This window comes from Monomorium pharaonis, chromosome 10, assembly GCF_013373865.1.
Source record: "Monomorium pharaonis isolate MP-MQ-018 chromosome 10, ASM1337386v2, whole genome shotgun sequence".
Taxonomy (NCBI): domain Eukaryota; kingdom Metazoa; phylum Arthropoda; class Insecta; order Hymenoptera; family Formicidae; genus Monomorium; species Monomorium pharaonis.
Genome location: NC_050476.1, coordinates 3,955 through 292,312, shown reverse-complemented (window position 1 = coordinate 292,312; position 288,358 = coordinate 3,955). Strand labels below are relative to the sequence as shown.

At 35.0% G+C, this 288,358-nt stretch overlaps 26 protein-coding genes and 2 long non-coding RNA genes across 64 annotated transcripts in view; 20 read left to right on the top strand and 8 right to left on the bottom strand.

The window, feature by feature from the left end:
• Positions 1–74,635, bottom strand: part of LOC105833764 (CD151 antigen) — a 183,612-nt gene extending 108,977 nt beyond the window's left edge. The window contains exons 1-2 of one of the 2 annotated variants that reach the window (XM_036293024.1): positions 74,268–74,635; positions 32,741–32,837 (exon numbers count right to left, since the gene is read on the bottom strand). The gene's annotated coding sequence lies outside the window, so the exon portion shown is untranslated. Of the gene's footprint in view, positions 1–32,740; positions 32,838–40,867; positions 41,014–74,267 lie in introns of those variants that run through there. The other variant, XM_036293025.1, reaches the window with a different exon arrangement.
• Positions 74,636–77,335: 2,700 nt separating this feature from the next.
• LOC105833863 (skin secretory protein xP2) lies at positions 77,336–83,551 on the bottom strand. The gene is made up of 5 exons (XM_028189992.1): positions 83,533–83,551; positions 80,901–81,128; positions 79,486–79,746; positions 78,924–79,100; positions 77,336–78,605 (listed from the first exon to the last, which is right to left on the bottom strand). The coding sequence occupies exons 1-5, from the start codon at positions 83,549–83,551 to the stop codon at positions 78,499–78,501; spliced, it is 792 nt and encodes a 263-aa protein (XP_028045793.1). The 3' UTR covers positions 77,336–78,498.
• A 606-nt stretch (positions 83,552–84,157) lies between these two features.
• LOC105833875 (troponin I) lies at positions 84,158–115,137 on the bottom strand. Of its 17 annotated transcripts, none has more exons than XM_036293028.1 (10): positions 115,031–115,137; positions 111,267–111,310; positions 105,349–105,366; positions 104,100–104,228; positions 102,564–102,687; positions 99,370–99,470; positions 90,201–90,244; positions 89,955–90,096; positions 85,623–85,640; positions 84,158–84,759 (listed from the first exon to the last, which is right to left on the bottom strand). In XM_036293028.1, the coding sequence occupies exons 2-10, from the start codon at positions 111,279–111,281 to the stop codon at positions 84,688–84,690; spliced, it is 663 nt and encodes a 220-aa protein (XP_036148921.1). In that variant the 5' UTR covers positions 111,282–111,310; positions 115,031–115,137; the 3' UTR covers positions 84,158–84,687. The 17 variants fall into 17 exon arrangements, with proteins under 17 accessions (XP_036148921.1, XP_036148922.1, XP_036148920.1 ...); XM_036293029.1 differs by lacking the exon at positions 99,370–99,470 and adding an exon at positions 98,302–98,402; XM_036293027.1 differs by lacking the exon at positions 99,370–99,470 and adding an exon at positions 95,793–95,893 and having other exon boundaries at positions 115,031–115,135.
• Positions 115,138–125,128: 9,991 nt separating this feature from the next.
• On the bottom strand, positions 125,129–155,922 carry LOC118647678. Its single transcript, XR_004964839.1, has 3 exons — positions 155,071–155,922; positions 154,724–154,763; positions 125,129–128,286 (listed from the first exon to the last, which is right to left on the bottom strand). It is a non-coding gene; the product is annotated as an uncharacterized LOC118647678 (long non-coding RNA).
• Positions 129,105–133,106, top strand: LOC114255683. The gene is made up of 2 exons (XM_028194921.2): positions 129,105–129,986; positions 130,067–133,106. The coding sequence occupies exons 1-2, from the start codon at positions 129,639–129,641 to the stop codon at positions 130,118–130,120; spliced, it is 402 nt and encodes a 133-aa protein (XP_028050722.1). The 5' UTR covers positions 129,105–129,638; the 3' UTR covers positions 130,121–133,106.
• LOC118647679 lies at positions 133,232–153,178 on the top strand. The gene is made up of 2 exons (XR_004964840.1): positions 133,232–134,386; positions 152,270–153,178. It is a non-coding gene; the product is annotated as an uncharacterized LOC118647679 (long non-coding RNA).
• A 5,117-nt stretch (positions 155,923–161,039) lies between the features above and the next one.
• Positions 161,040–171,524, bottom strand: LOC105838035 (tetratricopeptide repeat protein 17). Of its 3 annotated transcripts, none has more exons than XM_036292950.1 (16): positions 171,171–171,524; positions 170,317–170,573; positions 170,124–170,235; positions 167,686–167,912; positions 167,292–167,579; positions 166,891–167,228; positions 166,587–166,800; positions 166,266–166,509; positions 165,273–165,494; positions 164,955–165,123; positions 164,362–164,526; positions 163,790–163,950; positions 163,446–163,600; positions 163,059–163,284; positions 162,718–162,981; positions 161,040–161,633 (listed from the first exon to the last, which is right to left on the bottom strand). In XM_036292950.1, exons 1-16 carry the CDS (start codon positions 171,291–171,293, stop codon positions 161,478–161,480), a joined length of 3,321 nt encoding a protein of 1,106 aa, XP_036148843.1. In that variant the 5' UTR covers positions 171,294–171,524; the 3' UTR covers positions 161,040–161,477. The 3 variants fall into 3 exon arrangements, with proteins under 3 accessions (XP_036148843.1, XP_036148842.1, XP_036148844.1); XM_036292949.1 differs by having other exon boundaries at positions 165,273–165,497; positions 171,171–171,523; XM_036292951.1 differs by lacking the exons at positions 170,317–170,573; positions 171,171–171,524 and having other exon boundaries at positions 165,273–165,497; positions 170,120–170,235.
• A 458-nt stretch (positions 171,525–171,982) lies between these two features.
• On the top strand, positions 171,983–176,931 carry LOC105838036 (dynein-1-beta heavy chain, flagellar inner arm I1 complex). Of its 5 annotated transcripts, none has more exons than XM_036293081.1 (11): positions 171,983–172,154; positions 172,422–172,518; positions 173,362–173,438; positions 173,720–174,065; positions 174,447–174,764; positions 174,834–175,116; positions 175,322–175,487; positions 175,793–175,932; positions 176,018–176,345; positions 176,395–176,594; positions 176,811–176,931. In XM_036293081.1, the coding sequence occupies exons 1-11, from the start codon at positions 172,128–172,130 to the stop codon at positions 176,848–176,850; spliced, it is 2,022 nt and encodes a 673-aa protein (XP_036148974.1). In that variant the 5' UTR covers positions 171,983–172,127; the 3' UTR covers positions 176,851–176,931. The 5 variants fall into 5 exon arrangements, with proteins under 5 accessions (XP_036148974.1, XP_036148975.1, XP_036148977.1 ...); XM_036293082.1 differs by having other exon boundaries at positions 171,990–172,154; positions 176,410–176,594; XM_036293084.1 differs by having other exon boundaries at positions 172,152–172,206; positions 172,422–173,051.
• Positions 176,932–179,965: 3,034 nt separating this feature from the next.
• LOC105838701 (retinoblastoma-binding protein 5 homolog) lies at positions 179,966–182,752 on the top strand. Its single transcript, XM_012684444.3, has 7 exons — positions 179,966–180,070; positions 180,196–180,221; positions 180,303–180,475; positions 180,698–180,926; positions 181,407–181,862; positions 181,964–182,372; positions 182,462–182,752. The coding sequence occupies exons 1-7, from the start codon at positions 180,052–180,054 to the stop codon at positions 182,545–182,547; spliced, it is 1,398 nt and encodes a 465-aa protein (XP_012539898.1). The 5' UTR covers positions 179,966–180,051; the 3' UTR covers positions 182,548–182,752.
• Positions 182,753–182,902: 150 nt separating this feature from the next.
• On the top strand, positions 182,903–185,904 carry LOC105838723 (endoplasmic reticulum resident protein 29). The gene is made up of 3 exons (XM_012684479.3): positions 182,903–183,770; positions 184,625–185,023; positions 185,216–185,904. The coding sequence occupies exons 1-3, from the start codon at positions 183,663–183,665 to the stop codon at positions 185,453–185,455; spliced, it is 747 nt and encodes a 248-aa protein (XP_012539933.1). The 5' UTR covers positions 182,903–183,662; the 3' UTR covers positions 185,456–185,904.
• Positions 185,905–186,351: 447 nt separating this feature from the next.
• On the bottom strand, positions 186,352–188,227 carry LOC105838716 (ran-specific GTPase-activating protein). The gene is made up of 4 exons (XM_012684467.3): positions 188,070–188,227; positions 187,479–187,639; positions 187,109–187,395; positions 186,352–186,984 (listed from the first exon to the last, which is right to left on the bottom strand). Exons 1-4 carry the CDS (start codon positions 188,082–188,084, stop codon positions 186,671–186,673), a joined length of 777 nt encoding a protein of 258 aa, XP_012539921.1. The 5' UTR covers positions 188,085–188,227; the 3' UTR covers positions 186,352–186,670.
• Positions 188,228–188,512: 285 nt separating this feature from the next.
• Positions 188,513–192,218, top strand: LOC105838707 (serine/threonine-protein phosphatase alpha-2 isoform). The gene is made up of 5 exons (XM_012684455.3): positions 188,513–188,806; positions 190,789–190,920; positions 191,046–191,276; positions 191,372–191,700; positions 191,779–192,218. The coding sequence occupies exons 1-5, from the start codon at positions 188,752–188,754 to the stop codon at positions 192,016–192,018; spliced, it is 987 nt and encodes a 328-aa protein (XP_012539909.1). The 5' UTR covers positions 188,513–188,751; the 3' UTR covers positions 192,019–192,218.
• A 3,651-nt stretch (positions 192,219–195,869) lies between these two features.
• LOC105832537 (T-box transcription factor TBX10) lies at positions 195,870–205,819 on the top strand. The gene is made up of 4 exons (XM_012673599.3): positions 195,870–197,317; positions 197,668–198,065; positions 198,145–198,396; positions 202,946–205,819. The coding sequence occupies exons 1-4, from the start codon at positions 197,068–197,070 to the stop codon at positions 203,483–203,485; spliced, it is 1,440 nt and encodes a 479-aa protein (XP_012529053.1). The 5' UTR covers positions 195,870–197,067; the 3' UTR covers positions 203,486–205,819.
• A 6,027-nt stretch (positions 205,820–211,846) lies between these two features.
• LOC105832538 (splicing factor ESS-2 homolog) lies at positions 211,847–214,058 on the top strand. Its single transcript, XM_012673600.3, has 3 exons — positions 211,847–212,102; positions 212,223–213,390; positions 213,531–214,058. Exons 1-3 carry the CDS (start codon positions 212,099–212,101, stop codon positions 213,820–213,822), a joined length of 1,464 nt encoding a protein of 487 aa, XP_012529054.1. The 5' UTR covers positions 211,847–212,098; the 3' UTR covers positions 213,823–214,058.
• Positions 214,059–214,926: 868 nt separating this feature from the next.
• On the top strand, positions 214,927–217,780 carry LOC105830644. Its single transcript, XM_012670101.3, has 5 exons — positions 214,927–215,083; positions 215,366–215,753; positions 215,843–216,306; positions 216,474–216,855; positions 217,228–217,780. Exons 1-5 carry the CDS (start codon positions 214,978–214,980, stop codon positions 217,583–217,585), a joined length of 1,698 nt encoding a protein of 565 aa, XP_012525555.1. The 5' UTR covers positions 214,927–214,977; the 3' UTR covers positions 217,586–217,780.
• A 2,029-nt stretch (positions 217,781–219,809) lies between these two features.
• LOC105830635 lies at positions 219,810–220,988 on the top strand. Its single transcript, XM_028190761.2, has 3 exons — positions 219,810–220,153; positions 220,234–220,526; positions 220,756–220,988. The coding sequence occupies exons 1-3, from the start codon at positions 220,004–220,006 to the stop codon at positions 220,883–220,885; spliced, it is 573 nt and encodes a 190-aa protein (XP_028046562.1). The 5' UTR covers positions 219,810–220,003; the 3' UTR covers positions 220,886–220,988.
• Positions 220,989–221,829: 841 nt separating this feature from the next.
• Positions 221,830–225,244, top strand: LOC105830637. The gene is given in 3 exon segments (XM_028190955.2): positions 221,830–222,657; positions 222,754–222,852; positions 223,141–225,244. Coding segments are annotated over 3 exon segments (2,520 nt in total). The 5' UTR covers positions 221,830–222,216; the 3' UTR covers positions 225,121–225,244.
• Positions 225,245–226,839: 1,595 nt separating this feature from the next.
• Positions 226,840–230,033, top strand: LOC105830661 (uncharacterized protein PFB0145c). Its single transcript, XM_012670143.3, has 2 exons — positions 226,840–227,035; positions 227,549–230,033. The coding sequence occupies exons 1-2, from the start codon at positions 226,979–226,981 to the stop codon at positions 229,583–229,585; spliced, it is 2,094 nt and encodes a 697-aa protein (XP_012525597.1). The 5' UTR covers positions 226,840–226,978; the 3' UTR covers positions 229,586–230,033.
• A 2,494-nt stretch (positions 230,034–232,527) lies between these two features.
• LOC105830660 lies at positions 232,528–234,398 on the top strand. The gene is made up of 2 exons (XM_012670142.3): positions 232,528–232,874; positions 233,915–234,398. Exons 1-2 carry the CDS (start codon positions 232,593–232,595, stop codon positions 234,227–234,229), a joined length of 597 nt encoding a protein of 198 aa, XP_012525596.1. The 5' UTR covers positions 232,528–232,592; the 3' UTR covers positions 234,230–234,398.
• A 1,076-nt stretch (positions 234,399–235,474) lies between these two features.
• LOC105830645 lies at positions 235,475–236,641 on the top strand. 2 transcript variants are annotated; one of them, XM_012670103.3, is made up of 2 exons: positions 235,475–236,034; positions 236,168–236,641. In XM_012670103.3, the coding sequence occupies exons 1-2, from the start codon at positions 235,990–235,992 to the stop codon at positions 236,456–236,458; spliced, it is 336 nt and encodes a 111-aa protein (XP_012525557.1). In that variant the 5' UTR covers positions 235,475–235,989; the 3' UTR covers positions 236,459–236,641. The 2 variants fall into 2 exon arrangements, with proteins under 2 accessions (XP_012525557.1, XP_036149161.1); XM_036293268.1 differs by having other exon boundaries at positions 235,475–236,072.
• A 494-nt stretch (positions 236,642–237,135) lies between these two features.
• On the top strand, positions 237,136–245,259 carry LOC105830656 (ataxin-2 homolog). 5 transcript variants are annotated; one of them, XM_028190714.2, is made up of 10 exons: positions 237,136–237,423; positions 238,583–238,690; positions 238,809–238,914; positions 239,057–239,380; positions 239,462–239,698; positions 239,779–240,097; positions 240,480–240,760; positions 240,852–241,427; positions 241,627–241,783; positions 242,070–245,259. In XM_028190714.2, the coding sequence occupies exons 2-10, from the start codon at positions 238,653–238,655 to the stop codon at positions 242,594–242,596; spliced, it is 2,565 nt and encodes an 854-aa protein (XP_028046515.1). In that variant the 5' UTR covers positions 237,136–237,423; positions 238,583–238,652; the 3' UTR covers positions 242,597–245,259. The 5 variants fall into 5 exon arrangements, with proteins under 5 accessions (XP_028046515.1, XP_012525589.1, XP_012525590.1 ...); XM_012670135.3 differs by having other exon boundaries at positions 238,583–238,735; positions 242,070–242,596; XM_012670136.3 differs by having other exon boundaries at positions 237,136–238,690.
• Positions 245,260–246,526: 1,267 nt separating this feature from the next.
• On the top strand, positions 246,527–249,713 carry LOC105830653 (probable ATP-dependent RNA helicase DDX55 homolog). The gene is made up of 7 exons (XM_012670128.2): positions 246,527–246,625; positions 246,784–246,891; positions 247,161–247,433; positions 247,537–247,895; positions 248,066–248,263; positions 248,612–249,314; positions 249,423–249,713. Exons 1-7 carry the CDS (start codon positions 246,527–246,529, stop codon positions 249,459–249,461), a joined length of 1,779 nt encoding a protein of 592 aa, XP_012525582.1. The 3' UTR covers positions 249,462–249,713.
• Positions 249,472–254,023, top strand: LOC105830652 (testin). Its single transcript, XM_036293266.1, has 6 exons — positions 249,472–249,596; positions 249,758–250,221; positions 250,338–250,539; positions 250,632–250,924; positions 251,078–252,361; positions 252,445–254,023. Exons 2-6 carry the CDS (start codon positions 250,159–250,161, stop codon positions 252,793–252,795), a joined length of 2,193 nt encoding a protein of 730 aa, XP_036149159.1. The 5' UTR covers positions 249,472–249,596; positions 249,758–250,158; the 3' UTR covers positions 252,796–254,023.
• LOC105830654 (HIRA-interacting protein 3) lies at positions 253,711–256,927 on the bottom strand. 3 transcript variants are annotated; one of them, XM_012670130.2, is made up of 6 exons: positions 256,733–256,864; positions 256,549–256,655; positions 255,954–256,389; positions 254,871–255,668; positions 254,540–254,789; positions 253,711–254,446 (listed from the first exon to the last, which is right to left on the bottom strand). In XM_012670130.2, exons 3-6 carry the CDS (start codon positions 256,371–256,373, stop codon positions 254,310–254,312), a joined length of 1,605 nt encoding a protein of 534 aa, XP_012525584.1. In that variant the 5' UTR covers positions 256,374–256,389; positions 256,549–256,655; positions 256,733–256,864; the 3' UTR covers positions 253,711–254,309. The 3 variants fall into 3 exon arrangements, with proteins under 3 accessions (XP_012525584.1, XP_012525585.1, XP_028046516.1); XM_012670131.2 differs by lacking the exon at positions 256,549–256,655 and having other exon boundaries at positions 256,857–256,927; XM_028190715.2 differs by lacking the exon at positions 256,549–256,655 and having other exon boundaries at positions 256,733–256,867.
• Positions 256,928–258,132: 1,205 nt separating this feature from the next.
• On the top strand, positions 258,133–262,184 carry LOC105833359 (CWF19-like protein 2). 3 transcript variants are annotated; one of them, XM_028192929.2, is made up of 11 exons: positions 258,133–258,469; positions 258,977–259,156; positions 259,233–259,658; positions 259,745–260,254; positions 260,343–260,454; positions 260,548–260,687; positions 260,765–260,830; positions 260,895–261,203; positions 261,294–261,449; positions 261,546–261,728; positions 261,877–262,184. In XM_028192929.2, exons 2-11 carry the CDS (start codon positions 259,046–259,048, stop codon positions 262,003–262,005), a joined length of 2,142 nt encoding a protein of 713 aa, XP_028048730.1. In that variant the 5' UTR covers positions 258,133–258,469; positions 258,977–259,045; the 3' UTR covers positions 262,006–262,184. The 3 variants fall into 3 exon arrangements, with proteins under 3 accessions (XP_028048730.1, XP_028048728.1, XP_012530509.1); XM_012675055.3 differs by having other exon boundaries at positions 258,134–258,295; XM_028192927.2 differs by having other exon boundaries at positions 258,133–259,156.
• Positions 262,185–264,789: 2,605 nt separating this feature from the next.
• LOC105830278 (F-box protein SKIP2) lies at positions 264,790–269,814 on the top strand. 2 transcript variants are annotated; one of them, XM_012669496.3, is made up of 7 exons: positions 264,790–265,281; positions 265,398–265,474; positions 265,563–265,690; positions 265,771–266,054; positions 266,136–266,641; positions 266,863–267,139; positions 267,258–269,814. In XM_012669496.3, exons 1-7 carry the CDS (start codon positions 265,215–265,217, stop codon positions 267,827–267,829), a joined length of 1,911 nt encoding a protein of 636 aa, XP_012524950.1. In that variant the 5' UTR covers positions 264,790–265,214; the 3' UTR covers positions 267,830–269,814. The 2 variants fall into 2 exon arrangements, with proteins under 2 accessions (XP_012524950.1, XP_036149156.1); XM_036293263.1 differs by lacking the exons at positions 264,790–265,281; positions 265,398–265,474 and having other exon boundaries at positions 265,575–265,690; positions 265,748–266,054.
• Positions 269,815–271,418: 1,604 nt separating this feature from the next.
• On the bottom strand, positions 271,419–277,775 carry LOC105834200 (dual specificity mitogen-activated protein kinase kinase dSOR1). 3 transcript variants are annotated; one of them, XM_012676513.3, is made up of 8 exons: positions 277,080–277,775; positions 276,514–276,736; positions 276,321–276,433; positions 276,105–276,216; positions 272,222–272,398; positions 271,903–272,122; positions 271,632–271,798; positions 271,419–271,542 (listed from the first exon to the last, which is right to left on the bottom strand). In XM_012676513.3, exons 1-8 carry the CDS (start codon positions 277,199–277,201, stop codon positions 271,426–271,428), a joined length of 1,251 nt encoding a protein of 416 aa, XP_012531967.1. In that variant the 5' UTR covers positions 277,202–277,775; the 3' UTR covers positions 271,419–271,425. The 3 variants fall into 3 exon arrangements, with proteins under 3 accessions (XP_012531967.1, XP_012531958.1, XP_012531976.1); XM_012676504.3 differs by having other exon boundaries at positions 276,514–276,739; positions 277,080–277,771; XM_012676522.3 differs by lacking the exon at positions 271,419–271,542 and having other exon boundaries at positions 271,637–271,798; positions 271,899–272,122; positions 276,514–276,739; positions 277,080–277,769.
• LOC105834192 (sodium/potassium-transporting ATPase subunit alpha-like) lies at positions 272,405–276,110 on the top strand. Of its 2 annotated transcripts, none has more exons than XM_036293261.1 (2): positions 272,405–272,587; positions 272,674–276,110. In XM_036293261.1, exon 2 carries the CDS (start codon positions 272,724–272,726, stop codon positions 275,841–275,843), a length of 3,120 nt encoding a protein of 1,039 aa, XP_036149154.1. In that variant the 5' UTR covers positions 272,405–272,587; positions 272,674–272,723; the 3' UTR covers positions 275,844–276,110. The 2 variants fall into 2 exon arrangements, with proteins under 2 accessions (XP_036149154.1, XP_036149155.1); XM_036293262.1 differs by having other exon boundaries at positions 272,405–274,135; positions 274,418–276,110.
• Positions 277,776–288,358: the final 10,583 nt, after the last annotated feature.

Here is a 288,358-nt window from a genome sequence, read left to right as displayed (position 1 = left end):
GGTGCATATTTGCATTATGCATTTAGCTCGCACGTAGATACCCGATTCTCATTAATCAATAATTATAAATAATATTTCTGCGTTGTATTTTTCGTTCCCTTGACGATCCCCTGACGAAATTAATATTGCTTTTATAAACGCATTATCGACGAGTTTTCGTATTTCGAGGGACAAAAGGGTGAGAAAGAAAGGAGAGAGCAAGCTCCCATATCCCGCACTGAGAAATATCTAATTTTCTGGTGAGTTAGAAATTTTGATACAGGTCGCTCGTAAAAATTCCACGATCCGCCCCGCATTCTCCGTCGGATGCCCCCGACGTTGATTGACCGTAATGTCCTCCTCCTCTTCCGCTTCCGCTTCCACCTCCGTCGGCGTTCCGCACCGTTCTGTCGCAATACGACGGAGAGAGGTTGGAGGAAAGTGTCGTCGTCGTCGTCGTCGTCGTCGTCGTCGGAAAGAAAGTCGTACGTAAATAAAGAACATTTCGCCTTGTTTTTCCCCTCTGAATTACGGCGCGCGTAATTACGGTCGTCGCGCAGCGAGAAAAGATTAATGAGGCCGGGATGAAATGAGAGCCGGGGAGCGTTAGTCAGGAGCCACTCCATCCGGGGGGTTGCTGGGACGACGACGCCGATATCACCGCGATGCGCTTTAACTCGGCGTCGAAGCACGGAGGATGTCTGAGGAGCAGTATCCTCGTGCGCTCTCCCGCCTTCGACGGAATATCCGGACCTTTTAATTAAGCCACCCGAATTCCCGTTTCTGAAACCGCGGCAAACTTCTCGCGCCCGACCGATCGCTTTGACGATCGCGCACTACAAAAGAGGGGAAAAAAAAGAGCGTACATACGGGCGTCGCACCGTGTGCGATCGTATTTGCTTCGAATACGGTTACAACGCGCGTTTTGGGCGGCGAGCTCGTTCGCGCGCCGTCGCTTTTATTGTCCGCGAAGATTGCGCTATTAATTCCCGCGCGCTGTAAAAACATAGAGGATCATAATGGCAAGTGTCGTGAAATATGTAAAGTATCATAACTGTTAGGTAAGCAGCGAAATTGAAAAAGTTAATTAAAAGAGCTATTTTTTTCTCTCGAAGCAGCTCGCGGAATGCGAAATTTTTTATAAGCATTTGTTTCACAGCAGTTACTTCCAGCCGACAGCTTACTGCAAGACGAGTTTTTATTGTCGCAACACCGAAATATTTTCTTTACGTTTAGAAAAAAGGATATCGCACATGTATACATTTATTATTATTTTCAGCAGCTAACGTTATCATTAAAACTTTGCCGTAAATACGCGCTCACGCCGACTGGTGTAAAAAGTTGAACAATAAACCAAGCGCGTACCCAGGGAGAGAAGCGAGCGGACAGCACAGTTTGACCCAACATTCGCGCGCGCGGTAAACGTGTAGGAAAATTAACCAACAGCGCGTCGCGTCAATGTCGCTGCCGGTTATCGAAAGGTAGATTAAAATAAAAGAGAGAAAAAAAGTAAACCGACGAATCGTCGCGACGATTACTCGCGATTTCGTGGTCCTCGCACCCCCGCGCGGACAATTTCCACGACGAGTTAATACATTTTCGGGTCCGGGACCGCGCCGTAAATTTAACGCGTGCACGAGCCCGTACCACGCAGCGGCGATAAATTGGCGGACGTTAACACCCCCGTCGACGAAACAGCTGGTACGCGATTTTTTTTCTCCCCCTACGTCGCGCAATCAGCGCGAGGATCGTACGCGTTCTCTTTTTTTTTTCGCTTCCCTTTTTTCTCGCCGTTCTCGTCGGAACTGTCACTGCGGAGAGCGCGAACCCGTCGCGGGAAAACCGTGCGAAAATCTATGTCTGCGCGGAATGGAACGAACGGGAGATACGATTAGGGAAATTTGCGTTTCGCTTCTTAAACGCCAGGTACACTCGTATAGTAATTTTCCCCGATAAATGTTTATATTATCTTATTTTAAAAAATGAAAGAAAAACGATGTGTCTTTTTACAATATAAAAACTTGATCAATCTTGGAGATATTTCTTATGATTAACATATAGGCATTCCTGAATTTTCTTCAAATTTTTTAACCGTACAATTTTCTGTAAACAACTTTTTAAAATAACATTCAATCTTATAAAAAAAAGAGCTTTGAGTAATATAAATTCCAACAAAATATAATACCTGAGGTGATACTTTTCGCAATAATTTTTTTACAGTCTTTTAAAATGTTTCATTATTAAATTTAACGATCGAATTATTTTGAGATATTATTTTTAGCTTTATTTTACGATTGTGTATTTTATAAGTCCGACAATTATATCATTACGCAGTTTATAGAAACGAAAAATTGTGTTTAATAATCGATATAAAAATATTAAGCACTAAAACAACCTTCAAAAAATGATACTTTTTATTTCTTATATTATTCACATACATATAGATCTAATGTTCAATTTGTTTAAAAGAATTTTGTATAAGAATTTCGAAAAACCATATTTATAAAAAAAAGTTTAAAGAACATTTCAAAATTAAAAAAAATAAATTTTGGTTGCATTGTTTTCATATAAGAGCATGAAATGTTCGTGTATTATATACAATTCTCTTCAAAATATAACGTCATACATACTAGAAAAAAATGTGACAATGCCATTTTTTTTACTCATTAATTGTTATACGCAACTATTTCTCAATTCCTTACCTTAGTATTGATAAATATTTATCAATATTATAAAAAATTATTTTTAAATAACAAATCGCTTTTATTACTTACTTTCTATTCATTATTTATTATTTACATTTTATTATTTTGAAAATAATACTAAAAGCTCCTATGTTAAAACATGTATGAATATATTATGAATAATTTGTTTCATAATATATGTATGCATATGAATAAAAAATCACGTACTTTATTTTCCGCTCTACTTTTTTCAGCTAAAAAAAATCCTCCTTGAAATGATCCAACCTGTTAAAATATTCAGGTGATAAAAATTGCAAGTTTCGAAAGGTAAGACTTGAACTTTTGGATGACGCTCGAGATGTCGACACTCGCGGGAGTCATTCGCCGCAGACGAACGACAACAACGATTTCTTCAACGGACATGTAAAGCCGGGGTCGTCGACCGAATGATCGTCGACGTGATACAACAAGAGCGATCTCTGGGCGACAATCAGCTCCAGGATGGAGACACTCGTGACATCGCGGTGTCGCACCCGTGAGGGAAGTTAAAGCGCGACGGATGTTGAAGAGACCGATTACGACGAAGGCGCACTGACCGTTAAAACGACCCGCATACTAGTATTGTTGAATAATTTTCACTGTCCACGTGAGCGCGATCGGCGGAAATCTAAACGCCGGTGTGAGCGACGATCTCGAGTGTCTAGATACACTCGACCGAGTACACGATCTTCGACTCGATCTTAGAAGCATTTCGTTGCCGGATATCTATTTGCATTTGAGGATCAAGACGGTATTCGCCGCTTGCGTGAAACTGCTCGTAAAGTCGAGATGATTAATTTATTATTGTGTACCAACTGTATCGCCGGGGTAAATTGTGAGGAGATAACTCGCGAATCCGAAAATTGTTATGATTGCAAAATTCCAAATGATATAGAACGCTTCAGTTACGTACTTCTAATTACGTCATAATGGAGAAAAAGTACGCAGAAAGAAAAATAGTACAGAGAAGTCGCTAAACACTTTTTTTATTGGACTGTACGTATTAAACAAAAACTGAAAATAAAACATTAAAAATATAATTGTAAACTGTAAACTAGTCTTCTATCAAATGGTATATAACAACTTTTATAGTACCGTTTCATAATTATAATAATTAATGTTTTTACAACGTTAAAACCAAAAATAAACGTCTGAAAAATTGAAACTTATATGGTAAGCTTTCCATTTCCTTTGAAATAAGTCATTGATATAAACTATTTAAAAGTTAATGTATCTATATAAGAAAGTCTGTCATATTTCGATAAAAAATATTTTTTATACAAATACCTTATGCTGTTGCCGCAAGATGCAACACGTTGCACAATTACATATAAGAGTTAGATTCTTTTTTATTAGATTTTATAGAAAAAAGTCATGAATGTATAAACTATAAATAAAAATTTTTATTTCTTTAATTACTTAGTAAATCGAGTTTTTACCAGTATTAATACAATAAAATATTTAGTTTCTGAGAAATAAGAAAATGCCGCTTTAAACGTATGTCAATATTTATACAATTTTCCTCTATCAGATTAAAACTATATTTATTTAATAATAATTGTTTTACATATACGCAAAAATATAAAATCTTCTTTAAAGAAATTTGATAATCTTAAATTTGAACAAAAAATTATACTTTTCTTTCAATATTGTAATAATCATTTAAAGAGCACTACATGATTGTTTTAATAAAAAATAATATTAAAGAATTCCCTTTTTTTTTTGTTTAAAGATATTATTTCCTATCCAATACTTTTCCTCTCAACTCATGAAAATTATTACTGTACGAAAATGAATATTTATCTTGATAAAAGTACAAAGTTATGAAACCAGATTATGTCTTAATGTTATTTCAATATTTTTACATTTCGAAAATACAAATATTCTTATAAGAACGTTCTTTTTGTGTAGCCGAATAATTTTACAATTATAATAAAAAACAGAACTTCCTTCTGTGAGATGTCGATATTGGAATATATTACCTTAAAAAAGATTAGTACATGGAATTTGATTGTCACCGTAATGTCAATAGACAGCGGACACGTTGCTCAAATATTAGGGCAGAGCAATGAATACATCTTGTCGATGAGATGAACTATCCATACTGATCTCTATATCTCATTGGCGATACGCTATGACTTGAATATAAATATTATGCAGATTAATACTCGCATAATATTCGCTCCACAGCGTAAGTGGGTTCGCATAATGAACGGCTGCAGAATATTTTGAACTTTCAAACTTAACGTACGATCTCTATAAAGCTTAAAATTGCTTCATCTCGATTTTAATAAACCTTTCCACTGTCGTATTAAATTTACAAAAAAATCACAATTTTTATGAATATCCGTAATATTTACTTTTCCAACTTCGTGGAAAACTGTGAATTTGCAACTTTGTTAAAATCGCCGCATTCACGTAAGCGTAAATAAATGAGAATAATTTGGTATTCTAAGTATGAATATTTTGCAGCAGCTCAACTCGCTATTTAACGCCACAAAACTGTATAATATCATAACTACTAATCACCTCGCCGCGCAATGACACGCTTCCACAGTGGCTTTCTCTCGTGAAAATAGAATTTTAGATCTGCGCAACGGAATGTCTGAACCAGAGACCAAGCCATTCGATGTGCGCAATTTTGTAAAACTCGCGCCGCGCCGGCAGAAAGTTCTAAAACATTTTAAATCGTCATGAAGTTGCTCTTAACGTCATATATAGTAAAGCTGCTTTAGCACACCTCCAAGTATTACCCACGCACCGTATCATTTACATAATTTCGTCGTCATCTGGCTTCTCAGAATTCTGCGTCGTAAGTATTATAGACGACGTAGCCCAACGCACGCGTAAGACGATAACTTGATAAGCATATATCTCCCGAAATACAGTTGAGAGACAGATTCTTAAAAGAAGACGATAAAAATATATTTAACGATGTTTCAACATAAAACGATCGAAATAATGTATAGTAGCAATACTGAGAACTTCTATGTAATATATATCACTACATGGAGGAAACAGTTTTGCTAAAGTGTCTAAAAATTTAACTGGGTACAAATCTGAAAATAATTTTGACAGGCCATCAAAAAATAATTATGTTATGAAGAATGTTCAAGCATTGTAAGCAATTCTGCAAAAAGTTTTAAAAGTCTTTAACAACGAATTTGTGCGTCCAGTATAATTATTTTAATGGTCTAACAAAATTATTTTTAGATTTCTGCCCAGCTAAATTTTTAAATATTTACTGGAGTTTTTAATTATTCACAACCTTCAAATTAAAAAAAAAAACTGTAGTTTTTTATTATATTGTTGCAGCAAATAAATTAATTTTGAAGAGATAAGATCACTCCATGAAATTTAGCCCATTTTTTTCTTTTTGCTTTATTATTAAATCATTACATTTTGATAGGTTTTTTAATCGATAAATCTCATTAAAAGAAATAAATTTTCTATATAAAATTTTGTTCTATTTTCTCTTGTTGATGAATAATAAAACAAAAACAGAAAATAGACCAATTTTCAGGGATTGATTTCACTCTTCCAGAATGAATTCGGGCAGTAAAAGGTTTACATATCAGTATCCTCTATTGGTAATCATAATTCTTAAAATTTCGGAATTAGGTTACTTTTTCTCAGATAAGAATAAGAATTCTGCTATTAAGTTACCTCAAGCGAGAGAAGAGAGGAAACTTCGTCTCTCTAAAAGCAAGAATAGCCTTAGCAGTGAAAAATTAATGTCTACGTGTCGAGGTTGTCTTTGCGACGGTAATGGAGACACGCTTAGCCTTTTATAATCCGACTTCTCGTATTGAATAAAAGAAGACACGAACGGAGAAGGAACGATATCGCACAGCAGCGGGTTCGTCTAAGGCAACTTCTAGAGTTCAGCGAATCCATTTAGTTTCTACCTTGAATACTCCGAACAGCAAAGTTGGATTGGTTTGGCGTTACGAGCGGAGAAGTAGACGCGTTCGGGGGGAAACTGGAATTAAACGCGTCGATGCAATCCACGCTATTTAACACATTCACCCGTCTATTGTGGCATACATACGGTTAAAATAATTTTGGTAATTAAGGAGAAACTCACGGAGTTGCACTTTGCAGAAAATATTGATAAAAGAAGTAAAACAACATATTTCGCGCTACCGCTCCTGAAAACCTTGAATCTTGAATATTTTGTTTGTAAAATTACGAGTATTAAACAAACTCGCAAAAATGATTAAAGTTATGAAAGTATAAGATTACTTCGTCAGTATTTATTGAAATTGCAGAAACATGGAATTACTTTATTCATCGTTAAATAACTATTGCTTTCTTGATATTTCATAAATCAGCGAAAAAGCTTTTCTACGAAGTTCTAAATTTTAATTAAAAACGAAATTAATAAAAAAAATTTTTTATAGAAAAAGATTACAAAGTTTCTAAAAAAATTATGAGCGTTTTGTCGATGGCAATCAACCGGCGTATTAAACCGTGTTAAAAATTGGAAAATTATAACGTGTAAGGAGCGTGTACGAGCGCGGCAGTGTAACGGCGGAGCAACGATAACAGCACTCTGATTTCGTTGCACGCGATGTGGCTAGGAACAGTACAGTTGTTGAAGGCACGGCTTTCGGGTCACAGGGTAAAGCAAGATACTTGCGTGCCGCCAGACGTTTGGGATTAATAAAATATCGACCGAACCGTAAATCGGCGCTCGATTAAAGCCGCTGCTAACGGAGCTTCGTTTGCGTCCATCGATAAAGCGAGCGAAGCTTTTTGTTTGACGCGGCCGACCGAAGGGAAGCTTGATGAGCGTGGAATAGATGAAAAGTCCGTGGGCAAAAAAGCGGAAAGAGGCTGCCAGATTGTCACGTGTAGAAATAAGAGGAAAAAAACGATATTTTAAGCTGCGATATTTCAAGTTGTCTTCTCGAAATAAAATTATGGGTATACTAAAATCACTTTTTTATAGATTACAAGTATCTGTAAACTCTTAAAAAAAATCAGTACAAACGTATTAATTTCCAACAATTATTTAGCAAATTCTCCAGTTTAAAAAAAGTTACGAGACTTTATATATATATATATATATATATATATATATATATATATATGCATGTGTGTGTGTGTGTGTGTGTGTTTACAAGAATTTTTAACATAGCTGTCTTCAAAATAATAAATAATGAACAAAGCTTAAACAACAAAATAACAATTTATTAAAAATTAAAAATATTTTCTTTATAATTATAAATATTTATAAAAAATTGAAAAAATATGAAAAATTATTTATAATAATTTAAATATACTAACAAACATAATTGTTAGTAACATTAATGTGACATCACATTTAAAAATAATTGTTTAATACATGAATATATTTATATTCTTATACATAAATGACATGGCAAAACTTTTAATTTTTTAATTTTAAAATATTCTTTAAATTCTGTTCTTTCTTAAATATTCTTTCAAAAATTTTTATATTTTTGTATAAGTATAGTGATGTATACGATTAAATTACTCTTTAAAATTACACTTTAATTAAATTCTGCTTTCTATAAGTCTCTCTCTTTCTCTTTCTCTCTCTCTCTTTCAATGTTATTGTTAAAAGTTATTTAAATAAACTATACAATAAAAAGATTTCGAAATATTCAAGAATGCTTATATATTAATTATAATCTTTAAAATTTGATCAAATTCTTATCATGTACATTTGCTTAACTTCGAAAACTATATCGAATTAATAGTCTCGATTTCCCATTATTATTATAAACGCTAAACTGGTTAAACCATCAATCCTGATAGATTTACACAGAATTCGGCATGAGAAAAATCTCACATTCGTTGGACTCCTCAGGACAAAACAATCTCCGTGATTTCGAGGGACTCTCGAGGGAGTCTCCTTCATCCCTCCCTCAGCGAATCACAAACAATGTCAGCCATCCACCGGAAAATCTCATCCGATCATGGCGCGATCGCGATTCTTCTCATCGCCGCCGAATTCCGAGCACGCGTTTCTATCGTTCTCCGGCGGGAGAAGGATTGAAAATGGGGAAGAAAGGAGTAAGTGAAGTAACAGTCGAAGAAGGAGTGGCGCGATAGCGAAGTGCGCTAGCAGAAACCATCCAATCTGACTAAAACGAGGTCCTCCGTGCGCGGAACGTGGTGTGAAATCTCATGACTCTCCCTGGAAGATCGTTTTTTTACCTTGGGTCTTGACGCCAGAAGAGGTAGAGGAGGTGGTTAACGCGGTTTTTTGGCTTACTTCTTTTTTTGAGTCTCCCTTTCTCTCTCTCTCTCTCTCTCTCTCTCTCTCTCTCTCTCTCTCTCTCTCTCTCTCTCTTTCTTCTTGAGGAGAGAATCGGTGGCTGGGTGAGCGTGCTCATTTCATCACTGCCAGCGTGTGGTTCCTCTCGGAAATGGAAATTTCGTCGGGATATTATGGATCTCGTCCGGAAAATAGGGCGGGCCGTGAGGGCTAGACGTTAACTGAATATTCGACCTAGAGAACATGACAGATAGATCGCAAGGATCTTTGTAATAAGTTACGCTACGAATTGAATGTACGTTATTAAATTTCGCCTGAATGTTATTAATCTCCGGAAGCAGAAATAGAACGGACTGTGTGACGGCTAGAGATATTAATTGAATACTTGGCGATCGATATGATAGATCGCGAAGATTTCCGTGATAAATTGTCCGTTGAAATGAACGGACGTTATTAAATCCCGGCAGAATATTGTGGACCTTCTTATTGTAGTGGAAAAATGGACCGAATTGCAGATATTCGAACAATGGATATTCCGGACTTCGAGGTCCCCGCGGTAAACTGTGTAATACTGTGCGAAACGGCAGACATTATTCGTCGATTAATGCCGAGCGGTGAGCGAGTCGCGTACGTCTCGTTTCGATCGATACACGACATTTAGCCCTTGGAACGATTATCGCATCGCAGATTCCAGACGTCGGAAATGGCCCGAGGATTTATCGCTCGAGCGTCCCACTGCGCGTCCCCACAGTCACGAAAATAATTGTAATTAATTACGAGTCTCCCCGTGGCGTGCTATTATGCTCGAATATGACGTACGACGTGTCCCTCCAAAAGTCACCTGCTCCTCCCGGACCGTGAATGTTAGATGATTGAGGAAAAATATATCGGCTGTCAAATTGATTCCGTAATATCTCGAGTGGAAAAATGAAACGGGGAACGTTCCGTGTTATCTAGAATACCTAGTGTGTATCGACAGCGACACGCGCTTTAAAAGCCAATTTCTCCGCAGAAGTATCTCTTTTTGCGAACGGACGGAGCGAGTTTGTATCGTCTTCTTTGAACGCGAATTTCCGTGTGCCACCGTCCGTTCGTATCGCGCGCGGTCTTTGTGTCAGCGCAAAGGCGAAAACTGGATAGAATGAATTATCATGAAACTTGGCAGATTATAAGAGCGTGAAAGCCGTCATTAAACGAAGAGAAACCCCGTGGCGGCGCAGACGTTACAACGGTATCGGATAATAATGTCTCTCTGAAGGCGAAAGACGAGGGCGGAGAGGAGGGGGGAGAACGGGTGTCGACCATTTCCGGCTATCTTCCTTTTCCCCATCCCTCTCCGCTCCGTTCTTCGCTACCCTTATTTAGAAGAGAGGGATATTCTCTTTGAGTGTCGAAGTTAAGTGAAAACAAGGACAAATTTAACGAAGTAAACTTCAATTGCGTATTAATGCCTACACAATTGAAAACCTTTCAATTTTGTAGGCATTACCCAAAACTCCTTACTGAATTTTCTAACAAAAGCTTCCGCTTTCGGTAAATGCCTTGGTGAAAAGATTGGCGTAAAGACGTCGAGAACTTTAGCGTGCATTTTTTTCTCGCTCGTGCGCGATCTGGTTATCTCTTCTTAATCCTATCGATGAAACTTTTAAGTGAGTACGAAAGCTGTTTATTTTCAGTCGCGGCACTTTAATTGATTTTTAAAGAATCCATTACTTCTTGATAATATGAATTACCGATTCAAAGATAAAATAGTGTTAATAAACTTACAATTGAAGTTTCCTACAAAAAAATTAAAATACACCCATTTTTATACAAATCTTTATGGATTATGGCACTAAATCATTATGTATTACTAGCGTCACATCGTGAACAATTTTGTTCCGATAAGAATCAAGCAAAAAACGAAAAATTTCCGCAAGAATCAAATAAGTTTACAGGTTTTATTTTTCTCTTTTAAATGAGTTCCCAAATACTAATCAAAATCTATTCATGTACACTGAGAAAAAAATTTCTTTCAATCAAGAAAATGCATTTTCTTGAAATAGAATTCTTTGATGCAAACAAATATTTTTTTACAGCAACAAAACAATGTATACTAGCAAATAAATATTTTATTCTTTTAAATAAATCATTTCGTACATTTTTGATTTTGTTCCTCTAAGTAATGATTTAATGACGTCAATAGTATCATTATTAAACTGAAATAAATCATTTCTTTGTAATAAGAAAACCGAGTTTCTTAAATGTATTTAAAGAAATTTTTTTCTCAGTGTATATGTATTTCTTATATTTATTAGATGTACGGAGGAAAATTGCCATATCTACACAATAAACGATTCCAAGATGAGAAATTATTTTTGTTTCCCGAAAATTTAAATTGTTTGATTATTGAAGAAAACTCTTTAACTAGATGTTAATATAATAATTATCGTTAGTCGCAATGAAAAAAATTTCGTTGTATTTTCTGCCATGAACTGTTTGTTTTTTTTTTTTTCAATGTTCTATTGTTAATTATGTAAATGTTTAGACGCTCAAATAGTTTCCGTGGAGATAAGAAAGAAAGAGAAAAGGGAGCGAGAGATGGAGTTGCTTGAACATAAAAGCCTAGAGAATCCGTCAGTCAGCAAACTCGAGAACGTACCTTTCCATCAATCTCTGTCCATGCTACTGCAAAGAAGCCTTTAAAGCGCCACAAAAATCGCAGAGATAGAAAGACATCACACCGAGTGAAAAGAATTTCTAGCACTCCGTCTACGCGCGATTGCGAGACTTCCTGAAAGGAACTTTTTAGCGCCCTTCTTCTAATTATGCGGTCGGCCGCGAGCTCAACTTCATAAACATTCATGCGTATTCTTTAACTTCCTTTTTTATTTATCTCTCTTGAAAATACATTAACATTTATTTTTATCTCAATAATTTCATGCATATATTTTAATTAATTTCTTTTTTACCAATTATTTTTAAGCGTTCTGTTGTGTCATATTTTCTTGACGAGAAATTAAAACGATCGTATTCAGTAAAGAAAAAGAGAAGAGAGAGAGAGAGAGAGAGAAAGTCGGAAAAAAAGATTTTATCGAAACGAATGTAACTTCTTTTTAAGTGAATGTAACTCTTTTCTCTAACGAATTTTGGAAATACCGTATAATATTAATATGTCACACCCGATTGATTCCATATCCCGGGGGAGCGCGGGACCCTTCTATGCAACTTTCGGTTTGCATGGTTTTATTTTGAAGCCGCGTGCACAATGCCGATCATAATGAGCAGAGACGTGGAGGCGCGTATTCAAGGGGCGTGTCGGCGCAGTCAGCGGTGAAAACAGAAGAGTGATCCGGCAGTGACTCTCGACGTACAAACAGGGCTAACCACCCCTCCAAAAAGCCATTACTCACCGACCGTGTCCTGCTGTCAGGTACAATTTGTTCTACCCGCGAAAGCGAGAAGAACGACGTGCGCCTCATGCTGGCTGTGACAGATGAGCTCGGGCCACGTATATGGACCAAAAAAAAGAAGGAATCACCCCCACGATGACGCACGGTACTGGACAAGATTTTTGCGGATATAAATCAAGCTATATATATATATATATATATATATATATATATATATATATATATATATAATATATATATGTATATATGAAAGTTAACGCGATTCATGCGCATTTAACGACATGGAATAATTGTTTGTGCTGTCTGTCATATGTTTCAAATATTTCTCCTTGAGTGAGATGATAAATATCCCAACAACGAATTTCCGTGACGGACAAATAATAAAAGAGATTCGCCCTAATATCAAATTAAATCTAATTTGTTACGATATTAAATGTTTCCCGCTCACTACGTTGCACAGATATATATTTTTGCTAAACAGATTAAAATCTTTGAGATGTAGTTGAAGCTAGCAGCCAAAGGCAGCAGCCAAACGTCGAGCGGCCAAAGCCGAACGTCATATAGGCGTTTCCAGAGGGGGCACCATTCAATCAAACGTTAAAAATTCCCTGGTTATGAAATTTTTAACGAACTTGAAAAATTTACATAGAGTTTAGTCATTATAATACATAATCGATCATGCTTTACGAAAAGATATTTCCAGCCAAATTTGAAGGACATCGTATTTTGCGTTTAAGCGTGAGGCGTAAAAAACGATAAAAATTAATTTAAAAAATATTTATAACAATTAGGAAAATGCACGTCCTCCAACGAATGATCGATCAGTCGATTGTGCGTTACGGAAAGATATTTCCAGCCAATTTTGGAGGAAATCGTACTTTGCGTTTAGGCGTGAGGCGCAAAAAACGATAAAATTTAATTAAAAAAATATTTATAACAATTAAGTAAATGCATGTCCTCCCGCGAATGATCGATCAGTCGATTGTGTGTTACGACAAGATATTTCCAGCCAAATTTGGTGAAAATTGTATTTTGCGATTAGGCGTGAGGCGCAAAAAAACGATAAAAATTAATTTTAAAAATATTTATAACAATTAGGAAAATGCACGTCCTCCCGCGAATGATTGATCAGTCGATTGTGCGTCACGGAAAGATATTTCCAGCCAAATTTGGAGGAAAAATCGTATTTTGCGTTTAAGCGTGAGGCGCGGAAAACGATAAAAATTAGTTTAAAAAATTTATAACAATTGGTAAATTGCAAGTCTTGTCGCAAATGATCAATTATGTATTATAATGACTAAAACCTACGTAAATTTTTCAAAGTTCGTTAAAAATCTCATAACCAGGGAATTTTTAACGTTTGATTGAATGGTGCCTCCTGGAAACGCCTATATGACATTTGGCCCTGGCCGCTCGGCGTTTGGCTGCTAGCTTGAGCTACATATCTTTGAGTACACAATTTTCTTTGCAAACGTCTAGAGACGTTATATCGCAGATAATTTTAGTTTTATCTGTGCAGCGCGGTATATATATTTATAATAATATAAAAAATGAATTGGATTGTGAGCATTAAAACTATTACAACGACTTAAATAATACAAAATATTGTTACAGCGGTTTTTAAACTATCTGAAATTGAGTTCGCATTATCAATACAATATAATTTTTTGTAATTTTTTTAGAAAAAAATATAAAATAAGTAATGCACATAATTTTCAATTATACTCGAAGAGAATTTTCTCATAAAATTTATCCTGGAAATTATAATAATCGTAAAACAACATCATTTCGAAGAATTTCATCGAAATTTTATCGTTTTTTTCTGTAATTTACAACTACCGCACGTATTTTATATTTTAACACAATAAAATATATAATACGTTTGGTTCTTTTTACTATAATATATTGTAATATTTTTCTTTCTCTCTTTCAATAATTTCAAACTATGTTAAATAATTAATGATTCTTTATTGTTTTAAACAGAATAAATGCCAAGTGGCAATAAACAATGTGATATATACAATGTGGCATGTTATTTTCAATATGACCTAGTCAGTTATGTTAATTTTATTAGCAGCATAGTAAATTAATAGACACGCTGTTTATATCATAAATCATAAACGATGTCACACATTGATCAATAACATAAATGATGTAACACATAAAGTAAAACTCACAAATCCTGAGTTCAAATCCTACTAGGAATAAGCGTGTTTATATGTATACATATATAACATTAGATACATAGTCATATAAAAACAAAGTGTGTATATGAGATTCTACATTATATGTATATGAAAGTTTAGTCCTTTATTTCAAATTGTAAAAATTTTGCTTTACATCTTTACAATATGTCACAATGCTGCATAATAATTTTTATATTAAAGTTTATACAATATATGTTTTGTATATTTCAAAAATTCCTATTGTTACTCATTTGACAGATGACCAAGTTTATCGCCACCAAAAATGTGGTAAAATTTTTCGCAAATTTTTCGCTATAAATATAACGAAAAATTATCTCCGTATATCATTTTGCTTTAAAATAATAAATGCCTAAAATTAAAATAAATTAATGCATCGCTAGTTTTCAGTTGCTTTTAATATCGCTAAACTGTTTTAACGTAAAATCAAAATTAGATTGCAGTTACTCCAGTAATAATTAGAAGCGTTCTGCGAGGAATCATTTCGCATTCGCCTTAAATCGTTAAATTCAAGTTTTCCGAGAGACGTGCGGTGGGTGTATCACATGCAAAGTCCCGGAGACGATGCTTTTCCGTCTCCTTCGGGCCTACCTCACAAAGAAGAAAGAAAATCAAGAGAGATGTTTCAAGTTTGATCCAGTCTTGCGGAAACGAGGAGATAAAGAGGCAGGCAACCCACCTTCGCGACGGGCCGGAATAAACGCTAAGAAAATAATCCTGCGGGTTCCAAACGAGATGCCGTCTCTCCCTTCCGTCACCCCCTTCGCAAGGCTGCTGTGAATCTCTTAAACCATCGTATTCATGAGAATACCGTGAATAAGTACTGTCGCGGGTGGATATACGCCGCATTCAATGCGCATAGGAGGCTCTTTTCCCAACTTACTCTCCGTCCCTTTTTCCGGCCATTTTCTCTTTTATTTCCTTCGGTGACATCGCTCATCGCGCGCTTGCGTCCCCGAGCGCATTCGTGCTCGCGCGTATGAAGCGCGAGAGGAAAAATAATATAATTTCAGGCGAATCCACCGAGAAGCTGTCTTCGCTCATGATTCATGCACCGAGTAGCTAAAGCATCGATAAAATGTCGGCTTGCATGTACAGATAGAATGCATCTAACTTTCAGCTGCAACTCTCATTTGATTTGGAGCGCGATTACAATATGAAGAAAAAAATTGTACTTGAATCTGAACGATAACAGTAATTTACAGTTATAAATTTTAAACTAAACAAGGCGTTTCTTACATTTTTGCAACGCGATGCCGCAAACCAAATTTCATCAACGCGTCAGATTTCTGCAATCGTTGACATTTTATGTATAAAAATTTGACTTTTTGTGATATTCGGAATTTTCTGTAAAAAATTTAACACTATCTTGAAATTCTAATTAAAAATTTTGTTGTACTATTCATCTCTTATAAAATGTATTTTTTCGATATTTTACTTTTTAGTTATATCGTGAAGAATTTAAATTTTGCTAAGATAGCAAATATATTTATTAAACGCGCGCACACGCGTGTGTGTGTGTGTGTAGCAGAATCTATATCACGATAAATTCTGTGTGTATATATATATATATATATATATATATATATATATATATATCGATAACCACAGTTTATCAATTATAAATACTCGTAGAGTAAAATATTATTCGAAATAAAAGAAATACAAGTATAACAAGGAAAAGGAATAAAAGGTGAGAACAGAATCTGTGCACTTTGATTCACCACTTAAGTAAGAGTTGAACTGCGTTCTAAAAGTTGGAGTAAAATCACACTCCATTTAAGTGGAAAGCACTCTTTTCAAGTGCAGTAGATCAGTGTCTATAGTAAGGTATTATGTCACTCTACACCTTTAAGCAGAAATTTCACTCTAGTAGAATCATTTATCAGATCGAGTAAATCGTAACTCATTTTCACTTAGAGACCGTTTCACTCTCTGCAGAATAAAATTCCTATACAATACTCTCAAAATATTTTTTATTTATTTTTATCTTGGAGCCCTTCAGATTTCTCCCAAAAACTATTTTGTTATTAGGATACAGGTAAAAAATCTTGTAATGCTGCATCTCTTTTATTCAATTTTTGTGTCTCTTTTACAGGAAATATTACTTTGCTGCGTCCATCTGGTGACGGCACCGCAAAATTGTTACCTGGATTGTTTCACTGCAGAATGAATTTTTCCCTTTAAACCAGAATGAAATGAAACTTGTAGGTAGAACTGCACGAAGCCGCGTTACATTAATCTCTTAAAAAATTTCAGTGAGAAATTCACTCCTAACTTATGAGTGGCTGCATTCACTCAAATTGAAGTAATAAATCTTTCTTTTGGAAGCGACTATTGCAATTACTTTAAAATATTAATAGCCAAATCACTCTATGGTATTCAGGAAGTGTATATGACTTTATCGTCAAAGAAAAATTTGCTGTCTGATAATTAGCAAAATTTTAAATCTTTCATGATATAGCTAAAAAGTAAGATAGCAAAATAAAAAAATGCTGCATTTTATAGGACAACTATTGTTAATACAGTCATGACTTGTGATCAGATTTTCAAAAGATAATGTTATTAAAAAATTTCAAATAAAAAATCATTTAAATATAGTCTTATTTATTTTGGAAACTTGACGTGTTGATTAAAATTTATCTGCGGCATTATTTTCAGCACTCTAAAAATCTACACAAAACACTTGGTTTAAATTAATTAAAAAATATTTTTTTTTTAAACGAGCGTTATTCTTATATTGAAAGCATATACACTGATCGGTTCAATCGTTAACAAATATCCCGGTATTGATTATGGTTAGTTTACTGATGGCAACAAATTAACAGTCTGCGGCTAACAACGTGGAAAACGCGTATCGTGCTTTACTTGAGGAATACTTCGATTTTGTTTTGTTACTCGCGCGGTATTTAGCGAAGCGCTTTCCGTTAATGAGATGCGCCAACACTCGCCGACTGCAAAAATGTTTACCGAGCAAACAACACTGGCCGCAACAACGTCCCGATAGAATAGACCCCTCGAGAGATCAGAGCTGGTACTTTGTACGATACAATCAACTTCGTCGCTGCAACCTGACATCGAACGGTGTGTCAACAGCGCTTTGATTCAGCTGCGCCCGCCCGACTCTCTCATCTTACAATTAGTTGCCTCTGCTGACAGTGAATTTCAAATTGAGGGCCGTACACCCAATAGTGGCGGAAACCGATTTCCTCGATTAAATAAACCTTGGCTGACGAGTTCAAGAATATTGATAAATGTGTAAACGAAAAATAGAAAATAGAAAGGTTCAAGATATATAAGATAAACTGTACTAAAAGACAATGAGAATATTTTTCAAAAATGTTATAAACTGGTTTAAGACAAAGGAGTTTGTAAAAAATTTTATATTTGCCTATTTTGTGTTGCATCTATCATTACTTTAAAAATAATATAAGCCAAACCTATTAAATATTATATATATAGAAAGTTCTCTGAGGTATAGAAAGTTGGTTTCAATTTATATACGCTTTACATCTCTCAACCTATTTACGACAAATACCCAAATGTCATCTGCATGTACAGCTTAATTAACTTCAACTGAAATTTTGGATTAATACATGCGATTATTTTATTTACAGATCCGCCGGCATATCGTTCGAACGTATAAAATAAATATTTGGTAAACATTTGGTGGTGATGGATCAACATCGCTAGGGCTTTTAAATTTATCCTCCAACAACGATCGAGCGGTCTATACAGTTCTTTTTTTTTTTGGACAGATAAAAGAAAAAATTTTTTAAAGGACGACACAAAGCGACGATTTTGTGATGGCGTTGCGAGAGTTTTACATTCGTCGAGAGCACACAAGAAAGAACAAAAAAAACGCACACACAAACGCTTTCCTAAAAGCATATTCTGCCCTGAGGCTTTTCATCTTTAATTAAATCGCATGAGATTATCCTACCAGGGAGGGGAATTCCTGTTGATTTAACTAGACGCGATTAAGATATCTCAAGATTTACGGGATGAATAAAAGAAACTCCCAGCGAGAATATCGATATTCTTCGGGAGACACTCTAGAGATTTGAATTCGCGGGACGGCGACGCGGCGGTTGAAAGAAACTCTCCCCTAGCAGCCTCTCGTTGAACACTCACACCAGCCGTAAACTACAATGGTGTTCGTGCGCCAAGATTTAATCGCGTCCGGAGGGAGAAGGCGGGAAAAAGGCAGGAAGCCTGTAAGCAGCAATTTGCCCTGCCGCAAGGAAAGAGCGATGAAAGGGCATTTAAAGTTTGCGCGGACAAGTGCGAGTCGACTTCACGGTGCGCTAAACAAAAGGGGGTTGGTTTACGACGATAAAGGTGCCGAACTTCCTTCCTTCCTTCCTTGGGATGTAGTTCCCTTTTGTAGAGACACGTGAAAAGAGGTAATACCGGCAAGGAGAGAGAGAGAGAGAGAGAGAGAGAGAGAGAGAGAGAGAGAGAGAGAGAGAGAGAGAGAGAGAGAGAGAGAGAGAGAGAGAGAGAGAGAGAGAAGAAAAACGAGAGAAAGAAGTCACGAAAGTATAGAAAGAAATCGAGAAACTTATCGAAGGGTCCAATATACTTAAGCCGTCGCCGTTCGTTCCTTTCGCGGGCCTCTCCTCTTCGCCTGTACTCGAACGCCTTCCTACGAAACGCCTCCCACGTGGCTGACATCTAATAAGAAAACTCGACAACCTCCGTGAGAAAAAACACGTCTCGCCTCGCTCGGATTGACAGAAGGGAAACGGAAACCGCCTCTCGTTACTGATCACGAAAGCAGACAGTGGCGGCCGAAGATACGCAGCCAAGAAATAGATCGACACTTAATTACTCCTCGGAAATTCCTTCTCCCGGTGTCCCGGAGAAAACGAGGAGAACGCGCTCGAGAGACGAAATCTGTGCGGTTTGCTCGCCCTCCGCCCTCCACCCTCCACCCTCCGCCCTTCGCTCTCCGCCCTCCGAGCGACCGCACCTGCAACGATTCCGACGACGAAGGCGAAACAATTTATTTGCGAGCGATCGCTGGATGTTGGGACTACACCTGATACCATGAGAAACAGTTTACTTTAGGGGCGAGTCAATTCCGATCTCGGTATGCGATGTGTAAGCGAAATTCCGCAGCACAGAGAAGAACGTCGTCGTATCTCGTACTAGATTTCTCGATGATTAAACGGCGAGTCTGTCATTTAACAATTATAGATTCCTTCGACCTTCCTACTTATCGATTTATGCACTTAGGATCTCGCTTCGTGATATTCATCGCCAAGTTTAGGGCTAGGCAAGATCTACTCTCGCCGCGCCGCGCGATGGTAATTCCCGTCGAGAACTTTATGTTTTGACACGATCAACACGCTCGCACAAAGCCATGCCTCCGGTGCTTCCGAGTGTAGGAATCTCAGAAAGATCTAAGCAAAAATTAAATTTCCAATGTACGCGTTGACTAATTACCTAAATCAAAAAATTATTAAATATTGTTGTATCTCATTAATAATAATAATAATAATAATAATAATAATAATAATAATAATAATAATAATAATAATAATAATAATAATCAGTGCAATTTAGTTGCTAAGCAAACGATATAAACACAAAACATTAATCTCTCGTAGTATATTTTGTCGAGAAATAATATACCAAAATACATGTAATGTATTTTGGTATATTACACTCTGTTTAAGTATTGTTACAAACAATACTGTTTTTGTAACATGGAATATTAAAAACAAAGAGAAAATGAACAAAACTTTCTCATAATACTCGTTATATATTGAACTTACTTTTAATCGATTGTTTTTTATTACATCATAATATCTCAATATTAATATTAATATAATTCAGAATATTTTCCAGAAATCTTTTTTAAACTTATAAAATCCTTTTAGTATAGTTAAATTTGCAATTTAGTAAAGTTGCGCAAAATTTGATGATATACAGAAATTGGCAATAATTAATTACAATCTTTTTTGTTACATAGTGCTGCACGCTCATATGTTTTTTTATAATTTATGATGAGTTTTTGATGATAATTCAACGTTTGATTATTCTGCATTTTTTATGATTATTTATATGCCCATTTTGTTATATTACAAATTGTTTAATCAATTATATAATTGAGCAATTATAGATAAATTTTAACATAAAAATGTAAAAAGTATATGTCATTATATCTTAAACTATCATAAGTTTTAAACACGAATCGGAATATTGGCTAAAAATTATTCATTCTGATGAAGTATAGCCCCTTAAAAAATTCATATCTTCGACAAAAATAAAAATAGCAAAGTTTCTGGATTTGTTTTAAAAATAAAGGTTAGTATTCTTTAAAAAATGCTTGTAAGTTTCACCCTTGACCCACGAGTCTCTCCTGGTCTGATTTTAAAAGGCTATATAAAAAAAATCGTTGCTTTAAAAATAGTAGATTAATATAACGGATCAAAAAAAAAAATTTTACTGCATTTATATGTACAATATATATATATATATATATATATATATATATATATATATATAAATCAGGTACGAAAGGGTTAAAACATCCCACATTGCGCGATGTGGGAAAAGAGACGCGGCGGTGTGTGTGAAAGTGCATGCTTTAGATCGCACGAAACATCGTCACTTTGACATGGCTCGATGCGATTTCAGAGTAGCGTCATGTACATACGTACATATACACGCGCAACCCGTGCATTGTGCGAGTGCAACGACGCGGTGGCGGCAGCGGTAGCAGAGCACCCCACGCGCCCCCAGTAACGTAACGTAGCTCATGTATATGCTGCCGCGGGTGAGTTAACCATCGAATCCATTGGCGTTTCAGCGTCGGCTTATTACCAGTCGCGACACGATAATGCGGTCGACCTGCGGCCCGCGCCCGCGCGAGGTGACGGTCGCGAATGGAACAACGCGACGGCCGGCAAACCTCTCGAAAGCGAAGTAATTTCCAACTCTTATACCAAATCGCGAAAGCACGTCCGATCGATTCCAATCTGCATCGCAAAAGACGACTTACGTTACCGCGGTGAAAAGCGGTCACGCGCGGCAAAAGAGATTATGCGCGCGGTGACGCGAAGGAAAGCGAGAAGTCGCTACCATTACCGCGCGCACGGACAAAAAAAATTGTAAAAAATTTCTAAAAAAAGGAAAGAGACTTCTCTCTTTCCTTTTTGAGAAATTTTTTTACAATTTTTTCGTCCGCGCGCGCAGTAGTGAATCTTCAACCCTTCTGTGTCGCTCGCGTGACACGAGTCCATGCTCGTGGTTTTTTCCCCTTCTTCTCCTCCCCCCTCCCCTCCTTTCCGTCCTTTATGACAAGAACCGCGAAAAAATTCGCCGCTCTGACAGGTGAGGAGAAAAGGGGAAAGAGATCTTGGCGTTGCTATATCTCATTAAAAAAAAAACAGATATTTTCCCTCGGACTATTCTGGCTACGTAAATTCCGGAAAATAATGTTAACACATTAGCTAATGTTATCTCTGGGTATATACGCGCTTCATTTTGTAGCGTACCAACAACAAAAGTTGAATTATTTTAGCTAAATTCCCACACGCAGTTCATCGCACGGGGAGCGGTCCATCTCGAAGCGGCGCGCGATAGACAGGATAGTTAATTAACGCGCGGAGAATCCCGCTAATTTTATTCTCTGATAATTTCTTCGTCTTCCTCGTCCGGTTTTCGACCGTTTAATATGTATACAGCGGTCCGACGAGCCAGAAATTTTCACCGTATTGCAAATCAATTGAAAGTAATGAGTTCACGAAGTCAATTCGCGATGTAAAATTACGGTAACCACAATTGTGTTAGCCGCTCGGGAATAATTTCTCTTCAACGGTTTATGGTACACGAAATCGCTCGAAGCAATCCTGGCGCTCTCTCTCTCTCTCTCTCTCTCTCTCTCTCTCTCTCTCTCTCTCTCTCTCTCTCTCTCTTTTACATGGGTTTTTTTCTACTTATTTATAACTAAGTCTCGGCTTGATTATGCAATCTGCTTTGTGCAATCGGGGAACACTTCTGCCACGCACGGAAATGCATTACCCTTTCCACGGTTTCCGCGGCTGCGTATAAAGCTGCCGCTGGTGAGATTTCGAGGGAGGAATTCAACGGTGAATTCGCTTGCTTCGTGAAAAATGCAAACGCGCGAAAGTGAAAGAAAGGAAAAAAGAGAGGCGAAGGGGCGAGGAGTGGGCGGTGGCGGAGGGGGGGGGGACCGAGCGATACCGTACCCTTGGGGGTAAGAAAAAAACCGGAGAAATAGTTTGAACTTCGAATTACCTGCCGGATGTACGCGGGGGTTTGCTAGATTACGAGCATTCGTAAGCCACCGCTATACTTTAACGCAAAAGGTGGAATTCCGAGAAGGGGGAGGGAGATGCGGTAACTCTCCGTCGAATGGAATTCTCATTATTTACGAACTCGCCAGTTCATCTTCCCTCAGCCGGAAGTATATCAAAGTCGTATTTCTCCGTCGAGTCAATACCGCGGACGCAGCATTCATAAACTTCATAACTTGCTTTAATAAAGCGTGTACGCACTGAGAAAAATGGTTTTATTATAATAATAAAACGGTTCTGGTTGAGCGTATTCTTATTAAACGAAACAGAATTTCTGGTTATCATAACAAGATTTTACAGCTTATAACTACACCGTTTGGTTAACTGTACTATAAGGATTTGATTAAGTTTTTCTTGTTGGATCTACAAAACTTCTTGTTGAATCTACAAAATAATACAAAACTTCTTGTTATATTTACAAAAATAGCGATAATGCTGGCGCCTTCGTTCTCGCAGCGCAAGTCGGTGCATGCCAATCTCGCGCAAACCAACGCGGTATCGATGCGATACTAATATCACGCGGTACCCATAAGGTAGCTTTTATATTTGTTTCGTGTATCTTACAATCGTGTATTTACATTATTCTGTTCAACGGCATCGCGGATGAAAAAACGTCTTCTCTTCTGCGCGAATGGAATTTCGACAGCTATATAGAGATTTTTAGAGGTTAGTAAAATATATGTAAAATATATGCAGTGTACTTTAAACCAAGATATATTGTTATTATTTTAAAAACTCTATCCGAACTCGTTTTTTAACCAAAAAATTGTGTTAACCTAATAAAACAATATAATAAGATTAACAAGAAATTTTTGTAGAGTTTTATAAACCTAACAAAACGATGTAGTAAGATTAACAAGAAATTCTGGTAGATTCAAACAGGATGGAATTAACCAGAATCCTCTGGTAATTCCAACTACAAAATTTGTATCGTCCATTTTCGAACAAACGGACAGGTTGAATCAACCAGAATTTCTCATAAAACAACAAAACTTTTTTTCCAGTGCGATAACCGAGGCAGCTGTTGCGCGCGCAAATCAAACGAGAATTGAGAGACAAGAATAAAGAGTATCTTTTCCGCGACTCTCTCCAGACGTTTCGACGCATACCGTTGTTGTGAAAAACTTTAATTCCCCTCCTCTCGCCCGCGAGGTCCACGATCTACGCTTCGTTTTGCCACGGCTCTGCGCTACTTCCACGGAAATAAACTATGCTAAAACCGGCAAACACTGTCGTTAAATTCATTAATTAACTCGCTGTCGTTCTCTTGTTTACTCACTATCGAATTAGCTCGCCGCAATCAAATTAGCAATCGAAAACTTCCGTCAGGCATGCAATTACCGAGCTAGAAATAAGGGGGATTTGCAATTCGCCTTTGTTCTAAGACTTCGTCGTTTGCTAACTATGTAGGTTACAAACAGCATTGCCTTCGAGTATACTTGGGAAGATGACTGGGACGGACAGCAAAGAACGAAGTGGCAAGAAGGGTACTGGAGCAAAAACTATAGAGCTGCAGTAACAAGCCAGAGTAGAGAATGAAAGAAACGAGGGAGTCCCTTCGGAAGAACAACTGACTTGGACCACACTTTCTCCCTCTCATATGATTAATTTCATCTCGCAACACCAGTTAGTTTATCATCAAGCACGAAATTGTGATAGATTGTGTTTAGCGTAAATTTACTTCGCGATGTTCTCTGTAAAAATTTAGCTGATGGATCCGTTCGTTCAAAACGAGTAACCTTAATATCTATTACCTACTACTTAAAACTAGCTTTATCTTTTTTATCAAGAGATACGCTAACATTCTGAGTCATGAAAGTCTTAAATAAAGATATCAAGAAACGACAAATCGTAATGCGGTTGATCAATAAAAAGTTGAATTAATCATTTGAGAAATAACATCAAAAGTCTCACTTTTAAACAATTAAAAAACTGTCTAGTTTTTACAACTGCAATAAATAATTAAAAATATAAAAAAATACCATCATCTCATACATTAACAATAGACATATCACTTTTTAAACTTATCTTCAAAAAGAAAATCACACACACACACACTATTTAAAAAAATAAATCAATAAAATGTAATATTATTTAATTATCGAGTTATTTAGATTAAAATTAATATAAATTGTAACTTTTTATACCAAATGCATATAAAAACAACCAGAGCTTTTTTTAATATTTCAGTGCAAAAATGTCTCTCAAAAGAATCAATGTTGGCTTGTCGCACATAATGCGATTCGTCTTAATTTCACACTCAGCCTCCAAATCCATTGTTTAAAATAAATAATTTCTTTTAAGAAAAATAATTTTTAAATACAAACAGATATTAATTTAAAATAAAAATAGAATACTTACAGTGATTTTTATAAAATTTTCACTGCTTACAAAAAGAACACGTTGAGTACGAACTGGTTACTGATGTTTGATTAAAAAATAAACTCAATGCTGTTTACAGAAAAATTAAAAACTTTAATTTTTAACAGCCTTAATCCTACTGCATAGAAGTCTTCTCCATTATAAACTTTTCTTATGGTATGAAGAGTAGGAGATGGAGAGAATGTGAGATTTTGAAAAATTTCTCATAATGTATCAGTACCTCAAGGGTTAAGTAGAAAAATCTAGATCTATTTTTTATTTCTTACAATTAGTAAAATGATTATTTTTGTATGTAGAGGTAAAATAAGGTTATAATCTTAATTAAGCCTTAATTAGGCAATTCTGCATGTAAATGTAACTCTTGTGACTCTTCTAACAATGTTATAAAATAACAGATATTTAACGTTATTGCTGTAAAATACAAAACTCATAAAAAAATAAACCCGTAACACTAAACCTCAGTGATTGTATTATATTTTTACACAGAATAATGTAAAGAAAACACAATCACTGATTAATGCTATTCGTGTGAATGATAGTTTTATAAACTTGATATTAAAAAAAAAAGCTTTATTAATACAATATTTAAAGAAATTTGTATATTTTTTCCTCCTAATTTTAAATCTCTTAATATCTCAATTTCGACAAATCGACTTATGTTGTTTCTCAAACGATTCAACTTCATCATTAATTCGTTCCTCATTATTCTGAGCAAGTTTTTCCATAAAAAAATTAAAAAAACTTTCGTTTCTTTGTAACAAATAGTCCGAGAAGCCAAATAAGACTATGTTGCATTCTAATCTTCGTCGAATAACAAAGAATCCTCGTATTCATTCAGACCTGACTTCGTTACTGTTTCAAGGTACTCTACATGCAACTTGCGCTTACAAATTGGTCTCGCGACTCGCGATTCCGCAAGAGAGACCGAAGCTGCTTAGCAAAAACGACCCACCGCACGCGACGCTGGATGAAAAGAACGAAGGCAGAGAATTTTCTTGAGATGACGATTCGCCCCGAAGAAAAGCCAGCGAGAAGTCGATGGAGCTTGAGGAAAAATCTCAGAGTCACTCTTGGCGCGGTTCTTCCTTTCTCTCTCTTTCTCTCTTGTGAGATTTTTCGAATACTCGGAACAGTCCAATGTCGAAAGACAGAGAAAGAGAAAGAGGAGGAGAGAAAGAGAGAGTGGCGTAGTCCCGTGCATGTGCGAATCGTGACATATTGCACGTCGTGGTAGCTGCTTCCGTGAAACGATGCTCGACGAGGGCGACGGCGACAGCGACGGCAGCGATGGCGGTGATGTCCCTCGTTATCCACCATATGCAATATGCATGGAAGAAAATATGCGCGCGCCAGTCTATAATTTAGCGCCGGCGGACGATAGATCTGTGTGGGGTCCTCATGTAGGTGTGCGTGTGCGAGTCCTATGTGACGAAAACGGAGAGTGCAGATACCGGCAACGCCGTCGGTTGGTTTGTTGTACTTGTCCTGCTCTTGGTTAACATCCCATGTCCGTCTATCGCGGTCACTGAGATCCAGACAATGCACGTATCTCGTAAAGGTAAGTAGAGTCGAAAACATTTCGAATAATATTAACGTCTTTATGTATTAATGTCAAATTTGTAATTGACAACAATACATTGATCATATCAAGAAAAATACATTCTAATTAATAATCTCAATAATAATTTTCACTTTTTAAAATACTATTATCATTAAAACAATCATATATTGGGCTTTTTAAATAACTATTATAATACCGAAAAAAATTTTTGCTAAAACTTTTAAGAATATTTTAAATTTAGATATTGTGATAAAACTTATACGTACACGGATTAACTAGTTCTAAAATTTGCGACTCTGTCAAGAGTTATTTATCACTATATGCTGGTTGAATAAAAGATGTATCCTTCTTGTTTCCAAACAATCGTTCGCGAGATTGTATTTTTCTTTTTATATACTTAACTAATTGCATCAAACTCAAACTCATTTTTAAAAGCACGCATTTATGTACTTGGTGTATCTTTTTTATCTCTTTAAGGTTTAATTATGTGTCGTTCTCGCACATCTCTCTGGAATATTTTGACACACGCAGAAGCAGTCGTTAAAAGTTTTTCATCTTACATATTTATATACGTGCAAATTTCACCCGGAAAAAAAATCTTTATATCAAGAATCAAATTATATCAGAGATTTAATATTATCAATCAATTAATTTAAAACTAACGCGACTGTTGAATGATATTTTTGTGTTATTTGATTAATTTGATTGTACAAATACGTTGTGGCCGCGTATAGTATTATTATCTACGATTTTAAACCGAAAGAAGGGATATACAAAAGAAGGGATACGCAATGGAAGGGATAGACTGCGAAGCGCGCGAGACAATGGGCAGAAGATCGCGAGTAGTAACAGCGAAAAGACGTGCAGTCGAGCATTTACGACAAGCGATAAAATTCTAATTTCCGCGATTCGTCCTATTTTATAATTAAATTATTAAATACATACAATTATTAACCCTAACATTTCGAGTGTTTAATTAAAAATCCTAGACTATTTTATATTTGATCTGCTTCGATATAAAGATTTTTTCCTGTCAGATAAATGGATCGCTCCCGGATCTTGATTACTAAATATAATTTTTTTTAACGTTATTTATCTCAAAGATTGTTTTTATACATTTTTCACATAATTATTCCTTAAAAAATTGGTTATACAATATTTTATGAAGAACTAAGTATTTTCAAAGCATTCTCGAATACTGCTGCTGTGTGAATAAACAGCGATAATTTGAAATACAAAAAGAATATTTGCCGAGACTTTAGTGAATTGTTAAAATAATTCGAAATTTAACAGCTCATTCGCACGCAGTTCAATCTTCTAATCATTAATATTTTGTTAATATAATTTTTTACAAGAATCTCGAAATATCTGCTTTGATAATATATAATCAATTGTTGTTACAAATATTTAATTGTATTAATTAATTTCACTTATTGTGATAATTAAGATAACTAAAATATAAAGTTGCAACGAAGCTCTATGAAATAAAGAAAACAATAAAGTTCACTTATCAGACAATATATATAAAATGTAAAATGGTTTACTTGGCGTTTACTTATTTCTACATTATCTATGGCCATGACTATAATACCTATGCCTATTACACGTCAAATATTTTGGTAAAAAACTTGCTCAAGTATCCGTATCCCTTTGCTTCACAGTGATAGCCTGATGTATGCTCGGCATACGTTTTTTTTTCTTTTTTAAGCGAATTAAAATTTGCATAGAGGTTCAGACAAAATCTTCCCTCCCACGGGTACGACCTTGTCGTGGTGGGAGGGCTCAGTACCTCAAGGGCTTGAAAGCTTTTGGGGGAAGCTAACTGTACCCATTGCACTTATTACGTCGTCGATCGTACAATTGTGGTTCGTCGCGCCGCGTTTTCGGGAATGCCGACCAATTTAATTGAAAACGAACCGTAGCCGGTTCGTCGCGTCGCGCGTCTGCTTCGGGAGTGCCGTTCAAGTAAATGGACTAAAAGAGCTTTTCTCATAACTCCCATAATACAATTCGATCGAGAACTAAAAGTCGTATCATGGATTTTATGGATTAATCTAATTAGTTCTACGCGCGATTGTAGTATATGTTATTCGCGAGTGTCCTGTGCAACGAGAAGAAGAGGAGATGCAGGTCTGGAAAAGGCATCGAGCTTCGGCAGAGAAACCTTGGCGTGAGTATGACTTATTACTTTCATAAAATTAATAGTATATTTTTCAATTCGGGTTTACCTTGATAAATCACAAGATTAGAGAAATAGAATCACGTATACAATTTTATACAAATTTAATTTTATAAAGCTTCTTTTCTTCTAAACAATATTAATTGTATAATGATTCAATTAATAATTGAAAGAATAAAAAGTTCAATACGTAACAATGATCTTTCATCAAATATTAATAACTTTCTTAATTTTTTTACTTTTCTGTTTTTTATTTTTTACGTTTTTAAATATATATTATACAAAAACATGAATCTTGGAATGTACGGATGGCAAAATTTCCGCACGGTTGCGTGTTAGAAATAAATACTGTTTGCAATTAATTGAGGGACTCAATTCAGAATCGTATGTAGCTCTTTGTAGTGATTTTGCATTTGCTTTTAGTTGAATCATTCGCGAGATATAATTATTTAAACGTTTATTAATAATGGATCTTTTAAATTTACATATTGTAACAAAACTTATATGTACAAGAGTTAAATAGTTAAAATTTGCGACTATATCAAAAGTTATTTATCACTTTATGCTGATTGCATAAAAGATGTACGCTTCTCGTTTCCAAGCAATCGTTCGCGAGATATAGTCATTTAAACAATTTATTAAGAACGAATGTTTAATTTTAAAGATACCTCAAGTCCGCTCGCGGGACTCGATTCAGTATCGTTTGTAGTCGTTTGCAGTGGTTTTGCATTTGTTTTTAATTGAATCGTTTGCAAGAGATATAATTGTTAAAACATTTTATTAATAAAGAATGTTGAATTTTAAAGAAATTATCAAATTTTTAAAGAAGATTAAATTATACATATATAAGCAAAAATATAATTTCTTACTCATACATGAAATAATGTTAATTAAAATACAATGGTAAGTAATAATTGTTAAATATTAGTTTCAATTTGAGACGCAAATATTTTCTGTGCATTCATATAATAAAATACATTTGCATAATTTTTAAAATTATTTAATGCTTAAGGAGGATTCAATTATACATATATAAGCAAGAATATAATTTCTTGCTCACACATAATGATACAATGATTGTTAAATATTAGTTTTAATTTGAGACACAAATATTTTCTGTGTATTCATACAATGAAATACATTTGCACAATTTTGGTAAACTGCGACTTCGTTATAGAAGTTTGTCATGGAAACGTGATGTTGGATTATACGGGAAAGTAGCTTCTATTTTTGTCTCAATGTATAAAATTATGTATGTATAAAATTTACCAGGAGGGAACGAACATTGGAAGTGAACCGTGTTTCCGATAAAATCAGATTCACCATATACAAAGAACGAATCAATTGCAAAGTTTTACGTCCAATTTGGCCGTTGACGTCCGCAAATTGAAAACGAATTCCAGAACTGCCACTCTTTGTGTTTCGCTATGACGTTGCGGGGAAATAGAGAAAAATATCGCTTTTGTTCGAACGATATCGGAAATGGAATAAAAAAAGAGGATCACAAGTCTGCCCGCGCGGAAGGCATACGAAAAATGCGACAGAAAAAATCGCGACAACGCAAACCTTTGTCGAGCCTGCAAAGCTGCCGATACAGAATTCCCGGAAAGCTATATCTCATACGAATAGTTATCGCGCGCGATTCCGCTCCACCATCTGTGGAAAATTTCGGATTTACGCGACCATTTTATTCGTCGCTTTAACAAGCGAAATATTTAGCGCCGCGGCGCTCTTTGGCGACAAAATCGTCCGGCGCGTTTGACGTCGAAAGCTGCCGCGCGTAGCAACGCAAAAGCCATTTTTTACCCAAAAATTTCGCGGACGAATTGGCGTGCCGTGTCGGGGGAGTGAAATAAAATAAAACGGCCCATGGTCCACGCGCGCGCCACACGATAATATTCGCGACGCGCCTTTCGCGTTCGTTACGCCGCAGCGCAGATAAAAGTTACGCAGGGACCCCGGGAAATTAGAATTCAATCGATAAATCACTTTGTCGATTTCCGTGGTGTGGAAGCGCGCCAAGGCGAGTCCCGAATGGCCCCTCCGTGCGATGTAACGCAAGCTCGTAACTGTTATTTCGGCCAATTAGTTATTCGCGCGGCACCCGCGGCGCGCAGAAAATAGCGCGCGAGACCGATAAACATATAATATCGATTCACATAATATCGGCACATTATAAACGGGACGCACTATAGAAAAAGGGATACATCGAGCGCGGAGAATTTAAAGGAAGCGGACAATTGTGTTATAATTCTGGCATTCGCTGAAAAGAGAGTGTTAAAGGTATCGCGTTTCTATCGCCACAGGGGACCATTATTTCCTTGAGATGTAATTTATAGCTCTTGCGCACATTGTGTTTGCGTGCTCAAAGTCTCGCGAGATCTCCTCGGAATTCGCGCGCTTTTGTGAGAATCTTTGGAAATTCCAAAGGCGCGGTCTCTTTTTCAACGAGGGCTTTCAAAGTCGCCGGGAATCGCCGCTTAACGAGACGGTTCAACCCGTTGTACCGTTTAACGATTATGGCACAAAGAATTTGGAACCCCCCGTGATGTTTCGCGAAAGAAGTCTGGACCTTAATGGGATTATTTTGTTATTTTATTTGCGCACACATATTTCGTCACACGACGAGGAGGACGTGACGGCAAAAAAAAAAAAAAACCGAACTGCAAGTGCAGTATATCGCATGAGTTGTCGAGGGAAGTATCGGTTTCAATCAAGGCGCCGATGAAAAGCCAGAGGAGTTCCTTCTGGGGAAGAGGACCTTTCACTTAATGGTTTGAAAAACTATTGAGAAACGATATCCGCCGGGGCACACCGCCGCGCGCCATTTATGGCCGCGCAAACAGATCGCGCGCCGGTAATGCACGTTGATCCGAACCACGTTGAGAATGTATTCCCCTTTACCTTTGCGCGTAGCACATTTTTCCATAACTATCTCTCCTCGATTTTCCCTTCCTCCCCGGAAACTTACGCGATCAACCGTATCGAAAAAGGCAGAAAATCGCATGAAAGAAATATATGTCGCCACGTATTCTCCGGGAAATATACAGAGTATGCATGCATACTGTGCGAGTTACGATAGCGTGCATCGCAAAATTTTAGTCAACTCCTTTTACGTTTTTCTATCGCCAAATTATTAATAAAGTGCAAAAGAGAAATTATTGTTACTGATAAATTATAATCACTCATGGTCGCTGTCAAAGAGATTTGCCCGCATGCGAGCGAAGCGTTCTAACAAAGAGCAAGTATGTTGCATTACATTGTTAAATATTAAAGAATTAAATTTAAACCGATAATTCTTTGAGTTATATAATATTTGATTATTTTTCATGTATGTCAAAATTTATTTTAACGCAAAACCTGTAGTTATTAACGTAATAAGAGAACAACCTCATGTAATCAATCCATTTCTGTAATTAAATTACTTAGTTTCAAAGTAAGCGTCTATATATTAACTGCATTCAATTAATAATAAACTAAATTGAAATCAAGTTTAACATTTCTTGAGTTAAATTGTTTAGCTCCATTGTTTTAGTTAAATTAACGACATGTTTGATAGGAGCAATGGCGACTTGTGATGGAATAATAAATAATGAAAAATAAGATGCAAATTAAATGACTAGTTCGACGCTATGAATTTAACAGTGTATAATCAATGTGTAACACTTAACATACGCGAGAAACAAATTGTATTTTGTGTAGAAGATACTTGAGTAAAAATCCAGTACTGATTCACTCACCCTGCGTCATTGGCGAACAACGTCCGGTTGATCCTCGACGCACATGTTTATTTCAAAGTCCTCGAAGCTATCCACTCCACGCGGCTATTAGTTCGATCTGAAACAAAAATTTTAATCACGTTTAGCCGATGATCATCGTGCAGGATAACGCGTACTTTTGGGTTAAACGTTTCGCCAATGATAACCGCGCCATGTGAAATTCTATCTGCAAAGTCAGTAACGCCGATACAAGTGGGGAGGGCAACCCAATATTTGATGACATTCGAACGTGCTTCTTGTATCAAACGCTTTTAAAGCCGGCGCGCTGCGCGAGTAAATTAATCACATCGCGTATTTTTATTCGCGCCAGCGGACGAATTAAGCGCACGGGAGAAAAAGTTAAAAAGCGAACGAGTCATAGCCTCACGAACTTGCTAACACAAAATGAATATCGAAGCGCAATTTATAATGGCGATTAATCTTTTTACTTAAATATATCATAAGTTATTCAAGAACTTCGGAAAGTACGGTTAAAATTAAATGGAAAGGTGGAAGTATAATGCTCAAAAATAAGGTGATTTACCACGTTTACTTATATACTGCGCTCACATACAAATGCCAGGAATTAGCGAGATAACGCAAAGATTACGACGGTAAAAGTAGCTGCTTTCCGGCACTGGTGGTTAACACAGGCAGTGAACCATCCTTACCTATATCGTTCCGCGCAGAGAAAGGGGAGCGAGTTATAAACGATGCCCGGAACGTTAACTCGTTGCTAGATGCGCCATGCAAACGCGATCAGATTTACGGCCATTTACGGCAATAAGCTACGACCTACTAACATGAGCTGACTGCACGGACGTAATATTAAAACAACTTTCGGAAACGAAAATATGAACATCCGAACAAATTACACGCGAAATGTTTCTCCGACTTTCGTAAAAAGCGAAAACTTGACGCTTTGACTATAATGTATAAGTATATAAAATAAATTAAAAGATCCAAATAAACAGATAACGCATTATCAAGGCTGTTGTTATAAAGATCAGAAAAAGTAAGAATAATTGAGACCTTAAAGTATTATAAACAATTTTAAAGTTTTATAGATTCTATTATTACGTTTGCGTGAGTATCTAATTATAAGTTTTAAGCATAGCTTTCTTATTAATTTAAAAATTATTTGATTCTTATATAAAATAATGTTTTGTAATATTTATGTAAATTTAATTAGTAAGTAGCTTCACAAATTAAATCCAATATTTTATATAGACTAAGACAACTCTGATAAATATTAGTTTAAAAGTTCATTTGGATTCACTTATTCATTTAAAAATTATTTACGTAAAACTGGAGTAAAGTAAAGCAGAATCATTTTTCGCTGCATAAACTATTATAAGCTAAATGTTGTTTTCTTTTTTAGAGCTAATTTCAAGACTAAAGTTTGTATCAAAATTTTTTGTCATTGCAGATTATAAAAAAAAGAAGAATATAACATAAGAAGCTTCAGTTTTTTTAATTAAAATTAATTAAAATTTGAACTAGTAATAATTTGTAACTAGTAAAAAATATCTTTAGATATAAAAAGGGTTATAATGCATTTGGACACATATTAAAAAATGTGTAAAACTTAATAGAACTTGACATTTCGATTGAACCAAAAGAAAGTGGGTAAAATATTCTGTGATATATCGACATAAAAATAATGTAATAAAAACATTTATACACAGTTCGTCTTTCTCCACAATTTTACTTATTGATAGATCGATCGCTAAACTTCTCCTGCAAAAAGTTAAGCACATTTCACCCTCGTCTCAACGGATCTACAGACATTTGCAGACATTTTATGAAATGGCTCTCGAAAAGTATAAAGACTTCCTCCGGTGCAACGGTTTAATATCTATATTTTCACGAAACCATGCTGCTGCATAATTTCGCATCGTAACGGATTGTTTTCTTTCGGACGGATATCGCGTCGGAGGACACCGTGTTGCACTTTGCATTTTTCAGCGAGTCATACGGAGTCTCGTATACCGCCGCGCGTGGCAGCGACAGAGGCAGCGGTAGCATCAGCTGCGACTGCAAATCCCCGGAAGCGGTGCATCATCCGCGCGGGATGCAGAAGGAATAGAGACGATGGTGCATCGGGGACAGTTCTCTTGGGCCGGTCGACTTCCGATGCACCGTCTGCAATTCCGTTTTGTAATATTAAATTCGTCCGGGGATGAATACGCTCCGAGAGACGCACACTGAAGAACGGTAACGTTCGGATCCATTGGGGAGGAAAAAAAATAAATACAGTAAGCGAGGCAAACTATCCTGTAAACTTCGTTGAAAGCGTACAAATCGACTCTTCCGCTCTTCAAAGATCCGTGAAAGCGTAATATACTTCGAGAGAGAGCAAAGATATTTTCCTCGAAATATGAGTTGATAAAATATAAAAGAGATTTACGCAGTAAAAAGAAATATTTCAAGTATGCACGGGAAAAACCGTTTTACTGAAGAATCTAAAAATTTACTTGGATCTAAAAATAATTTTGTTAAAACATCAAAATAATTATATACGTGAAAAATTTTTATTAAAAATTATTGTAGTACGAGATAAGTAGTATAGTCACGCACCACGGATAAGAATAATTATACCGTAAGTAAATACAAACTGACACAATTACTGAAAAACATAATAAAAATTTTTATAATTTCTTTATGGCTCATGGCTATCATCGTACTACAATAATTTTTTTTATAAAATTTCTCTATGTAGGACACAAATTGGTTAAAAATGTCAAAATATTTTGCAATAATAGTTATTATACTTATATAAAGGTCCTTTATAATTATTTTAGTAGTCTGACAAAATTATTTTCAAATCTATATCTACATAAACTAAATTTTACTTCAGCAAAATCATTCTTTCCATGTGAAAATGATATTATTTCTGCTTGTCTAATAACTTATGATAGTTCTAACAGAAGTTGATATAAAAAGTATGTTTTCTAAGCATTTATCTCGTTTTATATTCTTTCAAGAAAAAAAGTGAAGGGAATTTTTGTGACACCCACGTAGACATAGAATATGAAACTGTTTTCATAACTCTCACCAGGAATTCTTAATATCCGGGTTACATATTTGTTCTCGCCTCTGGAGAGAAATATCTTCCTCTCATTTGAAGCAAATTAATGTGAGAGCACATCAGCCTCATATGACGCAGGAGGTCGGAGTGCGTCATAGTCGGTAAAAACACATTAGCTGGATTCATTCTCTGCTTCGTGCATAAAACACATTCGCGAAATGTTCTTTTGTAGAATATGAAAAATCATAACAACGAAATATGTCCACTGGGATCGCGTACCCGGTTAAAGACGACGTTACCTCTCGGAAAACTCATAAATGACATATTGTTTATACACCGTATGGCGTATACTATTCACAAAAAAACGCAAAGATTTTTTCCTGCCTATATTTTTCAAAAGTTTTTTCTGCGAAGAAACTGCAACGTTATACATATTACATGATATTCGCGTAACACATGTTATTTCTTTTATCGGACCTTTATCTTTTATCATTTTGTCCGTGATAAGCATTTCCCCATGGGCCCACCATTTTCATCTCGTCCTCTCGGCCGTGGCAAAATACAAAACGGAAAATCACTTAACGTTTTCAAATCCTCGAAAGTTTGAAAGTTCGAATTGAATGTCAAAGGACCGCGAAGTGGCGCGGATGTAGAGAAAAGGAAGTCGCAGGCGTAGAAAAGGAAACTGATGTAGCGAGACGAGGAGAGCTTCGTAAGGAAACTTTTTCTCCTGTTGAGGATACCGGAAAGCTCCCTTTGACTCGCTTCTCATCGCGAGTCGTCAACAATATCCGATGTATCAAAAACCGTCGGATAGAAAAGAAAAATAAGACTCCACCCTCAAGATATATTACGTGGTCGAAAGATAGAGATAAATATATTTTAAGACATTTTCATAAAATAAATACATAGGTATAAGCAATACAGTGAAAAAATCTGACAAGAATAATTAAACCTGTAATAATTTCAAATAGTCGATTAATATAATCAAAACTAATAATTATTGCCAAAAACAACATATTACTTTGTAATAATTACTAATTTTGGTTATATTAACCAAATATGTAATAAAAATTACTTCGTTCAAGTTAACTATCATTCAGACTTAATTGTTATTACTAAACTATTTTTCAGTATTCAATGGCTCAATTTAATAACTTCACACATTAACTATATCGTATCTTGAACAAATCCTTAAGTAAAGACTTGATTATGAAAGCGTTCGGAACTTTTAAAGTACAATTGCGGATATTTGGGGCAATGTTTCACGATCCACTCTCGCCATTATATCAATCGAAAAAAATCTAATCGATGGGAGCTCGTTTGGTTTATTGCGGGCTGAAATAGAGAACGAAAATCCCCGGCCGCCGTGAATAGTAATCCGCGCACAGATTACACGTACAGAATGGTTTCGTTCGAGGGTCTCGATTATCCCAGCAATATGCAAGTCATTGGTACGATATTCGAATATTATATGCCTGGCATGACACGGCCTGTTTCATGTTTCATGTTTCATCGGTCTGCAATTCCGAATTGCACTCGATCTTCCGTGTCGCGTCGCGTCTCATAAATGAACAGTGCTCCCTATGGTTTACAAAATTTACATGACGCGCAATACCACGTGAGCATTTGAGAAAATATTCCGCGAAAATATCTCGAGTTATTGATCACTGTAGTATCACAATCGAATAAAATTGAAAAAATAAATGAGACTGGACGTTAACTTTACGAATATTTATTTTGTGTATTATTTTAAAATAATAAATACATTTAATTAATATATGTGCACGTGTATTTTAATTTTTGTGTGTATACATCTTGTTTATAATACACATTATATGTTTTTGCCCCTGGATGCGGCATATTAAATGCGCCTTCGAAAATATGCCGCACGCAGCCTGGTTATTAAAAAATGTAGAAAATAATACTTTCCAAGAGATATGATTATTATATTTATGTCATGTACATGTTGCGATTCGTATGAATCAATCTACCAGAAATGGAAAAAAGAAACGAAAGAAAAATGTTCGAGATATAGCAAAAAGAGAATTCAATTCGTATTTCGTAAAATGAAAAAAATGGAAAAGAGAAATCGAGAAAATGCCGACGCAGAACTCCATTCTGGATGTACATCCGCATTTTTTTTTTTTGTAATAAATATATTCCGATTCGCGAGCAATATCGAAAATTTTTCCTTTGAGGGAATTACGCAACGTGTTTCCTCCACATCACTTTTTCACATATCAGATTTCATACTAAAATAATTCTTATTGGAATATTTTATATTTTATGCGCTCGATTATAATATTCTCATGCGTACATACTTCAAGATAACTTAATTAAATAGCCGAATAAATTTAAAGATCAGAATCAGATCAAAGAAAACATATTTTCTTCACTTGCCACTGCGAGAGCCAAAATCGGCCCATTTTATAGCCATCATTCTTTCAATAATTTTTTAAATATTTTTCGCTATTAAGAAAAAACTCGAAAAACTTCAAAAAAATAGAAAATAGTTATACATCTTTAATCAATTTTTTTCCAAGGAAACTTAACTCAAAACAATTTTTAATAATAAACATTTTTCCTTATTAAGAGGGTATCATATTTTTTCCAAAAATTATTGCAATCTTAAATCTCAAATTAATGTTTCTTTAGAACTAAAAAGAATTTATGATATACATATCTTATGTTACTTATTATTTTTTAAAAATCTCTATAAAGTTTATATTTCAATTAAACAACTGTATTATTCAAAATACGGTAATTTATGATCGGTGGAACGAGCTAGGAAGTCTTTCGCGCGGGAAACGAACAGAGGGGGATCGGCAGATCCCTCGATAATCCACGCTTACTTTTCCAACCGCTTCATTCAGTTACCTCGACAAAAGTCTATATGATATCCAAATATTAGATATCCCGCGCGCGGTGTCGGGCATTCACTTTCCATCGATTCGCCGCGATCCGGAAATCTATCGGATCTTTCGCAGAAGCGGTGTGCTGCAGGCCGCAGCCAGATCCGTTTTATCGTCGTCCGTAGCGAGTAATAAAGTTTTCATCGTTTCGACCACCGGCTGCGCGGAAATGCAGTTTCCCTGTTAGCGGCTGAGCATACACATAGTTTCTGAACGAAGAGAACGGTCGAAAGCACCAAGTGGATTCGGCAGCAGATCGACGGTCATTTTAATCAATCAGCTATCTACTTACAAGCAAGCAAGCAAGCAAGCAAGCAAGCAAGCAAGCTTCAAAAGATGTAAAGAAGATAGAAGAGGTATTTTAAAGGTAAAATAATCAGACGCGTAAATCACATTTATAGATTCTGACAAGATTTTTTTTCGGCAGCATCATCTAATTCATCCTGATTAATTTATGTACAGTGCACTTCCTAATTATACATATTATGTGTCTTTCGATCTTTGGTACATCTATCTTCAGTTTTTTAGCTAATCTGCGCTATTATCAAAAAGACATCCATATAGTCAACAAAAAGTTTCATAATAGAAATGCTTATGGCCAGTTAGTCGAAACTGAAACAATATTTAATATATCTAAATATTAAATATAAAACAAATTAGTAAACATTGAGAATTCTTACTTTTGTTATATATTTAATATTTTTCTTTCACCAAAAATTAAAGAAATACATTCTCGAGAAAAGCACTGATGTATTTATATAAGAAATCTCCCAAAATTTATTATTATTTATATGGAGCAAAATTTGCTTTTAAAATTTGCTCTCAAAACTATGATAAAGTTGTGGGAAGTCAAAGAATTTCACTATAATTTTAGTAAAATTTAATAAATTTTAAGTGCAAATCATCAATACACTGACATAGTATTAAACAAAAATTAAAAATAAAACTTTGAAAATAAATGTAAAGTAAAAAGTGTCTTCAAGATTATATGTGTATGTATATATGCGCGCGCGCATGCGTGTGTAGTTTACTAAAATTATATATAGTTTAATATAATATAAAGTTTACTAATATGATTACTTTAAAGTTAGTTAAGTATAGTTAAATTTAATTAAATTTTACTAAAAATATAAATTTATAATTAAAATTCTTCAAAGTCTATGTTGTTCTACGCGACTACCATGATTTTGAAAGTAAATTCTAAAAGAACATTCTCTCCGTATACTTAGATGAATAACATAGCATAAATAAAGCTAAAAGAGTTAATTTAGAAAAACGCATTACTAACTAGCTTAAAATCAAACACAAAAAAAACTTCTTTAAATAAATTTTTGCCGCAACTACACTTAATCACAATCTCAAATGATCTCAAACATAACATCTCTTCCACGGATAGTAAATAATAAGCGAAAAAAAGTATAAAAATGTCAATTCACTAATACATAATAAAAAATGTTTATAAACAATTTGTAAATACAACGCTGCTAAATGAGGCGAGTATCCGGAAACTTTCTGACGGCAGCGTACCTATCCGTTTTATAATGAAAATTTTCACGATAATGTGATTTATCAGTAAGAATTGTTTCTGGTGAATGGCAGAGCGGGTTTTAAGATCTTAGCCAAAGCGCCCGGACTCTCCGGAGCGCGGTTTCTATTGTGTTTCCTCCAGCGAAATTCCCGGAGCAATTTCGGGGACCAGCACAAACGAGTCGCCAATCGTTCCAGGGGAAGAAACTTTCGTGGACCGGCTCCAATTTTTCCGTGACGCTCGACGATGGGCGATACGTATCGCCGCCGCGCTATAGACGCTGCGTTTCTACGGCTTTTAACAAATGGATTTCTCTCATTTTGCGTCGGCAAAGCGAGCGCCACTATATCCAGACCAGTGGGCATCTCTGATGGATTCTGAGAGTTAGCGCGCTCTTCGCTCTCCACGAAAAATCGACTTAAAATCCGATTACATTTTATTATTTATTTGATTATCTCCGAATGCAAACTCGTTTAGCGCACGACGCATGCTGGGATTATAAGATTATGAAGAATAACAAAATAGGATAAGGAAAGATAGAGAAACCACAAAATACAAATGTAAGCGATTAATCAAAAGATAATGTTGGTTATAACAAAGAATTTAGTGAAGAAAGAAATTCATTGAGGACTTACTTTAATTTCGATTATTATTGCCATTGTATTCGCTCGAGATAAAGTTAAATCCACCAGAAGGACATCATTATTGGCCTCTTTCGTTAGGAGAATTGAGGTTTCCGTGTTTCTAAGCCGCATGATTGCCCTTCCATTCGACAGGAAATTCGAAGACGATTTCACTTAACGAAGTAAACGTGGATATCCGTCCGTCGAGGACGGCCTCGCTCGACTGCCCGTGGCTCTCTTTATCAGTCGACATTTTCCCCATTCAGTTCTTTGCCGCGCAGTTATCGTTACCACTTAGAGATACGTTTCTCTCTAACAGCATCTATTAAACCGGTAACCAGTCCTGCTACCGGCGTGTTCTAATCACACGAGCTGAACTTTCGATATTAAATTTTTTCTAACGATTATCGTCCACGTTGTCTTATCGTTTCTGAATTTCTCTCTTTACCGAAGACACAACGTTTAATTAATAACCAAACTCGCTCCGAAATGGCGCTTATCACGAACATATTCAGCGCTGCTCTGCGCGAAGTCATAACCAAGGTCAATTCCGAAAAGGAGACTATACTGACGGCGCTACGTTGTCTAACAATGCAGCGGACACTTCGCCGTAATTTGACCGGCCAATAGCAGGGAGATAACTGCGTTATGTGGGATTTCGACCCGGCCTCGGGCAGGAGAAATTTCAGTGGGGTAGCGCAAGCAGACCCCGGGGTGCAATCCACTTACATAGCTAATACCCACCGCCGGCCGTACACCGGTGAGTAGCAAATATTCTATTAACATCGGGATCATTTTGGTGACGTCAGTCCCAAGGATATTCACACCTGAATGAAATGCAACTCCGGTGACAGTTTAAAAATAAATAAATGTCGCGATAAAAACGATCTGGAGTTTTTCTGTAAAAAATAATTTTTCTTCTTACTTTTATGACTGTTTTAATCTTTATAATACAATGTGAAAAACAACATCTTACAAATCTCGATAATTTTTTTGAAAATTCATGAACTTGAAAGTTTCTAGAACAAATGTCAGTATCTCATTTTTTCGAAAAAATAGTCGAAAAACGATTCAATTATCGAAGATTAATCACAAGAAGAATAAAAAAGTTATTTAATTAAAAAAATTTTTTTAATATGCGTAGGAAATATCTCTAAAGTTTTTTAGATGTAAAGCTTTAAAAAGATAATACAGAAGAAGTTCAAATTTTCAAAAAGTATAATTATTTGAGCATATAAAAATAAGTAATTTTCAATAAGAGACAAGTATGAAAAATTGAGTATCGTAAAAAAGCATTTTTTAATATTTTACAAAAACGTGTCTTTCCTAAAAGGTTCAACGTTTTGTTTGTATATAATGCGATTTTATGCCTCAATTCCATTCTCCAAATCTTTTTTTTAAGTAATTTTCTTTTGAGAAAAATAGCTTTCAAATAAAAACAGACATTTAGACAATTTAGAATAAAAATACAATTTTTACTTTTTTTTTTTTTTTGGATAAAAACCAATACTGCCTATAATCCTAGTAGTGCTTGACACAGAAATCAACTTGATGCTGTTCGCAGGGAAATCGAGGGCCTTAGTTACACCACCGCACAGAGGTTCCTACCACTCCAAACTTTTTTACGAGGGAATAAAGAATCTTTGTGGGAAAAAGAATCTTTGTGATTTCGAAAAACTTCCATGAATAGAAATCGATTGGACATTAGTTACCCCGGTTTGTAAAGAAATGATTAATCTCATATAATAATGCATTTTTATCGTAATTGCGATGTGCTCGTTTAAAACATATTAATGAAGAGCTTCCAATATACTATAGTTTATTAATACATATCGTAAATCATTATAATTTATGTTATTTTCTTTCTATATTCGTATATTTATAAATTGATGTTCTATACGTTACAATTGTAACATATAGAGCACTAATATTATTATTATTGTTATTATTATTTGTATCGTATTAATACGATCATTGTGCAAATATTTAATTGAATCGGAATACCAACAAATTTATTTGAATTGCAGACACACAGAAGAAAATTTGTATTGAATCAACAATTATTATTTCATATACATACGTATAAACAAGAATATAAAATCTTCTCTAAAAAAATTAGTGTGTGTGTGTGTGTGTGTGTGTGTGATCTTAGATATAACTTGCTTATGTGAAGAAATTTTATATATGTAATTTGATCAAGAAAAATATGTTTATCTTTATTCCATAATAATTTTTATAAATTAAGAAAAAAAATATTGAATAAAAAATGATAATAGATTTTCAAAAAAAATTAAAATTTTTTAGTACTATATTATTATTAAAACTACTTATGTGTTTTTTAAATAACTATTATAATACTGAAACATAATGTTAAATATAATATTACTGAAATTGAAAATCATAATTATCATAATTTGAGATTAACTCGTTAAAAATTTTACATTTTTGTTTATACAAAATAGGACAAAAGTAATTTAAATTGCCCACAATCTAAGTACACAAAAAATAATCAGATAATTCGTGTGTTTTATTTTTAATCTTTTCTAAATCTTTTATCTTAATCTTTTACCAAACTTCCAAAGCTTGTATACATTATTCAGTTAAAAATAATACTGGACAAATAATCTTCTCCAACGTTTATACAAAATTGTTTTTTTTATGAAAGTAGAGTGGCAATTTGGCAACATCACCTGCAATGTTTAAAAAAAAAAGATTAATCACCTTTGCAGCACAGATGCCACACTAAATGGTCACTTTTTGGAGATGCAATAATCTCTAACACATGAATAATTCTCGGGTTTTCAGTTGTCTGGACACCGTCATGAAAAATTCCATAAAAAGAAGACAGTTTTCTATAAATGCTGAAGGGAATTATTTGTCCAATATCATTTTCAACAAAAAAAATATAATAAAAATTAAAAATAAAACATGAAGAGACCAAATTAGTTTTTGTTTATTTAAAACTTGTAGTTTAAGTCGAGTACTTATTTTTGTCTCACTCTGTAACAATGATTGTTGATTTAATATTAATTTTTTTCGGTGTAAAGTTTGCAAAAAAAAAAAAAATTAATTAATCAATGTTATTCGCATTTTATTACAAACTTCATTAAATTCCTGCCCGCATTAAATTACATTGAACTCGCACGAATTTATCGCGCCATTCATAACGATGTCTGTCATAGTAGCATAATAAAGCGATCAATCCGAATCAGACTGAACGTACCGAGAACTCAATGCATCCAGTTGTGTTCCGTGGAGCCCGTATAATCTTCGCGGCTGCCTAATCGGCTGAATCAACGATCAGAGAGACAGGGCTCACGATAACATTCACGAATTCACGGATCTGCCGCGGAGTGCGAGTGCGAGCAGAGAACGGAGTCCGGTATGAGATAGCCCGAGAAGCGTGATTGAGGCAATCGGAGCCACTTTGTCGAGGCGCGACCCTTTCATTGAATAAGAGCAAAGGGACACGATTCATTTGCGAAGTGGGACGAACGGATTAGATCTCGCGTCCGCTACGTGTGCAGCACCGACAGCCGTGATTAGCAAAATGGAAATGGCATTGGTAAAGCTCGGTCCCGAATCGTGGCCCATTGAGAGAACGGAGATCTCCCGTCTATGCACACGCGGGTAAGTGATGTCTATTGTACTACGTACGTTAAGGAGCCTGTCATTAGCACGCACGCGCCATTAGGCGTGAGGCATGGCTGTTTATCGGCGGCTAAAATACATACATATCATTTACCATGGCTAGGAGCTTAATTGATTCGTCCGGGAATTCTTAATTACGAGTGCGGCATCGAGTGCGAGTACGTGCTTGTGCATCGGCCACGCAGTCGGTCGGGCATTACGCCGCGGTAATTTTTCTCGATCGTCACGAATGGTTTAATTAATTTAACGTCGCCCGCCGTCTGTGAGTAATACAGAAATACCAGCAAACCGGTTTATATATCTCTATGCTCGGACTGTGCTATATATGCGCAGTCCGGTAATTTATGTGTTTTTACGCAATTTAATATTTCCTTAAAATCACGTTTCCCCGTTATTACGTTACCACTTGAAAAGCACCTTAAATTTATAAGCGAAATTATCTTAGGAGAACCGAATAGTTCTCATGAATGACGTTTTCATATATAAATAATGTAAATAGTATGTAGTTTTATTAAAATAATTTATTACATATTCATTAATATAATCGTTATTATTTTTTACGATAGTGCACTTATTAATTTTTTAATTTTTTTCTCGAAAAAAAACTAACCAACTTTGATTTAAGTAACATGGAAATGCTCAACTATATAATGCGCGAAACAAACATAATATAAAATAAAAAATTAAAGGATTGTGAAAAGATATTCTTTCTTTCATACCGTATTCATCCCATCGGATTATTATTTTATCCGATCATTGGATATTTTAGAAGAAAAAGATTTTATAAGAATAAATAATATTAAAATTATTTTGTCCAGATTTTTCGAATTAAAACCAGTTAATGTTTTCGAGAAAAGAATTAAAACTTTAATCAAATAAGTGGATAACTATAAAAAATAATAATATTATATTATTAAATACATAATAAATTATGTTAATAAAACTGCATATTACTCTTTACATTTATTAAAAATGTATATATCACATTTTAAAGTATTATCAAAAATTTTTTCAAATTATACGGATTATTCTATTATTACATTTAAATATGTTTGTGACATTTAAACATAATTCTTTTATTAGTTTCAAAGTTATTTAATTTTTTATTTGATCTCATGTAAAATCACGCTTCGTAATAATTATTTATAAATTTGATGAGAAAGTAGTATTACAAATATTAAATCAAATTTTGGTTATTAACCCTAGGTAGAAGAAACCTATGGATCTGTGTGACTCGAGAGATTTTTCAACTCGAGAGAGTTAATAAAACTGTCATTTTTGTTATTAAATTTTTCTTAATCAATATTATTAAACATAGTTATTAAACATTTTATAAAACATTGTTATTAAACAATGAAGTTCTCGGGTCTCACAAACCTACAGGTGTCTACGTATACCAAAAATATAGGTCTATCTAGGGTTAATAAAACTATAATAAATATGTGTGCAAAAGTTCTATTTAGAAATTTAGATCCATTTACTTAATTATTTATTTATCTAAAATTATAATAAAATAGAAACATTTTCCCTGCATAAGTTGTTAAAGTCACATTTTTCGTTGTTTCTTTCTTTGCAGCTAATTTTTCAGAGTCAAAATTCGGATATTTGCAATCAAAACATTTTTTGTCATTAATTCGGAAAAGAAGAAAAAATAAATCTAAGAAGCCTGTAGTTGTTAAATGTCGCTAACTTTTAGCTGGTATTGTAGAGTCAAAACAACTTTAAAACAATATTACATTTTGGTTCTCCTAATAATAATGTCTAATAATTACGCTAAAATAATGTTCAATTTTTAACGTTTCGCGTTTCAGTTCTACGAAATGCGAGACGTTTAAAAGGAAAGTAGGTAAAGAATCGCAGGCAGGATCAACAAAAGGCTCGCCGTGTATTGCAATATTGAGGCTTGTGTCATGATTCGCATCGTGACTCACGATGTATTATTAATTGTTGCTCGTTTTCTCGTGATCTCTTTGTAAGGAATGGCTAGCGATCGTTCGCTGATGTTTCTCTTCATGCTCGAACTGTTCTGAATTTGCGAGACAAGAAGTAAAAGAGCCGTAGGGGATATGCCGAACACAGCTCGATAAATTTATCTACAATTCAGTATTTATCTACGGAAGCTACGTATTTATGTATATATGTATATGCGCATGTTACATCCGTGCAATGCTGATAATATTTTCTCTCATTTATTTTGTTTTGATATAAGATGAAGAAGGGAAATTATAGCAACTAAAATAGTCGTAATAGAAAATTAATTTTCCAACGCATTAATACGACTAGTAATGGTAGTAAATCAAGCACAATTTCCGGGCGTGGTTAATGCGACAAGAACGACAGATTCTTGTCTCTACTCTTACTCTAAGTCTAGACCGGCTTTTAATAATTGGATACCGGAAAGGCTATTAAGAAATCATTAGCGTGTTAATAGCGATAAACAGCAAGAAAATTCAAGGCGAATTATAATCTTATAAATAAAAGGAAGCATTAAATTTGACTAATAATTAAAGTTATTTATTCATAATCATTAAAAAACTGAATATATTTGACGGTGTGCAGACGATTAACCACTTTGGCGCGACGCGGCGTGCACTACGATCCATTGTGACGAAGTTTCGCGCAGCCTTTGCTGCGAGGCCGAGACGTGCGATCTTAATCGACGAGGCCGGAGTAAATGAGGCTAATTAGGATTTAACGTATGCGGTCGGGCTAATGAAGCTCAACGACCGGTGGCAAGTTTGTACCGGAACCAGTAGTTGGCGTAACCGAGGTAACTTCACGCTCAAAAGACGAGATATAGCTTCCTGCCATGTGTCTTAACGCGCTTTAGCGACTATAAACGGCTTAACAGGGGGTTGACGCCATAGCCGGTGCACCAAAGCGGCGCTCGTGTAACACCTTGATTAATAACAGCACTTAAATTTGCGTCCTGTAAACGTCGATGTCACATATGTCATATGTTATAACAACAGGAACAAAAGTAGCGATAAATTAGTGAAACTTTTTAAATTTGTTACCATTATACACACGTCATACGTTAAATAAAAAAATTTTTAATTAAAAAAATTACAACAATATAAATAAACCGTAGGGAGTCAACGCAGTAAATGCCCGTAGAAGCTAAACTTATTGTCTCATAATTTCTTTTAATTTTCGAAAGTCGGTATTTTATTATGTTTAAAATTTAAATTTTCTTACGAAATTAAATGACATTTCCTCTGTATAGATGAAGGATTGCTAGAAATCTCAAAAAATATTCGGTCGTAATAACGTACGTCACTTTCAAGAGACATTTCACTGATATATATCTCAATACTTTCTACATGCGATAAGAGGATAGAATGTGTCGCACGCGGATGAAAAGTCGCCTGATAGAGCATGTGTCGACTTCAAAATAAAAATCAATAGCTTGTGCGTGATCACGCTTTTTAGTGAACATGCATGACACTTTCGCGATATTTCTTATATCAAAGTATCAAAGTGCTTTCGCATATTAGGTAAAATTTCTTTATAAAAAGTACACTCAGTAGTAGATCTGAGAGAAACGATCCAACAATACGGAATATTATAACAGCAATTGTTATCAAGATCCAAATTTTAAAAAAATTATATACAGGACTACCTAATTAGCATACGCGATTTATAGCTATTGGTATTAATGTTTGTAAAATTTTTATATTCCAAGTTTTACAGCTTCTGACAAAGTAATAAACAATGTAGAATTAATTATTCACAGTTATTGATCTTATATTTAATTAGTTTCATGAAAACAGGCAATTTATTATACGTTGAATAAAACTTATTTGATTTTTTAAATGTTTTTCATATATAATAAAGTTTTCAAAATATAAAATTAATTAAGTGGAAACATCAATTTCAGCTCAGATATTTTATTTTACGTCTTGGAATTTAAAGTTATTACAGTTTAATTTAAGGTAACAAAACAAGAGTTTATATATATATATATATATAAACTCTTGTTTTGTTACCTTAAATTAAACTGTAATAACTTTATATATATATATATATGTTTTCAAAAAGATATGTAGAAACAGAAACTTTATGTAATTCATCAAAAAATAAATAAATAAATAAATAAATAAATATAAAAAAAAATTTGACCAAAAAATTAAGGAGTGATTGAGGAAAAAACTATGCTGTTTAACATAATTGTGTGACATGCAGTCGTTCCCACGATTGGGATGCCAAACAGAAGATGTCTAGTACTCCTCCGAGGTTAGAACCATTTCCATGAAAGAACCGAGTGCCGTGCCAACACGGCGCGGCTCCTAACGAATGTCTCATGTGTGCGAGACCACGTATATATGCGGGGAAATAACGTTCCGAGTGAAAAATTCGAGCTTCAAGGTAGGAACACCCCGGAGGCGGAGACGCGAGTAACGTCTACGGAAGCATCCGAATGGTTGGAAAGAAATTCCCCGCGGATTTAGGAGGCGTAACAGGTGAATCTTCCTCATCGCAGGACATCGTCTTCGTGGCACTTTGAAATATGATTTAGCTGCGACCTTTTCATAACTCTGTGTCGCAATTAACATTGGTGAATAAAAGCAATAACCATCCATTACTCATCTCGGTAAAAAGCCGTGATTTATGCTGCTCCCTACATCGTTGCTATACATGAAATATCAAACTCGAGCGAAAAAGATGTACAAATTGTTATAATCTTTTAAAAATCTTTTCTCAAAAACTTGTTATATTTTTAATTCATAAATTTTTATTAAATATCTTTATTGAGTATAATAATTGTGTATATAATTGTGTAAAGTACAATTTATAAATCAAATTTCGAAGATTTCTCACCCTAAAAATGCGTGAAAGTTTGGTAGACTCAGTCCTACATTTAAGTTAATGCCTTGCATTTGTGCCAATTCAATTGTTCCTACCTGGTGCTATCGTGTAAGAGTTGCTTTACAAATTCGATATGAATTAATTACTGCGGTCCCCCGTACCAACCTCGTGTTGCTCAGATGTCGCGTTTAATGTCGGATGGTGAAAATATGCATTGCTTCAACACGATGATTTCTCGCGCTCGCGTTTGCAACAGGCCAAGGGATTATATACTTAACTCTGACGCAGGACAGGAACGTTCTCTCCTCTCTCCGCCTTTCTCTACCTGAGGATTATGAGACTTACCGGCACGCCGAGTTCGTCCGACTACGTAATTCTGTCCTTTCAAAAGAAAGAATCTCGACAGGTTTTATTTCCCAGCAGGTATAAATACGTGGGAGCCTAGCGTACGTTTCCTAACAGAGGCGGGTCACCATTCGCTGCTCCGTAGACGAGCAGACTCCCGCCACGATGCTTCGACGTGAATGAACAACGTTGATAATCGTGGTAATTAAAGAACGACCTGATCGTAGTTGTTTAGTCAAGACAATGGCAGCATGATATGTTTAGAGGATTTCCTACAAATTTAGAATAAATCTCCGAAAAAACCAAACAATTAAATATTGCTCATAATTAAAAGATGCAGAGAAATGCAAAGTACAATTTAAAAATAGTTCAAAAAAAGTTTCAAAAACTCTATAAACAAAATCTTGGAAAATTAAAAAAACTTACAATTTTTTATTAGAAATAATTATAAATTGATCAAAAATGTCTTGTTACTTTATACATTAAGCGAGTAGAAAATTTATTACTTTTAAAACTTATTTTTAAAAAAACTAATTTTGAAAATTTTGACTTGTAATGTTTCTCAATAAAATAAGCATTTTCGTACATATAAAATAGAATTTTTTAATTAGAAATGTCTCTAAATGTAATGACCATCTTTTCTAAAGATGTATAAGAATAACATTTAGTATTCCCCCAAAAAGACATTTAACTTTGTTGTCAAATACATAATTCATAAAAAAAAGCAAACTCATAACAATTCCAGTATGCTAAAATGATTCGATACTGAATATTTTTACAGAGTATAATGTAAGAAAAGCACTGATATATAGTATTTCTCATATGAATGACAGTTATGTAAATTTGATATCTCTTGGACAGGAAAAAATACTTAAGTATTGAAGAAAATTGTTATCTCTTTCTCCCTTTCTCTCTCACTCTCCTGTTCTCTCTCTCTTCCCTCTGATTTCAAAATCCTTCTAAATCAATCTATATATTAATTTCAACAAAAGTTGGCCAATGGGATTTCTAAAATGATCGATTAAGTTTTTAATATTTCTGTAAGATCATTATAAATTTAAAAAGTTATATATATTTTTCACATAAATATATTTTTATTGTATATGTAGAATAAGATTATTCACTTTAATAAGCAGCTTTAATAAGCAGCAGTATACAATTATACGTTCGAAGGGGAATTAAAAATACATTGCGTTCTCCTATTTCGTTCTAGTAAGATAGTATAAACATGGATCACATCCTTTGTGAAAAAAATACAAAGAAAAATCAACCTCTTTTTTTTTCTTTCGCGTATTAACCTATAATACTAATCTGATTATATTATGAAAAAAATTAATTACTTACGTATTACAAATGAATATCATAATCGGATATAAAAAAGTGAATTCACAACGATGTTCTTTTAATAATCATATTTGCAAACGAGATTAGATACCGGACATCAATTTTAATCTCTTCTTCCTCTTTTTCTCTTTTTTACAAATACGATTGTTCATACTAGTATCTTTTCGTAATTAAAATCTAGTACACCGTAGAGGAAAAGATAATTTTAGTTCCGAGAAACTCTTAAAATTGCTGAATCGAAAGTGTAACGCTGATTGCATTGAATATATTTGCCCGGCTCACCCTGTGCCTTTCATTCCGTCGTCATTAGCAACATCCAATTAACGAATATTTTCGATTTCTCGAAAAGGGTTTTCATCATGAACGGAAAATCGGGCGTCACGTTCAAACGGGCGTGCGAACACGGCGAGCATATTTTCCTCTCTGTTTAATGGCTCTCTATTCTCTTGCCCGTACACTCAATCCGCTGATTCACGACGCGATTTGACGCGTTGTCAATTAAACCGGGTGCAAGAACCAATGACCGGAAGTAATAGTCTATCGAGAATCATGGAAAAGGTCTCTAACCTGGATGCATGTCAGTCTCGTCGTGCCCGCGGAAACGATTTTAATATTCATCACTCGCACGCCGCTATACGTGTGAATTTTCCGTAGACATGTTTCCATAATATTATTCAGTCACATATTAAAAGGATCGTTACTCTAACACGTGTAGGAGATCATGCGATAAAAGTTTTAACACGGGACCATAAAGATAACAAAGGACACTTTTGTCCTTATATTAAATAGCATACAATTTACTCGCAAATCTTTTTATTTTAAAGGGGAAGGTGATCATCTTCTACTTAAAAAAATAAAAATAAAAAATAATCCTGATAACACGGCGAGTAATAATAATATATAAAAATACCGGTAACAATATCATCATATTATTGTGGATGTGTGTCTACTTATTATAATTCACGCGTCGGCAGCTCCATCGCGCCGAACAAATACGATTGTCAATCATTTAACTCTCGAACTGGAAACTTTACGGTGGGACAACTTTCGGTCAACAATCGGTCATTATATGTGACAACAGCTGACACATCTCGCCGAGGACGCAGCTCCGAATTAATGCAACGTGGACAGGTCGGGATATACGAGGCGGTGTGTGAAGCGGCTAGCCGGTGCATACGCGCCGCTATACACGCGGTCGGATTTATGTCACCTATCTATTAGCCGCGCGTAGCAGCATTCGACGAGTCGCGCATGTCGGCGCGAGAGCGAATGCGCGAAACGCAGCCACACGCGAAATCTCAATCCGCGCGGCCGGAACCTCATTGTGTAAACGAGTCCTTATAATCAGAACGCAGGGGCATCAGCCAGGCGCCCACGCGTACGTACCTACGTGGGCATTTAGCTACATAACGATCGAAGGTGGACACTTTTCGAACACGTGCACGGTACCTATATTAAGACGTTTTTCCACAGAAACATTCTCGGGATCTGCAGATGCGATTGAAGCGAAAGAACATTAATCTACTACGCGATTTATAAGCGCCAGCGAGCTGTGCGTGTTTGATTTAACGCTCGGCTGCTGTGCGTTATTATAACGTTTGCGGAGCAAACTGTATCGAGGTGCGTTTGGCGCACCTGTACGGGCTTTTTCTACGGATTATAATTTAATTTCCTACGTCGTTGCGCGAGTTTATTGATTCCAGGCCTTCTTTGCCTTGATGCGTCGCCGATGTTTTACAGTGTTTCTGATAGATCGATTAGACACAACTGCGGAACAACTGCGGATGTAATATCAAAATTTAATGCCAAGCAAAAATCAAAATACATACATCGTATACACTGAGAGAAAATGTTTTAATTATAGTTATACCATTATATCAACAATATGCATATGATCAAATACATTTTGGCGAGACAAAACAGAACTTTTAATTATCACGATTGGACTTAATATTTTATAATTAAAACGTTTATAATCAACTTAACAATAAAAATTTGTTTAGTACTTATAAAATTTTTGTAAATTATATTTACTAGACGTTTCTTCCATTAGAGTTACGCTGACCTAATTGAATATAAATTCAATATCATTGTCAAAAATTCTGAATAATTAACAAAGAGGACAATTATATTTTTCTGATGATTTTTAGGAAAATTTTGATTCGTTCATTTTCCAATAAATGTACTGGATGAATCTACTACCTGATTTCCAATTTATGAAAATTTCTTTTAGTGTAAAATATAAGAATAAATATGTTTTATAATAAATCATATTTATATGTAAATTTTGTATACATAATTTATACTATTATTACTACGTTTTGCACACAAAATCTAGGCACTTGTGATGATATTACTAATATTTTTCTAGAATTTTTTCAGAAGAAAGATTATACCCGTTACAGTTTTAATACACTTTTGCTTCAATTAAATATTAATTTTGCAATAAATGATGTATAACGTTCTGCACGTGATTTGAATAAATTGAATTAAAAAGAAGCTTGATCTTCTTTGAAACTTAAATCAGACTTTGGGGAGTGCTTCCGATCTTCAATTAATTTTGTTTGACCGTTCTTCCCTCCACCGTATTGATTTCGCCTCACTTTATTTAATTTAAACGAAAAGCTGATACTTGGGTAAAACTTCGTTTAACTCAATTTTCATTGTCATCGATGCACGAAATGTATTTTTAAAGCAATCTTCATTCTTTCTCTTTGAATCTTACTCTGTCATTTTTAAAACGGGGAAAACTACCATTTGCATAAAAATGAGAAATTCACGCACGAAAAACTCCGAGTATTTGGTCGTAGGTAGAGATTAATTTCGTCTAATGACATTACTCACGATCAAAGTGTACGAAATTGCAATGAGATCGCGCGTCGTAATTAAAGTTTCGAACTCTTTCCAAAGTACTCTTTTTATCGTTAAAACTTTAGAGTTGATTCAATCTCGCCATAAATGAGATACATCTGGATAATTTCCAACAATTAAAATGATTTAATTGATGTTTCTTCAAATTACCAATGTCATTGTTAATTGTTCAAAAATGTTTACTTTTGCGCCGAAGAAACTTTGTTTTCGTGAAGTAATCTTGGGGAACTAAAGGAAGGCACGCGATCGCAATACATTGTTGTTCTATCGCACGCGTCTCCGCGTGAACGGCACGTGGGCCTGAACTTTCCTTTAACACGCCCACGCACGCAGTTCTCGCGGTGTACAACACTTTCGGTTCGCTAACTTCGGCCACGACGTTTGAATTATTCAGCGGAATTATTTATGAAGTTTCGGGACGACGAACTCGAAAATATATTAAATTCACACAAGGTTTTGTTCCGCAATGTGCGTAACATATTGGTTCATATAAATTCATTGCACTCGCGTTTATATAATGTGTGTGTGTGTGTGTGTGTGTGTGTGTGTGTGTGTGTGTGTGTGTGTGTGTGTGTGTGTGTGTGTGTGTGTGTGTACCGTGATAAAACGTTAATTCGTATACGTTTATTAAGTGATGTTTTCCACACACGTGCATAACACTTAATAGGTTTACTCTTTACAGAATGCGAGCGTCTTTATGAGATGTAAACTCACTGTCCCATTAATTGCGATCATATCTCTCGTTGCATTCCAATGGGACTGCAGCGTGCATTCGTAAGTGTAACTGATATTGCGTTAGGATTAACGATGATTTAAGTGTTTTAATTGGATTCCCTGTTGTATTCACAGCGTAATTATAGCTTTATAAATCGCGTTGCATGATAATTGCTAATGCAATATGACATTTCTTAAGATTTTGTGAAAAAATTTAATATATTCATTAAGAAGACACTTTACTTTATTGGATCTTGAAAAGGCCTATTTAAAAAAATTTATTTTAAAAAATAATTAAGATGCAACTTTTGTAGAAATATTATATATATATTAATTTTTGTAGATTATATGATATTTTTTTATTGTCGTAGACTGTTCAATGGATGATTATATCGGTGCATTGATTTGAACTAATAGAATAAATATAAAAAACTGAAAATTGACTTTCTAAAAATGTTTATCTTATTTTAAGCTTTATCAACTCTTTTTCTCTTTTTCAAATTTTAATATTAAATTCAATTGACACATAAACTCATTTTTAAAAAACTTATTTATTTTATGTTTTAGATTTATCAGTAGCTCTCAATCGCTTTTGCAAAAGAGATCAGTGTCTCCCTAATGCCACCTATACACCACGATAACATTTTTTTATTACATATATCACAGATAATTCATTCACTGAATAGTCCATTATTTGCGTTATTAAAGAAATGCTATCGTAATCTATAATAAATATTTTTACAAGTTTTATCTCAGTTGCTACAATCCTTTTCTTAAAAATAAGTTCTAAAAAAGCAACTTTTTTAAGACTTAATAACGTAGAATATTTTGATAAATTCACGGCTTTGACTTTTATCAAATACAAATAGAATTTTATTTAATATTATGCAAATGAATGAATAGCAAGTTTTTCCGATTTCTTTTTCATACATGCATAAATGCAAGTTGTTTTTATATTCATATAATAAACTTTTTTTATTTACGTTCGCGGAAATTCGTGAAACGCTGCCATGATGAAATTGAGAAATAAACATCAAAGAAATATGGTTCGTCCAATGGAGAGATGAGAAGCTTGATTTCGCTTAGAAGATATTTTGAAGTAGAAGCCGTGGAAAAAGTCTTTTCATTGCTCGCCGCGGAAATGGCGGGCGGATTCGAATGAATATATATAAACTATGCAAGTCGTATTAGTATCATGCATCTCCGCAACGCACTATCTCCGCGCGCGCATATATGTATATCGAAAAATACTGAACAGTTTCGCGCACAAAGGATGACGAGACACGTCGTAAAACGTGCTCGCCATGCACGACGATGCCTACCGCGTTAACTTTGTTCATAAAATTTTACAATGCTACGAGCATTTAAAAGGTCTTGTAACTCTTACTCAGACCCTGTAACTTCCGTAATCTCACTTTTAATTGATTTATCTATATAACGCAAGCTGTTCTAATATATATATATATATATATATATATATATATAGATACGCGGGTTCTGATAAAAGTCGGTCTTAATGTTCGTTCGTCCGACAATCACATTTTAAGAAAAATAAACCTTTCTTTCACGTCAGTATGTGTAATTATTATCTGAAAAGGAAGAAAGCGAAAAATACTCGAACTTTAAAAGCCAAATATTTATTTGAGTCTCAAACCCTTTTGCAGAGTATTGCACTCGCAGGCGCGAGTTTGTCTTTAAGCGATCCTATCGTACACACTTGCAAACCCAAGTTAAAGTGTGTAAAACTACACACTTGGGTTTGCAGTGCACGTACACACCAAGGATGCATACATATCGGATCTGGTATATACCTGTGTCGCTACTGTTCGAAAAGGAATGTTTTAATTGGCGGCATCGTTAGAGAGGGCAGGCAACGTACCGCGAATTTGCATGGAGAGACAGAGGAGAAGATAAAAAAGGAAAAGGAAAAAAAACGGAGATTGCCTTTTAAGGCGGCGAATCAGAGATTTAAAGGGTAAGTTGTGGTGACGTCGAACGACACACAAAGAACTATTAGCGTAATTAACCGGGTACCTGTAGTGATCGACCATTGAACAAACCGCAATCTCACGCAGATAACGTGATATATATAATAAAAACGACAAACTTAATGAGGTGTAAATATCACGGAGATATGTTTTAATTAATGTGCCGTCGACGCACGACGGAAATTCGAGTGTTGTTGAAAGTTTCGAGGGAAACGATCGCGAAACGAGCGGCGTTAATGAAGCACGGATATTGCAAGGAGTACGTAATGATGCGGCACAAGAAATGTTACTAATGTCAACGAGCCAATATTCTTAATTATGAAATAAATCAACGTTACAAAACAATGTATAAATCTTGGAAATGCAGTGAGAGTGACGTAATTGTTGTTTGTAACTATAATTAAATGTTACAATAATTGTGAGAGGTCATAATTATTTTATAATTATTACTGCTATAATATTACACGGAGAGAAATTTCTCTTAGAATTTAACCTCAAAATCATGGTCGTTGTAAAATATAGTCGTGGGACATAAACTTTGGAGAATTTTAATATAATTTTAGTAAAACAAATTTAAACTACTTTTTAATTTAAAAAATCTATGTTGTTTAAAATAGTTTTGCCAAATTTTATTAAAATTTTACTAAAATAGGCAAATTCTTCGAAATTCTATGCAACCATAATTTTGAGGGTAAATTCTAAGAGAAACTTCTCTCCGTATAGTAATAATAATACATAATGTATCACATTAATGGAAAAAAATAGTTGTAATTATCATAATATATAATTCAAGTTTAAAAAATATAAAAAAATATAATAAATAATTTTATAGTCACTTTCGGTGCCAACTGTATTTAAATTAAGGTAATTGAATATCATTCTTTTGTACAACACATTTATTATTACTAATACAATATAGCAGTAGTAACTGTAAAAATAAAGTTCTACAATTATTTTAATATTTAATATGAGAAAAAAAAAAGTTGCAGTAGCCGTAATATTGCAATAATTTATAAGCATTTTTTAACTCAATCATATTTTTATAGATATTCAATAACATAAGTTATAGTTTTGTTTAACTATAACTTACAGTTTTCATAATCATAATATTCGATCTATTCAATTTATGATATAGTTTCCATAACCAAAATGAAGATTTTAATGTAGTAAATTGTACTATAAAACAATCATTAAAAGAATCACTATTATTACCAATATTACAGTAATAATTACTATAAAAATGATATTCCTGACTATAATTATTTTACTATGCGACTATCAGTTGATACTATCACTTTTTCTCTCAGTCACAAATATTTTTCTCTCGGTGTAGCGAAAGTAATGAAAGTGAGAGAGGTAATATTACATAATTCTAAAACGGTAAATCAGTTTAACGCGAAATTTGTTAAACTTGTTAAATACTAGGCTAAAGCAATGAGTCGATAATCACCCGGTAAATATACACCGCTCGCAACAATTTTGCAACGTAAACAAAAATGCGAAATCACAAATACAATGCGATAAATCTTACGCGTCGTCCAATGAAAATTTATCATGCACAATGAGGGGTGGAACATTTATTTTATTTCGCAGGAAACCACAAATTTTCTGTATGTAATCGTTGAATAAATAAATGCGCTTTGATCGGGACACGCTGTTTCGCTCAGAGCGGATACCGCTGGCGCGTGTGCCGCGATACGTATGTTGCATTGCATTGCATTGCATTTTAGTATAGATTTACACGCATATGTGGAGATTTAACTGCATACCAAATCAGTCACGCAGCCGTGAGCCTCGCACCCTAGATAAATCTATTATGAAACGAACAAAAAAAAGAAAGAGCCCTTTTAATATAGGCCTTCGCTGTTCCGTCCAAGCTGATATGTGTATAATTTTTTCGCGGCAGTTCGCGGGCACTTTGCGGCCGCACACATTCACCTCCGTTACACGTCACCGCAAGACCGCGATCATTCCGTACGACCCACACGGAAAAATGACGCAATATTATAAACGCCTCTCTTTATCGCGCGAGATAATGCATCGTTAAATCCGGGTGCTACCGCACGCACAGCACGTGAGAGTCGATGCGCGCTTCCGATTGTAAACCATGACAATTTTAAACGCCGCGTCCCTATAACATCGCTTTTTACGCCCTCGTCTAAATTTTAATCGTACAATTGAGGCTGCATTCGCTCAAACAGCTCGTTTCACCTGCTTGAGAAGAGAAAAAGTGCCAAAAACTCCATCCTACTTTAATTTTTACGAGAGAGATATAGAGTGTGTTAAGTTAGTGTTATTTTGAGATAATTGTATTGTCCCAATATCAAAGTCCAAGCTAATCGTTACTGACAGTGAGTCATGTCTTGACACTAGACCATGGCCAATCAATGATTACGTAGTTATTTTACATTCTTCACGAGCACACACTTCGTGCACACACGTGAAGTAATCACACTTGTTAATGAATCACGACATGTCCGTTCCATTATCGCTGTAACCAACAATAGATTTTCTTCTCTACGAAACTCACTCTCCTATTTCTTTTTTTTTTGCAAAAAAATAATCCATATTAAAAATATATTTATATTTTTATAATTTCACGTTTAATCCTTAAAATATGATAAAACCAATATCTTTATTCATTCGGTCTGCTTCTCTCCACTTCTGGCATAAAAATTTTATTATGAATAAAATTAAATTTCTGTTTTCGAGAATAAATATATTTCCGACAATGGCTGTTCACCTGACTTATTTCAGGATAAGAATTAATCTCGAAAGGACGAGGGAAATGTAGGAATAAACAATTCCAATATTTTCGAAATGAAAAATTCTCATCTCATGAAACTTTCGGGCGTTCGACTTCGAGACGACCTTCGCGAGACGAGAAGAGATCATGGACAAACTTCATTAAGGGCTAGTGCCCGGAAACACGGATCGACCGGTATATACGGAGCGTCACACAGAGAGGGAGGGAGGGAGGGAGGGTGGAGAGAGGAGAGCGTCGCGTAATTTTCCGACAAATTAGAAGATTAAGTGCGAACGGTAAGAATGCCGCGCCTTTCGAGGCCAAGAGTGCATCTTCGCAATTTCGGTGTACAAACACGGAGGTTCGAAATTGGAATGCAGTTGACCTACGGGGACAATGCCAGACGTTTTTATTTTTAATACTTTCATTAAAAGCTCCCTCGCGAATAGTGGCCGTGGGGATATAGGTCAGTTTGCTGCAATGCTTATACCGCATTTTGCCTCGGGTTCGTTACCTATAGGGTTGCCATATTAAAATTTTTTAAACTAAAACTTACAAGCCAAAAACCCCGAACATATACGAGAATACGTTAATTATACATAATAGACATTATAAAAACCGCTCAATAAGTGGTCGTGCCAATGAAAAAAGCACGGCAAAAGAAATAAATAATTAAAATATTAAAAACTCCGACGCACATAATTTTTCCAAACAAATTTTCAAGACTTTCAAAAATTTCCCCGGACAACCTCAAATGTCTTAAAAAAAAAAAGAGGACAGTGTCCGGGAAAAAGAGGACGGATGGCAACTCTAGTTACCTACATGTTCCTCTTTCTTCTCATGTGAAACAAAATAAAAACTATGTCTCTTTGTTTTCTTCCCCTGCCCTTTCAAAATAGAAATCTATCATAAATACTTATCGAATTATATGATTGCAAACGCTAATGGAAAAAAAAAAGATTGCGCCGGGATATTTAGATTTCTGATCTAATCCTGCTATCATAATGCGCACTTTTACCACTTGGCGTTCTCGCGTATTTACGGGCTCGTTTCAAAGTATACTTTGCCTTCATCAATATACATAGGTACGCACACGTGTTGATACGTTATATCGGAATGAAAGTTGCGCGTTGCCACGAGGCGTATATTGACTTTTCTCCCGTTCGCACGTGCACGCACGCACATACGTACACACGCAGCACGCGCGCGCGCAAACGCACACACTGTCGGGCAATTATTTCGCCCAAAAATAAAAAAAGAACGACGCTACGAATAAATGCAACATAGGCAAGTTAGCTGGCTTGCTTCTCCGTCCTCTACCCCGTCGCGTTGGTCCGTCCTGCATTCGCAACAGGTAAAAAACGAATGGCGCCTCGAGTCACGATATGACTGCCGGAGTATAACGAGATTGTTCCGCAATGTTACTCAAAAACAAGGCGGCTGAAGACAATTGAATTAATTTCTTGTACGCGGGATCGCGTCCCGTGAAATACGAACGCAAGAATGGGAAACCGCGAATCGATTCGTACGAGACAAGTTTCAAAGCCCAGTCAGTAGTTTTTGATTCTAATAAAATCTTGCAAACTCGCGAGCTTCATAAAAACCCATTTATAAACAACAGATTTCATATAAATTTGAATTAGTTTCTTTTTAATATAACGCGATAGAGAATTGAATCAATCATTTGACAAAATACACAAATTTTTTGTCGAAATTGAGATATTAGAGACTTTATTGTGGAATCAGAAAGTAAATTTTACCATTTTCTTCAAATACCATATTAATCACAAGCATTCTTTTCTTAAATACTAGGTTTGTCAATTACGTGAGCAATACCATAAATCGGTGACTTTTCTTTATCTATATAAATAAAAATATAAATGTTTGTTCCTCATCTAAGATCTCCGTAAGTTTTTCACCGATTGCTTTGAAATTTTGACACAACGTTGCATTCGTAACCAGGAGTGTTCTTATAGGGTCTGATTTTGGAAATACGTGTGTTTCAAAAATGATGGCCATAATTTAATTTTAACCAATATTTTTTAAATAATATATTTTTTTGTAATTTTGACACAACGTTGTATTGAATTTAGTTAGAAGTACGAATATTAGATTTATTATTGGTTGTTTCATAAATGCAGGCCTTTAATTTGAGAATGTTTCTTTTAGCGTGTATATGACAATTTAGAATCAATGGCAGGATTTGAAATTTTGACACAATGTTGCATTCGAAAATAGGAGTATTCTTATGGAGTTTGATTTTGGATATACCGGGAAACAAATTAATTGAATACAGTGCCAAAGGCAATAAATAAATGAAGTAAGTTAGAAGTATGTGAATAAATGAATATTAGATTTATTAAAGATAGATAAATGATTGAATGGTAAATTTAAATAATAAAGAATTTGAGAAAAATGTTTATATTAAAGGACAAATACAGGATATTAAAAAAAGTAAAATCGAACATTAATTTCGAAATAATTATAGATATAATATTAATTATTTTTAATTAAATCATTTTAAATTAAATAATTTCAAAATAATTATATTGACCGGAAGAGCCCGGGAGAGACGGGGCGAGACGGGGCGAGACGGGGAGAGATCGGGAGAGACGGGGAGAGACGGGGCGAGATGAGGAGAGACGAGGAGAGACCGGGAGAAACGGGGAGAGACCGGGAGAGACGGGAAAAGACGGGGAGAGACCGGGAGAGACGGAGAGAGACCGGGAGAGACGGGGAGAACCGGGAAAGACCGGGAGAGACGGGGAGAAACGGAGAGAGACCGGGAGAGACAAAGGAGAGACCGGAAGAGGCGAAGAATGTTTCTATTGTGTTTAAATTAAGGTAATAAGAAAAATGAAAATGGCTGTTATTTTATTGAAAAAAAGGAACTTATTTAAAACAGTCTTTTGAATGGATTTCTAAATCCATGGCAGCTTTTAGAAAAAAATAACAAAATATTGATTCATAAAATTAATCAATAATAAATTAAATACATACACTCTAATTCAAAACGCTTAATTAAAAAAAATGGGTATTTTTAAAAAATCGGTTTTTTTAATTGAAAATTATTTCAAAGTTTTAATAAAATAAGATTTATATTACATTATAATAAAAATACAAAACAATAAATAGAAACAAATTAATTGAATACAGTGCCAAAGACAATAAATAAATAAAGTTAGAAGTACGTGACTAAATGAATATTAGATTTATTAAAGATAGATAAATGCTTATTCAAAAATAAAATAAAAAGAGCAACAGTACAGTAAAGCAAGGCTTTTGAAAGTTAAACAAGGAAAGCAAAGAAAATTTGAAAAAAACGTAGCCTAAGAATAGAGAGCCACAGCAACGCGTGGCAGGGCATAGCTAGTTCTTTATAAAAATGCAATAATGAATCACTTTAGCATTAAAATACAATGTTATTGAAATTCAATGAACGAGTTTGTTTCTTCTCATGAATCTTTCAATAAAGTCTTAAAGTACAACCTATTATTTTGTAACAGCCTTATAAAAATGTATTACATTAAAAAAATTTTCTGACTAAAATATTATTTTATGTAAAAAATTGCTTGTTTCATTAAAAAACAATATTAACATAAATTAAAAGACGATACAATTTTTACTCTGAAATAGTAAGTAAAAATACCGTGTTTTTTTATACGTAAAAGAAAAGTAATATAGCCAATAACATATAATTGCGGGCTGTCAACTACATAAAATATTCAATACAATAATATTTACTGTTAATGCAAGTACAATGTTGATACTAAAATAACATATATTATTGTATTGTGTATATATATCTATAATTGGCAGCCCGCCACTACATATCTTATTAGATATATTTTTTTTTCAGTGTAACTTTTACTATTAAGAGACTAGAAAGTTATTAAATTAGTATCTTATCTCATCTAGTATAGTAAATTATTATTATTATTAAACTGTATAAACATTAATTCGTTTTTTTACCAGAAAAACATGATCTCATCTCTAATAATTTATGTTTCGTTTTATAAAAAATAAAAAATAAAAAATTGTCTAAAAGCACAAAAACATTATCGCGTATGCGATTAGAAATTATTTTAAATCTTGACTATGGCATTTGAGAGCATTGTTATTCATTGTGTCTTCCAAGGATTTATTCCCAAAGTATTTTATACCCTATTATAGTATTTTGTTATTAAAAATTCGCACAAAAAATTTTAAATACCAAGATTTACTTTGATCAAATAAAATTTTCTTTATTTATTAAATTTATTAACTCGTGTTGTTCACATATCGGTCGATTTTCAATTTACATTGTTTATTTTAATATACTTTTACGTTTTGATTAACTCAACAACATTCTCATAACAGCTTCTTATACGTGTAATAATTTTATAATGCTTCCCTAACAAATTAAAACTTTTAAAAAGCTCAAAATTAGATTTAATAATTAAAAAATTACCAAAAAATCCCATTATCCTGTAAAAAAATTTTTTTTTATATATTTTATACAAAAATGATATGTGTCATTCATTTAATATATGTAAGCGTATGTAAATAATGTATGTAGAACGAAAAAATATAGAATACACATAAACTTTTTATATTTCCTAAATTACTTTTAGGAATGCAGTTGTAAAAGTGGACGATTTTTTCAATTTTTCAAAAACTTCTCTTACCAGTGTTATTTGTCAAACGATCGAGATATTTGTGAAAATGTATGACATTTATTTTTTTTTTAATCTCATATATATAATCCAAGAGTCCAATTTGTCGGATCAACCGGCCGGTCGGATAATTAATCGGCGAATGAATACACGAACTCGCGCGTTAACTGGCAAAAATAACAAGCTCAGTAGATAAATATAAACTAAAAATATACAAAAAGAGAGAGAGAGAGAGAATATAGCATACACAGAGCATTGAAACACCAATACCAAACGGAGTCTGTATCTCTTATATAGCATATATAGATAAATACAGTCAACACCGAAAATGATCAAACAAACGATCAAACAGATTTTTTCCAAAGGAAGAAGCCGTGAGAATGACGTTCTAATTGTACAATGGCTAACTCGGTGCAACAACTCAGCGCGTGTCGGATTGCATCTGTCATTTCTAATGAATGCGAGACAAATTCGCACCTGCGATGTGATCTCCGACGATGGTGACGACTCGTCAAATAACGGCGTCTACGAAACGTTCAACATCGGAACGAGCGTAATCGCGGCACCCGAAGCGAGATTGTTAACCACCAGCAGCCGTCACAATATCAACGCCGTGGCAATCTCGCCCCGACGACAATAACGAATATTCGCGATATTTAGCGAAATTAAGGAGAATAAGACGACGCGGCGTCAAAAATTGCGAGAGTGCGTGTAGGTGTATCTCTAATTGCAAGCTGCGACATGTAGCGCTTAACACTGCGTAATCACGTTAGAATACATCTCGGAGATCACATATATTATATCACGACGGGATTGTATTCTAAAACAGTCGCACGGCTTAACCGCTCGCACTTATTATTTTTATAAATTTCATTCCGGTTAAAAATTTTTCATATAAAGACATGTAAGTATGATTATATACGATATATGTTATCTATATACATATGTTTATATTAATTTCTTTCTTTTTGTGAAATTTCTGTTTGGTATAAAAAAAACATCATATTGAGAAAAGACAGAAACCAATTAACAGATAATTTTCGCATTTTCCATACAATATTTAACTTTTTATAAAAGAGAAAACAATGCAAAAATTATCACTTTAATAATTGATTTTCATCTTTTTCATCATTTTCATCTTTGTGACTATTATTTTTTATACCAAATAAAAATTTTGTAAAAAAGAAGCTAATAGGAACATATATGGTCATATTTCCTACATAATTAGTGTATAATGGTAGATATATATTGTATGAAAAATTTTTTACTGGGATTTTACAATTTTATTTTAAGTTAAAGAATAAAGTCTCTATTATCTCACCAACAAAATTGCCAATGTGATAAGAAAATTACATTTAACATTCGAGAATCTCGAGAAAAATAATAATATAATAATATCAATATAATAATAACTTTTATGTTTAGTGCATCGTACTTCGTGGAAAAAAAGTTGAAGCTGTATCAGCACGGAAAAAACGGAGGCGAGCTCTTTTTCAAGATCTTTCCCGAAGCGGAAATTGGTTGTGTTCGGTGACGGAAATAAAAGAGAGATGCGCACCGTGATCTCGCGTCGTGCTCTGCTTTACGCCGTGAAATATTCATTTTCTTTCACCGGAGTTAAATTTTAAACAGGATCTCCTCCCTCGGACGCGCGCGGGTCTTGAGGTAAGGCAGGGTCGTCCAGGATTTAATTTAAGTTTCGCTGCAAGTTTCGCGCCAGGTTGAGCGAGCGTATTCCAGCGGCATATAATTTCGCGCGTTGTTCCGCGCGCGCGTTGGAAACGAACGAACAAACCGAACGGTTGCGAGGCTGCTGCTGCGACCTAAGCACGTAGGGCAACCGTGCCGCGTTGTATACCGATGACGCGGGCTATACAGCTAATGCGCGCGCCAGATAACGACGATAACGAGACACTTGACACCTAAAACGAGCACGCTCGGTGTGTCGCACCTGTGCTGTGAGGCAACTATTAAGCAACGACAGCGAAGGACGGAGCGCAATGTGTCGCTCTCGCGCAATCTGGCACTACTAGCGAATTCGTCTACACATCCGCTTCTTCTCACTTCAAGATATTATCTTAACTCTTTCTCCAATACTGAATCGTAATAACGAAACGTACACTCCGCGCGTACAATTGCTACGCTTGAAAACACAGATAGACGGGGATATACTTTATCGTTCTCCTATGGGATTACAAGAACTTTCGTTTACATTTTACATTTATCTCGCATGAAAAACAAGTAAATGCAAATCCAATACATCAAATGTAGGACACAAAACACTTGAAAACAAAATTATTAATATTTTTTTCTTATTACTAATAAAAAAGAAAACAAATACTATAATTTCATAAAACGATTGCAAATCTCTCTCTCTCTCTCTCTCTCTCTCTCTCTCTCTCTCTCAAGTATCTTAAAAATTTAAGAGATTAATAGAGATACAGATCTCTGACAATAATTTTATTAAACTATTAGAACAAATATATAGAACGCTCAAGCAATGTTGCAAAAAGTTTTGACATTTAAGCAATCAGTCTGAGTGTACTATATAAATATTTTGACGATTTAAAATTATCTTCAAGATCTGTATCCAGTTACATTTTTAGACAGATTTTTAGCAAAACCGTTCTTTCCGTATAAACCTTTCACAAAGTTACCAGACATTTATTTTATTGGGAAACTGGAAAAGTTTTTCTTTCGCATAGAAATCAAAATTCATAAAAAATACCGCTTGTTGGAAAATGTTAATTAAAAAATACATACCAAGTCGAAACTCTGAACGCGTAGTAATGGGCTAAATCCGATGTAGTAGCATCGTTGCCGCGTGAATTGTTACCTTCCGTCGTTGCGCGATTTGCACTGCCGCGCCAGGCCTAGATCTTTTAGCGTCGGCGTAAATTTATCGCGTCGTGCCACGCCGGCAAACAAGGTAAATCAAATTAGAAACGTATTCGCGATACGGCGTATTCAACGCGGTAGCCCAGATCCGTGGCGGAGATTATTTTAAGGGGCAGCCTGAAGAGGTGGCGGAACGTCAGAGCGATGAATATGAAATGTACGAAAGAACTATACTGAATCCTTATTCTAAATCCTTTCGCCGAGAGTGCTCTGCATAACGAGAAAATGACTCTGTCTAACTCTCTCTCTCTCTCTCTCTCTCTCTCTCTCTCTCTCTCTCTCTCTCTCTCTCTCTCTCTCTCTCTCTCTCTCTCTCTCTCACTCCTCACCCCCCTTCTTCCTTCCTCCCTGTCTCTCTCTTTCTCCAGATTCACTTAACTTCGCGCCACGAAAACCGCAAGATGCGCTCAAACTGGAATCATCAGCCACATGTTTCTGCGCTTTCAATCTCATATACGCGATGCTAGATGCACTTTAAATGTATTTCTAAAGCATCGTCGACGCTATATTTCTCTCGTCTGATAATCTCTAATATTACCAAAAATATTTGAAGTCTCTTACCATATGCATGGTTGATATAGTTGAAGAAAAATCTTTTGCCCATTCTAATGTACATTACAAGAGATTAATGTCGTGATTAATAGAGATTTTTCTATGCTACTGCTTACAAGTATTTGTCTATTCTTTTTTTCTTAACCTTACTCATATAAATTCAGAGCACGTCAGTCTTATAAATTCATTACTTTATACTAATATAAGCAAAATTGTTTTATCAATCAAATGCCTCTACTTTTTAATGGATCATTGAACCATATAATCTGGATGAAAAAACGCAAAAGTAATAGTACATACATCTATACGTATATACGAGTATATATAAACATATGTGTTATGCATGTACAGTTACGATATTGAATAATATTGACATATTGTGCCTTAATTGATGTTTTCTATTATTAATATGATTGACATCTAATATAACACAACTTAACTCCTAGTTTATGATAAAATATATGATTAACTCAGATTTTAAAATTCTAATTGTAAGACTACATTTTTTGTAGTAATTATTAAAATATAAAAAATAATCAAGTATAAAGCTTAAATATAATTAAATAATACTTTTAATATACCCCAGGTTTAGTTTATTATTTAAAACTTAAGCAAAAAATAAATAAAATAGTACACGTAAAAAATAAGATGTGATATATATAAAACATATAAAGTTAACATTAAAGTTTAAGTATTATTTAAGCAAAATATATTTAAATTAAATAAGAATTAATAAGAATATAACGCCTGACTCTAATTTTGTCTCACTCAAAATTCTTCAAATCATTTCCTTTGTTATAGAAAATTAATATAATTTATAAAATTTGTTTTTTACATATCAAAATATTCTGTAAGACTGTCTCTTGTATCTTCTGGACATTTATATATATATATATATATATATATATATATATATATATCTGTATAAACAAAATTTGATTAACACATTTACATAATCGTTTAGTCATATTTAAATTTATCACATTATATTATTATCTATACACATTTTTATATTTAAAAAATTGCGTAAGTAATAAATGTAGAGTTAATTAAATAATGCAAGTTTTGAAAAGAAAGAGAGCGAGAGAGAAAGAGAAAGAGAGAGAGAGAGAGAGAGAGAGAGAGAGAGAGAGAGAACCTTAATGAGTTACAATTTTAAATGGGTTACATTTTATAAAAAATACATAATTACAATGTTACATTTCATAAAAAAATACAGTTGAATTAGGGAAAGAATTTTAATTATGCGAAAGAGATACGTATAAAAATTGGGATGGGCAAATGCTTGAGTGATAAGATAATATATACATTTTTTATACCACTATAAATTAATCTTACATTTATCTATGGCTAGAGAAGAGTGTGATCGACCTACAACTACTTGTTTACAATTCCGTGAAACGATTTTGCTTTAATCCCGAAACAACGCGCGATGGCAAATTTCTGTAGAGCACCGACGAATCTCGGAGCGGGAATGCCTAAGCTCTTTCATAAGACCCTGTATTTGAACCCTGTCACATCGCCCCGGCGAGCAGCGCGTCGACCGGAAGGCTCGCCTTATTTCTCCGGCAACTTCGGCCAAGGGAGAGATAAATCCCGTCAACGTTCGCGGCAACTTCCGAGCTCGCGGAACCGAATAACGGATATTGCGGGAAGTGGAGGGTGGGGGAGGCTGCCGGAGCTTCGGGAGGGAACAACGACTCCGGGACTCGAATAAACCTCGAATTGTGCCGCGTGCCCGACCGACACGCAATATCCCAGGGGAACGAGACACACGTGGGGCCGGTGTTACACAAACGTCGCTTTAACGGGAGAGCCTGTTCGATGTGTATTCCAGAGCACTCGCGCGCGCAGAATATTTCGCTGGCTCTCTCGGTGGGATAGAGAACACCCGCGGGATATTTTAGTTTACAAGCTCGACACGTTACTTAAGGGCATGTAACTAAATTTCCACACAAACACATAATTTACGCAACAAGTTCGCTAATCCCACAATCGCCACTCAACTTGTCGAAATTTTCTTCCTTTTTAAGAAAGTAAAAAAGAACTCTTAACTCTCATTCAATTCAATTGATTCACTCCTTATTTTGTTCTACAAATCTGTTGTAATTTTATTATTACAATTAGCTACGATTACTTGTAATCTATGGAGAAGAAAATTGAAAATTTGAACACAAAACACACACACACACACACACACACACACACACACACACACACAAGTTCTCACAATTTTTAAAATGCACCGCGAAGAAAATGTTTAAGACGTGAAAGCCTAAACGCCTCAATATGCAGTTTACGTCTAAAGTTAACGCAGTTGTGTAGGATTAATATTGCTAATGAGATCGAAACTACGGGACGCCGCCGATACTACCGATCAGTTTGGAAACTGTGGCAAGAGGAAGTCGCGCGGCATCCTCGGTCGTATGTAACGGATTTTCTTGTTGACTAACTGCTTCTTTTTCCCGGTGCACTCGCTTGTCTATCCACGCGTCTCCTTCGCGGGCTACGGACAATTCGAACGACCGGAAAGAACCTGCTTTCTTTTTGTTTTCTAGAGACTTTTGTAGCGCGATAAAAAATGGGCTGTGTCCGAAATGTTGCGACAATGCATCATGATCAGCGGCACTTTTCTGATGAAATCTCTGTTTCAACAATTAAGAAAGTATGAACTAAGGTGTCGTTTGTTATTGTTTTCACGGGAGCAGTTTGTTAATTTGTCATAATATAAATAAATATCTTTAGAATCAGTGTATTCAAGACCAATCAGATTATGTTGAAACTTAATAATGCAACTTTCTAACAGAAGTAGAAGAATAAGCGAATAATACTGTAGTTTCATTTCTTTTCTTTTAAGTAAAACAATTCATAAACAGTGTTTGTCGTCAATTTTATCATCGGTAAAAGCATTGTTTATTTTAATTCAAACATTATCATAAAGATATGTCTTTATAAAACTTGAGTTTGAAATTTTACAATACAGAATGTTTTTTAACACACCTACCCCGTAACAAATTTTTCATACAAAAGTATATATGTTTATATTAGCTACTTTTTTGTAAAACTTTTTGATATAAAAAATAATAGTTATACTAAAAAACGAAAACCAATTAAGAAGATAATTTTTGCATTGTTTCCTTTACAAAAAGTTAAATATAAAAAATGAGAACAAATGCTCTCATGTATAATCATATATATTTCTTAAATCATAAATATATATGATTATGCATAAGCAATTTTTTTTCTCATATTTCATCAATTTAATTTAAAAAAAAAAAAAAAAAAAACAATGTGAAAATTATCTTTTTAATTAATTTCTGTCCTTTCAGTATCACTATTATTTGTCTATACCAAACAGAAATTTTGCAAAAAAGAACCTAATATAAATATATATAGATATATTTCGTATATAATTATCCATATTTATATATATTTTTATATGAAAAATTTAATGAAATTTTTTATAAAAAAGACATGACAACAAAAAATTAAACAGTTTTGTATTATGTGTAATACTATTATTCGCGAAATACAACAGCGTTCGCATAACACGACAAAAATTGGTTAGCTTATGCTTATAGCTTTTTTCTCGCGCGACAATTTTTTGAAAGGCATGCTTAAACGTTATTGGTTGATTCCACAATTCTGCTTTCGTCATGCTGCAAATGTAGCTAAATGTCTTTATATTGTAAACCAAGTATAAATCTCTCCCGAAAAACATTGATTCGCATTCACGTATGTATGTATGTACAAGTCTGGCGACGTACGTATTACCTTTTTTTTTACGTTTACGTAAAGGTCAAGTGTATGCTGCCGGCGGCGTTATGAGGAGAATGAGACAGTCACCTGTGTACGTGTGTATAGCGCTGAATACACGCCGCCACTTTTCCCGGATTATCTCCGGAACTTGTTCCGTAAGCGCGAGCACGTTTATTACGGTGAACGACTTTTAGCATCCCGAGAACCAGACACGTCCTTTCCATTTCATTCCTCCGCCGAGGAAGCAAAACGACGGATGATTTGATATTATGAATGAACGAACGTCAAGAGGATGAGAAAGCAAGCGCGCCGAAGTGCTTTACAAATATTCCGATCGTATCTCGTTTATAAAAAATAAAGCTGTAATTGGCGTTTTTTTCGTTCTCCTTTCAAACGGAAACATCGTGAGAGTGCGTCGCTGTTGATACGCGCGCGAAGAAGCGCGGTATGTCAATAATTCCACGTCAATACGGTGAAAATGATGTATAGTGTTTCCGACTGGTTTTATTAACAAAAAAAAAGCTCGTCAGCCTTCGAGTAATACTAGTTTCAATGGTCATCACCCGTGTACCCGGGAACGCCGGGAGACGCAAATGGAATACGCACTTTCTATTTGTCACGATTCCACCCCAGCATTCCACGTCTGCGTGTTTTGCAGTCCGGAACGCAAAGGGCGAGAGCGCGCGCGCGCCCCGATTTTTCGGAGGGTGTCCGGAGTGAGATTCGCTCGTTACGAGATATGAAAAATTTGCACGCTCAAATGAGCAATCTAAATTTGCCGCGCGCGAGAAAGCGCTGACCCCGGAGGGGTGGGGTCTAAGAATAGTCCAATTTCCCAGTTCGCCGTTATGATACACCTGCGTCTGGCACTCGGAAGCTGTGCCGGGCCGGGCGTAAAAACTCACGTTGTGCAAAACGTCGGGCAATGTTTATCTGGGAAGAACGCAACAAACACGCGCGCTTTCCGCGAGTAGTTTTTACCAGGCTTCCCGTTGTTTTCCTATGATGCGTCTTTGTTTACCCTATGCGGACGGTTTGCACGCCGAGCTGCGTTACACGAATAGAATTTCGGCATATCGCGTTCATTTAATCAATTTAAAAGTATGCGTGCGTGCGTGCGTGGCGTTGTAATCGGACGCAACGCACTCGGCATTTCGGACCTTATTTCGTGAAATGAAAGACGAATGAAATCGATCTACCGTTCTACCGATGCTCTTTCAGCTGATGTATTTCATCAGATATTCGTACGCAGCTTTAGAGCCGTGATACACGAGTGATTCATTAATGTTAACGTCCACTTCTGATAAAGATTAACTTTAATCTCGCTTTAATTTACTCTTAATCTTTTTCTAATTTTTCGAATTATATCTTAGAATTAAAAAAAAGATAAAGAGTACTTCTAATTTTTTTTCTAATCCTCAGAATTAAACAAAGATAAAAACAGAATAACACTGTAAAAAGTGCAGCGGAGAGAAAATGTTTACTTTTAAAATAACTTTTCCTGAAACAAATGTTTCAAGTTTACAATATAAATTAACTTTAATCTCAGTTTAACTTACTTTCTATCTCTTTCTAATCCTAAGAATTAGAAAAAGATAAAGAGTTAAATCGAGGTAAATTTATAATATAGAAATATTACATTTTAATATATTAAAAACTTCTTCATCTTGCCACCGGTATTTAAATACTTACAAATCTATCAATTTTAAACTGTGTTTAGATTGAAAACACTAAAGCTGTAATCAAACTAGAGATTGTGATTGAGATTGAATTGAAATTTGACCAATCAGCAATCAAAAGCAAAGTTCAATAAACTTGAGATTGGTTTTCTTTCTTAGGATTAGTTAAATTCCAATGCAATCTCAATCTCTAGTCTGACATGAGCTTAAAGCTCGTTTGCACCAAGCTTTAAACTTGATTTAATTTACTTTTTACTTTTTCTAATTCTTAGAACTAAAAAAAAACATAGAAAGTAAGTTACTAAAAATTACTCACAGTTAAGCTACATTGATCGGATCTAAGAGATCCCCGATTTTCTAAAGTTTACCTTACTTTCTATCTTTTTTACTTTAAAAATTCTAGTTTTATCCAAGTTCTATCTTTCCTAGCCGTTATTAAAGTTAATCTGTACTGATGCAAAAGGTCTTAGGGCCACTTCGACCACACTCCAATTAACTGAATCGTCGATTAATGCTATTGTAACCAGTAAATAGCTATTGGCCAATTCTGTCAGTTACAATGGAATTAATCGATTAAGCTAATCGGAGTTTGGTCGAGTAGCCCTTAGACCCGATTGCACCAACATTGCTTTGGTTTTAAGCAAGACTTAAGCATATGTTTATCTTTACCTTTCTCTCTAAATAAATAAAGACAGACACCTATTTAAGTTTACCGTAAAGTTAAAATAATCAGGCCTTAGTGTTTTAAATCTAACCGTTTAAAACTAAAATATTTGTAAAATTTAAAAAATGTTGACAAGGAATAAAACATTTGAACGTCTTAAATTGACCACTTTTTCTATGATTAACGTTGAATCGAGATTGAAGTTAACCTTTGACCTACAAATGAACGGAATGAAGACGGGACAAAGTCGCCGACGTGCACAATTCAGTGGTTCTACTGAATAGCGCTATCGAGTACGGCGGAGGTACGCGATTTTAGAACATCGCCAATTTGTTTGCAATACGAATTCCACGACGAAGAAACGCTTTTATTTGCATTGCTATTCAGTGGAGCTACCGAAAGGTGCACGTCGACCTTGTCCCGTCACTTAGTGGCGCGATTGCGAACGGTCTCATGCCTCCTTAAAAAAAGGAAGAAAAAAAGAAAGAGAAAAAGAAAGAAACGTGAGAGTGACGAGCAACCGCGGGATGCGTGCTCCGAAGAGTCCGAAGTGGAAGACCGCGATCGCGCAGTCACGTGACCACGTCATGTAAACAATTTCGAAAACGACGCAGCGTTCGCGCCGTTTCTCACCTGAGGAATACCTCGAATCCCACCGGCGCGGCGTGAATGGCATTCGCCACGCCGCACCGTACCGCCCGTGTGTCTGTTTGTCCATGTACATACAGTGTACTTACCCGGCGGTCCTTGAGACTCGAGATCTCGCGGCAGCTACGACGCGGCAGGGACGATGTGAGAGCAGCATCCACCGACGAAGATCTCTAGCGACGCGCGTCACCGCCGCCGGCGTGGAACTCGCGTAATGGCGTACCTCGGCACTGACCCGATAAAAAGAGAGACAGAGACAGAGAGAGAGAGAGAGAGAGAAAGAGAAGCACCAGAGCACACGGTCGTACCGACACTGAAACTCCACACGGCGTTCGTCACCTTCGCGACGAGGACTAGACCGAGAACGAGGATAATACCCGACGAGAGAGGAGCGAGTAACGCGCGAGAGATCCCTCCGTGACGAAGGTCGAGGCGCAACTGATTTGAAGTGAGCCGCTGTCGCGCGCGGCAACGGTCCAACCGTCCCCAACGCCGTGAAGTGCGCGCGCGTCTCTCGTCCCCTCTCACTCGCTCTCGCGCACACTATCGTCTTTCTCGCTCTCGGCTGGCGGCCGCGGAGAACGAGTACCACGATATATGCATATACCTGTCAATCTCTCTCACGGGGCAGCCTCACACGATTATTTCCTACGCGCGCCCGTCTATCTCCATCTCTGTCATTTGCAATTTTATAATTTTGCCCAATTATCGTCTCGTAGTCACGCTGCGATCGTGTTAAATAGCGCTTAGGCTTTTCCCGCGACGACATACTATTGGAACTATGAGAACGGAAAGCAATTTTTTTAATTTTCTATGCGAAGTGGAAAAGAACCTGGTTATACAAATTTGAGATAGATACAACCAGTAGTCTGTTGTACACCTATGTTATAATATATGTATATACATATACATATATGTATACGTATGCCTATAATCCATAGAAAATATATGAATCAAAATTCTAGTAGAAATTGCTCTACATGAGCATAATTAATTCCTTTCCATTAAATATACTAGAATTTCTTGTTAATAATAAAACTGAATTTATTTAATTAAGTCCGTATAACTTTTTAGTGGAAAAACATCCAGTAAATATAATCAAAATACTTTTTCTCATTTTTTTTTTGTTTTTTTTCTTTTTCCCGAATCAATCTCCAGCGATCTTGTGACCCTGTACAACGTACATGTATTATACTCTAATTTCTGATCGAGTTTCAGATATCGCGTAATTTGCAACTTTGTAACTCTATATAATTAAAAGTCCCTAAAGAAGTTATCATAATTAAATACCGTCTTGCTTTTATTACTTCTTTTAGCCATATTGCGATCACGTGGAAAATGGAATAATTTCGATTTCATGCAGTATATTTCCACCGATCGGCATCCCGTATCTGTCAATTTGCTGACATTACAGCGATTATTTTCGATCCTGACAGCCTTCATGAGAATAAACACATTCGCGATATATAATTCGCAATTTTATGATACGATGCAATTATCATCTCGTGAAAGCCATTGTAATTGTATCAAATTCTCTTTATCTTACGTTTTCAGCATATCAAACATTGGACCCTGAATATTTCAATTGCAACTCATTGATAATGGTTTTCTATTCGCGACTTTATGTGATTTAATAATGATGCGCGTTGTTTGGAATTATTGTTGTTATTATCATTAAAACACTTTCGTCATGTTGACCCTTGTTATTACATTTCCAATTTTGATTTATGCAGAAACAAGCTAGTGTTTTATGCTAGAATTATTACGGAAATCATTTACGCCAATTATCAATGTATGATCATGAAATTAACTGAAGTGCAGCCGCAAGCGCGAATTATCATTTACAATTAAGATCAAATAATGGACGATGGGCAATAATGCTATATATATATATATATATATATATATATATATATATATATATATATATATATAGTATGTATATATATTTGTAATTACAATATTTTGCACCGGTTAAAATTTTATTTTATGAAAGCTCAGCTGTAATGATCAATCACATGTGACTTGTTTTACCTTCCATGCGTTATATTTATTAATTAATCATTAAGATATATTGATTGCTTCTCTCTATTATGTACATATCTTATATTATACCTACGTGTATACGCACATGTCGGAAATGTCACACGAACGGCAAAGAGATTCCGCAGTGATGGAACGTACAATAGGACAGCGTTATGTAGACTCTATTATGAAAAGGGACTCCTATTGTGCCTTTCCGTTGCATATACGTGTCGCGAAACACGGCACGACAAAGAACAAAACACGTAGCCAGGCGATAAACAAATGGTTGTCAACCGCCCAAAAGAACCTGCTGCCGGCAATAAGCATTGAATTATGGCCCAAGAAGTAATAAGGTCTATATACTATATAAATGGACCGTTTAAAGACAATGTTATTGTCAAATAAAATATGATGACAAGATTTATACAGATATTAAGAAAATGTTAAATTAATACATTAGCGTTTTATTCCAATCGCTTAAAGATATTTATATATACATACATATAATATCAGTTTAAATTAAAAATTTAGCCTTTTTAGATTTATTTCTTTTTTTCTAGTCAACAACGATAAAATTTGGATAGTAATTGTTCAAACTTTTGATCTATTGAAACTAATTACAAAAGATAACACAACAAATAATTCATAAACTTATAATGCAAATAACAATACTTTGTTGCAATTTTAAATAAATAACTTTTAAAGAAACAAGTGGTTCTAAATAAACTGTGATTCATACAAATATTTATTAAAGTTATATTAGCATATGTAAAAATATTTGATTCAATTCGTAATGCCACTTTTTCATCAAACTTGCACAAAACGCGATTTCACATAAAAAGAGCAAATAAACAATTAAATAACTTTTAAATTAATAAGAGAATTAGGCTCAAATTTTACACTGCTGCTCAAACATAATAATAATAATAATAATAATAATAATAATAATAATAATAATAATAATAATAAAATAAATATTTTTGGTAATACTTTGATATGTAAATATGCATTCTTTACGAGTTAATTTCAAATAAAAGATGAAATAAATTCTTTATGGTGAGGCAGAGAGACAAAGTACCCATTAAACGAGCGAGCGAGAGAGAGAGAGAGAGAAAGAGAGAGAGAAACAACAGTCGAAGAAAAGTTTTTATTACGAAATCCAATTTCTCGTGTACAGAAGCTGTTTCCGGTATCAATGCGCGTGTAAAGGGAACTGTGACGTGAGAGACGTGCCGTGGATTATTTACAGAATTCCAGGAGTTAGTTATTCTCCGTCGAGTAAAGCGACGACGAGTAGAGCGACCGTTTGATTGTGCGCGGTGGAAAAGTTGTCTGTTGTTGGATGCTCTCGAGCGAACGTGACGAAATGTGTGCAAGTGTATCACCGCCCGACATAATCTCTATTAGCGATCGCGACATTGTCGAGTGAGGACAGTATTCCTTTCCTTCCCTCCCAACCGCCCTTCTTATGCTCAGCATTTTAATGACGCGCAGGTTCGTGTTTCTCATAACGGATATGAGGCGAAAATATGGGCTTCACGTCGAGCCGGCGTTTCTCGGCCACAAGACATATCGTGTCCGTGACACGCGACCCTTTCCCGTGCATACATTTCACTCCTTTTCTTTTTGTTCTTTCCCCCTCCCCTTTAAACCTCGTGCGGCACGTGCGAGTTTTCGTGATGTATGAGTGATGAATATGCAAGACGTGAGCGATGGAGGCGACTGCGGCGACAACGGCGACGGCGGCCGCGGCGGTGGAGACGGTAACGATGCTGGCGATAATGGTAATGATAATGATGATGACGACAAGAAAAGCGCGAGCCGCGCGAGACGTTGGTGGGTCCCATGACACTGGTTCCACCGCATCCATCCGTGTCTTTATCGTGCTGGTTGTGTAGATGTTCCACAAAGTTTGGCGTCAACGAGAGGAGACTATGCGATGACAAGATGACCTCTCGTCCCCTCTTTCAGTTACGACGCGGGTGCTGCACGTGGAATAAAAAGAGAAAATATTAACGCATATGTATATATAAGAGGCGAGCGCTGCGTGCGCAATTGTAGAATTATTAACTAGAGCTAAGATGATAAGCCGATGATAAAGTCGAGGAGAGGTCCTCGTCGAAGTTGTTTCCTCCAAAATTGTATGGTGGCCAGTAGATGATGATCGATAATCGGCACGCGCAATTAGTTCGCGATAATTAGTTCGTCTGCGACATGCTTATGATTACTAGAGTTTTGTTTTGTTTTTTTTTTTAGTTTGTTGCGTGCGATGATTTTTTTTTAGTCCGTTGCGTTTTATACTTTTGGTGGCATTGACATACCGTTCATGATGTATTTCGCGCTCTTTAGCACGGGATTGCCTCTGATGCGGATCGTAACTCGCAATATCATAACTAGATTAGCTAAAAATTAAGTTAAAAACGCAAAATTAATACGATGTCGGATAATTTTGCCCGATGACGTAGGACTGGCGATCGAAAGATTGCCATCTATCCTGCCATTCGATTCTATCATTCCTGCGTCTTGTCGTTCTTTCTTGTAAAAAATGTAAAATCGTAAAATGTTTAGTTAAAAAAAAAAAAAAAAACGAAATATTCCTACAAAAAAGAAAATTATTTACGAAAGCGTTTAAAGCGTCAGATTTATGATAAGAATAGATTTCGCTATGTGTAACCTGAAAAAGTAATGTAAGTCAAATCACATAAATGTTTTTCGCATACTTTCGGGTGGCGCGGGTGCAACTTCCACTGGAACTGCGGGTTTCGTGTCCGCGGGTGCTGAAACGTCTCCTTCAGTCGGAGCGGCTGATGCATTTTCCGCTGGAGGAGCGGCTCCTTCGACCGGAGGAGCTTCTTCCGCCGCCGGCGCCGCGGGAGCTCCTTCCGCTGGTGCCGCACCTGCACAAATTTTTTTTTTTGTCTTATTAAGAATGTTAAAAATGTTCATCTCACATATCATTATCATAATTTTCCTCGTGCAAGATACAAAGCAACGATATTTTGAATGTATTGATAAACAGAACTTTGGTATAATATTTTTATATTAATTAGCATAAAATAATATATTGGTGTTAACTGGCAACAAAAAGCTATTAATTATTGATTTAATCTTTTAATCACCTTTACTGCAAACATATTAATTTTTACATATACGGTAATCATGATTAAAAAGAATAAAAGATTAATATACAATTTAGTTATTTTATTAAGCATGATTTTTTTGTTAAAATGACTTTAAACAATATAAAAAAATAAGGCAAAAAATAAATAGAATAAAATTAACCTTCCGCTGGGGGCGCAGCTGACGTCCCTTCTACAGCAGGTGCACCTTCTATAGAAGCAACAGAAGGTGCAGAACTTTCGGCTGGGGGTACTCCTTCAGCAGGTGCACCTTCCGCTAACGAAGCTGTTTCTTCCGCAGGTGCAGATCCTTCTACCGGTGGCGCAGCTCCTTCAACTGGTGGTGCTGCGCCTTCTGCTGTTTGCGCAGCATCTTCCGTAGGTGGTGCAGTGCCTTCCGCGGGGGCTGCTGCAGGTGCACCTTCTACACACAAACGTCCTCTTAAAAAGGTATAAAATATATAGAAAAAATGAAGATAGAATGTGTTGCTTATTTTCAAATTTTCGATAAAAAAAGATTTCTGAAAAATCATTGTTTGAATATAATTTTAAGAAGTACGGGAGAGAGCCCAATTTTCACACAATTTCGGTATTTGATATTATTTAACCAATTAATTATTATGATTAAACTAATGTGTTAAACAGCACCTTACTCTACACTTTTGTGTAATAATTTCGTATATATAACACAGTTTCTTTGTAATAAAGAAAATATATAAAAAGTAAAAATGCTGCATTGTAGAAAACTCGCAATCCCGATAGCAAAATTAATTGGTATCCTCTCGTGGTATAAGTTATCTTTATAATAAACTCCATATTAAATTAATAAAAACGTAATAGAAAAACAAAAACAGATTGCAGATGTGTATTTCTCGTAAAGATTTTATCTTTTAAAGTTATTTTATGATAATCAAATAACAAAATGTTGTTAAAGAAAAACAAATGTAAACTATTTTAAATGTTTGCTTCAATATAGATTAAATATAAAATATTTCGAATTAAGTTATAATTAAATGTAATTGAATATTCACACATCTCACTCACATGTGAACTGAGCTTGTCTTAAATATGAGTCAAATTTTTACGAGAAGTCTTGTGTAAATAAGTTAAAGAAATGCAAACTTAAAGATTCGCGAGAATCTGCGTTTTATAAGCGTTGTTTAACAATCTATATTTAATTTCATTTTTCTCAAATTTTAAAAATAATCGACAATTGACTTTCAATTTTTTAAAATTAATACTAAGAGAATATTATATATAAAGAATTGGAAATCATTTCAATTGAATTTTATCTCAGAACTTTTGTTTGACAATAGAATACTTTAAGAAAAAAGAGCACCCTGACACAGACTTTTGTATAAGGCATAATGTGTAATGTACAAAAAACTTAATCAGAGTTCTGCACTTACATCCTGAGGAAAAAATAAAAAAACACTAGTTTATTAATTCTCTTATGCCTCATGCGTGCAAAATTTGTGTTACAGTTCTAAATTTAGAAAGCCTAAAGTTTTTTTTAAATTTTGATAACTTTTGTCTAAAATTTTATAGTCAAAACATCTTTAAAGTCTAGATATTTACCACCTGGTGCAGCTGGTGCTCCGTCTACTGGCGGAGCACCTTCGACTGCTGGAACTCCACCTTCGGCTGGAGGTGCTGATGATACAACTGGTGACGGTGCAGGGGCTGCTGCGGGTGCCGTTGGCGGAGGAGTTGGCGTTGGCGCCGGTTCTGGAGTCGGTGTTGGTTCCGGTGGTGGTGGTTCCGCTGCAGGTGCTTCAGCTTGCTCTCCTTCCTGGAAAACACGCACTTACTCAAAATTAATTGTCTAGCAATATCTTCATCATTTAGATAGCATATTAGTTACAACATAGTAATAATCCAATTAAATTGCAACAAATCAATACGTATGGTATATTAAAGTTACCAAAAAAGGTAAGATTAGTTGTAATAGCACTCTTTTCAAGAGTTTCGCATTTTCTCAGAACCGTAACTAAGTACTCAAAGCAGTTTTATTTTTGGGAGCCTCTTAAATTTCAAAGAAAGAAAGAAACTAATTTAATTAACAATTTAATTTATAAAGAAAAAAAAAGTAATAAAACAAATACGATATAATAATCGTTTAAATTGTTTATAAATAGTTTTTGTATACTCAAAACATGTAAAATATTATTCACATTTTTAATGTACATAAATAAGTAAAAATAAGTATTTTAATTGCACGTTTCTGGTTTTTATTTCGGCAAACTTATCGATTATCTTATTATAATTAATATTTTTAACGATATTATATTTAACTAAAATTATAAAAAGATTGAATAATCGTTCTTGTCCGATAATCAATCTTCAATTTCTAATTAATTATTCTCATTATTTTTTATTAATTCTCGTTAATATTCTAATTAATTTTAATTTGCTAAAATTTCTCTTATACTAGGTAATAGAAATGAGAACAGTGAAAAATATTTGCAGAACAATATTGGTGTTTGGATATGATTCAATTAATTCAAAGTCATAATAAACCGATAAAACATTAAGCGGAGTTGTAGTTGAGTTTTAATGTTTAGAATTAATGTCGAGGCTTCAAAATTTAAGAGTATAAAAATGAAAAACTTAAATTTTTTAAATATTATATATCTATCAATAACAAATTTTAATCACACAATTTTATTTCAAAGCTTTTTGGACCTTTTTGTTGCCTCTGTCTACTTAAGACTCTGGTTTTATGCTTTTTTTCCTAAATAAAGGCGACTTAAGACATAAAATATGTCATTCGAGAATACGCAATAGAAACAGTGCGTCTCATCACGGAGATTGTCACGAATAAAACAATTGCGTGTGCAGCTGCGCGAATCTTCACCGTTATGCGTATTAAATTTGATTAACGGTCAGCGCGTGCGTTTCACAAATGTACTTGCATTAAACCGCCGTTTATAGATACGTCATTTGTTCCGCTCTCGATAATAATGGTTTATGCAATGTTCGACCGCGAGCTTACGACGCGCCGCGCGCTTCCCGCGGCTTCGTCGACGGCGTTTTGCGACCATAAATCATCGCGGCCATTGTGATCGGCGAATATTGTCAAGATAATTAAACAATGTGCACGACACCCGATATGATTATAAATACGATCAAATACATGAAACCTGCGAGGTTACGCCGAACGATCGATGAATCCCGAAAACAAATTGCGAGATTGTGGAAAAACGACACGTATATCCCGCGATCGGATGAAAAAGAAGTAAAAAAACGCTCGACATTTGCGTGAAGTTGATATAATGAAGCTTTGTTGGAAGTGTTATTTAATTGGATGTATCAACGCCCATTATCGAGAGACAGAAATTAACACAATAATTAATAATAAACGTACATAAAAGAAACTGCAATACAATTGCGAGCGTTAAGCTAATGCTTGATTTTTAAAAATTTATATAAACGCAGATTGAATTCCAGATTTCAAATACAATAATTGTTTAAATTAATGAATGTAAAAAAAGCAAAAATGAAAAAGTAAAGGGATTTGAAATTTTCTATAAATTAAATAAATCTTATTTAATTACAAGAAATATCAATGATAGATTTAAAATCAATTATCATACGTTGTCAATCTATACGTTTTATTTTGGAAAATAATGATCTGTGAAATATTTCTTGTAAATAGAAGGAAATGAACAGATCCATAAATCAATAAAGCAGATCAAAATTGTCAAAGTACATAAGAGTATGTGTATCATAGCGAACGTGATGAAGCTGTGTCGAAAGCGTCACTCAATAGCGAATAGTTATGAAGCGAAATCCAGTTAGTGACATACCTACCGTACCGGATATCTGCAAATTAAAAAGCTTTTGGCATTATTTTTATAAATTCTTATAAATACTATAATAACAGAAATCGAAATACAAATTTTCCACGTGGTACATGTTGTATCAGCTACATTTTCTCGAGTAAAAATTATCAAAAGTGAAAATATTAAGAAGAATGCCAAGAGCTATACGTTCAAAAGTTTCAACACGTTTGATATTAATTTTCTCGCGAAGTTGAGCATCAGATTTAAAAAAATGTCCAAAAATGCACGACACCGGACATGTCATCAAATAAAAATAAATAAAAATTTACTTAAGTTGGCTTTCTCAATTTTAAAAAGTTTCTTTTCACAATAAAAATGTTTCTTCTTAGTACGATGACTTCTTGTAATTATATCGAACTTCTTACGTGAAAATTCATTTTTCATCTTTTCTAACTTGAACTTTTTAAGAGTTTATGGAAAAAACAAAAAAGAAAATAATTGTTATAATATGCTTCGTTTACATAAACATTTTTTTTTTAATTTAAAAACTTTTCTATTAACTTAACTTTTTGTGAAATACACGCGTGGTGAAACTTTTGAGCGGAAGTGCATCTTTTATCGAATGTTGCACTTTTTATAAAAATAAAAAAGCATTTAATTTTAGTTTGTAATATAACTAAATCTAAGTAATAAAAATAAGTAAAAATAAATATTTTTTAAATAAAGATATTAATCAAAATGTTTTTCTAAATAATTAAGACAATTTGAAAAAGTGCTATTATATATCTTATATTTATATCATAAAGAGTAGTTAATTAGTCTCTTTCTACCTTATTAACTTATCCAAAAATGCATAAACAAAACATAATTATTTAATGTACATAAAACATAAAACGTACATACATAAAATATCGAATATTATCTTATTATACATATATCAAAGGTTAAAACAAAAACTGTCACAGGCGATGTAAATTATATATGTATATGTAACTCTCACAGGAATATAAAAGGAAAATGAAGAAAACGTAGGAAAATGATCACACAAGATTAAGGTTTTGAGTACCGTTAAATATTTTGCTTTACAATAAATCTTAAGTAACATTTTCCCCCCCATTATTTTATCTACAGTAATATCTCTCTCCTCGCACTTTAATTTGTAGAAAGACAGAAATTTTACTTTACATTTTCTCTTGTGAATTCTGCACGCAACTCTAATACTCTACAAGGTGATTTACAAGATTCATTAAAAAAATATGCTACGTTTGTAAAAAAAAAAGACGGGACAGGTACGAATAGACTATGGGGAGTGTAGAGTTACATTCAATGTGATCGGATATTGAATGCCAAAAAATTTCGATACACTTTGGGACGTACGAGCAATCATAACGGACAGACGGACGGGCAAGAGTTTTGCGTGCAATTCACGACAAGGGGGCATATTAAATTAATGAGTCGATCGTTAAAAAATGTAGAGGAGGTTCGTTGGTGTTCCTGCATCGAGCGGTTATTGACGATGACGGACAGGCGATCCTGTATTTCTCTCTCGGGAACGACGAGACTGAGAATTTTCAATTCTCTCATGCTTCCACCGGTGCCTCCTCCTCCTTTACCTTCTTTTCATCGCCCTTCTTCGACCAGTCGGGTTTCTTCTGCAAAATCGAGAAAACATCGCGTCAAAATGTGTGGAAGTCTCGTTACATGTTGAAAATTAGACTGGCACACTGGTTAGCAGTGTCGAGGGTGAACGCTCTCACAAAGCCAGGAAATAATACTAGAGAGCGGGGGAGCGGCGGCCTCGGTCAAAAACTTCTGAAAGGGGCTATTCCGTTGGAAAGATTCTATGCCAAAAATCTAGAAAACGAAATCTAGACAAAAATTGCTTCGTGGTCGTCGTCGTCGTCGTCGTCGTCGTGGATCGCGTCGCTATATACCGTTTAATTGCGAATTTTTGCGCCAGCTTTCGGGAGGATCGCCAATTCTTGTACTACCAAAAAATTCTCTCGACGTTTCCGGGAAACGTCGCCTGGCACTGCGCTCAGTCACGGAACATTTACAAAGCCGTGCAGAGACTGTTAGTGGAAATTTAAAATAAAAAAAAAAAAAAAAAAAAAAAAACAGCGGAAGAGAATCAACGAGTAAAAAAAATAAAAAGAAAACAGAAGGAGATTGAAATGAAGAAACTAAGGCAACAGCTTCCAATGTTGTCGAGAATGCTGGGAGCAATGCGTCTAAACATCATAAAAAACACCACGAATAAGCGGAACATAATATTGAAGAAAAGATTGCGCTGAGGGCTGCATTACTACGAACATTAAAAACGAAGGAAGCTTCTCTTCTATCCTATCTCTTTACTTTCTCATTTCCACAAACATACGCGTACACAGGCGCGCGCATACACGCAACATCCAAGCGTTCACGAACTATCTATTCCATACTTCTATCTACACTCATCTATCACACGCGTCATTTTCTCCTACGCATACAAACTGCAAGTTGGCTGTTAAAGTTTTACCTTATCTTTTGACGCATTCTGCGAACATAATGCAAGAGCAACATTATTAGTCAACAGATAAGACGACACTGATTAAGCATACATTTAAATATTAACTTAACGACTATCGTTCATGACTTACATCATAAGGCATGATCGACACCGTGATCGACACGCATATTGATCGTCGAAAATATTTTTCTCTTAATTAAAGGAGATGATAGAATTATGGCGATCCTATTTATATATTTTGGGTAATAATTTGTTAATAATCAATATTTTATAAATGGGAAATTTAACGATTACATTCGTTAATGTGTCATTCAATCTTGTGCACTTTAAATGTGTAAAAATATTTTCCATTCTATAAGGTCAATTAAAAAAAAATTTGAATCTATTGTCGGTAATTCTGTCAGCAAGAGCTGCATTACTAAAATTCCAAGGTATTGTTTATTTAACTTTGCATAATTTGAAACATGTGCATAACAGTTGAATTATAATAATTAAATACTCAATTCACATAAATATTTACATAAAGTACCTATAATTAAATGTTAAAAGGTGCTTTAAAAAAGTTTCGAAAAGTTCAAAAGTAATTTATAATAAATGTCAGCGCTATTATATATTGACATATTAGCGCTACTGCATAACGGCAGGCTACTAAACAAATAATTCTGTAAGTAATCATTGCAATTCATCATTCTGTAATAACAGAGATAATTACGTGACAATAATATCTATAAGGGCCATAATACTACCTTCTTCTTTATTATTTAAGGTGTAAATTAGAAGAAGATAAGTTTTTTTTGTAAAACATCAAAATACGTGTACGATTTTGCACAAACAGAGACAGAAAGACAGAGCAACAAATTCTACAGTCTGAAAGCGTGGCAGCCGAGTGATGACGATAAGGCAAGCTACGAAAGGGCTTTAACTGCGTGATCAAACGACTTTAGTTTCAGAGAGTGCGTGTTTCAGTTTCAGTTTTTTTTTTTTGCGAGCTTGTATTTCTCTCTCTATTGATCTTTTTTTTCTAACATTTTGCATTCGATAGCGATTCGCCGGAACGAACGATCTTGTGTGAAAAAGTGTGCGGCAATTAACACGTGTAAAAAGAAGATAAACAAGGCGAGTGTGCGAAAAAAAACGGAAGGCAACAATATATATAATTAGATAGTGAAGAGTAAAAGAAACGCGAGTGGGCAGGCATGTGTGAGTAAAGCGCTTCTGCCATTATGTACGAAATAAAAGTGGAACTGTCAGCTTCAAATATATTTCGCAAGCCAATCTCACCTTTTTGCGTCCCTCTTAATTTTATACTTTATTTACTTCGCGCTCTGGATTACGCGAAGATTTTTGCGAAATTACGTGAATGGAGTCAGGGAGAATGCGAAATAAAAATGGAAACACCGGATATGGGTACGAATTGGACAGTACTTTAATGACCAATATGTCAGAGAAAAAGAACCACGATAAAGAAAAAGAAACGACAACTCAGAAAAAAAACGAATTAGTGAAGTTTTACGAGAAACAGAGAAAGAGAGAAAGGGAGGAGGGAGGGAGGAAAGAAGAGAGAGAGAGAGAGAGAGAGAGAGAGAGAGAGAGAGGGGGGGGGGGAGGGAGAGAGAAAGGCACGATTCTCGATAACAGCTAATTTTTCTCTTTATCAAATTATTTGAAATACGCACTCGTGTAACATCGTCTAGAAGAATTTCTTCTCTTATTACGTGACAAGAAAATACGAGCATGTCGCGCCGAAGCGAAAATCATATCTGATTTTGCATAAAATACAAAGTGCTATGATCGCATTAACACTCTCATACACAGCGTCACGCTTCCATTATGTACAATGGAAACAATCGGGAATTGAGATCAATTCGAGTTATCGAGTTTCGTATCCAATAGACTTCAAGAAAGAGAAAGACGAAAAAAAGAAGGAGAAAATAATAAAAATCAAAAGCGATCTATCGCAGTGAGAAACCGCAGAGAGGAATAAACCGTAAAAATAAGAAAAAGAAAACAGGAAAAGAAAAACAAAGAGGAGAAATCTGCCGATGAAAAGGATATAAGAGATACACGAGAGAAATATCTGTGACTTATTCACGTGCGCTTTCTTCGATCGTTTATTGCCACAACTTTTATCGCTTTTACGTATAACAGTTGTACGTGAATATTTACGTAGAGTCAGCTTCTCCCTACGTCGCTCGTTTTGACCGTTTCTAGTCCGCGCGGAGGAAGGATATAATCAAATATCGACTAACTCCTAGAATTGTTCGTGCAACTTTCAATTCTCACTCGTTAATTTGTTTCGCAGCGCTAACGAACTAGTTTGACAACAATTCGAACGAATGTGGAACGGCGAAAACGCGCTGACGAACACGCGAGATGTGTTGGTCGATGGGGGAAACGGTATCAAAAATGTTCTACGCGTTTACGCATCTGTATTTCTTCTTTTTTTTCTCTCCTTCCTTTTTTTTATTTCTAAAAGGCATGTGCGCGCGCGCGTAACAGGTCGATTGTACGCATCGTGTTAATGTTTCTTCATTGTAAATGTATGTATATGTATACACGTGTGTATAGAAGTTGGTTTTTTCGTTTGTTCTCGATTTCTTTTTGCTTGCGTCGTAATAATAACATTTGTATTTTATTGAGATTTCGCACTCAAACTGTTTTTATTCTTTCATATTAAATCTACTTCTTGGTCTGCCACTCTGCCTTCTCGGACTTCTTGGGCTGTGAAGAACAACACAAATTGCCTAGTCAACTACCACTACTACTACTTCCAATATGTACATGTCTATAGACGGTCCTTTTGAGGAGATTCCACTTGCACAACGAGAAAAATGATTTCAATTTTAATCTTTTAATTCTTTCTTTAATAATTAATTTTATCACTATTTATCAAAAACAGTTAATTTTGATAATACACGTAATATTTGCATATACGAAGTATACATATATTGTATAACAAGATACAAAATCGAGCAGTGAAAATCGATACCACTTGTTATTATAATCAGTAGCAAATGATGAAGATAATACGCATTTAAGTATAATTACAAACATGATCGCGTCAACTTGATACTATTAGTTGATTAGTAATTAATAATTAATAATTATAATAATTATTAATAATTAACTATCTGTCAATACAATGTTTTCTGCACCTTCTCTATACACGTTGGATCACTACATTTCTGTTAATTTTCTTTACTTTTACAGGTATAAAATGATTTTTTCAATGATTTTTAGATGTATTTTAACATCTCTAGAAAGTATTGTGCATTTGTTTTATTTGTCAAAAATTGTATATAAATGTTACAACTAATTATAACTAATCATAATACTCTTAATTTAAAAAAAAGTGTGCTGAGTGATGTGTCGTGTCAAATTGTGTGTATAGAAAGTTAATAAAAATAATTAAGCAATTTAATTTATAAATCGAAAATTACGATAATCTCGATACCTTTTATGAAGTTCTTTCTACCTAATAAATCTTCAAAATATGCTATTAAAATATTATGCAATGTTTGTGAAGCAAAACACTCTGTATGTCGACATTTATTATTCAAACGACTGCACTCATTGATTATCGCAATGATATATTTTGCGGTTAATCGATTTGCATAAATTCATCCTCGAAATGACAATATCGTCATATATTTAATACTGAAAGTATCCGCGTTACCGGTGAATTGATGATTAATTATTATGCGATTATCCACTGCTCGAGATTTCAGAGAATTTTAGCTTCCAAATTAGCTGATAAAATAATGCCCTCCCAGGGGAACGATATCATCATAAATGTTTTAATAGTAGCAATAATCGAAATGCAAACAAATGGCTATGCGGATCTCCTAAATTGGACACGATACACTGAACAAAAAACCGAAGAAAACCTGCTAATTGGGTTTTGTACACAAAAAGAAAACCAGGGCTACAAAAACTGTTTTTGATTCACTGATAAAACATTTACTACTACATTACTATACGTCTACCCATCGTGCGGTCGTAAAAAATGAGCGTCTCTTGCAAGACTCAATAACTATCGATAAATTTACCAGTCGAAATTAAGCAGAAATATAAGATGCACACGATAGCAATGTAAAAATATAAGATGTCTGAATGAACAAAAGGGAAAATAAAATTGAATTAAATGCTACGGAAATAGAAATATTTATAACATGAAATTCTCCAAATTATTTCTCCCTCATATTTCCGTGAAAATTCTTTCGTCCTGATAAATTCAAAGAACGCTTGAGTAGACCTTTGACGGGTAGGAAAAAAACATTTTTGCAAAAAAGATTCACATCGCTAGACGCAAAGATGTCTATCGAAAACGATCATCCTTACCTCCTTGTCCTCTTCCTCCAAGGTGAATTCCTTCTTCTTGACTTGTTTCAGTTGATTACGGAAATTGAACTCGGCGGCTTTCTTTTGGAGCTTGGCGAACTTATTCTCGTATTTAGACACCTTCTTCAAGGTTGGTTTCATGCTGAAGAACGCAAAAGTACGTTGTATAATAAAATATGCTTTTAACATTCCGGCTAGAAATTGTATTGTCCGATTCTTGCGATGTAAAAAAAGAAGACTACTTACAATTTACCTCGGAGATCGTTAACCTGGCTGTTCAAGTCCGCGATCTGCACGCATCGAATATTTCTATTACCATCCATTGTATTCGATATTGCGATAATAATTTATTCATGCGCCTTTATAATTTTCTCATTATATACAAGGTATAAGAGAAGAATTTATATTCGTTTCGAATATGTCCAATGAAAAAAGCGACATTCGAGCAAACTTTACTTTATACAAAAAATATTTGACATATTCGAACCTTAAGATTTACAAGACAGATATGTGCGATAATAAACCTTGTACAGTAAAGAAATATCGCGTATTAGGATTAAACGTGGATTAGTGGACTCACGTGAACGGCATGACAATTCAGCCACAAACGGTTAATCAAGAAGAAAAAACCAGAAGAAACGGACAGGCGAATCAAATCGTATCAACGTGCGCCCACAGAGGCAAAAGCACCGGCAAGAGAGAAAGAGAAAAGGGAGTTGTTATACGTGTTAAGCAAGCTCGGATATTCAGTCGGCGAGCCATTCGACGGATCGAGATTGACAGTAAATTGGCTTGCGGATTAACTGCAATAGCAGATGACGGTGATGGGTTTGGAATAGAAGAGAGCGGACTCGAGGTTGTGGGCGAATAATAACGGAAAAATAAATGGCAAGGGGTGGAGGAGTATAGGGGAAACATTATCGTCAAATAAACAATAGCTGAAAAACTGGGACGTCTTGCTATCCAAAATTTACAACCCATGTGCAAAAACATCTGAATAAAAAATAAAAATTTCAGTGAGAAAAAAAATTGCATCATCGATGAGATAGAATTTATATTACTCGCAAACACGATATTATATTCGCGGTGAAACAAAACACTTACCGCATTTTTTCGCGGTAGAAATATCGCGATTGAAACACATCACGGCTAAAGTTATTTCATTTAGCGTCGTAACAAAAAAAGGAAATAACAAACACACAGTATAAAAGTCGACAATGGCAAGTCTATTTTGTATCCATAATAGCAGGAAATTTCGTAGACTAGTATTGCAACAGAGGTTTCACGACTCGTGCATTTTTTACAGATAGATCGACTTGAAAGAACTGTTTCCGCGGGATTGAACGTCCGTCGTGAAAACTCATGCAAGAAGTAGAGAATTCGTCGAAATTTGTTGCACATTACGTTGCGCGCGTGTATGCAGAATCTCGGAATAGATTGAATCAAAATGCAAAGTCGACTCGGTATCACCACAGTCGCCATTGTGAGACTGAATCCATTTCTGTTTCTGAAAACAACTCTTATCTCGCTCTCAATACGGACGACACTGATTATTCTACTTTTCTGATATACAGTTTCTTCAGGAACGAGACTTTGTTCTAAAGCCACTTGTCGGATTCTCTCTCTTTCTTCTTGGGAATCATTCGACCGTTATGTTCTTTTTTTTCTTATTCTCTTCCTCGCGCGCAAGTTACAAAATAGGGAGAAAATAGGAACAAAAGAAGAACAGAAAAACAAGAGAGAGAGAGAGAGAGAGAGACAGAGAGAAAGAAAGAGAAAAGAGGGATTGGATACGATGGGGTGTGAATTTCATTTTGGCCAATCAGGGGACCGGCTGGTCACGATCAGCTCTTTCGTCCGCCGCGGGAGGTGATGAGAAAAAAATTACAAAATCCACTACAATCCGTTTTCTATACTGCCAGAGCTCTGTTCGTCTCACTCGAAAGCGTAAAACTGATCCCTTGAAATCGATACCAATTCGGTCGATTTCATTTGCTATTTTGCATTCGAAAGTTTACTGTTATGTTGCGTATAATACACATCAATTATCTCAGAATAACATTTGTTTTCAAAACAGCAACGCGTGAACATGTGGATACTGTTTTGAATGCTGCAAGATAATCATTAGCGGTGTCATAATGCGCTCTATGTGAATGTATTTGCATCACAAATAATTCAAATTCTTGGCAAAATTGGAAATTGGCAGCGAAAAGCTGAGTGGGAGACAAGTTTCTTTCGCAAGAAAAAAAAAAGAGAAGAGAACAGAGTTCTGTCAAGAAGAGTCCGCTATTTACAGCCTAATTGAACACCATAACAAGAGGAGACTGACAGTCGATGTGGTGCGTGCGAATCGGTGCAAAATCACTTTCGCTTCACTTCACTTTAAAATCACCGTAGACGTCTGTACGTGTTTACTCCAATGTCTCTCTCGTGTGAGTCGGGTGTGTTTCATAATACACATTTATATTGTCCATCTCACAAAAGTCAGTGGAACGGGCGAGGAATGGATTCGATTGAACGAAAAGAAAAAAAGAAGATGAAGAAACACGGCGAGGGGAGAAATTTGTGGCCTGAAGATTTTCACAGCATGGCACTTCGTGATCTTTTAATTCGCTCTTAAGCCAGTCCACCTTTGTGAGAGTTAAAAATGGAAAAGCGAGTAACAAGAGAAAATAGATATACCGATTCTATGAATTTATGTAAAGGTGTTTACGGGAAGGTATATATACGATAATCGTTTTCCGAAGTCGTACGAAACTGATTTGTACCCATCGTCGCCCGAGCATCTACATGTGTATCCATTGTCGAGTTTTTACCGTTTTCCTCGGCGCGATCTCCCGTAAACGTCGCAAAAACTACAAATGACAAGTTTGGTTGGACCGTAAGACGCAGATAAAACGACGTGCTTCTTTTGAAAACTTTAACGACGAAAGACACGTTTCTTATCAAAATCATAAAAATTCGTACGACTATTCATGTGTTATCTTACAAAGTAAGAATATTGAGACGAAAAGTTGCTTTTTCTTTCTTCGCGATGAATATGAAGTGCCATACTTCTTATCGCGTAGCTACGAAACTGTACGCAAATTAAGCTCCATTAACTTGATCGACTTGCGATGTCCGTTAACTAGTCATGGAGATTAATGATAATGAAAAAGGTGGCGACAGGCTCGTGCTGTTAATTTGGCTGCGAGTCTTAAACTATTATCGTATATCAGATAAACTCTGATAATTAAACTGCTACGGTTGACGTTACGAATATATTTTAGCTCTCTACACTTTTCTATACTATATACAGTAAAATAATTAAATGTTTGATTAACATAATTAATAATAATTTTACTTTTGTAAACATTTAATAAATATTACTAAAATTGATTACTTACTAAATATTTATTAAAGTATAATTAGCTTTAATTATATTAATTAAATATTTAATTGGTAGTTTTTATTTCATGTAACATTTGGTAGAAATTATCAAACGCTTTCTTCAATATAAAGGCAACGTAACATAAAATAATTTTAAATAACCATCTGAAAATAAATTTAATCTTCAAAAAATTTTACGATGAAAAGAAAATAACAAGAAATGTAGTTCATGTTAATTTTTATTGCACATAAATATTATGTACAAACATATATCAATTTGGTAATAAGAGTATTTGTTTGGCGATAATTAATTTGCGTAATGAGATAACCCTGTTAAGAGGTATTTTGGCAAAATACGCATCTAACTTCAATCACGTGACGCTCTTGAAATATCAGAAAGCGATCAGTCAAGTCTTCAATAACACGAAATTAATCAACACTATAATGGAGCCATTCGCCCGTTTCCTCATAATCTTGTTACCATGTCCAACAGCGTTAATTAACCCGTGTTTCCTATATGCCTTTATTATCCCTATATATATATATATATATATATATATATATATATATATATATATATAGAGAGAGAGAGAGAGAGAGAGAGAGAGAGAGAGAGAGAGAGAGAGAGAGAGAGAGAGAGAAAGCATCTCTTAAACAGTTTATTAGTTAGAAAAGCCATGCATGCGCGGTAAAGCAAATTTGTTTGTGCTTGGTGAGGGAATATATATCCTTGTTGTGTACTATGGTGCGAGATATTAGGGACAGAATGAGCAAGAAAGAGAGAAAAAAAGCGAAAGAGAGAGAGCTAGAGAAAGAGAGAGACAGAGAAAAACGTACGGGTTAAGAAGATAAGAAAAACGGAGTAATGCTCTTCTAAAGCAGAGATGAAAAAATAGATAAGAGGAAGACACCGTGAGAAAGTCGTGACAATCGCTGTATTTTCCCGATACTTGTGTACCGTCGTTTCTTTTCTTTCGTTTCCATTTCTGATTTTGCACCGCACATTTATGCACGCACGCACGTACGCACATATACGCGCGCACGTGGTCTCAGGCATACAATGTCAGCTTAGTTCTCGCGTGAGACCAGGGGAGGAGTAATCCCTTTCGGTGATCCTCGTGGGTGATAGATTTTCTTCGATTGCGTACTCTTTTTTTGGCAACAAATCTAGGCAACTTCTATCACTGCGAAATCGTGCGCCCACCTCATTTCACGATCATTTTTCTTCGGCGCGCAAGACGCAACGTTAATCGTTTCACTTTGCGGCAAATACGCGTGCGAATCAAATATATATATTGCAGAAAGTGTACAAGAAGATAGTATATATATAGTATATAGTTACAAGTGTAGAGTAACAAAATGATGGCGTCTTCTCTATAAGCTTGCTCAGCCCTGATTCGAGAGAGTAAAGCTTTTTTCGTTGGCGAGTTAGTAAAAAAGCTCAGAGAGATACATATTTGCGTTATGGTTAGATGAGAGAGAGAGAGAGAGAGAGAGAGAGAGAGAGAAAGAGAGAGAGAGAGAGAGAGAAACAGAGAGAGAGAGAGAGAGAGAGAGAAACAGAGAGAGAGAGAGAGAGAGAGAGAGAGAGAGAGAGAGAGAGAGAGGGAGAGAGAGAGAGAGAGAGAGAGAGAGAGAGAGAGAGAGAGAGGGAGAGAGAAAGAGTTGATTTGTGACGATACATTGTAAGAGAGCAAGTGGATACAATGTGCGTTTAGCCAGCCAGTGAAGATATAGACGTAGAGAAAAGTGAACAGACGGGTTGAAAAGAACGGCACGCGTTACGCGATAAAAAAGAAGTGAAAAAAGAGAGAAAGAAAGAAAAACGGGATAGAGCACAAATAATGTGACCATGATCAAAAATGTTATCCATTGCGGCACTTCATATCCATGTAAAAAAGAAAAATCTCTTTTCTTATTATTCGCCGACGTTCGGTCATTCGTTCATTTGTTCGTTCCGCCATGCTTCGCGCAAAGGGATCGCGTTATAAAAAAATATCATCAATAGATCGTCGTAGACCGTTAGCTGGATCATCAAGACAGGACTGATCAAGATTATAGAGATTCGTAGGGTAGCAAAACGCCGTCGTCGAAAAATTCCTCTACGCGTCTCCACCATGAGAATTACCCCATTAGTTCGCGCCCCGAAGCAGACTTGCGTTCGCGCGCCGCAAGTGTGTTTTCTATCAAGAAAAACATCGTGAACGAGAGAACAATCGAAAGAGAAACGTATGTACAAAAGGGGGAGATCGAGAGACAACGCGAAGAGAGAGACCGAGTGAAAGAGGCGGGGGAGGGGGGGGAGGGAGAGAGAAAAAGAAAGAGAAGGGTTGATGCCCTTATCATCTGATGTACGCGGGGGGTCGGCAATCGTAGGAGGAAATGATCAAAAGAGACGTGCGATCTGGCGATTGCTCTCTTTCTCCTCGCATTGTTCGCCGTTGTCGCTGCTTTTCACTTTTCCTGTACCTCGTAGTCCCTTTTCCGAACTTCACGCTCCAAATCCCACTTCTGACCCTCACAAAGGTAGACGCGGTCGTGATACATTTGGCAAATCTTCTTCAACTCCACTACAAAGAACACGGAGAGATCTCTCAGATATCTTTAGTTCCTCGATATGTTATGTTTACTTTTCTGACAGCTTAGGCGGCGAAGGGGTACAAGCGGAGTGAGAGACAGACGGCTCTAACACGTGTATGATCGATTTTACGCGACGTACGAAAGCTAGAATCTCCTGCGGATCTCGGCTCACGAAATAGTATTTAGCCAGTTTTCTATTGAATTAAATTAAGTATAGAATACGATAACGTTAATTGATATAATTTAATTTTTTTAAATATAATATACAAAGAAAAAAAAATCACGTTTTACACTGATAGAAAAGTGTCGTATTCGCGACTATAATTTAATTGAAAAAAATTAAAAAATTACAATCAGGAATATTATTTTTATAATAATTATTACTATTATATTGGTAGTATTAACCATATAATTACAGTGATGCCAACTAAAAAATTGTACTAGTAATTATACAACTTTCAAAAATAGCATATAATTATTATTACTAATATTACAATAATAACTAGTGTAAAAATAATATTTCTGACTATAATTATCTTACTGTGCAATTATATACAGTCGCAAATACAATACATTTTCTTCTATCAATGTAGGATATAATAAATAATTGCAAAAAATACATTAAATTTAGAACTTTTTGAGAACATATAACTTTGATATGCAAGACTTTTGAAAAATAAAATAAATAAAGTAGATCTTATTCAGCCCAAGTGTCTCACTTTAATTGTTGATAACGTTGTTGCTTGCTAAATAAATAAGCATCACCCGGACGATATATCGAGGGATAATTCTTTTTGCTTCATATAAAATCCAAGTGAGAGCCTAGCTTTACATATTTTAGCAAAGAATATAAAGTCGCGCAGCTCGAATACTAATAGCGGACCGCGAGCAGCGTTAAAATCCCGATGAGAGGGAGCCCTTGATCTCGCAACAAGCAAAACTTTCGAAATCTCCGATTCAAGTAAATTGGCGGTCCCTCTCTCGCTCCACGTGCGCGGTAATAAAAGTTGCGCGATGCTCGAATGCTTAATCGCGCGGGACGTCGTCGTCGGGGAAATCTCCGAGGAGGTGGGTGTGTGTGTGTGTGGGTGTGTGTGTGTGTGTGTGTGTGTGTGTGTGTGTGTGTGTGTGCGTGTGTGTGTGTGTGTGTGTGTTTTCCTCGGCGCGCGGTCGAGTGGGTAGTAATTCCGCCCTGGAGTCCCTTTTCCCGTGAAAATGGAGATCCGCCCTGTTGTTGGCTCTCCGCCGAATGTATTGCGGGCAAGATACGCACGGCACCGCCGCGGCCTCGGCTGAACCACCTTCGAAACTTCGATCTTCAACCATTCGCACGTCCCAGGGTATCCTGAACGTGACCGGAACGCGACGCGAACAAAATAAACGGACGAAATTGCGCGGATAATGCACGGATAATGAATGAGCCGCGCCGATGATACCGCACGGTATTTTATCGAGGACGAAAAATCTGTCGTTGCTCGTCAAATTTACTTGTCAAATAAGTAAAACTCCTCGATTTAGAGATTCAAAAATTATGACACTATCCTGTTATATAATAAACTTTTTTCCGTTTAAATTCATCCCGAAGAGAGGTGAAAAGTAAAAATTATTCCTTAAAAATTGTGTGTCCTATTTTCCGTTTTTTTGTCTTATTTTTCAACTACAAAGGAAACTAAAACAAATACTTTTATTAAGAAATGAAATTTGTCGACTTATTATAGATAATTTATCAAGACTGTAATTTTTTCAAAATAAAATAACAATCGGCCAATTTTTAAGAGTTATTTTTACCTCTTCAGAGTAAAGTCGAGTAGCAAAAAAAAGTCTTTTTTATTACAAATCAGGCTATTCACTATTGCCAAAGTTTCATAATGTTTTGTAAGTCTAAACGAATCAGAAAATGAAAACAATTAAACAAGGGAATAATTTAAGTGAAAACGAAATCTCGCTTTCCGTTTCTCATGATTGCGCGATGCGATCTGGTCTCGTCGAAGTAACACCGCAGCTGGAACGGCCGATGGCGCAAATAAAAATAAAAACAAAAGGACGTTAACGTTAAGGTTTGCGCGATGCAGATACAAAGTTAATGCTGAAAAGTTACGTTCCTTCAAACTATCCTCAAAGTCTCATCGAGAGTTTGGAACATTAGTGTCTCGCGGCATTTCCCTATCTAAGAGACGTGCAAACGTGCTCGTACTGAAGGTTCAAAGACCCGTCAACCAGATACGCCTTCGAGAACCGTTCGACCAAGAATGTCGCTCGGTCAAGCACGTGGCGGAGTTAAAAAATCATGTGGACAAGGGCAGAAAGGGGGAAGAAAGGGTGAAAGTGTCGGACAAAAATAATCTATGCATGTGACTCGACAGGCTCTCTCTTCTTTAGGCAAGCCGATCGTAATTACCTCCATCTCTTTCAACTTAATTTGCCTCTCGAGGTCATACTTATCGCCCTCGAGTAAGTATAGTCTGTTCCAATATGCCGAACAGATCGTCTGCAGCTCGGCTAAAAGAACAAAAAGTTATTGGAAAAAAGGCCACGTGGAGTCCGCTGAATGTATGTTTTATCATCCGTCTGCTGTCGGCTATCTTAAAAATTAACTAACGCTAATCGCATTATGATCGTTTAGGAACTTAAAAAAACGACTACAAACATTAATTACGATACTACGTAAAATTTCAAAATGCCGACGGTTATTATCCAATTCATTGACATCGATAGACATAGGAATGACAACTTGTAGATTTAATTCAACTTGTCATCATCCTTAGCGTATTAATATCAACAAACTGTTCCGTTGTATTCTCTAACTTAAAAAAAATAAACTCTGCAATGCTCAAAAATGCGATGAAAAATAACGCATGTGACGACCTGCGATTTTCCGTGATGATACATAATACTGCTACGAGAGGGATTATTCATAAGGAGGTGAAATTATCGTGGGGAGAATAGAAAAGAGATGAGTCTTTCGCGTTGGAAGCGAGAAGCACGAAGCTGACAGTTGCATAATCGTTAACCTGTCACGGCAGGCGAGTAGGACGGAGGAAATTCAACGGAGGAAATCTCAGCGCGGGAGACTGCGGGAAGGATCTAAGGGAGTCCGGGGTAGTGCGTATATATATTCGCAAGTATAAAACGGACGGAGTTCTTTCTACTTGTGGCGTCTGCGGAGAAATGGCGTGAGACGCTACTGAGACAGATCTACGTTGAGCGATTCTACAAGTCGCGAGGGATGCTACGTCGTTAGAGTACTGCTGCTAAGAAAAATACTCAGCCCCGAATGACTATGTCTAATATTATTAACGGACAGCTTTGATGAGTATGCAAAACTCGGAACAAAGTCGCTAGATATAGTGAGACGTGTGCCTCGCGCGCGTGAAAGAGAAAATAGAGAAGACGAAATAGAGGAAAGAGTATTTGGCGTTAATCGCAGCTCATCTCTCGTTTGCCACGGAAAAACAACTTTTTCGACCTCCAAATCCTTCTTGGCGACTTCGTACTCAAGGTCGTACTTCTCCCCCTCGAGAACGTTGATCCTCTTATGATACTGGGTCAGAGTGGACTTCACGCTAGCTGTTAAAATTCAAGTCAACTCCTTGAAAAGTGCTCGCGACTTGATCGCTGGTTTTTTTTTGTTTTTTTTTGTTTTTGTTTTACGTCGATACCGCACGATATGTCGCTGTATGTAACGGATGTATATGATGGATCTACTGTACACCTCTCGTATGACTTGAACGATAGATAAGATGTGAGAGCGGAAAGTTTGGAGGGAGGGAGTGTGAGAGCTAAGTCCGAAATGTTATAAATTGTTCGCCGTTCCGCCGCCGGTGCGCCGTACGAAGACTGTCTCAAGTTTCCAATGAATAAAAGCCAGCTCTTAAAACTGTCTTTCGCGAACGACTTTCGCGAGCGAGTAGACATCACACTGCGAAATTTGAAACAATCTTGCATCTAATTGGAAACGATGGTACAGACAGAGAGAGAGAGAGAGAGAGAGAGAGAGAGAGAGAGAGAGAGAGAGAGAGAGAGAGAGAGATGCACATTGACATTCGTGCGTAAATCTAAAATAATTAAGAATAAACATATAGCTTCTTGTCGCCAGTAATAATGAACCAATTAGCTTATACCCGACCAACCGGCAATGTATTTATTGATAAGTAATAAATACACACAACGTTTCGGCTCTAAGTTTGAACATCCTTATCAAGTGTAATAAATCATTGGAAGTAAATAAAGGTGGAAACATTGAGAATTTCAGAGTTGTGCCAGCAACTCGAAATCACACACTGAAAGAAAAAGTGAATTAATATAAAAACATGAAGGCAATTACTCACTCATCAACTCACACGTTTTCATTGTCAAATTAAATAAAAATTGAAAGATAAGATTTGTTAATGATAAAATTATAAGCCCGCACAGTTAAAATCGTTCAATGTAAAGATTTCAAAAGATCCTGGTTGTTAAATACGACAGTTTATTTATGTCCAACAATTTATTACACTTGATAAGGGCTCAAGTCTAGAGCCGAAACGTTGTGTTAATTATTTATCAATAAATACAGTGCCAGTTGGTCGACTATAAGCTAATTATTAATTAGATCAAAAATAAATAGCACATTGAGGAAAACGGAGGCTGTACAATATTTTGCAAGAAGAATAAAAAGCGTCAGAGATTTTTCGTAATAAAATAATAAAGATCAGTGGAAAATATATTATGGTGCGTGTTGTGTGAAACAGTGTATAATCATTCGTTGTACTCGTACAACGTAACGTTCGAAAATTGATGTTATTCTGTTATTCTGATTCATTCGTGTTTTGCGAAAATATAGAGTGAGTAATAATAAGCTCTATTAACACAAAATAATCAAGGATGCGAATAGTCCATAGTGTTCTTAAATCGCCATTCTTAATTCGCCAGAGATTCACGAACAGAGAGGATTAAACGAAGAGAGACAGAAAACAGAGTGAAAAATCGCGCGCACATAAAATGCGAAGAAAAAAAAAAGAACAAGATGCGGACAGAGAGTCAAAGAAAATCGACGGCAGTTTTGTGTTACGTAGTGATACAAAAAAAGAAAAGAAATTGTGTGAATGGAAAAACGGTGCGACGAAAGAATGCGAAGCTCGTGTCTCTCGTCCGGCCGCAGAACGGAAGTCACGACAAGCGAATCAAGTTTCAGTAAAGAGTCGTTAATCATTCACGAAGTTGCCCGATAGCAGCGATTATTCATCGGCTCATTGCTCGACGAAAGTTAACCGCGACATGCCGAAATTGCAAGCAAATTCTCTCAAAATGAAAGCTTAATTTTACAATAAATTCATAGTAAGTGTAATTAAATAATAAATTTACTGTATGGTACTATAAATAACTAGAAAATCACTATATAATTATAAGAATAATTATAAGAATAATAGATAGTAATTGTTATAACTGTGATAATAATTGTTACGGCAGATAAAATTGTTATTACAATACAAATGCAGCAAACTACGAAGAAACTTTTATCACTGTCTTTTTTTTCTTTTTTTTTTAAGTTTAACAAATTGCTCCATCTTTTTTGTTGCCGTTTTATCATTTAAATGCTATTTTCATCGAGCGTACACTACTGATGACGGTTAAACATAGCACATTGTGCAATAGGGAGCAATCTCGTGCGAAAACCCCGATCTCCTTGCCAAAACTTTAATTGCATTCGCCGTTGCCCGACCGTGGATGCGCAACCGGGCGGAGATTGGGTGCGTTACACAAGTGCAACAACATTGAGAGCGCGTTGTTGTTACTGTATCGTGAGCGTCGCGTTATCATACTGCACGTCGCGTAAACGTTCTCGCTAAACTGCTGCTCTCTCAAAAGTACCTCAAAGTCCTTCTTCTTAACAACATATTCGATGTCAAATTTTTTATCCTCCAATGCCGCGATCCTATTGTGGTACTCGCGCAGCACGCGCTTTAGGGTCTCTGTGTGGGGTCCATCAGAAACAAAATAATGTAAAACAAAATAAAGACGCGCGCGAGAAAGAAGCGGCGTCGCGTAATTTTCGTGCGTAGATTCAGATCGTCCGTGTCTCGGTTATTGCGCTTTCTCACGCTAAATCTTTTTCTACGTCGGGATTGAAAAATTATTTCAAGATGGAGGAAGAATTCTTTAGCGACACGAGAGTTTAATCTTGAAAATCATGTGCCAATTACCGTACCTTCGACTGCATTTTCTGTATTTTTGAAAGAAAAATTTATTAACAAACAAGCTGTAAAAAAAAGACTGATAAAACACGATGGAAAACGCAGTAAAGTTTCAGCCTGTGAAAAACTGAAGACGAACGTTGCGCATTAATATTAATTAATTATTATATGTCTTAATAAAAAAGAAATGTACATTTCTTCCAATTGCAACTTTGTTCGATTAAAGATCGTTGCACAGATATATCAAATTTTCTGTTAAGTAGTGAATTTCAAAAAACACAAAATTTGTGCAATACACGCAATAGTTCAGATAATATCAAATCGACCATTCAAATTCAAAGTATCTGTGCAACGACCCTTGCTTTAATTGAAAATTATCGATTAAGTGGTAATAAACGTAAGTTTACAGTTTTACTCGGAACAACGCGAATATAGGGAATATAAAAGTACCATAAACGCGGTGAAATTGCGTAATGAAGCAAAGTACCTTCGTTGGCATCGTCGACGATCTTTGGCTTTCCGCAGCGCTCCTCGATTATGCGCCTTCTCTCGGCAGCTTTTCTTTCCTGCTCCTTCTTCAATTCCTCGGCGGCTTTCTTACGCAACAGCAACTGTAAACACATGAAAAATTCGTGAGGCTCGGCTTGACGGAGAAGAAAAGACATTTCGTAGGCGGGCGAGAGAGAAATTTTACCAAGGCAAATTTACTCTAAAATATTTATTCGATTCGCCAACGAATCGATTCCCAATATCACAAACAGATTTCTGAAACTGACAATCGATAATTTAAGTGGAAATGCGAATTTATTATATATTCAGCAATTTGCCATAAACCGTATGAGCAATTTAAATCGCGTACGCAATGAAGCGAATTATTATTATATGCTTACTTAATAAATGTAAAGCTGCCCATTACGTTATGCCCAATCGGTTAATCATATATTAAAATTGGCCGCTATTGAAACAAAGAAATTGAACCCAAGATCCGGTGATTAATTAATCTTTGTTTCTGAAATAAATTAATGCGAGTATATGACACGGCAATGCTCCACACGAGAGGAGCACGTTATCCATTCGGGATTTACTCACAACGAAATAATTTAAGCTCGCGGCCAGCGCCTTTCTCTTTCGGTCAACGGTGAGATTTGAGATAATGTCGGTCGGAATTCGGCGGGTAGCAAATATTGACGCAGCGAAAGGAAGGAAGGAAGGAAGGAAGGAAGGAAGGAAGGAAGGAAGGAAGGTGGATTTACGGGAAAATAACATGCCGGCGGGGCCGGCGAACGCGGCAAAAAGATTCTCCAAGAGATAATTTGCATGCGCGTGGGAAACTTTATGTACTGCGACTGCGAATGCTCGCGACGCGACGAACGGAGGACGGACGCAGGTTCGGTGCAATGAGAGAGAGGATGCTCGGATGTTCCGCGACGATGGGAACAGAATGGCAAACGTAAGACGGGACCATAAAGTAAAGGTAAAAAAGCGAGATGAACTCTCGGAAAAGTTTCGGACGCTTCGCGTTGGCGGCGATGGCCGGAAAACAGAACATTGAAAGCCGAAGCTGAGAGAGAAGAATAAGAGAAAGTAATGGACAGATGAATATAGCCGTTATAAGAAATATTTCGGGAAAATCGGTGCGCAAAGTCTGCAGAGAGAATTATCGCGATATTGTCGACGGGTCGAACTGTCGAACAACGCGAGAGAAGATTATGGCGTGCGACGAGGCAATGAGATGAAATCGGAAACGAAGAGACGTTCCACTTGGCTATCGCCGATAATGAACATTCGATGCGGCAAAGGGTATTGATGTAATATAAAACATACTCTTTTGAAAACCGGGCGCGGCTTTAACGGCGCGAGAATACCGTTTCTATTGATGGAAATACGACGCAAACTTCGCGGCGACTTTCCTTCACGATCCTCGAGTTCTTAAAGGGGACGTTCCGCGATCCTCGGAGAGGCAATTCGCTTCGATGGTTGTGCGCCATAAAATTCAAAAGGGAAAAAACAAAAGCTGACTTACCCTAAGCTTCTTCTTCCTGTCGGGGGTCATGAAACCCTTCTTCGCCTTCTTGGCTTTGGAAGCCTCTTCGAGGCGGGCGCGGACTTCCGCCCTCTTCCTTTCAGTCTCCGCCTGTTTCCTCTTCTTTTCCTGCATTTTTCGTGCGAAACTCCCTTAAAACATCTCATCTGAGAAAGCCCCGAAGCGTCCCGTGGAACGCGAATTCGGAAAGTGTTGCGCAATTCAAACTCATCTAACATTTTTCGCACTCCTGTCTCTCTCCCTCTCTCTCTCTCTCTCTCTCTCTCTCTCTCTCTACTCTTTAAGCTAAACTTTCGCGTGTCTTAAATTGAAGAGCAAATGCGGTTACAGAATTTACAGTAATTGTTGTAAAACAAATTTTTTTAAATAATGATTAGAAAATTATCAATACCCGTATTAATATGTTTTAATAAAATGTGTACTAAAAATGATAATATTAATTTTCCTAAACACTCGAATATTTTTATCATAATCTTACACAGAAAAAATGGTATTAAATTAAAATTAACATATTTCATTTAACTATCATTGTTTTACCTCTCTTCAAAAAAATTTAATAAATTTAAATTTTAATATATTTATTTAGTATATTATAATAATTATTTAAAGATACATAATTACACAATATATAATTATTTTTATAGTAGTAGTATTTAAAAAATTATGATTTTTGATTTGAAGATATTTTCTATTTTCTATCTAATATTTTTCTTCTCATTTCGTAAGAATGATTAATAATTAAATAATAAGACTGTATTTTTTTATTAGATAATATACAAAATTGCTTCATATGTAAACAAGTTACATCTGTTTAACGCTATTTAATATCACAGTTCAATGTTCATATTTTGAAAATAAAAATATTCTCAAAGCAAGAAAAATCTTTTTTTTCTGTGTATTATTATTACATCTATGAAGGCTATTGATTATATTCTATCTACCCATATTAAAATTTTTCGTTAAATATTTCTTCGTATAAAAGTGAAAAGAAGCTTTTTTATATATCGCATATTTCGATTCTACTTCAAGGAATGTTATACCGTGGTTTCCCATTGTTTTCACAAAATTAATGTCGTTAATTTAGAATTATTTTTGCAATGAATTTTATTTCGTAATAAAACGAGCGTGAGCCCTGTTCCGATGAAAGGATTCCTTTCATCCGCCTGGTAAGTGACCGTCCTTTAAGAGGCGACTCTACGTTTCATAGCTAGTTTCCTCTCTTACGTACATCCTCGATGCGCTTTCTCTGCAAAAAGAAAGAGAGAAAAACCATTTCTCGTTAGTATATTCTCTGTGTCGTGAGTCGCATATACGGCGATATCTGAAACACTTTTTGCAGCGCGATCCTTTCGACTGTGAAAAAGGATATTCCTCACCGACGATGGAGGAGGAGCGAGAGAGTTAAAGAGGAAGAAAAGATTACGCGTTCAGTGTTCCAGATTTCACCATCAAGGGATACCTTACAAAGCATTAGCGTAGCGACCGTATTTTCGCGTGTTTCATGACGATGCAGGGCTAATGGAGTCTGTCGTAAGTGATATAACTTGGTCGCTGTTAAGCGCTACAACAACGTACCCCGGCGCAAGCATCTTGTAATATCGTTTTGCGCAAACTGGGCATGCCGCGTTTCATTTATGACATTACACGCGCTCTCTCGGCCGACCATTAGCTCCTACCTCTTACAAGCTGTGCAAATCTCAACGATCGGAGCGTTTGTGAATCAAAAATAAACCGTAGCCAGCATATAGCACAAAAGCGATAGCGTGCAAATTTTCATTGTGCGACTTTAAACCTTGACACACCGAATTAACATTATTTTAGTACCGCGACCTGTCGCGTACGCTTACAAAATCATCGTTGATAGTTCGATGTTATAAAATGTACAGGAAGAAAATTCTCTCTTAGAATTTATCCTCAAAATGATAACAGAGACTTCTATTATATTTTAGACAAATTAAATAAAATTTTAATAGAATTTATATAACCAAACTATCTGATAATATAGAATAATTTTGTGAGTAAAAGGAAAAAATTCTCTTCGCGTATTAATAATTGATGATTAATAATTGAGATTTGTAAGTCGTGAATTCGAAATTTTCCCTTCTTTCTACTCGTACTTTTATTAATCTTTTAAATTTCATATATTGCTATGGTGCGTGCTCCGTGATGAGGTATATTAGGTATATTGTATACTTGTAACGAAAAATAAAGCATCAGACACATAAATAGCGTTTGCAACAAAAAAGAGCTGAGAGACGAAATCACTCTACATGCAAGTTTGGTGTCTACTTTACCCCAGATCTGTTTGAATATTTTATGTTTGTCTGTGATGGTGTTTGTCTATGATCCGAGTCTATGTTCTCTGAGAATTTTACGTTTTATTGTAATAGTTTCCCAGTTAACTTTAAAGACAAAAGCAAAGACGCTGTTTCCGAAGAGATTGTTGAATATTTGCTCACAATGACACGGCAAGAAACAAAAATTATTTCCAAACAAGATGTCTTACATAAAATCATTTCCAAACAAATTATGAGAACATTATGATTATTTTATATTATATATTTTATATTCCATTTAAATGTAATACAAAAAATTTGGCGACAATGTTTTACCTGGATAAAAGATTGTTTCGATACCAAGTAAAAATGTGCTCTAATGGAAACGTACTCAAAAACAAATTTCTGAATTTTTTAATATAAGTGTTCAATTTATATAAAGTTTCATTGAGATGCAGCGATTAGATGCTATATGAATGAAATTTATTTATTTACAGAATAACTAAGCTCGAAGTAACACTTTGCAAAGTAAATAAACTACAAAAAATAAGTTAAATACACTGGCGCAAAAAAACGAGACAAAAATTTTGACCGAATTTTTAGAAAATCTTCAAAGTGATGCAACTTTGCGAAAAAAATACAGACGATTTTAGGATTCCCTTAAAGTAAGAATTTCCAATTTTAATTTACAGGATATCAATCATGTAATTTTTCCCCTAGGGCGGAAACGTGAAAAGTAAAAAGTTTCAAGTTACTGTCTCTTTCTATTCAACACCAAATAGAAAGAGATAGTTACTTGAAACTTTTCACTTTTCACGTTTCCGCCCTAAGGAAAAAGTTACATGATCGCTGCCCAGGAACTGTATATATGAGAGATGTATCCTTAATACATATTTTTAATTATCCATTATGATAAAAATTGCATAATATTGTAATAAGTTTCAGAAGTAAATGTATAATTGCAGAGTGAGACACACACACACACACACGAGATATTTTAATCAATTAAACTTTAATGGATCTTTGTAAAGGATCTAAATGTGAAGAACTTGTCACATCTTGTACATAGTTTAAATAATGGTAAAACTGAAATGGCTTTAACTGTAATACTGAACCCGATATATAATACAAGCTTCGTAATTATCAGTCAAAAGTTTGTACGAGGACAATGTTCTCTGCGTCAACGTTGCTAAGTTATCGCTCGGGACTCCAAATAAACGAAACGTCTACAAAACTGTGTTCATATAATGGTTTTAATCAGTAAATGGAAGTTCTACCAATTCTTCGCTAGACGTCTCCATTGAGTGCACTCGCGCTGAGCTTCGCCTCGCGATATATACCGACAAATATCAAATATTTTCTCCTTTTAAAGAGAAAATTTCTTTTTCTTCTTCCCCGTGTCATCGTGAGCGAAAAAGAGTTAAACCGCGACGGGCGGACGTAGCGGATCGTTTTATAAATTTAGGAGGGAAACGGCAAAATCGACTTGGAAAGAGCAACGCGATAAAGGTACAGGGTGAAATATAAATTATTACGATACACTAAGATCAACAAATCAGGGAGATCACAGGTCTTCGTGGACTTGAATCTGGAATTGAAAATCTGGAAAGACTTCGCTCCCGTAAGGATAACGGGTGACAAATAGCTTGCTCGAGCAGCAAGAGAGAGGAGATATAAAGTAAGACGAAGAGATTCGCGAAACGAGTGGAGTGAGGTCCGCGTTAAATAATGCCGAAATAAGGGCGAGAGTGTGACGATAAATCAGGCAAAAAGTCGGGCCGTAAAACATATAACGGAGACAACGAACATGTCGGTCGTAATACGACCAGTCCCATTTCCCGTTTCCTGCGGAGCGGAAATTTTACGGTGAAATTTGCAGAATATATGTTCCCTACCGCACGGGTCCAAAAACCTTCATTAACTTTTACATTTGCGGTTCACGCCGCGCAAATTGGCTTCATTATACGGAAAGAAAACTCTATCCCATCGCACAAACGAAGAATTGTCGTCCGCGAGGTGAACATTACGCAGAAATTATGTCACAATCATCAAGGTAAAGAGCGTCGGGAATGAATTGCTTATTTAAGAACGCGCCGAGACGAAAGGTCATCAAAGCCGATGGAAAATTTCCGCTTGAGCGTCCTCCGTGGACAATTTTTGCGCGATATGAAAACCAAATATTAAAAATGAAAAGAATATCAGACGACAAACAGATGAAAAATGAAAGTACGCGATGGAGAGCGAGACGACTGAGGGATATTGGAAGATCCGTGGAAAGTTTCTTGCAAAAGAAGAAAAAAGGAGGAGCGGAGAGATAATCACGACGAGAAGCGAGCTTTCATGATCGCCTCGTCATTCTACGTAGCATATAAATCTTTTTCAGGGTGCACAAACTATGTAGTTTATCCTTGACCGCCGTCTATATCCTCTACTAAGCTGCCTCAAAAATATCATTGTAGTAGAAAAAAACGAGGCTCTCGGTCTGAATGAAGTCCTCGGAACTTTACACATAAAAGCTTGCTATTGTAGAAGTATCATATTGAAGGAGATTTATTCATTAGTGTATTTGACAATTTTCTTTTATTTTCTTAGAATGATACGTTTCTCTTGATATTGTAATAAAATATATGTAATTTTGCAATACGCATAAATTTTTGCAAAAATTTTTTAAGCCTTTTTTTAACATAACATTTTTGTGATATACGAAAAAATCAAAAATGTATTTAAATTTATAAACAATGTATGTAGCAAATTAAAAAATTTTTTTAAAAAAATATTGAAATTATAAAATTAACTTTGTTTAATAATAATAATAATAATAATAATAATAATAATAATAATAGAGAATTGCTGAAAAGTAGTGTGCTTAATTTAAATTTTTCCATCAGCTACTAGAAATTAAAGTTCATCAAATACACTGTTTGATAAAGTGTAAATCGAAAGATTCGCTGTAGAAACAGTCAGTAGAATCACTGTTCTATTTTTTTTTCTTTTTCAAAGTCTATGCTATTTCTACTAAAACTAGTTTATGCTAGCAATTTCTCACAAAATCACAGAAACCACAAACAATGCATACCTTTCAACAGTAATGCTAATTTTACTGCACGAGTTCAACACGTAGGATGATGTGTGGGAAGCATTTCAGCGTTTTCGTTGTTCAATAATCAGCAATGGCGAAAATCCATCGGAGATGCAATATGAAAAAAAATATACACATTAAGAAATATCCAATATGCATTTGTCATGAAACTGCATGCCATGGTCCTTCCTAGTGTATTCTTAATTTTCCAGAAAAATAAAATCGAGAAAGAAAACCAGGATTGTTCCTTTTTTTTTTAAAAGTACACTGAAAAAAAAAGTATATCCATTAAGATATGTAGTTGCAGGTTGCCAACTACAGATATACTCAATACAATAATATATGCTATTGCAGTATCAACATTGTATTTGCATTAAGGGAATCCTAAAGTCGTCTATTTTACCAACAGAATTGTACAATTTGTTCCAATGTCCAACTTTTTATTGCATTTACAGAATTAAAAATCCTTCTCCACAATTAAAGTACAGACGATAACAGTGCGTAACGATTTTATACAAAAAATTTAAAAAAAATTTTAATTGTCGGCGTCTAGCATGGACTCGTAACAAAATGTGCTTGATATAAAAGTTGTGCACTTTGTACATATAAATCAAGTCAGATCCGCACATGAACATTAAGGAACAATACTATGCTTTCAAATTGAGCGTAGACGTCGTTATAAAAAAAATACACATTGGTAAATATTTCGTGTCTCAAAAGTGCAATCTGAAAAATTTTTTTTAATTCTTGGTATGAAATTCAATTCATAAGCTGATATTAATAAACTTTAATTCTGGAAAAGAATCTATAAAAAAAATACATACAAAATTTTGTTAATAACGTGCACAAATGACTACATTATCGACCTCGATCAAGTTTGATGAGCAGTTTAGCATTCCCTTAACAGTAAATATTACTGTATTGAGTATTTTATGTAGTTGGCAGGCCGCAGTTACATATGTTATTGGCTATATTACTTTTCTTCTGCGTACAAAAGAAATGGAACTTTGATAATAACGTACTAGTGTTCTTAATTTTTCGGAAAAATAAAATTGAGAAGAAACTCGGTTTTTTCCGAAAAATATGAAAAAATGTGATTGTAATAATAATGGTCTTTTAATGTTAAATTATTTATTTACTAGAGCTCTGAGCAATAAAAGAAATTTTAAAAATAGACATAGAGGATAAAAGTAACATCACCTTTCCAGATAACAAAGTATATCTAGGCAAAATCGCGCAAATCTGTTCTTGCTCATGATGCTGAAAACTTGTCTTATATTTATCTTCAACAAATATAGAGACATTCAAGTAACATGCAAGTAACAATGAACGCAATGTATTGCCAGCTCAACAGCAAGATACCAGGCACCAAAGAAATTACCTTGCGTCGTCAGTAATATAACAGTATTGTGTGGTCCTAATAAATTATCGCAGTAACATAACGACAATAATACAAGTTTTGATAATAATGACAATTTCCAAGTTATGACGCCATGTTGCTGGCAAGTTGCTACACAAAGTTGTCATATCATAAAAGCACCGATTTTTCAACAAATACAGACTCAGCTGCTGCAATTCCGATTTGGTATACATGGTGTGAGAACAATATGCTAACAATACACTGTTGCTATCTGGGTTAAAAGAAAGTAACTAAAAAAGAGATAAGAACTCTTTTTTTAATTTTTGAAAACTTTTCTGGGTTAAGAACACTAATCCTTTTTTGATTATTTAAATAACAAATTAGAATAAGAATGCAATAAAAAAAAATGCAGATTCGAGTACACACCTAACCTCGTCGTCCGCCATGGTGCTGTCTCGTCGTTACACGCGTCTACCTGAAAGGTAACAGAAAACGGTGCAAACATTACCATTATGTATGTATACAGTTAAAGATCTTGATATGTGCTATTAATAACGAGTACGATTAGAATTCTCTGATCGTTAAAATAAATAAGCTTACGATCGGGGTTCCATGACATGGAACCCCGCCAATGCAACAAGATCGAACGGGAACCCCTGTGTGAGCATGAAGTATTTGAGTATGCATACCGGTTCATCGGTTGTCAAACGCGAAGACGCCGCGTCGTCGCGTTTTACGCGATGCGTAAGCGGTCGCGCAAATGGAGCGAACGAAAATAATGACGGAATGACCTCGGGCAAAGGATTATTTTGGAGTCATTTTGATATTTTATATTTCGATGACTTTTTGTTTTGCTTGGGACGTCAACGGTAAATTTTACATCAAATTATCTTAAGTTTCTATGTGACTTTTTGGTGGGCTTTGTATCAGCAGTAATGCTGTTGATCCACTTCTTGCGTATCTTTATGCATGATCTTTTATTCTTCATGATTTTATACTTTCTTTGTAACTCACGGATGCACAATAAATTTAAAAAATTAAATAAAAATTACACAGTGTAGGATTTTAAATATTTTTGGTCAATATACTGATTCGTCGATTTAAAGTAAAAATTCATGATATTTTAGATATATAATTATTGTAAATATCTGTTTATATAATATTTTCATATATACATATAATAATTCACACACACACACACACACACACACACACACACACACACACACACACACACACACAATCGGTTATTAATCAATTTAAAAAAAAACAAAATAGAAGTAAAACAATATAGATGTACAAATAATTATCAAAAACGTCGAATAATCGAACGTATAATTATCATTAAAAATATTGCTGCCATAAATTATGAAGAAAATAAAAGCGTAATGCAAAACAAAAAAATTTTTAAGCAATCTTTATATAAAATTTGCAATTTTTTTGCAATTTTAAAAATTGCAAATTAAACTACACTAGAAAATCTTTAGATATAAATTTAAAAGACTTTAAGCCTATCCAACTAATCCTCTACTTAATCGAAATTTAATGAGTAAATTATAATAATGCGCTGTTTATGTGCGCTTTGTAAATCATCAAAAATAGTTTGCGCATATTTCATTTAGCTCCAAAGAATTGTATTTATTGGGGGACTCAATATGCTGGTCCTCCTCATGGATAAATAATAATTTATTCTAAAAACAAAATACATAAGAATTGCTTTTGTTCTAAATCGTTAACATATTATATATTTATTAATACTGTTTAATATGTGTTGTTTCGTGTTAAGAAACCACTACTGTGCATCGGTGCGTTTGCATTCGCCGCATACGAATGAAGGAAATAATAGAAGGGATCGACAGAAAAAATCGAATTCCGACGCGTCTTTGATGGTCGACAAGCATTGACGATCGATTTGGCTGTTTTGTCAATGCCGATAAATCATACGGCTCACTGAAATTTAGATTTCGCCGCTTAAAGCGCCGCTGGATGAAAAGGCGGGCGCAGGTTCTCTGTTTCGACGACGCGTGCGGTATAGAATATCCGGCGCGCGAAAATAGACGTCGGCCGTCCCCACTTTCCGCGACATGCCGCCGTCGGGACGTCGGGCAACGTCGACGACCCATATTTGGATGCAACGACCACGGTAGATATCCCGTCGTCGTCGGCAGCTTCAACTGGATTCGATGTCGAAACGGCGAGGCGAGCAAATAAACAAAGTCGCGTACGTTTCTCTACAGCGAGCGAGCAAGCGAGAGAGCGAGAGAGAGAGAGAGAGAGAGAGAGAGAGAGAGAGAGAGAGAGAGAGAGAGAGAGAGAGAGAGAGAGAGAGAGAGAGAGAGAGAGCTCGTCCGACGAATATGCGCACGTCAGCACGTCACGTTATTTGCGAATGACATTTCGTTCGGCGGAGATGACAGGCGATACCCTACCCGAGGGGAAAATACCGCGCATATCTCTCAGCGCGAAACACGACTATGATCCTTCTTATTAGCGAGCGTCTTTCCCGGAATCGCGCCCTTCTCGATGCGACAGTATCATCCACCACGCCGGGGCATCTCCTGCCGCAAGGCGCGGGACCAACGAAGTTTCAAAACAGATAACTTATATAGGTAAACTTCTGTGTGCGCGCAGAATCTGAAATTGTGCAATTCGGTTAGGGAGATAACAATTGCGCATTTAGTAGCGTGCTTGTGCCGCCGCCGCTCGTCGTCGCAGCTCCAAAACATTCACAGGAAGATAGATTGTACTACCTGCTTGTATACGGCAACAGCTCGCGTTTCAAAAATACTTGGGGAACCTCATGAGCGAAACGTAACGAGCAACAACGGCAAAACAAGATATCATTAGTAATATTAGCAGAATGATATATATGTGTATGTACCAGTCCTTTATGTATATTTTTGTTATTTCGCATTTTTCCCCGCATTTTTCGCACGTTTCATATAATTACTATTTACCTGTACTCATCAATTATAAAAGTGACGCACAGCATCAATTACCGTTAAGTAAAGAGAGATGTTTTTCTGCAAATTATTAGGCTAATTGCACAGAAATAGTCTTTCAAAAATATCTCTTGGAATGTTATAAGGTTTAGTTTCTATATATAGTCTGCCTTTTGATCTCCGCATGGAACGTTTCATGACTGACGTGGAATTCGAGCAAGCGTTGCATAACCGGAATATAATTTTGTTGCCGTGCGTCACGAGTGACGTTAGTGTGTGAATTTGTCAAGACGAGAATATTTCGTATGAGGGGGAGAGGATATCCAAGTTTTATGAAAATCTCGCACAGAGCGAGATCATGTTCTTCTCGTCCATTAACCGTTTGTATTTGCCGCGGCGCCTTCTTTTATGTTTGTAATGGACGATCGCCTTTGCTAAGTATAGATTTCCTCGCGCTCGAACCATTCCGAGACACGTCCTATCCTATCGAGACGTACGTACCATCTCCGATATCAAAGAGGCAAGCACTGTAAAAATAGACACCTCGCTAAATCTCATTAAATTATGTGAGATGGTTAAAAAAAGGGGGTGAAACCTGCTCGGCAAAAGCTACGTTTTACGTTGCTAAATCTCGTTAAGTTAAAGAAGAAGAACGCAATATTTTCTCTTCACAAAAATTATAAATCCTAAGAAAATTGATTAAGTATTGAAAAAAAGATCGAGATAATAATAATGATTTAACGTCGTCCTTCGACAGAAAGAAAATTCTACTGATTTCTCTTAATGAAGATTAAAATGTAAAATAAAAAGGTTTAAAGGAAATATATAGTACGAGTCGGGGTTGTATATTTTGTCAAAGTGTCCTAATGAACCGATCAATGCTTGAGTTGGATCGACAAACAGAAAAAGTTCTCGTCCATCACTTTCAACTCCGCGTCACTTTCAAGACGAGCAATCGCTCCTCGATGATCGCCGATCAGTCACTGTCTCAAAAGACTTGGGCGAATTAATCGTCACAACCTTGAAAAGTATCTTTTGTACATACAATCACTACGTTTCACTGACACTCGAACGACATTCGAAACAGTATTTCAAGAACAACTCATTTCTGAAAGAAGAAATCGCGAATCTTCCTTTTTTTCCCTCCTATTCGAAGCTTCTTCTTCAGACTTCCTCCTGAGATGCCTTCCGGGACACTCTCGCGTTGCGACTATAGCAAGGACAATCGCAAGGGCTACAAGAAGTGGGCTTACCTTGTGGAGAAAGCTCGCTTGGCTGCGACTAGCTGGACCTTAGGCAGCTGACTGTGCCATCGTGGATACCTAATCGACTTCGTGAACCTCTACTGTAGACCGATTCACGTGGTACAAGCGCAACCAATGGTGGCACGCTATTGGTCGTAATCATTTTTAGACGAGAGCTCTGCCTGCTCCGCTTGCTGCCAAAAATAATCGGAAACTGAAAACGGAGCCGAGCCCACATCGCTAGACGTACCCGTTCGTTCGCCGGATCGTCTTCTGATCTAGCTCACGAAATTACTATGGTTAACACAAGATTATTATGAGACAAGCACGAAGTGGTCTTGAACTTGTTTGCCTTCGAATGTCATTAAGATACAGTTATTAAGAAAGCTTATTAATAGAATTTTTAATCAAATAAGGGAGAGAGAGAGAGAGAGAGAGAGAGAGAGAGAGAGAGAGAGAGAGAGAGAGAGAGAGCAATATTTAATAAAAATATTCTATGTATTTATAGAAATATTAAAATAATACACCGAGAAAATTTTCCCTTAGAATTTACTTTCAAAATCATGGTAGAAATGAGATTTTTACAGCAAATATCAATAAATTAAAGAAACTTTTATATAATAATGTATTGATATCTGCAATAAAAATTCATACATAAAATATAAAATGGTTTGATTAAATTTTACTATAGGAAAAAAAAAATTATTTGTTTCAAGTACAATTTCTTTGTTTAAAGTAAGCAATAATTAATTGTTGAAACAAATAATTTCCTTCAATCCAATTAAAATTAATTATTAATTTAACTTAAAATAATTTAATCTTAATACAACTAAGTTTTTTATTCATGTAAACGTATTTGTTATTTGTTAGCGTTATTAAATTAATTTTATAAATCATTAACTTTAACTTAACTTAGTTATTTAGGTAATTTAAATAACTTAATTAAGAAAATGTTAACTTACCCTGATTAGAAATAAGTATTCTTTTTAATTTGAAAATTATATAAAAAAATGTATTTACTTAAAACAAATAAATTTTATTTCTGAGTAAAATATTACTAAATTTACATTAAAATTCTTCGAGATGTCATATAATTATCATAATTTTAAGGATAAATTCTAGGAAAAAATTCTCTCTGCACAAGTAAAACTTTTTATTTAAACGTTTTTAAGAATGTTTCTAATATGTATTAATTAATATAATTTCAGGGGGATACATTTATTTGTGCTGATCTAAAACAAAATATTACGTAAACATTTTGATATTTATACTCTTAAAATATTTGTTTTTTTTTTTAACCGATAGTAATTTTATATTTTATTACATATTGTATTCTGCACAAAAAATGCAGTTTCAATTAAAAAATTTATTATTCTTGGAGACAAGTCGAATGCATTAAATATCGTGCAAAAATACACAATAAAAAAGAAAAGATTATGTCGCAAATCATGTAAAAATTATTAATGTTCCATTTTCACGTACTTTGCTGAAATGAAAACTGAGATTATCAGTATCTTCTGAATTTCTGCTGCTTATAGCTGTTGTTTGGCACTAAACGCGGTAACGATAACAGAAACGTCGACACGCTCCAACGTAACACAATCGTATCGACGTAATATCATCGTCGAATTTCAATGAAACTCTTGGCTCAAAAGTAGAAGTTGCGACTTGCATCTACCATGAGAAATTCGCAAGACATCCCTCTGAAAACTGTCACAAACATAATTCCTTTCTATAGATTTTCAATAATACGAATGTTAATACACAATGAAAAAAAAAAAAAAGATAATGTATTAATAAGATTAACTAATACATAGCAGTCTATTTTAAAATAATCTTATTAATTCAATAATAGTATTTTCTAACGACACAAGTAACACTTTATTGGAACACTTTTATTTCACTAAAATATTATTATTAAATTAATAAAATTATTTTCAATTAAATACTGTTAGTACAACATTATTTTTTCTTACACACACACACGCACACACACACTTCTTACTCGCATGTGAATTAGGCTTGTTTTAAATATAATAAGCATTGTGTACATTAAGTCAGGAAACTGTAAATTTTAAAATTATATTATTTAAGCAATTACAATATAAAGTGTCAAATAGATTTAATATTTCATTTATAAATTAAGTTTAAATAAAATAAAAAAGAAATAACACTTTTTATATGGGAATGTATTTTTCTTTTATAATTATTCTTTTACATAGATAAATTTTAAACTTGAAAAAAAATTAATAAATTAAAGCTTATGTAATAATAAATAAAACATGAATGCCCTATCTATAAAAAGTTGTTAAATTTATCAAACGTGCTCGCTCGCTCTCTCCCCCCCCCCCCCTCTCTCTCTCTCTCTCTCTCTCTCTCTCTCTCTCTCTCTCTCTCTCTCTCTCTCTCTCTCTCTCTCTCTCTCTCTCTCTCTCTCTCTCTCTCTCCTCTCTCTCTCTCTCTCTCTCTCCTATATAAACTAAAAAATATATATATACATTTATATACATGAATATAAATTAATAAAATCACTAATATTTTTTATAATTCTCAAAATAACTAACCATAAGTTATTATTGAATTAATAAGATTATTTTAAAATAGACTGCTATGTATTAATTAATCCTATTAATACAATATCTTTTTTTTTTTCGTTGTGTACTAACATTCGTTTATTGAAAACCTATAGAAAGGAATGTTTGTGACAGTTTTCAGAGATAAGAGATGTCTTGCAAATTTCTCATGGTAGATCTATTTTGAAATAAGAAAATTATAAAGATAAAAAAACATTTTTTAAAAAGAGCAAAGTAACGCGTTTTTATGTTATCTTGAAAGTAAAAACAAAAATACAAGTGGAACAATCCCGCCGAGTCAGCCATGTGGCACAAGTCGATGTTACGTCGCACATTTAACACAGGTAACGTATCTACGGTAAACTTCATTATCGGTAACGTTTCTTCGGTGTATGCATTGGTACTTCTTATATCACTGTTGCCACAAAAATTATATTTACATGCTTTTCACTTGCGATTCAATCGACGACCCCGAAATCGACGAAGAATCGAAATCTTGCTAAAAGGATAGAAGTGCATAAAGTGTTTCATGTGGAAAAAGCGTGCGCAGACAAACACGTACATATCGAAACTTGGTCGGACAGTTTAGTAGGGACGGATAATACAGATCCCTGTGAAATTGTAGTGGAATAAAGCTCGCAACGTAGATGTCGCGTAATCGAGAAGATGGCGAGAAATTACGAAGAAATTTGAAGCTCCTATGTTGCAAGGACGACAATAAAGATTGCGTGTTGCAAAACTACATATATTGCTGGTTCGTTAACGTACATAACAGTTCGCTGTTATTGCAAATATTTTTCTGTTAATTAAAATGAGAGCGCAAAGGAACGTTAATTTTGCGTTAATCTTTGCGAGATGCCTCTCCTAATATGTCAAAGTCGATGTTTTAGCATTTCTTTGGACAATTAAGATGCTTCCAAAATAATATGTGACCAGGAAAAATAGATTTTGCGTCACCTCTCATCCCGTAGCCTTATCGAAGTTTATGGCATTCGCATTGACCGCAATCTATTCGTTTTAATATCAAGATCATAATTATAAACATGGTGCTATCTGTGCATTGCTAATCAGCCCTATACAATCACCTACCTTGACGTTCACCTCTGATATTAGAGCCTAAATCCTGTGCAAGGGTGGTGTGTGCGCGAACAAAAAGGACAGACCAAAGTACGAACAAGATGATAGAGAGAAAGAGAAGAGCTGGAGAATAAAAGATAGCACAGGTTCTCCTGATGCGTGCACCATCGGTGTCATAACCTTTAACCTATTCCCTGTTCGTCAGAAGAGGTCACAGGTAGAGCTCCTGGAGGAGGGAAAGGGGAACGATGAGGTTGAATGTTGTGCGCTCGAACAGAGCATGAGGTGGTCCGGGGGGAGGACCTACCTCTGAACCAGAGGTGATTGACCCGGCGTCCCTGTTGCCACGACAACGATCCCGTGACGTCACGGGACAAACCGGGGTTTATAGGTGACCCACATTCCAAAAATAACCGTCACCAACTTGCCTTGCCGTTTCATTGGTCATTCTCACTCATTACCTTCCCCACCGCTACAAACACACACACACCCACACACACACACACACACACAGGGGGGGGGGGGAGCTATACGCACGCACGCATGCATACACGCACACGCTCGTCGACCAAATCAGCCATTTCTCGCATATCTCAGCCCAAGATTTTTCTCCTTATGACATATTTTTCTGCCTTTTTGTTTTCTTCTATTGTCGTTCTTGCGGCTGAAATAAAGGGCTATAGTCGCGTGACAAATCATTCTCAAAACTGGACTCCATGGAAGAGGTCGAGGTGTACGCAACGGCACTCGAATACTCCTGTTATCGATTGACAAGTGATAAGAAATGCATGTATAAATATACCACTTTAAGCGTATGCTGTTCTCGCGTTCCTGCAAAACCATCATATAGGTCTGTGCAAATTTATCAAAACTGTGAGAATCAAAAGAAAAACCCAAAAATGATGATACTTGATTTTTGACTAACAATAAGATCAGAGTGATTTGATTCGGTGTAATTTTTATTCGAAAATGAAAACGTGTAAAGGACATCATTTTGTCGATAACAATTTTTTTTTCAATATTTAATCTTAACTTACTAGTATTCTACTAAATTAGTTACTACTTATTAATTTCTACTAAACTATTACTACTAAATCAATAATCAATCTCTTATACATATAATAACAAATTTGCGCATAGATAAATTAAAGAAATAAATGAGACAGTATTTCAAATTCAAATATTTTTAGCAATATTTTAGAGATAATATATATAAAACTGCAATTTATACTCTTGTCTATTTGTGCAAAATTAATTTGAAAATTACTTTTTTTTATAATCGTCTGATACATTGTACTGCAATTGTCTACTAGATTAAAAAAAAATTTTCACAATGCTAATTACCAATTTTCGCGAATTAAAAAAAGTGGTTAAAAAAAATAAACCAAATAACTTATATCTGTGAATAAATTTTTGCGAATCTTTGCGTTAAATATAAATAAATAAATCATCTATCTATTAAATCTTTTGTCTAATCTATCTATTAATCTATAATCCATCTATTAAATCTTTGATAAAATAGTAACTGGTTAAAGCACGATTTAACAGAGAAGATAAATAACAGTTTTTATCTGTTATTAGAATTGTGACATGTCGTTTTATACAAGATATATATTAAATTAAAACCAATTTTGGGCTTTTATAATGTGCATCAAATTTAATAATAGAATTCTTTTTACAATTTTTTATATAGCACATATTTGTGTGAATTTTTTAACGTATATTTCATATATATGTCTTTCAATTTCAAATATTATTTTCATTATAAGAGACATAAAATTATATGTAAATAGAATTGAAAATTCTATGAGTTCTCTAATATAAATTATACATAATATTATATATATAAACCGTTTTTAGCTTACGTATCTTTTATCTACAAATTTTTCAATTTATTTGGATAATTTTCCTGAATTTACATATTAAAAAATTTTTATTTTTTAAAATTTCTTATGTCATGCGTACATTACGCAAATATACAAAATGTGAAATTTGCCTCTTCTGCTGCGAGAATTGTGAATAAAATGAATAAAACAAATCCATTTTTTGATTTGCTAAAGATTACTTTCAAATTGCGAGATCATAAAGCGCGTAAATGTTAAAAAGTTAATGTTTCCGTTTCTCTTTTTAAAAAGATTAAATCTCAATTAGATACACGATAAACGGAGACATACGAAAAACGTGCAACTTTGATTGTAGTAACCATTTTAATTCCGCTCCTTTTTTTCAATGAATCGGGCGACTGAGCAAGCGGACAAGTATCTACGGAAAGTCGATGGGGTACTTCGACCCCGCGACCTAGTTTGTGTCCCCGTGACGTCATGCCGACGTCATTGCCCGGGGAAAACTAGGTCGGGCAGACCCAGGCGGACCATCGGAAGAGAGGTCGGAGGGTTTATTGAGAAATTCCCTCGACTGAATTCAACCCTATCGAGGACAAATTTTAAATCGCCAGGAAGAACTTTGCTTTCTTCATATATTGCATTCGACATTAATAACAGTCGCGTGCCCGAGATATTTGTATAATCGAAGCACCTTCATTTTGTTTAGAGCTTTTTATAATGGGGGGAGAGAGAGAGAGAGAGAGAGAGAGAGAGAGAGAGAGAGAGAGAGAGAGAGAGAGAAGGGGGGCAAAAAAAAACAATTATTATTTATAATAATTTTGATATTAAAACATAATCATTGCTTCGACCTCTTACCGATATTTGTTAATCGATAGTATGAGAAATATAATTGTTTTATAATATATATTTTTTTTAATTTGATGACAATACAACATTCAGTTTTTAATTTATAATTTTAATTTATAATAAAAAAAATTAAAATTTTACAGTGAAACGAGTTAAAGTGGAACGTAAATTTGGAACGTGAATTTAGAAAACTGAATATTATTATTTTATTTATTAATACATAAAATAAAAATCTATTAATCTTTCTCTAACGAGCTATAAAACGCGTAATAAATTTTGCAGCTTCTGAAAAGATGTTTCAAAATCGATACCAAGTTGTTTGATTTCTATCGCAAATCAAGAACATATCGAAATAGCTCCAAGAATGATTTGCTATTATTTATGCCCAACAGAAGGGAGAAAGGAAAGATAAATGATAGAGAAACTTGTTCAGTCTTAAAGCTGTATTCACTTGGAGTATTTTCTTAGCCGGAAGAAAAGGGAAGAAGAAGGCCCGAAGTTGTGCGAAGGTTACAAAGACGATAGACAAATTAACAGTCGACGAAAGACTAGTAGGGGGGAATTTTGGAAAAAGTTATGGGATATTCCGAAAATTCGAAAACCGAACGGTTGGCAAATCTCATGAATGGCCGCGTAATGTGAATGAAGCTCCAGTGACCCAGTTTTGTTTGGCGCCCCTGCATCCGCCATCCTTTCCGCTCCTCGCTCTTAGTCGAGGGGGAGGGAGAGAGAGAGAGAGAGAGAGAGAGAGAGAGAGAGAGAGGGGGGGGGGAGAGAGAGAGAGAGAGAGAGAGAGAGAGGGGGAGAGAGAGAGAGAGAGAGAGAGAGAGAGAGAGAGAGAGAGAGAGAGAGAGAGAGAGAGAGAGAGAGAGAGAGAGAGAGAGAGAGAGAGAGACAGCTCTCTCCCTTCCGTCCGCCAACTGCATCGCGTGGGTGTTACGTCAGGGACAGGTTATCGACTGCACCAACGGCCGCATCGAGAATATTAATTCGTGGCATCGATTGGAAATTCGCACGATAATACGCCAATCGCCACGCCGGATGTAACGAACGAGCGGCGAAATTCTCTGATATGAGATTACAACTATTTTCTACAGAAGGCTCGTTGCGCATTGCTTTCGGCAATTGGTTGCATCGAATGCTATTGCGCGTTGGATAAACATCTAAGACACCGACTACCATCACATTTTCTTCGAGCGATTTTACTGGAAGCATTTAAAATTAATATTAGAACCATTAAAGATGTCATTTTGGGTCGGCTAAGTATTTTAATTTTTTTTGTATTATTTAATACAGAAGATTGAAAATATGTGAATATAATACAAATATTTCTAATGATTCAAATAATATCAAAATAATTCATCATTAATCAAAAACAAGAATAGAAAATTATCAAATTTGGTAGTGTTGAAACAGGATTAGTATATGAATAAACGAGTGCATCTATAATGAGAAACATACTTCGTCAACACATTTTCAATTATTGCAAATGTCTTCCATAAATCTGTGCTATACATTGAATGCCCCACGTTCGAACTTTTGTTAATTTATACATAAATATTTTATTTTTCTATATAGATTTTTATATTACACATTATCAAAAAATGCTTAAATTATTTTGATATAAATTACATTGAATCACATTAAAAGTGTTACAATTTATTACCATATTTATTTTCATAAAAAAGAAAAGATTATTACTTATTATTATGACATATAGCTTTATAATATTCATTGTGTTTATAACAACTTTCCTACTTCTGATCAATTTTAACTTTTTCTCGGCAAATAAAGGATACAAGAGTTATAATAATTCTTTTATTTTATAATTATTATAGTTTTAAAGCTCGATGCAAATAAAAATTAATGACCTTACATAAAATATTCCGTAAAGACCGAACGTTTAAGGATAGAGTCTTAAGATCATTTTGTGATAAAGATCATAATAAGTAAGAATACTGATGTAATCATCTACTACATCCATAAGAAATAATTCTATCGCGTGAGCGAGAAGGGATTCCAATCCAGTTTTCGAAGGACGAAAATTTGATCTGGCCGGCTCCCGTTGTTGCATCGATGTCGAAGGCGCGGCGTGCGGGGGATAATACCCCGGGATCGCGAGGTAGGATAGAATGACGTCAGGCGATGACGCGGGGCGTCGAACTCTCGCTGGCAAGCGAGCATAGGGGTGCATCGACCTGAAACCTCCGGTTGCCTGGCTAGGACACACACACTCTCTCTCTCTCTCTCTCTCTCTCTCTCTCTCTCTCTCTCTCTCTCTCTCTCTCTCTCTCTCTCTCTCTCTCTATATATATATATATATATATATATATATATATATATATATATATATATATATATATATATATATCTGTCTACTTATCTATCTACCTCTATCTTTTTCTCTCTCTTTCACTCGTAACCATCAGTTTGCTACATCTCGACTTTGTCAAATTGACAAGGAAAGGTGAAAATTATAAAAGATGATAGATCATACGATGACAAAAAATGGCGTTTGTCAAAAAAAATAGAATGAGCATCGTATTTTTCAAAATACAACCAACGCTAAATGCACCAATTCATGAAACAAAAACTCTAAAAGATAAATTACAATAATTCTATCATGTTCCTTATTGTTTTAAGTTTCTTATAGATAAAAGTTAAAACAGTTTTCACGATGCTTTCTTTACTTGCAATTAGCGTGTTAGTGTTTTAGCGAATTAGAAAATTATTTCTATTTACATAAAAATATAAAATTATAAATTACTTATTTTCTATACCATTGTATAGAAATATATTTTTAGCTACTAATTTTCTTCTACTAAAAAATCATTTTAAAAATCGTTAAAAGGCTAATACGCTAGCAAAAACTGTAATCTTAAGATCTCGTAGATTTAATCATTTGATTATTATATAAAAGCATCATATTTCGAAATATAACAAATAAAATTAAATGTTAAATTTTATTTTTTCAGGCAAGGTCGGAAAGGCGATTACACGTGCCATCCTGTAATCGATACAAAAGAGGGGTGACTTCTGTTATAACGAATGAGTTGATTTCCCGGGGAAAACTGGCGTCTGTCTCCCTCTCTCGTCCACTCTCTAGAATAATTGGCAAGATATGAAGATGCACATTAGACCACCTCTTCCTCGGATCGGGATATGACGATCGCGAAGCACGAGCGCTTGTCGCACACAAGAGTGCGGAACCTGAAGGGAGGTGGAGTGAGAGAGGGGGAGAGAAGGGTGGATGTGGTAGAAACTGGGTGAATGAGGCTGCTGGAGAAGAGCAACCGGCTGTGGTAGCTAGTGGTGGTGGTTGTGTCGTTGCTGCTTCTCCAACCGAGTATTTTTGAAATCGTTGAATTAGGCATCCGGGACAGACGTCACTCTGCTAGGACGGCCTGGGCGCAATTCCGGAATACGTAGCCGCCGATGCGCTGACGAAGGACAAGGGTAGAACTAGACACGACAACGTTGTTGCAGGTCGAACGTCGGTTGCAATTGGATCGATCATCGATTTAAAAAATATATAATGGCCGATATTATTTATGAACTTGTTCCCAACGCTTCTTTAATTGCTGTAAATGGGATTCTATGGAGATGCGAACAAATAAAATAAGGTATAGATACAAGGTTTTCGGAGATTATGATAAAGCTTTCAAAACTTATCTGTTTTACTTCTTTTTCTGTTTTATGGCAATCTTTCATCAGAGAGGTTAAAGTATTTTGAAATTTACCTTGTTTAAATTCTTTTCTTATTTATCTGCTTTATTATTTTAATTAATTAAATATTGCCTGAGTTTGTATGGTTTGTATGCCACTCTCTTTTTGTAATTTTATTGCAATATTTACATTTAATATATTTTATTTAATAATACCTATATTTTTATATATACTCTTTGATAGAAAAAGTTACGCACGAGTTCTTTATTAAAAATACAATCAAGGTTATACATATTATTAAATAAAATTAGAAATAAATATTGCAATAAATCTACGGGAAAGAGAGCGATGTAAGTGCAAAGCATACAAAATTAAACAATATTTAATTATGCAATATTTTAATTATAATTGCAGATGTCATTTATTGAAATCCTCAATTTAAAAAAATATCTCATTTATCAGCAAAATAGCAAAAGATGACAGCTTAGTAGAAAAATCTTTCTCTCTTCTACATATTCTGCAAGTACTTTTTACCCAGGCCAGTGGAGCGACAGGCTGGAGGGTAAAAAGAGAACCAACGGGAGGAAAAGGAAGAGGACGAGATCTTCGGGGAGCCACGTGGTGCGGCATGCGCGGGACAATCAATGTAATGACGTCATCGTCACCGTCAGCCAATCCCGACCAATCGCGACTCTGCTCCATTCAAACCTGCCAGCCTCGGGGTCCAAGTGGAAACTCGGCGAGTTCCATCGGACTTTGGCCCGACTGCAGTTCGGCCTCGATCACTGACAGGCGTGAATTCGAGCGGTTCGACGCGCTCCGCTCGACGGCTTGTTCACTTTGCTTTCGCCGAGCGATTCCTAACAGAAAGTCGAGTTCATTTACGATGATTCTTTGAATCATAAGTGCTATTACGGTACGGCCCGCGAACAAATCCAGAAGGCAACTCGATCAGAGTTATTACGATAATCAGATTAAAAAAACTCCAACTTTAGAAAATACTAGGAAATAAAGTATGTCCTGTGCGAGGGATTTGGACCAGTAGAGACGGTGAAGAAGAGATGTTCTGCAAAAAGGAAGAAATGAAACACGTTAACAAATCTGATTTATCGTGAACTGCGGTGCTCTAAAAAAGGGTAAGTGGTGTGCAATAGCCAAGAAACTTTTATTCGTTTCTATTCTCATAGTAAATTTTGTCTAAGAATTAACTTTTCTTCTATTACACATAAATTTAATCTCCATAATTTTTACTAATTAAAAATTCAACCTTTTTGAATAAAACAATTGCTGTGTAAAAGAATCTTCCTAATTTCTTGTCTCTATCAAAATATTACATCCTTGCTCCTTGGAAAGTAAATTATCATAGGTAATATTTGAACCTATAATATCGGCACTTCTAAATCAGATTTTAAATCGTCGAATAATTTAGATTAATAAGTTATAATTTTAGTTAGTTTTATCAAACGTAGTCAGCACGTGCGCATTGAAAATGCGTTGCAGTTTTAATATTCGACGATAATATGTAATAACGAAAGTCCTTTTAACTCACAGAATTAAAAATTTATGCACATTCCAAATATAATAATTCTCGAAAGATTAAAGATCGAGAGTGAATTTTATCATTGAAATGTTGCATTGCACGGTTATTGGAAATATAAAAAAAAAACGCATTACTGCGAGAAAGCGGCACGTGGTTCAAGATAGACCCAAACAAACGCCTACGCAGAATTCTCAACAGACGAGACGCCCACGTTTCGGAAAACCACCGTTGCTATAGTCGCTGCTTCCTTGCGAGAGTGAGAGTGCAGCGACCTTACTCTTGTTCGCTTGAGAGGTCAGAATGTTACGAAACAAAAAAATTCAATTCTCCTATCCTCCGTTGAGAAAAACAATTTTGCTACATTTCGTGATTTTCTCATTATTTTATGTTATTCTTCGAGAAAAAGTACAAAGTAACTATTGAAATTAAAAGAGGTCCGTGAAATTTTATGTATTCCTTTATTTTATTACGTAAATTTTAATTTTTAAGTGTACTCGAACTTGTTTTTTTTTTCCTTTTAGAAGTTTGTGTAATTGCAATAGATTCATTTTTCCACCATATTTATCGCCAAACAAAAAGCTACAGATATATTTTGCCCAAGCATTTTTTTATATTGATCGATATTTCGATAGTCTGCACTAAAATCTCATTGCGATATGACGCATCTCTAGCCGTCACCATCATTGCCCTACTTTTCACTCGGTGGACTCGATCGAGTGAGTTAGGTCTACGTTCTCCTGTCGCATAGTGTAAATTCAATGAGAGGTGAGAACTTTGAAGAAAGGAATCGTAAAATTAAATTTACGACACTTATAGTTATTTAGAACGTTTCTTTGTGTTTAATCCTATTACATGAAAAAGACAAAATATCTGTCATGGAGAAATAAAAAAAGTATTGCAGACATAGATTGTAGTCACGTTAATTTAAAACGTTTAATGGTACAGAAAATTATTTAACTAAAAAAATAACTTTGTTCAAGATTTACCTAGAATAGATTTCGATAATGTCACGCGTGCTGTACAAACGTTTATATCTAAAATATAATTTAGTAAAGCGTGGAGGCGCGCCCGAAGGAACGAAATTTTCGCAGCAGTCGTTTAATCCAGTTAATTGGGTCAAAATATGGCGTACCCCTCATTCTTGTCATCCTGCACCTTCCGTTACCGCCACTTCCGTCGCCATCTCATCCCCCACCCCTCGTGCACCACGATAACCCTGTTACCGAACCCTTGTATCTCCCCCCTCTTCTCCTTCGGAATGCACGTCACAACGGGGGAGGTGATGACGTTGGTGGAATGCAGACATACGATTGGTCGAAAGCTCGCTGACGTCACGGGGGTGAGTTTCTATATGCGCCTGTATGCAACCCCCCCTTGAACCCCCTGTTATCTCGATCGCGAATCCTTCTGCCCATCCCACGCCGCGCGCGGAAGGGCGCAATAGGCATCGAGAAATGGTGCATGCCAATTCAAAGCCACAGTTTTCCAAAGCTGTCCGATCCGAGAAGTTGCCGTGTGCCTCTCTCTCTCTCTCTCTCTCTCTCTCACCTTTTCTTTACCGTTTTTCATTTCTTCGGACTCTTCGAGATATACCTCCCCCTCTCCCTCTCCCGTCTTGATAAAGACCATTCATCGTACCCTCTTGCTGTTTGCGTTGTCGTACACATTCGGTGGTTCGTTCGTTTTATCATTCGTTTCATCGTTCGTTTCATGGGATTTCTAGAAAAGAATAGGTCATCTCTTTTACTGTCCTTTGTAACGTATTTGCACAGTTTGCCGAAAAAGTGATATAAATTATTATTCTCTCGAATAGTATACAAAGAATTGTTATATTACAAAAGTTTAACTTATAATCAAGTCTTTTTAGATCGATTATTGATTTTCCGTTACATAAAAGTAACATCTAAAGTTGTACGCCATTTCAAAATAGTTAACCGATTATTATTGTGAAAGTAAATTGGTTTCCGAAAATTCGTTCCCAATTTCAATATTTGCCCTCTATTTATCCATTTACCTCTATGTTTGATCTTCGAATTTATTAATCTCGTTATATTGTCTTATTATCATCTGTCTGATTTAACCGGTTCGTGACTCACGTACACGCGAATTTGATTAATGAATAAAAGCAAAGTTTGATTTTCTAAAAGCCCCCGCGTTACTCTTGATAACATAGATATAGATAGTCAAGTTGCTTTAGCCTGACCGAGTTTCCGTGACCTTCGCGTTGAAGCGGACAGATCGATAAATCGTTGACATTGTCAAATGCGGTAATTTATTTTGTACCTCGATATAGCCGCGCACCGACCATTATTGATCAACGAATATTTCTGTTCTGCTGATTTAAATTTGATCGTGATGTCAAAAGTTCCGTATATTAATAACATTCCGATGTACTTTTTATATCACTTTCAAATTGACTTGTATTTATAGATTTCTAAAAATTCACTTTTACATTTGAACACACACACACACACACACACACACACACACACACCTTTTTATCTTTTTTTTACAAAAACTCGTTTTCAAAAATAAAAATTAAGTAAAATTTTACATAATTTTTCGAACAGAATTAATTTGTCAAACTTTTCAATTGGAAAAAATTTCGTAAAAGATTATAATTTGTCGACTGTTAATGTTTGTGCATTTGCCGATTTACATGTTTTCTTTATGTTTCAAAGTAATTATTCTATTATTAAAAAGATTTGTACAAGAAAATGACTTAGGATATTACAATAGTGGACGAAAAATAATTATTCATTGGCTGACACGACATCAAGTTGAAACTTCATTGAGACCGTTGTTCCTTGGAACAACAACCGGGCGAGATCATTCATGATCGGCGAATTAATCGCGCACCACGATTCCATCCGCACATCGGTAGGTAGATCCTTGGCCGGGCGACATCGAGTTTCATAAATAAAGCCCCATTGAAGAGAAGTTCATCGGGGGATGGGGTAGCATGACCTGCTGACCTAGATTTCTCATGACTTGCGTCATTCACAATCTCGCCCCACCAGCCGAGCCTTGGTGACTGCACGCATCTAAAATAGTGGAGGATACAAAGGGAAATGGCGAGGGGGATGAACGGGATGGTGGTCGCGAGTCTGTACAAAGACAAACAATTGCGAATCGAACGGCGTCCCGACGAACAGCGCGCGGCAGCGACTTTCAGTCTTCTTTCAAGGACGTGCGAGGACCACAGCGGTATCAAAACGCGTTCGCGATTGTACGACCTTACATCAAGAAATCGTTACCATCCAATTTTAAAACAGTGTCGATATAATAAATGGATAAGGGTCTTTGTTGCGATAACCAGGTTTAATAGTGAATTAGTCAGTGTAGTTTTCAGGATAGTTAGAACTATCGTGCCGGACGTTGAAGTGACCGTGTTGCGCGGTCGACATTGTGCAAGCAAGGTAAGTCATAAGCCTGAAAAAGAACAAAAGATTAATATTGTTCCCTGGCAATATTCACCCCGGGTTAATGGAATACGTAGGACAATCTGGGTCAACCTGCAGGATTCTTGAAAAGGAAAGAGAACATCTTCTGAGAAATCCTTCCGAAGACGCGTGTGATCGGTTCTGACGTTTCCGAACATTTCCGGCGATCGGGAGTGTAGTAAAAATGTTCGAATTTACTCGAAGCTTTATCATCGCGGGTCGTAAAATAAATTCGCGATAAAAAAAAATATCTACCGTCTGTATAAATATAACGAGACTTTTTGTGTTATTAAATTTGAAAAGTCATCTTCTCAGGTAAGAAAAGATATTTTTTAAATTATGCACATCTCCATTTTTGTTTAAAATACATAAGATTCTAAAATAAATTCAGACAAAATTTTGAACAATAAATTTTCAATGTGTTTAGAGAATTTGTAGTTACTTTCTTTTTACTGTAAAATAATAAATTTTTGTTGCACAAAGTTTTGTTTGCATTGAAATGTTTTGCTGAAAAAATATTTTCTATTAGATAATTTTTGACGGGTTGATATAGGGTATAATGAGAAACCCTGTTTTAGGCAAAGATCACACTTTAATAGAAAATCTTAAGCTCGCCCTTGGCTCGTCTTCATAGTCTCTCCTACTGACCCGAATATCTATATATGGCGATGCACTATTTATAGAACCACCCCCGATGAACGACCCCAACGAACGCAACGTAGGTCTGTATCAAACGCGGGCAAAGAGGCATAGCAAATGCGAATGCATTTCTCTCTATAATTTTATTAATGTCTATAATTGGACAATGTATGTATATCAACAAACTCAAAGTTTCATATAATAAAATTTTTTTATGACAAGAAGCGTAATATAAAAATTTATAAAAAATAACATTATTGCAATTACAAATATATTTTACCAATGTTTATTATCGGTTTGTTATATTCCTATTTATTTTTTTCTTAATTTGTTACGTATGGTACCTTCACTGAATAAAACCCACTTAAAATATTTCATCTTTTAAGGATTCTAATAGAATAAAACTTTGAAAACTGTATTTAATAGAATATTTTAAATTATAAAAGAGACACAATGCAAATAAATTACCCGGGTTCAATAAAGACCTACTTAATTTATGTTTTATTCTTTAAAAACTTTTTTTATATTAAAGAAAATTCCATTTATATAAAATTTTGTAAAAATAAATCAAATGTACCTTATTCCTGCAGTCCAGACACCTGCATTGTGTCTCTTATAACATAAATTTCAGTTTAAAAGTTTTAGAAAAGGCCAACACATTGACCTTTATACCTATAGGATATTTACGGACATGTTCTATTTATACACGAGGTCGATAATTTGGTATCGGGAGCGCTATTTCTCAATAGCGCTCCCGATATTCTCACATACGCGATGATATTTTTAATCTGGCAAAAAAGACTTTGGTTCGCGATTTTTCAAATTACGATAATTTCCTCCAATGTTTTCCATTAATCTTTATGCGCTCGTTAAATACAGTTCGGACCGTGAGACTTTTCAAGAATCTTTTAAACGTTGAAAATGCAATTCCGATCGTTAAAATTTTACTTCTCAACTCTACGCTACGACGCTTGATAATACCTACGTTGTCGGTTATTCTTATATTATCTGCTACTTCTTTTGCCCTGGTTTCGTACCTCTCTCTCTCTCTCTCTCTCTCTCATCAACGGTGACCTCGCACCCTCTCTAGCGCAACGAGTTCATTGCTCTGCCGGTGTTTCCCTCTGACGTCATCGACTACCCGCGCGTCATCGAACGCCATTGCCTGACATTGTCGTTACACACATACGAATATCGAATGTAAAAAAATATATTTTTTAAATAATGACGTCAAATGTTGCGCCTTGGTACACCACTTTTTCTTTAAAGAAAAAGCGCAGTTGGCTTATCGAAGAAGAATCTATTAACACGTCTTCACTTGTTATAAGTATCGGGAGAAGGGTGGTAGTTTCTTCTATCTCTTTGTCGTTGGCAGTGAATAACGTTATCGACGTTGCATTTTCCGTAGGAAATACGGTAGGAACATATTCGGTGAAATAATGCGCGGATAAGACTGCAGTACCGATGCACACAGCCGATAGAGTACTGAGCATTGATAATCTAGACGGAAGGGTGGTAAAGCCCGTTCCTTTACCGTACGAAGTACGGTGTCGGTCGAAACTTGATCGACGTATTTCCCTTTTACCTTGTAAAACGTTGCGTTACTCGACGAGCATTAAAGAGCTTTGCGATCGCGACGATTGTCTGATCAAACACATGGTTTTTCTACTGCATTATTTGAGAGATAAAAGCAGACTTGTATCGTGTGAGAGAATCGATGGTAGAATTTTTCTTCGTACGGTACTGTTAATGTTTTCACTAACCTATTTTAGTTAATCTAACACATATTTCCCATGAAATTTTCTAAAAATTTGTAGCTACGACAGATCCAATTTTCTATTTGTTTCTAATTGAAACCTTTCCGGAAAAAATATCAAGGATCAAATTATACATCAAATTAAGTTATATCAGAGCAGATCTAATTTTATCAATTGATTTGTAAAATTAGGTCTGCTCTGATATAACTTAAACTGTAATTTGATCCTTTTCATATAATTTGATATATTTTGAAAAGATTTTTTTCCCAAGCTTTTATATCTCATTTATATCATTTCAATTTACTTTATAGAACATTGTAATTATTTAAATAAACAAAAATAATATTTTATAAATAGGATCATAAGAGAGAAACATATAAAAAATTTTCTTATAAAATTTAAATTAATGAGTCATCTAATCTCTTAATAATCTACTTAATCTACTATTATATAATATAAAATATAAAATGTATTTGATTAAATTTTATAATCTGCTTGTTACTTGGTTATTTTTATTATATAGTTTGAAATGTTTCTTTTGTATATTAAAAAAATTCTTTATCTCAATTGATAGATGGCTAAAGTTGTCCCAAGTTTATCATCAAAAACATCGCAACTTTGTAACAAATTTTGCGGTAAATATAAACGAAAAATTCTCTCCGTATTAATGAACATTATATGTTATTTTAAATATAATAGCTAATTTGTAAATAATATTCGAGAGAAAACAATGAAAAGAAAAAAATAATTCAAGATTAGGAAGAGAAAATTAAAAATTAAGGATTAGAAAAAAACATTAGAGAGAAAAGAGGAAGAATCTAGACTGTATTGCTTATTTATTATTTTAAAAAGTTATGAATTGTTATCCAAAGCGTTATAAATTGTAATCGAAAAAACAACTATTTTATGTATTGACATACATCTGTCTATGAAATGACTAGTAAAATATTAATATAGAAGATCGATATTTTTCTACCGTCTACCAGCACGAATATTAATCGCCCTAGTTGGATTATATGGTTATTTTATACAAGATATATTCCTTAGTAAATAAGTTCGTTTTAATAATATACTTTTATATTAATTGTCTATTAATATAAATTTTATGCGCACACATGACCATAATAATAACAAATGTAATTTATGCTACATAAGCTCATATTTCACTATAAAATCATTATGTTGCAATAAAAATCTCTGCTATAATATTAATCTATGCTATTATTGGATCACCTCCGAGAGATTCAAATCAAATCAAGTGATCTGTGCTAAAGACGCTCAGCTATACTCTAGTTTAAAGTTCTTTTTACATATTCCTCTCGATAAATGACAATAGACGTGTTCACAAATGAAAATCTATCGCTGTCATGATGCTCGTTGAAAACGGAAAAGTAAATTTTCCAACTCCCTCCAACTTATGTTTCTGAGAACGCGAAAGCCAAGCAGCTTTCGTGAGAGGCTTCGTAATAGAATGTCGCAAAAAACATAAAATATCTTTGAATAGACACTTGGACGTACGTCGCATAATCCCGTCGAATCCAATTTTATGCGCGAGATCACGAGACCTGCGAGGATTTGGATAACGGGAGAATCTTGATACGATCTATGGGATTGCAAATATTTTTTTATTTCGAACAATATAAAAGCCGCTAGTGCTGCATCCGCGTACCAGATGGCAGGACAAACTCCGAGAAACTGGCAAATTGATCTGCCACGAGCTCCTATACAGACAGTCGCTTCGCGAGCATCCGCTATGTCAATTATTCTGGAAAAAGTGCGGATCCGCGAGATCGTCCGCGTATCGTTCTTTCTGCCATCCGATTCCATTGCAATCGAGGCGCGCGATCGTCGACGTCTGCTAATTGCGCCGAAAATCGTCACCGCTACCGCGTCGGACGATGTCGCCTGCCGTCGCTTCGGGATCGACTTCGAATAGTCTCGGTGTTAACAAAAAAAAATCAGTGATTTTCCCGTCGTTAGGTACGTATCGGATTTTCCTTCAATGCGCAATTTGATCTGCGTATGTCCTTCCGATTATCTTGTCACAATCGAAGATCGTGAATCGCGTGGAATCTCAAAAATCTTCGACTCTGATCCGCATCTGATCCTTCGCGATCTTTTGCTTATTCGATCAAATAAATCGCTTTTCTTTCGCGGATTAATGTAACAAGAAATTTTAAGAATTACGCATGACTGATGGACGTATTGACAGATCTCTATTTTCCGAGAATTATTTAATAACGTCCTATCCTCAAACATTTTAATTGTTGTCTTTGTTTTAAGTTTGGTAAAAGCAGAAGATCTGATATTTTCGGCGTCACAAATTTCTGCGTTTGTACATTACTGTTTTTTCTACAATACACATGTTATTTATAAATTAATGTTTATTTAAAATGTGGCATGTTATGTTGCTGTTAAGAAAGATTGACTTTTATTCTAGCAGCATGCAATTAGCGAACAAAATTTTATTATAGCTATCGACTTCAATATATATTACTTTTGCCGTTATAATTTTGTTTATAACAATTTCATTTCTTGAAACATATGAGAATTATCTTAATATATTAAATATTTGATATTAAGAACATATCAATAATTTCAAATATAATTTTTATATACGTAATTCCTGTACAAATTTATATTTTTACAAAGGCAAAAACAAAAATAAAACAGTAGTCATAAGTATAATAAATTTGATAAGTACAATTAATTGCAAATAACAAATAAAAGAGTTCATTGTTATGTGATTTTTATTACAAAAACTTTAAGTGTGATATTTTAAGCATTAAATGCAATTAAAAACTTACAATACTTACTGCCTTTCATTATGTGCGACGGTAACTGAGAAAGATGGATTTATTTGACGAAAATTCTTATTATGTTGCAAATATATTTGATTATTACCAAAACTATTATATAATTAGTTTAAATTCCAAAACCTGCCAAGTTTTTCGAACACTTACTCTTTCCATAACTTTTCTATAATTAGCAGTTATATTTTAGGCTTATATAAAACAAAAATTATAAAATTAGATTCTATGGTATCTTACAAAAAAACTCATATAATATTTTTTTTAATTAACAAAATTTACCAAAATATAGGATATTTTGTTACAATATACTATCGCGCACGTAGGCCTAAAATTTACAAAGTACTTTGCAATACAAAATGCATAACTTTTACAATATTGCTCGAGCATTTTGTGAAAAACATAAAATAAGAATTTATTATAATTTTTCAGTATAATAAAAATTATAGACATTATTTTAAAAAGTAAACTTTTAATATCCAAAACCGCGCAATATTTTCATATAATCCTTTCAATAATGATCATTATTAAATTATTAAGCTTAATAAAAATGTTTAAAGCATAAATCGTCAAGCTTGACTTTAACTATAATATTTTTTCTGTATAATGTCTGTAAGTTTTATGTTAAAACGATACAGCGACTCTACTGAACTATATTACATTTGAGCCCTATCATTAAACAACTTTGCAGCAAGACAACTTTTTCTTTTTAAGATAATTAATAAAGAAATGCCAAAAAATATACCAGAACTTATGCATGTAAATAGAAAATTATAACACATTTTTATAACAAAAATAACTATAAATATTTTTTGAGATTTGATTTCAGTTAAAAATAAATTCAATATAATTTTATATTACTAGATATTATATTATTCAAAACGTATGACAAAAATATTTTTTAGAAAAATATAATTGTATATAATTATTGTCTCTTTGTTATCCTAAATCCAGAAAATATTGTTTCAACTGAATCGTATATAAATATTTTGTTGAAACATACTTTTTTATCTTATAAAAAATTGATAAAACATATATAAAACAATATAATTTTTTTAAATAAATTAAAATATGTGATCATTATAATAGAATTATTATAATATTGTAACGTTTGTATTATTGTGATAAGTATAATTAAATTTGACTAATCAACAAATTGTTTTAATTTCTGATCAAAGTAATTATTGACAACCAAAATTTACGACTTAAAAATTAACAAATAAAATTGTGCATGTTTAAATATAACATTTGTGGTTTACATTACTGTTATTTAAAAAAAAATTTAATATCTTATATCATAATATAGTATTCCAAAAGGCAGTTTTGAGATGATAAAGTTCCATTATATTATTTTTTATTTAAAAAGCATACATATACAAGTGTTGTTTTAAAATCTTTAGATCTTTTTAATATTCTTTAACTAGTTTACTGGTAGAGTTTTTCTTAACAAAGATGTCGAAAATTATAACGTAATTACTGGAAATTTTCAATTTCTTGTATAATATTATATGTGCAGAACGATGTATGTCTTACATCTCAAAGCATTATATAAAAACTTTATAGATTAATCTATTGTTACGTTTGAGTATCTGTATAAAATTTGAGTATAATTCTGTTTATCTGTTTAGAAATTATTTATTTCTTTGTTTGTTTTTGATTCTTATGCAAAATAATGTTTCGTAGCACTTAATTGCAAATTTGATGAGAAAGTAGCATTACAAATGTAAACAAATTTTTTACATATACTACTTAATAAAGTTCCAATAAATATTCGTGCAAAAGTTTATTTGGATTTACCTGTTTAAAAGTTAAGTTAATTTCTGAAACCTGCTGAATTTTGTAAACAATTATTTTTTTCATAGCTTTTCTATTATATATATATATATATATATATATATATATATATATATACATACATATAATATATCATACAAAGATCACATTTTAGTAACTAGTTAGTAAATTAATAATTTTGTATGACAATTAACAGTTATATTTTATATTTATATAAAATAAAAATTAGAAAATTTTTGTAGAAAATTAATTTCTACAAAAACCTTACAAAAAACTGTTATTATATTAAAATTTATAATATTTGTCAAAATATATAATATTTATTTAAAATTGCAATAAAATATAATTATTTACATGGAAAAAAATCATTGTAAATTAAATTATTCATTATTTACAACTAGTTTTAGTGGCAAAATTCGGGTATTTACAATATATAACCAAAATTTTTTATCGTTAATTAAGAAGAAAGAAATAAACCTAAAAAGCCTGTAATATTTAAATTTTCTATCTTCTGGTTAATTTTATAGTCAAAACATCTAAAAACTCATAGAACATCAAAAACAACAGACGTTTTTATTGAAAGTTGGCATTTTTATCATTTTGAAAGTTAGAATCTACCTGTATATGACAAATTTGAATTGTTTTTTATGTAAACGATTTGCGTTAATTAATGAATAATCTTTAATAGACATGAGTTACATCTCAAAACACATTATCAAAAATATAAAATTTTTACAGGTTGTCCTATTATTACGCTTGAATGTAAAATTTAAATACAATTTTGTTTTCAGTTTAAAAGTTTAAGTTTTTGTTTGCTTTTGATTCTTATGTAATGCATTCTGTGACATATATTTGCAAATTTTATGAGTAAGTTTTACAAAATTTAATTAGGAAATTTACATATAATTTATAAAATTTCAATAAGTATTCGTGTAAAAGTTTATTTGGATTTACTTACTTATTTAAAAATTATTTATCCAAAACTAAGCAAAATACGGTCATTTTCGTTATATAAGTCAGATTATTTATTGTTTTATTCTTTGCAAAAGTTCCAAAGTAGTTTCAGAGTATTAATTTGAGTATTCACGATCAAAATTTATTTATTGATTAGAAAAAAACTTAATAGACTCTGAGAAGCTTATAGTTTTTAAATTTTGATAATTTTAGCTAATATTATATGGTCCAAACATTTAACACTTATAAATGTTTTTTTGAGGATTCTGTAATTTTGAAGACTAATTAATTTACATGATACATTGAAACACGTTACTACGATAACTTTTTCCTTTATAAAGGATATAAATCAGTGAATAATTTTCAAATAATGATCAGTAGTTTATATTATATATGCTATACTGAATGTTTGATTTATATTTTATAATAAAATATATTTTATAAAAAATACAATTACATATATAACAATTTTTTTTTCTTTAAATTCAAAATTTCTAGTTTTCGGAACACTATTTAAGAAGATTTTTGTCTTCATTTTTTTTTTACAAATTAAAAAAAATAATTTCTGAAAATTTCAGTTTTTCTATTATAATATTTTTATTAATAATAATATACACACCCATATTTGCTTATTATTGTTGTACTCCTTAATGTTTGTCGTTTCAATTAAAAAACTATTATAATGTGCCCATTTTTATAAAAGTTGTAAGCAATCAAAATTAAATGCTATATGTGTCATTTCCGTGACAAAACAAATAGTATGTTGTTTTAAAATTAAATAAAACTGGTATTAAAACACATTTTATTTTAGATTTAATTTAAAAAATGTAATTTTGATATTTATTTGATTACTTGATGTTTCATAAAAAACTTTTTTCTTTTTTAGTCATTTACGACTAGAACGTTTTCAATAATTTGACCTCTTAAAATAAGAATATTGTTTCCAGATTTATCAAAAAAATTTTTGTTATAAAAATGTGTTATAATTTTCTATTTACATGCATAAGTTCTGGTATATTTTTTGGCATTTCTTTATTAATTATCTTAAAAAGAAAAAGTTGTCTTGCTGCAAAGTTGTTTAATGATAGGCCTCAAATGTAATATAGTTCAGTGGAGTCGCTGTATCGTTTTAACATAAAACTTACAGACATTATACAGAAAAAATAGTCGTTCCATGATTAAACGATCAATGTCTTGAAGTGAGTCGCGATTTCTCGACGTTAGCATGTTTAACATCAAGGTCGAACGCGAAAAACAACGCTATTGGTGTAAAAAAAATGTTAGCTTCTTAACGGAAGACAATTTCTACGCCAATGTGATTGGCAAGGCTTCTCACATGGAGAAGACGGGATTAATCCCGTTTACCTCGTGCAGATTTAAGGTTTCTTATGCAACTCTTCATACGCATGCATATAGCCATCTATATGCGCCTATACGTACACGTGATCACCAAAATAAGTATGTTCTTTCCAGACCGTATCTCATAACATCTAGTAATCAGTCTCTTTCGTCCAGTTTCTATTTAGAGCTCTTTAATACTGATTTAACACTTTATAATTGCGCAGCAAATCTACTAAAAGTATCTTGTGTGTGGGTTATTCTGACATTTAAATAACAGGAAAGTTGCTTTTTCATATATTTATGTTTGTATCTAGAATAGCTTGAATTAGAAAAATTGATGGTAATGAGTAACAAGTCTATTGTAACCAATACATAATTTGTATTGTAGTATTCATATTTCTCGCTATATTATTATTTACCTGTTGTATTACTTATATATTTCCATATATTGCATTATTTATACGAAAATGTTGATCTATTAGCTAAGAAATTTGTCGCTTTCAGCGTCATCAATATTTTCGATTATAAGTCGTTCTGATTACAAGCTGTTATACAGAAAAGTTAATGGCAGAACTCTTGCAACTATAAACGAATAATATTGAATATGACGAAAGCAAGTTCATTACAGACTATATGCGAAATGTCATAAATTCGTTAACACAAGACCACATATACCGTACAAGAGCTTTACTTACATCCTACTCTTCTATAAGTTATATTAGATAACACGTTGCATGTAGATAATGTAAATGTCTCCAGCCCGATATTGTTCACTCTCGTGCGTTAATTCATAATAGGTCATCTAACGCTACATAACTGATGACTTTTATAGTCGATGAACTTATAACATATTTTCAGGCCGTTTATAGCATGCGCTTTAAATTTTTTTCTGCAATTTTTTTCAATATCTCATGTTTTGCCTTTAACACAGCAGTTCTATTAATAAGTTTGTTGACACAAAGATAAAATATCAAAAAATTTATTCAAACATTACAAAAGTATATATTCAAATAAATTTTTACTTTAATACAAATATTACCGATAACTGAAAGACAAAGGTAATGTATTTTCGATAATACTCTTGAATAAAAACGCTCTGTAGAATTATATTGAGCTTGGGACATACGTGATTAAAAAATGAATAAGCTGTTTAAATTTAAATTCTTAATAATTTTAATTTTTTAGCTGCGAAGAAACTGATTTAAAATGTTACGGACAAACAAAAAAAATGGGTCTAGAATTACAACGTACAGTTCTGATTTATTATTTCGATATTAATTTGCACATAATAATAAATCTTATATAGATCAATGCTTTAAACAATTATTCATTTAAAACTTACTTTTATTATAAATGTTCGATCCTCGCTAAAAATATGTATACAATGCTTGCATCCAAAAGATTCATGATTTTCTACTGCAAATATGGTGAGGCTTTATTACTGTTATAAGATAAGAAAAATCAAGATATAAGGATTCGAAGAGGAACCGATGACGAGGCAACAGCTGACGAAACTAAGAGAAAAATATATCATAAGCAAACCGTCTTATGTTTCTGTCTTATTTCATTGTAAATTTGCAAGATGAAATATGACATAAACTTAAGGTGGGTGCTTATATAATCGACGAATTCAACTGCGATGGATATTCGCAAACGCCAATCGTGGTAAGAAAATAATATGACTCTAAAAGGAATGACTTTGATGGAAGCATTGAGAATCTTGAAATAATAAAGCAATGAATAGAGCAAGCTGATGTTATCAATATATGCATCCTATACTTTTTTAAAAATATTATAATGCAACTGCTTATATAATGGTTTATCATTATGATCAATCGTCATCATATACTGCTCATTTGCTGCAACAACGGCATAACTAAAAAATTATTATTTTTTAGTTGTCCTAAAAAAAGAATATTGATAAAAATTGAATACATTAAGAGTGAAGAATTAATAATACTTTAAATCTTCTATAAACAATAAATCAAGTTATTATATTAATCACATTTAAAGATATATACAGAATTTAGAGTTTCAAAGAGTTTACTTTCTTTCACTCCGTAAAATAAAAATTAATCATTCTGGAACACCCTTTATATTATAAAATTTTAAGGATTTACAATATTAAAACTAAAAAATTTTGTTTTTTATTGTTGTAGCAAATAAACGTAGTACAAAATATATGTTGAATCGTTTTTTATATTAAATAAAGTTTTCGACAGTTATGATAATTTTATGTTCTTCTGTAAAATAATTCTGTAAATGTCTGTTATATAAAATTTTAATAAACAGATATTTACAATGACCCATAAATCGTGTTTTTAATTTTAATAATAATTTTTTTCAAAATTTCTCTTTTTTAAAGTTTGACTTTAACTTTAATCGTGAATTTTTATAAAACGTATGAAAAGATTTCATTTTTTGTAAATTACGACATTAAACGCAATGTTTAGTAAATCACTGTATAATCAATCAGTGAGATGATACCTTGTGAAAAAGACAACTATTTTACAATTTTATGTTTCTTATTGGATAAAATTTTATTGTTTAAAGAATTTATAATGTCCTATAAATCGTGATTTTAGTTTTAATGATAGTTTCCAAAATGTTATCTTGAATCTCATCGCTTTGATATTCTCTTTAATTTTAGTAACGGATTTCTATGGAAAATATGAGAACATTTTATTTTTTGCAAGTTACGACATTAAATGCAACGTTCAGAAAATTATTCAGTACAATCAAAGTGAGATGATTCTCGTGCAAAATACAAGAATATGTTTCGTAAAAAAGTATATGAAATGAATATGAAAGCAATGCATAGCTATTTGGCTACGCATTAATGATCCTATCCAAATTTTCAGTTTCCGATATTTGGTAGAGATATAAAGCAAGTTATACAGATCACAACTTCAACATTAATAACCAACATGTATAAACGTGTATAAACAATAAATTATGTTATTAATTAAGTAATAATTAATAAATTATACCAATTTCGAAATTAATATCTAAAAAATTAATTAGAACATCTCGAGCCTCCCTTTTCCTGATTGCAATTTATAAAATTCTTTTTAAATTAAAATTCTTCCTATGTCTTTGACGTAATGATTCTCAATCCTTGTCTTAATTATTAAGCTGTGTGCAAGACTTCAAAATTCTATTCGAGCAGATGCTCTATCCTAATAAGCAATCTGTTGGTAGCATAGCGTATTATCGCCGACTCGCGAAGCGACGGCAGCAGCTAGGAACGCGTGGGCCGAAATCACTCCGACCCAGGTTAATGCGAGCGGCAAGTAAGATGTATAAGCTAAGAAGTTTCTGGCATAGAATAACGGGGCGAGTCTGCGAGTTGTGTCCACAGCGGACAGCGCCAGGGCCAGGCAGACGTGAAGCCTGAGGAGCCAGGGATGCTAAGCCGTGAATCCTAAAAAGTGTCCGGAGCTTACTCGGCTAGTGTTACCCGCGTGATGTTCCTTTCTCACCTCAACATTGTGCCCCCTTCGCACGGAGAACGCACACGTCCCCCTTCGCGTACAAGGGCGTAAAGTCTGCGTCCAAGCCTTCCGTTTTCTATTGTGCGCGCTTTATCCTCGTTGAGTCTTGTCTGCCAGTCCTGACAAAATCTTGCCCGCAAGCGAGCATATTTCTCTCTCTCTCTCTCTCTCTTTCTCTCTCTCTCTCTCTTTCTCTCTCTCTCTATGGTTTTTCGTAGAAAAACCAATCAAGTTAAAAAGTAGAGGTATTTTCGGTTTCTATTTTATTTTCGGTATTATTTGTTACAAAAATTTCCAAAGTTTTTATCAGCTGCGCTTTTTAAACGAAAACTACGCAGTATATTGCACGCCGAATATAGCCAAAGCGGCCGAACTCCCTTGCTGTCTCTACCTTGCATCGATGTTCCTTGCGCACGTTTCTAACCATGAGAGATTCTGCCTCTTTATGTAGATTCACGAAAATTTTCGTCTACTACGTAGTGATCTCTATTAATTGTAATATACATGCAATACTGACGATAATGTGTAGTTTCAAACTTATTAAGCATTCCGCGAGGAACAACAATGATTTCTGGCAATCTTTATTCATTATCGTATTATATTATATTATTTATATAATTGAATTGTTTCCTACAAAAATCGAATAGGTTTTTTTTTTTAATCTGAGTTACGGCGCTAAATTATTCTCTATTGTAGCGTCACGTCGTAAATAATTTTTTTCGGCAAGGAAAAACATAAAACAGATAAATATAAGTAACTAGTAAATATAAAATTTCCATAAAAATCAAACAAATCCAGAGTTTCTGTAATTTTTTTAATGGGTCTTCAAAATATTAATCAAAATCAAAAAGTTTGTTCTTATACCTGTGTTTAGAGAAAAATTATCATATATAAACAATAAACAATTTAAAGATAAGAAGTTTTCTTTGTTTCCTGAAAATTTTTTTATTTTTTTAGAAAATCATAATTGTATCGATTGATAATAATATGTTTGAGTTTTATTCGAAACAAATATAATCGTGTAGCACGATAAAAATTTAAAATGTATAAAATAGTATGTTATATAAGCAGATAGAGAAAAAGGTTTGCATACACAGAAAGAATTATTTTGTTGAGCTAAAAATTGAACTAGAGATACAACTCTGAAAATAATTTTGTTAGACTACCAGAATAATTATGTAGGTCGTTCGAACTGATTGTTAGAATATAAAAATTTTTCGCAACATTAAACCTTTTACATAATTATTTTGAAGATTCGAAAAACAAAATTATTTTTGGATTTGTGTATAAATAGGTTTTTAGGTATTTGAGCAAAACTATTCTTTCCGTGCATGGTTTTTCACTATAAATGCAATGCTTTCAATTTCTTTCTTCATTATACTCGTATTGATAATCGAACGCACGTTTATATGGAAATTTATAGGAAATTTATTAAAGTTAATATTGTATAAATTGCTGATAGATAAAGCAATATCGAGAAAATTTGTAATCAATGACAATTAAACGATTATTTATTGTCTGCACACTGTTCCTACAATGCATGTGGCAAGAATGTTACGTTGTGCTAATTTTTTAAATGTGTGGAGCATGTAAAAAATGTGTAAAAATGCAACGAAAATGCGGAACGAAAGCGAAAGACAAAGCTTGACCCCGAAGAAACATGTGCACGAAATCATCGGCGCTGTCTATCAGAATACTGTCGCGTGACGATGTCGTCACGCGTGGAAACGCGTTAAAAGTTGCACAAATTAGGTCGACCTAATGCCGGATCCCACTATTTACCGAACGGAGTACTTGCTTCACGTCGGTATGTATGTGGGGTACGTTTTAGGGATTCACTTCTTCACAATATCATTAAACATCACTACCACCACCACCACCACCACCACCACCACCACCACCACCACCACCATCATCATCATCACCACCACTACCAGCACCACCAACTACCACTTGGTGACAAACGGCAACGCGACCAGGTTAGAATCTAAATTCTTACGTAAGTTCTACGTAGGACGTAGAAAGATTTTACGCAATCAGCAAAAATACGACACGATTGTCCTTGGAACGGAAGCAAGTCGCTCTCGCAGAAATACTCTACCCTGAAGACGAATCTGTTGGCACATCCAGAATTTGAATATGTTCATTGAGTAGCAAGCAATTAGAATATTCCTACGTGAAATGTATAAGAAATTCGAGAAGAAAAAAGCCGTGATTGTAGTATATAAGGATGTAGTATATAAAGGACATAACATATATTCGAGGAAAAGTATCTGGTACTTGTGGCTTCGTTGAATGTTAAAGTAATAATAAATGAGTCACATTGATAAAAAAAAAAAAAAAAAAAGGTTTCAATTATCATTATAATTTAAATATAGTTGACACCAAAAATAATTATAAATTATAGTCTTGTCATTTTCGATGTCAATTAGATGTAATTTTTTTTGTTAGTGCAATACATGTTATTATTAGTAATAACTTTAAAGTATCATAAATACCAAATAGTTTTCCCCCGGTGTATGACCACTGCGAACATATCTGGTAGTTTTTGAGAAAGCAATATCTTCAGATTTAGTAACAGACAAAGTGTGTGATTTCTTCACTTTAAATTTCTCGGGGGATAATGCGATAGATACAATTCGTCACATAAGATTGAGGACAAAAAAACGATGATCGGACGTTATGGACAGACCGCTGGCATTCGATCGGCCAACTTCAGTAAGGCAAATACGATTTCGCCCATAATTTCTGTGTCCTTATTTCCGAAGACACACGTGTCTTGCAGCCTTAAAGCGGAATGTCCATTGGTCCCTCGCGTCTAAAGCCACCCTACCATTGGTCGATGAATTAGATGACCACGTGGTGTCGCGCTATATAACCAAGGGTGAACTAGGAAGGTATCGGCAGTTGTGCTCGACCGATGGCGGACGGAAGAAATGTGAACGTTTTCCGATCGACTTTCGTGCAAACCTTCCCCTCGCGAAGTAGTTATCATCACGACTACTCCGAGGGGGAATCCTCCGACAGTGCAATTCACAAAGTTCCACGATTTCTGCCCTTTCGCCAACTTCACAACCTGAAGAATGTATTTTAACTGCAACGTCGGCAATTACTTTGGGAAATATTATTTACGACACCTTCCGACGAGGGGGATGTGTTATCGAGTGAATAAAAGTATTACGCTGATGAGAGAGAGAATAGAACAACGCGTCATACATCAGCTGGTGCCATAGATCTATAAATGTGTTCCAATTTTTGAAATATTTATTCCAGCACTGAAAATCTAGAGTATACGTAACATGAGCTACAGATTTTCATATACTGACAGTGAATATCGGGACGCAACCTAGGTTATTCTACGAATTTCGGTTATCGATTCAAGAATCTATTTCAGATTCTACAAAGTCTCCATTTCGGTCATCGATCGCAACAAAGAGTCCTTATTGAAACGCTTAAAAAATTGCTCAAAATTATTTCAATTTAGGGAGCTCCTATACGTGTCATCTTTAGAATATGTGAGTAATCTTCACTTACGCGCGCAGTGAGTGTGTAGCCTAGCAAAATTAGCCTACGCTTAGCAAATCAAGCGAACCACATCTTCATTCTTTAAGGCCGACCTCGTGTGATTCGATATTAACAGCTGAAAATTATTTTTAACACCTTGGTGTCGATAATTTGTGTCGACATCGCCGAAGTAGACAGGGCGAATAGATCGACCTTCCTAACGGGGTGGCATTAAATGATGGAGAATGGTCTTAAGCGTAACGCTCCGCAAACGGCAGTAGGTCTGCCGTACAAGCCGTACGCGGTTAAGATCGAATGTGATGAATTTTGTATTTGAAGTGAACTGTCCTATCGGCCTATAGAATCGCCAGATGTCCGGTCCCCACAGCTTATTTTATCGTGGAAACGCGTTTTCATTGATATTCTTTGTGCCGTGCTGCTTGCTTTTAAATCTGATCAAAACCGCTTTTTCTTCATTCTTGAAATTCAAAGATACCGGCATATCGTCGGGAAAAATCCAACAAACAAACCAGAAAATATTTAAATTTCTTCATATTTCTGTACATAATAATTTTATATGTATATTAATACTTAAACAATAATTAACTTTTTGTTTTAGTAATATAAGTAATTAGAAGAAATTTTTAGAAAACTTTTATTAATCATCGAAATCGTGAATTAATATCGAAAAAGACAAAAAGAAAGGCATTCTGACCGTTACTGTTACACTTTTCTTACATTTTATTTATTCATCCTTAACTCTTATGCATTCTTGATTACTCATTCTTTCTAACGATTGCACATGATGGAAAACGATGACAAGGTGCATCAAACTGGTCTTAAATCAGGCCGAAAGGTCTCAAATATGTTAAATGCCAAATTGGAAATGCCTAACTATAATGATGGCGTTATCTTATGTATTACAATCACATATCCAAATACTTAATGGGCTATACCTATTAAAATGTACAAAGAAATTGACTGCATTTATTCAACTAGAAGAGTATTTTGATAATTTTCTGAAAGATACACATGTTTCTTTATACATATACAAAAATACGAATTTTATACACATACATATTTTGTTAACGATATACATGCGTAGAAATCAAAATCCAATATCGTTTACAAAATTAGCAAATAGCCTAAGTAACAAGATGATGTCAAATGTCATCTTAATGGCGTTTTTTGTTGGCATTAGAAATGTCATTAAGACAACATTTAACGTCATCCTATTAATTAGGCCTAAAATATCTGAATTATTTTCATAAAGAACATATTTCACTATTTCTCGACGATCATACGAAAAGACATTTGCGTGGAAACTAAATCTTAAGTTATAACAATTAATAGATCTTGAAAATCTTGTGCGCTTCATCGTTTGTTTAGCAAATGTAAATAATAATTTTATTTAAAATGTGAAAATTCTCTCTATTTTTTTGTTATTCCCGATAGAGCGATGACAGTTATCTATAAACTGTTTTGTAATTTTGTATTTCATTATAAAGGATATCAAGGATAATGTGCAAATTGCGTAAAACATCTCATGTAAGTCTAGGCGTGGATCGTATCAAGTCCAATTAAGCAGAACTGACTAGAATACCATAAGATGCAATATGGGGCAATATATTGGACCCCAATGCAGCTGCTGGCCACTGCACAAGATTAGAGATAACACTCTTGTGCGTGTGACAGCGACTATCATGGGGCTTCCATGATACATCACATTTCGACGCTGGAAATCATCACGAAGAGTGGAAGCCCCGTATAAAAAGACATGTAAAAATTAAATATTACAACTGTTCATACTTAATTATTATATTATTACAATATATTATGACAGACATTACAATTATTTGTTAAAGATATATTGTTTGTTACTTTTCGAAACTGTCAGAATCTAAGGATTCTAATAGATAAAGCAACGCGTGAAACTACAAATTGCGTAAACATGTATTCTATAAAAATAAGGTACTTTCCAAAAAAATTTCTTTATTATTTAGATGAACTCATTAAAGGAAGGAAGGTCGCTAATATTGACGTAAGCTTCCTAAAGCGCATCTTCTTATTTCTCCACTGAAAAAAAAAAAAAGTTACTTTAATTTGCCAACTAAATTAAATTTTATCTATTCAAGTATTTATATATTTCAATTTATATATTTCAAACTATATAAATACTTGAATTGAAATTTGTGCATTTAAGTTAAATGCATAAATTATTGAATTGACAAAATTTTAATTTAGTTGGAAAAGTTTGTCAAATCAACAATATTTTTTTCTCAGTGTCGGAAACTAAACATTGTACAGTATTAATACATATAAAAACATCATCTCTTTCAATAATGAATAAAAAGCCACAGTTTATACATTTATAACTTTTTCTGTATAAAATCTGCTAGAAACGATTTCTTGAAAAACGACAATGAAATCAGCATTTTCTTTTGTAAATTGCATAACCTAAACAATAGTGAATATATATTTGATAATATTCGATTATTTTACATGTTTGTAGTTTTTTAAAAACTGTTTTGTTTTTATTTTTCTATTTCGTATTGTTTTCATAATATGGTATAAAACAAATCGTCATGGAGCGTAAATCAGTGTATTTCTTCGTTATTGAGAACAGATCATGAATGTGTGATCTTCTTCCAATATAATTTTATTTCAATTAAATTACCTATTTCATAACTAAATTGTTAATTTTATTTCTTAATCCTTTTAAATCTTATTTTTAAAATGTTTAATTATAGTTTCCTCATTTTATAATTTTGTTGTTTAATACACAAAAATATATTTAATTACAAAATAGTTTTATCAATTCATTTTACAGTTAATTCCTCTATTATTGGACCATTTCTGAATTCTACCATTACTGCATATTAATTGGCAGTTTTGAGACTCTCAGTTTCTCAGACATTTATTTCTGGTTATGATGTGAAAATATTAATTATTGCAAAATGTTAAACAGTAAAGGAAAGGCACCGAATTTGGAACAGTTTCCTAAATTAGACCTCTCTTATTTCTTGGAAACTAAACATTGCACCATATAAACATATAATCTGCTTAATTAATTAAAGAAATAAAAGCCCATATTTTATACATTTATATTCCGTTTTCTAGATAAAATCTGCTAAAAACAAATTCGACAAAAGCGAGAGTTATATTTGCACGATTATGTCTCTTAGGCAAGCCTAACGGAATAACATTGAATCTGAAATAACTACATAATTCAGGTAAGATGTATAAATCAATAAAATGTAACATTAATATTTCGATTGTATTCCAATTTAAGCGCCCATGTCGACAAATATCCTTTTTAACATGTGTATCACAAAAACATTAATTATTAAAATAATACAAAACAGTATTATAAAAATTACTATATTATTTGATAGAAGATACTTTCTAATTTGTATTTCTACATTGTTTTTCTAACTATTATTTAAAAAATATTGTCCAAAAACAAAGTGGTATTCCAAATTCGATGCCTTTCCCCTATTATAAAAAGTGTTACGTTATCTTAGATAGACACTTTCTAATTCATATTTATGTTTTCAAAGTTATATTTTTAACAAAATAATAACTTTGGCGTGTAGTTGACTCAGTATTTTTATTGTTGAATTAATACACGTTTCGACTTTAAGTTTGTGCAAGATTTACTCATAAACTCACATGTCTTTCCACTGTCTGTAGTTCAATAAAATAAAGAGAAAAGATAGGTCAATAAATAATCACAGTAGAAATCATTTAGCAATAAAGCAGAAATTAAGTCCAGTTATTAGATAAAATACTAAACTTAAACTACACACATGGGATGTTTGTGATGCAACAAATACATTTAAGACAACATATACTAAGTAGTCAAATTAATAACTCTATTGTATATTACATTTAGATTCTCTAATGGTGTCTCTTTGTAAATCAATAGATTTTTTGTTCGTTTTAATAAAGACATTTTGGCCATCTCCAAAATACTGTATATTTCAACAATAAAATTACCAGTTAGATCGCTTACAAGCTAATGTTATTTTGTTCATTATTACTGGCGACAATAAGTTACATATTTATCTTCTATTTTTAGCATATGTTTAAAAAATATTATACATTTATTATATAAGAAAAACAAGCGGTATGTTAGTATTGATAATCTTTCTTTGTGTGTGACTAAATACAATATTTTCAATGTTAACTTTTCAAAATATAAACTAACAAGAAGAATAATCTGATAATTTCTAAAAATTTGGAACTTTGCAGAAATAAAATAACTGTTAATAACATAGTAGTTTATTTGTTTTGACTGATAAATGGTTTAGTTTAAAGAATAGGCCTGTTCATGCGTGCATTTTTTGCACTTATTGTTAGATTCTCTATATACGGTATCTTTTTCTAAGATTTATTTATCTCTCAATTTGAGTACAAATTTTGGAGATTTTGAATCATTTTACGCAACACGGGCAGATCTAATAGGAACACTTCTTTAAAGAAAATCTAATTCTTTCCATATTTCCATAAATATCACAGAAATTACAAGAAATATTAAATAAAATATTAAAACAAATACAGAAATTCATTTCTTCAACAAGAAATTGAAAATCTTTTAAAGTGTTTTCTCTATGACCTCGTTAATGTAAGAAATTTTTATTGTTTGATAGTAAATAAATAAAGTTAAATAATAAATAAATAAATAAAGTTTTATAAATTCTTTACAACGACGTGTATGAATTAAAGATTATAATTTTAGACTTAATATTATTATAATTTTTATTAATTTATAATAAGATTATAATTTTTAAAAATTTTTTGAAATTAATTGTTAACTCTTCTGTTACACTTCCAAAAGTTCCGTGCTGATCACACGGAGATATACGGATCCCAAATCACGTTCTTACTTGCCTATTGACAGTTTACATTATTTAAAAAAAAAAAAAAAAAAAAAAAAAAAAAAAAAACTGAATAAACTTGAAATATGGTTCTAAAACGTTGTCTAGTAGCAAATGTGAAGAATTGATTTTAACATAAAAAAAGAATCGTGTAATTTTCAAATAATGACTCAGATACAAAGCCAAATCTTTTTGGGGATCTACTAAACTCCAGATGACGAAGGGTTAATGTTAAAATATCTAATATAAAAGTATTTTTAAGAAAATATAATGTTTAATTATTTTTTGTCCGCTTTAATATGTTTTTTATAGACAATATGTTTTATGAATTAATTTAGTATTTAAAACAATTACCTACTACAATTTAAAACAATTACTTGTAAGATATTTTATATTTCATTATTCATTCTCTCTCTCTCTCTCTCTCTCTCTCTCTCTCTCTCTCTCTGTCTCTCTGTCTCTCTGTCTCTCTGTCTCTCTGTCTCTCTGTCTCTCTGTCTGTGTGTGTGTGTGTGTGTGTGTGTGTGTGTGTGTGTGTGTGTGTTTCTTTTTTTCTCCGTTGTCGTTTCCTTACAGTTTTCACAATTTACTCACAACTCTCTAATACATTTTTTCTGCCTTTCAAACAAAAAATATCATGAAAAATTCACAAAAAATTTTTCTAAATTAAGCAGAAGAAGGTTAAACATTAAAAAAAACTTATATTGCTGTAGACTATAAAATATTATAAACTTTTGTATTCTATATTTTTGCAATATCTCATTTTTGACATATTGACAGAAATATGAAAAATTAAATTCTTATAAAGACATGTTTTTATTCTTAGAATCTTTTCTTAGTCAAAGCAAATAATTGTACCCATTTTATTTCTACAAAGTTTCAGATTTTTTAATATTTCTGAGTTGCCTAACTTTCATTATAATAAGTCAAGAAAAGAATTCGCAAAATAGATTCTTGAGAATTAATCATAAAACAATAAAGTACCGATAAGAGCCAATGCAGTTAATGAGCATGAGAAAAATAGTAATTTATCAAGATTACATATATTTTTATCGCATAAAATAATCCGCAAATGTTTCGATTCAGGGTTCGGATCTCCTTCAATGAAAAACCTGAGTCGGAAAAACTACCTCAGAAACAGACCAATGTCTCTTCCTAAACGCCGCATGTCGCAAAAAACAGCCGTCACGAAAGTCAAGAAATTTTTAGAGTCAAGTGGAAAATTGTCAAGAGTTTGAAAGAAAAACCGATAGGCGATCGGAAGGTAATGATGATAGTTAAAGTAGTCTCCTTCCGTCGGAATATTTCTAAAAGAATTTTTCCGATTACGGTTTTTTTACAAATTATTTTATGCAGTTACAACATATGTAACAAATTTGTATTTTTTTCACACTCTGTTAACTGCGTTGACTCTTATCGGGATTTCATCATCGATTTATGATTTAAACAATTAGAATTTAATATTTTACGTTTATAAGTCTATTATAAAATAATATATTATATGCATCTATGAAAGAGATCATATTTATCCGTAGTCTTATTTTAAAATTTGAATTTTTTAGATGTTATGATAATACTGGTAGTTAACAAGAATAAGTAATGTACACGGAGAGAATTTTCTCTTAAAATTTATTATAATTAATATTTTGCAAAATAATTATACGCGTGTTATTTTTTGTCTCTCAAATAAATGTTTCAGCTAAAAAATGTAAAAGATTATTCTCTAAATATAGAAAATAATCACAATCTGTTAAATGTCGTATATTTTAATTAATAATTCGATATATTCAGTGAAATATTCGTTGAATACGAGTGCGACCTCCCCTCCCCCAATAATTGTGAATGGGGATTCGGTTTTCTAATCGACTGTTTTGTATGCGAAAAAGAACACCATCGCGTTGCTCTCGAAGAGAAAAAAAGAGGGCTGGTATCGTAAGACCTATGGAAGTAACTGTAAACGCATGGCATTATAGCAATAAACTTGTATTTGTTGAAGATGCTTATGTTTTATAATGTTGCAATTAACCCTCATTTGATTGACTTTCTTTGCAATCAAAGGAAAATTTTATTAACGTTAGAACTATCTAGCAATTAAATATTTAGAACACAAATTAGCAATTAGTTGAAATAGAAGATTTTTAGATATAATTAGATATAATTTATAATTGAGGTAAGTGAATAAAATAGTACCTACAATTTTGTGTCAGTTGTCTAAAATAGAATTTGTAACTTGATTGCTAAAAAAGAATAATCCTAGAACATTTCTGTATAGACTACAAATTTCAATCTAACTGTTATGTGTGTATATAATATATATACATATATATATATATATATATATATATATATATATGTATAAATATATATATTGTATATACGCATACGTTGTAAATATGTTGATGTTTTATTTGAATATTAGTTTTAATTAATTTTAAATATTCTATAAAATCTGTTTTCAAAGATATTTTACAATTAAGATTATCAATCAAGTACGCATTAAATATTATTCCTCATGTACTCAAAAAGCCACTAAAAATATTGAGTTAAAATTTATAATCATTAATAATATTGAAAAAGAAAAATGATTAAAACCACGCTGTTAAACATACATGTGTGATTAATGAGAAATCGAACGTCCGGTACATTTTAACAGTGCCATCTTTTCGTAACATGCAAAAGTACGATAGAACTTGATAAAATTTACCTCTCGGTAAAATCGAAAATACAACACGTTCGGTTAATCATTCTATAACACTCAACAATAAAATAAACTTTATAACATCAAATATAAAATTATCAAGTTCGACGTTGCTTCAATATGTATTGCGTATATACAGGGTGAGTTTTAATGGCTGTCCCAACTTTTTACCATGAGAGATGGAATTATCGACTGCAATCTTAATACAGACATGTACGGCATTTGCACATGCAGATGTCGTACATGTGTGTACTAAAATTGCAGTCGGTAATTCCATCTCTCATGGTAAAAGTTGAGACAGCCATTAAAACTCACCCTGTATTTAAAAAATATATTTTATCTACACACTGTAAATCATATGAGATGATATTTAATAATTAAATGTAAATTTGTATAAACTTTCCAACAATCTAGTTTATTACTATGTAAAATAATCTTATAATTTTATATATTAGACGTTATTTTTCTATTTACTAGATATATTTTAATTTAAAAAATCAGTTGGTAAAAACTGCTTTTTACATTATCAACTATCAAAGAATAACTTTTAATCATCAGTGTCTCACAAATTTCAATATGCTATAATAAGAAATGTTAAAATGATAAGAAATTGTGTCTATTATTTTGCTTTTCTTAATGTAACAAAATCGGATCTTTCTCTGTAATAGGTCTTTTTTCAAAATTACATCCACGTAGATTATTGATATATTGTTTATGTTAAGTTTATACAAATCTTTTTTATGTAGACAATATGGATTACTCTCAGACTTTTCTCTTATATATGTGATATAGTTTTCATGTATAAATTTGTCTTAATTTAAGATAAAAATGGTTTGACTTACCAACACTGATGCGCAACAACGGAGTTGAAACTGCATGAATCTGTAACATAAAAATGTACAAGTTAAAAAAATTCTCAATCAATATTTCAAACGATATCTATTTAATGAATAAATAAAAATTGAATTGTGTACGTATTCAATTTTCATTTATGCATTAAATATACTTATTGCACTTATTGTATTACTTATTATAATACGTGTACGTGTTCAATTTTTATTCATTAAATATACTTAAAAATAAAACTACATCTACAAAAATGTTTAGATATAAATTCAAAAAGAAAATTTAATAACTACTTAATAAAATAATTTTTTTTAATTTTCTAAATCAATAATAAATTACTTACTCATGGGTTGCTCCGCCGATGCCTGATGCTCTTTCCTAAGTCTTCTATTCCTCCTCGTCCCTTTGAATTTTGCCTTATCGTTGCTCCTTTGTGACATTCGTGCAAGATTTCTTGTAATAACTGGAATGCAAAATCGCGATACTTTGTACGACACTCCCGACGATCACTCCATTATCATTTTCAAACGGAAGGACAACGGGAAGAAATGTGATTCCCACGCGAAACGATGATGCGCCTGTTTTCTTTTTCATAACGTTTACATCAGATTCACTCGCGAAAATACGTCGATAAAAATTACTCGGCATTCCAAAGATAAATCGCACACGAACGCGAGTAAAACGCGCGCGGCACTTCAGCTTAATTGTCCTTTTGGACAGAGTACGTGTACACGAAAAGTTTATGACACGAAAACAATGCGACGAGCACATGATGCTGCACTTCCTAAACGAATACAATCAATTCCACGACAAGTTCACGTATCGTACGTTATTGCATCGGCACTCTCAATACCATAACAGCACAATTCGCGAAATATACGAAAGTTTCTGAGAAAAACGAAACGTTTGACCAATAGGAGCGAAGATGACGGCGGGAAAGTGGTGTGACGAGTGATATCACATAATGTCGTGAAACGCAACTCGCGACCGTTTCAAAGAATGCACATGCCGAGACACAACGAATATCGAGACGAAGCAATTCGCTCTGAGAATCTTCTCGTATGATCACAACACTAGCAGCGTTTCACTTGGCACTTGGGATATTCTACGGAATCCCCTTCGAACAAACGCTTTGCTTGAACGCGCACGCGAACACTTTACTCGAAGGCAAACGCACGAGATGCCGCGCTTTAAGCTGGTCACACACACTTTCCGTAGAACGTAACAGTAAGATTTCGACATGTTGGATTGGGCGACCGTAACAGTAAGCGACTAAATCAAGTACGTGATTGGTCAAAACCTTACTGTTACGTTCTACGGAAAGTGTGTGTGACCCGCTTTAGGCCTGGTCTTCAATGGATGTCGTAAGTCGTATCGTAAGAAATTTAACTAATCATATTCGCTTTTCTTCTCTCTTTCTTCTCTAAGATCAACTATGATTGGCTAGATTTCTTACGACACGACTTACAACATCCGTTGTAGACCAGGGGCCCGATTCTTGAAGTCATTCACAAGAGAAACGTATACGCAAATACTCGCTCTAACAGAAAATTGTAAGTTTATTGGTTAATAGCCATACGATAGCCAATAAATTTCTAACTTTTCTGTAAGAACAGAATTTGCGAATACGTTTCTCTTGCGAATAAATTCAAGAATCGAGCCCCAGGCCTTATGCCCAGTCTACAATGAGTCGTTGGTCGTTGGTCGTAAGAAATTTAACCAATTATGTTCGGTTATTCTTCTCTAAGATCAACTGTGATTGGTTAAATTTCTTACGACCAACGACCAACGACTCATTGTAGACTGGGCATTAGGGCCGAAGCACAAAACATGGCATAATGATTAAGACAGTCGTAGTCGTAGACGTAGACAACGCACAAGCTTGTTGACAACTACGACTGTCTTAGGCCGGTATTCATAGTCAAATCTTATTTCAAGATCGTCTCAAGCAATGTCTTAAGATGCTAATACGGCTCTGTGATTGGTTGATGGCATCTTAAGACAGTACTTAAGATGATCTTAAATATAAGATTCGACTATGAATACCGGCCTTAATCATTACGCCATGTTTTGTGCTCGGCCCTTTCACATATGAATACGACCTCTGTTACGTAGAATCTCACATGGCTCACATGTCGTCTGTTAAGGCCCTCACACATGAATTGACATAACTATAATTACGGCTAAAACACTCCATTGTAGATGGCCCTTAAAGCCTCGTCTACAGAAGTCGTAAGCAGCCAGCTACTTGCAACAGCCAATGAGCGTCTAGTTTCTAGTTAAAGCTCGACAATCATTGGCTGTCGCAAGTCGCAACTGGCTGCTTGCGACTTCTGTAGACGAGGCTTAAAGGGCCATCTACAATGGAGAGTCGTAGGCCGTAGTAGTAGTCGTAGAAAATATTTTCATTTCGTACTGCTTTACTGCTTACGGCCTACAGCAGACATTGAGCCAATTCGGTGCGTGCTTACGATGAGCATTCGGGCGTTCTGGGTTAGTTTTTAATCGCCTCTCTACGATGACTGGTTTGTATGTTACTGCTACGTCGTCTGTATTGTAAACAGCTTGGCCGTAGATTTAGCGCTGTTACGACTAAAACACTCCATTGTAGATGGCCCTTAGCAGTAAGGTTTCGACCAATCATGTACTTGATTCAGCCGATTACGATTACGTTCGCCCAATCTAACGCGTCGAAACCTTACTGTTAGCCCGGATCTACAATAGTGTAGTAAGCCTTATGCCATAAGGAATTAACCAATTATATTCGATTATTCTTCTCATATTCGATTATAATTGATCAATTTCTTATGGAATAAGGTTTACTACACTATTGTAGATCCGGGCTAACAGTAAGGTTTCGACGCGTTGGATTGGGCGAACGTAATTGTAACCGGCTGAATCAAGTACATGATTGGTCGAAACCTTACTGCTAAGGGCCATCTACAATGGAGTGTTTTAGTCGTAACAGCGCTACACCTATTGTAGATCCGGCCTTATGGTTATGTTAATTCATGTGTGAGGGCCTTTAGTACGACGGCACTCTCAGGGCTGCGTTCGAAAACGTCACCCGAGTGCTCTTGAGTATCATTCTATTTTTGTTTCACATAGAACGAACAATAAGAATAGAATGATACCCGAGAGCACTCTCGGGTGACGTTTCCGAACGCAGCCCAGGGTATGTTCAAGGAGACGTCGCGTCGTTCTTTGCATCTAATCAAAACATCTATTATATTTTATCATAATAATATGGGACGTTTTGATTGGACGTGAAGGACGACGCGACGCGTGACGCGCTCGGTGAGAACGCTCCCTTAGTTTATCCTTGTTCTACTTTTAATGAGTAATAAAGATGGACTGATGCTGGTAGCGCTAATAGCGTCTCCCCGAACGCACCCTCAGCACAACACCGTAACTGTACACAATTCGAATCTGAACACACGAAACACGCACGGAATCAACAGAGAGTTTGACCGGCGCTGGAACGCGAAGTAACATGGCGTACGTGACTGCGGGCAGGCCACGGTCTAGAGTACCGTCGCGTTAACAGACGACACGCGAGCCATGTGAGATCGTATGTGGTCGTATTCATATGTAAAGCGCGGCATCATGCGTTTGTCTTCGGTTTCGAGTAAAGTGTTCGCGTGCGCGTTTGAGCAAAGTGTTTGCTCGAAGGGGATACGTTCGGTAGAATATCGCGAATCGCGAGTGCCAGTTTAAGTGAAGCGCTACTAGTCGTCGTGCGAGCATGCGAAATAGAAAATTCTCGAAATGAATTTGTCTCCGTTCGTTGTATCTTGGCGCGTAATTTTCATTCAACCGCTTTCTAACTGCGTTTCCACGAAGTTACGTGACGTCACGCCACTTTTGTGCCATGTTGATTTTCGCCGTCAATCAGACGAGCCGTCCTTTTCACGTATTTTTTCAAATGTAACGGTCGCGCCAAGTGAAATTTTCGCGGTTTACGTTTTACTCGTGTGTGATATATTATCCATAATATCGGGATTGCCAAATAAAGTATCGGACGATCGTTATTAGTGTGCGAGAATAGCAGGATAATGTCAGCAGAAAGCGGCATTCATGGATCGATTCGGTAAATATACTATTTTTTCAAGTGATACATTTCTTTACCTGCTTTTGTGTTTGTATATTAATTTACTTTAAAATTATTTTATAGCAAGTAAAATAATTTAATTTTAACTAATTCCTATGTACTTTTAATTTTTCAATAAAAATATTTTTAAAAAAATTAAATAATCTATTTTAATTTAATTTGAATGATTTTATTTTTAATTAAAATTATTTTATATATTTTATATTTTTTATTTTGAGTTTAGGAATAATATTTATCACATTTTCAGAATCTAAACTGGAAAAGGAATGTAGCAGTAGCAGCAGCAGCATCAGCAGCAGAAGCAGCAACAGCAATCGGTGAATGAATTTTTATCAAATCAATTATTTGAATTTATATCATGTATATGTGGAACAAAATAATATGTGATAAACGTGATGCGAGATAAAATATTGCTCTATTTTAAAAGAAAAATATCACCAAGTTGATTAATTAAATACTTGGTTTTTCATTAATATTTGTAACGCCTTAAATAAAAATAATTGCAATAGCATATTCAGTATTAGAATCTTTTAATACTGAAACAAGAAATAAGAAATTAATTCCAATGGTAAGAATAGATCTCGTAGATAGAGCAATAATTTCATAATGTAAAGAAAAGTAAAAGCTTATATTTTGAAATTTTAAATTTCTAATACCAAATGTCCAATACCCAGTTTACTCTTATAATATTACAATGCAAAACTTAGAAAACTTTATTAGAAAACATTGTGACAGTAAAAAATGTGTAATTTAAATTGAAAGTAAGGATAGAGTTTTATCTAAATATGATAGATTTTAAACAATATAATTTAGAAAAATTGCTATTCAAAAATAAAATCATATTGATTAAAAGACATATATTTACGCTGTCATTTACGCAATAAATTAATGAGAAAGCGATTCAATAAAATTTATCGTATTTCATACCATAGGTATCTGCATCAGCTTACAAATATGTATGATTTATTTATTGTTAAAATGGGTGGGTTAAATATGAATAATAAAAGTATCGATTAACATATGATAATTCGTAAAGTATGCTGCTATAAATTATATGTATATGGGAGTAACACATATATGTATCATCACGTAAACTGTATTTTAGTGTCTGACTAAAAATTCTTCATCCTGAGTTCGGCATCTCGATTAAGGGTTTTACTCGAAATTATGTGAATTTAACAAATTTACAGTCTACAGTCATATAATGTGATGTATAAATAATAAAACAAAATTGTCTTTTATAAACTGATTAGATTTGAATACATACGTCTAACATATCTCACTCAATTTGCATTATATTATATTATAACTGAGGTACAGATAAACTTTATTTATTACAATGTTTTAAAGACCAAATTGCAAAATCCGTTTTTTAGTAAGGGTTATGGCTTCATAAAACGCAAGCCAAAAAAGTCATGGCAAAATATTGCTTCTATAAAATACAATGTTTGAATTAAAAACACAATTTACATTTATAACTAGTAAGGAGGAGATATAATTTATTAAAATACTTTAAAAATTGAAATTGCAAAATTTGACTCTTTAGAAGCTTTTTTTAGTTTCATAAGAAATAAGTTTAAGAATGTTTAATGGTAAAATTTCTAACAAGACAAAATATATTGGATAGAGATATATGTATCTATATTTTTACATCAAGTATGAAATGTATAAATAAATTAACCCATTCTTATGAACCCTTTAAATAATCGCGCGGTTCTTAATGACATTCTCGATGTTTTATGGCAGTTAAGAAATAAGTTCGCGCAAAGTCACCGATTGTGAATGAAAATAGTAACGGAAGAATAATCTCTGTTTGCAGAGAAAATTCGTAATTAAAGAGATCCTCTTTGTAATGTCACGCAACTTTAACCAGTAGGACAACTACAGTCGTAGAGACGCTACTTTTGGACTTGTTGCCATCAGATAAATATTGCGATTCGACTTGAATATAATAATGGCACCTTCATTTCGTTGCCTCGCGAGATTTAAACTGATACTTACACTAGTTAGTAAATTGATATATGTACTTACATAACTTAATACATTTTAAGTAAAAAATATTTAATCAAATCTATATAAAAAATAAATCTAAAAAGTATCAATTTGCAATTTATTATTTTGAAGTCTTATTATGCTAAAATTTTTATTAAACAGTCATTGCTAATGATCAGCAACTATTGCAATAATTTTACAAACATAAGTTCATTGCAAAATTTATTTTTTATTTAATGCTTTTTACATTTTAATAATATATTGCTTCATGATCACAAGTACAATAAGAAGTTATTATCACATTCATATGAGATAAATAATACATCTAAAAGTGTGCTCATTTTTCATCTGTTCTGTATTCCGAAATGTTAAACTTAAAATTTTGATGTAGAAATATAAGTATCTTATCCGAGCATAAAATTCTGTAATAATTTAACAATTAAGTATCTGTCATCACTATTTTTTCCCTTCATTTTAAATTTATTGTAATACACATAATAACGTAGTATCATGTATATAATTGCTACATAATTGTTTCTTCCTTGTTTTTAATACTGTTACGTACATTTTTTTAATATTATGTATTAACAATATAAAAAGGCACTTTCATCGAATTATTTCGCATTAACAGTTTGTAAAAAGTCGTATTATAAAATATTTCGCAATATCTCACTCATTGCGAATTTTTTATCATCAAATAATAAAAAACATAGTATTACTCGCAACCTTGTAATAGCAGGCTCAAAATTTGGGTCAAGTTCAAGCGAAGATCTATAGAAACTTGCAGCGGACTCGAAGTCACCCTGTAAAAAAAATACTAGTTAATACGAATAGTTAAATCTGTTTCATTATACAGTTAAGGCCAAAAGTATTACGTAAAAGTATTTTTTTATTCATCTGGAATTCTTTTATTTGGGTTGTTTTCAAGATTAGAAATGTTACTTTAAAAAAATAATACGTTATTACATCGTTATTTTTTGTAAAAAATAATTTAATACCATTATTTAGAAAGTAATGATTCTTTACCTTATCTTTTTGTAATGTTAAAGTAAAATATTAATTTTAAAATATATTATTTAAAAATTAATATCGAAACTTAAAACTCCAAACTATATAATATATATAAGCTTTCTTTTATGTTAAATTTATCTAATAATTCTTGTCTAATTCTTTATAATTCACATTAATATTTTTATTTTTTATATACTTATTTTTATAAAAATTTAAACTGCAATTCGCAAACGCGGAAATTATATCGAAACAATGTTTTTTTAAGTTTAATGTCATTATTCGAAACGCGATTGATAGAGAAATTCAATTTCTCTATCAATAAGAACTAAAAAATTTGTAATTTACGTTATATGTGTGTGTGTGTGTGTGTGTGTGTGTGTGCGCGCGCGCGCGCGCGCGCGCACGCACGCACGCACACACACACACATTGTAAACTTTCATTATTGACAATAATAAAAGTATCAAAATATACAGTTTAAAATAAAATGTACTAAATATTTTTCAATATTTAAAAACTACCAACTAGAATTAAAACAATAAAAGTAACAGCTGAATTTGTTACTATAAAAATGTAACAATATTATCATATTATCAACAAAAAAGTAACAATAACGGTGTTACGATAATGTATTGCATTCCAACTCTGATTATTTTTTATTGATTACTAGCATTACAACATAAGTTTAAAGGGTTCTTGAAACAAGAATAATTCACATTTTAATTTATGTATTTGTGCTTCAACCTAACCTAACCTAATCTAACCTATACCTTTGTAGTTAAAAATATTTAAAAAAATTTTAGATTTTTTAAGATTACCTAATATTTTGACCACAGCTGTATAATGACTTGTATCTAATAAAGTAATATTTAATTTACCAAAGCAGCATAAAGATTAGCGACAACGTAATGATTGATTATGAAGTCTGGACCAATTGAGAGTGCTATCTGAGCGATCTCAAGGGCCTCGTGGAAATAATTTTGTGAACTAAGTAAAGACGCCAAGTTTACGAGAAGTATATCTTGCATATCCTTCGGAGTGTTATCTAAACTCTGCCACATACAATCTAGTGCCTTACGACTATCGCCCGCCACGCGCCAATAAAACGATGCAGCTATTGCCAAGGTCCAAGAGGCATAATGCTAATTCAAGGCAGTATATATTGATTATATTATGCGTATAAAACCGAGTATGTAATTATTAAAATACGATGAATTACCTTTTGCAAAGCAAACGCGATTTTAGTGCCGAGTCCTTGCAGAGTATCGTTCTGCGCTCCAGTTATCATCATCAGCCATTCAGCCATATCGAGTTCAGCTTTGTATTGCAATAACTGCGAGAATTGAACCATCTCAGTCACACGACTCATCTCGAAATTACCCTTATTACACATTGGCTGTAAATTCGGTATATCATCGCCTAATGATTCGATCTCATCTTCGATTCTAAAATCGAAGAATCAATTTACATATAATTTGGTTTGTGTTTATGTGTGCACGTATGCATCGTGTGCGTGTGTGTGTGTGTGTACTATTAACACACACACACACACACACACACAGCATATGTATATACATTTTTTAATTTATATATACCGACTACATACGTCATGTTTCGTCGTATAAATTTGTGAAATACAAATAGAGAAGCAGCCCAGTCTTCGTATTTAAGCTCGTCGCATTCATCTTTGTTCGGATAGTAGGACTCTTTTTGATTGTCAGACATCTTATTGGATGAGTCAGTGTATGTACGTAACATGTCCTTAAATATAAAAAATTTATAAATAATACAAAATAATACAAATTATAAATAAAATTATACAAGTATAAAAAAGTATAAAAGTATATTTATGTATAGATCATCTCGGGGATTTATAATTTAAATACATAAAATAATATACAATATTATTTTTATGATCTTTAATTTTGTTATGACAAATCATTTGCTTACGTTATCTGAAATTCTAGTCATATGCACGTGTGGCTCGTGTAGTTCAGTTGCGCTATTAGGAAGTAACAATGAATGTGTAAGACCTTGGCGCGATTGTTCTTTTTTATTGTAATATGATATGTCCAATAATCCAATTTTATGACTACTCCAACAATTTATCCCTATAATAACAGTTTTTCAATATCAACAAGCTATAGTAGAGAAAATTCATATTTCCATTTTGGAAGAAAATATTAAAAGATACATCTAAATCTGAGACACCGTGTATGTGAAATAAAATCAAATAAAATAAAATCACATCCAAAGCAGGTAAAATAATAAAAGAGGTATAAATAAATAACAATAATTTTTATTATTTTTATTACAATATATACTACTATACAAGAAAAACCAGCACATAACAAGACAAGATTATGACAATACAAAATGCATAAGTTAAAATTATTGTTTTTTACTAACTTCAAACAAAAATAAACACCAACGTAAATTCAAAATAATATCAAATAAAACATACACAGCACAGTCTAAAAAAACAGAATCTACTTTTAAAATATACGTGCGAAAATACGCACCTGGTTCTTCTGTCCTTGTCGAAACATATTTAATATGTTTACAATTCTTGATTTGTCGTTTACGCAAAAATGTATCACTCGCTTGCAAATTATACTTAGTAAGTAATACAGAAGGCAGGTTCGTAGAATATTTTGTATGTACATTAATTCTTTGTTCTTCACAGCCTGTGATTATGACAATGTTCGTCATTACTCATCACAATAACCTGCGTTTTTTAAAACACAGTACCATCAACAATGAACAAAATTAACCAACTGAAAAATAAACATAAGAAATTCTGTGCAAATTTAATTATAAATAATAAAACATAATAATCTCATTTAAAAAATTCAAATTTAAAAAAATGTTAAAAATAAAAGCAAAAATTAGTGAAATAAAAAACGCCCTAAATATTTTTTTCTTCCTCCGAAAACAAATTATGCATCATTAATAGAAACTGCAAATATAAACAAATTAAATAAAAAAATAACGTAAAAATATATATAACATTTTTAAAAAGTTTATATCAAATTAAAATTAAAAAATCAATTTTTAAAAAGTGTGAAATATTATTCTATGAAATAGTAATTACATACATAATCTGGATAATTACCTGTGACAACATTAAATTTTTCGCGGCAGGCTAACGTTTTTAATAACATTAATGCTCTATTGTCATATAAATGTGAATCGACTCTTAATGCTTGTTTCAAATAATGTATCGCTCCTGTGTAATTTCCTTTTACATTTAATAATATACCAAACAAAAAATTAGTCATTGGCTGAAATATAAATTATTGTATACGATTTTTCTTTATTCAATTAAAATGTAGGTAAAAAATAGTCTTTAAGTATTTTTAAGTATTTTAAAAATATTATATGTAGGATTAATTCTTTCTATGACACAAAATTTAATATTCTTCATGCATACCTCCACAGCATTAATTCGTAAGGCTTTGTCCGTAATTCTTAAAGCATCGTCAATTAAACCTACTTTATGGTGTATTGAAGCTATACTAACTAAAGGTACATCTTTAAATTCTTCAGGAACACTTTCCAATGCTAACTGCAAACAATCTAAGGCTAAACGAGGTTTTCCCGTTATTCTCCAATGTAAAGATGCAAGCATAGACAACACCCATGGAGCTGCGACCTTCTGTTTTAACAGAATTTTCTCATCAGAATATTATAGTTATTATAATAACAAAATTATTAGAAGCGTTCAAAATTAAGCATTTGTGAGATCAAATCGAATCAAATCTTTGATAACATGTTTGAAATTGAATTGAATCAAATCTGAAATTTTTACGTTAAATCTTTGATATGAATCAAGTTTGAATCAAATTTTCAAAGGATTTACATACTAATTTAAAAATAAAATATTTTCAGTAACGTTGCAGATCCTTTTCAATAGATAAAAAGTTAAAAAACAATTTCAGAAAATAATTATAAAAATAATGCACTAAGTAAAAAATATATAATAAATATGAAAAATAAATATTGAACACATCGTATAAATTATATTTGTTACTATCTCTATGTATTAATAATGTTACTGTCGAATAATATTTTAATGTACTTTATTATAAAAATATAATGGAATAACATTTATTCAAATTTTATTTTACATTTTAAAAAATTATGATATAATCTCTCTCTCTCTCTCTCTCTCTCTCTCTCTCTCTCTCTCTCTCTCTCTCTCTCACGCGCGTAAGAGAGAGAGAGAGAGAGAGAGAGAGAGAGAGAGAGAGAGAGAGAGAGAGAGAGAGAGAGAGAGAGAGGGAGAGAGAGAGAGATAAATAAGAGTCCAAATAAGATAATTAAAATAAGTAATCGAATTGAAATCGAATCATAAATGGTTTGAAATTCTCAAACTATTCAAAATTCGAACCAATCGTATACATATAAAAATAATAAATTATACCGTTTCAATTGCCGTTAAAATTCTTTGACCAATTTCTGCCAAGTCTGCGGTGTGAACCAAATTATGTAGAAATGGTTTTAGTGAAGTGTCTGACGAATGCTGCTGCATAGTTGCGTCTAATAATGTACGTGTAATATATCGCTCATTAAACGACTTTGGTGATTGACATATTGGTGGATGCCATGGTAACGGATACTTCTTCCATGGTTCTATGTCAATCAATTCATTCACGAACAAGTGTGTCCTAATAACATACAGAAAGATATATGTTATAATTAAAGTATTACATATCATAAAGTTTAAATACAGAAAAATACGTACGCATAACCTTTGTTTTCAGGTGCTAAATAAATAGGTAAATATTGCTTTCCATCTCCAAACATTAGCATAGAACTATCACAATCTGATATCTTTGGCCAATGATCAGCTTCAAAATCTTCATTTCCTTTCTTAATTTCCATATTGTAATATTTTGGACTCTTTGTTGGCGAGGCAAATAAATTATTGTACTCTACATCTAGTTCCGTCATCATGTCTGTAATAATAGACATTAAATAGATTTTACTACTTGCAACGTGAATTGTAAAATTTAGACAATCTATGTCGACGGTGCTAATAAAAGTACCTTTTGAGATACGATTATTACGCTCCTTCACTTGTTTCTGTAGATTTTTTAACAAGCTGAGACTAACATGAACATTCTGTAGCATGTTCTCAGCTATTTTTTTTCTGTCGCCTAAATCCATGTAAGATAATACAATGTCATTATCGATATAATGAATTGGTCTTTTAACCGGATTTATCGCAAGTAAATGTAGATTTTGTTCTCGCGCAAAAGCAAGCTTAATTTCCCTGGTAGTAGATTTAATATTTTGTTCCCAGAGCATGTGCTCATAGAGCTTGAGCCATTCTTCCTTCCAATCGTGATACGCATGTATTTCCGTTAACACATTTCGTAAACGCCTGTAACAACCGCAATCATAAACCTTTTAAGTTTTTAAACTAGGAATAACAATGTGAACTTACTGATCAAACAATAGCAAAGACGTTTCCAACAAATGATGACATAGTATGGCATATTTCATCTGTTTGGCCTCTATCGTGTCAGGTGCCAATTTTAAACAGTTATCGTAGCATGCTGCAGATCGATCAAAGTCTCCGAGAGACATGTAAACGTGGCCCAGCGCCAGATGATGATAACTCTCTGTTGGATTATGATCTATCGCCGCGTGTAAGATAATCGCAGCCTCGCCAGAATATCTCGCAGCGTGTAAAATGCCAGCGGTAGTCAGAAGAGGAATATCGCGATATTGCCTTAATCAATATGTTTTTGTTACGAGATCAGTAAAATTACACGGCGCTTTTCCGACTGGACACTTTCCTCTAGTATCCTTTATACGTGAGTTTCTTATCATATTACCTTGGAGCGCGTACAATCGCTCTACGACTGCATTCTAAAGCATTATAAGCGTTTCCTCTGATCCGCCAATAAATCGACGCTAGATTTAAATATATCCAGGAAGTACTATTGCGAAATAAACTGTAGGCGAGTTGATGGCCGAATTGATTGAGATCGGTGTTCAATGGTAAATATTTCATTAAGCCAAGTTCTTCGCGTTGTATTAGATTCTTTCGATTCTGCATTGCCTAAAATGCAATAAAAATAAAATTACAGATATATTGACTTTTTGTATAAAGTAGAGTTGACATTTACGTGTAAAATATAAATAACTATAATATCTATATTATATGTAAATCATGCAAACTGTGTTTACTGGTTAATGTTTTATCTATGTAAACAATAATCTATAAATCACTGAAGATTCATTAGAAATAGTGGAAATTATATTCTACTTTTTAATCTTTAATATTATATATCTTTATTTCTTTTATCAATACTAAGTACATTAACAATTTTAAAACTTTATTATTTATTTTGTATTGTTTTTTTTATTTCATAATAATTTACGTTGCTTGTATTGTCAAAAAAAAAAAAAATTTTTTTGTAAACATAACATACGTAAATAATCCATATAGAATAATATGTAGAGGTATCAATTATTGCTGCTTTTTTCAATTGTACTATTAAAATAAAAAGTATGACAGCATTATGTATTAAAAATGTTTTAATGTAAACTAAAATTATCATATAAGATATCGTATAAAGTTATCGTGCGGCAGTAATCGAAAATAGAATTCAAGATTAAGAATAAAAATAATAAGTTCAATAACTTTTATACATATTTTTATTTCTTTCATTATATTTTAAATTTTTTAAATCAAATAATTTTAACTTGTTCTTATTTTGTACATTTATTAAAATTATTACTTGAATAATAAAAAATTCTTATTATACGTTTAAAAAATATAAGCATATTAACAGCTATTATATATTTTAATAACAGCAGTAATTGGGACAATTACCTTAAACATAATCTTAAAAGGATGATGAGTAAAATGGCTAAAATAGCAGAATAATTTTAGTTCCTAGAGTGATAAGTAAATACGGTATGTTTTCTTACAATTTTTGAGTTGTTGAATTTAATTCTGATCTTACAAAAATTTTTAATATTTTATCAAAAAAGTATGTTAAAATCTGCGTATAAAACTAAACATCTAGTATTGTAAATTATCATTGTTCAGTTTTACAAACATATTAATTCGTGTCTTTTTCCAAGCAAAACATAATAATATTCTTAACACTAATAGTTCACATTCTGCTTGATATATAAAAAAAAATTTTAATATTAATAATTTTAAAAAGAAAGGCACATTATCAATGTGATCTATTTTAAATGACTATGCGTCTTAAAAGCATTATTGCATATATGCATTACATTTTTTAAGAATTTCCTCTCAGAACATTTTTTAGTCTATTGTAGTATTTTATTACTGGAAATTATTATTAATATAAGAATTGCACAAAAAATAATTTTAAACTCAAAGATTCTCTTTGAATGAACAAGGCCTTAAATTATTTATTATATTGTTCACATATTGATCAATTTTTACTTAATTGTCTATTTTATTATAATTTTATATAGAGTTGGGTCGTAAATTTCAAAATTATTTGTATAAAATTTTAAATTATTTGTACAAATTATTGTTAACATTACACTTACATGAATCTTTTTCATGTAATACAAATTTAATTATAAATTAGATAACGCAATACAAAAAAAATAAATTATTAAAACAAATCGCCTTATACATTCATTTTTAAATATTTTGTGTAAGAAAAAAAAGGGAAAATACAGCGTAATTATGCTAGTTTGGGGATAATTTTCTCAGATGTTCATGTTACACAAAAACATTACAAAATATAAAAGTATTATAAAAACTGCTGTATCATCTGATAAAAAACACTTTTTAATTTACATTTACATTTATGTTTTCAAAGTTTTATTTTTAGCTTTTGTTTAAAAAATACTACCCAAAAACAAAGTAACATGCCAGTATTGGTGACTTCTAGTAAAAATTGAAAATAAAATATAATTTTCATTATTTCTGATAAAATCTGAATCTTCTAGAAGCCATTGATTATTGTTGATACATGTAAAACACAGTTTGTATTATACATGTAACGCAGATTATTTATATTTTATGTGTAAACATCCAAACCTGGTTTTACACTAACATACTATTCTCATAATAAATTCTTATTTATTTAATTGCTTCATATGTTGACTTTAATATTTTTCTGACAAATTATAATTTTTTAAATATCAGAATCAGATTTAACAACAAAAACATACCATTGTCACTTATCATTCCAGAGGCCAAAATCAAACAATTTTACCCATTGCCGATTTTTTGGCGCAACCCTAATATAAAAAACAACATGCCTACAGTACCTACTTTAAGATGTTCGAACGTGTATATACTGAAATCTAATGGAAAAGTTTTCCGACAGTCTGGAACTGTTTGTTTACTATTAGCCACCACGTTATATAACATATAATATGTTTGGCTGTAACAGAAAGTATTATTTTATTCTTCAATATTCAATGAAATATTTCCTCACTTATATATATCACATATAATCACTCACTCTATCCCATCTTTAAGCTTATAATCGATCACTATACTAGCATGTACGTCAATGTCAGGCAATGATTTGTCCCATGAGAAACAGTCTGAGTTTGCATTTTCCGCATCAGCCATGCCCAGGCCAACAAACTGGTTGTCAATAGATACTTCTTTTCTTGAAATTTTCTCATATATAACATCAGCTGTTTCCCTACGTTTTTCCTGCTCCAAGAATCCTAGAAGATCGTATGGTCGGCGCATATCAAAAACACTGTCGTGCTGAAAACATGAAGCAAGATGTAATTCAAACTTGATCATATTTATCAACAAAGTTATCAGGACTACTATATTCAGAAATATCTATGTAATACTTTATTCTTGTTAAACATTCAGTAAACAAGAAGGATAAAATGATATATAAGTATCTGACATGTTCACAAACGTATCATAAGTCAAGTTGATAGATAACATTATGTTTACATTTAAATGTATTTACACTTAAATGCGACTACTTTGACTTATGATTTTTCAGATTTATGACTGGCACAAGTAGCAATTTTGTTTTCTAATCACTTCTTATGGTTAATTTGTGTGTTTAAATTGAATATTAATGTAATATAATAGTAAATATTGAATTATATACTTTCAAAAAATCAGTTTTGTTTTGTCATTTTTAAATTAAAGTCTATCATTATTTTTAGTAATAAAATAATCTTTTTCCACGAATAACGTTTTATTTCTATAAAATAATATCAATATATGTCAATTTAAAGCATATTCGATATTTAACCAGTTTCAAACGACGTAACCTTGCCATAAGGGCAATGCACGCGTATTTATGTTTCTGTTGAATTATTCAGAAAGAGGGGAACTTACCTGTGGCTGAATTCTTCCATTTTCCGTGACGTACCAATGCTTGGTAGCCGAAATCTCGAGTATTACCGTGAGCACCGCGAGAATCCTGCGAGACACATTGCTTCGGAGCATTTTCCACGACATAACTCCATACGACGGACCACGACTGCCACGAGCCTTTACCAATTCTACGAGAGAAAGCCGACAACGTAGACCATGGCTGCGAGAACGCGCGTTTCTGCACGGGCAGATACTGCAGATCCACCGTAACGAAACTCGCGAAAAAGATTACTGCGTCATTTATTTCTCATCGGAATGACTCGAATGTTTCAGAACGACTCGCAATTCGCAATACATATCGCAATTGATCGCAACATGTGGTCTGTTCTTTCTAGCTGCACTGTTGCACCGGTGCAATAAGTTAAAGTAAGACAAGTATATTTTTTCTCATTCTAACTTATTGCACCAGTGCAACAGTGCAGATAGAAAGAACAGACCAATGATTGCGACCCTAAGATGGTACAACGCGGTGTGTGGCGATGTCTCAGTTGGTCTGTTCTTTCTAGCTGCACTGTTGCACTGGTGCAATAAGTTAGAATGAGAAAAAATATACTTGTCTTACTTTAACTTATTGCACCGGTGCAACAGTGCAGCTAGAAAGAACAGACCAAGTAGTGACTGTTGGTAACTGTAGGTCTGTTTTTTATTCCTGCACTGCTGCACTAGTGTAATTAAATATATTTTTTCTCATTCTAACTTATTGCACTAGTGCAACAGTTCAGGAATAAAAAACAAACCTTGTATGTCAACGTCAACGACAGTGGCCCGTGGCCGTCGATCTCGATGTAGAGTTGCCACCACTATTGCCAGCCACTGATACGACCGTTATGATAAAATATTATATATTAATATATTTGTTGCTTTCTATTTACATCAAAACTCAGATAATTCTCACTTGTGACGTCATAACTCAGTTAAATGCACGTTCTTTTTGCCTTCTCACAAGTGAGATTTAATTGAGATTTTTCCTACAATTTGAGCAATTTCAAGACTTGAGGTTTGTTTTTTATTCCTGCACTGCTGCACTGGTGCAATAAGTTAAAATAAGACGAATATATTTTTTCTCATTCTAACTTATTGCACTAGTGCAGCAGTGCAGGAATAAAAAACAAACCTCGTGTGCTTTACCATGCTTTACAAGTCTCGCATACTCACTTTAAAAGTAAAGTTAGGTTAGGTTAGATTAGGTTAGATTATATCACTCACTTTCAGATAAATGGAAAGCAGCAATTAAACGAATCTGACAAAAATAAGCGTCGATCTGGTCTGGGAAGCGAGATATTAATCGTGAAAATTGACGAATATTCAGGTTAGAAAACCTGTCACACCGACGAAACATAGCGACATGCTCCCGAACACAAGTAAAGAACAAGTAAACAGGAGGAGCCATTTGGTTTCAGAGAAGATTAAATTAAAATTTCCTCGTGGTTTCAAACACTAGGAATAATTGTTTTGTTGTCGCACAAACGTAATAATAATAACACCCAATATACTCGACAGCCATGACAACACAACTGATTTTTCTGTAATCGTTTTTACCATTATCCGTTTTATCAATGTGGTACAACGTTACTTAGCGACGTTTCCTTCAAAGTCCAATTCCTGTTGGTTCTGCCACAAAGTGACTAACATTTTCACTGATTATTATCAACAATTAATCGTTTACGTTTATTATTATTATATAAAGTATATTCGCGCGTTTGTGCATCATTTTCGATTAAATTACTAGACAAAACATGCTCCAAAAAATGGAGAAGACAAAGAAAATGGACAAATCGCTGTTGGATCCTCATCGAGAATTTTTGGACATGGATACAGATGAGGAAGATTTTGCTCGACAAGGTCTTTTTTGCAAAACTTATTTTTCTTTCATGACATTTCTAATGATGTATCCTTTGAAGGACTGTGCTTGGATCATTCTTGATGCTATTATTGATGCTAATCGAAAAATTACACTATATATTATAAATATACTGGAAAAAGTGACAGCTTTCCAATTTGATTTTTAACACTTTTGCAAAGAGAGTGTACAAATAAGAAAATCTTGGAATGTTAATGAATACCTATCCTATATCAAACACACACACACACACACACAGAGTGTAAATGTGCAATATGGCATACATGCCTTACCTTTTTAAAATGTTTTCAGAAAGTCCTGAAACTGAAGAGGAGCTTTCTTCCGAACCGATCAAACCCATTTTTGATGAACAGGATTTAGATAAATTAGTCAGTGTTTCTTTAATCTTTTTTTTTAGATTCATATATTTTTAATTTTTATAATTGTATCAACGGTTTTTTGTAATCATACAAAAACTTAATGCTAACTATGCATTTAAGACATGATTTTTCCACGTCTATAATATGTTTCTCAAAAATATATAATATAAAATATAACTATATGGGAAGAAAGATTAGCATTTTAGAAAGATTTTAGAATTAATTACGGTTAAATCTTTTTGATAAGCTTTTGTTTGTCACCAACACTCTTGTGGGATATGCTGTTTTAGGTACAATATGTAAAAGATCTCACGATTCTTTCTTCCATCGAGGACTCTGATTGGAAAGAGAATGAGTGCCTTACCACGATTCGCGAATATTTTGAGAATCCAGCTTCTACATTGTTATGCGTATATTTTCAAATTGATACATTGAAGGCACGATTAAGCATCTTGGACGATAATCAAAGTGATTTCGTATATTTCTTACGAATACCATGGCATGTGTTTACAGTCGACAATTTTCATGCCACGGTCATTTTCGGTAATATTACGCATAATGCAGTAATGTGCGTGTTGAAAGTAATGGAAAACATGTACGTGACGATCGCACGCAACAGTGGCGAGTGGCCAGAAAGTATCTTTTTTTAAATGTATACATATATCCAATATCACAACCACATTTTAAAAATAACAATTCTTACAGTAATATTCTAACGCTTCCAGAATATGAAAATCAGACTTCTGAAATTAGCAAATAGAGATGCGAATTAGAATTTTTTAACACCGAATCGAATTAAACTTAATTTTTTTTTGTTTGAATCAAATGTTATCTGATTCGATTTGTATTCGAATAGTTTGTATTTTATCTCTAATAACAAATAATTGACCAATTTTAATCACAAGGATATAAATTCAGATCGCGTTACTTTTAAAATTATTTTAAAACCATGATTCCCAAAATTTGATTTTTCAATGTTAATCTGTCGCAGATAAGATTTTTCTTGAACTGAAACAGTTATCAGAAATAATCTGTTCTTCAATCTATATAATTTTTTATTACGTTTAACCGAATGGATTTACAAGCCAATGGAGTTGACCAAGTTGTATGTGCCGAGAGAAAATCTTGCTGATATCGTGATATCACCGAATTTGTCAGAGATAAATGGTCCGCATGTTTTTAAGGAATTGCAAAAATTAGAAAAAGCATCGATTGACAGATTTGAAAAAATTGTACATTATTGGATCAAACAGATAAGACAAGTATTGGCGAACGTATCCATGTGCAAAAGCGGACAAACGGTATTCGATGTGCTGCAACATTGGACGGCGAGATGTTGGTTTTCAATGTTACTTATATTTTACGTAATAAATCGCAAACGATTGCCATTAATTTCATTTGCAGATTTTAATTTGAGCTGTTTGCACGATCAGTTATCGAATATGGAAGTTCAATCGATATTACATGTGTTAGCGAACATTCGTTCACCGAGCGTGGACTCCTTTCAATTTTTGACATTAAAGCTTCACGAAGGATTAAAACAAGCTGCGTCCAATATAATGTATCTGAACATTCTATCAGATGCTTGTAACAATTTGAAATGTCCGGACGAGATGGAAGAGCCTATGATGAAAATATTGTTCTTGATATTGTTTATTTGGACAGAATCGCCGTTTTATAATATATCGTATGGTTTTCTATTTTTATTTTAATAGATATCCCACACACATGAAACTAAGTTTGAATTTTGACTATCAATTATTTTATTTGTGGCTGTAATTGTAAATTGTTTGAATTTTCAATATTCTTGACTTTAATTTCTCATCTTAAAATTAATAGTTATACACATTAAAAAATTAGATAACACACGAAACAAATCAATTTAATTTTAGGAACAACATAGAGGTACTTTGTGAAGCTATAAGCACTCAAATAGTACAACAATGTAAAAATTATATTAATTTGCAAGTAATATTAGAAGGCGATGCAGAAAGTGGAATAAATATACTTTGGAAATGCATCTCTTGTTGCCAAACATATAAAACAATATATAATAAAGTATCTAAATTTAATGTGTTAATGGCCAATTTTATCAAGCAAGAGTCTCTTTTAATAATCATTATTAGAAGTATAAAATGATTCAGTTATAATGAACAAAGTTTTTTCTTTCTGTCTGATGTGCGTGCGTATGTGCGTGCGCGCGCGTGCTCTCGCTTTGATAAATGTTATGATTAAACTAATTAAATTATATATAAAAATAATGAGTTTAATGAACAGTGTAATTTAAAGAAAACTGATGAAATTGGCTAAAATTTCTATAAAACTCGATTGTCTGTTCATTTTTTTTGCAAGTTTAATTTCAGGTTACGAAGATAACTGCACTCATTGAATCGAATAGTATCTGGGACGTGAATAAACAATTAATATTTAATTCTATCGATACGTTTGTGCAGAGATGTCACGATATTATTGAAATATGCAATTTTTCAATAGTATTTGGGAGGTATAAGGATATAATAGAATATTTTGCAAATGCATATTTTAAAATAATATATTACAACATTTAGATAAACTTAATTTCTGTATAGGTGCAATAAAGTAGGAATGATTGGTGGTCCAAGAGGTATTGAGTACGATGCTTATTGTCGTCAAATAGAGAGCCTATTTCATGAAAGCCTCGATGAAATCAAATTGATCAGTGATGACATTTTGGATGTTACAAAATCTTCGTGGCTAGAAAATATGCTCAAGTTTAGAAATTTTGTAATGGAATTAGAAAGTATGATTAAAAATTTGATTGATTGTATATTCGAAGAGATCAAGAACGTAGAAGAAGGTATCGAAGCTATTTATGTTTTACAACGGTTTAAATGTAGACAATCCTTGCGAGACATATTGTCGAGGAAATGGATGCAGGTAAGAAAAGTAAGTCTACAAGACAAAATATTTACTTAATTATCATAAGAATACATTTGTTCAGGTTTGGGAAATATTTAGTAAAGAAATAGAAAGTTGTAGCGATAGTATGATTTTACAAACATATTATACACCATTCCCATACTACTCGGAAAATGTAATTATGCATTGTATTAGACACTATTTAGAATGGCTGTTTCACATGATGATGAATATATCTGATTGGATTGGAAATTGTGAAGCTGAAAAGTAAGCAAAATCTGTAATCTAATATTCCTTTTTCTGCTAAAATATATCTTTATCTCTTGTGATCATTAAAAAATACATTTTTTCTCATTTTTGTTACCTTTTTTTATTAAGTAAAAAGTATTCTTTATATAATTAGATAATTGTAATAAATTCATACATTTTATTATGTGAACTTTATTATATGTAATGATAGTATTAAAAAATGTTTATTTTTAGATATATATTGGAACAATACAAACGAATAATGTGTCGATAAAAGAAACAAACTAGTATTATTTATAATAAAACATGGTGTATATAATTAACTTTAATAAAAATGATAGAATATAGTGTACAATTATTATGTAAAATATAAGAAGAGATGAAAAGATTAAAAAATAAACTCTTGATACGTGCGCACACACACACACACACACACACGCGCGCGCGCGCGCGCGCATGTGTACATGTGTGTGTGTGTAATGTACACATGCGTGCGTGTGTGTGTGTGCGTATAAAGAGTTTATTTTTTAATCTTTTCATCTCTTTTTATATTTCATCTTTTCTTATATATGTGTGTGTGTGTGTGTGTGTGTGTGTGTGTCTAATATAAATTCTTAACTAATAAAACCAATTATATATTCAAAGAAAAATAACATTTTATTGACAATTACAATATATTACAAATTAAGCTTTTTATTGTGTAGCAGCATAGTTGAATATCCATTAACACTCATTTTTTAATAGTACAACAAATTTTACTTCAACTATATTTAGCTTATTTGTTTCACAAAATCGCTATGACAGCTGATGACAGCTCGCCATGGGCGCCATATTCTTGGTTGTACAGCCAACGCATGCGCAGAAGAAAATCAGACCCTCAATTTTTCTCTACTGTCGCTACCACAGACTTCTATAATATACTAGACTGCTAGGCTCGTTATATATTCTCCATTTAGTGTGTACCCGAAAAGTATGTACAAATAAGAGCTCATAGGCGGCAGACTGAATTACCGATTGGAATGTGGCTAATATTTTATAGTCCTACGACTATGGATTACTAGAGGAGTGAGTGAGATGTATGATACAATATATATATTACGTGATTATGAGAGCGTTCTCCTTGGATGCTTATGCGTGCTTATGCGTTAAACGTATCATTCTTTTTTTGTTATTGTAATATAAAAGAAAAAGATAAAATGACAATAATTAAGGCATGTGATAAAAGGCTGCCCAAATATATATAAGAAAGGGTATACATTTCTTTTTGTTTAAGTATTAAAACTAAAGGACAAATAATATAACCTCATTTTAAGAGCATTTTGTATAAAATAACCTAATATTAATGATATTTATTAGTATTATTAAGTATCATTCTTTAAATATATATATATATATATATAAACATTTTAAAAATGTCAACAAATTACTCGTAGCAACTATATGTGACATTTATTGGCATATATATATGTACATAAACATTCCACTTGACGAACAATGTACATACATAGCAAATGACACATTCCGATCGGTTATTCAGTCATGTACAACATGTACATTATATACTGGTACGCCTAGGGAATCAAGGTTAGCAGTCTAGTATATTATAGAAGTCTGTGGTCGCTACTGTACATAGAGCTTGTATTAATGGAGGGGCCTTGGTGCATCGCGACCTTTGAGTATATATACATCAAAGTATGTGCGCTTCTTTAATTTCCTTCTAGAAAACGGAGTGGTGGGGATGTCCAACACGAAAAGAGACAGAATATATGAGAATATATTCATGTCTCTGTCGATTCTCCTCGCGCGGACTCCGGCATATAGCAATGGCCCTTCCATTAATACAAGCTCTATGCTACTGTATTACTTATACTGTGGTATGGACACGGTTTCGCTTGGTATTGCCAGTCGGGTGCTATTCCGTAACCACTTATTGACAACTATCGATGTCGTTAAGAACGGGATTCATAGACCGATCTTAAGCTCAAGCATTGTCTTAAGTCTAGCTTCGAGCCGACTTGAGACTTACTTAACCAATGAAATAACAGCATTGACGTCTCAAGATCGTGCTTAAGCTGGAATTTGAATAAGATTCGACTATGAATTCCGGCCTAAGTGTCGTTGCGCATATTTTTTTATATATAAAAATACGTGCGCAAAGACACTCAACGAAATTTCTTCAATTCCCAATAAAGTTATCCGGAGGATAAATCTCAAGTTTAACCAATCACGTGCATGGATCTGGTAGTTTTTCTCCAGGGCAGCAATCATGTAACTAAGGCACTATAAAAAAGAGTATTCTCACGTCCGCCATTTTTCTTCTAACTAGTAAGGTAACTAGCGTAATGTTTTATATATATAATACATCGCAATAACTTTTACAGTCTCAAGATCATAAATATCGTGTCTTCGCTCTAGTTTACACCGAGCACTTGGTACGCGTATCAAGTAGTGAATTTAAGCTGATCAGCCAATGATTAAACACATTCACTAGTTATTTACTATTTGATACGCGTACCAAGTGCTCGGTGTAAACTAGGTCTTTGTTTCATTGCCCTAGTTTACACCGAGCACTTGGTACGCGTATCAAGTAGTGAATTTAAGCTAATCAGCCAATGATTAAACACATTCACTAGTTATTTACTATTTGATACGCGTACCAAGTGCTCGATGTAAACTAGAGTATTGGCTTAGTTTACATCGTCCATTTGATACGCGTATCAGGTACCATATTCGTATCAAATTCGTACTAAATATTTAGTACGCACGATGTAAACGCTGCCGGATCAATTTGGTACGAGCGTATCAAGTAGGAGTATCGTACTAAACTGATACGCGTACCAAGTAATACAAATGTCGATGTAAACGCATAAAACGCATTTTAGAGAGAATTTAGCAATTGAGCATAACCTCAGTGCTAAAATCTAAAAACCGGTGTGAAAATGTCTTAGTAGGAGACATCAACATGAATTAAATTTGTATTATATTTTTCACAGTACATGCTTAGTACATTCGATGTAAACGCGCCCGTACTAAGGCTTTGGTGCGCACCAAACTTAATACGCGTACTAAGGTTTTGACGATGTAAACTAAGCCATTGTCGCATAAAGTTTGGTGCTTCCAAAGATTATTGACGTATATATATACAAACATACTTAATTTTTCGTGCTAGTTACTTGCTAGTTTGAAGAAAAATGGCGGACGTGAGAATATTTATTTCTTTTTTATGCTCTAATGTAACTTTTTTCTTAAGACGGAAACGTGAAAAGTAAAAAGTTTTATGTAACTATATCTCTTTCTATTGTGTTGAATAGAAAAAGACAGTAACTTGAAAACTTTTCACTTTTCACGTTTCCATCCTAGGGAAACTAAGGTGCCTTTTCACGCTGACGCTTGACGCTCATTTTCAGCGTCAAGCATCAGCGTGAAAAGGCACCTTTAGTCTATCTATTCTTTACGTCGGTGTGATGGTATTAAAATGAATCTGGAATTATTGGGTAAATAAATAAATAAATAAATAATTATCACGATACACGTGTGATAAATAATTATAAAATTAGTATTTAATACAAGTTACATGGTTTTAATATTTAGTTCAACAATTTTATATATTTTTTTACAGAATCATTTGGTCAGAACTATCCAGAAGTATGTTTATAATGTTATAATTTATTTTAAAAAATATATATAATTGGATGTATACTAAATATTTTTAATTATTCTTATTAGGAATTTGATGGCACTTTAGACTGTATATCCCTCGCTGTTACCTGTACATTTAATAAGAGGGGAACATTACTTGCTGTAGGATGCAATGATGGAAGAATAGTCATTTGGGATTTTCTGACTCGTGGTATAGCTAAAATTATTAGTGCTCATGTACATCCTGTATGTTCATTAAGGTAAGTTGTAGATAATTTGTGAGATATGTAATAGATAGATTACATGTATATAATTATTTATAATAGTAAACAATTTGCATATGTGTGTATTTACATAACCATTCAAATAAAAATTAATTGACTTGGAAGGTAATATAATGAGACATAAATTTTAAGTAAATTTAAAGGAAATAAAATATTAAAGCTATTAAATCAAAACATTAATTCAATTGTGTTTTTTAGTTGGTCTAGAAATGGTCATAAATTATTAAGTGCATCTACAGACAATAATGTTTGCATATGGGATGTTTTATCCGGAGAATGTGATCAGAAGTATAGATTTCCTTCTCCAATATTGAAAATACAGTTTCATCCAAGAAATCTCAACAAGTTTTTGGTATGCCCAATGCGCCATGCTGCTGTTATGGTTGATGTTGAAGGAACACATAGAGTTATACCACTTGACGAAGATGTATGTAACATAAAACACATATTTTCATTTAAGATCTTAACTTTATTTGTACAATGGTACTTTAATATTACTAATATACTAATGATTATATACATATATACATATATGTATAAATATTTGAAAATGTATAAAAAGTATAAAGTATAAAGTTAAAAAATTTATAAAAGTTATAAAGTATAAATATAAAGTATTAAACCTTGTTGACAAAATAAATTTTTTATGAGGAAGATACGTTGATTATGATGAAAAATTGACTAATAGAATCTTTGTATTAATGAGTTTTTAAATCGCCTCACGATCTACATCGGATCTTAGTGATGTTATTAAATTTAATTTTAATTTTTCTTAGCTTTCTTTGTAGCCTATATGAAGAAACAGTTTAAAAATGTATATTAAGCATTACTATTAATTGAAACATTAATTGTATGTGTGAGTACAAGAATAACATTGATAAAAATAAAAATATTGCTTTAATTTCAGAGTGATTTAAACATAGTAGCATCATTTGATCGACGTGGAGATTATGTGTATACAGGAAACGCTCGTGGTAGAGTTTTAGTTCTTGATGCTGAGACATTAAGTGTAAAAGCTTCTTACAAAATAACACAAGGCACTGCTAGTAATACAGCAGTAAAGAGTATAGAGTTTGCACGACGAGGCTCCTGTTTTCTAGTTAATACCGCTGATAGAGTAATTCGCGTATATGACAGTACTGAAATATTAGCGTGTGGCAAGGATGGTGAACCTGAGCCAATACAAAAGCTGCAAGATCTTGTAAATAAAACAATGTGGAAAAAATGTTGCTTTTCCGGGGATGGAGAATATGTGTGCGCTGGATCAGCAAGACAACACGCACTATATGTATGGGAAAAGAGTATCGGAAACTTGGTGAAAATTTTACATGGAACCAAAGGCGAGCTTTTACTCGATGTTGTGGTAAGAAAATTAAATTTACAAGTATTATAATGTTTCTTTGTTTAAAATGTAACAAAACTGATGTTCTCGGTATAAGATCTATATTTCTCTCTGCATTAAAGTGGCATCCAGTGAGGCCGATAATCGCATCCATATCATCTGGTGTAGTTTCCATTTGGGCACAAAATCAGGTAGAGAATTGGTCTGCGTTTGCACCAGATTTCAAAGAGTTGGATGAAAATGTTGAATATGAGGAAAGGGAAAGTGAATTTGATTTGAGCGATGAAGATAAGTCTGTTGTACAAGGTGAAGAGGCTCAGGACGAAGAAATAGAAGTTGACGTTTCTTCAATTGACAGAGTCGCTGCATTTTGCAGCTCTGATGAGGAAACTGAAGATATCGGTTCTCTTCAATTTTTACCTATATCTCCGGATGTGGAAGATTCTGAGGATAATCAGGTAACGCCACATGAACCACCAATGAAGAAACATCGGTCACACGATATAGATTTACAGGGGGCACCAATTGATGGTAAGATTTCTACATAAATTAAACAGTTGGTAGCTAAATTTTTTATATATACCGCGGTTATTTTGATAAATTAATGATAAAATTTACAGAAACTCATCCCTTGCTAAACAAAGGAAAGGATAAGCCGACTACAAAGAAGGGAAGACCAAGATTAGAACATAAAAAAGGAAAATAGTGTGTGTGTGTGTGTGTGTGTGTGTGTGTGTGTGTGTGTGTGTGTGTGTGTGTGTGTGTGTGTGTGTGTGTGTGTGTGTGTGTGTGTGTGTGTGTGTGTGTGTGTGTGTGTGTGTGTGATTGGTAAATGAAATAATAAACCTATTTTTTGTATAGAATTTGTATTACTTTTTTCTTTTGTACTAATAAATGTATTCGACTGTCAATTCTTTTGATTTATCACGAAACAAGTACACAACGATTTTCCCTATTCTGAAATTTTCCCTTGATTGTTTTATCCAGTGGTGCGTAGAATAAGTGAGCTTTATTTTCTATTTGTCTCCCGCCTCCTCTTCTCATTCTCTCTTATTCCAATGTATGGTCATAGTCCTGTTCTTTGTCACTGTACTGCTGCATTGGTGCAATGAGTTAGAATAATGCCCGATTTCTTCACTTCCCAATAAAGTTATCCGGAGGATAAATATCAAGTTTAACCAATCACGTGCATGGATCTGGTAGTTTATCTCCTGGATAATTTTAACCGCAAGATAACTGGACATGAAGAAATCGGGCATAAGACAAATATATTTTTTCTCATTCCAACTTATTACACTACAGCAGTGCAGCTACCAAGAACAAACCTCATGTATCCGCGTTGATAAACGCGTGTGGAGTAGGGATGATGGCTGGAAGGGAGGGAGAATCTTCTAGTTCCAACGAAACAGCTGATTTGATTTAAAGGAAAACAAAGTGAAACAAAATCCAGAAGATCTTAGAGTTGAAAAGATTCGCGTGTATATAGAGATATATTATAAGGACGTGTAGGATTTTCCACTCTATTCAGGTTTTTAATGCTCGTACTTGGACGGTAGCGTGGTTTGCGTTTATCTCGATTAAATTCGATAACTGGAATAAACCTCGACGAAGCCGGTTGAACCGACACGTCATTTGACGTCGTGTTTCACGTTCTGCGAATATCATCCGCGTATGTACAAGGACAATAGGATAATCGTAATCTGATTCTACATAACGTAAGAGTTCGACAGAATAGTTCAAAATTAGAATTAATTGATTAATTAGAGTAGACAGATAAAAATCGAATACAAAATCGCACAAACATCGTGATTCTTACCAATCATGATCCGATCGAATTTTGTGCTTATCCTCATCATCGCTGCTTTCCACGTTACTGTTGGTGATGATTGTAAAGGATGCGTGCCCTTGGATTCATATTCGTTTGACAAGGTACAAAAGCATGACAAGTTCAGAATCTTAATCAGAATTTTTCGTATGCAATTACATCAACCACAAGTCTCCATTTCTTAAACGATGTAATAAAATATATATTTATGAAATTTCTCCTCTTTAATCTCATACAAATTCACGCGCACAAAATTTTATAAGAATTTATAGATTACACACACAAAAAAAAACAAGCTTATTAGTCGAATAAGATGGCAGTGCTTATTTATCTCATTTAAAAAATAAAACATTAATATAATTATATAAAATATTTACAAATGTTTTGACTTATAATGTCATCTTCAGTTTTTAAAACGTTTGTCAACATTTTATATTTATATTTATGTTATTATTCTTTAAATAAGATAAGTACTATCATTCTCTTGGCTCATTATTTTTACCTGGTCTTTGTTTTATAGAAGATTAAATTTTGTTATAATCCTACATTAGTTTTTGTATTAATTTGATTTTATTTTTAATCTTAAGAAAGTTTTGTTTTTTTATCAGAATCTATTTTAAATGAATAAAATTAATAATTAATATCAGTGATAAATATTGTTGAAAAACTTTTTTATATATAATTGATTTCAAACGTTTCAATCCCAACTCTGGATTCAAATGACAATCAGAAATTCTTTTAAATTGATTTGAATTGATTTACTCCAGTAACTATTAAATTGTAATATTAATTTTTATTAAGACATTTTTTTAGAGAATAATTACTTTTTTAACTAAAATATGTGTGGTTAATGAGACAATTTCAATGTAAAATAAAATAATTCAATTATTAACATATTCTTAATTACTTTTATAAAAGTTGACAGTTATAAACATCTATGAAAAACATTTTCATACAGGTTATCCCAAAGTTCAAGGCAGTACTCGTTAAATTCGACGTCGCATTTCCGTATGGTGGTAAGCACGAGCAATATGCGACTGTAGCGGCCGATACCAAGGATTCGCATGATCTTTTGATAGCCACAGTGGGCGTAAAAGACTTTGGCAATAAGGATAACTCTGATCTGGCGCAACGTTATAATATTAAAAAAGACGACTTTCCAGTAGTTTTACTATTCGTACAAAGCAAATCGGAACCAATAAGATTTTCTCCCGAAAGAGATTCTGATTTTACGGGTGAATATATGAAACGCTTTATCAGATCAAGATCAAAAGTTTATCTGGGCCTGCCAGGATGCGTGGAACGGCTAGATAAGCTAGCCGAAGAATTCAAAGTCGCGGGAGAGCAGGATAGACAGGTAAAAACTTGAAACAATCACCAATATAATAGTCTATAATAGTTTATTGAATTAAATGCTTAATGCTGTGTACTATGCCAACTTTATAAACACATTTATTTGAAAATATTAAAGCAAAAAATAAAATAATCCTACATTTCGCATTTATGATATTACTAAATTTCGTTATGAAATATTTATCTTTTTTTTTAGGAGATATTGAAGAAAGCAAAAATTTTTGAAGAGACTTTACCAGAAGAGCAACGAGAAGCAGCAAAAATTTATGTAAAAACTATGGAAAAAATTTTGGAGCGGGGCGATGTATTTGTACAAACGGAAGAAACACGCGTACAGGGGCTTCTTTATAGAGGAAAACTGTCTGATCAAAAAAAGCGTGCGATGGAAGAGAGACGAAACATCTTGCAATCTTTTTCAGCAAGGGATGAATTGTAGAGGGCTCGAATTATTAATCGATCGCCTAAACAATCAAGTTGTAGTTCGAGAATCGACTGTTGCGCTATTTTGGATTATTTCATACGCTCAAGTTTATACAAGTTTTCTACAAGTAACGATAGAAATAGGAATCGTACAAGATACACTTGGACACTCTATTTAAATAGGATACCACATTATTTTATTTTTCACATTCCTTAGTCTATTTCTCTCTATAAAGTATTTATCGCCCATTTTAGTCTATGGACGTAAAATACAAGATGATTTATTATCTCGTGCAATTTTTTTAAACACTTTATTCTTCTACAAGATATAAAGTATACATAAATATACATAAAATATAAATTAAGTGATAAATATTAAACATATATGATTCTCATGTTAAAAAACATCTGTCCATTTGTCAAATCAATCATTTAATATATTTACTCTGCTTGTGTAATAGACAATCCCGTTGTGTAGAAGTCAAGTCGATCCCCATCTTTCCTGACCCGATGGATCTATAAACAATAGTTATTAAGTGAAAATGACTATTGTTTTATTCCATTTTTTATAGCTCTTTTGAGACATGTACTAATTTAGAAACCAATAGAAAATCTTAAATTTTATAGATCTAATAGACAAGAAATGTATTGAATAAATTAACTATTATACGAAATAGCTATAGATACAATTAAAACTGATAACAAATATTTTTTAAGAAAATAGAAGATTGACAGGTTGTGGATTAAAATGTTATATTGCGAACAAAGGCAAGTCTGTTAATTTTATATCAATTATTGCACTCAGTATACTCAATTCACTCCTATTAAGAGAAACGTAACGCGCAATCATTAATTGTAAAAAAATGTGATATATAAATCGTCATGTGAAATAATGAATGAAACGCGGAATGCTTTTCGTTCGTACAATTGTCGTTGTATTTTTCATTTCTCGACAGAAAGAGTCAACACACACATTCCCTCACATACATTTCTTTTAGTACAAATGCAATTTCATGTGAATTTAATCCCAGTAAAAAAAATCACATAATGTTTATATAGTTTTATCGCTTGGAAATTTAATACACTTTTCCACAACATTATTGCTAAAAATGCACTTATATATGTTCAATTCAGTAGTGAAACAATGGCATGTAATGTATGTCTGCCCGCATAAATGTCAGAATGTGCCTTTTGATAATATAAATTTACACACACACAACACATACACACTTTATTGCTTCTCAACTTCGTTCTTCACTTTTAATTTTGCAATTTCATCGACTATTTTTTCTTCATTTGTTATCACTTTTTCTTCCGTCTGTTCCTGAATATTCTTCTGCTGAGAAATCGCGTCAGAGCCTTCAGTCCGTTTAAACTTTGTTTGATCTTCATTATCAGTACTTTCACTATAACTTACATCGCTGCTGGAATCACTATCACTGTCAATGCGCTTTTGTTCCAAATTATCTTTACCAGCATAAATTTCACATTCAGATCCTACAATCTTCTTAGCCTTTTCAAACGCTTCCTTCCACTTTGACGCGTCTGTTGCAAACAAAAATTAAACATGTAAAATAATGTCAAAATATCCTACGATAGTATCGTTATTTGTTATGCTTCATACATATGCATGCAAATAGAAAATATAATGTAACATTTCAAAACTTACTTTCAGCATTTGCAAAACGTATCGCAAGTAATTCTGGCTTGAGTTGTTCATCAGCATAATCGGCAAGTACGCTCCAAACCCATGCTCTATCACTGCCACAGTTTGGTTTTAATTCCATCCATGGAGTGATGAAATGATTCGCACAGATCTTGAGGGTTTTGTCTCTACGCATGACTACTCTAACTGTATTTTTTGTTTTGTGTCTCAGCAGTTTGACTTCTCCCGTGCCACGTTCCTTCCATTCTGCAGGATTGTTCGACGTATCATAACGATACAACTTTGCCCGTCTAGAAATTACAAAAGAATGAAAAATAATATTATATTACTCTTTAAAATCAATATTCTTAACAATTATTCAACATTAATTTACAGTTTTAACATCTCTGTCTCATCTTCTTCATTATTGGATACTTCTATCAAAGGCAATGAAATTATCGGTTCAAAGTGGACATCATTTTCGGTATTCTCCTCATCATTATCTTGAGGTGGTTCACAGTTGGCACTTTTCACATCAATATGATCACCGTTTATCTTGAAAAAAGAGGTTTTTCACTTTATCAAAGTTTCACTTTCAGAATGTGGTATGTGCAAGTGTGAGAGTATGTGTGGGCTCAATTACAAAATATTACATTTTAATAGAGGAATAAAATTGTAAAGACAAGTCATTTATTTCCAAATAGACATACGAGAGAGAGAGAGAGAGAGAGAGAGAGAGAGAGAGAGAGAGAGAGAGAGAGAGAGAGAGAGAGAGGGAGGGAGGGATGGGGGGAAGAGAGAAAGAGATTAAAATAAAACTATGCGATCGAAGAAAATATCTACTTTGGATGCATTCACGTTTAATTTCCAAATAATATGCGACATAACCTATTGTCCGCAATCTTGACTAGCGTAATTAACGATCGAGCGATCCGTATATTAATGTGGGATAAAAAAAAGAAAAGGGAAAATGTTATAAACATACTACGTTCTCTGGCATCCTCTCTATCAATATTGGCTAGAAAGCTGCAGAAGAAAGCTGCGATATTGCTGGAATCGTTGACAATCGCGTATTTTGTACCGTTTTCGGCAACTATCTTCATTGGTGGATTGTCAACAAGCGACTTATGTATCGACTATCGAGAAGTCGAAATTCGACCGTCGAATAGCAGCGCTGAGTGCAATGGCATATGATTTGACGCATGAACGCATCTGCCCATTCGGACCAGTATGTCCAGTGTGCCAGTGTGGTGATTGGTATAGTAGCGCGTGTATTCTCTCCGTAAGACCGTGAGAGAGTATTCGAGGAATCGAGGTATCGAGAAAGCAGGCTGGCACTACTGGCTGGCAGTGGCACTGTGGCACTAGTGTGACAGGCAGGCACACACGAGAGCCACGAGAGCCACCACGAGTAACGGGAGACGGGAGCGGTACTAGGGCAGGGGTGCGCGCGGGAGTGGAGTACAGGAGCAGTGAAGAGAGGAGAGGTGAAAGGGAGTGGAGTGCGCGGTTATCCGGACGGCCATTGCGAGTAACTTGTACGAAGCCGCGAACGCGATCCCGTCTCGTGCGGCACGCAAGCCAGTAATTTCGGTGGACCAACCATCATCTCTGCAGTAAAGTGCTTCGTGTGAGGCGAAGGATAACGCGCATAAGACCCCGGCCCGATGGCTGAGACCGACAAATTGAATATCGATAACATCATAGCTCGGCTCTTGGAAGGTAAAACCAGTCGATCGCCGCGTACGCTGCTCTCTGCTCTCGCGACGAAGGGGCGAAAGGGTCGAGGGGGATGGCGACGCAGCACGGCGAACATCGCCCGTCACTCCTCCTTCCCTTTTCCTCCTTCACCATCCATCCGTGCGTATTTTTTTCTTTGCGTCCGCGAATTTCCTCTATATGCTCTTGGATGTGCCACGACGACGCCCGCGACACCCGGTGTTCTCTCTCTCTCTCTCTCTCTCTCTAGCTCGATGATAGCGCTTATACGATCTATCATGGATCTATATATCTCTCTACTTCTATATAACGCTGAGCTATAGATCTCATGCTCTGCGCTCGCTCTCTAGTCTATGTTCTCTCTAGATCTATAGCTATCTCTTCGTCTCCCCCTTCCCCTCTCTAATTTCTCCCACTCTCTCTCATACACTTATTCATTCTCAAGGACATAACGAAACACTGTGTCGTCCCAATCATTTTGTCTCGTTTCTATCGTCGTTACGCAATGGCCTCGAAAAATGATTCAGATCAACTCTCGTCACTGAATAGCACGCGCGCGATTGTTTGATGCGCGATTCTGGGCGAGGTCCATGTATATGTACCGCGTTAGCTTCACAAAGACAAGATTTTAGGGATCTTTAAGAGTGTCAGTACTCTCTTAACTAAACTATCTTACATTTGTTCTCACATTGTTACTTTAGAAAATAGTCAACTACCTGCCACAAGCATGAAGAGCATGTCAAAATGACATTCTCCTTTGACATTCAAACAAGATTGTTATTTATACAATATTACACTACCTCTTTGAACTTATGATTCTTATATAATATTCAATTCTGTACACATTCTTTGCAGTTTTACATCAAAATAGATAACAAAACAATTTACTACTACTCGACGCCTCTAGTAATTTCTTCAAACATATATGAAATAATTTGTTTTTTATTTACATATAATAAACATATAAATTTTCTTATAGAAAGATTTAAGATGAAATAAATAAATTATATTATTTCTGACAACATTTGCAATGTTATAGTTTATATAGGAATTTAGAAGAATGTTAATATAGGAAATCAATAATAAAAACTGTAGAGGATGATATTTTATTAAGGGGATTCTAGTCAATCACCAATATTTTTTATTAGAAAATATCTTTGATTGACTTGAATTCAAAATTCTTTTACACTACTAGTTGAAGCATGCACAAAAATGAAAAGAGCAATGAATAATTTCATTTGTCAATAACAAAAATTTTTTCTAATTTTAAGTGTTACAATTTTTTTGTTCTTGACATGAAATCCTTTTACTCTCTTTATTTTTGTGCAAATTTTGTGTAAAAGAATTTTTAATTCTGTAAAACTGATTCAAAGACATTTCATAAAAGAGTATTTAGAAACTGCTTTACTCTAATTTCCTTGCAAGCTTTTAATTTTAATTTTAATTGTAGCTCATATTGTTTGCATATATTATTCCCAGGAGAGCATGTGGCTTGTTCTTTTTAGCACTGCTACACTGGTGCAATAAGTATGTAGTTAATGCAAGTTAAAGTAAGACAAGTATTATTTTTTTTTTATTCTAACTTATTGCACCAATGCAAGAGTGCAGCTAAGAAAATCAGACCTATGGTCTTATGTGTATGTGTGTCATAAATTTTATATTAAATATTATTGTGAAGTAACAGCACTTACCAACAGCGACATATTACAAATCTTTTTTTTGTTTTTTATACAAATTTCATCATTCTTCCCTACATTTTTATGAGCACTTTAACTCTGTAAAGCTAATTACAAGACTAGTTTAAAACAGTGAATATCATTAAAACAGGCAATTTTAGGATCCTCTTAATACTGATATCCTTTTTCTTTCATAAAAATATGTTAATAATTCTATTAGAGAAGTTAAAATTTACATTAGAGTTATAACGTTTGTTTTTACATGCACATTATTAATAAAAATATTATTCTTTTATTGTCATTCTTTAGTACGAGGAGCAAGACCAGGCAAGAATGTTCAGTTGACAGAAGTGGAAATTAGAGGACTGTGTCTCAAGTCACGTGAAATTTTTCTATCGCAACCTATCCTTTTAGAACTCGAAGCACCATTGAAAATATGTGGTAAGCATTACATTTTTATTAAACTACATAAAACTAATATTTTAAGAACAATTACATTTTATAATATGACATATAACAATATTATAACGTTATTTAATGATATTGTACACAACTTTTTTTATTAGGTGATATTCATGGACAATACTACGACTTGTTGCGATTATTCGAGTACGGTGGCTTTCCTCCCGAAAGCAACTATCTTTTCTTAGGAGATTACGTTGATAGAGGGAAGCAGTCGTTGGAAACTATCTGTCTACTTCTTGCCTATAAAATCAAATATCCAGAAAACTTTTTCTTATTAAGAGGAAATCACGAATGTGCATCCATTAATAGGATATACGGATTTTATGATGAATGTGAGCATCCAATCGGATATGAATAATAATATTTTCTTTCTTTTACAATTGTTTTTTATTTTGATGCTTCTACCAATAAATATATCATATTTTAGGTAAACGTCGTTACAACATTAAACTCTGGAAAACGTTTACCGATTGTTTTAATTGTCTGCCTGTTGCCGCGATAGTAGACGAAAAGATATTTTGCTGCCATGGAGGCTTGAGTCCAGATCTGCAAAGCATGGAGCAGATCCGACGAATCATGCGACCGACAGATGTACCTGACCAGGGATTGCTCTGTGATTTATTATGGTCCGATCCTGATAAAGACACTATGGGTTGGGGCGAAAACGACCGTGGGGTATCGTTCACTTTCGGAGCAGAAGTCGTTGCCAAGTTTTTACACAAACATGACTTTGATCTTATATGCCGTGCGCATCAGGTAAAAATGTTTTAAATATACATTTTATATTTCTTTTTTAATCTTCATGCATTTTTAATTTAGAAATTATTTCTTTAGGTGGTGGAAGATGGTTACGAATTTTTTGCCAAACGGCAGTTAGTGACACTGTTCTCGGCTCCGAACTACTGCGGCGAGTTTGATAATGCAGGTGCCATGATGTCAGTAGACGAGACTCTCATGTGCAGTTTCCAAATTTTGAAACCGGCCGATAAAAGGAAATTTACTTACGGTGGTCTGAATGCTGGACGGCCTGTGACGCCACCACGGGGCGCTAACAACAAAAATAAGAAAAAGTGAAAACCTTAGATTTACCTTTTTGAATGCACGATGCTTAGGATCTTACAATTACTACCGCCCGATCCAACATCTATTAAGACATCAATACTTTGTAAGAGAGAGAGAAGGAGGTGGGGGGAGTGAGCGAGCAAGCGAGTGAGTGAGTGAGTGAGTGAGTGAGTGAGTGAGTGAGTGAGTGAGTGAGTGAGTGAGTGAGTGAGTGAGCGAGCGAGCGAGCGAGCGAGCGGAGGCGAGCGAGCGAGCGAGCGAGCGAGCGAGCGAGCGAGAGAGGAGAGAGAGAGAGAGAGAGAGAGAGAGAGAGAGAGAGAGAGAGAGAGAGAGAGAGGATAGAGAGAGAGAGAGAGAGAGAGAGAGAGAGAGAGAGAGAGAGAGAGTGTGTGTGTGTGTGTGTGTGTGTGTGTGTGTGTGTGTGTGTGTGTGTGTGTGTGTGTGTGTGTGTGAGTGAGAAAAAAAGATGTGTTATAATAATTCTTATTATGATTATATTATTTTTGAATGACTACGCGAAACCTTTGGAAATAATTATTGAAAGTCAAGAATACATCTATCAGAAAATCCGGAGGGGCGTTGCTTTTCACAGAGTTTATCAAAAGTAGTAAGTGATAGTGTGTATGATGTAGCTAAATGTGTTATCGTATAAAACAAAGTAGTAATGATGAAACCCAATCGATCAATCATAAGACTAGAAAGAATTTTATGTGGTTTTCATGATATTCTTAACAATTGCGAAAAGTAACAAGTAGAAAAGACAGGCACTTGAACTGTAATTTGTCTTTCCCATTCATCAATCGTCTTGTAGCTCCTTCGTCATTTGCATTTATACTCATCACTGTCGCAAATATCTAATTACTTGAAAAGAAAAAGGCATGACCTTTTTCAATCACTTTATGCTGTGTGAGAAAAATTGATGCGATAATCACATACACACTTATGCGGTGTCACATACACACTTACATGCACGCACATAGCGCTCTTGCTTCGTTTCATTTATGTAAGTACGCTAATGAAGATATCGATACATAATAATGAACTAGCAATCATCTAGACTTAATTCCCTAAAGTATAATAGGTATTTATAGCTTGATACTTCTGTAAGTTGCACAAATTTGTAAACGACATCTATTACATCATTACTTTTATAAATATACATTTATATATGTGTGAATTGTGAAATACAGAAAGAAAAAATAGAGAGAGAAAAAGACGAAATTTTGTTTTTAAGAGCAAATGTTTTCGAAGCGTTCACGAATTACTAACATGCACATTATTATATTGTTTCACGACGAACGGGAGTGTTTCGCGGTTATTATGGTGGCAAGGCTTCTCTGGATAAATTTTACAATGTTATATAAACGTGGGAAGCATTTGATGTAAACGAACACACACAAACGCGCATCGTATAGCGATTGATGTTACTAATGTCATTGATAGGCGATTCTAATTTTCGAAATAATACGAAAATGAAGAAGCCTTTTACAGTCAGGGGATTTTTCATATTCTAACTGAGACAGTTCTGTTAACAGGACAAATTATTATTGTTAATATCATCTTCCTCTCCTTCGCTCCTTATGTTCACTTTACTCAGTTCCCTGTTTAGTCCCATTCTCAGCGACTTTATTAGCCAACGCACACAGATTCATCCTCGAAAATACAGAAGCTACGGAACACGATAGCTACGAGAAACTACGACACGAGGATCTTATTACGAGATTTTGAGACCTATCATGTTTAGCTTCCTTTCTTCATATTTGTACATTAATTTCTTTTTTATAAATAAAATTCACATAAAAAACATCCATCACATTTCTTCAGTCGATGTATCGCATCCATCATCCCGACGCGACGACGGACGATTTCTTATATTAAAAAATCCATTTCTGTGAAACTAGTAACTTGTACGTAACGTGTCACTTTCGATATTATTCTTGACGAATATCTTACACGTACGTACTTATCGAGTGCATAACAGGTACTGTGCCTATAACAAATACGATGCGTACACTCGTAACATTTGTTTATTCTTTACATCTGTACGCGTATTCACTCATCGAAAATACATCTATGTACATTGTTAGATAACGAAGATAGTTGCAGATTACTAATCTTGATATGTTTAGCTAGACATGATTGTTCCGGATCTAACTTTACCTGCGTCACATTCAGAGAGACGTGTATGTACAAGGGCTAAACCGATAACACCAAATCGTTATCTCATCTTATTAAGCTCTTTGCAACGCACTCTCATTACCATTTGTAATTCCGAAGAATTCAATGTTAAGTATGAAAAATAGTGTCAAGATCGTTGATCAACAAGTGTCTAGTTACGTTATACTTTTTAAAATGGAATATTCATATATATACTAGTATACGGTGAAGTGTTAGAAGAGTTTTTAAAAAGGAGTAATTAAAATAATGAGATCCAATTACAATCGATACGTGAGCGAATTGTTTTGTTCATTTTTCTGATATCCCTATGTATAAAACTTGTATAAACATATATACATCAATCGTAACTCTTTATTTCACGCAAGGTATGATTATAAGTAGAACTCGTAAATCAAGCAAAAAATAAAGCCATACAAGCTGGCCAATCGATTTTCAACTTGTTTACTTTTTTAAGTAATTAGATTTATTATTAGATTTTAATAATTAGATTAATTACTCAATAATCATTCTCGTAAGCGTCATTAATAATTATGTGTGTAAATAGTATTAGATTTATTAATAGAGAGCTCTATAAATTGAGTGGAAAGTGCCGCAAGATGGCCAAATATGTCAAAAATGCTGCTTCACACACGAGCAAAATTGTTTCTTATCAAAAGATTAATTTAAAGTGTCGCGAGAAGCGAAATTTGATGCCAGAAGTACGATACGAATGATCTAATTATAAAATCATTCGTATTGTAGATTAATTGTAGATTAGTCAAGTCACATTCCGGAAGAATTGCACAAATTGCGTGAAATACGCGAAATACGGGGGCATAATAAGGATATATACATGCCTTTGTTTGAGAAAAGAGGGGGATAAATATGAAAACGATTCAAGCTTACCGCGCAAAATATCATATTTTGAAAGAGCTCTTAAAATATCCGGATTGTATTTATATACGGATTTCAACATGTTTTCAATGCGCCCCCCCCCCCCCCCCGATAAAACATTGCTTTATATTTTTCATGAGAAATCGTACAATTTTTTCCGGAATAACAGAAGTAAATAATTTTGCCGATACTATCGAAAACTTTGTTTATAATAATCGTTAATTACGTGAGACACTTTATGCGAATATACGATTTATTTTAATTTCTCCATATTATGACATGTAAAGTTTTGACTTGTCAATAATATTTGTTCAAAATGCCAAGATTAAATTCGAGGTCGAGATCTCAGCATTGTGAAAATCAATGAAAAATATCTTTTCTTTCGCGCTTTCAATAATTTGTTAGTCTAAAAAAAGTTTTACGATGAAGCTAGAGTGCTAGAGAATGGTTTTACATGAATTAAAAAAATGTTTCTAAATAATGGTAGTGTATCTTGATATTAATATATTATACATGAAATATGTTGATGGAATACACAATTTTATGAATATCCAAGTGAGCAAGTATGATGTGGATCTATATAAATATGAAAAATTATAGTATAATTATATTCCATTCGGCACTATACAATTGTACGTGTAACATTCAATATTATTAAATAACTCTGTGAAAAGAAAAGAATTTGTGAAATTAAATTGAAGGATGTGAAATCTTAATTTAGCCTTTTTAGATCTCCCTCTTTCTCTCTTTTTTAATTTTTCAAATCAAATTTGCTTGAGAGCAAAATAGTTTTACAAAAAAAGGAATATTTTATAATTTATTTTTTAAATTAATTTTTTTGTTTAAAATATTTCCCTCTCTCTCTCTCTCTCTCTCCCATCCTTCCTTTCCAATTGTGCTCTCGATGATGAAGCATCTTATACGATGATGAAGCGCCACATATAAAAAATAGAAATATTTATTCTCGGGTGGCACAATGGAAAGGCCCATTCCTGAGTACATTGCACCTACCCCCTGACATTTCTGGCTCGCTGAGGCCGAGAGACTCCGCCTTCTGGCATCGAAGAAGAGGGCAGAAGATTCATGCAGCTTCCCATTGCCGTATAGCACCGACAGCGTGGGTGCCTGTGTAGGAGGATCCTCGGAGAGACCCTCCTCTCTTCTGCGTCCCTCCCGTCCGCGTCGCTCACGTCTTCCGTCCTTTTCTCCGAGGGTTCTCCAAGCCCGAAGCCGCCAAGAGCGGAGCCAAGAGAGAAGCAAGGGAGTAAGCGAATGATGTCGCGATGATAAGCAGCGGGGTAGTCGCCTCGGTAGTCGCGCAACTTGTTTCCGATTCAAGCGGATTTCGCGCGAGAAGCGCTTGGCGCGGCTTTGACCGTCCTTGTCAACGTCCGGACACGGAGGTGAGGACAAGTCCTGTTGACGCGCAGACCGTGAGCCGTAAGCGCGGTCTCTCGCGGTTGTCTCTCCTCGAGGGACGGGATTGGTACCCGCTGAAATCACGCTCGGATCTTCTTTCAATGGGAAGCCGCCGCTGAAGAAATCCCCTTGCTTCCTTACATTACCCGCGACGACGTTAATAACGACAGGGTGAGGCAAGGGAGGGGAACAGAGGGGAGACTTGACTGCCGACGAAAAGCCGGATATGTCGCTGTCAACGATCATCGATCGTCACTTACACGTACTATCGCCGATTATTCACCAACAATGATTTTTAGTAAAGTGTCCATCTTCTTGCTCCAAAAAATATCGTACGTGCACACCATCGAGTGGGATTCGATCGACCTACCAAGGATACTACGACGATGAGAATAATCCGCAAGTGCGTACGGTGCCGTTTCTTATTGTTAAATCTTTCGTTGCATTGGAAATGTCGAGGTTTCGTGCGCAATAGGCCGCGTCAAGCTGAAAGAAATTTCGCGCCATGGATTACAAATTTCACGCGGATAATTTATTTTTATCTTTTGTATCGATACTATAATAATTGACATTGATCTCATCAATCTGACGATGCACTCGCAACACGAGCAACGACGGGAAATCACCGCCGATTGCTGCTACCAGCAATGGTCGGCACATCATTATCACCATCACCATCAGCAGCAGCAGCAGCAGCAGCAGCAGCAGCAGCAGCAGCAGCAGCAGCAGCAGCAGCACCAGCAGCAGCAGCAGCAAGAGCATCACCACCACCACCACCACCACCACCATCATCAGCATCAGCATTTGTCCGCTGTACCATCGCCGATGCAACAAATGGAAGGTGAACGATACGTCCGATTTTATTTTTTAAGCCGCACGAGACGCACTTTGATCAAACTTGTCTCCTTTTGATTTGTTGGCCTAAGATAATAATATGATTTATTAATATTATAGGTGGAATATTTATCAATGCGGCGCGCGGCGATGAAAGCTGCTTCTTTTAGCCTTTACAATAAATTCGCACATCGCGCTTTTTCGTTACATTCTGCAGATATCATTCATTCGCGTCTCAATCCTTTCTTTTTCGAGCATAACGAATATGTTACACACTGCCAAAACAAATGTCTCTTATTCTTTTTGCGTACTTAATTGATCGCATGGAGGCTAGATATATTAGTATCATATTTTCAGCCTGTTTGCAAAGCGCCGGACGAGTAAAAAGATCCCGCAGTCCGAATCGTCTGATAAAGGCTTGCGATATGTTGCCGATGCACTCGGTGACGAATTCAGCGGCGAATCCGACTTCTCCGTCTGGCACGATGGAATCGCGCAACGACAACAACAACAATAGCAGTCATCACGGTGACCATCATCATCATCATCCGGCGGGTGCGAGCGAGAACGGCGGATCTTCCTCCGCCGCTGCTGGCGCCGAGGAGTCGCCGAGCGCGGCAAAACGGCCGCTCCATCCGGCGCTGCTTGGTGCCGGTGCCGCTCTGGAGGCGAAACCGCTCTGGGAGGAATTCCATCAGCTGGGCACCGAAATGATCGTTACAAAAGCCGGACGAAGAATGTTTCCTACTTTTCAGGTGAGAATCCCACGTTTCATACGCGAAAATTCGCTCATTGTCGATGACATACAGGATATTTGGTTTTGCTAATCGGCAGTGTCGACTGTTCGGCTTGGATCCCAATACGGAATATCTGATGGTGATGGATTTCGTCCCGTGCGACGACAAGAGATATCGATATGCTTTCCATAGTAGCGCCTGGGTCGTAGCGGGTCGCGCCGATCCCGTCTCACCTCCCAGGATCCACGTGCATCCCGATAGTCCTGCGAGTGGCGCTCATTGGATGAAGCAGCCAATTTCCTTCGACAAGCTGAAGCTGACCAACAATCAGCTTGACGATAACGGACACGTGAGTCCATCTTTCATTCGCTTTTCATCCAATTTCGTCCTCGCGATAACTCAATTACCGTCGTATATTAATTTCACCACGAGAAGTGAAGAGAGTTACGTTTCTTTTGTATTGCATATAATATTATAACGCGTGTTCTCCGTAATCGGTAATTAGACATTTTATACTCGACAATATTTTATATTCGACAAATGTACTTACTACTTTATACGCAACGCAAATACACTTCTGTATTTCAATTGAGTTATACTATGTTTTCTATCGACATTCAACAATCAATTAGTGTCTCATTTTTATCTGCGAAAAGTAACATACTTACTAACTAAAAATAATATTTTAATTAACTTGCAATCAAGTATATTTTGTTTTCTATTCTCATTTAATGTAAAGTATATCGATAATTTCTTTTAATTGAAAATAGTCGAAAATAAAGATTTGCCAGTTTGATAAAACAAAATCTAATTTTTGCTTGTGGTCTTATCGCGACTTTGCCACGATGCGTCCTTTTCGCTCGAATTTTTACGCGACGTCCTCCTCTCGTAAAATCTACGTAATAAAGTAGAATGAAAGATGCGAAGGTTTCCATGTGTTTGTCGTTTACGCGCGAGTTCGTCTTAATTGACCTGAGATACGAGCCTGTCGCTCATGAGAAATAACGGAGAGAAACGACGCGGCACGGTGCGGCGCGCGCGGTGTTTTCACGGGGATTGTTCACCGTTCAGAAACGCCGTGCATCTCACCGATTTCTTTCCTTTCTTATTAAGAAACCTCTCGTCGTATGTCGATTGTTTTACAATAATTAGTAGTACAATCATAATTGATAATGACGGCTAAAGACGATTTAAAATTTTGCATGCGTGCGCGCGCGTGCGGGGGGAGGGGCAGAAAATGTAAAAAATATCTATTTAAAAAATAGATATCTATATAAAAACTTCTTGAGAGATATTTAATCTTTAAATTATCAATTTTATAAATATTCTTTTATATTAGACAAGACGCAACAATACTAAACATTTATGTACATTAATCTTTTATATCTTCTCTCTCTCTCTCTCTCTCTCTCTCTCTCTCTCTCATTATGTTTTTTAATTTTTTACAAATAAGAGTTAAGCATTTGTTATACATATATTGTTTATACAATGTAAAATCTCTCAAATTCAAGAAAACTAAGGAATAAATTATAATACCTGTACGACCAATTAAGTGCGTTAAAATTTTTATGTTATTTATAATGGTTCTGTCTGCGGCGTATTATTTTCGCCTTCCTGTCGTTACGGATAGACGCAAGAGTATCGTGTGTGTAAAGTAACGTAAACAGATGTAATGTAAACTGCGCACAACCTACAGGCCCTGGGAAAGAGACTGTACTTTGTAACGAACGTTATACCGAGAAAAAATTAGCATCGGTCAGCATATCTGCCCATTCTGACACTGTGTGACGTCGATCTTGATTCGGAATTGATTACGAAATCTTTTACACTATGAGTACAGCGCTTATGAGGCAGAATAACGAGACGTAATGTGTAATATTTCTCATGACAATTTTATGCAATACACTACGATTATAAAAATTGTAATATAAAATAAATGTTGTAATAAATAATTCCTATTCTAATCAGAAACAATGAGTTGAATCGAAATTGAAATATTTTTGGAAAGATTGAACTGAAATCTAGTACAACGTTAATTTAGGGAAAATGGAAGAATTGATATAGGACTAATATGATATTAATCCCTTACATTTAGCACGGTAATCTTTATTTTTCTTTTAAAGACTTGTTACTCTTTGCCAACATTTATAAATCTTTAATCAAGCTCTTTTTTCTTGTTTTTTTTTATGTCAAGGAATTTTAACATCTCTATTTATGTTAGAATCTCTATGTATGTTAGAATCTATATTTAATTCACGTCAAGATCTTTAAGATGATTGAATATCGTGAATTCGTGATGACGGGTTGACGAATACGTTCCATCTTTTCGCAGCGGTGTCGCGTAATGTACTTGCGGTAAAATGTACGGAGCCCAAAATAATTTCTCGCAACAACGTTTGTGCCAAATGCATCAAGTTGAACGCGAAACAAACTCCTACGTCGTGATGTCGCGACATACCGATGAACGAAACGCGACGTCATATGCCGTGCCGACACCGTAAGCACGTGTGTCAATCGCAATTTGGAAGGAGGTTAGGTGGTCAAGTTATTCGCTCCTTTCAAAACAAATCTGTCGAATTTGATGCGAAAAAGAATCGCAGTAACCTTTACATTTGATGGTACATGCATTGCTAAATGAGATTAGAGAGAGAGAGAGAGAGAGAGAGAGAGAGAGAGAGAGAGAGAGAGAGAGAGAGAGCGCAATACACACAAGTTCAGTAATAGCGAATTCGGTCGCCTGTACCAGTGGATGTTGTACATACATAGGTATTTACATACACTGAGACTGAGTGTAAATTTTCGTAGTGCAATGCGTTCAATTGGCGTTCTCTGTTCCTTTGTTTTCGACTTAATGTTGCACTCATATGGTTTAGTGCAATACGAGTTCAGTGGCAGTGTAAGGCAACTGAATTTTTGCTATAAGATTAATTCTTTATTTCTCGATGATTTTCTTATTTAATATATAAACTGTGGTAGCAAAACATTTACTCGAGCTGTTAGTGATATTTTTCTTTCGTTACACTTATTTAATATTGTAACGTTATTATTTATCGTTATATTATTAGTGTACATACACGTGTCGAGTTGACGAAATGGTTTTATCCTATGTGATTAGATAAAATCATTTCGTCAACGTGTTGACACTCATATGTACAAGTTTTAAGTAGAAAAGAGACACCGTTTTTCAACTTTTATAACATTTTTGTGTTTTTTATTTATCGTACGTCTTCTTTAACACTGTGTTGATATTTTCATTGTTATATGCAAAACATGTATACTCTGTATATACGAACATAATCTTTACCGTGTTGAGAATATAGTCGTAATAACCAACGTGTATTCTCGAAACGTGATTTATTTCTTGACATTCGAAACATCCTCGACTCGAGGAGGAAGAAAGTTGGAAGTCTCCACTCGCGTTTCTCCCGAGAATGTATCGCTCTTGTTTCGCGGGAGAGGACCTCTGACCCGTGGCGAGAGGTCGTTCTTTTTCTCGCGCTATACACAGAGCAGTTTGTTCCTTTAATTGCGCACCGAAAAATCTGGCATCAGGCCGCGTAAAAAATCGTACAAACTCGCTGTGGGCGGATCAGGAATGTTTGCTCCGAAGCTTGTCCTTAATTGTCCTCCACTATCACAAAGTGTTCCGAATATATTATATTTCGATATTGCTTTAAATTTTGGATTTTATCTGCGAGACTTAAATGTGTGTGTGTGTGCGTGCGTGCGTGGGTGCGTGCAAATAAAATTAAATATAAAACAAAGATATAATTTCAATTTTAGTACAATTATTGCACTTGGGAAATAATTAATACATCTCCTAACAGAGATAATCAATTACGAGATCACAAGCGTACGCGAAACTAGAATTTCTCGGACAAATAAAGATATCAAACGAGAATCTCTTTATTTATTTAACTTAAAGTAGATTTTATTTAAGTAAATTTACCTATTAAAATTGTTACTCCTAATATTGATATTGTTTTTCGGAACTGTTTAGATTTATATTAAATAATTGTAAAAGATAACGTCTAAACTTTAGCCGAGGAAAAATTAACCCAAGTCGATATTTTCGAATGAAAAAAAACCCGTAAAGTAACTATCTGGAGTAAATATCTATGGAGTACAATATTCAGCGAAACGCAATATTCAACAATCGATGTATTAAGAGAATTATTGTTGCAATTATTAAAGCATGATAAAAGTTTGATGAATATGTAAAACATTTTAAAAGAAACTATATGACAACGTGAAAAGTGAAAAGTTTGATCGCGGGAAACGGCGTTCTAATTTTTAAGGGCCACACACGCTTTTCCTCTCGTCTAGAATACGCACACGTATGTGCACGCGCGTGTTTGGATTTATCCAATACATATGCCATCACGAAGCATATGCGCGTGAGTGCGCGAAGGGAAGGACGAGGGTGTCGGATTGCGGACCGGGGGTTAGTTTTTATACTAATTAGTCACCGAGTCTCTCGTGGCTGTCAAACATTGCGACCGCCCCCCCGTGGCGCTCCTTCCTTCCATCGAGTACGAGCTTCATGTGTCTCCATTCCTTTTCTTCGCTTTTCTCTTATATATATATATATATATATATATATATATTTTTTTTTTTTTTTTGTTAATTTCTTGTACGAAGGCAACTTTACGAAATTGCACCTATTGATTGAGCTGCGTGACAGTGTTTGATATTTAGGTGAAAAAAATGGAGGAAGAAAAAATTAGAAGAAAAAGATCTCCTCTTCTTTTAGTTTAAGTTAGGCCAAATCCATTTATTAAAACGGGTATGATGAAATTTTGACAGCGTTTTATTTGGTATTTAATCGATCGAGTTTAAATAATATATTTTTTTGAAAAAGCGATTTAGGTAATGCCTTTGATCTTTTCACGTTGTAGATTATCCTGAACTCGATGCACCGCTATCAGCCACGTTGTCACGTGGTGGTCGCTCCCTCGCCACCGGGCTCGGCTCCGGATCCTCGCACGGAAAACTTCAAGACGTTTTCCTTCTCGGAGACCAGGTTCACCGCGGTGACTGCGTATCAGAATCATCGGATAACGCAGCTGAAGATTGCCAGTAACCCGTTTGCCAAGGGCTTCCGGGATTGCGAGTCAGACGAGTGCGACGGCGTGGCAGCCGTCGGTGGGATGTCGAATCCCACCAAGAGGCCGGCCACAGGAGTCGCCGGAAGTGCCGCGAGTACCACGAGTGCCGCCGTCCTCCCGTCGCCCTCTAGTTACAACGCGATCCCAGTACCGATGCAAATTCCGGGTGTATCTGCCATCTCTCAGGAACATCATCAGTTCTACGGTGCAACGGGGACAACGGCAGGTACCCATTGGACGCATTATCCGAGCCATCATGGACCGTCGTCGATTCATTATCCGACGCAACATCCGCATTCGGGCACCGCGTCTCTTTACGGTCCACGATAATCGATTGCTGCGCGATCCCCCCCCCCTCTCTCTCTCTCTTTCTGTCTCTCTATGATCGAATGTCAATGACCGCCAATCATCATCTCGAGTTTCCTCGTTTCTAGAAAACTTTCCTTTTATATACGTTTTAGAACGATAGAGACCGAAATGTGAAACGTAAACGTTCACGTTCCAATGCTTCTTGAGCGCCGAACGCGAACAAATTTTTATGTCTATGCGCGGTCCGTGGAGCGCAAGAATCTCTCGATCATCATTGCACAATTCCAGCTTTTTACGAAGAAATATGCTAATGATTTTAAATACATATATTAAAAACGCCTTTCTTTTAATTCGTTCCGTGTCGTTTCGTTTCGAATCTCTTACGAATAACACGACTTTTTGTCGCGTTTAAAAAACAGTGGGCTATCAAAAGATATTCCCATTGTTCGCGACCGACTTTCTATTGCGATCAAAGGGATTGGCTCGTGTAAATTTATTTCAATTAAAAAGTGAAAATTTTTAGCGCATATCTATATTTATGTATATTTTTGTATACAACGATCTAGTTTTTGATTTAAGGATATTTAATCAAAGGATTGTAAGCATAAGATAACAATTGATAAATCTATACGTACACACACACACACACACACACACACACACACACACACACGTGATCGCGCGAGAAAGAGAGATAGGATACTAATTAAGCGAGAGTAATAAGTTAGCGATACGCGCATACCAATGGTGATATATACTGATGATACTTTTATCAAGTGCTGACGTATCTGTGCGTATGATATTAAAATGTTATCAACAAAGGCAACTTTAAAACATGTGATCTATAACGCAAATCTCTCTTTTTTCGCAAATCAACTTTGATGAGTTTTCTCGTAAATTTTTTTAAGCTTGTTGGAATTAAATTGTGCGTAAGAAACGATTCGACCGATCGAAGTTACTGAGAAAGTTGCGGAAGATCGTGGGGGGAGTAAGTGCCTTTTGTAGGAGCAAAGTGCGTCTATTTATACTAGGTGTCTCAAATGCCGAACGAGCTTAAAACGTTCTCGAGCCAAGACGGGAAAGTAAACGCGCCGTGACACTTGGTGAGAGTAACGTGGTTACTAAGTGCCTTAATAAATTATATCGCTCGGGTATCGCGTACCAATGTGCCTTTAACTTTTTAAGAGTCTTCATTTGGCATACTGTAGCATTGGTGCGAGAGCCGCGTTTTATGGTCAAACGAAGAATAAACGGTCGAATAACATAAAACACGCACAATTTATTTCTCCCGTGAATAAAATTCTTCTGCCACTTTCTTCCTTTCCTACGAAATCGCATCCATATTTTGCTTCAGAAAGTAAACGCGATTCTCCATTCTTTGTGATTCGCGTTAAATTTTTAATTATATTAATTATTATTTAATCACGTGTATGCACTATAGTATAAAATCTTGTTACGCGTATATATATTTATAACGTCAAAATTTTGTACTATTTTGTGACAAAGAAACGTATCTTTTACACTTTTTATTATTTATAATAACAAAAATATATTAATGATAGAAATGTGCCTGCACGAACGTAGCATTCGATAAGAAGGTTCGTTTCATGCTTAATAGAGAGAAAATTTATTTATTGGATTTACTTCTTGAACTTGTCTGAGCTTTTTTTCCGTGAGAGTCATCTGATTTTTTAGAATATCGTGTATTTATTATCGTGTATGATTGCACCCCATGCAGCCGATCGCCAAGTTACCTAAAATTAAATTAACAATTCAAATCGACAACGATACGATATTTATTTGTCGATCATGCGAAGCCACGGTTTGACATCGCGACTGTCGCGGAAATGACGAGCTAGTCGCAACGAAGCGAGATAAGTTATATGGGGAGAAGGGACGAGAGAACCTCGAGCGCGTCTGTTGAAACCTCCACGGGATTCACGAAAATGACGGAGGAGACCGACTCGACGTTCGCCGTGATTGATGGCTATGCGAGGAACAACGCTGTGTAAACATATTACAAGCGTATGCTTAATGATCGTCGGTGGCTACATTCTTCCGGTCTAGCTAAACGTTTCGCACTCGTTTGTATTTTCAAAAATGTCCCCACGCCCCTGGAGAGACGACCTACGTCGTCTATGTTCTCACCAGTATGTTCTGCTATATTTTAATTTGCACTTGACTTGTTTTATATCATCTAAGCGGCGCGATGTCTGTCTATTACTCTATTATTGAAAGTTAACCTATCGTTTTTGTGTAAGTGATGACGAATGTGTAATTTGCAGAATATGATTTTCAGGAAAGTAGTATACCAATGTAAAAAAAAAGATATGTGAATAAAAAGGCGTGTACCTCTCGAAAAAAATTAGTCTTGACGCTTTACTTGATACACTCGAAGCTACAACGGAGAATCGTAATATATTCCATGAGCCATAAATGTGATTATACATGGGAAATTTTTTCCCATTTTTCATACTTATAGCTTTTTGTAAAAGAAGCAATGCGAAAATTTAGCTCTTTTAATCTTTTTAATCAAAATTATCTTTTTAGCACGAATCGTTACAAGATAAATACAGCGTGTATGCCACGACAAGGGGGGTCTTGTCGTGTACTTTTGACACTTAACCCTAAGAGTCATATAAAATTGCGTGTGTGCGCGAGACCCTAGCCAGTGCAGAGGGAGAACCTTAGTCGCGCTTATCGACGGCGCGTGACGGCGCCGGCAGTAAAAAGACTCTCCTCTTCTATATTCTTTCATCTTCGTCGTAGGTGTTGCGGCTAACTGTTAGAGTTAATCCTCGAGAGGTCAACTGACTCTATGCCTTATACACGTCACTGACATCCGAGACATCTCTTCTGAGCTCGCGAATCAAAGGCAACGAAACCCAAATTAACTAACGAGGGATAAAGGACATCGTTACGCGAAACAAATTTTTATTAACAACCTTGCTTTAAAAAAGGGGTCTACGTGCTCTATTTTTTTTTTTTTTTTTTTTGTTATCGTCAATTAATTATACGTTATAAAGGAATCGAGACTGATTACTGATTATACAATTAATTGAAGTTATTCACGAAATATTAACATTAATTAGAGTTAACTATCAGGGTTATTAATTGACTGAAACTAGTAAAATTAGTTAGAATACTAATTGTTACAATTGAATAAATTTGGAATTATAAGATAATATTTTTGGAATAATTGTATGTAACAGGAGCGTCAGTTCAAATAGATTTGCTGATTATAGCCTCTAGTCATATTTTTGTTAATATCAAAATTAAAAACGTGCAGATTCCTTTTCGAGCCGGGTTTATCTTTTCCGTACACTTATTGGCCCTTAAATCCTCTTTATCTCTAAGACGTAACCGCGCGGTGACTTCCAAAGAAACGTCTGGAATTTTTCACCCTCTCGTCGCGTCGCATCGTCCGAACATCTTTCTAGTCAACCCAATTTCATGACCGTCTGATTCTTAGTTGCTGAATCAACTATGTTGTTCCGCATGCCATCAGCGACAAGTATTACATGTAGTTTCGTATTACGTATTAAAAGGCAATTCGAGTTCAGAATCGGATTGGAAGAGCATTTTAAATATCTCAAATAATTTTCTCTCTCATTTAAACATTTCTAAAAGAAAGTTACTTGTTGTTTCTTCTCTCATATTTTTTTTCAATGCTATTTAGGGAATATTGAAAGATGCTTAGGCAAGCGTCCAAAATAAGTTAGATAAACTGTATTTTATGATGTTCATTATTAGATTACTTCAAGCTTGGTAAACAAGTATACGAATCATAAAGTTAAATTACTCGTCGTTATGTTATGTCGATGAGAATACGAAAATACGTGACGAAGGAACCCGACAAGCTTCTGTAAATCTTTAGTATAATCGTTACAGTCTAGATGAATTTCTCCTGCTGTTATTGAAATTCTAAACTGAACAACTCAATTTTGAAAATTCTTCAAAAAGTTATAGATATTTGTTGACCGTCATTTATATCATTTATTGATACCGAATAAATTGGATCTATAACAAGAAACGAGATGGAACACGACGCCCTTAATGGGAGCTTAATAAATCTCTCTAATTTTCCAGTAGTGGCTCGTTGGTCGCGGATCAAAGACTGACAAATGAATCGCTCAGTAAGTGAAGAGGAAAAAGAGGAGGCGGACACTCGCATATCCAGAAGGAAGGCGTTATAGACGGACCATGCTACGGACCATGAATCCGTCGTCGCTACGTATACCATACGTATCGTACGATTCGTGTGTGCACGGTGGTGGAGCTTTTATAGTTTTCACTTCGTCAACGCGGCGAAACGCTTTCTGAATTTTCGAAGAAACTCCTCAAGTAGCGCGCGCGCGCGCGCGTGTGTGTGTGTGTAAAGCGACGCGGAACTTATAGCAAAGGAAACGGTTTCTTTGCTTGGTAAAAAAAGTGTTTCAGAGAAAATTTATATATTTTTCATCTCCAAAATTCGAAACGATGACATATGCAACAATTAAGCTTCTTTTGTGTTTTTATAAGAGATTAATGTTATATCGTCATATTTCATCATTATTTCAATTTTAACTTGTGAAAAATTAATTCAGTATCCACTCGAGATCATCGATTAGGAAAAATAAAGACCTGATCAGGTCTATAAGTCTTTCAATCTTACACATTATAACTTCGATTCGCATTCTCACGCCGTTTTACATTTAAAAATTTATATGTATGGCATCTCGATATCTTTGCGGTCTGATATTGTACGCGGCGTTTCTTTGGACTCGCTACAAACACATGTTACTTTGGTGAGATCCGAAGAAGAGTGCTCTCCCGAGTATATAACGAAGCAAACTGGCCAGATCCGAGGAAACGTCGCAAAGAGAAGGATGCAGAGCGACGATCAAGAAGTTCATATCCCGCACGCACGAATACGGGCGCAATGACAGATTTACAGATTCCAGCCATCGCCGTCTTCCTCCACGGAGCGGATTCTTAAAGCGGAAAGCGCACCAACGACCCGGACCGGACGGAATGCACGTCAAATCGCACCTCGACTGTTTATGCTTTACGTCTGCAACCTTTTCGTTTTCTCTCCTCTTGTCTCCTCTCCTCTCCTCTCCTTTTCAACGTTTCCTCTCTCATCCTCTCTCGCCACCGTATTTTGACTTTTCGCTTGACGGTCCCCTTTGCGTTTTACGTAGTTATTATTTACATGATGACGCTCACGAGTCCAATGTTCTAGCGAGAGAGAGAGAGAGAGAGAGAGAGAGAGAGAGAGAGAGAGAGAGAGAGAGAGAGAGAGAGAGAGGCGGGTGTAAGACTCCTTATCAATTCTTAAAATCCTTTCATTACTTATCAAAAATCTGTTAAATCGATCAACATAAAAAAAGAGAGTAGGCACTATGTACTCCGGCCTACGCCTATTTAACTCTTTTACCTCTTATTACGATCAATCGTATTTACTGTCAGCATTGTCATATACGAGTTCCACTTTTATTTACGATCAAGTAGGTAAGATAAACTGTCTCGTAGGCAGGCAGGAGAACACGGGCACGGTCACGGTCCGCGTCTGTCTTCGCGCGCTTCGTTTGCTTGGACAGTTTTCATTCTCTCGCCGATAGACACGTCCGTCTTGTTCCTTTTTCGTGCATCTGCCTTGGTATAAATGTGTCACGGTATCTTATTCCTAACGTAATAAAATACCTAAAAAGATACCACAAGAGATACGATTAGATTTATATAGAAAAATCCAACCTTTTAACAACTATGGAATGTTACACTTTTTCTTTAAGAATGATGCCAAAGTATTACAAATTTTACATACATTGTGTTCTATTATTAATTACATTTAAATAGCTGAAATTTAAATATTTTTTTATCAATTTCTTTATCAATTTGTTTTTTACGTAAAATCGTTTTGTATTTATTTGTGCGGTGTGCAAATTATACCATGATGAAAAGATAGCATTACGAATTAAATCAAATTTTATACTAATATAAAATATCTAATAAATATGTCTGCAAAAGTTTACTTAAATCTAATTGTTCGTTCAAAAATTTTAATATTTAAACCAAAATTGCATTCATTTTCGCTGTATTACGTAATCTAAACTTTCTGTTGCTTTTTCTTTTCTTTTGCATCTGGTTTCAGAAATAAAATTCGAATATTTATAATTAAAATTTTTACCGTTGATTCGGAAAAAATAAACCTAAGAAGCCTTCAATTTTTTACTTTTAGCTGTATGATATTGTAGATTGTAAAAAGCAAAAGTATTCTTAACTTGGAAGCGTTAGTACTCTGTTAATTTAATTAATTTTACGTATTTACTATTATTTTTTCCTTTACCATATTGCAATTTTGATTTCTCTAATTATGTACGTATATTCTCTAATTATAATTTCTTTAATTTCTCCGATTGAGTTGCAAATTAATTGGTGCACCATTTGTATCGTCGTAATAATAATTTTCCGAAATAATGCATGTATATCAGAAGAAACCTGAAGAAGAAACAAAAAATAACAGGATCGCCGTTGGGCATTTAACCAGGACGAGGAGATTTTGAAGTATTTTGAAAGAAATTTATTAATAAAATTAATAATAATATTTTAAAAATTTTGATATCGATTTTTAAGTCGGCTGATAACTGATCGATGGTGCCGTCCGCGTGCAATGCATGCTCTGCACATCCGTTTACGGCTGAAAAGAAAGTCCGCTCATCGAAAAACGTAGAAAGTAGATGCTTTTTTTGTTATTATTAATAAGCACGACTTGGCGAAATTATATACAATTAATATATTACCATGATAGTCTTACCACCGACTCACTCAAGTCGTGGTTTATAAGAATTATAAGAATATACGGAATTGTCGCGGTTTTATAAATTAATGTTTTATTGTATTAGATTTTGTTTCAAAACATTTCTTGTAACGAAAGAAAAATACCCGTATTGCCGTACACAGAATACCAACTTTTATTTCTCACCAGCTAAAAATAATTTTGCTAAATATACAAGTGATCTTGTTACAATGATCAATTATTTCGCTGTAATGGTAAATGTTTTTTTTAGTTGTCAAATCCGTTTTTTTTACTAATAAAATTTATATTCGGCAAGAACTTTTAACGAGAGAACAAGAGAATTTTTAACGAAAGAGAGGTGTGTTTTGTTGCACGATTGACACGAATTAATGTATTACGTTAGCCAACTTGCGACATTATAGCCGCAATCGTGCCGCGACAGCAAAAGCTGACTTTCTTACGTATGTAAAATTTTAAAGAAATAAATAAAGAATACAAGTATGAATGATTTTTCTCGAGTCGCTTTAACGATTGTCATGGGATAATTTGGATTGTTTTATTTAAAAGTTTTGTCGAGAAAGGAGGAAACTAGAGAAATTATAAGCGATCGTCAGATCGTCACATCGCGTACAATTTGGCGATATCTACTCTCGAGTTTTCGGTGATTCGGCAACGTAGTCGGCACGCATATCCTATCTCGCCGCTGGAATCCTCATATGTCTGTCAACGTGGTTCTCCAACACTTCGAGAGTCGAGAGTCGGGGATCTCGCCCCTCGCGGCTCGCGGCTCGCATCCTCGGATCACTTTGCTCGCGCTAGTCACGCTCGCGCTCGCGCTAGCACGACGAAAGACGAAAGAACCTACAAACGTTCGCTCGTGCGCGATCTCTCTCTCTCTCTCTCTCTCTCTCTCTCTCCCGTGTCCCGTCCCACTGTCCCAGCTGGACCAAAATATCACCGGCGACCGCCGACTAGTCGAGTAGATGGCTAGCTAGGAGATGCAGGACCGTATTATCGCCGCGAATTTATGTCCGCGAATGATGTTATTAATCACATTTTACCTTTTCGATTCTCGAGTCCACTTACTCGCGATCATTAATTCCCTTTTAGGAAAATTTGCTTTAAATAAAGTTGAAGTTTTCAAAATTACCTTACAAATCTAAAAGTTTACTGAAGAAATTTTTAGGTAATTTAAGGTATCTAAAAAATTAATCTAAAGTAATTCAAGTCTTTTTTCAAGGATTAATTCGATCAACGCGCGTCTTCTAATTTTGTACAAATATATATATAATATTGTAAATGGCTTTTATATTACACAATCAGTCAATTTACGTATACAAGACCCAAACTCTACATGCGGTTCGTCAAGAGTTGTGACAAATTATCTAAAGATGAACATCTTCCAATACCAAGTTGTGTCGTGGGGTATCATTTCATGTGCAACAATTGCTGAATATAATTTTTCGCATCGGTTTGCATTGGTTGTCCCTAAATGTGTAAATACATTGGTTTATTGACGCGAGGTGGCTACACGTGACCTAGCTGTCACACGGCGACAGTATTACATGTCGGTAATATCCACTCGATACTTACCAGTTGTCGATGGCATTCATTGATGTCAGTTTTATTGCATTTATGCTGTTTACGTATGCACAGAGTGTAAATAATCCAAGAAGATATCTTGTTAGGAAAAGAAATGAGATGTGTGATACGCGTGAGATTACATTGTGTAGATTTGTGATGAATGAGCATTTACCGAGCATTTACTCTTGCAAGCGCTCATATTTTAGCTGGTGATATCGAGAGAATACTCCGATACGTAACCTCAATCGTCATTGTGCGCAGCATTAATCAAAATGAGTAAGTGTTTATTATCAATGACAATGTAATTTTTGTCTTATTATTGTAGTGAAATAGTTTTTCCACTCGTTTCCACCTAGTCATCGTCTTATTGTTCGTTTCTTAATCTTACTCTTTCAGACCCCATTACAGACAGTCCAGGTTCTAAAGCTCTTGAAGCTGCTAAAAATATCAAAGATCTGGCTGTATTCAAGAAGCCTATCGGATATGTTAAGAGGAGCCAAAATATTCCAAAGATCTTAGACGAAGATACATATATCGAAAGAATGAGCGAAATTATACAAAGAGATTTCTTTCCACATTTGGAAAAGCTACAAGCACAAAATCAATATTTGGATGCTTTGGAGCAGAATGATATGAATAGAATGAGAGAGCTGTATGCAAAGTATAGCTCTGGCCGGCCCGTCACCGAAAGGCCAGTCAGTCCAGCGACTTTTGAAACCCCACTGCGTCGTGCCGAGACATCGGACGAGTCATCATTGCAGCGTACCTTCGAAGAAGCGTCGTCTCTCGACGAAACGTCCGCCGTTGGATCTGTAAAGAGAAATGAGAGTAAAGCTGGCCTGGATAATTACGTGAGCACTCACACAAGCGAGGATAACGCTAGTTTCAACGAGATGATGATTGAGGCTGAAAATAAACGTAGGCTCAAGTACGCTTGGCTTTACGAGGCAGAGGAAAAGTCGAAAGCATGGCTCGCTATCGATAGACCCACCACTGACGTCCCAGCTATCGAAGGACCGAATCCTAGACCCAAACAAGTGGACAGTTGGGCTTATAAGAATAAAAATTATATTATGTATATTCCCGATGGAGTGGAACTTACGGCGGAAGAGAAAATAGAATTGGCTAAGAGGAAACAAACCATAATGCACGAAAATACGAGATTGCGAGCAAACCCGTTTAATGAGCAGCAAAACAAGGAGACGATTGATGAATTGGCCAAGTCACAGTCCAGAACTAATGATGGCAAAATTGGCGTTGATGGTAAGGAGGTTGTTAGAAACGCGACGCCACGAGTGAATGGTTTTAGTTTTGTGGCGACGCCAAGTCCGAGACCAGGAGAGTGCGAAAGTCCATTGATGACATGGGGTCAGATTGAGGGGACACCTTTCCGATTGGACGGTGGGGACACCCCGTTATTGAGGACGAGTCAGGGACCATCTTTCCGAATAGCAGAACCGCCGAAAAGAGAGCAGCTGGCGTTGCAGTTGGCTGAGAAGGCTGGCGAGAGACACCGGGATCGAAAAAACAAAGCGTTAGAAGCAGCCAGAAAATCATTAGCCACGTAAGTGGTGTTACATATTTTTTTATATAAATATTATTTTATATAAATAATATATTTTGAAATAAAAAATTTACAAATAAAATAAATGTATGATAGTGTATACAATGTATAAAAAATTCACGAGCAATTATTCTTTTCAGCCCGTCACCGAGGTCAACTATGGACCGTCTGAGTACTATGTCTCCTGCGGCAAGAAGATTAGCAACTCAAAAACTCCGAATATCGAGTACGCCGTCCCCTCGGCGAACACCATTGTCCAGAACTCCGTCTGTAGGCACCAGGACACCTAACACGCCACGCGCGACCATACCGGCTAAGGACGTCATTTCTCAAAAGTCGGAAATTACCATGCGGATACAAGGACCTGTACTCACTGATAACTTACTCAATTTACCGCATCGACAACGAGCATCAGACTTCTTCAATAAATGAGAATTTTTGTATTTGAAAATTGCACATAGAAAGATCACGTGTAGAGTTCGAATGATACGTATATCAATGTATTAATTACATGCCTCGAATTCATGTTTGTCTATATTAATGTTAAGAAGACAGTGCGCGCGCACGCGCGCGCACACACACACACACACACACACACACACACAGAGTAAATGGTCAATTAGTGTTTATAATATTATGTAATAAATAAATTAACGAAGTTCTTTTAACTTGAATCTTATATTGAATTCCTTTAGTCCTGTTATGAATTTTGCAAGTAATTATTATGTCTGCAATTCTTTTTTATTCTATTTGATTGTGATTAAGGCTCTTTGTTATATCTTGTATCTTTTTTTAAATAGATTATGGCGAAGGAAAGTGGCAGATTTTGATTTCTTTTTCGAAATTTAACAATATTCTTAGCTACGAAAAAATTTTCAAAATATCTTGTACACACACACGCGCACGCGCGCGTGCACGTACCACATACGTATATATATATATATATATATATATATATATATATATATATATATATACTTTTTTACAAAATTCAATGAATTTTTTCCTTCTTCTTACTTGTGATATCCCGGAATCTTCTCTCGATATTGTTATTATGTAACGTAAGTTTCATTACATTTATGTCTGTTCGCTTAAAAATGATATATAGTATTTTTTTAAAGGCGAGAAAAAAGTATTTTGGCGTGATTAATAACCATGATTGCCTTTTTCATCATTTATCTTTATGTATTCTCCATTTCCTTGGCGGGTTTTCCGTTTCGTTTAGCATGAATTATAAACACGGAAACGAAATTAAATGAATCAGATGATTCGGTTTCCTCTACGACAAAACAAAGGATTGTAATATCTGGATTGATTAGTGGACGCCACAAAACTATAAAACGTGGCTTTTTACACGTGGTTTATTGGAAAATGTGAATTCAGGAAGTGACAATAAAGTCATAATAAATTGTCCGCATATACATTGTAACAGGAAGTATTCGGGCATATCCAAGTCGCCCAAACAAACATTGTTGATTAATTGCAAAATCACCGCGCTCGCCAAAGTGCTTGGCGGCTTCTCGTATAAATGTAACGTCGGGAATAAGAAGAGAAGAAGAAGGAAAGAGTATTATCGTTGAGACAGACATGAGGTTCTCTTTGATCGTAGGAGTCGCCTTACTCCTGACGATAGCGACTTCGTCTATCGTCCAGGCGTGCAAAACAGAACAAACATGTGGAAATTTAGGCCCAGGTACGTGCATAGTACTATTCCGCGCACAAGTCACTTGGTATTTGATTTATTCCGATTCTGCTATTTCGCGCGATTTCGACGCATGCGTGTTTAAAAATTCGTAATTTTTAACAGAAGATTTAACAGAAACTTTTGTATAAAATTATTTTTATACTTGTAACGTTAATGTTTTGACTTTATCATTACAATACAGATGCATAGATAAATGTTAAGAAGATACTCGTGTTTATTGTGTCATTTGCATTTATTGTTCATCGTGCATCTTGCATTTTTTATCTCTAGGCACTAATGCGTGCAAATGCGGAGAAATAGTGGTGAAAGCAGCAAAGGTACAAAAACCTCTGTTCTACGCATCGCCGAAAGCAATCAACGAAGCTGCAGCGGCTCGCGAAGCAATTGGAACCGAATACGGGACATCTTTTCCCAAATATAAATCATACGCTAGCGGGGCAGCGTTCAGCAGCAGTGGTAGCACCACCAGCAGCCACAGCAGCAGCTCCAGCTCTTCGAGTACTTCGTCTTCTGTCGGACTTCTCGGAGGACTATTTTCATCCTTCAAACCTGTCTCGGGTAGCAGAGTTACTTCCAGTTGCGGATGCGGAAAGACTTCCGAATCTCTGGAAGCCCGCGATCTCCTGTCCACTAATATTGAGGGAAAAGTCGTGCCTAGGTACTTGATTTTCTTTTTCTTTTTCATTATTTTTCGGATTCTCTTTTCATCGTTAATCAAACGATTTAACGTTATTTGTTTTCTTTCAGTTTTCCACCGATTGGTGATTTGTGTTACCCAAATCCACCCCGCGGTTCGAAATATCAGGTGACCACAAAAGTGACACCAGCACACCCAGGTAAAATCAAATGTGGTCCTCCCATCCCTTACGAGGTTTGCGTCCAAATTCTCAATGGACAAATCGATGAGGCTGGGCTGAAAGAACTCAGCTTGGCAACCGGTGATGCGATCGGCGGAAGCGTGTTTGCTAGTGCGAATAATCTCGGCGAATACACTTCGGACGTAGCTAGGCGTAGATATGGAGACAGTTTCCGGGGAGGATACGGAAGTGTCGGTAGCGCAGGCTCGACCGCATACGGATACGGATCGTACGTTGAGGCGAGTGCCGGCGCGGCGGCTGGTACCGGACAATTCAGAACAAGCGACGTCGATACGCTCCAAGGATCAGTTTCTACGAGTCATACATCTAGCTGTGATTTTGGCGATGATTCTGGTACGTCTCTCTCAATATAACTTGCGCCCATAGCCGAAGTAGAGACATGACCTTTTTTAATAACACTGCAATTAAACTCCTCGTTACAATAAAATTCAAATCTTAACGTATTCAGTTTGATGCAAGAGATTGCAAAGTCGAGATGAGATCGTTGGTTTATATTTTAGAGTTTGTCGAAGATTATTCTTATCCTCGACTGCCAGCGGATCCGGTTTCGCTTACCCTGGCGTACAAAAATCTTTTCCCACGCATGGGAATGCACTACAATAGAAGAACATTCGTGCCGGAAGACAAGTTGGCGTTCGGTCACCGAACCGTGCCGACCGAGTCGACGCCTGGCAAAAAAGTATCGGATGTTCCCGAGGAAAAGCTTCAGATCCTCGAGAAACCCGTTGTGGAGTTGAAGCCGGTATCATCGGTTCCCACTACCATTGGCGTTTACGATGAGCACGAGGAAGCGAAACTAGCGGAGCTTGAGGCAATTGAGCGTGAGAGAATAAATCAGGAGGAGTTGGCCGAACGGCGGCAAGAGAACTTGATTACATATGGGTAAGCCGAAAGAGAAGAAGAGAGACCCGCACGATCCGCATCTTGACGATACATTACGCACGCGTCTTTCCATTCCTAGATGAATTTTCCTTCGATGCGACATTTTCATGTGTTTCCAGTTGCTCATATTTTAGCATTTTTCCTAAACTACATTTACTTGATTTTGAAATACTGTAGTTTACTTCCGCTTCTAATCTCTTTGCTATTACATTCAAATTTTTAGTAATTATTATTTAAATATGCGTCTTGATATCGAGTTAGATCGTAACGATATCCAATTTCTAATGACAATTTTATGTGGGAATTAAAGTATCTTAAAGAGAGAAATGTTTCTAGAATATCTATACACTTTTGACAAATGATTGATTTTAGAGACTTGGGATACGCGCCAATCGACAGAGTGTTGCCAGGAAGATCGGGAAGGCCCTTATCAGCGGGTCCTATCGGCGTGTTCAACGTGGAAAACGATATTGGAACGGATTGTGGCCCGATAGGACCACCAGATCCCGATTATGTTCCTGGTGGCATCGTGATCGATCAAGAACTCGTGAAGAGCGAAGGCGAAATCGAGGATGATGACTCGAGAAACATCGGAGATTCAGAGATGTTCGTTCGTCATTACGCGGGCGATAGCGACGAGGAAGACGACAGTGACGATTCCACATCCGGTATATTCGCCAAACTGAAAAGTGTTGCCCGAAAACACGGTTCCCCGTGTGGAGCTGTATGAAATACGGTTTTCGGTAAATACGAAAAAAAAAAAAGAGTAGAAAAGACTCGCCTTATTGACGGTTCGTGATTATCGAGATGAATCTTGATTCTTCTGATACGCGAAGACGTGGACACCCTCGAATATTACACTAGTCCCAGTCCTGTGTCTTTATGATTATTGTTAAGATAATATAGCAGTTATATAAGAATCAAATTTTTAATTTTATTACAAGTTTCCTCCCTCCCCTCTTCACACACACACACGCACACACACACACACACACATTATGATTCAAACACGATTTGAAAATTAGAAATATTTTCTATCATTTTAATATTTGAGCTTGTAGTGATTCAATTATTAAACAAAAGATCAAAACTTTTTTATTTTATTACTACTTTAACTTTATAATAAATATTACTATAAAAATAGAAAAAAATTTGTAATAATATTTATAATAAAAAATTTAAGATAATAATTGTATCTTCATAATAATGACAAGTTCGTCATTTAAGCGATTTGTTAAAAGTCAAATGGCTTTCTGTCTATAGTCTACTACGAATGTGTGCAAAAGATTTATGATCTTCCTTCGACTTCCTTGGCCAAAATACGACCGTCAGCACGTCATAAAGTGTTTCAGCCGGAAAAAGCGAAGCACCACATGGTGATACACGATGATCGTTGCGAAGGAAACATAATGTATCTCCGTGAGTGAGAGCGAACCTCGCGTGCGATATTTAAAGATACTCTACGAGTTCAAGCGCTTCTCTTCGTCAAGGCGGTTTATCCTTTTTTTCTTCTCTCTTCACGAATGCGTACGTAAAATTTACGATACATATGTACGCGTAAGACCGATTTACTTCATTTACATACGTGACATAAATTACAAGTAGCCGGACGAAGAAAACTGAAGAAAATGACTACAAACAAATGAAATATCAATTTATGATTTAAAGGATGGTATATCGTTCAAATTTAAATATAGATTTTGTGTTGTCTATATACCTAGTAAATTCACCATAAAAAGTATTCTTATTGAAATTAGTTGATATATCTCTCTTGCTTTTTATAATATTAAATTATATTTAAAAAAAGAGCTTATTTCAAAAAGATATTTTCATGATTAAGAAAAATTTTGTTTCTTCGAAATTTCAATGCTAATGCTTTTTTAAATCGAACTATACAATTTTTCAGCATAAATAAATGATTTTCTTATTATCCCATGTATAAATCTTAAGTCTATCTAAAAGTAATTAGTGCAATAAAAAAGATTGCAATTTCGCTTTTATTTTGATGTGAAATCTCTGATAAAACAGAGATTTTATATTGATAATATTTTAGAAACAAATACCGATTTATGTAAAGATAGCGATACATATTTTCTGTTCCAATATAATTTTTTTAAATTACAGTATATTCTTTCTTTTTCTCTCTTTTATTTCTCTCTTTCTCTACAATTATTTCTATTTAAAACAAAAAAGTTTGGAAAAGAATTTAATATAAATGATAAGATTACATAAATCTGATTGTAAATAATTTATTATGGAGGTCTATATACATGTAAACGCACACACACATTAAAAATAGTTTATTTAGTAATTATCAATTCACAAAACATATATATTAACCAATTAACCCATCAAGTGTATCCGAAAATCCCTGTATACTTTTGCATTTGAAATACTTGTAATTTGGATCCTAATTTTTAAACTACATATGGTATTTAAAATAAAAAGATCGACCGAGTTGCTCTCTCTTTCCGAAAATCTTGGCGATGGAGTAAGATATGTGAAAAAAAGATATAAAAGTTAAAAGTAAAAATAAACAAATAAGAGCCTTTCCTCTTTTTATTGACAAATATTAAACAAATAATTAAATAATTTTATCTATCTTTTGAGGTAAAACAGTTTGATATTGACATTCCATTTTCAATTTTTACAACTCTTATCTAGATATCCTATCATTGATTAGATTTACGAAAAGTGCAATTTTCTTTATCTTTAAATACTTTTAAATATCTATTGTAGTTTAAAAATTTAGATCAAGACCGGAGTTACGAGGATTTAAAATAGAAGAGCACATAGAAGTCTTCCGGAATTTAATGAATTATAAATTAACACACGTGTTTATTTTTTATTTTTGATGACAATTGTCCAATAAACAAGACGATTTGGTGATCCGTGTGATACAGGAAATGGGTAATCTCGGATGGATCACGCGTCAAGGAAAGTACGTGCCTAATGCAATTTTCAATTCAACTGCTTAGTCTCGTGGAACACGTAATTACGAGAGTTATTATTTTGTTATTGTTAAAAGCTTATCTGTGACACCTAAACAGGATATTTCGTAGACTTGTATTGTACGAAACCACTTCTATATCAGGAGCCCAGTGTGTCGAGGATCAGTTTAGAATCAGTTTTGTAAATCTCTGCGACGATGGCGACGGTATTTAAATCTTTTATCGTTATAATCGTTTGTTTTCATTTGAGATTTTCTCACGGTTTTAAACTACCATACGATGAAGTTAAAATAGTCACATACGGCGAACCGTGTCATCCGTCGCGTTATCTACCTGTTACAATCGAGGTACACATAATTTTACATTATAAATGTTACTATTTATATTGTTGTTTATAAGGAATAAATATCTGCAAAATGATTTATAGGAACCTATAAAGCCTGTGACAGAACGCATTTCACCTACATCTTGTGTTTATCAACCACTAAAATTAAATTATCGAGTGATCACTAATAAATCGATTCAACCTTATCAACCGCAAGCGGAATACCCAATTTCTATACAAGTACCTCAGGTATCTCAGTCTTTGGCTGAAATAATTACGCCGGATCTTCTTCGAGGGAAGTCCTATACGTATAACATCCAGACCTTACCATCTCCACCCGTACCAATCTCGACAAGATACGATTTTGATTTTCAAGTACCATTTTCACCAATTTCGTAAGCATCCAAAGATTTTTCCCTTCTATATTGGAAAAAAGTTCCGTTTATTAATTACAGATGATATAATATAATGCAATTAATTTCTAATTTGATTTGTAAATTTATTTGTTAATTCTTTAGATTGTTCTCTAATTGTAACGCATTCTTTCTAGATAACAATTCAGATTTGTGCTGATTAGAAAAATAATGCTTTTCGACCAATTAACAATCCTTATTTTTATTTTAGAGAGGCTGAACTAACCCCACAATCTGTTAAACCAGTTAAACTATTGACTGGTCTTACTAGCAGAATTGACAGAGTTTTACTTCCTGCCTGCCAAGTGCCATCTTCTAGCTGCTGTAAAAGTGCATTGTAATATCACATGAAATTATTGATAACGCGGTATTTCTCATCAAGACACACATGAGAAATACATAGTATTTGACAGATAAATAAATAAAGAAATTTAAGAAAAGTGATATTGATTTTTAATAACCTTATACTCTTATTTTTTATATCTCTTCTTATGCTTTTATGTTGGATCCATTTTATGTGTGTGTTACCCTTAAATACTTAAATACTTAAAATTTTTAATCCTTCTTTGACAAATAACAAAAAGTAGCTTTGTTTACATTTATGTTTTATTTGACATTATTATATGAAATAGCTAAAATGCTTTTTTTGTCTCTTTAAAAAGTAACTTTATAAATTTTATACTTGTGATACTTGTAATATATAATACAAGTGTAATGAAAAAGAATCGGATCAAAATAATAGCAAAATAATAGCAAAATGTTACAATTTTACGTCGTAAGCATATAAATATGATTTGATTCTTATCTCTGAGTACAAACTAGAATTTGCCTGCGTACATAAATATTTTAATCTTGTTTATTATTTATCCAATAACATTGTTTATCTAGCAATATACAAGTATATTAAGATTTTTAATATTAAATTTTATTCCATAAATGTAAGCAATAATAACAGTTAAATTGGGAATTTATAAATATGATACAAGAGTAAATAATAGTTTTTATAAGTATATTGTATGTATATGTACATATGTGCATACATAAATATAAATATATAAATGTGCGCGCGCGCGTGTGTGTGTGTAGCGAGAGAGAGAGAAAGAGAGAGAGAGAGAGAGAGAGAGAGAGAGAGAGAGAGAGGAGGGAGGAGAAGAAGCATAATGTAATGTAATACATTAGTGAATAAATGTTACTTTTTAAATACAAATTATTAAAAATTATTATTAAATTTATGTAAAAAAATTCAAGTTTTTACTGATTAATTAATTAATTTTCTTTATTTAACACAATTCGTGTTAAATAGTAATTTATGACATATGTACTTCTAAACTATATAGAAAGCTTTCATAAATATTTCTATAAATAAATTATTCATCGGCTACAATACGTATATACACATATGTAATATTTTATTTCATTGGCAAAGAAAAGTAATTCAAAATTATTGCACGGACGTTGTATAAAAGATATCGCATTAACAATCTCTTGGATCAATGTTGATAAATCGTGCTTTATTATAATCCGAGTCGCTGATGAAATCATGAATAATCTCACGCGCATCAGCACGTATCTTAATTGTCGATCGTTGTCGGCCAACAATCTCCTATGTTATTTGATTCCATCACGATCTTCGTGCCGAATCTGGACACGATGATAATGGTCTTGAGGATATATGAAGCAGCCTGTTGCAGCTGGTGTCATCAAGTTCTCATCGAAACTCATCATGGCGAATACGCGTAATATACTCGTGGTATTTGCTATCGCCTTTCTGGCCTCTTTATCTTTAAGTTCGGCTTTTGCTAAGCATAACTTGGATACCCTTACCTTTGAGAAGTCTCTCGATCACGAGTTACAACCATTTCTTCGGGAAAAGAGACAGAAGGAAGCGGAAGTGTTTGTTCATAGAGATCTGAAAGATAATAATCCTTTGGAATTGGAAGAAGAGCTATTGGAGCCGAAGTCTGTCTACGAGAGAAGAACGGTACGAGAGAATGAAGCGAAGGAAATCGACCAGATAAGTCAGAAAGATGGTGGAAAAAATGAGAAACTGGAAAAACAAAGTATCGAGAGCAACTCAAGCAACGACATCGAGGAAGACGAGGAAGATGCTCAGGTAATAATTAATAATTAAAATACGCTACTTATTTGTTATTGAGAATCGAAAAAGTAAGAATAAAAGTAAGTTTAAATGTTTCTCTTTCTTTTTCAGGATGACGTATTTTCGTATAGGAATATGCACGACCTTATCCAAGCATTGATTCTCGCGGATGAGGAGGAAATTGTTGAGAGACTGCAACAATTGCGACAGGTAATTGATGACTGATAATTGATAATGAAAAAAATTTAACATTACAATATACGTGCAATGTAGAATTTGTTAAGCAACTTAACCAACCATTTTAAGAGAAACTTTATTGTATTTATATTTAAACAACGAAGGAAAGAGATTAAAGAAAAGCATACGTTTAAATAATTGATCTATAATTTGATTGGTTCTACCTACTGATTTGTTCGATATAATAATGTTTAGTGACACTTAACAAGTATATTTCAAATGTTTCAAACCTTAAAACTCATTAAAAGTAATTAGTACAAGTAAAGACGGATTTGTTTACAGAATGCTACGAAATCCGAGGCATCGAGCAATTTACCAAAGCGTCAGGCGGTCGCATCTGCAGCCGCGTCAGCGTCAGCCGCGTCGAGCGACCTTCTCGGGGCAAATCTGTGGGATGCCGTTCCTCTGGTTGATCTGGATGCTCACTCTTGCGAGGTTGAGGCTTTCTCACATGGCCACTTCCACATGTCGGGAACTATTGTGCACGAATTCTTCTGTGAACTGAGAAAGCTTTGGCACTACGTCTTGATCATCCTGCGAAACTTCAAATCCGAGCTTACTTTAGGACCGTTGATAGTCGGAGATGTTGTCGCCGACGGCATCTTCGGTCACTTGTTTCATCATGCCTCGCATCTTTTCCATATTGTAATCAAAGAACCCCATCATTTGTTGATTCTACCCGATATAATCCGAGACTGCATACCATTCCCCAGCATCACCGGTGCCATTCATCGGCTCAGACTTGTATTCCGCAAGGTGCTGCATTTTGGGCTTGATCTCTTCCACGGACACATTCGTCACATCCTCGCGCATTTATTCTCTCATCGGCATCTGAGCGTACATTTCCGAGAGAGGCTGCGTCACTTGCTAAGATGCGGCTCGACACTTCCGCTAGGGGAGATATCTACCACGTCTGCGGCGACGGCAACGGCGACGGCGACGGCGACGGCAGCAACGACAGCGACAGCGACCGCTTCCAGCGATAGCTCGATTATTGCTCCGGATTATCATCAGTCATTGGCGGAAGTGCTGTCTTCGTTCCGCGGCTTCTACCACGGCTACCATGCGTCTGGAATACCTCATCTGATTAGAACTGGTGCAAGAAGCTTTCTCAAGTCCTCGGTGTTCTCCAGAATCAGCACGTATCTGTCGAGGATACCTTTCTTTAGTTATTTAGGATGCGGCTCGGTCGGACAGAGCACCACAACTTCCACGACGGTGACGGCGTCCAGCACGTCAGCAAGTTCCGTTGGAATCGGGGGTGGCGCGGTACTAAGTCCGGTGATCAGCCCAGTGGTAGAGCCAACGATAGTCCCGGTAGCAGCACCCGTTGTCCCAATCGAGACCGAAACTGCGAGCTCCTCGGCGTCCGCCGCCGCCACCGTCACCGCCACCGTTGCCGAGACGCAGCCACTGTTTACCGCTGTGCCGACGATCATCCCTTCAGAATCGACTTCTTCGAGTGCGGCAGCTGCCGCGACGGCTACAGTGGCTGCAACAACTCCGACGGTAGCCAACTACGAGACTGTGCCTCTGATACAACCTGTACCCACTCTATCTCCGGCGGTCTCTCTCGCTGAAAGTAGTTCCGTAGCCGTAGCGGCGCCGGTTCTGGAGGACAACGTGGCAACCGCCACCGCGGCTGCTGCTACCTCGACTCCGCTCGTTGGACGAGTGCCGCAGATCCTGTCGTCGCGTAGACATCGAATCAGACCTATCGTGTCTAATGTCGCGACCGCGGCTGCGAGTGCGTCCTCCGCTTCCACGGAAGGCCACACTCTGCTCCGGCCTCGATATCGTGGACTCGATCTTGACATTGATCGTAGACTCAGGTATCCACTGATCCGTTCGCGAGGCTTCCCCGCCGTGGCTGGCACCTCGTCAGCCGCCGCCACCGCCGTTGCCTCTACGGCGTCTGCCGCGGCCAGCAGTTCAGCCAGCTCCGTTTCCTCGGCCGGCTTCAACTTTATATTGCCCAGAGAACAAATAGTTGCCGCTCTCGGTTACGACTACCTACTGCCTGGTGACGTCATCGCGGTCACCCTAAAAAATAAGGCGATTCTGTTTGGCCGCGTGCTAGACGGTACCAGCCCGATCACGTTCACTTTCCTCAGGCCGAGAATGCGTGCCTCCTTGCTTCGCCACGGTGGACGAGTATGGAATCTCCTACCTAGAGACTTCAGAGATCCTGAATGCATTCGGAAATTCAACAATCCCCTACTCCTGCGTTACAGCTTTTAAATATTATTACTTACTATCTATGTGTCTCTCGTGACTAGTCCTCTATTATTATTATAGACTATCGACATATATTAAACAATTGTAATTCATCTTGATCGTGAATAAAAATGTGTCCTAAAATTTATCGACAGCGTTTATATTTTTATAACACCTTCTTGTTTATTAGAGTTAATCTTGCAAACGTTGTGTTCTTCTATCTTAATGTTGTACACTGAATAACGTTAGTCCAACGTGTTAGCGTGCATAAAATTGCTCATCATTTTTAGCAGTACTCATTTTTTTTACTTTTTATTATCTCTAGTTTTTTAAACTAATTATTTTTTAAATAATTGCGGCATTTTTAAATATGGTAAAGACAGACGTACTTTACCAATTTGCAAAAGGCATTGATACGTATATTTGATGTATGTGTTTACACAAATGTCGCAAGAAAATACATACACACTTATATATATATATATATATATATATATATATATATATATATAATGTACAAATGTATACTATTATTTAAAAAATCTTTTTTTTTTCTTTCTTTTTAATAGGCAAATAGCCTTCTACAACTCTTTTGCTGGCTCTAGCTTAGACAAAATTACTATTACATCGTTGTACGACGTTAACTTGAAACATGATTATAGATTCGAAGAGTTGAACAGAAAGATGAGATTAAATTATACATTTATGTAAGAAAAGTTCAAAATAATGCGAATACGCGTACAAGTGAATAGAAATACTTTAGAAATACTTTATCCGAGATTCACAAATCCATTTATTACTTGTTATTAAACTGTATTACCGTAAATTTCTAGAAATAAAAATTATGCATCGTGCAAATGATAAATACATATATTTTTAATTAGGTAATCGTTATATGCGGTTAATTTGTTTTCGCAACCAAACCAGTTGAAAAATTTGCTGACAAATTTGCATAACAAAGTTAAAGCTGCCTTTATCGCGAAATAGTCCGTTTATCTTAATAATTGTTTGTATTCAATACTTATCCAAGTATTTTCATAGTCCAAAAGCATGTAAAAATAAAGTGCATTGCTTCGAATTATCGTCAGCATGCCGATGTCTCGCGCACTGAGAGATTATCAAATTTTATTACAGTACGTATACTGCCACTGTTACCCTTGTTTCGGTCTAAAGTAATTAGTATAAATTATGACGTAATAAACGACGTAATAAATTTATAATGTATATAATTTTTAAATAATTAATGTATGTAATTTTAAACACACAAATATATAATTCTTTCAAATTTTATACAATAGCAAAAGAAGTTATATAAAGATATTGTGGCAAATAAAAATGATATTCGGATTACAGCTTTAATATAATTTGCGTCATTAATTAAACCAAGAAAAATAACTGAGGTAAATTGTTGATAAAAATTGTATTTGTGTGTGGGTGTGTGTGTGTGTGTGTGTCGCTCTAACTTTTATAGATTGCCATAATTTGGTTTGAAAATCAGCTCATCATATTTTTTTTGTGCAAAGAAATGTTATTATGTCAGGCGTCATAATCATGCCTGAAATGTCTGGCATGATTTCGTTGAATCGATAATTAAAACCGTTTCAACTTATCGCATACCATTATGATGAGCGTAAGGACGCTATTCAGTCAAGTTAGCGCAGGTGTGCCATATCAAATAATGCGTCGGTAAGTGAGAGGTAGAATAATCAGTAAGCACCCATGCAATAAACAAATTTTGGCTAATATATAAGCGTATTCATAAAAACGTTTCAATCATTGCGTATCGTGACTCGTGATTTCTCTCCGGGGGAGAATTTTCCAGTCGGCCCAGCTTCCCTTTGATCGCGTTGTCCTATCTGCTCACTTTTCTTCAAAAATCGTGATGGCGCGCTTCACTCTTCTAGTGACCGTGCTGGCGGCTCTGTGTTACACGAGCCAGGTAAGTTGTTACACAAATTTTTGCATTTGCAAGAGATTGTTTTGCGATTGAAGAAATATCAAAGAGTAGAGAAATGAGCAATGTTGCTAAATATTGTCATGCGACAGCCGACTACTGTTACTGGTTTCAACATGTCAAATTGCACGAATTGTAAAGAAATATCTATATTAAGAAATAATATAATGAGTCAAAGATAATGAATTAAACGTGACAAGTTTCAATTTTAGGCTCTAATATTTTGGAACTTTTCTGACAAGACGCAATTCTTATGTCTAAACAAGCACGTCTTACAACTTTTGCGATATATTAACTAATTGTGTTACGCTCTACCTTTGCTATAACATGCATTTTATTGTATATGTATACAACTGTAATATGATTTTATATAATGTGTGATATTCGTACTACTTGCTCAATATACGTGTGCAACATGTGTGTGTGTGTGTGTGTGTGTGTGTGTGTGTGTGTTATGCTTTAAAATCTAACCAAATGTTTTTATTAATCTCTTGTTAGGCCATCCCGGTATCGATAAAAAATGTGAAAAGTACGCAATCTGAATTGCCCAATCAAATCGATGACAAGATATATGAAACGCTTGACCAGATTCCCAGCGAAATGAGAGACAAATTTAAGGATTTCGCAGACAATATCACGAAACTTATGGAAAAATTCAAACAAGAGCTTCTGGAGAGGAAAACGATCGCCGAGAGCATTTTCAATCAAATTAAAGAGAAACTGTTACAAGAAAAGGAACTAAATGTAACTGAAATTTGCGAAAAACTCAAGGAAGCGAAACAAGAAATTGAGACAGATTATCAGTATGCGCTAGATGATAGAATTCAGAAAATTAAGGATTTCTTTGAGAAGCTCCCTACTGAGGAATTGAAGAGGAAAATCGATTCACTTAACGAAGGAAAAATGAAAGAGATCTTGGAAGAGATATTGGGTAAGAGGCAAAATGGCGATGGAACTTATGGGGTCAGAAATATTTTACAGAACAAAGAAATTTTGAACGCTATTCAAGACAAACTAAAGGAAAAGTTGAATGATATTAAGAGTAGTGCCGACAAATCCATGAAAAAAATTCAACAAGATATGAACGAATTTGCGAAGAAGGGTAAGGAAATGGATAATGATTTGAAGAGCAAACTGGACCAAGGCTTAAAAGAAATACTAGAGGATATTAATAAAAAAGGCAAAGAATTAGGGGACAATCTCGATAAACTAAAAGAAGACGCAGAAAAGAAAGCCGGAAACGTAAAAGATGCAGTTGGCAAATGGTTGAAGGATGTAGATGACAAATGGAAAAATAGTATGAAGGAAATTACCGATAAATTGAAAAAGGTAAAAAACACGATAAGTGATGTTGCTGAGAACACGAAGAAAAAAATCAGTCTATTAAAGGAAAAGCTCGAGACCCTATTGAGTAAATTAAGGGAGAATGTAAATGAATTTGTCGACAAAGTAAAGAACGTATACGACAAAATAAAGAACAAAATCGAACATCTGAAAAGGACAATGGAAGATAATTTTGAGAAAGCGAAAAAAAACATTAGTATATTAAAACAGACATGGGAGAATGAAGCTAAAAAATTAAAGAAAGAATTGGCTGACAAGCTCAACGAAATAGAAAATAAAGCTGATAAATTAAAAGACAATGTAAAAAAGGAGACCGAGGAGACGAGGAAAAAACTCGAGAAACTGAAGAAAGAAAACTTGGATAATCTGAAAGTTATAATAAAAGTCTTTACTACAAATATAAAGGACGAAATCAACAACTTGAAAATTACATTGGACAAGCTAGAAGACATTGTTAAAAAAAGCAAATTAGAAAACGTAACCGACCAACTGAAAGAGGAACTTGAGAAAAACATAGGCGAAATAAAAAAGGACTTGGAGAAGATAGTCAACGAATTGAAAGAGACGATGGAAGAACTCGACAAAGAACTGAAAAAGGAAATCTCTAATTTAAAGAAGGATGATCAAACTTATGAACTGAAGGATAGAGCTGGTAAATTAAAGGAAAAATTAAACGAGAAAAACGACAAACTGAAGAAGAAATTAAACGAGGAAAGCGACAAATTGAAAGAGAAATTAAACGAGAAAAACGACAAACTGAAGGAGAAATTAAACGAGAAAAGCGACAAATTGAAGGAGAAATTAAACGAGAAAAACGACAAACTGAAGGAGAAATTAAATGAAAAAAATGATAAACTGGAGGAGAAATTAAATGAAAAAAATGATAAACTGGAGGAGAAATTAAATGAAAAAACTGACAAACTGAAGGATAGAATTGGTCAAATACGCGAGGGAGCGGAGGACTTGTCTGGAAAGATTAAAGGCGATCTTAAAGAAGACAAAACAAATGATATGATTAGCGAGGCTACCGACAACATTGAAGAGAAGATTGCAGAGCCTCAACAGGCAGCCATCCTACATGCCTTACACGATTTCTTATGGACAACATTAGAGGGGGTGGGGATTATAACACATGGAGCGGTAAAACTACCTAAAGATATGCTGCTGGGACAAAAACAGACGACGAAATAATGACGAACGAGATTAAGAATATGAAAATGCCTCTCTCGGCGGCGGTATCAGGCGCGGTTTGAAACACAACTATGATTACATTCAAAATGTGTGTTTGGCAGATGTCACAAACTTCAGTTTCAGTGTCAAGAATTTTCCGGAATTTTATTTCTTTACACTTAATTTGACATTTTATAAAACGGAAATTATGCTCAATCAAGCAAAATCTGTAATGTGTATCATATCTTTAATTCTTAGAGGTAAGTCTTTTAAATTTATTGTGTGGCATCTCTAGTTTTCATTTTAAGATATTCTCACCTACAAGATTATCTTTTTTTTTGAGCTCGTTTGTGTTACGTAACTTATCACAATTATGTTGAAATTTATGAGAAAAATAAAAGACATGTGTGCTTTAAAACATTTTGACAAAGTTGATTTTACTCTACGCACTGCAAAAACTGTAATGCAATAAAAAAAGAGATCATTTATATACATTTTATATACACATATGTGTGTAATAAAATTATTTTATTAAATTCACAATTTTTTGGCGTTTTATTATTAGATTAAACATTAAAAGCAGACTGGCAGCAGTTGCACAGTTTTAAATTAGTTGACAAATCATTTATCGCTATTAAACATTTGCGTAAAGAAAAGAGGCAGGAAGAAAGCTTTCATCAAGCGATATTTCACAAATAAAAGTTATGTCAATTAGGTCAAGGCTTTTAATAATCAACGATAGGCGCTAAATTGAAGTCTTCAATAAACAACTCGCTATATATGCCATTAAAAGATTGCATTGCATTATCCAAAAAATAATACAAGTATTGCAATGGTCACGAATAAATACAAAAAATAAATTTTTTCTTTGTAAAAATAATAAAATTTTTGTTTTTTCTATATATTTCTTTAATATAATTTTTTTATTTTTTAATCTTAATTGGGAGGGGGGAGGGAGAGGAGAGAGAGAAATTTACATTTTAATAGAAGAAAACGGATAAAAATTTACATTTTTTAATCAATCCTTGATTACGATTATTGAAATTTTGATTAGAATTTTGTTCAATTTATCTCTTTATGAGAAATTATAATTATATTATTTTATAAGAATTTATTTTTTTATAAATGTTTACAACAAACAAGGTTTTCATCAATTGAATTTGATGTCGTAATTTATACATAGAATGGTAAATACAAGAGATAACGAATAAACAGCGTTTGAAAAAGTCTGTAATCTTTGCCCTGCGTTTTTAAAAAGTGTGAACCGGACGTCAGCAATTCGGGTGTATGCATACGTACATACATGTATGCATGTACATGTATACATTTATCTGAAATGTATCTTTATCCGGCTGATGTAACGTTTCGCGGAGGGAGAAATGGATGGCAGTTAATATATTGATAATTGTAATCTCGCCTTGAACTTTGATCTTTTCATCCAAAATCGTCATTTCGAATCATATTATAAAACTTACTACAAACTATTAAACTATTTAAGTAACGGAAATTTATATACATATACTTTGCTACAATAGAATAATATGTCAGACAATTGGATTAAATTACATAGTCTTTTAAGTATACTCTGGTAAAAATATAATCGGAGCGTAAGTTGAATGTAAAGGGAGAATAATAGAAGCGTTAACGAAACTTCTGTGAAGAGTAAATTAAAACAATGTAAAAGAAGCGTTAACGCTTCTATTATAGAAAAGAGCCTAGTGTGTCTTTCTAGAAGTAACTATAAGAATAGCATTATTTATAGATTAATCTTGACTTAAAACTTTTTTTCTTTCGTTAACGATTACCGACAATTGGATCGTTAAATTGTACTGTCGCGTCAACAACAATTTTGGTCCTGTTTATTGTGTGCTATTAATTTGCTGATTCATTTATATGTGCTGCTAATTGCTTCACATTTTACTCCGTTTTTAATAAAAAAGTTTATCAAGGATTTAACCTGATTTAAGAATGTAATCGGAGATGCCGTGAAACTGTTTGATCATCGATTTTTAGGAAATAGTTAAAATTTTACTCAAATAAAGCATGTTAACTAATTATGTTATACTAGTATTGAAAATATTATAGCATTATAAATACTTAATGTACAATTTAACATTATTAAAAATTAAGTAATAATAAAGTAAAAAATTCTAACACAAAAGTATTGGTGAATAACTATACCCTTTACAATGACGATTGTAAATGGAAACGTTAGTCATCACAAACATAATTTAATAAAGAAGAACTTAAATTACTAGTATTATAATCAAGAAAAACTTTTTCAATAAGTACTTTATTCTCGTTGAATGTACATACAGTAATTTATTTCTTCAGTCAAATAAAACAAATTTTTAGTAAATAAATAAATAAATATATGAATACACATTATAAGAATTGAACAAAAAGTCTGTCTTTAAGTTTGATGTAAAATGGTTCAATGTTTTCAGCTTTGATAACGAATTTTATGTAAACTATGCAGTAAATTAAAGTTAAATACATACGTGTTAAAAGTACATAAATATCCTTTGAGAAGAAGTTTAAATTAAAAATTATTTGAAGATTGATGTTTCATATATTTTTACAGATGACATTATTAAAAATTATTGTTTTTAATACAAAATAAAAATCGTAATATTTATAAAAAAATAATTTCATTCCATATATATATATATATATATATATAAAACAGTTTAAAAATAAATATATTATAAAATAACTTTATAGCATAAAGCTTTATTTTATTCATTCACCGTAATTTCTATTATTATTCGCGCAACATTTGACAAATGAGTTTTAAATATCTGTATTTGCATCTGTGCTGTATGTACATACATCTTGGCGCAGATGCATATTCAAATACAGCTAGCAGCCTTCTATGCAGCGAGGAAAACGTAGGTCGTTGTCATCGAAATGAGATAATAAGCACTTTGCCCTCTTTGATAAGAAACGCCTATAAAAGGAAGTGCGAGCCTCCATCCTACACACTAGTCGTTTCCTAATCGATCAAGGAGAAAATAGCAGCTCAGAAATGAGGTGCTTACTTGCGATTATCTTAACTGTCCTCTTGGTCGCGGCAGAGGGCAAGGTTGTTCCAACTAGCGACGTCGAAAACCAACAGACTGGCACGCAACAACCCCTTCAATTGTCGGATCATATCAAGGAGGCTCAAAATGTCATCAACAACTTGAGCGCTCAGCTTCAGCAGCAGCTCAATTTGCCTAACCAAGAGGATTTTCTCAATACCATTAAAGAGCAGAGTACTAACTTGGCCAACAATGTCCAAGCATATCTCAAGAACGTGACTGACGAGGTAAGCGCGTGATTTAGCCCTTTTGCGCGCGCGCGCGCACACATACACACACACACACACACACATTATTTACAGTTGGTTAAATTAAACGTGTTTTATTCCAAATTGTCAGATTTTGTCGGCTAAGTGAATGTTTAAGCGATCATTTTCTTGATCGATCGCAATTTTAATGAGTTAATTGACATGCCACGATACGTCTTCACTTGCGCATTGTCCACATATAATGCGGATTAAAAACTGACTTATTTGTTCGCAGTATCAGCGCGCTACCTCTCGTACCTAAAGACCTAAAGAGATAGAAGCATTTTCAAAATTAGAGATAAAAGAACGTCGCCGCATCCAATCTAATTCTTCACGTAGAGGTAGAAGATTATTTGCTTCTTAAGTAAATTCGTAATAAGAAAAAAGCCGACCAGCTTATCGATCTATATTCTTCTTCTAATTCTCAATTCGTCAAGAAACAATCGACGCAAAGAGATGATTGATCGAAAACCAAGAAAATTTACAGTAGTGCAATTTATGTAGTGCAATAATTCAAAGTATCATTGATGTTCCGTTATATAGCAATATAGCAAGAAATCATAATAATATTATATAATATATATGTATGTATAAAAAAATAAAAACAATTACTAGTAAACGATAACGATTACATTGACACGTTTTTTTTTATTTGTAAAATAGAAAAACCTGCTGATCTTAAATGTATAATATCATACATATATTATATTTATTATTTTAATAATTAAGACAAGTTTTAATTTCTGGAAATATATTGCACCAGTCATTATATAAATTATTTTGTAACTCTGACACGTGCTAATTCTTCTGCTAATCTTTCACAGAAAATATGTATGTACCTTCGTCCGTTTTCGCATCCGTGTACATTTAGTTAAATTTCCAATCTCTCGATATTTAGTTAAATTTCCAATCTCTCGACAATTGTCATTTTTTTCGAATGACAAACTCTGTTCTCTAAAGTTTGAGCTAAAGCACTCCTGGCTGTACATACATACGCACGCATAATGGATCGTTTGCAGATCAAGGCCAAGAGTCCCGAGTTGGAAAATCTTTGGACAAGTATGAAGAACAAGCTGTCCGAAACGTTTGACAATCTAAATGTCAATCCTGAAACGACAGAGCAGGTGAATCAGCTACGTGTCAAGTTCCAAGAGGGTGTTCAGACTCTCGTGACAGAATCGGAGAACGCCGCCAAGGCTATCAGTGAGAATTCCAGCAAGGTTCAAGAGGGTATCGCCAAGTTTACTAAGCAGGCAGTCGACATCGCCGTGCAGGCTTCGCAAAACTTAAACCAACAGTTGCAGCAGGTTACGACTCCGCAACCACAAAATTAAGACCAAATTATTCTATTGCAATTATTCGTATGTGAAACGTTATGCATCTGGGACAAATTTGTGTCAAGAGATCCACGTTCCCCAAGTCAATCTGAGTAATTTCACACATCATATCATAAATATATTTGATAACTGACAAATGATTGTTAATAAAAGTACTTGATTGTTCCTTTGTTTGTTTTCCTATTATCCTATACCCTATCTTTATGGATTATTACGAACAATGCATTATTTCAAAAAGATCTTATTCTGTAATGCTGTTGCGTGATTCTGATTTTAATTAAAATTACGTAAAAGCTAGCTATCTTATTATAAGGGATCATCTTTGCTCTTAGCTTGATGAATCGTATCGAGTCACGTCGCAGAATGATATAGGTCTATAGGTATATATAGGTATGTATACATATCATACATACATACGAGTATGTATAATATTGGAGACAACGGATGCTAATAACTCCAGAATTAATTGAAAATTACACCTAATATTATATCCGTATGTAAAAAATTTCTATATTTATTTAATATAGTATTATTAGTAGCGATGTGGTAGCACGAGTATAAAATGGAAATTAATGTTCGTTGAAATTGACATTTATAAACTAGAACTTATATATATTCTCGTAAAGATTTACTTTGCTACATGAACGGTGAACGTAAGGATAAATAAAAAATTATTTTCCAGATAATTATTGGTGCGTCGTGATGTTTATTACATTTTTTGCAAACAGATAAATATTTGCAAATGTTTGGAAATCGATGATATATGCGAGCTTATTATAATGTCGAGAAGCAGAATTTCCGCATCCCGCCGAATTGAAAGTACTATTAATGTCACGTCATTATATTTCAAACATTAGTTCGTAATTGATAAAACTCAGACAGTTATAATAATTATAATAATTAATTAATATATCAATAGTTTTTATTTAATCAAGGTAAACATTTTGTTTTAAATATATGACATTGTTATTAGACGTTAAATATTTAGATAATAATCGTTAGATTACATTGCGCTGCTTTTCTTTTAGTATTTAATTTTCAACTACAGTTCAACTTTATTTTTATTTATTTATAACAATTTTAATATTGATTCCAGAGAAATTTTCGAGAGAAAGAGAGAGAGAGGAAGGGAGGGAAGGAGAGAGAGAGAGAGAGAGAGAGAGAGAGAGAGAGAGAGAGAGAGAGAGAATAAAAAGTCTTGCATTTACTTTCATCAATCAACGCAGTCAACTCAAAAATAATTTTTCTTTACTTGTATCTGAGTTTAGTAATAGAGGTAATGACAAGACAAATAATTATACCTAATCAGCAGATTCCACTTTGGTTTCGCATTGCAAGTCAGTCAAACCTACTTATTACAAGAAGAATTTGCCAAAGTGACCTATAAATTAAATGTATCAATTTTAATTGACATACGATTTTATTAAATAGAATCGACATAAAGTATCCATTACTTTTATTAAAGTTATTCTTTACATTTACCATCACTTATATAACTTTAATGTAAAAACATATTAATAAACGTAAAAACTATTCCGTCTGTCTACACAGTATTGTTGAATATACGCGCATTCGATTCTTATAAAAGGATGGAAATCATCGAATCGTCTCACTGTTAGTTAAAGACTCGATATTGAATCAAGGAGAGAGTGCTTAATTATTCTTGTTCTCAATTACAATCTTTTGTAGAATATCGAGAGGATTTTGAAATAGCTTCTTGTTGAAAAGTCAGAGGGATAAGTGAACGTTTGGTAAAAATGGAGATATTCTTTTCTTCATTGTCAGTTTCCATTACGTATCTGGTAAGACCAAAAGAACGTGGCGTATGCAGATTATGCGGGTGCGCGCGAGTGCAATTGTTTTAATTTAATTTAATCAAAAAGATAATATAGTGATATAATAAAAATCTTCTGTAATAAAAATCTTATTAAACAGATATTACTTATAAACGCTGTCGAAATTTTGACCGAGAAACCTGAACAATCTTCGTCTACGAGTTTATCGAGAAAAGAAGCACATCAATTTCAAATAAAGAGAATCATTTCTGACGATGAGAAATCCGAAAAGATAAATCGTGGATTTGAAAAGATGATCGAACTCGTCAACGTTTTAGGCCAAATGGACAATTTTGTTTACGACAGAACAAAAAACATCATTCGCAAACTCAATGCAATTTACGACATGGATGAGAATGAAAGATATCGCGGATCTCATTCTAAATCGTAACTTTTTCGCGCACAATTAAATAAAGTACATTAACTACATTTTGATAAATTCATATTAATATTTATATTAACAATAAATTATTTTTCATAATAGATCCATGTAATCACAAATGTTTATCCGGTTTATCTTTATTTCTTACCTTTTCTCTTTTCTAAATTTTTATATATGGAAATAAAATGTTTTTTTTTGTTAAATGTATTATTATTTCTTATACTATTCTTATACTATTCTTAATTGGATATTATTATATATTTGTCAAACTTTTTTTGTAAATTTTTTGATAAACTTTTTTGTTAACCTTTTAATAAACAATTAAGTCATCAACTATATAATATAAAACTTTTTAAAGATTACTCAGGGTTATAACTTTAATGACATGTATGTATGTACATACATACATATACATTATATGTACATATATAATTAAGATGTTGATTTAGCATAGAAAAAAACCATAAAATTGTTGATATTAACTACAGTATTCATAGCATAGACATTGGCTATGTAGTTCAATGTCCATATTTTATGACTATAGAGGCGCTTTAAAATAAAGTTTCAGCTAAATCGCGGTCGTGTCGCTCTTATAGGTTCTTCTCTTTATACTGAAAAATCCCTATAATTTAATCTCGCGCGCGAAACTCGGACACCGATTGGTCGAGCATGCTTCTCGTTCGTTAATGCCTGGGTCTGCTCTAGCGCGTCTGTCGGAAACTCGGCACCTCGGCAGTGGTGCTGGTAGTACGTCCGCGATACACAAAATACGGGTGAAACCAGGCAAAACACGCGCAACGAGTTACACGAGCTACGATACGAGCGACGTGACGGACAACAATACAACGTCATTCATTCGGTTGTAGCGTCGAGAGTTCTGAGAGAGTTGGAGGCCACGGCCGGATAGCCGTTCACCAGGTGGCGACTGTGTCCACCAAGAGTCACCGTGATCAGGTTGATCAGGCGACTTGTGGGTACGTTGAGAGGTTGCTAGTTTATCGTGTATCCGTTTCGCCACATGTTGATTGACGACGAGTTGAAAACGAGAAGAGATTGAAACGTCTTTGCGGCAATCTCTTCGCCGCCATTTGGCACGCGTCGCTCGCGGTGGTTTGCGGTGATTTGCGGGTCGTCAGTCATACGTTCTTTCTCTCTCTTTCTCCCCTCTCCCATTCTCTCTCTCTCTCTCTCTCTCTCTCGCTCTCGCGCGCGCTCTCTCTCTCTCTCTCTCTCTCTCTCTCTCTCTCTCTCTCTCTCTCTCTCTCCCTTCTTTCCTTCCTTTGCCACAAGCTTCGTTTTGACCGAGAGTTGTACGGCCGAGAGTTGCGAATCGTAGGCAACAACGCAACTTTCTACACTCTGTCGAGGAACAGCCGTTGCTTAGTGTTACGTCACGCGGTCAATCATCGAGCATCATCGAGACACGATCGTGGTGCTCAGTTCAAGTGCCCAGCATCCACCCCCATCACTGTGTGTGTGTGTGTGTGTGCGCGTGCGCGCGTGTGTGTGTATTATATATATATATATATCGCGTACGCGCGTCCTCCGTTTCGACCGAGGAATTGTCTTCAGCTTGAGAGCTGTTGTATCTGTTTCGCGGTCACGACAGCATCTCGTTTCAGTCGGTCAAAAGTCACTTTCGCAGAACTTTCGTGTTTGATCGTCTCGCGCGTTGTATATTTATTTGTCGTGAATCACTTTGCACTCGGGCTTGTTTCAATATAACCTAAAAAGCTTGTGAATGTTGATAGTTTTCGCAGCCCTTGCAGCTTCCTTTTTTCTTCTTTTCCATCACCATCTTATCTTTTTAGTTCTTTTTATCTTCGTTCTTGTCCTCATCTTTAATTTCATTTTTCTCTTCCGCTTTACAGCCCTGTTCTTAGCCTCACCCTTGTCTCTTTCTATCCCATCGAGAGTCATTTTTGACTTGCGAGAAATTATACATCGTCGACAAAGCGTAAGAGCGTTGCTTAAATAGACGTGGTAGTCGCGTACTACTTTCGCCCTTGTCCCCTACCCCATCCCCATTCCTTTTCTCATTCTTATTCTCAACCGTATCCACGGGCGTGAAAACGGATCTTTTTGACATCGAGTGGTCATCAGTCAAGTAGTCAAAATTCCGGTCCCTACTAGGAAACGAGAAGGCCTCCAACAAACAGGCGGCAGAACTCCATCAACGATTGGTGAAGGACTGTCAAGCAAAATGAATAGCAAGAGGAAGAATCGTACGAATAATAACAGGTACTGCCAATCACTTGGCTTTCCTCGTCAAGATCATAATAGCAGGTATAATATCCAAAACGTAGTGATGTATCGACGATTAAAAATAACGTTCTCTTTGATCCATGCGTTTTTTCAGATCTCCACGAGCACGTGGGCCAGAAAGAGGTGTTACAGCTGAGGGGGTTTATGGCAATGCTTATTTTATGCATGCGGCCACTATTCAAGTTGGCAACACAGTACAGGTATCAGATTGGTAGACACCTTTCTTTGTGTGCCATACACACACACACACACACACACACACACACCTAATGCATATTTTGCCAGCAACCTTCTCCCATAGAGCTTGACTTGATTAAATTCTTTGTCTTCTTATTGTTGCAGATTCAAACTCAAAATGGTTCGGTATACGAAGGTGTGTTTAGAACATTTTCGAGTCAATTTGATGTAGTGTTGGAGATGGCTCATCGAGTGGAGAGCTCAGGAAAGATTAGCGTAGATAGTGTAGTAGAGAAATTAATTTTTAAAACGCAAGACATTGTCACTATATCTGCCAAGGATGTTGATTTAGATTATGCTATAAGAGATACTTTCCAAACGGATACAGCCATTAGTAAGTTTAATGGTTTAATCGGCGAGAAGGAACTTGAGCCCTGGGATCCTCCAGCTACTATGAACGGTGCTGATTTAGAATTGGACGGTGCTGCTGTAAGCACATTTATTATTTATATCATGAGAGAGGATCCTACCCTATGTTGCATGAGTTGTCTCAAAACTCTTTATTTTCAGAACGGTTGGGACGTACATGAGATGTTTCGTAAAAACGAACAAGATTATGGAGTTCAAACAACATTTGAGCCTTCCTTGGTTGGTTATACTCTACAATTACAACGCAAGGACACAAAGGATTACAAGGAACAAGAGCAAAAGGCTGCTGAAATAGCAAATGAGATCGAATCTCAACCAAATCATAAAGCTAGATTAGAATTGGAAAATGGTGATGAGGAGGAACGTTTCGCAGCTGTGGTAAGCTTCCTTTTTCACAATTTATTTTAGAATTTTCTTATTTAACAAACTTGTCTTATTAGTTATTCTTTCGACTCTAGGCTAGACCCACAGAAGGGAAATATATTCCGCCACCGTTAAAAAAGAAAAATGGTAACACTAGCAAATTGAGATCCAGCGAGCCTCCATCTTCGCCAGGAACCACAAACAATAAGAATGTCTACAGTCAACCTCCTCCGTCCACGGTCACGGTCAATGTCTCACAGCCGAGTGTGCCGGTCGTAGTGGCACAGCCCACTCATACCTCTGTGCAGCATCCGGTATCCTTAAATATGAGTATGCCGCCCAACGGAGTGGTTGTCACATATAATAATCCACCACCGCCGTTTGTGCCTCCACCGACGACGCAGTCGCAGCAAGGTGCAGTTTATTCTCATTTATCAAGCTAATTAACTTTTCGTAAATATGAGAATTGACATGGAAAGCTATATTTATTTGACATATTTTTCTTTTGCTCGCTCTAAGATTATCGTTTCATAAATGTTTATACGAAACGTTTATTTAGCGACACTTGAGTCTAGTGCAATATATCGTACATGTAATAATTTTCAACAACTGTAATAGTGGCTTTTCGTATGTACAGTAAATATTTCCGAAGAATGAAAAATAATCCTTTCTACACAGCAAACGTATATAACTTTTGCATACAATTTTTACACTATATTCAACTGTTACTGTGAAAATCCACAGTAACTTTTTACAAAAGGTGATTACACAATAATTATATGTTTTGTCGATACAGTAATCCAGCAGAATCAATCGCAATCTCAAGTTACTTCTTCGATGTCGCAAGTAAGCTTCTCATCACAACAGACACCCCAGAATAAAATAAATACAGAAAAACGTGAGCGACCTGGCAGACAACAGGTTTATCAAGCTGATAAAGCGCCACCAGCACCATTTTCGCAATCAAACGTTACGTCCTCTCATCAACAGCAACAGTCTTCACATCAGCAACATACACCATTGACACAACAGAACTCTGTAGAAGGAATAGTCATACATAAGTCGGATCATAGAAAGGTACAGTATTCATTTAAATATATTTTTTTTATTATGAGACAACTTAATTGTCTCATTATAGGCTACATATGCTTGTAAATTTTATTTTAAGGTTCCAACACCACGTGGAAGAGAAGAACAACATTCGGAACTGAGACAATTCGCTACGGAATTCAAATTAGCGGAAGCGCAAGGACCGCCACCGGATACTTCTCAAATATCCAGAAAACAGCAGCATCAGCATCAACAAGATATACATTCCGCTACTCCAATGAATCAGTCACATCATCAAGGTTCGCATCAACATACGAGTTCACAGCAGCAATCGCAGCAACAGGCACCTGCACAACAGCACACCAGTCCTCATCAGCAACATCAAACAGTACAAGAGGATCCAGTTATCAGTAAGCCACCACCTGGTCCACCAAGATCCGCAAGTCCGCCTCAACAGCAACAACAACAACAACAACAACAACAGCAGCAACCGCAGTCGCAATCGCAACAGCAACAACCACCACCACAACAACCACAACCACCACCACCATCACAACCACCTCAGACTAATACTCCCACAGTGCAACAATCTCCATCAGAACCTGCGGTCGATAAGATAACTACTGCTTTCAAAAAATCTACTTTAAATCCCAACGCTAAGGAATTCAATCCAAATGCCAAACCATTTACACCGGTAAGCAATATATATATATATATATATATTGCTAATTTTAAAATTTTATATGTATATAATATAAAATTTTCCAATAGGCTGGTGTGTTATCTAATGTGATTATGATACACACACATAATCACACACATATATATCATCAGCCTATTAGAAAATTATACTAAAATAGAAACGATAAGATTTATATTTTCACAATGTGTAGCGCTCACCTAGCACACCGACACCTAGTCGACCGCACACACCGCAAACTCCTCAGTATACAGGAGCGACTATGCCCGCGACCGTTGTTATGCCGGCATACGTAACGCCAACAGCTTTTAGTCAACCACCTGCTCAACAAGTGGCAAGGTTCCGGAAGGGTCAGTATTCATATTTCTGTGCGTTGATACAATAATGCGGTTGAAGTGAGGGTCAAGTCAATAATTTTATGTAATGGTTTTGCTTTGTTGCGTAGATTAGTTTGAAAAACTTTGAAGAAAGGAAAACTTACGATTTGTTTGGAATGATTTGTTTTTGACATTTTTTCTCATATGAATCTTACATTCAAATATGAAATTATTCGTACCTTCAAGTTATTTAAAAATTAATTGTTTTTCTATTTTTAAAAATCTCTGTTTAGGCATAATTATATTATGATTTTTACAGTGCCAATGATGCAGCATCGTGCGCCAGATATAGCATCTCAAATGCAAGTGGCCGCAGCAACGGGGCAGCCGTTACTAGCGCCAGCTATACATCCATTCCAGGTGCCTTATCCAGGACAGCCGTATCAGCAAATGGTACGAATGGTCCAGGCACCGCCGCCACCACACATGGCCACTCCATACCATCATCATCATGACTCGCAGGGACCGCAAGCCCCCGGTATACAATATATGGGTCCCCATACTCATCCACATCCTCACGTAACTCAACAGCCACCTAGCCAAACGCCGTCCCCGGCCAATCCAAATCAACCACACACTCCGGGCGCTTATAATCCACCCGGTACTCCGCAGCCTACGTATCCCCAACCTCCACCGCAGAGTCACGCGCCGAGTTATCCCATCATGTGCCCCATTATTCCGTCTCATATACCGTCAATTCCTCCACAACACATGCAATACTTGCCACCACAGCCACCTCCGGGGGCGCAACAGACTATACCCGTTATTTTACCACACAATCAGTAGCCGCGACATAAAATAAAGAAAGAAAAGGAAGAGCGATAGTATTCTGAAAAGGTAGGATAAGACTTTCAAAATTTGATTTACTTTCACGATGGCACGTCGATCCACGTGGCTTCAATTCGCGCGCTCTCCATTTGTTCAACCAATCGATCGCTAACGACATAAATTAAGCATCAATCATCAACTTCCTACGTTGAAATGATCTGTCGTATACACGTCAAACTTTCCTTTGACACGGAGAGAAAAAAGAAAGGCAATACTTTCAACCGGTAATCAACGCGAAGCAACGATATCCGGAATGTTACTGTAAACGATTGTAATCGATTGAATCTAGTAAAGCTACGACTGAAGAGTGTTAACCATCTTGAAAGTAACCTGTTATTCAAATGTAGGTCGATTACTGAATGACCTATGGCCTTTATTATCGATTATCTTTAATTTTCCAAAAACTTTGATTATTTTTTAATCAAGTTTTAAAATTGTAAAATGATAGTTTTATCATTACGCAATTATTTCGCCAAATTCTCCCCTTTCTCCCTCTCCCTTTACCCCAAGACTTGACTTCGAGTTAGCATGTGTATCAGGTATTGAGAAAGATCAACGACTTTTTTGACGATGTGTATTTTTATCGAGTAGTGCTCAACATGTTGAAGAGAATACGAGAGACGGCTCGTTTAATAGGCGTATGTACACATTACATATTTTACACATTCAGAAGTTTCAGTTCTCCCTTGTAAACATAGCTTGCATTACTTTCAAGTCGAGTAACAACCACGATTCAGTGGAAAAGATATCGCACGCGAGCTCGTCTTTCTTTTTTCTCTTCTTTTTTCTGTTGTTTTTAATCGAGATGATTGAAATTACATGAAAATAAGATATAATGGAAGTATATGGAATATTTTTCTGCCCATGACTGGGTGTTAATTCCATTCAGTAAGGAAAAATTGAAGAAAAAAAAGATAGGACGATCGCGACTCCAAGTTTGATTTGAATGAAGTGAGCGATAATTAATGGAGCTGAAGAGTGTGCGCAGGTCTTGCAGGGTAAAACACTAGTGAAATATGCGATTCTGCGATTTGTTGATAATGAGTTTTGTTACGAGATGTTGATACAGTGTGAGCAGGATTTTTGAACGCGAAAGATTACACCGAGTATGCGAGACTACAACATTTGCACATTTGCGACGAATCGTGCTGACGTTAACGGTGCGAACAACAGACATTCGAGAGGTACATAATTTGCATGTTTTCAACCGAGTTTACTGTCCAAATTTCAATTACACTTTTTTTCAATAGTAGACACCATTATTATAGTTTGCATTAATGATTTGCGATACGATCTGCGTTTTCCTTTTTATGCATCTCTCAACAATACGTGACACAAAAATGGAAATGATGAAAAGCGCATTACTGGAGAAAATCGATACAATATTTAAACTTATTATGGCGTAATACGAATATTGAAAAGTTCCAAAAAATTTCATATTGTTAACTTTGTTGCTCTTTATGGAAATCCAAATTGCTAAAGATTGGCACACATCTGTGCGAGATGTTGAAAAAACCGCGTGACGAAGATTTTATAAAGCACATTTTATATTTAGCAATTTTTTTACGAGCGACGCTTATCATAAAACATATATGAGTGATTTCAGTGAGAAAAGAAATTTTGTGCCGAACGCTGCTTAGCAGAAAGCTGGTGGAGCGATAAATTAGCGTATCGCGAATCGAATTGTTAATTATGTACCTCTTATCAATAAGTAAAAAAACGGGCATGCTCGTGATATCGTGAATTTGAAAATCTATCTGAACGTAGCGTATACTGCCAATTAGGACAAGGGATTAGAGAGCAGAGGAAAAAGAGCGAAGCTAATATCGTTACTCTTGAGTCGATTATCGTGCACAGTCGTCAACTTTTTTTCTCCAACGGCAGACTCTCTTTCCCGTTCCACGATCTCAAAATAAGGGAGAATATTTGTTCGATTTGATTCAAAAGGATATTTATATATACCGTACGATTAAATTTATATTAATCGCGTAGAATAACAGAATGAACATGTTGCGCATTGTGTGATTAAGACGTTTGGAAATGGGGAGGAGGTGGATCGATAATGAAAAGAATATCGTTGGCCAAATTCAAAAACCTTCCAACTCCATTTTTTACATTTAAATTGAGATACTTATTTCGTACAACTTGTGATTTGGCATCGTTTTAAAAAGCTACCTCAGTTTCATGAGAAAATAGAGTTAGGAGGTTTACAAATTTGGTTGACGACATAGAAGTCGTTTATTTATTTCCAACTGAAGATGTGTATGATGTTAGACGACCTATCGGAACATTATACAAGACACCTTTGTGTCATATCGAATTAAGTCAAGTCGAACAAAATACTTCCCTTTTCCTTTCGTAATCGCCACTAATCTCAATTACCCTTTGTAGAAGGCTTTGTTCAGATGAATTTTTGGTTCACGCTAAATACCGATTGGGAAAAGAAAGTTAAACAACTACGGCCTTAGACCTAATCGTGTATATAAACGGAAGGAAGCAAAAACAACTTTTGCCTGAGAGAGACAGATAGTTGAATGTGAAGCATCGTTAAACAGATTTTATATTAAAGAGATTTAAAAAGAAGAAAAACATCAAAATAAAATCAATACGTTAAAAACCAATTTTCTTACGCATATCTTTCACCTTTTTTCTTTTATCTCTATAGAGTAATTCATGAAAAATGCTTCATTTTAAATGTAATAGGTTATATTAATCCTTATTATTGGTCTATTAGTTGCAATAGAAAGTTTTTAGTCTTTCAATTCTAAATTAAAAACCATGATCTGTTCTGGTAAAAAGTTCTTCAGCCTTAGGCTCCAAGCAGAATAAACTTGTAATTTTAAAACAATGCCTAACTTTTAACGACAGTTCGGTATTGTTATATTGTGGTCGTTGCGCAGCTTTTTTGTCATATATAGGATGCGTTCAGGGAGACGCTATTAGCGCTATCAGCATCAGTTTATCCTTGTTCTACTTTTAATGAGTAATGAAGATGGACTGATGCTGGTAGCGCTAACAGCGTCTCCCCGAACGCACCCTAAGATGCAGTCGGTAATTCCATCTCTCATGGTAAAAAGTTGGGACAGCCAGTAAAACACCCTGTATAATGTCGTACATGTGTGTACTAAGATTGCAGTCGGTAATCCCATCTCATGATAAAAAGTTGGAATAATCATTATTAAAATAAAAATTCACCCTGTATTACTTAAAATGATATATAATTTAGCACAACACTTTTGCAAGAATAGTTTGGTTTCAATCGTTTTGTACAGCACAATTTATCTTCGATCTCGCATATTAATCATATTTTATAAGTATAGCATTACAAGTATTTTTACACGTACTTTATGGATATAGCATAGAACAGAACCAAAAATCGTGAACATAACATGGAAAAAACCCAGACAATTGTACACATTATCTACGGACCTTTATGGATATTGGCTATACGCATAGTTCGAAGTGCACGTTTTATGCACGTTGAGGCGTTGGTGGATGAAAATACTTTTAAAACGACGGGATAATGGACGGGATTCATAGACCAATCTTAAGCTCAAGCATTGTCTTAAGCCTAGCTTCGAGCCGACTTGAGACTTACATAACCAATGAAATAACAGCATTGACGTCTCAAGATCGTGCTTAAGCTGGAACTTGAATAAGATTCGACTATGAATTCCGGCCAATGATCCATTTTTTTTATTCTAACTTATTGCACCAGACAGCCAAGTACAGCAGTACAGTACAGCTACCTGAGAACAAACCTTATATGTATACATCCGTTATATATGTCATACACACATAGTATGTTTGTTTGATTTTGTAAATATATAAGAGAAGTTATTTCAATATTGTGCGGAGTAAACGACAAGCCGAAAAAAGATATTCATAATGAAGACACAGAAGTGGGAAGAACTAGACGTACAATTGAGTAATCCTGTACTGAAAACGCTCAAACGGTTAAAATTTTTCAATATGACACCGGTTCAGGTAACATGGTCATGTGTCAAAAACGTGCATGTGTATATTAGATATTATAAAAGATTGTGCGTGTCGTGGGTGCGTGCGTGCGCGCGCGTGTGTGTGTGTGGTGCGCGCGTATTTTTTATTCTATAATGTTATAATGATTCATATTGTTATATTTGTAGGCAGCTTGTATACCATTATTATTGAATGGTAAAGATGTTGCGGCAGAAGCGGTTACTGGCAGTGGCAAGACACTTGCTTTTCTTATTCCTCTGTTGGAGATATTACAAGTAATCATTTATATATTATGCATTAATCTTAAATTACTTTTGGCAGATTAAATCAAAGATTTGTCAATCTTTTGTATATCAAAAAATATAAACAGTTGAAAATTGAAGTTGGTTACAGAATAAAGTTCTTTATTTAGCTTTTTTAGTTTAGATTTAATATTAATTGGCAAAATAAGTTATATATAATAAAAAATAGAGAGAAAGACTAAAGATTTTGTATTTTATTATAACTATATATTAAAAAAGTTTTATTACATTGAAACATATAGAAACGAACTGAAAAATGGAAGACTATGGAGATAGGAGGGATAGTAGTCAGCCCTACAAGAGAACTGGCTACACAGATTAGTCAAGTTTTAGAAGAGTTTTTAAAGGAAATTCCATCATTGAAACAAGTATTACTAATTGGTGGAGTGACGCTTAAGAAGGACATAGAGATATTGAAAAAAGGCACAAATATTATTGTTGCCACACCTGGTAGATTGAAAGATGTCTTATCTAATAATAATTCCATCAATTTGAGCCTTTGTGTAAAATCTTTGGTAATTATCCGTATAATCTTTTATATGTTCAACACAATCTCATTTATACATGTGCAATTAAAATGTTGAATTATTATAACTAGATATAGTCTTATATTTGTAGGAATTTCTTGTATTAGATGAGGCAGATAGATTACTAGACTTGGGATTCTCTGCAACTTTAGATAGTATTTTAAGCTATTTGCCACGTCTTAGAAGAACAGGATTATTTTCTGCAACACAAACGAAACAAGTGCAGCAATTGATTAGGGCAGGACTGAGAAATCCAGCACTGATTATTGTGAAAGAAAAATCTAATATCTCCACACCTGTAAATTTAAAAAATAGTTTTATAATTGTCCATCCTGAGTACAAATTATCAGTAATGATAGATTTTATACGTTCAGTAGGATTTCAAACAAAGTATATGATATTTTTACCTACTTGCGCGTGCGTGGATTATTTCAGTCGAGTTGTACAGATGTAAGGGCATATATATAGTTGAAAAGTGTTAAATATTAAACAAGTTTTATATTTACTATAAACATCATTTTTTATATAATAATTAATAATATTTTTTCTTCTTATCACATTTGCTTTTTATCAAATAATTTTTTTAAGTTGTGTGTATGTATATATGTTCATATTTACAGATTATTACCATCGATAAACATACTTGCTCTACATGGTAAAATGAAAGGCAGGAGATATAAAGTGTTTGATAAATTTCGAAATGCTCAAAGTGGCATTTTAATGTGCACAGATGTAATGGCTCGTGGTATCGATATATCGGAAATAGACTGGGTGTTACAATATGACCCACCTTGTATGGCTAGCAGTTTTGTACATAGGTAATTTACAAGAGGCGTTATGTTATATGTATATACATATAAAACATTTTTCTGATAATATGTGTGTGTATGTGTGTGCGTGCGCGCGCGCGCGCGCGCGCGCGCGCGCGCGCGCACACACACACACACACACACACACACACACACACACACACACATATATGCGTGTGTTTGTGTGTTTGAAAAATGTGTGTGTGTGTGTGTGCGTGCGCGCGCGCGCGCACGCACACGCACGCACGCACGCACGCACCACACACACACACACACACACACATATATATATATATATATGCGTGTGTTTGTGTGTTTGAAAAATTTGTTCTCTAAAATGTACTTTTTGTCATATAGATGCGGTAGAACCGCTAGGATTGGTAACGAAGGAAACGCATTGTTATTTCTTTTAGAAACAGAGAGTGCCTATGTAGATTTCATTAAAAGAAATCAAAAAGTCGAACTGCATCAAATGAAAAGGGAATTGAATAAGCATACCATTGATGAATGCTTACAGCATATGAGGCAAATGCAACAAAAAGATCGACTTATGTTTGATAAAGCTAACCGTGCCTTTGTTTCATACGTGCAAGCGTATAGTAAACACGAGTGTAATTTAATTCTTCAGTCGAAAGATATCGATTTGGGAAAGTTGGCTATGGGTTTTGGTCTTTTGAAAATGCCTAAAATGCCAGAGCTCAAAGGAAAGGACGTGTCATCTTTCGTTGGCCCTGAAATCGACGTAAACACAATATCTTATGCACACAAAGACCGTGAATTGCATAGAATAAAAAAATTGAACGAATATCGAAACACTGGCGTTTGGACAAGTAATCAGAATAGATGTAAACACAGAAAGCAAACTGAATCCTGGTCTGAAACTAAAAAGAGAAAATTCGAGAGACAGGAGAAACGAAGTAAACGAAAGGAAAAAAAAGAATTGAAGCAACAAGTTTCAACCACTTGCAATAAAAAGAAGAGGAGGAAACGAATAAATGAGGAAGATATCGAGCAATTGGCGGAAGATATAGCATTAATTAAAAAATTTAAAAAGAGAAAGGTAAGAAGAAAAATTGGCAATTTTTTCCATGTTACAAAAACAATTTTCATGCTCTATCTCTCAACTTTTATATTTATAGTTTCGTATAATGCTCCTATTTAATTGCAGATATCGCAAGAAGAATTTGATGCAGCTTTTCAAGTCTGAAAATGTTAATTACAATTGCACAATACATGTTTGAAATATTATTGATCAAAATTCTCATTCTTTAATTCTCTCACTTTCAATGTATGTGCTCTTACAAATATATTATACTAACACACACACAACACACGAAATTTGGTAATGTAAACGCACAAATAGTACTTCCTTGCGATTCCTTTCCTTTGAGTTCTTTACAATTTTTTACCGAATTTTTATTGTATTATTTTTACACACAAGTAAATCAAGTATTAGAAATAATTGCGTTGTTTATAACAAATGTGATAAATACTTATTTACAGGAAATAAGAATGTTACGGAGAGAATTTATTCATCTCGTATTATGAAATTATCAAATTTTTTAAACATGCTAATCAATGCATGCACAATGAAATGCAAGACTCGCTTTTGCTTGTTTTTATATATTAGTTTAGCTTTTAAAAGCGTGTGGCGCGGCATCCCCACTACGCGACGGGCCCAGAATGACGCGGTAGAAGGGAGTAAAATCTTCCAACACGCATACGTGTGGGACTATATGTGTGTGTTGACAGAATGGTGCTGTGTCCTGTGTGCATCGAAGAATTCGAAACATTAATGTAGTCGGGTAGTCACTTCGATGATTCATACACATTCGCGTATGTCAAACGAAGAGATAAGTTAAAGATAAGAGTTGCCTTGCAATCGTGCCTTTTTATGCCGAAAAATGGAGGAGGAAATGACAAATCATCCAAAGTGGTTGTTGGACTTGGAAAATCGTAAGCGAAAGGTACATGAAATCTTAACATGTAATACTTTGATATTAAAATTCGAGAAGTGGGAAACGTATATAAAATTAAGATCGAATTAGTTAATTGGTGTTGTTAATCTTACGTCTTTGCTCAGCCACGTTTAGCGCACGAAGCTGGAGCTGGTGCACCATGTACAAATTGTAATTCCGCTTGTCCCGGTCTTGAGCTTCATTTCTGGCGAAAAATTTGCAAGAACTGTAAATGTGGTCGAGACGATCACGATGTCGATCACGATGAATTTCCACAGTTTGATTTGTTATTTGGACAAAGTGGAAAGTTTAAAAAGAAGTCTATGCGTAAGTATCTTGTTTATATCTCTTTGTAAGATATAAACATAAGTATTACAGTATATATAGCTACTTTTTACATTTTAAAACTTGATCTTTAGGTTTGCATGTAAATAATAAAAAACAAAACAATGGTGAAACTACATTCGACTGGGTGCCACCAGATGCAACTAAAGAACTCGTTGTGGATTATATGAAAGCTTTGCCTGTTGAGAAATTGCCGATTAAAGGATCCATTGGCGCTGTTTTGAGAAGGCAGTTATTACAGAAACAATTACCACTTCATGATATCGATTATAAAGTTTGTGATCAACTTAGCGAACAAGAGCAGAAACAGTTTGAACAATATTTAGAGAACATAAAGAAATATGTAGGACAAGGCAAAGTGATAAAGGTGATTAAATCACTGACTTGATCGTATATCATATATAATAGACTCTATTGATTACGGATTTGTAAGATTATGTATCATATTTAGCGAGCGTTTCAGATGTTTATTTCTCTAGCGTATTTGTTTCATATAATACAGATATTACTATATTTTCAGATGTTGGCTGCTCGCCCATTCGATTGTTCTCTTATAACACCTGTCAATGCAACTGATATGCAACTGATATGCAGTCCACAGCATAAATCTCGTATACTTTCCACTGGTGTTCAATTACGTACACCAAGTAGTTTTGCCACAAAAGGTCCATACACGAGGCAACCATATGATATTCAAAATAAACAAGATGTTGCTGCAGCCATAAATAACAATGAGGTATCTAATACAGAAGAATATAATTGTATATTAGACAATGTGTCTGCCAGTAGCAATATCGCGAGATCGCAACCAATCGAAGGAAAATTGATTCCTGAGAATTTTCAATCTGCACATGACATCGTATCAGTAAATGAAAAAAAAGGTACAAGTGAAAGAATAGTTAACTCTTCGATACTTTCCCATTTTCCTGAGCAAGAAATTGTATCCGTTTGCGAAAAGCATACTTCTGAAAATTATGCACCTTACGGAGAAGATGCTTTCGAGGGACGCAGAGAAACGCTAAACAATGCCATGCAGTGCTATACGCGCGCGATTGCGTCGCATCCTGATGCTAATGACGAAACAGCTTTTATTCATGCGGAATCCATGTTGGCGGATGCGCTTCTTCCGCCCAGTGCGATACACGCTAACGACATTATCGGAAGTACTTTGGACGCGAAAGGATTAACATTTATAAGAGAAAAGCTCGCTGATAAATATAGCTTCGCGGAAAATCCAGCGATGCGTGTCGTTTCTAAATCGTACCGACCGTTAGACCGTGCGACCGATATATTAGCAAGAGAGAATAACAATTCCGCGAATATCGGGGATAAATATTTTCTTACATTGAATTCGTCGACGCAAACTCCAGATTCACAAAATCCAATCGATGCAAGAGCCAACCCGTTACAAGTTGAGTTGAGCAGCTCGAGACTAGAATCTACGTTCGTCGCACATTCCGAACAGTTGCAAAATCAAGTATTTCCTTATATTGTCGGAGCTTTCAACGAACAACGCGAAAAACAATGTACGCAAGATTGCCTGAACGATGGCATTGAGAATTTAAAGATAGATTCGACGAAGGTGCACAAGTGCGAAAAATGCCACGAGGATATAAGTATCGACGACGTAATTGTAATCGCGGAGAAAGCTAATAACGCGTCCTGGCATCCTGGCTGTTTCGTTTGTTCGGTATGTAACGAATTGTTGGCGGATCTCGTATATTTTTATTATAAGAACAAGTTATATTGCGGAAGAGACTTGGCCACATTTCTAGGAATTCCTCGATGTTTCGCTTGTGATGAGGTAAGCAATTTTTCCAATTTTTTTCAAATTTTAAATAAAATGTTAATAGTGATGATTTAAGCAACTATTTTTGTTCGCTGCAGCTGATCTTTGTACGGGAATACACGGTTGCAGAGGGGCACAATTATCATATCAAGCATTTTTGTTGCTGGGATTGTGATATACCATTGGCTGGGCAACAATATATTACCGAGAATGATCGACCATTGTGTCTTCCTTGTTATAAAAAATCATACGCAAAAACATGCGCTGCCTGTAACGTAGTGATTGCCGCTGATCAACAAGGAGTAGCGATCAAAAATTTAAATTTTCATGCAACTCAAGTCTGTTTTTGCTGTTACAGCTGTAAGAAAAACTTATTAAACGGCAGAATGGCGATAAAGAAAGATAAATTGTTTTGCAGTAAAGAATGTATCGCAAAGTTTTTCAACTAATAAATTAATATATAATAGTCAAAAAGTTGAGCTCTACTATTTTTCGATATTTTGTTAGACAGAAAATATGATTATGTAAGTACGTTACAAGACTGTAAGAAACATGAAGTATCAAAACGTGCCATTAATCATTAATAGAGTTTACAAAACTGAAATCAGAATGATTAAATATATTTCAAGTATTATATGCGTAATTCGCTGTATATACATATTTTAACGATTAATATACATGTGTGCGCGTGTGCGTGCGTTGTGTTGTGCATTCACCGACGGATTCTGGGGGTGAGGAGGGGGGATTTGGGCTTAAACCCCCTCTTCCAAATTGAATGAAATTAATCTTATTAAATGTTTAAAAAATTTAGATAAAATGATGCATTAAATTAATGCAGACGTCTGTATATCAAATTCTTACGCAGGATTCACTGCGTCTGACGTATATGATGATATACGATCCCCTCCGTATCCCTTATTGACTGTCAATATCAGGATTCGCTAATGTGTGTATATGTGTATATTATACTATGTACTCGAGACGAAATATTGTATGTAATATTATATAACAAAAAATGTCAATGCTATGTATGAGATTTTTTGAAATCAATTTATCAATTATAAGCAAACTACAATTTTGCTGCGACATCGAAAATAACTTTTTAACTAATTTTTCATTAGTCGTTTTAATTGGTATGTCCATTTACGAAAGGGAACTTGAATTTTGATTTCAGCATTTGATGGCTGAGAAAAATAATAGAAATAAATTTAATTTTTTGTTTGCATTTTTATGTAATAGGTATTTGAAGATAAAAAACAGGAAATAAGTTTACACGACCAATGCTTAAACAAAGTTAGAATTTAAATTACGTCTTATTAATTGAAACTGCATGTAGGTTTGATGAAAAATAAATTACTCTACAATTACTATAAATTATTCACATATTTATTACGAGTACGTACAGATCTATGTGCTACTGGTTAATTTTTAATATTTAAAAACATAGCGTTATGCTTTTCATTTAAGCAAAACACTACTTAGCTCAATCATTAATTGACAACGTAAATTTAACAGCTTTTCTTGTTCCATCTCTTCAATTTTTTTCTTCACATTTACGTATATGATAAAATTTATCATCACTTGTAACGGATGTAAGCGTTATACAAATTCTGAAAATTTTCTTTGTGTACGAGCTATCAGTAATTTACTTCAAATTTACTAGGAATAACGAGCCAATAAAATAAAAAAAAGAAAGTTTTTTAAATGCTACTTCCAAATACCAATACAATTGCGTAATTCACTGACAGACACGCTACAATATAAAAAAGAATTAACAACTATTACGATATACACGGAAATTTTGGAATAATATAAAGCATTTTACATAAATGCAAGCACACATGTGTGTATACGTATAGATATGAGATTGGCACTCTTGCTCTGATGTTTAATATTTAAATAGATATGTATACACACATATCACTCAAATCATCAATAGATTCTGTGTAAACATATGTGATCTCTATTCCGAATCGCTATCAATGTCAACAACAGTTTGAATACGTTTAAATGTATTACGAGCCTCTCGATATCGTGATGAAGTATTCGGAGATGTCTTTTTAAGATTTTCCATATTTCTTCGTGCGCGTGTGATTCGGCCTAAAATAAAATTTAATGTAATACCTATGACTAGTAATTAATATAATATAATGCAATATGTAAATTGATAACAAAGATTTTTTTATTATTAACCTTCAGATATAATGTTGGATGTATCCAGTTCGGATACCTCCTTCAACTTTTCCTTCTTTTTCCTGACACGTTTACACTTTTCCAACGATGGTCTACCACTAACGCCATTTTCCTCTAGCAATTCTTTTAGGCGTTTAATTTTTGCAGCATTGCTCTTACAATCGGCCCAAATATCATTATAAGACTTTATTTTCACGCCAGCGATGCTTAAATATTTCTTCAAAGCCTGTATGTGTTTATCTTGTGATTTCTAAAATAATTTAACATGTTAATTTGTATGAATTGTATGACTATTATAAAATTTATCCGATAGGCAAACCGCTGTACTTACAGTAGTGCTATGTCTCCTTCTTCTACCCTTCGTAGAGTTTTCTTCTTTTTCGGAATTATTGTCACTTGAACTTTTATTTGAAAATTCTTTCTCTGATAATTCTTCCTCCATTCCAGTTTTAGTTTCATCAGTTTTCTCTGTTACAGTCGCATAAACATCTTCTTTGTCGGATACATGATTGTTGACATTTTTCCTGAGAGAATTTCTCTTTATACTTTTACCTCGTCCTCTTTTCGACTCAATTGAGTGATGTTTGTTTGATTTCTTTGCTGTCAGAGATTTTTTCATTTTCTTTTTTGTCCATGGATTATAATCCTCATCCGAATTGCTATTCTGACTGTCCTCCGAACCGGAAGCTTTTAATTTACTTTTTCGCGAACCTCTTCTCTTTACCCGATTCTTTTGTGATTCAATTTCAAGGATGTTGGTGACTTGTTGCAAATCGGACTTTTCTCCTTCTGACGAACAGTCCAGTTCCGATTCATTTGGTTTGGCTTTGACAATTATTGTTTTTGGTCGTGGTTTTGCATCTTTTTCCTTTTCACTTTCAGAACTTGAGCCTTCTTTATCACTCGCACATTCCACCGAAAGCTCTAGTCCATCTACCACTTCTGTGTCTACAGTACGTTTCTTAGTTTCTTGATTGGTATGTACTTGCTCTTTTAATCCATCTTCCTTTCTATCTAGCATTTTGTCAATTTCTTCTTTAAATACCTCATTGTCTTCTGTTCCAACTTGATTATCATCAGAAGTAGATATTACACTTGTATTTATAGCAGATTTTTCACATGAGCTGTGCTTTTATAGTATATAAAAAAAAAAAATTATAAACGATTCAGATATAATAGATTCATAATATTTTGTCCAATGTGCACATATTAATGCATCTAAACAAAATGTCTTATATTCAAGCTTATTTCAATATCAAAACATTAATAGTTTAAATAAGCTAAAAAATTAATAAAAGTATAGCTAAAAGAAAACAAATTTGATACATTGTATACATATAAAAGAAATTCAATAAATATTTGATATAAAAAATTGTATTTTTTAATAATAACACTCAACTTAATACTATATTACCTTATTTTCAACAATTATCTGTTTAATATTTACTTCCTCAGGATTTTTGTTCTCATTTCCATTTTTGTGCTTCAATTTTCCATCTTGTTTCTCTTTATTCTCCTTGCCCATGTTTAAATTAGATATATCAAATATCTCTTGTACATTTTGCTCCTTCTCTGGACATAATATATATTCTTCCTCTTTTATATTATACACATCTGTATCATTTTTGTCTGAAATGGTTTCAGCATCATTTTTTAATATTTTTGATTGTTCAATGAAAGAACTTTGATGTCTTTTAGTAAGTAAATCTGTCTCATCTCCAGAATCTTCTACTCTTGGCCTTTTCTTTCGCAATGTGATATCTACAGAATCAGACGATAGTTGCAGTTTGTCCATACCTTCTTCCTCAGTTTCACTGTAATCAGATTCTACCATTTTTTGTTACAATAATCTGAAACAATTGTATATATTTGTTAAATATAAAGTGTAAAAAAAATAAAACAATTTAATGTCTCTCTCTCTCTCTCTCTCTCTCTCTTTATGCGTGTATGTGTATGTGCAATAAGAAACACTTGGCATCTACAAAAACGTAAAAAATAAATAAACTCACATTTCACTTTAATGAGATGAGTCAAAACTTTCAAAAATAATTATATTAAAAAAAATACGATTTCAACAATATACGACGCAACGATTTTTCTTCATGCATTAAAGAAACTGGAAAATTATTTCTTGTTACTCGTCGAGAATAAATAATTTTGCAAAGAAAATTAATCACGGATAAATAATCAGACCATTAATGTTTTTGTACAAATTACGCATGACATCTCTGTTCATGCAAAATATCGATTTCTAAACCGTATAAATACTGCTATTTTATTACAAAATTTATGTCACAAATCACAATTACGTACGTACATTTACGCGGCAAAATCCACATATAATGGAGGATTTATTTTCTAGGGAGAGAAAAATATAAGGGTATATCCACACAACTTGCATAACGCATAAACATATAGCTCTATGGCCTAGTTTACATCGTGCATTTGATACGCGTATCAAATAGTAAATAACTAGTGAATGTGTTTAATCATTGGCTGATCAGCTTAAATTCACTACTTGATACGCGTATCAAATGCACGATGTAAACTAGGCCTATTACACCGGGGGCTCGATTCTTGAATTCATTTGCAAGAGAAACGTATTCGCAAATTCTGTTCTTACAGAAAAGTTGAAAATTTATTGGCTATCGTATGGCTTTTAACCAATAAACTTGCAACTTTTCTGTTAGAGCGGGTATTTGCGCATACGTTTTCTTGCAAATGAATTCAAGAATCGAGCCCCGGCACTTGGTACGCGTATCAAGTAGTGAATTTAAGCTGATCAGCCAATGATTAAACACATTCACTAGTTATTTACTATTTGATACGCGTACCAAGTGCTCGGTGTAAACTAGGGCCATGTGTAGACCAATCAATTTCTTTATGTATATGCTTATGCGCTTATGCAAGTTGTGTGGATATACCATCACTGCCCTAGTTTACACCGAGCACTTGGTACGCGTATCAAGTAGTAAATTTAAGCTGATCAGCCAATGATTAAACACATTCACTAGTTATTTATTATTTGATACGCGTACCAAGTGCTCGGTGTAAACTAGTGGTCTGTTCTTTCTAGCTGCACTGTTGCACTGGTGCAATAAGTTAGAATGAGAAAAAATATACTTCTCTTACTTTAACTTATTGCACCGGTGCAACAGTGCAGCTAGAAAGAACAGACCATAAGTCACTGTAGCTACTGTATACATAGGGTGCTTTTCATTTAGTGACACAAGTCGACACAAGTATTGTTCTATCTTTGTTACTCATTAAACATAAAAAAAGATAGAACGATGCTTGTATCTACTTGTGTTACTAATCCTATGTTCCGAAATTTACTGTCAGTACTGAAAATCTATAGTTTATGTAACGTGTACTATAGATTTTCAGTACTGGCAGTAAATTTCGGAACGCAGCCTAAATGGAAAGCACCCATACTGGGTCTGTTCACGTCACATGCCCCAACATGCTCCTATTTACCCCAACGCACTCCAATACGTTGATTCCGATGACGCCAACCTATTAGAATGCGTTGGAGTGAGTAGGAGCATGTCGGAGCATGGCGACGCGAACAAACCAACTGACTGTGGAGAGACTCGAGTGATGTTTCCGAACGAACCCAGACTCCTGCACATCGATGATTCACGATTGACACAGTAATAATTGTCACAGTAAAAGATCGATGCAAAAATTTAAAAAAATTATTAAAAGATTGAAATATTGATTTTTTCAAGTAGTTTGCTAAGGCGAGCAGTAATGGTAATTTATTTTATTTTATTCTACATAAGTGTGTAATTATAACAAATATCAAGGTCAATACCACCAATGTTACTATCGCTGCTGCTGCTTTCAGACTCTTCCAGAGATATAAATTTTAGAAATGTATGAAAGCAGCAGCAGCAGTAGTAATTTATATCGAGTAATATTTGAAAAGTATGTGTTATTGAGTAGTGTATGTTATAATAATAATTCTTTATTCTCTTCAGCAATACATAATCGCCAAGAAGGGGACTTGGTTGGACATATGAAAACTAATCATTCATCCCCCCATCCATCCAGCCTCCTATTTTTTATATCACATTGGCTTACTACACCTATTTTACTATTATCTAGTGCATTCTATCCTTAAATCTCCATACTTACATTAAGTACTAAATACTAAATACTCCGTACAAAATACTAAATTCTACACAGGTTTTACAATCTGTTATATTCCAACTATTACAGCTTTTCTTCCTTATAACAGTCTTCTTTCTTATCACGTAATTACATTACATAACAGTCTTCTTTATTATCACATAAAGTCTAATATCTATTATTTTAATTTCCTATTCTATTCAGTCATTATTCGCGCCCTTAATTCCTAATTACTTATTACAATTTCCATTTCCTAATTCTCTTACTTAGTATATGTTATATAATTGTGTAATTATTGGACAGGAGCATGTAGATATTTGTAAAACACAAATTGACAAAATCGACAAGTACAATGCTGAAGATACCAAATCTATGCATAGGAAATCAAGCAAAAAGTCAAAATCTAAAAAGAGAAAAGTTAATAAGAAGGCAAACAAGAAGCACAAAAAAAGAAGAAAATCTTCAAGCTCATCTTCAAGCAGCGTGAATATCAAAGATTTTTTAATTTTTTAATACTTATATAAATATCTAATATAAAATTTATGATATATTTTTTCAGGAAAATGACAACAGCATGAAATTTGAATGGGTGGAAAGAAATAATGAAGATTGTCTAGTTTCGTCAGAGACTATTGAAAATCTTGTCGATTGCAGAGCACAAGAAAATCTGCTTAAAAGAGACGAATGGATGAACGTAGAAAGTTTTGTTCCATATTTATCAAAGCCTAATATGAAAGCACAAGGATTAGATAAAAAGGAGGAAGACAAAACTAAGATTCTTCTAAATAAATTGGGACAAAGTGACAGAGAATTGAATCCATACTGGAAAGATGGAGGTGATGGATTACCTCGAAATAATCCAGAAAAATCTAATAACCTCAAGATTTTAGATGCAAATTGGTTAAAAAAGAGTCTTCGACGTGCCAAGGAACAAGCTACTCGAGATGGTAAATGTCTAGAGGAAGTGGCTGCTGAACGTTGGGGTGTAAGTCGAGTGAAAGAGTAATTTGTACTGTGCATAAAATGCCGTATTATTAATTATTAATTAGTAAAGCTGTTTTTTTTTCTTAGTCCCTAGAGATAATAGAAGCAATGATAGTTGAAGCAGAAAGAATGTCCAATAGAACTGAAGAACAGAATAAACCATATCGCCAGAGATCACATAATGATAGAAATGATGAAGAGTCCCCGAAAATTTCCAGCCATAAAATGAAAAGGCATTCGAGATCGAGATCTAGATCTAGAAGTAGAAACTGTATTAGAAAATATAATCCATCTAGTTACTCGTTGCAACATCGCACAGAATTTAAAAAAATGTATAAAAAATTTAAAGATAAAGATGATTATTATTATAGTCGGCAGCCTATGCCTGCCACTAGTGGTAGAAAAAATTGGAAGAAGGATAAAAGTGACAAAGAAAAGTGTCAAGTTGCCGAATCACCTATTGGTGAGTCAAAACAAATCGACATCACTAACACGGATGAGATAAAGGTGGAAGATAAAAGCATTGATGTTTTAACTGAAGCAGAAATGAACAAGTTAGGAGCAAGGATTATTAAAGCTGAACTAATGGGCGATGATGTACGTTTGTTCTATTAAGTGCTCTGACAATTTATATAACTTATCTTAATTTTATGCTTATATGGAACGCACGAAATTGTTTATCTAGGAACTGGCAGCTCGACTCAAAATTCAATTGGAAGACGCGAGAAAACACGTTGCATTATGTGATACCAATGTGCAAGAGGAGAATGTAATTCTCACGAGAACTGATGCAAAAGGTACATTCTTTATATCGATCTTTTGCCTTAAATGAAAAATTAAAGAAATGATTGCATTGTTAATTACAATTATATTACAAATATATGTATTAGGTACAGTAAGACCGATACAACTCGGAAATCAATCTAAACGGGACAATAATAACAGAAAGAAGAAAATTGGCGAAACATATCTCTCTGGTGAGAGAGTACGCCATTTTATAGATGATGATAAATATTCCTTACAAGAATTGGTGAGTTATAACGAGAGTAACAATTACAGAATATCTCAAAAGATTTTTACTCGATGCAACACAAATGTTTATTGCAGTTTCAACGAGAGAAAGGAAGATCCACGAACGAAGATGAGGCAATTTTTGTTAAACTTCCTTCTAGGGTAAGTTGATGGAGTAAATTTGAAATTATACAGACATATAAATTGAAAATAATATCTTTTGCAGAACATGGATCACATGGATGATATATTTGAGCGAGAAATTGCACGAACAAGTTCAGAAGCGAGACAAGACAAGTGGGATCGTGCACAGGCAATTAAAGAACACAAGGATTTATCTAAACGTATGGATAATTGTTGGTGGTGTCTCAATTCGGAAAATATGTTAAAGCATATGATCGTGACAATGGATTCTGTTATTTGCTTAAGTCTGCCCGTCTGTACTTCTTTGAGTACTGGTCATTGTATATTGACACCAGTACAACATGTGGCATGTCAGTTACAATTAGATGAAGATGTATGGGATAGGCTGAAGGTAATAAGTTACGAACCTTATGTAAAATCTTTTCAATGTCCAATGTATTTTATGTAATGGTATGAAATTGCATGATACGTATCTTCTCAGGAATTGAAAAGAAAGTTAACGAGGATGTTTACAAATGAAGATCTTTATCCGATATTTTTTGAAGTGTACAAAAGACGTTGTAAATTTTCACATATGCAATTAGAGTGTATTCCATTACCAAAAGAAATTGGCGAGTTAGCACCAGTATATTTTAAGGTAAGTAAATCATTGTGTTACAACGCAAAATCTTTATCGTGGCCTGTCTTTAAATATAAGGAAACTTATTTTTTTATTACTTTTATTCTTTTATAGAAAGCTTTATTAGAATGCGAAATTGAATGGTCCATCAACAAGAAAGTTGTCGATCTAACAGGTAAAGGTATACGTCATGCCATACCAAATGGTTTATCATATTTTATGGTGGAATTTGGCTCACATTCTGGATATGCTCATGTAATCGAGGAGGAGGAAATGTTTCCACAGAATTTTGCCAAGGTCAGATACTATTGTTGAAATTTTTGCTCTTTAAATCTTTAATTTTTTACATAAATAATATGTGCGTGCATGGTGCGTACTTGAATGTTGTGTGCGTGTGTGTGTGTGTGTGTGTGTGTGTATATGTGTATGTGTGTTTATTTTATAGGAAGTAATAGGAGGAATGTTGGATTTGGATCATAATTTGTGGCGAAAACCAAAAAGACAAAGTTTTGAAGAACAAAGATTAAAAGTATTAGAGTTTACAGAAAAATGGAAAAAATATAATTCCTCATAACATGTAATTTTTGGATCGTTTTGCCCCAAAAAATTTATTTTATAAGTTTCAGTATGTATATAATGTATATTTTTCTAAAATAAATTTATTTTAATCATCGTACAGCATTGAATCAAACACATTAAATGTTTATTAATTATTTGACATATTTATTACATAGTTCCAAAAATGAAAAAAAATTCTGTAAAATTATTTTTTACTATAGACAGCCAGTCAAGGTTTTCAGATATTTTCTTTAGGTTGTTAAAGTCAGGTATGAATAAATGATGATACATACGTTAATCTATTTTATTTTTTGTACAACTTTGGCTGTGTTCCAAAATTCACTGTCAGTACTGAAAATTTATAGTACCAGAACATTACAGGCGCGCGCTATTTGACTTTTCACTTTAAAAATAATAATTGCAATTTGATTTTCTCTATCTTTGGTTTACATTAATCAAACGTCTTCTGCAATTTTGAATAAAAAAATGTAAAGTTTAATTATACATACATACCTACATACCTAACTACGTACATACATACCAACATACATACCTACTTGCATACTTATTACTGCTATCTAGCTACCTAGCTACCTAGCTACATATTTATCTAGTTACGCTCGCTCGTTTGCAAATATTACGTAACAGGTTATTTCCATGTCATATAGCACCTACATATCACAAGAATAACAATGTTAAATTACATGTAACTTCCATGTTATATTGCCGCTATAAAATGTGTTCACTGGGATGTTTATAAACATATTATATTTCTTGATATTTTACTTGAATGTCTACTAAACATTAAAATCGCGCGCGACAGAATCGCGCTGGTCTGCTGGAGCCATTAGGCGATTTTTGGCGACTTGTTTGGTATATGTACCAAAGCGTACCAAACTGTACTAGAACCAATGAGATATAAGTAAACTTTTATCTTATTGGTTCTGGTACAGTTTGGTACATGTACCAAATGATCGCCAAAAATCGCCTATTATTATACAATCAGTAGACCTATTCTGTAATTTGTTAAGAGGTGTCGGTGTCATTATACAGTTGTTGCGCAGATATTTTATATGGTAAAAAAGCGCAACAACAGTATAACGATAACGATACCGATACCTCTTAACGAGTTACAGAATAGGCCTACAGGATATCGATCATGTAATTTTTCTTCTAGGGCGGAAACGTGAAAGTGAAAAGTTTCAAAAGTTACTATCTCTTTCTATTAGTATTGAATAGAAAGAGACAGTATAAACTTGAAACTTTTTACTTTTTACATTTCCGCTCTAAGGGAAAAATTACATGATCGATACCCTGGGCAGCAATCATGTAACTTTTTCCTTAGAGTGGAAACGTGAAAAGTGAAAAGTTTTATATAACTATCTATTTCTATTAGTATTGAATAGAAAGAGACAGTAACTTGAAACTTTTCACTTTTCACGTTTCCGCTCTAGGGGAAAAATTACATGATCGATACCCTGGGGCTCGATTCTTGAAGTCATTCGCAAGAGAAACGTATACGCAAATACTCGCTCTAACAGAAAGTTGTAAGTTTATTGGTTAATAGCCATACGATAGCCAATAAATTTCCAACTTTTCTGTAAGATCAGAATTTGCGAATACGTTTCTCTTGCGAATGAATTCAAGAATAGAGCCCCTGGACGGAATTCATAGACCGATCTTAAGTTCAAGAATTGTCTTAAGTCTAGCTTGGAGCCGACTTGAGATTTACTTAACCAATGAAATAACAGCGTTGACGTCTCAAGATCGTGCTTAAGATGGGTCTTGAATAAGATTTGACTATGAATATCGGTCCCTGATGGCCAAAAGTTTACTTATGTCTCATTGGTTCTGGTTCTGGTACAATTTGGTATAAGGTTTGTTTTTTATTTCTGTACTGTTGCACTAGTGCAATAAGTAAGGGCCTAAACACAATGCCAGGCAACAGGCAAAATAGAAACAGAAATAATGAAAGAGAGAAAGAATCTCTCTTTCTCTCTTTCTTTATTTCCTATTTCTATTGCCTGTTGCCTGACATTGTGGACGGGATTCATAGACCGATCTTAAGCTCAAGCATTTGGTCTGTTTTTTCTAGCTGCACTGTTGCACTGGTGCAATAAGTTAAAGTAAGACAAGTATATTTTTTCTCATTCTAACTTATTGCACCAGTGCAACAGTGCAGATAGAAAGAACAGACCAATTGTCTTAAGTCTAGCTTCGAGCCGACTTGAGACTTACTTAACCAATGAAATAACAGCATTGACGTCTCAAGATCGTGCTTAAGCTGGAACTTGAATAAGATTCGACTATGAATTCCGGCCTGTGTGATGACCTTAACTTATTGCATACCTTGCACAGTGCAGTAGCGCAGGAATAAAAAACAAACCTCTTGGTGCCTTTTCACGCTTGACGCTTTATTTTTATCATCAAAAGACATCACGTGACTAAAAATGACGAATGGGTATCTTTATTTTTAATCACGTGATGTCTTTTGACTATGGGTCTGGGGCTCGATTCTTGAATTCATTTGCAAGAGAAACGTATTCGCAAATTCTGTTCTTACAGAAAAGTTGAAAATTTATTGGCTATCTTATGGCTTTTAACCAATAAACTTGCAACTTTTCTGTTAGAGCGGGTATTTGCGCATACGTTTTCTTGCGAATGAATTCAAGAATCGAGCCCCTGTTCGCGTCACATGCTCCGACATGCTCCTATTCACCCCAACGCACTCCAATACGTTGATTCCGATGACGCCAACCTATTAGAATGCGTTGGAGTGAGTAGGAGCATGTCGGAGCATGGCGACGCGAACAAACCATGAAAATGAGCGTCAAGCGTCAGCGTGAAAAGGCACCTTTATGTTTTTCCACCATGGTTGAAATGTAAATGGCGTCTGCTAGCATTAGCTTTATTGCGCATGTATCGGTGTATCTGATGTATCTCTCAACTCAACAGTCTTCTATGGTTTTATGCAAAATTTGGCGATCTCCGGTCCGCTCCTTCGGCTCGAGCTCGAGCCGCTTGGCTCACTTGGCTCGAGTACTCTTTTCTTGGGTGTTTCGAGTTCGAGATAGTTTTGATTTTCTCAGCCTCATAGAATTCACAGAAATTGCGGTTACGCGAACCGTTCTCGTACATAATATCAGTGGCGACAGACTATATGGAAAATAGAGGTACAAGAAACACGATATAAAAAGGCAATTATTTACAAAATTAAAATCAACAATGGATGATACTTTAGAAATTGATTATGCTGAAATGCTTCATCACATAAGCGTAGTTGTATCGGAAGGTATCTTGAATTTTATATTTATGTTTGTATTTCGATTTATTTTCATCGATAAGTATATAAGTGTATATGTTCCTTGAATTTTCAAAACAAAACTTCCTTTTCGCTCTTTTGTTCAGATTGCCAACGTACGCCTTTGGAAATGATAGATGGTGTGCCAATACGAAAATTGTTTGTCAGTAATTTGGCTGAAAGGGTTTGTAACTTTTCTCAATTTTTATACCACGTTTCAACAATTATATGGTATTTGTCTGATTATCTGCTCGATCTGAATTTGATTTTAGACAACTTTCAAGGACTTGCGCAATTACTTTTCTACATATGGAAACGTCGAAAGTTGTTATTTACGTAGAAATCAAGGGAAAAGTAACTATGCATTTGTCACGTTTACTAAAGTGACAGATGCAGTAACGTAAGTAATTTTAAAGAGAATTTGCGCTACATTTGCAAATTTATTGACAAACAATAGTTGTGAGCATGCAATTGTTATAGAGCAATGCAAGACGGTAGTAGAAAACAAATAAGATTGCACAATCGAGATTTAAGGGTGATGGCTGCTGATTCTTGGCATCAACCTGACAGTATGGAACAGAGGTTGTACAATATGGGAAAAGAGTCAAATAAAAATAGCGAAAGAAAAGTCACCACGGAACAATACGTTCCTAAGTATTTGCAAAATGATAGCGAAAATGTATCGATTCATATGCTGAATGACGATTGTCTGAGACATATCTTTCTATTTTTGCCAATTGTAGACAGAGTCCGTATAGAGTTAGGTGGGTATTTTGATAGCTTTGTATGAAAGATAGTACTTTAAGATATTTAAAATTTTTAATAAATCTCGAGTTCTTTTGTAGTTTGCAAACGCTGGCGAGATTTAAGCCAAGATTCCTGGCACATGACCAAAACATTGGATCTCTCACCATCTACATGGGGTTTCTTATACACACATACCATCCATACAGCATTGCTGCGTAAAATATTGCTAAAATGTGGCAGATTTTTAACACAAATCAACTTAAATAATCCAATTCATTGTTTAAGTCAAAGCACTTTGACTATTATTGGAAAACTTTGCCCTAATCTTACAAATATTGATGTTACCGCACTGACAGTTTGCGCGTCAGGTATACGTACATTAGCAAATAACTGTAGAAATATAACCAAGTTCAATTTAGGCCCATCCACATACTGTTGTGATAATGAGTTAAAGTGTCTCTTTAAGCTAAATCAAAACTTGGAATATCTTGCGATAAGCAAAAATGGAATTTTGGGAAAATCTTTGTTATGCTTACCAGAGAAAACTATTCATACAGTTATATTAGACAACTGCAACTATCTTCAGGACAATCATCTCTCGATGGTATGTATGTATACGTATAATAAATGTGTTCGGGGAGACACTACCAGCATCAGCATCTATTTTCATTGCTCATTAAAAGTAGAACAAGGATAGACAAGCTGATAGCATTTCCCCGAACGCACTCAGTATGTACGTACAAATCGAATCTTTTCCTTTTCCTTAATTTTAATATTCATCCGATATATACATTTGCGCAATACATTGATATGTCGTATGCGCAGGCATTAAGAAAACTCGAAAATTTAAAACATCTTACGATAAACGAATGTGTCGGCATAGCTAAACACACGTTGGAAGTTGTCGGTCAGCATTGCAAGAATCTAAGAACATTGGAGCTTGATGGTGACTTTCCCTCCGCACAAACTGCAGATATGTCATATTTAATTCATCTCGTTAATCTGCAAGTTTTAAAAATCACATACAACCCCAAAGTATCGGATGATTTCCTTACTGACTTGGTACAACATTGTCAGCAGCTTATCAACATAGACATTACAGGTGAGTTACAATTTTACATGTATGTGTGTCTGTGCGTGCATGTGTAGATATATTCTTTCATCAGCTTTTATCATTTTTTCAATCACATATTTAATATTACGTTACGTATCCACAATAGGTTGCGACAACGTGACTGACGCTGGGTTAGCTGCTATCGCTACGTTAGAAAAGCTAGAAAAATTAATTGTTAGTTATATGTATCAAATTACCGACGAAGGTTTAAAAAACATGTGTGGCTTAAGAGAATTGGAATGCCGAGGATGTCTATTTAGTGATCGGGGCGTGACAATGCTCATCAAGTCTTCGCCCCAATTACAATTGTTGGATCTTTCCGGATGTAGGAATATTAAAGACACCACTCTCGAGGTTGCCAAGGATGCTTGCAACACTCGAGCGAATAACGTCATGTTGAAGATGATCGTGGGAGGCACAGCAATTCTCGCAAAGAAAGAAATAGGCCAAGAAAGACTACCACCGCTATTGCACATAGTGAACGTTGACTTGTCCGATTTTAGTAGTGTATCTAATATGTATCTCGTGGACGATCTGGATTCTTGGTACGATGGAAATTCAGATTATACAGAATATTCCGATTATATAGAATATTCAGACTATACGGAATATTCGGAAGATGATTATAGAGAACCTAACGAATTAGATAATTATTTGTATAACGATTTAGATTCTTAAGATTATATCTGTATCATAATTTTCCATGGTTTTATAGTACTGATTTTTTCTATTCTCTATTATAACCTTATGATCATTGAGGTTCCTAAGAATTCACACATCTCATTACGTACCGATTGGCTCTACAGATACTTATTTCCTTGTATACAATGCTACTATCAAATGATGAACACGAAACACACGCACGCACAAAAAAATATATCTACACGTGTACATGTTATACAAAGTATTATGTGATTATTAAGTGCAATAAAATTAAGTTCAGCAAATGTAAATTCACCTATATTTATGATACACCAATTATGATCGTACGTACCTGGATGTGTTTTATCAGGCAACGTTCTATTTTCTTCCCTCTTTCAATAACGTTTACATACGCCTGCATTCGGGTTTTCAGATATCGAGCATAGAATTACAACATCGATGATTTTATTGTATTTATAATTAATAACGTTTAGACAATGAATCGATACAACTGCAATTATTATGCACATATATTCAACAAGGAATGTGCACATATTTTAATAAGTGCTATAGGAATTACGAACTTTGCGCAAAATTATGAATCATTATTTGATAAAATTGCTAAATTATATTAGCATTTTCATATACTGTATGATACGATCTTTTCGTCAAGATATCTTTTAATCCTGTCTGTGTGTGTGTGTGTGCGTGCGCACGTGTGTACACACACACACACACACACACACACACATACATACATACATACATACACATACATACACTCATAGATAATATATTGTCTTCCTATATCATATAGATAATAGAAACCATTTTACAACAATGTATGCATTATATGCGTTTGTCCTTACTATTAAAATTATTGTGTTGCCGTTGATCGTGATATAAACGTAACATGATTTTAATTCTTGAGCGTCTTACGCTCTCACATACACACATGGAGAAGTATCTCACACGGTACATAAGTATTATGATACACTCGTAATACTCGTCTTCAATCCAGTGATTTTTAAGCCAACTTGTAGACAATTATATCCAATATAAGAGTCTAATTTGTAGTAGATTACATCTACAAAATATATTCAGCATAAGACATTGTAACGAATGACAAATCGATCGTAATATTTTCGTGATTTAGTTTTTATTCGCAATCTATTCGTGTTTCCTTACGATTCTATTGCACTGGTTATGTACTTTCGCTACCGATGTAATGTGTTCAGTCCGTCAACTTTTATATCAGTAACAATGTAATCATTGGTTAAGTGCTGCATGATTAAATGTCTGTTTAAATATGCGAAAAATTGCATTAATGTACATTTAATGGGGCATATGAGAAGATAGAATATGAAAGATGACGAGGCAATGTTGAAATAAAAAGTATTTCAATCAGCATTTAAATTTTAATTTTTCAATTAACGATGAATTTCAAGTTGGCCAACAACCGTAAAATAGCAAGACGTTTTTTAAATACATTTATAAAAATTGTACAATAAGATCCGACATGCAATTGGACGCACAAAAGTCAATCTTTGTTGGGTGATGTGTTTGTGTGTGTGTGTGCGTGCGCGTGCGCGCACACAGCACGTATGAACACACACACACACACAAACATTTGGATCATTGGATTCATCGATAGATAATAATAATAAATGAGAAAACATGTATATTTTTACTACTATTTATCAACAAAATGAAAATGTGAGATACTTCACTTTATTTCTATCATGTTTTTATATGTATAAATTAATGTAAAATACCAATAATAAATCCAGTCTTCATTGCATATTTAGCACTAGAAAGAAATAAAAAATATCACCCACTGCACGCACATATATTTTGCAGCAAAGAATTTGTAATATTCTAAATTCTATCGAGTATGTAAATAGTTCAAATTGTATTACCAAATACTTGATTATAATGCAAATGTAATGCGATTATGTGTGAAAAATTAGACAAGTTTTCTTTTATTTTGTACGTTTGCCAATGTTTCGAAGAATCCATTATACATGATGACAGAGTTGGTCTTTTATATCTTAAATGTATACAATAGTTGAATAGTCTATTAAATGTAAGTTTGCACATTAATGTTGATAAATTCGTAAGCCAATTAATTAGAACTTGAATTATATTATCAAAATATTTTCTCTAGAAATTGCCTCTTTAAAATAATCACTGTAATGTAAAAAGAAGCACACAGCGTCCGTGTACCGTGTGCGCGCGTGCGTGCATGTGTGTGCGTGTGCGTATGCGTGTGTGTGTGTGAATGAGTGAATAAAATTAAAGATTGCAACCGTGTTTAATCAAAATTGCGCATTGATATAAAAACAACGGTTTAACGATTAAGGATGAAATTTTTGATCGTGTAAATAACGTTTCTATGGATGTCAGGTACAAATCTTATGCAAGTAACTCGATCTAATTAATTTTTTTCAAATGACGTTCGTAAGTTTAATGCTCATTCGCGCATCCTAATATCATATATCACGGGAACACAATTTACTCAATCTAATAATAAACTTATATTGCAATTTGTCATCTTACATACTTTCAACAGAAGCATAAGACAAACACGTAAAGTGAATCTTATGAAATTAATATTTGGCACAGTGGCGTGCTGCGTGCAAATTACTTGGACGAGCAAAGTCCGAGCGTAACATGACGGTACTTATCCGGTCCGCGAGAATCAATCCAAGTATTTCGCATACGTATCGTACGATACGATACTTTACAGATTATTACACATATTACAAAGTAGTCTCAACGTTTCTTCCTGTAAAACCAAGAAAATGGCCAAGTGACATGACAACGTGATATCAATCGAATTTCTTACGATGTTTCGACGGGTTTTGTAAATAAATCCCTGCGCAATTATTCATGTAATGCTAGCGTCACTCTATGCGGGTATTCGTGATTATGTCATATAACGTTCGTGAATAATGTGGAGAGAAAATTCGTCGATTTGTCATTCACACCGATTTGCTAGTCGAGCGGTTTTTCGACGAATCTCAAAGAACACGAATCAACACAAATCAATCCATTCGTGTCGCGACATACTATTCGCGATGATTCGTAGTTTTTATTTCGGCTGCTATAATAGAAACTGAGTAAACAAATAAACATAATTGTATCCTTGCACTTCTAGAAGACATTTTTGGCACAAACAATAATAGTTAAGTAAACGTCTATATTGCTGAAATTGGTCGAAGCAACACAAACTAAGGAACGACGAATTACGAATAATATATTACGAATCACGAATAGTGGTGAGAAATTTACAATAGGGAATGACAAATCTCTAATTACGAATTGCGCATAGTGTGGCGCTAGCATTAACGCGTTCAACAGTCAACAGTGTTAATTTGGTACGGTTAACGGACTTGTCAGCGCACCTATCAAAAACGTAGGTGTATTGATTTGATAAATTTTGTAAAATATATTTTTGCGATAAATATAAGGGAACACAAGATATATATATATATATATATATATATATATATATATATATATATATACATATACGCCACCGTTCGATCAAAAACCTAAACGAATCAAGGCGTAACTTAAGAGTACTGAACGCGAATATACGTAGTCAAGTATGTAAGAGTTACATTTATTCAGGACTGCACGGTAGACAAGTGCGTTGGCGTAGATGGTTGCAAATTCATTGTGCGACACACCCATCCAGCGAGGTCTACATTTTCCGATTCGGCTTTCTTTATCCACTCGTGATTCTGCAACAAACGATTGGAAGATTAGGTTTACAATTTCCTTTAAAAGTTTTCAGGCTATCAGTTAAGTAAAGAAACAGAGGAGAACATACCGTTAACGTTTTCAAGTCTGCCCTATCGTTTGGATTCCTCTTTAAACACCGATCGGTGAAATCTATGAAAGCGTTGCTGAATAATCCGGATGGCAGTCTCGGTGGTGGTTCATTGACTATCAATTCCAATAGCTCGAATACCGCCAAGGGCTTGGGAGTATGCGTGCCTATGTAAAAAAACAAAACAATTGCTGGTTCAAGAGGACAAGAAACTTTTCTTTTTTTTGCAACACAAAAATGCACGAGCATGAAAGCTCAAGCGAGTACCGACAACGTCTCGTGGGTGGTCGCGGAGGTGGCGTGGAAGACTCGCTGGCTGGAGTCGCATTCTCGCCGGCGTGTTTCACCCACTCTGAACCGAATATGGAAGCTAAAAGCTTATCGTCCGGCGGTGGTATAGGATACATGCCAATCGCCATTTCCACTAGTGACACTCCGAGTGACCAAATATCGCTCTGCACCGAATAATGCGATCCCTGAAGTCTTTCTGGCTGAAAACGCTACATATTAATCTTGACGCCGATTATATTATTTGTGTATTTGCGTACGCAATATCACGAGCGTGTGAATATTCAAGTGTTATGGCTTACCGACATGTAACTCCGTGTGCCGACGAACGAATGAGCCATCGAATCGATCAGTTGCCCAGAAACACCAAAGTCACAGAGTTTAATCTCACCCGCGCTGTTTACCAAGATGTTGCTCGGTTTTACATCCCGATGCATTATGGCATGCTTATCTCGCAAATAAGTCAAACCTTTCAGAACCTGTAAGAATATAGAAACGATAGTTGACAATGATATTATCACAAACAAATGAATAAAATATTCAAAGCGACTCGAACCGACTCAACGTCTCAACGTCAGCAGTGAGATGACGCGGATTGTCATGGAACTACATGTCATATTCATTCATTATAAAGGAGGTGGAGCAGAAAAAGGAAAAGAAGAAAAGAGGTACATTTTTCACGTTAAGCGTGTCAAGTCATACATATTTCACGTTTCACGATATTGAAAATGTTTGTTTGTTACATACTCCAAAGCAGAGAAAGAGAGAGGGAGTATTTGGAAGGTGTAGCAAACCGCAGTAACCATGCAGCAGTCGACCATGCCGTCTTCCGTAGCGCATCAACATCAACCAATTCGCGCATCTGCCGTACACCCGCACAAAAGGAAGCTGACCGAGCGGGAGATACAAGAGTTACACCAGGAACTGGAGATCGACGACCACATAATAGCTTTGGAGACTCTGCACGCGAGGTTGGGCACAAACCCGAAAATGGGCCTGACGAGAGAGCAAGCGCGCAAAATTATGGAGCGAGACGGACCGAACGCCCTGTCACCGCCTAAAGTCACGCCAGAATACATCAAGTTTTTCAAGTGCATGTTCCATGGATTCGCCTCGCTGCTCTGGGTCTGCGCGATTCTATGCTTCGTCTTATATGGCGTCACTCATTTAACGCACGAGGTCGACGTCGGCATCGCTTGGCTAGGCATAATCATCGTTATGATATGCATCACCTCCGGTGTGTTCGCATATATACAGGAGAGCAAGAACATCAAAGTAATGGAGTCGTTCAAGAAGATGGTGCCGACCTTTGCGACCGTGATCCGCGACGGGGTGAAACTGCGGCTGGCCACGGAGGAGTTGGTCTTGGGCGATCTGGTGGAGATCCGCATGGGAGACAAGATACCGGCCGACATCAGGATAATCGAGTGCCGCGGGCTCAGGGTCGAGAACTCGAGCATCACCGGCGAGAGTGAGCCAGTGGCACGCACCGATTATCCCACCGATAGAAATCCTCTCGAGTCCGCCAATCTGGCCTTTTCCACGTCGTTCGCTGTAGCAGGTGACGGCAGAGGGATCGTAATCGCGACGGGCGATCGCACCATGATAGGTCGTCTGGCCGGTTTAACGTCACAACTCGCTAAAATCGAGACGCCGATTGCCAAGGAGATCAGACATTTCGTCGAGATAATCACGATCGTGGCCATTCTATGCGGTCTGGTATTTTTCGGTCTCTCGTTGCTGCTCGAGCCCAATATCGTACGGGCGTTCACCTATCTGCTCGGCATAGTTATCGCCAATGTACCGGAGGTACTGTTGGTGACCGTGACGACGGTGTTGACGCTGACCGCTCAAAAAATGGCGAGCAAGAACTGCCTGGTGAAGAACTTGGAAGCGGTCGAGACCCTAGGCTCTACCTCAGCGATCTGCTCCGACAAGACGGGCACGCTCACGCAGAACAAGATGTCCGTGTCTAATCTCTGGTTCGGCCACACCAGGTACAATTTTCCGCCGGGCGAGAGAATCGGCGCCGAGAGAGATCTGCTGTTCGAGAAGCCGGCCTTCGGCGCGATGCTACGAGCCGCGACCCTCTGTCTGCGCGCTGAATTCACCGCAGAGTCCTTCATGCTGGCACCGATCGAGGAGCGCGAGATTATCGGTGACGCGTCCGAGACAGGTATCCTCAAGTTCTGCGAGCACATCCATTCAACGCAGAGGTATCGCGAGGCTTGTCCCAAAGTCGCCGAGATTCCCTTTAGCTCCACGACCAAGTATCAGATGTCGATACACCGTGACGCGCCCCGGGACGGCGGCTACACAATGATCCTGAAGGGCGCGCCGGAAGTGATTCTCGACAATTGCACGACGATTCTGATGGCGAGCGGGGAGACGAAGGAGATGACCGCCGACGATCACGTGCTATCTCGCCGAGCCTGCACCGAGTTGGGCTATCTCGGCGAACGTGTCCTCGCGTACTGCGATCTTCAACTGCCCGCGAGTACGTACGGGCCAACGTACAAGTTCGACACGGATTCGCCCGAGTCCTATAACTTTCCCGTCAAGGGATACAGATTCGTCGGGCTAATAAGCTTGCAGGATCCTCCGAGGCCTGGCGTACCCGAGGCGGTACAAAAGTGTCGTACCGCCGGTATCAAGGTGATTATGGTGACGGGCGATCATCCAGTGACGGCGATGGCGATCGCCAAGAAGGTGGGTATTATAAGCGAAGGTCACGAGACTCATTACGAGCGAGCGATTCTGCAGAACAAGTCTTACTCGCAAGTGAGCGACTCGCTGCAAGTGGCCGCCGTCGACGCGACAGATGCTGGTGGTGCCGCGATCGTAATCACCGGTGCTGAATTGAGGAACATGGACGCAGACGAGCTGGACAACATTATACGATGTTACGAGGAGATTGTGTTCGCTAGGACGTCGCCGCAGCAAAAGCTACTAATCGTCGAGAGCTGCCAACGGCTGGGAGAGATCGTTGCGGTTACCGGCGACGGAGTCAACGATTCACCGGCGCTGCGCAAGGCCGACATAGGAGTAGCGATGGGGATCGCTGGCTCTGACGTTGCTAAAAATGCCGCGGACATGATACTCATGGATGACAATTTCGCGTCGATCGTTACCGGCGTGGAGGAAGGCCGCTTGATATTTGACAATTTGAAGAAATCGATCGCGTACACGTTAACGTCAAGCGTGCCAGAGATGTTGCCAATGTTGAGCGGTTTGTTGTTCGCGATTCCCCTACCGCTGGTCATCGAACTGGTCATCTGCATAGACGTCGGCACCGACCTGGTCCCCGCGATCGCTCTGGCCTACGAAAAGGCCGAGTCCGACATAATGCGCCGGGCACCGAGAAATCCTCAGTACGACAAACTGGTCAACAAGCGTTTGATATCCATCACCTACGGCCAGATAGGTATGACGCAGTCATTGGCCGGATTTTACACTTACTTCATGGTGCTCATGATGAATGGCTTTATGCCTGATCGTCTGTTGGGCTTACGAATAGAATGGGAAAATCCATCGATAAACGATCTACAAGATTCCTGGGGCCAGACGTGGACCTACGAAAACAGAATGAATCTCTTGATGGAGGCGCAAAGCGGATATTTTCTTTCCATCGTTATAACGCAAATGATAGATCTGGTCATGTGCAAGACCAGGCGCAATTCTATCTTTCAACAAGGAATGTCCAACTGGTTTGTTAATTTTTCCTTTGTTTTCGAAGTTATTTTAACGGGGATGTTGCTCTACGTTCCAGGCACAGAATACGTATTGAAGACTATGCCACTGATGGCTTACTGGTACTGGCCCTGCTTGCCGCTCGGTGTATTTCTTTGGGTCTACGACGAATTGAGACGTTTGTGTATTCGTCTCTTTCCAGGTGGAATTATGGAAAGAGAAACATACTATTAAAACTCTTCTTCCTTCCATTTCCCCACGATCCCTCACGAGATAGTTAAATAAAGCGCACAAGCCGACATCGATGCAGCGATCTTTACGTGTGTCGTTTACAATCAAATCAATTAGATGTAACCGTTATTATAACAGTTTTTTATTATCAATTGGAAAAATAATCGTTACCATGATTGAATAATCGTTATCCTGTCCACGAGATCTCGTGTTTCTCTCTTTTTCTCTTTTTATTTATATATCAATAGTAAAAATTAGACTTACAGCACATGTGATTGTACTTATCATGGATTCTGGAATTCGTCCTGCTTTTTTCATTATCAGGTCTAACGATCCACCATCCATATATTCCATACATATACAAATTTCTCCCCCACTGAAAGACAGTATACAAATATAAATAACTATGTTTGCGTGTATACAGAAAACGTATGCCTCAAAAAAGAATCTTTAAAATGTTAACAATTCTTTAAAGTTTACCTGCAAAAAGCACCATAAAATCCAACTATATGTGCAAAGTTACATTCATGAAGGACTTTTAATTCTCTAATTATCTGCTTCTTAATGGGTGGTTTTACTTCCAAGCGTATTTGCTGGATAATTTAGAAACAAAAATAAATATTAGCAAATAAATTTCAAATGTCTATAAAATGTTAAGTATACTACCGTTTACCTTCATCGCCATTATAAGACCATACTTTTTATGTTTGACCTTTGTGACAACACCACCATTACCCGAACCTAATTCACCTAACTTTTCAAAATCATCGCCGCATAATTCTCCAACCTTTTCTTTCTGTCCTAAAAAGCTTTCTAATCGTTTCTTTTGTTCTTCATCCATTTCCAGTTCCTCTAGTCTCGCTTGGAGAATCTCTATGTTTAGCGTATCCCTCATACTGCTGTAAAAAATTAGTTTTATAATTAAAAGGAATAATTTTGCATATAACAATGCCATGACACTTCACATGCAAAAACATAGATACACAAATATGTACGTAAGAATCATTCAAACAAGATGACTTACGAAGAATCTTAGTTCAAATTATAAATATCTCTTACAATTCTATCTGTAGGGTTCACATAAAGCTTACTTTAAACAAGTATTTTATATACGTTTATATGTTTTACAAAAAAAAAATGATGCAATTTTCCAAATTCTTTGGTAAGGCATAACCATAATTGCATAATAAAATAATGGCCAAAACAATTAAATTAAAGGATCCTCGTTCGTGTACTCACTCGGGTATTTCCGCAGGTTCCGGATACGTAGGTAGAGGCGGAACCGGTGGCGACGGTGACGCTTCTGGTACCGGTTCTATCGAGCCAGGTGGCAATGTCAAGTTTAGTTTGTTCTTTGACATTTGGGGGCGGCCGTTTAAAATTGTTTACAAGGAACAAATGTTACACTACTAGTGAGATTATCACTCGACGTAGATGTGAACGTGCGAATCATGTAACATTAATAATCCGTCTCATATATCTTATTTTTCTTACTTATTCTTCTGAAACGAATAAGGCTTTGCGCGCACGCGGCGGTCACAGAAACAACTTATTAATGTCTCTACTAATATTCATCAATCTTCGCACGTATCATAACACTCGCGGAACGAATCTCGCGGATGTACTCATCGTGCGTCCTCTTCGCGTGCATCCACAAAAATTGATATCGCTTGTTCGACACTCGATACACGTCGTTAACAAAAGTCGCGAACTATCAAATCGCAAGTCGACAAATCTTCTCTAAAGATTTCATTATTCCGCAAGGGATACGTTCTTATCACGCTCTGTAGATGCTGGCAATCCTCGAGTATACGACAACGAAGAAATATGTCGCTAACCTAGCGGCAAGGGTGTGGAACACTCACGAAAAGTGAAAAAGAGAGGTTATACGAATCTTCGCGGGAATCGCAAAGGTGGATGCACAGTACTCGTAGAGTTTGTTCTCGGGTCGCATCCTGCTACAACCATAGGCTGCGTTCAGCAGAAAAAGCAGCTTTGCAATTGTTGTAAAATTCTTCAACACGACTGGTTTATACGTTTAGATCTAACAGGAACTGAGAACAAGAACCAATCGTGTTGAAGAATTTTACACAGTTGCAAAGCTGCTTATTCTGCTAAACGCAGCCATTGACAAACTATAGAGTGCGTTTTTAAATTCGCAACGGATGCACTGGAGTGTCATTCTATCTTTGTTCAACTTTCCGTAAGTAACAAAAATGGAATGACATTCTGGTGTATCTGGCTGCATCCGTTGCGAATTTAAGAACGCACCCATAATGCTAACACTACACTGGGTGTTTACGATAATAGCTATCCGAGTAATTTTTTCTAGGACCGAAATATATGATAAGCACAACCATCTACTATCATCATGATTCGTGACAACTCAATGCTGTCCGGTATAGCCAAATCATCACGAGCAAGTTGCGAGTTCCGTGAGTTTGTAGCAGGTGTAAGGGAATTCGGGGGAAACTTAAGTTACTAAGCAAGTTAGAAACGGAACTTTGTTTTCCCTGGATTGGCAGTAATGGAAGCGAGGTTTAAAACGAATACGCAGGGAGCGAGTGGCGTCTTTTGCCCGCGAAAGTTGCGTCCGGTTGGAGCAGGTGCTCCGGTATTTTCGGAGTGCGTTGTCCAGGAGTTTGTGCGCGTAGAAGTCGCGGTGCGTCAGGTTTGCGCCCGGACTGCTAGTACGAGTGGAGCGGACTGGAGCGGTGCGGTAGTGCCGGTTAATCGGAGCAGCGCCGGGTTTGTTCGGTCACGAACTGTTTGCGTGATCGCGGAGACCATTTTGAAATTGTCCAACGACCGCGTGGTCGGCGGTCGAGGCGAAAACCTTTGTGGAATAAAGCGAAATTAAATTGATTTAGTGCTAAAACGCTCTCGACATTTCATTGGTAGAATCCCTGCCTCTTCCTCTCGAATTGCCGCCAAATTCAAAAGATTTAAGTCCATCCTTTACAACTCTCAGAAGTGGGATATGGATCACGACGCAGAACGAGCTCGTCTAGAAGCCTTGACAGTAGATCAACTGAAAAAGGAAGCAAGAAAGTACCAATTAATTGTGACGGGAAGGAAGGATTCAGTAGTAGATGCCATTATGGAGCACCTTGCTAATCAGGGGCAGTTGTCGGAGCAAGGAGCGATAGCAGTCGAGGGACCATCAGGTGAGCACGTGAAAGACCGGGAAGGTCATTTCGATGGGGCACGTGATATGAGCGTGCAGACATCAGAAGTAATACAGCGTGCGATAGAATCGTTTGCGATGCAGATTCAAAGGCAAAATCAGCAAATGTTGGAACAGTTTCAACAAACAGTGCGTCTATTAACAAATGAAGGACAAAATAGAACACATACGGTGGAACTGGAATCACCGTTGCGGAGCACGGTCTCACGTAATACAAATCTTCCGTCGGTAGCGGTTGCGGGTGGTGCCTCGCCGCATTCTACAGTGGGCTCGCTCCCGCCAGCTAACGCAGTGTCGTTGCTATCGCTACAAATACCGGAATTCGGAGGAGGTGAGGACGAGAACGTCGATCGATGGGTAAGGAGAGTCGATCAAGTCGCCCAGATACATAGGGCCTCGCCGGAAGTAATGTTATTGGCAGCGTCAAGTAAGTTAACAAAAGAAGCAAAAAAATGGTACGAGTTTCAGTCCGGTGCAGTTTTGGAGTCTTGGACGGCTCTGAAAGAAACGTTATTAAAAGTTTTTGAAAGAAAACTACCTTTCTATGTTCTCATGCAAAAAGTAGAATCTAGGAGGTGGTGGTACTTGAAAGAGTCTTTTCAACATTACGCCATAGAAAAAATGGCCCTAATGCAACCGTTAAACTTGACGGAACGGGATGCGATTAATTTGTTGATCGGTGGTATAGGGAAGGCATCGCTGAGAGCCACGGCAGCGACCCTGAGAGCCGCCACAGTTGAGGAATTCCTCGAGCAGATGAGGAGTATCACAGCAGCTTCGAGCGAATACAACAGGAAATTTAGTAACAACAATCGTAATTGGAAGCACAAGGATGCCGGTAAAAGAGAGGAGAAGAAAGGACAAGCAAACAAGGATGTCAAGGAACCATCGGAGGTTACCTGCTATTATTGTAAGACGCCTGGTCACCGCAAAACGGAGTGCCCCAAGCTGAAACGCAAGGATGGACTTAACGCGCAAGGGCAGCAATCCGAAAAAGTGCTAGCAGTGACGGAGCCGGAAGATGCAACCGAGACAGTGGCGTCCGTTCAGGAGGTACCTAAAAACATGGTGATGAGTAATACTCCAGTGAAAATTAATTATATTAATAACATTAAGTGCGATTTAAGCGTATTAATTGATACAGGAAGTCCTGTTTCCTTTATTAAATATAATACATATAAGGAATTTTTCGCGCAAGAAAGCGTAGTTGACAAAGCAATGCGTAAATTCAATGCGTTGAATGATTTACCGATTCGTACAAGAGGAACAATAAAAACAGAAATTGGCTTTAAACAATGGCCGGATATCCGATTAAATATAGAGTTAAATATACTTGAAAACAATAATTTTGCTAACGCATTAATTATAGGAAGAGATTTTTTAACAAAGGAAAAGATTACGGTAATATATAATCCACAAGATTTCTCTTCAGAAGAAATTTTGCTTTTACCACAATTCGACATATGCGAAGTTTCAAATACATTAGAAGAGATACTTGATAATTGTCGTATTGATTTTGATGAATCTTGTAGGAATCGGTTAAAACAAACAATATTAGAGATAGAAACCGCGGATATTCCGCTTATAAAAGATGATTATTATGTAAGAGTTAATTTAAAGGATAAGTCTACGTATTCATATTTGCCACGGCGTTTTGCCTTCACGCAAAGAAAGCAAATTCGAGAAATAGTTGATGACTTGTTAGACAGAGGCATAATAAAACCCAGCGTCTCACCATATTGCGCACGGGTAGTCCCGGTACAAAAGAAAAACGGTTCGATGCGGATGTGTGTTGATCTTCGGCCGTTGAACAGTAGAGTTGCCAAACAGCGTTATCCATTTCCTTTGATAGAGGACTGTTTATCAAGGCTGGGAAACAAGCAAGTATTCACAGTATTAGATTTAAGAGACGGGTTTCATCAGATCAAGGTCCACCCAGAGGACACTAAATATTTTGCCTTTGCTACGCCCGATGGGCAGTATGAATACAACAGACTTCCTTTCGGCTTCTGCGAAAGCCCAGCGGAATTTCAGAAAAGATTAGTTAATATTTTGCAAGCGCTAATACGCGAAGAAAAAGTCATTGTATATATAGATGACATTATGATAGCGTCAAGCTCGGTGGATGATAACTTAGAGACTTTAAGAATGACTCTTGCAATAATTAAGCAGTATGGCTTGGAACTGAATTATGGCAAGTGTCAGTTTTTACACAAAGAAATTCAATATCTTGGTTATACTGTCTCTGAGAAGGGAATTACTCTGAGTTCTCATCACACCGAAGCCGTAAGAAATTTTCCAAAGCCAAGGAACACTACCGAGGTCCAGCGATTCTTGGGATTGACCAGTTATTTTAGAAGGTTCATTAGGAACTTTGCAGATAAAGCAAGACCATTGTATCATTTACTTAAAAAAGATAGTGCCTTTAATTTTGATGAGCAATGCATTAGAGCTTATGAAACGCTTAAAGCAGAATTGATAACTTACCCGGTTCTCAGGATTTACAATCCAAAGTCTGAAACGCAGCTTCACACGGATGCCAGCGCTCAGGGATTGGCTGCAATCCTCTTGCAGAAACAGTCTTCAAGCTGCTGGGCACCCATTGCATATTACAGCCAGTCCACAAATACAACAGAAGCAAAATACCATAGTTTTGAGTTGGAAATGCTGGCAATTGTGAGAGCAATTGAACGGTTTCATATTTACCTATATGGATTAGAGTTTACAGTCATTACAGATTGTAATGCATTGGTCTTCGCTGTAAATAAAGCCAACCTCAATCCCCGAATTGCTCGCTGGACCTTGGCTCTCCAAAATTACCGCTTCAAGGTGGCACATCGTCCGGGCAAAAAGATGGGCCACGTTGATGCGTTAAGTAGACAGATTGCGTTGGTAAATGCGCTACCTATAGAAACAGAGTTAGTATACCGCCAATTACAAGACGCTAGAATAAAAGAAATAGCGAATGAGCTTGAATCTAACGAAAGTGATAAATTTGAAATTATAGACGGATTGGTCTATCGAAAAGGGGATAAAGCTCGTTTTTATGTTCCAGACAACATGGTTAGTAATGTGATTAGGGTGTACCATGATGAAATGGCACATTGCGGGACGGAAAAAACGATAGATGGAATTCGAAACACATATTGGTTTCCATCCCTACGCAAGAAAGTGCAGTTGCACATTGACAATTGTATTACGTGTTTGATGGCAAATGCCTCAAGCCATGCGCGCGAGGGAGAAATGCAATTAGAAAAATCTCCAAACTTACCCTTTGAAGTCATTCACGTCGATTATTTCGGGCCATTGCCAGAATCTAATGATGGGTCTAAGCATATCTTAGTGGTGATAGACGCATTTACGCGTTACACCTGGTTGTTTCCGTCACAGGCAGCAGCGGCTAAAGAAGCCTGTAGCAGTTTGCAATGGTTATTCAATGTCTTTGGTACCCCTAAGCTAATAGTTTCGGATAGAGGTTCCGCATTTACTGCCAGAGAATTTACTTACCTCATTAATAAATATAAAATACGGCATAGGCAAACCGCGGTCGCGTCACCATGGGCTAATGGGATGGTCGAACGGGTCAACCGTTTTTTAAAATCTTCACTCGCGAAAGCCACAGACACGCCCGAAGCGTGGAACACGAATATTGCGCAAATTCAATACGTTATAAACAATACCGCGCACTCGTCGATAAGAACAACGCCTAGCCATTTATTGTTAGGTTACGCGCAACGTAATCACAGCGACAGCGAGCTGAAAGAATTAATCGACCAATTAGCCAATATCGAGAAGGATATCGACCACGAGCGACAAATAGCGCGTGATGCTGCTATCGAGGCAACAGAAAAATTAAGAAATTACAATAAAATATATTACGATAGTAGACATAAGAGACCGGCGCGGTACAAAGAAAATGATTTAGTTTTAATACGCGACACACAGGGAAAACCGGGCCAATCACGGAAGCTCAAATCTAAATATAAGGGCCCATACCTAGTCACTAAAGTGTTAGAGAATAACCGATATGTTGTTCGCGATGTCCCTGGCTTTAACATTTCGAGCAAACCTTATAATACAATTCTATCTTCCGACAAGTTAAAGCCATGGAGCAAATCCGATGCGTTAACGGAAAGCTAGGTCGTGATAATGTCCAGTTAATCCTCATCGAATGCAATCAATAAGTGATAGGCATAAATTAGCGAATGTCACACGAGAAACTTAAATGTTGAAACAGACTTTAGGATAATCTTTAATCATCAATGAGGATATGAAACGATTGGACATTTGCACGAACATTGTTTTCTGAAGAATAATCATTGTATTTTATTGTTATTGTTCTGCGTAAAATTTTTCATATTGTTTATTGTAATGGGTAAGCGTATCGCCCGCCGAGAACATTCGAGTCGAATGTCATGTCAGAATGGACGAACTGTAAGGGAATTCGGGGGAAACTTAAGTTACTAAGCAAGTTAGAAACGGAACTTTGTTTTCCCTGGATTGGCAGTAATGGAAGCGAGGTTTAAAACGAATACGCAGGGAGCGAGTGGCGTCTTTTGCCCGCGAAAGTTGCGTCCGGTTGGAGCAGGTGCTCCGGTATTTTCGGAGTGCGTTGTCCAGGAGTTTGTGCGCGTAGAAGTCGCGGTGCGTCAGGTTTGCGCCCGGACTGCTAGTACGAGTGGAGCGGACTGGAGCGGTGCGGTAGTGCCGGTTAATCGGAGCAGCGCCGGGTTTGTTCGGTCACGAACTGTTTGCGTGATCGCGGAGACCATTTTGAAATTGTCCAACGACCGCGTGGTCGGCGGTCGAGGCGAAAACCTTTGTGGAATAAAGCGAAATTAAATTGATTTAGTGCTAAAACGCTCTCGACATTTCATTGGTAGAATCCCTGCCTCTTCCTCTCGAATTGCCGCCAAATTCAAAAGATTTAAGTCCATCCTTTACACAGGTAACCTAAAAAGTACGACATAAATAATTTGATTATTACAATTAAAAATAATCTGTTTTTAATGTATGGTAAGATTATTAACTTCATTAAAATAGTAATTATATAACACAATCATGTATTTTTAAAGTATTGTCTAAAGTAATATTAAAGAGATTATTTTATTTACAAATATTTTATTTATTAATTTGTCTATCAAGTTTCTATATTATAACGTATATCTAATGCATATCTAACGTATATCTGTTTACAGTATATCTTAATTTACTATGCACTTGTATTACAAATTAAAAAAATTTATTGTAAACATTATTATTAGTTTCACATTAGTGAAATATTCATGCATAATATTTATACATAAAGATACATGATTTTTTAAATCAATGATAACACCATGCAACTTATCATTAACAGTTGTTACAAGAAAGAAAAATATTTATACTTAAATTTTTATTTTACTTGTAATCTAAAAAATATTATTAATAATGATTTATTTAGTAATTTTACATAATTTATCTCATTTGTTTCAAAGTGTTAACACCATCCGTTTAATAAAAGATGACTTTTCTAATATATATGTTAGTTAATAATAAATAATAACATTTATTGAGAATCAATGTTTAATTAAAATATTAGGTTTTGAAATAATACCGTTATGATAGAAACTTGATAGACAAAATAAATATTTGTAAATAAAATAAACTCTGATATTACTTTAGACAATACTTTACAAATACATGATTGTGTTACATATAATTACTATTTTAAAGTTAATAATCTTATCATACATTGAAAACAGATTATTTTTAATTGTAATAATCAAATTATTTATGTCGTACTTTTTAGGTTACCTGCTACAAACTCACGGAACTCGCAACTTGCTCGTGATGATTTGGCTATACCGGACAGCATTGAGTTGTCACGAATCATGATGATAGTAGATGGTTGTGCTTATCATATATTTTGGTCCTAGAGAAAATTACTCTGATAGCCATTATCGTAAACACCCACTAAAAACCTATAATCAAAGATGCGCCAATGGCCCCCCATCATGACTGCTATCCACCATCTTGTACCCATACTGAAGGTCTGTTCGCGTCACATGCCCCAACATGCTCCTATTCACCCCAACGCACTCCAATACGTTGATTCCGATGACGCCAACCTATTAGAATGCGTTGGAGTGAGTAGGAGCATGTCGGAGCATGGCGACGCGAACAAACCATGAGACTGGATGGGAGCTGGGGCCGGGGGCTGGGGTCTGGAGCTGGGGTCTGGAGTAGTAGAGATAGTAAACAATGCGAGCCTGCTCCAAGTTGTACGCAGCCATATAACAGATGCAAATTTAATTTTTCTTGTTCTTCCTGAGTGTATCGTCAAAATATAGTGACCCTCGAAAGTGCAGAGATTGAATTACTTTATAATTTCTGACACATATTCCTTTAGCCTATACTGCTCAACACAAAGCACTCTCCCCTCTTCCTCGCCCAGCGTGGGTACGCAATGGCGGATAAACTATTTGACTCAAGTGACCAATCAAAATTGTGTTTGCCATTGGCGAATCTTTGATTATAGGTCTTTACGCTACACTATGCGCGTATTCGCGATTTGTACGATTCGTAATTCGTAATTCGCGATTTATCTGACGTTTATGAACAGCGTGGAGAGAAAATTCATTGATTCATCATGCGCGATTCGTTATTCGCACTGATTCGCTGGTCGAGAGGTCAGATAAATCGCGAATTATGGACAGGATTCATAGACCAATCTTAAGCTCAAGCATTGTCTTAGGCCGGTATTCATAGTCGGGTCTTATATTTAAGATCATCTTAAGTACCGTCTTAAGATGCCATCAGCCAATCACGTATTAGCATCTTAAGACATTGCTTGAGACGATCTTTAAATAAGATTCGACTATGAATATCACCCTTAAGTTTAGCTTTGAGCCGACTTGAGAATTACTTAACCAATGAAATAACAGCATTGACGTCTCAAGATCGTGGTTAAGCTGGAACTTGAATAAGATTCGACTATGAATTCCGGCCTATGAATTACGAATCGCGAATACGCGCATAGTGTGGCGCTAGCATAAGCCTTGTTCGTTTTGTCTGTTCTGAGTCTACTCGGAGCAAATCCAAGCAGACCAACGCACTCTAATAGGTTGATTTCGATGACGCCAACCTATTAGAGTGCGTTGGTCTGCTTGGGTCTGTTTGCTCCGAGTAGACCCAAAACAGACAAAACGAACAATACTGTAGACCGAGCATAGACTTCTATAATATATACTAGACTGCTAACCTTGATTCCCTAGGCGTACCAGTAATTTTTTTTACTTTCACTGGGATTTGACATTGCGCCCTTATAGAACTCGACGAGAGGAGCAACTTTAGTCCTCTTGACCAACCCTCTAACTCTTACTTTTTGGTTGGAAAAAATAATTTTTTTACTTTCACCGGGGTTTGACATTGCGTCCTTATAGAACTCGACGAGAGAAGCAACTTTGGTCCTCTTAACCAACCCTCTATCTCTTACTTTTGGTTGGAAAAAATAACTTTTTATACTTTCACCGGAATTTGACATTGCGTCCTTATAGAACTCGACGAGAGGAGCAACTTTGGTCCTCTTGACCAACCCTATATCTCTTACTTTTTGGTCGTAAAAAATAATTTTTTTTACTTTCACCGAGATTTGACACTGCGTCCTTATAGAACTCGACGAGAGGAGCAACTTTGGTCCTCTTGACCAACCCTTTATATCTTACTTTTTGGTCGTAAAAAATAATTTTCTTTACTTTTACCAGGATTTGACATTGCGCCCTTATAGAACTCGACGAGAGGAGCAACTTTAGTCCTCTTGACCAACCTTCTATCTCTTACTTTTTAGTCGTAAAAAATAATTTTTTTTACTTTTACCGGGATTTGACATTGCGTCCTTATAGAACTCGACGAGAGGAGCAACTTTGGTCCTCTTGACCAACAACTCTCTATCTCTTACTTTTTGGTTAAAAGAAATAATTTTTTTTACTTTCACCGGAATTTCACACTGCGTCCTTATAGAACTCGACGAGAGGAGCAACTTTGGTCCTCTTGACCAACCCTCTATCTCTTACTTTTTGGTCAAAAAAATAATTTTTTTTACTTTTACCGGGATTTGACATTGCGTCCTTATAGAACTCGACGAGAGGAGCAACTTTGGTCCTCTTGACCAACCCTCTAACTTTTACTTTTTGGTCGTAAAAAATAATTTTTTTTATTTTCACCGGGATTTGACATTGCGTCCTTATAGAACTCGACGAGAGGAGCAACTTTGGTCCTCTTGACCAACCCTCTATCTCTTACTTTTTGGTCGTAAAAAATAATTTTTTTTACTTTCACCGGGATTTGACATGGCGCCCTTATAGAACTCGACGATAGGAGCAACTTTGGTCCTCTTGACCAACCCTCTATCTCTTACTTTTTGGTCGTAAAAAATAATTTTTTTCACTTTCAGCGGAATTTCACACTGCGTCCTTATAGAACTCGACGAGAGGAGCAACTTTGGTCCTCTTGACCAACCTTCTATCTCTTACTTTTTGGTCGAAAAAATAATTTTTTTTACTTTTACCGGGATTTGACATTGCGTCCTTATGGAACTCGACGAGAGGAGCAACTTTGGTCCTTTTGACCAACTCTCTAACTCTTACTTTTTGGTCGTAAAAAATAATTTTTTTTACTTTCGCGGGATTTGACATTGCGGCCTTATTGAACTCGACGAGAGGAGCAACTTTGGTCCTCTTGACCAACCCTCTATCTCTTACTTTTTGGTCGAAAAAAATAATTTTTTTTACTTTCACCGGAATTTGACATTGCGTCCTTATAGAACTCGACGAGAGGAGAAACTTTGGTCCTCTTGACCAACCCTATATCTCTTACTTTTTGGTCGTAAAAAATAATTTTTTTTACTTTCACCGGGATTTGACACTGCGTCCTTATAGAACTTGACGAGAGGAGCAACTTTGGTCCTCTTGACCAACCCTCTATCTCTTACTTTTTGGTCGAAAAAATAATTTTTTTACTTTTACCGGAATTTGACATTGCGTCCTTATAGAACTCGACGAGAGGAGCAACTTTGGTCCTCTTGACCAACTCTCTAACTCTTACTTTTTGGTCGTAAAAAATAATTTTTTTTACTTTCGCGGGATTTGACATTGCGGCCTTATAGAACTCGACGAGAGGAACAACTTTGGTCCTCTTGACCAACCCTCTATCTCTTACTTTTTGGTCGAAAAAAATAATTTTTTTTACTTTTACCGGAATTTGACATTGCGCCCTTATAGAACTCGACGAGAGGAGAAACTTTGGTCCTCTTGACCAACCCTATATCTCTTACTTTTTGGTCGTAAAAAAT

Coding starts and splice junctions, on each gene's coding strand:
- LOC105833863 (XM_028189992.1), bottom strand. Junction 79,747..80,900: donor AGCACCAGCTGCACCAGGTG/GTAAATATCTAG, acceptor GTTTGTGTGTAG/AAGGTGCACCTGCAGCAGCC. Junction 78,606..78,923: donor TGCACCCGCGCCACCCGAAA/GTATGCGAAAAA, acceptor CTTAATTTTTAG/CTAATCTAGTTATGATATTG.
- LOC105833875 (XM_036293028.1), bottom strand. Junction 102,688..104,099: donor ACAGGAAGAAGAAGCTTAGG/GTAAGTCAGCTT, acceptor ATGTGTTTACAG/TTGCTGTTGCGTAAGAAAGC. Junction 90,245..99,369: donor TCGCCAAGAAGGATTTGGAG/GTCGAAAAAGTT, acceptor CGATGCGTGCAG/ATCGCGGACTTGAACAGCCA.
- LOC114255683 (XM_028194921.2), top strand. CDS start 129,639: ATGGCGAGGGGGATGAACGGGATGGTGGTCGCGAGTCTGTACAAAGAC. Junction 129,987..130,066: donor GTCGACATTGTGCAAGCAAG/GTAAGTCATAAG, acceptor TGGAATACGTAG/GACAATCTGGGTCAACCTGC.
- LOC105838035 (XM_036292949.1), bottom strand. CDS start 171,293: ATGTCGTGGAAAATGCTCCGAAGCAATGTGTCTCGCAGGATTCTCGCG. Junction 167,229..167,291: donor TCTTTGCTATTGTTTGATCA/GTAAGTTCACAT, acceptor CGGTTGTTACAG/GCGTTTACGAAATGTGTTAA. Junction 165,498..166,265: donor TTTTAACGGCAATTGAAACG/GTATAATTTATT, acceptor CTGTTAAAACAG/AAGGTCGCAGCTCCATGGGT.
- LOC105838036 (XM_036293081.1), top strand. CDS start 172,128: ATGCACGTTCTTTTTGCCTTCTCACAA. Junction 175,488..175,792: donor ATAAAACAATATATAATAAA/GTATCTAAATTT, acceptor GTTTAATTTCAG/GTTACGAAGATAACTGCACT. Junction 176,346..176,394: donor TGTCGAGGAAATGGATGCAG/GTAAGAAAAGTA, acceptor AATTATCATAAG/AATACATTTGTTCAGGTTTG.
- LOC105838701 (XM_012684444.3), top strand. Junction 180,222..180,302: donor TTGGTCAGAACTATCCAGAA/GTATGTTTATAA, acceptor TATTCTTATTAG/GAATTTGATGGCACTTTAGA. Junction 182,373..182,461: donor ACAGGGGGCACCAATTGATG/GTAAGATTTCTA, acceptor TAAAATTTACAG/AAACTCATCCCTTGCTAAAC.
- LOC105838723 (XM_012684479.3), top strand. CDS start 183,663: ATGATCCGATCGAATTTTGTGCTTATCCTCATCATCGCTGCTTTCCAC. Junction 183,771..184,624: donor ATTCATATTCGTTTGACAAG/GTACAAAAGCAT, acceptor ATTTTCATACAG/GTTATCCCAAAGTTCAAGGC. Junction 185,024..185,215: donor CGGGAGAGCAGGATAGACAG/GTAAAAACTTGA, acceptor CTTTTTTTTTAG/GAGATATTGAAGAAAGCAAA.
- LOC105838716 (XM_012684467.3), bottom strand. Junction 187,396..187,478: donor GAGACAGAGATGTTAAAACT/GTAAATTAATGT, acceptor TGTAATTTCTAG/ACGGGCAAAGTTGTATCGTT. Junction 186,985..187,108: donor ACGTTTTGCAAATGCTGAAA/GTAAGTTTTGAA, acceptor TGTTTGCAACAG/ACGCGTCAAAGTGGAAGGAA.
- LOC105838707 (XM_012684455.3), top strand. CDS start 188,752: ATGGCTGAGACCGACAAATTGAATATCGATAACATCATAGCTCGGCTC. Junction 190,921..191,045: donor AGCACCATTGAAAATATGTG/GTAAGCATTACA, acceptor TTTTTTTATTAG/GTGATATTCATGGACAATAC. Junction 191,277..191,371: donor ATACGGATTTTATGATGAAT/GTGAGCATCCAA, acceptor ATCATATTTTAG/GTAAACGTCGTTACAACATT.
- LOC105832537 (XM_012673599.3), top strand. CDS start 197,068: ATGCACTCGCAACACGAGCAACGACGGGAAATCACCGCCGATTGCTGC. Junction 197,318..197,667: donor GCCGATGCAACAAATGGAAG/GTGAACGATACG, acceptor TCATATTTTCAG/CCTGTTTGCAAAGCGCCGGA. Junction 198,066..198,144: donor GAATGTTTCCTACTTTTCAG/GTGAGAATCCCA, acceptor GCTAATCGGCAG/TGTCGACTGTTCGGCTTGGA.
- LOC105832538 (XM_012673600.3), top strand. Junction 213,391..213,530: donor GCCAGAAAATCATTAGCCAC/GTAAGTGGTGTT, acceptor TATTCTTTTCAG/CCCGTCACCGAGGTCAACTA.
- LOC105830644 (XM_012670101.3), top strand. CDS start 214,978: ATGAGGTTCTCTTTGATCGTAGGAGTCGCCTTACTCCTGACGATAGCG. Junction 215,084..215,365: donor ATGTGGAAATTTAGGCCCAG/GTACGTGCATAG, acceptor TTTTATCTCTAG/GCACTAATGCGTGCAAATGC. Junction 216,307..216,473: donor TGATTTTGGCGATGATTCTG/GTACGTCTCTCT, acceptor TTTATATTTTAG/AGTTTGTCGAAGATTATTCT.
- LOC105830635 (XM_028190761.2), top strand. CDS start 220,004: ATGGCGACGGTATTTAAATCTTTTATCGTTATAATCGTTTGTTTTCAT. Junction 220,154..220,233: donor ATCTACCTGTTACAATCGAG/GTACACATAATT, acceptor AATGATTTATAG/GAACCTATAAAGCCTGTGAC. Junction 220,527..220,755: donor GTACCATTTTCACCAATTTC/GTAAGCATCCAA, acceptor TTTTTATTTTAG/AGAGGCTGAACTAACCCCAC.
- LOC105830661 (XM_012670143.3), top strand. CDS start 226,979: ATGGCGCGCTTCACTCTTCTAGTGACCGTGCTGGCGGCTCTGTGTTAC. Junction 227,036..227,548: donor CTCTGTGTTACACGAGCCAG/GTAAGTTGTTAC, acceptor ATCTCTTGTTAG/GCCATCCCGGTATCGATAAA.
- LOC105830660 (XM_012670142.3), top strand. CDS start 232,593: ATGAGGTGCTTACTTGCGATTATCTTAACTGTCCTCTTGGTCGCGGCA. Junction 232,875..233,914: donor TCAAGAACGTGACTGACGAG/GTAAGCGCGTGA, acceptor GATCGTTTGCAG/ATCAAGGCCAAGAGTCCCGA.
- LOC105830645 (XM_012670103.3), top strand. CDS start 235,990: ATGGAGATATTCTTTTCTTCATTGTCAGTTTCCATTACGTATCTG. Junction 236,035..236,167: donor CAGTTTCCATTACGTATCTG/GTAAGACCAAAA, acceptor CTTATTAAACAG/ATATTACTTATAAACGCTGT.
- LOC105830656 (XM_012670134.3), top strand. CDS start 238,653: ATGAATAGCAAGAGGAAGAATCGTACGAATAATAACAGGTACTGCCAA. Junction 239,381..239,461: donor TAGAATTGGACGGTGCTGCT/GTAAGCACATTT, acceptor CTTTATTTTCAG/AACGGTTGGGACGTACATGA. Junction 240,098..240,479: donor GACGACGCAGTCGCAGCAAG/GTGCAGTTTATT, acceptor TTGTCGATACAG/TAATCCAGCAGAATCAATCG.
- LOC105830653 (XM_012670128.2), top strand. CDS start 246,527: ATGAAGACACAGAAGTGGGAAGAACTAGACGTACAATTGAGTAATCCT. Junction 246,892..247,160: donor CTCTGTTGGAGATATTACAA/GTAATCATTTAT, acceptor TGAAACATATAG/AAACGAACTGAAAAATGGAA. Junction 247,896..248,065: donor TTCAGTCGAGTTGTACAGAT/GTAAGGGCATAT, acceptor TCATATTTACAG/ATTATTACCATCGATAAACA.
- LOC105830652 (XM_036293266.1), top strand. CDS start 250,159: ATGGAGGAGGAAATGACAAATCATCCAAAGTGGTTGTTGGACTTGGAA. Junction 250,540..250,631: donor GTTTAAAAAGAAGTCTATGC/GTAAGTATCTTG, acceptor CTTGATCTTTAG/GTTTGCATGTAAATAATAAA. Junction 250,925..251,077: donor GACAAGGCAAAGTGATAAAG/GTGATTAAATCA, acceptor CTATATTTTCAG/ATGTTGGCTGCTCGCCCATT.
- LOC105830654 (XM_012670131.2), bottom strand. CDS start 256,373: ATGGTAGAATCTGATTACAGTGAAACTGAGGAAGAAGGTATGGACAAA. Junction 255,669..255,953: donor AGATAATTGTTGAAAATAAG/GTAATATAGTAT, acceptor ATACTATAAAAG/CACAGCTCATGTGAAAAATC. Junction 254,790..254,870: donor GAAGGAGACATAGCACTACT/GTAAGTACAGCG, acceptor AAATTATTTTAG/AAATCACAAGATAAACACAT.
- LOC105833359 (XM_028192927.2), top strand. CDS start 258,947: ATGTTATATAATTGTGTAATTATTGGACAGGAGCATGTAGATATTTGT. Junction 259,157..259,232: donor CAAGCTCATCTTCAAGCAGC/GTGAATATCAAA, acceptor ATATTTTTTCAG/GAAAATGACAACAGCATGAA. Junction 261,450..261,545: donor TAGCACCAGTATATTTTAAG/GTAAGTAAATCA, acceptor ATTCTTTTATAG/AAAGCTTTATTAGAATGCGA.
- LOC105830278 (XM_012669496.3), top strand. CDS start 265,215: ATGGATGATACTTTAGAAATTGATTATGCTGAAATGCTTCATCACATA. Junction 265,475..265,562: donor TCAGTAATTTGGCTGAAAGG/GTTTGTAACTTT, acceptor ATTTGATTTTAG/ACAACTTTCAAGGACTTGCG. Junction 265,691..265,770: donor AAAGTGACAGATGCAGTAAC/GTAAGTAATTTT, acceptor CAATTGTTATAG/AGCAATGCAAGACGGTAGTA.
- LOC105834192 (XM_036293261.1), top strand. CDS start 272,724: ATGCAGCAGTCGACCATGCCGTCTTCCGTAGCGCATCAACATCAACCA.
- LOC105834200 (XM_012676504.3), bottom strand. CDS start 277,201: ATGTCAAAGAACAAACTAAACTTGACATTGCCACCTGGCTCGATAGAA. Junction 276,740..277,079: donor GAACCTGCGGAAATACCCGA/GTGAGTACACGA, acceptor AATTTTTTACAG/CAGTATGAGGGATACGCTAA. Junction 276,434..276,513: donor GTCTTATAATGGCGATGAAG/GTAAACGGTAGT, acceptor TAAATTATCCAG/CAAATACGCTTGGAAGTAAA.